This window comes from Notechis scutatus, chromosome 2, assembly GCF_049901735.1.
Source record: "Notechis scutatus isolate UNSWTSFEM ecotype Mainland chromosome 2, rNotScu1.2, whole genome shotgun sequence".
NCBI classification, from domain to species: Eukaryota; Metazoa; Chordata; class Lepidosauria; order Squamata; family Elapidae; genus Notechis; species Notechis scutatus.
Window position 1 is genome coordinate 138,619,504 of NC_142010.1, and position 271,649 is coordinate 138,891,152.

The following is a 271,649-nucleotide window of genomic DNA, read 5'->3' on the forward strand; positions in this document are numbered from 1 at the left end:
TTAATTGCAGTGTTCGCTTTATGACAACCACATTCACCTAGTGACTGCTGATACTGATGGGAAAAAAAAGATGTCCAAAATTGGGCCGGTAATATGATGATCAGTTTAACAACTGGCATGACTTGCAACTATAATTCTGGAATCAATTTCAGTTGTAAGTCAAGAATTACCAGTATGAAATTCTACCCAGCAGGGATGGCAACATTCAAGATACCTTGTGACGTATTCCCGACTGTACTTACAAGAACCTCTAGTACAGGGGTGTCAAATTCAAGGCCCACAGGCCAGAGGTGGTATTCAGCAGGTTCTGAACAGTTCTGGAGAACTGGTAGCGGAAATTTTGAGGAGTTCAGAGAACCGGCAAATCCCACCTCTGACTGGAGGTTTTACAGTATTCTTCCCCTGCCACGCCCACCAAGCCATGCCCACAGAACCGGTTGTAAAATAATTTTAGTAAAATAATTTTTTAAATCCCACCACTGCCTCAAGCCAGATCTGGCCCGTGGGGCTGTCCTGGAAACAGTGAAGGACCGGCCCGCGGTGCCTCTGCCAGCGAAAACAGAACATGGGAAGGCCACTTGTAGCCCCCCCCCCCGAGCTCCATTTTCGGCTGCAACAGCCTCCTGCAACCTTCTGCCAGCAAAAATGGAGCTCGGGAGAGCCACATGTGGTCCTCCTGAGCTCTGTTTTCACTGGTAGATTGCTCGGGCCACCACAAGTGCCCCCGACACGAGTGATGTCAAGCTGGCCACGCCCACCCTGGCCACATCACCACCACCCCCGAAGTCAAACACAACCCTGATGAGGCCCTCAATGAAATCAAGTTTTTGACAGCCCTGCCCTAGATAGAACCTGTGAATGACCCTCCCTCCCTACTTTTTTTTTAATATTCTCAAACTACAGATTGCTATTCATATTAATTTGTTTTGGGCCCCATATTAGAAATCCCAAGACCTCCCTAATCCTCCTCCTCCTGCATCTCTGGGGCAATTATACGACTTCGTTTGCAGTCACTATTGACCACTAGGACAATATAATGAAAGTATAGTGCCTCCTAGCTTTCAGTAATTAATTAACCATTTTAATACATATAATACTAGATATTAGACCAACAATTTAGGCATTGTCAAGTTGGAAGGTTTGGGAATAGCCAGAGAAATTTGGCAAGCGATAGGAGAAGAACCAGTAAACGTTTTAATCAAACTATGCCAGCAAATCTGCAAAACAACAGAATGGCCAACAGATTGGAAGAGGTCAGTCTGTATCACACTACAGGTAATCCTCAACTTATGACAACAATTGAGTCCAAAATTTCTATTGCTAAGCAAGACAGTTGTTAAGTGAGTTTTGCCCCATTTTACAATCTTTCTTGACACAGTGATTAAGTGAATCACTACAGTTGTTAAGTTAGCAACATGGTTGCTGAGTGAATCTGGCTTCCCTGTTGACTTTGCTTGTCTGAAGGTTGCGAAAGGTGATCACATGATCCCAGAACTCTGCAGCCATCACAAATATGAGCCAATTGCCAAGCATCCATATTTGATCATGTGACCATGGGCGATTGGCGTAAGTGTGAAAAACAGTCATAAGTCACTTTTTTCAGTGCTGTTGTAACTTTGATCAGTCACTAAATGAATGGTTCTAAGATGAGGACTATCCAGAATGAAGATGGTGCAAACTATTACACAATATCCTTCGTTCCCGTGCTAGCAAAATAATGTTTAGAATAATCTAATGCAGATTAGAGTCCTACATGAAAAGAGAGATGCACATGTTCAAAGTGGCTTTAGAAAAAGCTGAGGGATTATTGCTGATTATTGCTAGATAATTGAGAAAGCCAAATAATTCCCCAAAGAAGTCAAACATGCTTTGTGAATTCTTCAACCACGTCAAGCTGTGGTGTGTGCTTAGGGAAATAGGAATCCCAGAACATCTCATTGTCTTATATAAAGCCTAGGCACACTGTCAGGAAACCACAGTCCAGATAAAGGTAAAGGTTCCCCTCGCACATACGTGCTACTCATTTCTGGCTCTAGAGGGCAGTGCTCATCTCCGTTACAAAGGCGAAGAGCCAGTGTTGTCCAAAGACATCTCCATGGTCATGTGGCCACCATGACAAAATGCCGAAGGTGCACAGAATGCTGTTACCTTCCCACCAAAGGGGTCTTGAATTGCTAGGTTGGCAGAAGCTGGGACAAGTAACAGGAGCTCATTCCATGAGCGGCGCTAGGGATTTGAACCGCCAAACTACTGACCTTTCTGATCAACAAGCTCAATGTCTTAGCCACTGAGCCACCGCATCCCTACAGTCCAGATAGAACATGTCAAAACAGATTAATTCCAAGTTGGTGCAAGAGTGAGACAAGCTGTGTACACTCCCTTATTTAATTCAACCTATATAATGAATACATATACATGAGGGAAGCTGGATTTGAAGAAGATGAATGTGGTTTTAAAACTGGAGGAAGAAACACCAATAAACTGTGTTATGCTGATAATATTACTCTGATAAGTGAAAATGCAAATGATCGGGAATGTGTAGTAATGAAAATCAAGAAGCACAGTGAAAAAATAGGACTAAGATTAATAAGATTAAGATTAAACTAATCACAATAAGTGTGAATAAACAGCCTTGAATTAACTGGGAACAGACTGTTGATTAATGTTGATTAATTAAGTGTTAATTATCAACAATAAAAGAACCAATAGTCAAGAAATATGTCACAACCCAGCACTTGGTTAGAATAGCAATGAAGACCTTGGAAAAGATATTAAAATGCCATGACGTTTTTACACCTACAAAGATCAGAACTGTGTGGGCAACTGTAACATTCTACGGAAGTGAAGGCTGGACTTGGAAGAGGCAGGACAGAAAGAGTATTGACATTTGAACTTTGGTGTTGGAGAAGACTGAAGTATACCATGGGCAACCAAGAGAACAAACCAATGGATCATCGAACAAATCGACCCAGAATTTTCACCCAAGACACAAATGGCCAGCTCAAATTATCATATTTTGGACACATTATGCAAAGAATAGTTCCCTTGGGAAATCTATTGCACAGGGAAAGGTGGAAAGGATGAGATGACCAACCTCAAGAAAGATGGATTGACTTATAAATAGGTGCATCAAAGAAAGACATGAAGGACCACGTTGGGGACAGAATATCCTGAAGGAAAAATTATGTAATGGTTAAGATTTGACAGAGTTGATGGCACATAATTAATTATCACATATGGACACATATGACCTGTGGACTTCAACTCCCATGGCTGGCCTCAGGAATTTTGGGAGCTGAAGTCCACAGGTTGTAAAGGGGCCATAGTTGCCCACCCAGTGCCATAGAATAGATGATTAGCATAGGAAGTGGCCTTTGATTATTCCCAATTTTAGCCATTTTACATAAAAGCAGCAGAATAGAGACGGAAAGTAGGACACCAAGTGATCACTCCTCTCTTCTTCAATAGGAAGGAAATAATTTGGTGGGTGGGGATGATGTATATCCACAGTGTTGAGGCAAAATAATTGCAACAAAATGTTGGGGAAATGGAAACTCATCTGATTAGGATTGTCTGTTTTACTCCTCTTTGCTGAATGGGATGCAAGAGAACCAGGTTCCCAGTTTACCCACAGGCGTGAAACTCACTTGCTGTCTTTGGGTCTCGGTTTCGGTCTCTCTCTCTCTCTCCCTCCCTCCCTCCCTCTCCCCCTCTTTTTCTCCCACCTCATAGCTTTGTTGTTTTAGACAAAAGTTTTGTGCATGCCACTTGGAAGTTTTTGAACAAAAAGTGGAATAAAAATCAGACACCTTTGTCCTTATTCTTTTTTAAAATTGGGAATTAACCACATTTCTAACAGATAATGGAGAGAAATGCATTGATTTGTCTTACTAGATCTTGTGTTATTGAAATGATTTTTGTAACCTCCTTTGGGCTTGGGGAAACTTTAAATAGATAAATACTGGAAATGCAGGAAAATATTTTCTTAATGGACACTATAGTAATTACAGGCTTTGACGCTGTGCTTCAGGAAATGTCAATTGATGTTGTAGCTCTTCCAGGCCTCCAGGGGGCAGGAAGGGGTAAGAAAATGAATGATTCGAGCAGGTGGAAGCTGAACTTCCATCATTCACATCAAAGCGGCTTTTCTAGAACACAAGGGAGATATATACATATATGTGTGTGCGGGTTTGTGTGCATGTTACAGTAAATCAGTCAGGGTGTATTGGTTGGATCGAGGTCTTGGCCTTTCAGCCCTCAGGACTATAAGAGCAGCAACCTTGTGTCTAAACTGCTGCAGAGCAGCGTACTGATCTGTCCCTTGCTAACCATCCATCAATAAAGCTTGCATTTCTTCACACTGCCAGTGGAACTAGTGGCTAGTGGAAGGCTAAATTTAAAATGGAGACACCAAGTTTCATGAAATGACAACTGTAAACAGTTTTCTTGTAGTGCAACAACACCCAGGGCTTGTTGGCCCAAAGCAAAACAGAAAGGAGGAGATAGATTTAAGAAGCACGATCTATTTAATTGTCATTATCATTCCTGTGCTTTTTAAAACAAATCCCTTTTTGACTTGAGGAAGATATCTACCTTCCTTTAGAGCCATGGTGGCTCATTGGATAGAACGCAGTATTGCAGGCAAACTCTGCCCACAGCCAGGAGTTAGTTCCTGACGGGGCTCAAAGTTGACTCAGCCTTCCATCCTTCCAAGGTTGGTAAAATGAGCACCCAGATTGTTGGGGGCTATATGCTGACTCTGTAAACCGCTTAGAAGGGACTTTACAGCACTGTGAAGTGGTCTATAAGTCTAAATGCTGTTGCTATTTAGTTTAGAGTGGTCATCTACTGATTCTCTGTGAAAGGAGGTGTTGCTAAGCATAATATTTGCTGCAGATGGATAACTTCACAACGCATAAACGACCTTTCCTCAAGCTGGCTGGCACTGCTCTGCCTTACTGTCTATATATTCAGAATGGAATGATATTAGTGAGCTGTGTAAGATGGTTGCTGTATTTGGAAACTTGCGATTGAGAAAAAGCAACAAGGTACCAGAAGACAGTTTTTGGTGTACATGCAGCTTCTCATTGTTGAAATAAGATTTCATGGTCAGAAGCAGAGGTGGTATTCAGCCAGTTCTGACAGGTTCTGGAGAACCGGTAGTGGAAATTTTGAGTAGTTTGGGGAACCGGCAAATACCACATATAACTGGCCCCGCCCCCATCTATTCTCTGCCTCCCGAGTCCTTGCTAATCGGCTGGGTCTTCTTTGGTTGCCCTGCACAGGAGAACGGAGCTGGAAAGCAGGTTAGTGGGATGGGGAGGGAATGGGGATTTTGCAGTATATCCTTCCACTGGAGTGAGTGGAAATGGGGATTTTACAGTATCCTTCCCCTGCCATGCCCACCAAACCATGTCCACCAAGCCACACCACACCCACCAAGCCACACCACGCCACCAACCCACCAACCACACCCACAGAACCATAGTAAAAAAAAAATTGAACACCACCATTGGTCAGAAGTATCAGCTTTTATAGACTTGCAGGATGGGGAAGGGGCATCACAACGATAAGCATGGCCTGGATTAGCCCTGCTTCTACCTATCTTTGCTGGAAACCAGTTCCAAATAATCTGCTAGACTTTGGGAGAGGGGGTTGGGTGAAAAATAATAATAATGAACACGCAACAAGCACATAGCTGTGTGTGTCCTTCGGATTTAACTGAGGGAGTTTTGCAAAATGGTTCCTGTAGATTCTGTTTATAAGATAAGTCACTGCCCAGAAGGGGTTAAGCAAGTGTCATTGGGCTTGAGGAAGAGGCCACTTTGAATGTCTGTGGAGATTCTCAGTCATTCAGGTCATGATTGAAAGAGTGCTAACGATTAAATGACTGCAAGACATATAAATCCTTCCATTCCCCACTGTTCTGTCAGAACCAAAGAAGCTTCTTGGATGAGAAGTGAAACATCTTCAAGGAAGAACAACAAAGTCTACTTGCCTTTTGAAAAAGCCCCTTTGGGATGCCACTTTCAAAACAATTCAGATGATGATCTTTGGGCCTCATACAAGCCTAGTTCTATGCCATACATCAAAGCAGCCTGCCCCTTTTTTCTGCCTTCTGTGGAAGACTAGGAAAAGAAAGCCAGTTTGGTCTAGTAGTTAAGACACCAGACTAGAAAGCTGGAGAGCGTGAGTTCAAGGCCTACCTTACTCCTGAAAGCTGGCTGGGTGACTTTCGACCAGTCACTTTCAGCCCAACCCATCTCACAGGGTTGTTGTTGTGGGGAAAATAGGAGGAGGAACGTGTGTTGGATATATTTGACGCCCTGAGATATTTGTAAAAATAATAAAGATGGGATACAAATAAATAAGGTGTTGTTGGTTTTTTAGGCTTCCAAGAAAAAAAGAGGGAGGGCCTGCTTAAAGGACAGCAGAGCAATGTTGTGCTTGCATTAAGCCTGAAACACTTCTGAATCATTTTCAAATCATGCATATATTGGAACACTGCTATCATGTCTCCTCTGGTCCTTCTCTTCACTAGACTAGCCAACGACTCTCAGAAAGAGTGCTAAAGACCAGATGACTATAAGAAATATAAATCCTTACCTCCTCCACTGTTCTGTACAGTCAATTTACATACTCGTAGCCAGCGTCGCGATTGGCTAAGCGCGCAGCGACGGATTGGTCGAGCGAGCCGCACTGATTGGCCGTTCACGAATCCCCCGCGATTGGTGGAAACTAATCGCGGGAGATTCAGCGGTGCCATTAACCGCAACGCCGCGGCTTGGGAATAAAAAGCCGCAGTTTTTCCCTCCAAGCTTAAGCTGTACCCGGAGCCCAATAAAGAGCTGAAACCAGTCACTGACTCCGAGCTTCCTTCCTCAGCGGCGGACACGACACTGGCGACGAAGGTGGGATCCAGGGAATAACCACCGAGCACGTGTCCCGAGGAAGACAAAGACTGACTAGATGGCCAGCATGACCCGCCCGCGCCCGTTCAACCCGGCTACCGAGGACTGGGAATCGACACGGACCGATTCCTAATGTTCCTCGAGTAGCAACTTGAAGGATGCGAACGGGCAGAAGAAAAGAGCCGTCTTCCTGACGCACCGCGGGCCTGCAGTGTTCAAGCTGGCCAAAGCCCTCGCAAAGCCCGCGGATGTGAAGGCGATAGACTGGGGCGATCTCGAGCCATTACCGAAACCACTATGCCCCCGCCATGCCCATTCTCATCCGGCGGGACGAATTCTACCGGCGGAACCAGCGGCAGGGACGAGCGCCAGCGATTTCATAGCTGACCTGTGGGACCTAGGGGGATGTGTGAGTTCCGGGATTTGGACGATGCACTCCGAGACCGCGTGGTCCTAGGCCTCAGGGACCAGGCACTGAAGAGCCGACTGATGGCAAAGGGCGACATCGACTCGCCGACGCCCTGGCAGAAGCCTCCGCGGCCGGCCACCCGGAAGTCAGCAGCCCGGCCGGAAGGCAGAAAACGGGGACCGCACCGAAACCCCTGAAGCGAACCAACGAGAGACCACCACACACCACGGGGACCTGGACTCCGCCTCAGACACCACGGAAGAGGAGGAAGACGTCCATCGGCTCCAGGCAGGACGGGACCGACGAGATCAACGAGGTCGTAAGTCGGGGCCCCAGTGCGCCGGGTGCGGGGCAGCCACCCTCGATCAGAATGCCGTTTCATCGACGCGATCTGCCGGCATTGCAACAAGAGGGGCCACATCGCCCGAGTCTGCCGACTCAGAAAACACACAGCCCCCGCCACCGAGACCAGAGCAACCGGGCGAGACGACACCCCCCAGACCCAGAGACCGCCAAGCTGAAAATCGCTGAGCCGAGACACCGGGGGCGACGAAACGGGAAGGCCGCCAGAGGAGGAAACCCACCAGACGGTCACCATTGGTCACGCCGAAACCACCGATGCCCGAAAAGTGTACGTAGAAGTGGACATCGAGGGCGAGCCATGCCGGATGGAGGTGGACTCGGGTCCTACCTCTCCATGGTTGCCTGGAAAGAAATCAAGCGGCTGGTGCCAACCATCCAGAAAGGAGGACTGGAGAACCAGAAGCTGGTGATCAAGGACTACCAGGGGAACCGCATCACCGTCATCGGGACCGGACAGTTCAAGTGACTTTCAAGAACCGCACCGCAAAGCTTCCCTGACGATCATGGACCGAAACCGACCCAGCCTCTTAGGACTCCAATGGTTCGCACCACTCGGCATCGAGATTACGGGCATAAACCACATCACAGAAGCCGACTGGGAACAGCAACTGGCAAAGGACTTCCAAGAAGTATTCGACGGCACCCTAGGCAAGTACCGAGGCCCCTATCTCTTTCAGCCTAGACCCCAACATCGCCCATATGCCTAAACCGAGACGGGTGCACTCCGAAAAATCGACGAGCAGATTGACAAGCTCGTCAAACAGGGGGTCTTGCAACCAATCGACCACGCCCGATGGGAGACCCCAATAGTCACCCCAGTTAAGCCAGATGGGTCAGTAAGGATCTGCGGGGACTATAAGGCCACCCTCAATTGCGCCCTGCAACAAAGCGCCTACCCCGTCCCAGTAGTGCAACACCTACTACACTCGCTGGGGGGCAAGGTCTTTGCTAAGCTCGACCTGGCGCAAGCCTATCAGCAGCTGCCGGTCAATGAAGAAACCGCCAAGGCGCAAACAATAGTCACCCACCGGGAGCGTTTCATTGTAACCGACTCCAGTTTGGAGTCAGCGTGGCCCGGAATTTTCCAGAGCCTCATGGAAAGACTGCTGCGAGGAATAAAAGGGGTGGTCCCCTATTTTGACGACGTACTAGTGTCGGCAGCCAACCGGGAAGAACTAGAGGGTCGCCTAAAGGGAGGTACTAGAAAAATTCAAGGGGGCCGGGCTAAAAGTGAAGAGAGAGAAATGCCAGCTGTGCACAGAGCAAGTCGAGTTCCTAGGGTACCTCCTAGACCGACATGGCATCCACCCAACCGGAGACAAAATCAAAGCCATCAAGGAAGCCCCCACACCCAAGAACAAAACAGAGCTGCAGGCATTTCTGGGACTGCTAAATTTTTACAATGTGTTCTTGCCCCAAAAGGTGACTGGGCGGAGCCATTGCATAGGCTCCTGGATAAGACGGCCAAATGGACCTGGGGAAACGTGAGGACACCGCATTCAGGAACACCAAGGACCTGCTCACCTCGGATGCCGTCCTCATACAATATAATGAGACCCTACCCTCGCCGTCACATGCGACGCCTCACCCTTTGGCGTCGGTGCCGTCCTCAGCCATACACTTCCGGACGGAAAAGAAGCACCCATCGCTTTCTTTTCAAGAACACTCAGCAAACCAGAAAGGAACTACAGCCAGTTAGACAAGGAGGCCCTGGCCATCGTTGCAGCAGTAAAGAAGTTCCACGAGTACCTCTACGGCCGCTGATTCACCATTATCACAGACCACAAGCCGTTGCTGGGAATCCTGGCTGGGAACAAGGCCACCCGAACATCCTATCCCCCAGAATGACAAGGTGGTCCGAGTTCCTCGCCACCTACGACAACCGGCTCACACACCGACCCAGTAAGACGATCGCCCACGCAGACACGCTGAGCCGCTCGCCACTACCCGACCTAGACGCTGACCCAGCCCCCGACGGCGACCACCCTCAGCATAGAGGCATTGCCCGACCTACCCATAACCGCGTCAGACATTGCCCAAGAGACTAATAAAGACAAACGTCTGGCGCGGGTATTACATTGGGTAGAAAAGGGTGGCGGAAAAAGAGAACGATGAATCATTCAGGACATTCGAAACCGCAAACAGAACTGTCATTACAGAAAGGTTGCTTGTTATGGGGGGACAGGGTGGTCATACCAGAAAAATTGCAAGGAAAGTATTAAAATTGTTGCACGAAGGGCACCCGGCATCGTGCGGGACAAAAGCCTTGGCCAGAAGCTACGCTTGGTGGCCAGGCATGGACAAGGAGATCGAGGCTTGGGTGGCCAAGTGCGCACGCTGCCAAGAAACCAGACCAAATCCTCCCGCCGCACCAATCCTGGAATGGGAAACCCCCAGGGGCCATGGTCCAGGATCCATATAGATTTTGCCGGACCCACAAAAGGAAACACATTCCTCATCACGGTGGATGCTTACTCCAATTGGCTGGAGGTAAGCAACATGAAAACCACCACAACAGAAGCTGTCACCAAGGTACTCAGCAAGCTCTTCGCAACCCATGGCCTCCCAGATGTCATCGTGTCAGACAACGGGCCCCAATTCACCTCGCTAGAATTCGAAAAATTCCTAGCGGGCAGGGCATACGACACGCACTGACAGCGACGGCACATCCGGCGGCCAATGGTAGGGCGGAACGGATGGTTCAATTTACAAAGAAAACCCTCCAAAAAATCGAACACAGGGACATACAAGAAAAAATAAATAAAATGCTCCTAATACAACATATAACCCCAAACACAACGACAAACAAAAGCCCGGCAGAATTACTGATGGGGAGGAAACTAAGATCCCCACTCGACAGACTACACCCCACATACAACCCGGAAAAACCCCCGGACTCATCAAGCAAGCACCGGGTTTTTGCACCAGGCGACGAGTCTATGCAAAGAACCTTACCGGAGACCCACTATGGGTACCGGCAACTATAACCCAACTGACAGGACCCCACTCCTACCGGCTGCAGACGACCGACGGACAAGCATGGAAACGCCACATCGATCAATTAAGATCAAGGACAAGAAACACAACCGACACACAATCAAACACGGACGACCCCATTAACACAAACCAAGAGGGGAGGGAATATACAGGGGATCAAGAAAGAATAGAAAATAACCAGCAATACTCACCAGTCAACAGCCAGCTCGAAGCCTCACCAGGAAGAAACAGCCAGGCCAGCTCAACCAGCCCGGAAAGACTAGGCGGGAGCGGCGAGAGTCGCAGCTTGACCAACCCGGGTAGACCGGGAGGGAGCTGCAACAAGAGGCCCGGCGACACCTTCCAGGCGGTTCCATCGACGAGGCCAAGAGAAACAGAGGTCCCGACCGAACCGGCCAGGAGCCAAACAACAACTAATCTGCACAAGTCCAGTAGGCAAGTACGAAGCCCCGTCTACCTACGGAACTATGTTACGTAGGACCGAACCAAGAGGGGAGGGGTGTTCTGTACAGTCAGTATGGACAGCCATTTGTCTGGAATGGTATAGGGCAGTGGTGGCTATCCTTTCTGGGCTCCTGTGCCAAAAATTGCATGCATGCTTGCATGTGCGCACTCATATGCCAGCACCCAGAAGCTGCTGGTCCCTATGCATGCGTACACGATCTCCGCCATCGCCCCCTTACCTGCACTGCAGCTGATTTTCGACCCGTTTGAGGCCTTTTTCAGCCTCCCAGAGGCTCGAGGGAAGCCTCTGCAGCCTTTGGAGGCCAAAAAAGGGGCCCGTTTCATCACTTCCGGTATTTCCAGAAATACAGGAAGTGACGAACAGGCCTGTTTTTCAGCCTCCAAAGGCTGCAGAGGCTTCTCTCAAGCCTCTGAGAGGCCAAAAAAGGCCTCAAAAGGATCAAAAATTGGCTGGGAGACATGCACGTGTGCAGTGAGGTAAGTTTGGCTGGGGCTCGCATGCCCACACAAATGGCTCTGCGTGCCATCTGTGGCACAGGTGCCACAGGTTCGCCATCACAGGTACAGGGTCTCCTGCTTGAGCAGTACATTGGACTAGAAGACCCCCAAAGTTCCTTCAAACTCTATTATTTTGTTATTATTGTTGTTCTTTCAGCAGAAAATGGGGCAACTAACCCCAACATTAGTGGCCTCATCATAGTAGGTTTTGAGGGCAGAAGCTTGGGAGGCTCAGAAATACGAGCAGTAAGGCTGGCTTAGTACATTTGAATTGCAAAGTAATTTGTAATCTAAATTTGTAATGTAACCTTGTCAAAGCTAGAGTATAAAATGATACTCAGAACAAGGTGTGTGTGTGTGTGTGTGTGTGTGTGTGTGTGTGTGTGTGTGGTTCATTGGCAAGACTGGCTTAACAGGCATTCATTCTTAGTCTTATCAGTCTAGACCAGGGATAGTCAACCTTTTTAAACCTACCGCCCACTTTTGTATCTCTGTTAGTAGTAAAGTTTTCTCTAATCGCCCACCGGTTCCACAGTAATGGTGATTTATAAAGTAGGGGACAAACCCCTACCGTCCATCATGAAAGCTGGAACGCCCACTAGTGGGCGGTAGGGACCAGGTTGACTACCATGGGTCTAGACTCTAGACAGAACTATTCTCTAGTAGCACTATTTCATATCAATAAGTGCCATGGTCAATTCAAAGGTCTTCTGGCTTGGAATGTGTTTATGAATAGCAGGTAGCACACCTGGATATATGTTTTGCGCCATTAAATTTCCCCGTGCGATTGAAGAAGAACAATCCATGACATCTCCTTTCTTACCTGCTGTAACAGTAGCCGGTCGATCCATGCCGTTCTCATCTTTTCCTTCTGCCCAGAAAATTAATGGCATATTTGTGCCTTGTCCCCTGCTGCAATGATAGATTTAAAGGGATAACAAACGTCTCCAAACTGCAATCAGGGAAACCCACTGGAAGAGTCACTTGACCCAATACAAAAAAAAAAAAAAAAATGTTCTCTTCACATACAATTTACAAGGACAATTCTTAGGCTTTGTGGGTCTTCTGCCATCTGCTTAAGAGGCCTAATTTTCTCATCAATGCCACTGATCTCCCAGGCATTGGAAGAGCAGCAGAGAACGTGGAATAGAATTGGCGTTTTCTAAAGCTAAGCTCTGGGCTTTTCACACCTTCCTGGGCAGCTGTCCAGCCATACCAGCTGTTTGTTGCTGGCTCACACTCCAGCTCTAGGGATAAAATCTGAACTGAAAGCTGGCTTCAGGAAAAGGTGTCCCTTGACATTTACACTGAAGCAAACTGTCAAAATGATACCTCCCCTAAGTTAGCTAATTTTAATGACAAAGAGCAAGGAAGACTGAAAGCAAGAGAATATTTACACCTAGGTTCCCTGTCCTTATTTGATGACAGTTCATTATCATGCTTCCCCAAGGCCTGGTTCTGTAAAATTATATGAATATATAAGCTGTTCCATACTAGCAGGCTTGAAGACCTGCATTCCTATTGGTCCGGAAGAGCCGGGCCCTGATTGGACGCTGTCAGCACTCGTGATTGGTTCGTACAGGGTTTGCTGCGATTGGGTAAAACCAAGCGCGGCAAACTCAAAAGACTGTCATTGGCTGCCTAGCCGCGGCCAAGCTCTATAAAAGGAGCTGCCGTGGCTAGGGCTTTTTGTCTCAGAATCTGCTTCCTAAATAAAGAGCTGTTGTTCACTACTTGAGCCTCGTCTCTTAATGGGACCCACCGACCATACTTAGCACAAGCCACCCAGGCTTACTTTGGACAGTGAAATGGCCAGCATATAAACTTAAGAATAAATACATGTTTATGACAAATAAAATTTACCTGATACACAGATAGATCAGGCAGGGATGGTACAATGCAACAAGCTATGGCTGTTAATATTTTCAAGGACCTTAAAGCAGTAAAAGGCCACCAGAGCTTATGCCTAATTTCTAACTTGTCCTCCAAAAGACAAGCTCACACATCTGGCAAAACTGCTCTGTGGCTCAGTGCTTGATGAATTTAACAAATAAATACATTTTCCTGTAGCCATCCTTGCCATATAAGCACAGTCATTCCTACAACAAGTACAGTCATTGTGGATACAGAGTTGACTTGTATGTCCTGTATGCAACTAGTGGAAGAGCAGAGGGAATACAGCCAGTGCCCTATTCTTGCTTCTACCTCCATTACTCCAAGAATATTAAAAATACAAAACAATCCTCATCTCTTTTGATTTGAACTCCACTTGTGGTTCAGAGGTGGTATTCGTCAGGTTTTGACCAGTTCTGGAGAACCGGTAGCGAAAATTTTGAGTAGTTCAGAGAACCGACAAATACCACCCCTGACTGGAGATTTTACAGTATTCTTCCCCTATCACGCTCACCAAGCCGTGCCCACAGAACCGGTAGTAAAAAAAATTTGAATCCCACCACTGTTGTGGTTGGCTTGTAACCTTTTGAGCATGAAATTTTCCATCAAAAATGGTTCTGTCTACACTTGACAATTCACCTTTTATCTTTGGATTGATCAGATGAGCTTTCCTTAGAGTACCGTACTTACTTTATTTGTGTCAGAAGCACCATCAGATTATAGATATACAACATTCAACACTGAGCAAGTAAAATAGGTATCAAATAGGCCATATAAATATACCACACCATAAGAGGATAAGTTATGCATTGTAAAGATCACTTGAAGGCGGGAGATACTTCCAGTGTAATTTATACTTCCCCTGCATGGATCGCCCCTGTGACTCTGTAGGAAAGACACAGAGGAAGCTAACTACCAGATTGCAAGAACACAAGCGAACAGTCAGACAAGAAGACCCGAACTCATTGGTGGCCTCACATTGCAGTAATCAAGGACATACATTCAATTTTGGAGCTAACAAGATTGTTGGATGACCAGGCAAAAAACAGCCAGGGAAGTGATTGAAGCCTGGGAAATGGGCCCCTCATTGGCTAACAGGAGTGCTGATTTACTTCCATCTTATCAAGTACTTAGGAGGCAAGGACTTGGTATTACAAGGAAACCAACCACTTAATAGCCAGCCACCAACACCCCAATCAACCCCTGAAAAGCCACACACAACAGGCACCATATAAATACCACACACAGAATAACCCAAAGTACACACTCTGCTAGAAAGAAGTTCTCTGCGAATGGGCTCCAGTATGCGTCCGAAAGCTTGGAAGACTAAACCTCTAGTCCTAGTGACCGACCCAGATTGGATCCATAGAAATATAGCATGTGAAAAAGGTATGTAAAAAAATAGGATTAACATTAAATGACATTCACCTAGTATCGGGCCACAGTGCTAGCATTTTCTCTCACCAGCATGAGGTCTTCTTCTATACTTGTTGAAGGACATTGTATGCACTACAGCATATGAGACGTTCTTCTCCATAGTCACACGGGGTGTCTTCTATAGGAAAACCCCATTTTCTTAGATTGCCCTCTGATCTTCTAACAGTATCCCAAAACCATGCTGGATTGGGCCAAAGTCCCACTGAAGCCAGCAATCTGTGTGACACTGTGGCCAAATAGATATATTTGGGAAATGTACCCATTCATTGGAGGCTGATAACTTTCCTTCCATCATCACCTCCTGGGAACCAGTATTTAAGGTAGGTTTCAGAAAGTAGGAAATTATAGCAAATAGGGACTATTAATAGCCTGATACTCCATAAACCTGTCTAGTACTGGCCTCTTTTTAAAACCATCCAAACTGGCTGCCGTTATCACAATTGCTGATTGCAAATTTCACCGTTTAATTGTATTTAAAAAACAATTTCCTCCTTTTGATCTTAAACCTCCCTGCATTCACTTTGAGCAGTCGAGTTAAGGTTCTGACCTTGTCAGTGAGGCAGGGAAAACTTTTCCCCAGCGGTGTTACCTGCTCTATACAAATTTTTTATAGCTTGGTCATGCTTACTCTTATTCTCTTTTAAGTCTTCTTATTTGGCCCTGGTTTCTCCTTACTGCTTCCCATGGGACAGGCTACACTTCATGGGCAAGATAGATCTATGGGTGTGCCTACCTCATTGGGTGGTGAGGGTAGATGTGTGTGCCTCCATATGGTTCTCTGTTTACCTAGGTGTAGCTGCCAAAAATACTTTGCATAATTATAGCTTTTGGGAACCAGAATTCCAGCACCTGTGAATCCTGTCCTGCCTGCTTTGGAGTATGTAGCCTGGGATCCTAGAGGATGATTAGCAGCCTTGGCTGAGAAGACACTGGCTGTGCTATGCTTTTTCTTTCTTTCTTCTTTTCAACATAGATACGCCCTTGCCTAGTGTCAAAATCAGATAGAGATAGGGTGATTCAAATGCAGTGGCTTTGAAATGTGACGTTCTTCTCAGGAAGTGCAACCGACAGAGTGTGTGTGTGCGTGGTGGGGGGAACTGATCAGGTTCATGAGAGTGAAGTGGGCACTTTAAGGTTGCCTGAGGCCTGCTTAACTTTCCTGGTGAAGAAAAGACAGGAGGTTGCACCATGGGCTGAGATCCTGAGTCACTTCTGCCAACAACAGATACACCATGAATTCGCAAAGGCAGTTGATCTCTGCAGCTATCCGGGCTGAGGCCCGAAGGTATGAGGGGATCAAAGTGCAGCTCAACAAACTTTTCCAGCTGGTGGAGCTGGTTGATGACCCTAGGCTGAAGAACAACTTCAAGGTGTCACTGAGCATTGTACGAGGTAAGTGACTTGGGCTTGCCATAGGATGGAGGGTGGCGGGGTGTCATCTGGCTGGCTAAAAACCTTTAATGGTGTTTAGGACTTTCTCTGAAGCTACCAAGAGGGGAGATTTGAACTGATAGAGCCCCAGAAAAGACCTCCTGCAGATCTAGGGGAAAAGAAACCTGCAATATAAAAAATCACACGAGGTTTTAAAAAGTGGAAATGAAACTCTGACACCTGTAGGTAATAGTTATGAAACATTTTAAGAGTAAAACCCCCTGCTTTTATAACCCAAAAAGAAAAGGCATTTCTTCAGGAGGCATTGGGGCTTTATCATATCAACTTGTCATGTTAAAGAAATGATGAGAAGCAATTTTGCCATTATTGGAATTTTCCTGTTTAATGGGGAAGAACTGGGGGAAGACACCAAAGCCCCCTAGAGGAAGTAGATCTCAAGGGCGGAAGGCAGGAATGAGGTAGGGAATTCCAGTCAATGGGAATCTGCCTGGCCCTGCCATTCCAGACAGACCATGTTGAGAAACTAACTTCTGGAATTGTTGAAGATCTATGGCATTGTGGGGATATATGAATCTGTATGTATGGTCCCTTCGTCTTTATTTACAGCAGAAGATAAATAGCAAATGACAGTGCTAAACTGTGGGCTATAAAAAAGCTTTACTTGCTAATGACTGGTTAACTAGGTTGTGTTAGAGGCACAGCTTTTCCCTGCATTTGTAGTGGCAACATGTTCAACTGTAAAGTCTCATAGTTATCTCGCTTCTGGTCAGCTTCACATTAATTGGGCTAGGCAATGAACTTTAACAATGAAAGTTTTAAGTGACCAATTGTACTGCTTTTCCTAGAGCTTGGTTTGTTTCCGTCTTCTTGTTGTTGTTTTTTTTTTTAAATCCCAAGTGTAAGTTTGATGAGTTCCCAAAGGAATCAGTGGATGGGTGTTAATCATGTGTGAGATGTTTCTCTATTCAGTCAGTAGAACTCAGGCATGCTAAGGTTCACAGGGATTGTGTTCCAAATCTGGGCTGCAGGAACATAGAATGTATTTAATTCAGTTGAAGTAAATCTATATCTGGATTTCTCTGAACAGCATGGTCACGTTTAATTACTTAATCCATTTTAAAATGTTCATGTTAAGAATTAGGCTGGTTATATTAAATGCAGTCTGATCTCACCTTCTTAACACCTCTGGCTGTCAGTGTGCATGGTGTCAACAATTATGATACTACAGATTCATGGAAAATGGGAAAGCTGTACAGGAAACAAGGGTCATATCCAGATCAAGGCTGTATGCTGGAAACAGCAGGCTTGACTTAAGATGGTTTGCTATCTAGGATATAGGACAAAATAGTATGTGCATCCTTCATTTTATAATAGCGGGGGAGAGTAATTAAATTTTACTTTCACACTGATGTCTTGTACCTTTCCTGAGAGTAGAGATTTACTGCTAAGTGCAGGGCAAGCTACATAGTACATAAACTGGGATCCTTGAATATCACCCTGATCTTTCTCCTCCAGCAACTTCCTCCCCAACCCCAACCCCCACCCCCTAGGAAAAACCTGCCTCACCTGTATACTTCCGTTGCTTTCCCCACTTCCTGTCTATGTTCTAATATTCAGAGCATCTGGAAGGGGAGAAACAACAGCTCCAGTCATTTTCACTTTCACATGTCCATTTCCAGATTGGCTGTATGTAGGTGCAGTTAGAAACGGGGTGTATACAACCCATGCTCCTTTCTGATAGGCCAGCCCTGCCAAATGATCCCTCTGAAATGTGGCAGGTTTCTGTCCCCTAAATTGTTCCCCAACACCTTTTGGGTAATATTGGGTAATATTCTGGGTAATTTTGGGTAATATTCTGCTCATATTTTGTTGATGGAGCGTACTAAAGTTAGAAGATGCTGCTTGGAAAGAAAGAAAGAAAGAAAGAAAGAAAGAAAGAAAGAAAGAAAGAAAGAAAGAAAGAAAGAAAGAAAGAAAGAAAGAAAGAAAGAAAGAAAGAAAGAAAGAAAGAAAGAAAGAAAGAAAGAAAACCAAAAGATATTTAGATAGAATCTGCATATGCAAATATACATTTATAAGGACTTCTGGGGAAGAAATGGCAAATTAAAGATAGCTCTGCTAAAAGCGGAGCCAACTACCATCACAGAATAGAGAGCCAGCAAGTATTTGTCTGAAAGGGTAGGGTTTCCCGCCTGAGCAGGAAGTTACACTAAAAGATCTCCAAGCTTTCTTCCAACTCTGTTATTCTATTAAGTAGATTGGCTCTTCGTAATTCTTCTCTGGAAAAGAAGTGGAATTGAGATTGCCCACAAGTGCTCCATACATTTGCCCCTTGTGATGAGACAGCATGACAGCAGTCTCTGGTGATTTTACAGCTCTGGGACATGAGAGAATACCATCTTTTTGCTGAAATCACAGTTGGCATCTTCAAAAAGGACACTGGGTTTGCATCAGGGCTGGGAATGCTACCAGTTCTCTATCGGTAGCTCTGAAGAGCAGCAGACACAGAACCGGTTCTTTGTCTGCTGCTGTTTTGGCCCACCTGCCCACCCGGGCTCTTACCTGTCCTTTATTTCCTGCTTTTTCAACCTCAGCTGCCTTGCGCGGCACAGCTGAGGTTGAAAAAGCAGGGGGGAAAGTGGTTTTTCAAATGCTGCGCACCCGCATGCAGCACTTATCAGATGTCCGGACAGCACAGCTTATGGTGTAGTACACACACACGTAAAACATAATTACAGAACTGGTAGTACTGCTGGTTGAATCCCACTCCTGGTTTGCATACATTACTTTTTTAGTCACTTTTGGATATTACTTTTACTAACTGCTTTTCAACTGTTAGGAACCTTAGGATTAACACATGTTATACCACTGGGTGAGTTTCCTTCAAGGAGTTAAGCACCAGACTAGAAAGTAAGACACCATCAGTTCTAGTCTTGCCTTAGGGATGAAAACTGTCTGGATGACTCTCTCTCACTCTCTCTCTCAGCCCAAACTACCTCATAAAGTGGTTGTTGTGGGGAAAAGAGGAAGGAAATGAATATTAGGTATCTTTACTAGCTTGTGTTATTTATATAAAAAAATAAGTGGAATATAAAAATACACACAAATTTAAAAGCTTAAAATTATTTTGGAATAAACAGCAAAGGGATGATTAAAAGTTTGATTCTGGAATGTTACAGATGGATTAAACATCCAAATGGATTTGAAATAAGATGTTGGAATTATTTGTAAGTATCCTTCCCACCGCCAAAAAAATGATAGGATGAGACTTTGAAGATTAGACACAAGGGGGAACCAGAAGGAACTAAAGGTTTCAATTAAAAGAGAAGAGCACTTAAATTTGACTTATAGCTGGAAGAAAATAGATGGAAGAAAATGCTAAACATTGTGTATGTTGAAAGATATTTTTAAACAATGGACCCAGAAGTTAATTTTAAGAGGATTAGGGTCTATAGATCAACTGAAAGATGTTATGGAACAGGAACAAGTTTACCAGACAAGACTGAGATTGATCTGAACATGGATCTAAAAACGACAAGCTACAAGAATAATACATATAGAAAAAGAGGCTACAATGGATGTACAAAACAAACTGGCTGATGTTCTAATAATTTAAAGGGATATATAAATAACAAACCAAAAGAGTGATTTGGATAATTTTCCTATATTGGATTTACAAAAGTGGCTTGTTAAAGCTTTGAAGAATTTTTTGAGAAGGGACGAAGAAAAAATGAAATGAAATGAAACTCTAGGTCTAGGACATTATTCAAATGAACTAAAGATCAAGATTGTTAAAAGTAAAAGAAAGCAATACAAACTTGGTTTATTTGATCAAGGTTAAAATAGATAGTTTTGTTTTCTCTGCTAAGACTCATTCAACTGATTATGACTGATTATGACTATTGCTGATTATGACTGAATGACAAGGCTTTACTGATTTTTTCTATAGTTAACAGATGGGACATGGAAAAAATAGATCATTTGCTGTATTTTAAGAGAAAGTGATAAGTTATTAACATTTTTATAGTTGTGATGAAGGGGGAAGTCATTTCTTTATACAGTATATTTCTGTTCTTTTTCTTTAGTATACTCTTTTTTTTCATTTTCCCCTGCACTTTCATTTTTTTTTCTTTTGAGTTTAGTTTTTATCTTTTTAATTGTAATGTTTAATAAAATTACTGTAAAATATAAAGAGCCATTTAGAAATAAAAACATTTTTTTTAAAAAAATAGGTATATTTTCGTCTTGTGGAGAAAATTGTGATCTGTGTATCGGTCTGTTTTGCTGTGCAAATGTTCCCAGCAAATGGGCAAAATTGCAACCTGTCCCTGGTTGCCTTCTTTAAATCAGAGGATCTTTCAAAATAGATTTTTTTTCCTATTAAGTAATTCTGGAATAGTCTTTTTTTTAATCCATTTTTTTCTGCAGCATCAGAGTAGCTTACATGTATGCAAATTGATTGACTAAATAACTTTATGGTTATGCTGCCACACTCAGGGGTGGGATTCTACCAGTTCACACCTATTCCCTAGAACCGGTTGTTAACATTCTAAGCAGTTTGGAGAACCGGTTGTTAGAAGAAATTACTGGCCTAATCCTGTAAGGAAGGCAGGAAGGAAACATTCTGGTGTTGCTTACAGAAACTGCCTCTCCGTTAACCCTTACTACATTCTTGGCAGGACTAGACTTCCTGTCTCAGAAACTTCTCTGGAGTTTTTTCCCCCTCCTTTCCTGGTACTTTGCTTGTGTGGAGTGATCATTCAAAGTTACAATGGCACTGAAAAAAGTGACTTATGACCGTTTTTCATACTTATGACTGTTGCAGCATTCCCACAGCGATGAGAGGCCAGGCGAGGAGATGCGTGCCTCAATGTGAGTGGTATTGAGTTGGCCACGCCCAGCCAATAACATGACCACCAAGCCACATCGACCCAGTCAAATGACCACCAAGCCATGTGCACCAACTAAGCCACGCCCACAGAACGGGTTGTTAAAAAATTTGAATCCCACCCCTGGCCGCATTCCCTAAAAATCCTGTAGTTTATAACAAAATGAAACTATAAAACCACCCAATAAAGCAATATATCATAAATATTTATAACTAGGTATCCCAACTGACAGTGATTTTAACCACTCTTCCCTAAATATTGGAAGAGATTGTATCATACACATCTCTGGGGACAGGGCTCCCCTCAAAGTGTTCAGGCCATAACTGAAAACCACTAGATTTTGCACCCCATCTCTATAATCTTCCATGCCAAGGAAGCCTCAACATCCTCATCAAGATATGGAGGCTCAATGGATAGATTCTCTTTTACATAAACAATGTGAACAGTGTGTGTGTGTGTGTGTGTGTACACACTATGCAGGGGTTTGTTATATTTTGTATCAATAGAGTTCTATTTCCTGAAGCTTTTACCCCACTCAGTTCTCAAAAGTACTGAATATGACTACCACTTAATCTCAAGCATAAAAACTGATTGCAGAAGAGAAAACTAAACTTATAAAATCACAGTGACATAGATAGTATTGTTTCACTCTGTTCTGCTCAGTATTAATTTGTTACTGTATTCTATTCACTATTCTAAAAGGGGAGCAGGTTCTTTCTCCGTGTCCCCAAATGCTTTCCCCAAGAGCCAATGTATTTACAGCTCTTTTTGAAAGCCCAATAATGTATTGTAGGAGATGTCCAGAAGCTTAGAGACAAACTTTTCCATGGAAAGGGAGAGCACCTGCACCTAGCAAGACCTCTGTTCCAAATGTCACTGAAAAGGCACATTCAGTCCAGTCAAGGTGAGCTGTAAAAGAGCTTTAAAACTGACAATCAGCACCTTGGAATGTATAAAGAAATAAGCTGGCCTTCAACACAGCTCCCACAGTAGCAGTCCCATTGGAACATTGAGGTGCATCCATAACTAATTAGACTGCTGTACACTGAACTAATTTCCTAAGGGACCAGACCTCAAGGACAGCTCCATGTAGAATGATTGCAGTAGCCCAGCTTCTCCCCATCTGGATCCTTATAACCTCCAATAACTGGGCCAAATCATATTCTTAAGCAACTCTAATCCTTATGGGAAATCAATGGGCAATCAGAAAGGTAGCATGAATGATTTTATTTATTTATATTATATATATATATATATATATATATATATATATATATATATATATATATATATATATATATATATATATATATATATATATATTATAGTATGTGCTTTTAAAGTTGTAGCAACGTTTTGGCAGAATCTCATCTGCCATCATCAGGCTTCTGTATAGTGTTCATGATGGCAGATGAGATTCTGCCGAAACGTTGCTACAACTTTAAAAGCACAACTATAATGACGTGGGAAAATACCGAACAAAGCTGAATACCATATATATATATTCTAGTTTAATATATATACCACTAGAAGGTCTAAAAAGATCAGGAGGGGATGTTGTCCTGATGCGCAGATTACCTACCAGTACAAACACAATCTGTGCAAAATTTATGTCCCATGGCTAGCTCTAAAATGTAATTGAAAAGGGTCTAGATAATCTTTTTCCTCTAACCCTGCATTGCAGTTCTATCATGCTCTTCTAGAAAGGGTATTTTGGGGCTTGGGCAATAATTATCCAATGTGATTGGTTCCAGGGAAGGCTGGTTGAAGACAGGAGAAACCACTACTTCATTTATGGTGGCTGGCATCACTTCCTCTCTCCTAATAAGATGTTGCTACTAATCTCTCTGAGCCAGCTAATCCTCAGTAACTTCCTGGTAGAATCAAGGAGGGCATGAGGCTAGCCTCATATTGCTGACCAAAACCACAGCCACTTCTTTAGAATCAACAAGATTAAGTGAAGCCATGTAGATGTCTATCAAGTCCCTTGCAATGCACAGTCTGTAATTCATTCTACAACTAAACTATACTTGCAATTCCTGGTAAATTATTTTGTTTATAATATACTATTATAACATAATATAGAAAGCTTTTTAAGTGTATTAGAAAGCTTTTTAAGTGTATTATCCACATTAAAAGCTTTTGCACAAATGAAAAACAACTGTTAACAGAATAAATGAATACAACATTTGAAGTCAAGCTACAGTATATCTTGTTATTTCTGTTTCTCTAATAGCCGAGGACAAGACTCACAAAATAATTTATGACATGAGAAATTCAGCCATGTATATTTACCAATGTTTGAAGTAATCACTGTATTATCAAAAGAAGAAGTAGTATAGGCCAGATTTAGACTCCATACATATCTTACTTATTTTCCTCTATCAATTCTCAGCACTCCTTCCGGAACACTTCTGAAGTAACTAAACAGTGATCTCACTCATCTTCACTTCCTCTTGTTCAAAACTAGGTATTTGTGACTTTGTTCCAGTTTATAGTTTTCTTAGAAGCAACAAGAAAGATATTCTAGTTTCAATTTCAGAGCATCTCCTTGGGGGTTTTAGCTTTGCTTATGGTGATACTTTACATTGCAAATCTTGCATGTGTTGCAATCAACACAGCCAAAAGAAAGCTACAGACAGTTGCAGCATTGTGCTCAAAAGGAAAAATAGTACTGGAGATTCTCATTGTGGTAGCACTTCTACACAAGTATTTTGTGTCTCTGAAACCATTTCTGGACCTCCGTGTCTTCATGACATTGGCTGGCTTTCTGATTCCAAAATGGGTATTTTCTTTGCGAGACACTGGCTCTGCAGATCGTCCCAAAGGTGCTTTTTCAAGAGGCAACTGGACTTTCTGTTTTTTCTTTGAAGATGTTTCACTTCTTAGATGAGAAGCAAAACATCTTCAAAGAAAAACCAGAAAGTCCAGTTGCCTCTTGAAAAAGCACCTTTGGGACAACCATGCCCTCGATGACTGAGACTCTCCATAGACATCTGACTCTGCAGACTTGTAAGCAGACTCCCACTCAAGGGGGATTGGATTCAAGACAATCTCCTGCTTCTTACATTTAGTGTATTATTCATTTAGAATATATTTTCCCTTGGAGTGGAACCAAAGGCTATTGGGAGCAGTATCTGGTTGAAAAAAATTCCATGGTGCTTTTCTTTCACTGTTATTGGTGAATCCACGGCATTTTCCATGCCGTTAAATGCATGGAAAGGTGGCTTGGTGATTTTAAAGCTTCCCCATTTGCCACTGTTCAGATTGAAATAAATATGCAAGGAATGGATTAAAATGTGGATTTGGAGGTAGAAAGTGCTACCCATTTATTATCTCTCCATTTTAAGTGGAGTGTGAGAGTAAAAGCAGTGTTATTTCGGTTACTTCTGGATTGTGGTAAATTGGAACATGGACTGAATGATATTCTTTGCACACACACATTGGTCAGCTGGAGAGAGCATGGATAGGTGTATTCTTGACGTTTTGAGATCAGCTGAAAATAACTACAAGTGACTTCCTGATTGGTCTGAAGCAGTATTTCTCAACCTCAACAATTTTATGATGGCTGGATTTCAACTCCCAGAATTTTCCAGCCAACTTTGCTAGCTGGGAGTGGAAGTCAACTCATCTTAAAGTTGCCAACATTGAGATAGAGAGGTTGGTGAGTGAATGAGATAGCAATGTGAAAATGTCCTTAATTTGTTTTGTCATCCAGGCAGCCCCAGTACTTTTAACCCAAGATTTTAATGGCCTTAATATAGTAGTGCATAATCTCCAGGCTGCCTCATATAGATCCCTAGTGTAACTGCATTATATACACTTCAGCAAAGTGTATCTTAAGCAATTTTATACAACATGGATTATAGTAACAACAATCCTATTAAAAATGTAAGTTTTTAATGAACGGAATACAAGTAGTTCTCAACTTATGACCACAACTGAACCCCACATTTCCTTTGCTTAGCAAGACAGTTGTTAAATGCCTCCATTTTACCACCTTTCTTGCTACAGTTGTTAAATGAATTGTTAGAATGGTTAAGTTAGTAATATGGTTGCTAAGTGAATCTGGCTTACCCTTTGACTTTGTCAGAAGGTTGCAAAAGGGAATCACATGACCTCAGAATCCCACAAACATCATGAATATGACCCAAGTGGCCGGATTTTAATCATGTGATAGGGATGCTGCAATGGTTGTAATTGTGAAAAAAAGTCATCAATTACTTTTTTTCATGCCGTTGTAACTTTGAATGGTCAATAAACAAATAGTTGAAAGTCGAGGATTATCTGTAGACCCTCTGACATGTATAAAGGTAAAGGTTCCCCTCACACATACGTGCTAGTCGTTTCTGGCTCTAGGGGACAGTGCTCATCTCCATTTCAAACCCGAAGAGCCAGCACTGTCCGAAGACGTCTCCGTGGCCGGCATGACTAAATGCCAAAGGTGCACGGAACGCTGTTACCTTCCCACCAAAGTGGTCCCTATTTTTCTACTCGCATTTTTACATGCTTTCGAACTGCTAGGTTGGCAGAAGCTGGGACAAGTAACGGGAGCTCACGTGGTGCTAGGGATTCGAACCGCTGAACTGTCAACAAGCTCAGCGTCTTAGCCACTGAGCCACCGCGTCCCTTCTGGCATGTATACTAAGTGCACAATTGGCTTATCGCATCAGGGCAACCACTAGAGAGCAGCAAAGCAGCAGAAAGTTTTCTCTTCCTTTCCCCTGCCACCTAGCAGTCACCCGCATATTTGCAGACTGTTATCTGGTAGCTACAAAGTTGTCCACTTCAAAAGTAAGAATGATGCCAATCCTCTATTTATGATTTACATTGCAATCAGAAATACAGGTCACTAGACGCTGAAAAATAGTGGGATTTAATTTACATTTTCATGTAAATTAAATCAATATTCATTTATTAGATTTATATCTATTCTTTCTTCCAAACATACGTTGCATTACTGAACTTCCATTGAGGATTTCCCCCCCCCCTCCAAGCAATCTTAAGGCTGGACTGAGCAATTGTGTCTTCCCTCAAATCGTCTGCTGAGCTTCCACAACCTTGAGGGTGGACCCAAGTGTCCCCTTCCCCTGGTGATTGATCTCACTGTGTTGCCAGGATGAAGAATTTGCACTTGGTGATATGCTGAGCTCTACCTTATAGGCATGGGAGCCCTGTTCTGTTTTGCATGTGGTTATTATTCTCCTGTTGTACACAAAAGAATGTAGGAAGCTGTCTTCCGCAGCCACATGAGGTTAGTCTGCCTTTGCAACAAAACTTCTCTCTTCAGCAATGCTACAGAGAGAGCATCCTATTCCCCTGGCTTCAGGAGTAAGCTCAAAGAAGTGTCAGAGATGGGGAAATAAGGATTCGTCCTCTTTCTTTTCCCCCTCGCCCTACAAAGTCTGTGAAGCTCGAGAACAAAGTGCAGGCTTCATCTATGCACAACAGCCCTTGCTAAGTGCCATTTTCACTTCCCATGTGGGAGACTTCGAGAAATCAGCTGATCTCCGGATGTTTAAAATGTGATTTGTAAGAGGCATCCCATCCTAAAGACGGTATTGGAGAGCTTGCTTCCGTAAGGGTTCACCGTGGCGATAAATGGTCCAGAAAGTAGATCGTGACCTCCTAATGTCAGTGGCAAGACACTTATTTGCATCCCAGGCAAACAGGCCATACACACCAAATTTATTCCAGTTCTGGAATGTGAAGTCACAGACGGGAGAATGTAATAGATCAAGGGTGTCAAGGGTGTTGTCGTATGGTAGCGTCACATGATGTATCCGGACTTTTTTCCCCTTCGTTAAACCAGGCAGGGGTGGGGCCAGCACGTGAGGCATCTGGCCCATGGGCTGTGAGTTTGACAACTCTGTATAGATAAGAGGAAAAATTTCCCTATTCAAGGTATGGTTAAACAAAAAGATTCCTTTTGGAAAGTGTAATTACAGCCAACCCAAGGTACAGTTTTACAACATGAATAGAGGAATCCAGAATAGGATAAGGGAAATGTCTATTTGTAATTACTGGCAATATTTTACCTGCAACATCAGAGTCAACAAATTTCTCAATACATTTAAAATCATTGCTGTCTAAGCAAGGCTATGCTGATCCCACAAATATTTATTGGGGAAAGCTGATGAAATCTGAATCAGATAAATGGCCTATCTGATTCAGTATTTTTAATAGTACGGTAATTGCTGGAAGCTGCCCAGAATCTCAAAAAGGGTTTTTTTTAATCTGTTTTATCTGGACTTGCTGAGAATAAGATGTAATAGACAAAAAAAAACCTACCTATTGTCCTCTTTCCCTATGGGGTAAGCAGTATCATGTTTCAACACAGAAATAGAGTAAGGAATAGTAAGCCAAGTGAATGAGTAACTAAAATGAACTTATTTAATCTTATTCACCACACCTCTGCATATCTTTGTTTTACCCATTTAATAATTTAATCTATTCAATTTATTGTAACACTTCTTTTAATATAGCATAAATTTTCTTTTCCTGTTCATTAATTACTGAAAAGCAAAAATCTGGTCTGAATGTTAATGTTTTTGCACTCATTCTTGCCTCCTTCCCCTTCATCTAGGGCAGCAGTGGGGAACTGTGGCCCCTTTATGACTTGTGGACTTCAACTGTGGCAGGCTCAGGAATTCTGGGAGTTGAAGTCCACAGTCATAAAAGTGCCATAGTTCCCCACCACTGATTTAGGGGAACAATAATGGCATTACTCTCAACCTTAGGCACAGATGCAGTCTTCAAACAAATTACACAACCACTTTAGAAACAGCAATATCCATGTTTAACAGTTCTGCAGTTACACTGTCTACACCTGCAGCCTTACTATTTTTCAAAACCTTTAGAGCTTTTCATCAGATTTCTTCTCGGGCACATTTATAGCATTTATCAATAAAGGAGAATATTTGTAGATCAGGGTTGAAATGAAGGGTCCTTGGTACTTTCTGAGCTTGCTTGTTTTAGTAACATCATCAATGCTAGTAAGCAAGCTTAGCAGAGAGCACCAAGGACCCCTTTATAGCATTCATTTCTGTTCTAAACTCTGCAATATGTTTGACATATGACATGTCTTATACAGGTCTTTAATATATTCCTTCCAGCATTTCCTCACTTTAGTTTCATTTCAAATTGTTTCATTTTTTTTATTCCATTCCTGATGGAGACTCCTTGTTTAGCCTTTATAAAGCTTCATTCCCCAAGATCTTCTTGACACTACCAAAGCCTGGTTTGTCCCACATTCAGATTCTCTCATTACTATTCACTACTTCATAGGCTTTCATCCTAAAGAATAAAGCAGTCATCCTTTTAGGTTAATATTCATTCCTTTGACGTGGGTATGTATGAATAGTCTTATAGAATTTAACTCATTAATAGTCTTATAGTTAAATCCTGTTTTTAGAACACACAGAATTTTTCGAAGTGAATAGTCACCATTTTTATTCATGCTGGCCTCTGAATGGCCAATAATTTTTTCTGCACCTTCGCTCTTCATTCTCACCCATCCATTGATATATTTTTTCCCCATTGAATTATATATTTTAAGAATGTTGCACTGTTTTTCCAAAACTTATCTGATTATTACATTAGCACCATTTACTAGAGTTTAATTTGCAACTAGCACCAATCCAGGATTCCTACTTTCATATGCACCCATAACAACTTATATGATTCCAATTCATACTTTCTGACATAGATTTCTGCATTTTTAACCACAATTAAGTCAATCTTCATTTCCCTGCATATTTATCAATTCCACCCTACAAGATCAGTCTACTCTCATGCAAAACTATTACATCGTGCTCCTTTCTCTCTGTTTCACAAACATATCTATTTTTCCTTAATTTCATCTATTAACGTGCCATTTGCCATTGGCTGCTCTAGTCTTCTTCCATATGCTATGGTTGTCATCTGTTGGACCCTGGAAGTTGGCACCTACTCATCATCATGACTTTGGTCAGTGGAAATGTTTCCATAACACATTTGAAGATGTAGATAGAGGCAGTGTAGTTAGTCATACCTATATCACATATAGTGTCAAGGAATTGTGATAGAGATGGGAACGCCTGGAAAAATTGGGGGGAAAACAGTTTACTGTGTTGTTGTTTTTTTCATTTCCCCCCCCATTTTTTCCCCAAAGGTGTTTGGAGAAAAAGCAGAACAAAACCTGTTGTCCGCCCAATTTTTCTGTTGTTTTTTTTCAAAGCCTTCTTATCTCTAATTGCACAGCAGCTGTCCAGATGAAATCAGAGACTCTGACACAAACTTGTCATCTGTCTATCTATCTATCTATCTATCTATCTATCTATCTATCTATCTATCATGTTCAAATTTACAGCCGTCTTTGTCATCATCCAGAAAAGAAAGAACGTAAGATAGTCAAGAACACAGGAATATCCTGAGGTAAATCTAAACAGTATATAGAACACACAGAAGAAAAAGGAGGGAAAAGGAAACTCCCCCTTTATACATACTTATGGCAACACATCATAGCGTAGATCAGGGGTCCCAATCGCGGTCCGCGGACCGGCACCGGGCCTGCGGAACAAGCCTTACCGGTCGCTGGTTGCTGGGCGCACGCCATCTTTTTTGGTAAAAAAGCAATTTTTTCGTCAAAAAAGATGGCGGCGCCATGCTAGTGAGCTTTTCCGGTAGAAAGCCATTTCTACCCGAAAAAGCTCACCAGAAGCGCGCTAGCGCCGCTTTTTGAAAATCACTTCCGTGACGTCACCGGAAGTGATTTTTCGCCAAAAAGATGGCGGCGCCCAGCTGACGCCGAACCGGCCATGGCGCGCCAGCTGACGCGGAACCGGGCGCCGGCGCCGAAAAAGGTTGGGGATCCCTGGCGAGATTGCATCATGCATGAGTCAGCATTCTCTAACTAATCACCTAAAACTGTGTTCTGGCCTACTGCACACTTTTCTGTTCCAGCTACTAAATTCAGTGTCCTAACACAAGGGTCTCCCACAGTGGTGGAATTCAATTTTTTTTACTTCCGGTTCTGTTGGCGTGGCTTGGTGGGCATGGCAGAGGAAGAATACTGCAAAATCCCATTCCCTTCCCACCCCACTAACCTGCTTTCCAGCTCCGTTCTCCTGTGCAGGGCAACCAAAGAAGACCCAGCCAATCAGCTGGGACTCGGGAGGCAGAGAATAGATGGGGGCGGGGCCAGTCAGAGGTAGTATTTGCCGGTTCTCCAAACTACTCAAAATTTCCACTATGGGTTCTCCAGAACTGGTCAGAACCTGCTGAATACCACCTCTGGTCCCCCAACTCCCGGTCCATGGACTGGCACTGGGCCACGACATGCCAGAAACTGGGCTGCACGAACAAGTGCCATTCACGGGATGCAGGCAGCATGTGAAACCACGCCCTTTCTGATCCATGGAAAAATCTCTCTTCACAGAACTGGTCCCTGATACCCCAAAAGTTGGGGACCACTCAGAGGTGGGCTGCACTTTCATTGACCAGGGATTCGCTGGGGCTGAAACGCAGCTTCAAACAGGCAGCTGATCGACTCAGGCAGGTCCGATGAGTACAGCAGGGCAGTGCCAAACTCACCTGGGCAGCTTGGGTGGGGGAAAAGTTAGTTATTTAGGGAAAGCAGAGCACAAGGGTGGGTGGACGGGCCCAGCTAGAGATCACAGCTAGGGGTTCACCCAAACCTCACTGACCATCCAGCAGCCCACCAATGGGACCGCTATCCTAATATATAGCCCGTCCTAGTAAAGGTAATAAGCATGCTCAGGCTACTTTATGCAAGCTAGGATCTCCACTCTAGAGACTAGCTTGTATGCCAACATGTTCATACCAAACCAAGCAGTTGGTAGACAGATGCAGTTTGCTCACCCACACTCTAAAAGGAAGGCAAATAATTTTGCAGAAGCGTGCTGTACTATTGACCTGTTACTGCAAATTCTACACATCGAACTACAGAATATGGAAACAAAGTCTTAAGAAAAAAAGGAAATGAGAATATGTCATCATTTCACTCAGGCCCTTTTCATGCGTAAGACACTTTGATGGACTCCCCCCCCCCCCGCCCCCCAGATGCCAGGATGCAGCAAAAACAGTACAAAGAATAAAGTATGATCGGTTAATAGATGAATGTGTGGCACAAAAGGTAACCACAGGGAAGTAACTCAGGAAGACAGCTCACATATTTTTTCACCCTTCACAGTGCTGCAATTGCAAATTTCAATGGTTAACCTTGTTTGTCTTTGATTCTTCAATTTGAGCAGCTTTTAAAAACAGCAAAAATCGTAGACACCAGTTTGGCCCACTAAGTCTTCCACAACCCCAGCTTTTTGCTGGCCCTGATTATGTAGTGTTTCTTTGCTTTCTTTGCATTTTATCTCTCTATTCCTTCTTAGCAACATCTTCACCAAATGCCCAGTGACTGCTTTCCTGAAAGCAGGCAGTCTCTGACTCTATCTTTCAAGGAGATGGATGCCATTCCTGCTAATATTATCTACAGAAATAGGTAGTCCTCAAGTTACAATTGTTTATTTTGTTACAATAGTGCTTAAAAAGTGATTTATCACTATTTTTCACATGGCCATTGCAGCATCCTCCTAGTCATGTGATCAAAATTTGGACACTTAGTGACTGGCTCATATTTATGACAGTTGCAGTGTCCTGGGGTCATGTGATGACCTTCCACAACTTTCTGACAAGCAAAGTCAATGGCTAAGCCAGATTCATTTAACAACTCTGTCACTAATTTAACAACTGCAGTGATCCACTTAACAATCTGTGTCAAGAAAGGTCGTAAAATGGGCCAAAACTCACTTAAGAAATGTCTCACTTAGCAACAGAAATTTTGGATTCAGTTGTGGTCGTAAGTCAAAGACCTGTATATATAGAAGATAAAATAATGACAGCTTGAGGAATGTTTAATGTGAGAGTGAAGTAATTATCTGGATCGTGAAAGAAAATATTGGAATAGCTCTGCCCAGCCTTCTGGAAGAAATTTCTGAGCTTGAAACAGATCGTATTGGCCAGTGTGGAAGTATTTCAAGCCTTGAACTTCTCTATTTAGGGTATAAAATGGGGCCTGTTGGGGCTATTCAAAATGTTCCAAGTAATCCATTTTACATGAAAACCATTTAACACAAGAAAGGCCTTGCACACCCCCAGGATCTAGAAACTAGAGTAAATTAAATTTAGATTGCATCCAGTCTCAAAGTATTGCTCTAATGCTGGAATGAAAACCTGCAAACTTTCAGATATAGCTATATAGTTACATATAGTTAGAGAAGCAAGAGCTTTTGGTCTTTATTTATTTATTTATTTGCAACTACCTATAGCGTTGCATTTCCAACATTTAGGTGAAACTCTGAGGTAGCATGTAATGCCAGCCCAGAAATGATTTGCTCAGAGCATAGTAATGTACCTGGAAATCAGCAGGAATTTCTTGGCAGGTGAAAGCATGCTGTGAGCATGTAAACTTCCTTGGTTATTTTGCCAGTAGTGATTATCAGTTGAGCAGAGTGAAAATTCAAATGGCCATTTGTACATCAAAGGGCTCTAAATATATGAAATTAGCAGCTGATAAGATTCGGCCTAAGAAATTAGACATCTTTTCTTTTTCTGTTCATATTGTGCAAGTTGACCATTATTAGCAATGTGGTTTTGATCAGATTCTTAACGGTGTCTTTTAAAACCATATGATGTGCAAGCAACTTTTTAAAATTTATTCTAGTATGTTTTAAAGCTGTGGCTGAATGCCATAACCTTGATGTTTAGCAGGGGACAATTGAAATTCATTTAATATGAAATTGAGCAGTTCTGTAATATATGATTGTGGGAGATGATCACAATGTGCAAAGCCTGTTGTTTGACTGGTTGAACTATTTTGTAATGTAGATATATTTTGTTTCAGCAAATTATATTTCTCTTAAAACAACTAAATGAATAATAATGGCATCTGATATTTTACTTTGCTGAAATATAGCTTTTTTAAAGTTATAATTGGTGCCTTAACAAGTAAAGTAAAAATATAAGAATGTTGATTTAAATATATTTATTTGATTCAAGATTGGGTTTGGCCTGTAGATTAATAGTGATAGTTTTTTTTTTTTTTTACATATCTGGAAGGTGCAGTCTCCTATGGTTATTCAATGAATGAGTCTTTAACACTTGCAGAAAATCTTATTCCTAAATAGAAACATATGTCATTCCCCTTGATGATATCCAAGGAATATCACAGCCCCAACATACGTTTAATGATTACAGTTTAACTACAGAATTTCCTGGACAGAAGTTTGAGATCCAGAATAGTGTCTTTTATAGGAAGATAGTAACCATAATACACAAACAGGGGTAGTTTTAACTAGTTGGTTTCTAGAATTTCTAGCTGATTTCTACTATATGCTGCTAAGTCCTAGGGTCTCTAAGCAAAGAGTATCTGTTGTGAGCTGCTACATGCTTTGATGAAGTGGAGAGAAATATACCATATTACCAAGAAAGATAAGGATCTAGAATCAAAGTAAATACTGCTCAGCTATCTTTATTCCTTGTCTTATTCCTTTAAAGAAGTGGAAAGTGGAAAACTGGAAAATGTGGACTGGAGAACAAATCCTGATCCTGCCTCAGTTTATTGATACAAATGGAGAAATAGTCTTCACAGGAGCTCAGTACACATTAAAGAGAGCTTTAGATCCAGTTCCTGAAGTGATTGTGTTATATTATGATATTGCCAGCTGCTAGTGGACTCAATGCATATTGCCAACTAAATAAAGCGGGGGGGAAAAACAGGCTGGCTTTTCTCTTGAGCTTTTAAAAGCAATCTGAAATCAGTATCTCCCATGATGAAGCATTATCATTTGATAGGAAATTAAGAAGATGCTGTAAAAATAAAGCAATATCCAAGGTCCAAATATTCATGCCTCCAAATTACAGGTAGTCTCAACTTACCACCATTCGTTTAGTGACCGTTCACACTTACAACCACTGAAAAAAGTCACCTCTGACTATTTTTCACACTTAAATCTCTGCAGTATTTCCATGGTCATATGATCAAAATTTGGATGCTTGGCACCTGGCTCATTTTGTTGATGGTTGTAGTGTCCCAAGGTCACACGATCATCTTTTGTAACCTTTTTACAAGCAAAGTCAATGGGGAAACCAGATTCACTTAACAACTGTGTTACTAACTTAAAAGCAACAGTGATTCACTTAACAACTGTGGCAAAGAAAGAAAATGGGGTAAAACTTAACAAATGTCTTGCTTAGCAATAGAATTCAATTTTGGTTGTAAGTCGAGGACTACCTGTATTAACATCTAAAGCCTGAAGTTTGTCAACATCTTACATGCCAACTCTAGAGTTCCTCCACTCTTAACATCCCTCCAAGGAACACAGATTAAACAGGAAATGTTTCACGGGTATCAAAACTGACAAGACTTTCCTTCTTATTGTGAGCAGATTTCTTCTAAAGGTACGGAAATGATGCCAGAGGAAAAATTGGCAAATGTCCATGGTAGCGGCTTGCTTATTTAACTTTCAGAACCATTCCAGGAATTCTTCCTTCCTGTTTAACATAAAGCAAGAAAACCTGTTTTTCTCTGACTGATTATTAAGCACATGATTTCATTCTATGTGAATAAAAAAAAATAGCAGGAAGTGGCTTGCTGACTATTGTGCACTTAGGGGTATGGCAAATAGAGTACCACAAGGCCTACATTTTTGAGTTGCTGAGCACTGTGGTTTTCCTGCCAGACACAGCCATTTGCATCTTGTACTACTGATTTGACAAGTTTTCTTCTCTCTCTTAAATTGAGCAGTTTATTTGCTATCGTCCTCCTTTACCTTTCATAATAGGAAAATCTGCTCTTTTCCAGAACAACTGGGAAAAGGGGAAATAATGGGTTTAGGCTACCTTTTGTTTGTTTTCAATTGCAGTCATGCTTTATGATTGCTGGTGTTCTCTGTGCATTTTTATCCTTATATAATGAGCATCAACTATTTGGGATCCACTAGTGAAGAAGAGGATACGTGGCAAGTTACTGAATATCCAGATAAGCACCTGATTGTTGTGAACAACTGGATTATTTGTATTTGTAATCCAGCTTTACTTTACTGTTAATGTCTTTCAGTTGTTGTTTTTTTAATGTCAATTTCCTTGTTGGTAATCTCTACCAAAAACAGAACTGGGTGATCTGTATAAAGTAGGAAAATTGAGAAATGTAGATTATCTATTGGTGTTTTTGCTTGGAAAATACTGGGCGTAGGACTTAGAGAGAAACAGTTTGGTGTCATAACTATAATACCACGCTAGAAACCAGGAGATTGTGAGTTCTAGTCCCGCTTTAGGCAGAAAACCAGCTATGTAAACTTGGACCAGTCTCTTTCTCTCTAAGCCCTAGGAAAAGACAAGGCACACACTCCAAAAATCTTGCCAAGAAAATTGCACTGACTAAGCAGTCACTAGAAGTCAGCATCCATTTCCAACACCAAAACAAGGGCTTAAAGTTATGTATCATATTAGAACTCCTAATCCTCCTCTTCAGCCCCCCATCCACCTATCTTTTTTCTCTGTCCAGATTCTCAGGGATGTTTTAGAATGCTTACTTTCTAAAGACAATAATATCCACCTCCTTGTTTCTACTGTTTTCAAATGGGAGAAACCAACAACATGTATATTGAATCTTCCAAGAAGGTACATGTTTAACACCGGGATAAAAAAAATACCATCAATAATTCCTGTATTTACCTTTTTGGAACTTCAGTTGTTATTCTACTTTTCTGGAATGATATCAGGTCCCAGAATTTGAATTACTTGTATACTTACTGGCAGCCACTATTCTGGGTATTAATTGCCATACATATTTTTCATTGCCACCCATACTAATTCATATACTTTCTATGTCTAGGATTGCTTGAAGGGTGAGTGCAAAAATTCTATATGAGAGTCACATCCTAGCTCTAGGAAATAACCCATGCTGCATATCTTTAAATAGAAAATAGGGGGTGGGGACAATTCCATTAACACTTAGCTATGATGACTGGACAGCTTATGGGAGCCCTGGTGGCACAGTGGTTAGAATGCTTTATTCAATCCTGACAGACTCAAGGTTGACTTAACCTTGCATCCTCCCTAAGCCAGTAAAATGAGGACCCAGATTGTTGGGGGCAATATGCTGACATTGTAAACCACCCAGAGAGCACTGTAAAGCACTTTAGGGTGGTATATAAGTCTAAGTGCTATTGCTATAGCTATTATATGAACTGGAGTTCAACTGTCTCCAATATGGCTTAGGTTCCTGAAATTTGTCCTCAAGTTAATTCAAAAGGGAAAGACTGTCAGAGCTGGCTTAACTATAATAGAAGAAAACAGAGGACTAAGCAAGAACCCTTTCCTTGATTTTCATTAAACTTATTTCAGTTTATTGTTCTAGAGAAACAGAAGAAATCTGCAGCTTTTGCAGCCACTGAACTGTATTGATTTTGCTTTGGTTTTCTTATTGAATGGGGACATCCTGAACTTGAATATTTGCTGGAATGAATTTTAGGGAGCAAGAGTGTTCTGAAATCAAGCACATCCATATGTTCAATGGAAACACCACATTCCAAAATTAAGAACATTCACAATAAATTCAGAGACATCTGACAAGCCTGACACAGGGCCAGACAAATGAAACAAGAAGCACCCACAAGATGCTATATTATAAAGTCATCCCTACTCATGAAAGCTGTAGTTAATTATGAGTGCATTTGCTTCACATTGTATATGTTTTCAGTCTTGGGCTTCCGTTTCTTCTGCTAAAAGCATCCTCCTCAGCTTCATTTTGGATAGATAGATCTCCCTCAGCTTCATTTTGGATTATCATTGTGAACTGCAGTTCATGGAGCTGGGTTGGATAAACCAATGATCTGAATCAATCTATGATACCTTATTTCTGTAACCAGTTTCCCAAATGTAGTCCAGCTGAATACAGCAGAAAACCAAAAATGGAGGGAACGGCTTGGGTTGTAGCTCCGTCAAGATTACTTCACCCTTTGTTTTAATAGGATTCTCTCCTTGTGCATGGCAATCCTGAATGCTAAAAAAAACCCCACCCTTTTCGCATCTGGCATTGGGATTAGCTATATGTTACAGAAAATTAATCTACATTGATTAGTCTTCAACAAACATCCATTCTTATCTAGTGGGTTTCCCGGATGTAGTGTCAGCATTTATCTTCCCAAAGATTTGATATTAATTATTTAAATGTGATATTTAAAGTACAAGATGTTTTGGGGTGCTTTCACACAGGGAAAGTTGTACCATGGTGATTTGCCCATGAATGTACTCTACTGAAGCCCTGGGTTTTTTGAAATTTTAAGCCATGTAAGAAATCTGTTTTCTGGGCCTTATTGTTTCAAATAAGCAATTGGTTGTGATCAAGGTTGCCTTTAGTTTGGGCCTTAGCTTCATTTTGCTGGCAACCCCTTTCAATAAGAAAGATGTATCGGGTGGCTGTCACTATCTTCCAGTTCTTAAAGTTGAAATCCCAGTGCATTTGGAAGATGTCAGATTGTAAAGGGTTTTTTTTCCACTGGCCTATAGTATTTCTATAGTATTGAGTATATTATATACTGTATATAGTATATTATATATACATATAGCCTATAGTATTGAGCCTCTGTGGCGCGGTGGTTAGAGTTTAGTACTGCCAGCTGCCTACAATTTGGCAGTTCAAATCCCACCAGGCTTAAGGTTGACTCAGCCTTCCATCCTTCCGAGGTGGGTAAAATGAGGACCCAAACTGTTGGGGGCAATACGCTGACTCTGTAAACCGCTTAGACAGGACTGTAAAGCACTGTAAAGCAATATATAAGACTAAGTGCTATTGCTATTTCAGAGAAGGAGACATTAAGCACAATGCACAAAGCAGGTGCCCTGCGCTGACCTGTAGCTTTGCAGTAGAGGCGATACAAATGTATGCATTTCTTGGTTTTGGCTCAGCAAAAGCTGCTCTAAAGACATGGTCAGGAGGAGAGACTGAAAGGGGGCAGCCTATAATTTTTAGCTATGCTGAAAGGAACTTGGGGAGACAGGTAGCAGGAAAAGACAAATAGCAGACAGCTTTGTAAAGCAGAGGAAGAAAGGTGTAGAAAAAGTGACAAAGAGACCATACTATCAAGGTCAAGAACATAAAGAAAAGTACCATCAACTTTAAATTAATCTGCGCTATATAACATCATTACAGACAGCTACTGTTTCAATTTCCATGATCTGAAGAAGCTGATAACACAGAAGCACTGATTCACATGGTGAATCTGAATTCTTTCCTGTGGGCTGGCTCCTTATTAATCAGCTTAGTCACACTTTATCAGGTTTTGGTGTGCAGCTATGTTCTCTAACCAGCTCTCTCAAGATTTTCTGGAACCCCCCAAATTCACATATTTTCTAGCCAGTAGAGGAGTATTCATGGAAACCATAGTACATCGTATCTGGAGGACTCTAGGTTGGAGATCACTGCTGTGTAATAAGCTTTTGAAATTTATTTGAATGAGAGTTCTAAATCTCTCATTCAGTTCTAAATCTCCTGCACCTCATTGGTCAGCTGTCTTTTTAACATACTGGTAGTCCTCAACTTACGAGCATTTGTTTGGTGACTGTTCAAACTTATGACAGTACTGAACAAAGGGTCTAACTCTTACAACCATGCTTGCACTTATAATCATCTCAGTGTCCCACAGCTACATGATGACCATTCAGGCACTTGGCAACCAGCTTTTATTTATGACAGTTGCAGAGTCCTAAGGCCATGTCATAGCCATTTGTGACCTTTCAGCTGGCTTCCTACAAGCAAAATCAATGGGTAATTGTGTGATTCATTTAATGACAACATGATTTGCTGAACAACTGCACCAAAAAAAAAAAAGTTGCCAAATTGGGTGTGATCACATGTTGCCTTGCTTAACAATTGCACCACTTACCAGTGAATTTTCCGGTCCTTATTGTGTAATTGAGGACTACCTGTACTATAGTTATATCTGACATTAATTTGTTTTTAATTCTTCAGCATCTCAAATTCCTTCTCCCCTTGCTCATTTCCCAACCCCATGACTCACTGTGTGAGTCAAGACTACTGTCTCCCATATGCAGCTGTCATTTCTCTCCACCCCTCAGCCTCCAGCTGTTCTTCCAACTCCTGGCTGGCACACTCGTTTTGCCCGTTTTGTGTTACACCATTTCTCTCATCTCCCATGGAAAGCAAGGCTACTGAGAGATCTGGCTTGCTATGCTAGCCTTACACTTTTCTTATGCCAGCTTCTTATGTCCAGCAGATCACCCTCTTGGCCTTGGCTTCACCACAAAGAATACATATCTGCCACCCTCCCTCTTTTTTCCTCCCTTTCTACCACCCCAGTCATGCTGCATCTGCTGCTCTAGACAATTGCTGCCATCTCCCACATAGCAACCTAATGTTCTGCTGCCATGACAACCGGACAGCGTGGGAAGGATGGAGGGTTGCTAAGAATGATATGTGGCACCTTTCTCAGAGGTGATTCAGCCATAGCCTGAGTACAGTAGTAACCTCAACATGACAGTGCAAGGAATCTTGCTTAGGGAGAGATTTATATAAAATGTTAAATACCTTTATTACAAGTCTACTTCCCCCCCCCCAAAAAAGCACAAGTTTTGACTTTGAAAAAACTCCAGAACTGTTTACAGTACAATCTTACCTTTTAAAACAGGATATTATGACACCGTAAGCTCTAATCTTTGGAAACAGATTCAGGTTGCTCTTCAGTGTGATTGGCAGAGCATCATATGAGGTATATATTGTGCTTTGTTTTTCCCCCATTTTGCCATTTTGGTGCTCTAAAACTGATTTATATACAGATGATTCTAACTGTAGTTTTTGCATCCTTTTTCAGAAAATTCTGTCTGCTGAAATAGGAAGTAGTTCTATCCAGGTGGAACCTTTGAAAACTACTGTTGGTTAAAATCATGCCAGATCAGATGAATAGCCATGTATAAAGCAGTTTCTGATGTTCTAGGAAGGTATGCAGAACAGGGTCACATAATGTCCCCTTAAAACTTGGATGTGTCCCCAAAAACTCCTCCAAAATGCTATCCATTTTCCTTTTCCATGTGGTAAAAGGAAACATGGTTAAATACATGGGAAATCACACTGTTCACTATATAATTTTAATTACAAAGGCCTCCTACTTTCCTTCACAATCAAGAATACTGAATAAACCAGTATTGCTAGGTTAATACAGCAAGCCAAGCCATAACATTTTGTTTACATTAATTTTAAATTAAAGCAATATTTTTGTCTTGGCCTTGCCTTTCTTTTTGTGTTAATCTCACCATAGTTTTCAGCCTGACCCAGTCTGCCATTCAGGTGTATATTGAATAATTGTGGATTTAGTAAGTGGATTTCATGAGGAAGCTACGTCTGGGCTCATCCAACCTGCTAATCCATAGTGTAATTTGTGGCTTGTGGCCACTGTGGTTTATGAACCATGTTTTAAAATTTGGCATGTTATATGAATCCAGCAAGTACTGGTTTAATCAGTAAGTAATGATTAAGCAAACCAAGAGTAGTGTGATGCGTAAACTCAGTCTGTTGGTCTTCCGTCAGCTGGCATAATGTTGACCTGGAAGATAAATAGACATGCCTCTCTCATGTACACACATAGTCATTTGGATATTATTACATTTTCCACAGGCACATTTTAAAACAGCAGTTGAATCTTCCAGGTGTGGAGTAGGTGGAAAATCCCTGTTTTCATATGTATACAATATAAACAATCCAACATAAAAAAATACAGACTAATTATTAAATTTGCATGGTTTATTCTCAGTGCAGTTTCCATCACCCTCTCTTGTTCTGTACAATAGGAATATGTATTTGAGCTTATTCATAATTCTCCTGAGGTCAACCTGGTCTTGCCCATTATAGATAGCATTGCAAAATTGTCCTAAATCTCTTGGATCTGGTAGGCTCAGCGATGGTTATTGTGCTGTACCTGCCGAGATCAAGGGTGTAAATCTGGATAACTCAGCCCATTTATCACTGAGATTTTGGGGGATATAGAGGAGCAGGATATCTGGGTACATTCTCTCCTCCTGTCTCCTGCTTAGAGGTGACATGGGAAGAAAACTTAAGAAAATCCGTTCTTCCATTCCCAAATTTGAAATCTGATGTGCTTTCATTTTTGAAAATTCATTTGCAGTCCTAGTTTGCCAGATGGAGCTGCAAATCTGGCTTTCTTGGTTGAATCCTGGGGCCTGCTGTGTGGGCTTTGTGCCCTCCTGTGATTCATCTCTTCTGCTACCCAAATGTGCCAGTGAGATGGGATGTGGGGAGGTGTAGAGAAATGCCAGTCTGCTGAAAAAGAAAGAAAGAAAAAAGATCTGGAGACAGAATAATATAGTTTAGATTAATATCTGTAAAAAACAACAGCCAAAATCAATGAGGCCAAACAGAGAGAATGTCAAATCTTCTAAATCACATATTTCACCTAAATTCTGCCTTTGTGATTACACATCTGGGGAAATCCTTAACCTGCAGCATTTGGCTCTGGCTAGCCATACCTGAAGATGTATAATTATTTCCAGATTCAAAAATTAATACCAAGAGCCTGAAGCTGGAGTTTGAAGCACACCAAGCAGAATGCACTGCTCTCTGCTAACAACGGAAAGGCAAAAAAAGAGCAACTTCCTGGTGTTTGTACTAGAACAATCATAATGACCCCAGACTAGACTGCAGTATAATTGGGTGTGTGTGTGTGTGTGCTTAGCATGTCATGTGAATCTATTCACTGTGCCTTATTTATTAATTTGCAGTTAAACAAGCACTGATTTAATGCAGTATTTGAACCCAGTCATTGCCTGGGTTTTATTCTATTCTACTTTGTGTCTGAAGAGGGCTCTGAATTCAACAACAAGGGCTCCTTCTCAAAGTCAAACATCCTGTGCCTCTTTTTTTGTGTCCCCCGCTTTTTCTGATTAGAATTGCTGAAAAGCTTATCTTTTTTTTTTTAAGGACAATTTCCCCCAAAACCTGGAAAATGAAAATTTAAAAATCCCTAGCTTGCTTATTTGCACCATCAGCCTAGCCACTGAAGCTCTCACTTTTCCCTGAAGAATCGGGATTCCAGCCACCAAAATCTTGCATGTTCCTGGTATAATCTCTCTTGAGAAACTTCAGTGCTGTGTTTTGTTTTGTTTTCAGTACAGGTCCTTTAGTTATTTTGAAATACTTTGCCAGAAATTCAGGAACTTTGCAAATAATTTTCTCCCTTAAATATAAGCAGATAATTTAGGTTTTATAATTAAGGCCATCACTCAGGAAGAGAACCAGCCAATTCTTATTTCATCTTTCTATAAACTATTAGCTATAATGATGGAATATACCAAATATACCATTGGGAATATACCCCCAAACATGCTATCTCAAATCCTGATAGCACTTTCAGAAGAGGGTACTTTAGACTGGGAAAACCATCGGAAGAAGAAATATGTTTCAAGCAAGCAAACATCGTTTCATCTATATTGTGAACCTGACTGGAATTAGACAGGGTTCCACTAGTATTATCTGAAGAAAGATGGTTGTCTCAAACTCTTAAAAATTATTCTACCACCACAAATGACAACAAAGGATAAAAAAAATTCTGAGTGGACTGGTTACAAAAATGATTAAAGCTAGAGTAGCCTCCCCCGCCCCGCCCTGGTTTTCATATTTGGAATAAGTTGATGGCTTTCTCATAAAATGGCTGACACAGGAAACTTTGCCTATTAACAAAATGGCTGCTGATCAGCATAGCAGTCATAAAATAGAGATTTGCCAGAAGGAAAAGAGCTGACTATCTCCTATAACTTTTCCCATTCCCCCAGGATTTTTTAAAGTAATATATCTCTCTCCCCCCGTGTTTTTTCTTAGCAGAAGGCACATTTTCAAAGTATTCTGATCAAAAGCCACCTACTGTATGTATGTCCGTAATTTTTCTTCTCAGTACCCCTTAGTATAATGTGATGTCCAAACGTATTCTTGTAAATATATATATCATGCTAGAGTTTGGAATTTTGTTTGCAGTGCACCTACTTTCTAGTTATTTTCTGCTTAATTCAAATAAACTCAAGAAAAGAAAAATGGGCAGGGAGTCTCAAAGGAGTTATCCAGAGTCATCACACTGCATATTCCTAGTTAAGATGTCAAATTATTTTCCTTGTGACTTTTGGACAACGAATATGAATTGACACAACACCCTGTTTGCAGAAAAAGTTGCAGAAAGTGCCGGGTTTTTAAAAAAGAACCCACCACCCAAAAAAACAACATTTTTGAAAGGGTCATACCACACAGCAGAAATATAGCTGACATATTTTATGGGATCTAGCAGCTGGCATTACACTTGCCAACTTGGGAGAGACAGGTTGGTGTCGCTGTCCCAGTTTTCTATGTATAACATGAAAACCTTCAAGAGGTTTATAAAGCACATTATGTTTTTAAATCCCGCCTTGCTTTCTATCATTAGGTAGTCATGCGAAATGCCTTTCTTCTTGGCCATCACAATGGTTGGTGATGTCATAAACAAGTCTTTGTGACTTCATGGGAGACAGGAGGAGAACTTAGTGTCAAGTGCTCATTTGCTGTTTGGTGCTTGGGGCATCTTTTTGCGGGAATGCATCAGGAACACCACCTTTCCCCACAACATTGCAGCCCCTTTAAGGACGTCTCGTGTGTGCGGGGGCGAGGGCTGTGCTTTGTTGCAATGCATGGCGGGGAGGGGAGGGAGGCGTGTGGCAGAGCGTGACTGAGAGTCCCATCCTACACAACTTGCTTCCTTACCTGTCAAAAGCTGACAGGAGGATGGGGAAACCAGCCCCCTACAAGAGCTCCAAGGAAAGAGGGGTGGGGATGGAGGAGAACAGGGAAGACAGTGAATTCTCAGCAGCTTTTCAGTGTGAAAGGATGGATCTTTTGCATAGGGGGAGCAGGTTAGTTGCGTCTGTTTTAAATAGGGCAGAAGGCAGGGACAAAGCAAACTGTTGCTGGAGGCTAATCCGGGGTCCCATTAAAGGAAACAGATAATTTGCCCATTAGAAAAAATGTTATTTTGTTAGGGATGATGGTTGAATTTTCCATCTCAGATCTCAGAAAGTCTGAGATCATCTCTGGAGATGTCCTCCAATTTTTTTCAGATGTAGATCCATGGCTGAGAATTCTGGAAGTTCAATTGGGTTGGGATTAACACTGCTGCAGAGGAGTTTCTGTGATATAGGACAATAGGTAGTCTTCAACTTACGACCTCAGTGGAGCCAAAGTTTATATTTAGTTGCTAAGTGAGACAGATGTTAAATGAATTTGGCCCCATTTTATGACCTTCCTTGCCACAGTTGTTAAGTGAATCACTGCAGTTGTTAAGTTGGTAATGCGGTTAAGTGAATCTAGTTTCCCTATTGACTTTGCTTTTCAGAAAGTCACAAAAGGTGATCCCATGACCCTGGGACTGTTATAATATGAGTCAGTTGCTAAGCGTGACCATGGAGATGCCTGCTGCAGTCATAAATGTGAAAAACAGTCATAAGTCTCACTTTTCAGTACTGTTGTAACTTTCACTGTCACTAAATGAGTTGTTGTAAGTCAAGGACTACCTGTATTTTTACTTACATTATCTTATTATTTACATTATCGCAACATTGAAACACTTTTGTTAGATGAGCCAGTTTTACCATTTCCATGTGCAAATGTCCATAAAACTCCCACCCTTGTGGCTTTCGTAAGGTCTTTAAAAGGTAGCTTCATTTCATTGACACACACACACACACTCCTGCAATCCTAACTAGATTTTATTGGTGCCTGTCATAGGGAAAATTGATTCATTATTATTATGTTTTAAAATATACAACTTAGATTTATTCTATTCATTCCATCATTAAGTTACATAAGAGAGCTGAAGGATTTAAGAGAGCAACAGTAACGCAAGCTACATAGTAAACTGACATGCAAGATGAGATTCAGCAAGTACAGTAAAATCCTGATCTTAGCTTGTCATATCCACTTTAAAATACAGTACAGCCATGAATTCACTGGGCAATATTAGACAAATCATTTTCTCAGCCATAATTCTGCTTTTTTTTTTTTACCAGATGAGAAGATGCATAAATCTCTTTAAGCCCTTATGGGAAGTTCATTGCCATGAAGTAACTTCTGAGTTTCATTTTAATATTCATACTCAGCTTTACACATTCTTTTAATGCATTTGTGTTCTCCAAGTGGAAATTCTAATAGGCAATGGTGAAGATGAGACAATGTCTTGATAATTTAATGGTGGGAAAGATCATCACATTTAAATTATCACTTCAGTTTTGAATAGTGGCTCTTCACTATCTCAGTTTTGACTGTGTATCATTGAAAAATGAATGCTGAAGAGATGAGAATCCATATGTGAGTAAGTAAGGAGTAGGACAACTAGAACGATTGCTTCCTGAATTCATTCATTAATGTGGAATAAAAATGCAGGATATTTTGTATATCCTGTGTGAGTTGTATGCTCTCCTTTACCTCCTTGCCTCACTTTCTAGCATGACATTCCCTCCCCCCCGCTGCACTTCCATTCAATCATGTTCAGTTCTCAGAGACTGCTTGGACAAGTCTTTGTGGTTTTCTTGGCAAGGTTTTTCAGAAGTAGTTTGGTATTGCCTCCTTTCTGGAGCTGAGAGAGAGTGATTGGCCGGGATTAGAATTCACAAGTCTCCCAGTTTCTCACCTGGTGCCTTAAGCACTCACCAAGCTGGCTCTCAGCATTGTTCTATTTAATCAGTTTTCCAGCCTTGGTATTGCTTTTACTTTGTTAGTTGGCTTGAACTGAGAACTTGAAATGTGAGATCACAAAGTCAAGCCTGAATAATTTGCTCAAGTTTAGTCAATCAAGAAAATCAAGTGGAACTTCCCTTCAGTTAGCAGTCTCACACCCCCATCATTTCATATGATTTCATTGTAAGAAGGAACTGTACTTGCCACCACACATTTGGGCCTAGCTTGATGGGTTATGAATCCTTAACAACTTTTACAACTGCTCTTTTGAACCTACATGCTGTCCAATGAGGAAAATACATTTTTGTATTGTTTACTACACAACCATTTGTATACCACCTACTTTTAAAGATTCAAGAGCCAGTTTTTATAACAAGCAAAATAATAAACAGGAGGATGATACCATTCTAGGTCTATCATTTACATCAAAAGTTCATCAGGTAAAATGTGTTTTAAAAGTCTTAACGAAAGGGAACAGAAATAGCGGGTAGTCTGCCAGAAGCAGAGTTCCATAATTGGGGGAAGCCTCAGTTGAGTAGGTAGGTATGTCTCCACCATCACTCTTTTCATCTCACATAATGTGGAAAATCTAAGCAGCCCCTCTAGAAATTTTGGGCAGGATAATGGTCCTGTAATTATTTGGCTGCCAAGTCATAGAGAACATATATAGGTAGCCCTTGACTTACAATAGTTTGCTTAGTGATTGTTTGAAGTTACAATAGCAATGAAAAAAGTGGCATATGACAGTTTTTCACACTTACGACCATTGCAGGATCCCCATTGTCACACAATCAAAATTCCGCCGTTTAGCAACTGACTCACAGTTATGACGGTTGAGTGCTCTGGGGTCATGTGATTCCCTTTTGCAACCTTCTGACAAGCAAAGTTAATGGGGAAATCAGATTCATTTAATGGTTACCAATTTAATAATTGCAGTGATTCACTTAACAACTGTGGCAAGAAAGGTTGTAAAATGGGTCAAAACTCACTTATCAAATATCTCACTTAACAACAGAAATTTTGGTCTTAATTGTGGTCAAAAGTAAAGGACTATGTCATGCCCCTGGTGGAGACTGACTCTGAGCAAAAGGAGGAACAGCCAACAGGGAGTGGAAGTGTGGCTCTGGAGGTGATGGAGGAGGCTGGGGAAGGGCAGATGCCGGCTGAGCAGTCAGAGGAGGACCCAGGCCCATCCCCTATCCATCCTAGGGCACGCAGGGAGGAGAGGATCAGGGTAAAATGTGGTCTACTCAGGAGGAGAGGGCCATGATTGTCTTCATGGGTTTCAGGTGTGAGATCTGCATAAAAGGTTGGACCTGCGTGCTAACAGAGGCTGGAGACAAATCAGTATTTTATTCCTAAAGAAGGTTTATCTTGGTTGGCGTTCTTCCAACGGACTGTTTTTATTTATTTATTTATTTATTTATTTGATTTGCCAATTGTTTACAAGATAAGTATAAGTGTATACATAGTTGTGAATACATGAAATGGGTACATATAAGAAAAATAAAAGAAGAATAAGAGAAACAATAGGACAGGGACGGTAGGCACGTTGGTGCGCTTATGCACTGTCCCTGGTATCTTCCTGAAGTTGGCAATTATCTATCCTGGTCTGTCATGGAACTTTATTCAATGCAGATTTGTTTTTGGTTTTTGCTTCATTATCAGCTCTTTGAATTTGAACTGTGTTTCTTTCCTTTGAAATATTATTTTGAAAATAGTTTACTCCTCCACTGTGAACAATTAAACAGTGAAGCCAAGTTGAAGGCATTAAAGGACTTTTAGTTACGTTTTGGGTTTTGTTATATTTCTGATATACTGTGGGTCATCACAGACTACCTTCAGGCTGTTAGCTATATATATGGCCATGGTTTCTTTGATTAAAAAAATTCTAGGTTTTTCTTTTAATTATGCACCAGACTCATCACTCTTCCCCACCTTCCATCAGCACTAATAATGTAAGTTCTGCTTTCTAGTCTCTTTTTAACCTCCTGGATACGTGTAAATTGTGCTGGGCAATGGCTTGCTGTTTTAATCCTGATTTGTGAGTAAACTTTAGTGGCAGTTTTCATATCTTGAACTTTTATAAACCACAATGGATGTGTTTGCCCAATACTCTTAAGTCAAAACAAAATGAACCACAGGGTGTCATAGCATAATGTGTGCATGCAGTAGTTGGCCCAGAACTTAAATAAGTGGACAAAAAGAAATTCTCAAATCTCATTTATCCTTTTTTTACACACACACACACACACACCCATCCCAAATATATTCCTAGGCATCCTGAAAAGCCATTCTTTAGAGCCAGGAAAAGGTTCTCTGAAGGATTCAGAATGGATTATTCTGCAATATGGTAGAAGCAAATTATATTTCTCAGTGTGAGACTAACATTAGGTAATTTCCACTGATTCAAAAGTTCTCAGACTGTCCAAAGAATTGTCTTAAAGTGGTTGTCATGGAGGGCAACAGTGTCAATGAACTTCAAATTATGACTTATATAACAAAAAATAATATACAGAACATATTGGACTCCATTACCTTTATATAAGAAAAGGACTGTCAAAAACAGCATTTTGTTGGAGACGTAATAAGGATAATGCTCCTTTAAAAGATATGTTTTGACAATATTCTATACTTACTGAGTCTTGAGAGAAAGTAGTGGATAAAACATATATAATTATATGCCAAACTTAAAAGTTTTAACTTAAAAGTTTTGTTTTTGAAAAAAGCTGAATGTTTGGTGCTCTGTAGTTGCCAAAAAAAAAAGACAACATCCTTGAATGCTTCCCAGGTGATCTTTAAACCACTTGCCACTGATGATGTATCTGATTAATGGACAACAAAAATGCCTTTCTTAATCTTGGCATCAGCTATTCTTGGAAACATCTGTCTCAAATAGCACAAACATTCACCTTCCATGTTCATCGCTTTCACAATTTTTTTCATCAATTTGAGTTTTATTTGAAGCAGAGCAAAATATCAGTCATCTAGGACATGATTATTCCAAAAGTACTTTTTCAAAAAGCAACTGGACTTTGTTTTAGTTGAAGATGTCTTACTTTTCATCCAAGAAGCTTCTTCAGTTGAAGAAGCTTCTTGGATGAGAAACAAAACATCTTCAAGGAAAACAAAGTCCAGTTGCCTTCTGAAAAAGCACCTTTGGGACAAGCAGAGCAAAAACAACTTTGTTGAGTCAACAAGTGGTTTATTTGCCATATTTTCTGTCCTGGAACCAAATTCTTTTGGGATAGCTATTTCTTTTTGATGTGATGTGACTCTCTTGCATGGCTGTCCCATTTGCATATGTAACAACAGTACTTGGTGTATCTGAGCTGCATTCCAAACAGCAGAGCCTCTACTTTTAGATCTCTGCAGGTATTTTCAGGTGTACCTGGTACACTGGATATATTTCATCAATTCCATGTTTTTGTATGTTTCTTTCATCAGCGTAGCCAACAGTTACTGAAGGATGTACATTGCCATTGTGTAAAAACAGAAGATTTCTATAAAAAGGTACATGGTAGTTTAAATTACAGGTAATTTTCCTGATTAGGAACCACAAATCTATATGATGCACCCAAAAGTGTTCAGAAAGCAAAATTATTGTTGTTCAGTGTTTTCAAAAGATACTATTCTCTTGAATTATATACCTAGTACATGGAATTTGACAACCAGATAATGTAAATGGATCCTCCATGCCCTTACTACTGTATAGCCAAAAGACTAATGTTGCAGCATCAAAAAGATAAATGTATGGCCTCTTTTACTCAATGGATAGAAACCTTGATTGCATTTGCCACCTAAGAATGGATTGCCTACAGATGAAGACTTTGTATGGACAAGTGTAATGAAATATGGGACTCATTTATACAAAATACAATAGGTTAAAACATTATTCAGGTATGTATATGTATCTAATGCATATATAATTATCATAAGTGCATTAGAAATATATACATACTTGAATAATGTTTGCATTAGATAAATATAGAATTGTAGCTGTTTAGTGTTATAATGATTTATCATACTATGGTTTTTTTTCCCCCTCCTTGTCATATTTCTTTTGTGTTTTGTTATTAATTGAAGAGCAATAATATTAATTTTAAAAATAGTGGTTGTCAGGGAGAACAAAAAGAGGAAATCTTTTTAGAAATTTAACTCCATTTGGATCTCAGGATCCAAGGCATAGTAAAACTCGGTTGTAATTCTTCGCACATATACATATTATGGTAATAAGTTACATGTGTTATTTTATGCATAAGTATATCCATATCTGTCCAATATATTCAGACCAAATCTTCAACTTTGACCATAGACCAGTATAAAAAATAACCAGGAAGAATTACCTCCATTTCAATAATAACACTGAAGAGATAAAATATAACTAAAAGCTAGGATTGCTAACACAATACTATAAAATCAAAATGCTAAGATATCTCTATTAAAATTTCAATACTAAAACTAGGGATTAAAGGAGGACCTCTAAAGCCATAGAAAAAATAAATAAAAAATAAATAAGAGGAATTCTCATTATCTGCACTCGGCACTCTTAATTATTTATCTACAAACCGTAATTGCTGTCAGGCAAAACTAGGGGATGTTGTATGAAATGAACAGCTCCTTGCCTTGGAGGAGAACATCAAGGAGAAAACTTTTATTGGGACTGTAACTTGTGTCCGTAAAAAAAGAATGAAAGTTTCTCAGGTAATAGTAGAAGCAGTGTCAAAACACATGTTTATGATCTCAATAGCATTTGTGCAACACGGATGGGTTCTCGTACACACGGGGACTCTCAGAATTGTGGAAGATAAACATCGAGCCTAGCTCCGGGAAAGGCTCTTTGTTGTGCAGGAGAAGCTGAGGAAATTAATTTGCCCTGTTCCAAGCTGTGTGAGATCTAACCGGCTGGAATGTGGCTGCCAGCCCTTTGAGGTAGTCCAGACAGGAAACCAAGACCAGGAGTACTGATATCACCTTTACTCTAAGGTTACAGTGACAGAAGCTTGCCTTTATTTTCCAGAAAGTGACTGAAATGCTTTCTCCACCCCTCATTTTGCCTCTGGATTGAGATATCTCTATAGTCTGCTTGTTGCTTTGGCTGCGGCTCTTCCTTCTGTTTCCCAAGGTTATTCTCACAGCCCATTACATCACCTCCCCTGTGAGCCTTATCCCCTCCAGAGTTCCCAGAGGAATCTGAGTATGGCCATGAGAACAAAGTGCAGCTGGTTAATCCCCTCTCCTGCTGGTAACTCCCCAAGATCACTCAAGCCGCACAGCGATAATACCTGGAAAATACCTGACATTGTTTTGTTTTATTTATTAACCCGCCCTTATTACTTGTATAAATAGCTCAAAGCAGCTAATCCTCAACATACGGCCACAATGCAGCCCATAATTTCTGTTGTTAAGTGACACGCTTGTTAAGTTGCCCCATTTTTACGACCATTCTTGCCACAGTTGTTAAGTAAATCGCTGCAGTTGGTAAGTTAGTATCCCGGCGGTTAACTGAATTGTGGTTCCCCACTGACTTTGCTTGTTGAGTAGGTCGTAAAAAGTGATCACGTGACCTGGGGGCCCAGTCATAAATATGAACCAGTTGCCAAGCATCCGAATTTTGATCACATGATTATGGGGATGCTGCAATGGTTGTAACTGTGAAAAACGGTCATGAATCACATTTTTCAGTGCCCTTGTAACTCTGAACAGTCACTAAATGAACTGTTGTAAGTCAAGGACTACCTGTACTCCTTCTTCCTCTGATTTTCCTCACAACAACAACCCTGTGAGGTGTGTTGGGTTGAGAGAGAATGACTAACCCAAGGTCACCCAGTTAGCTCTCATGGGTAAGGCAGGATTAGAACTCATACTTCTCCTGGTTCTAGCCTCATGCCTTAACCTTCAGAGAAGAGGGTAAAAGACTATTTTAAAACTGGAACAGCTAAAGATAATCTTAAACTGCCTCAACTGTGGGCTGGTGAAGAGTCAAAGGAAGACATTGGTTGAGGGGACATGTGGATGAGTACAGAAAAAAAACTAAGGACAGGATACAAAGAAAGCTGTAGAATTTACAGGATTTATTTTGCTCACATAAATATCCAGTAAGAACAAAGCTGCAGTTCTGTCTACCGTATATGCACATGCCTTTGTGTTTCATCAAGCACAATGCTGAAATAAACAGATTTTTTTCTTCACATATCTTCCAAACACCTTCTGGCCCTCAAACCTGTTGCTATCGTTGATGCCTAATTTTGCCTAGGATATTTCTTTAAAGGGAGACCCTTCTTCAGGACTCTAGTGGGAGTGGAAATAGATGATAAAGCCAGCAGGAACCAGGGACAATGTGGGCGGGTCGCTATGGAAACTCCAGCAGCACTATCATTGAAGTAAAGGTTGCCATTCTTTAACCTTCCTCCTCCTCCTGATATGGCACAATACTGGTTACTGCAGGAGATCCATGCCCTGGAAAAAAAATAAGGAAAAAAACCTCCTTAAGTACTCTCCCTTTTTTGGAATGGGAGATAGAAATGGGAGAAGGAACACTTTTAAGTCAGCTTCCCTTCGTTTTCTACCTTTCGCAAGATTCGGATTTTCACAATCTGTAGAAAACTGTGGTGGCAGAAGTGAAATAAACTTTTGTAATTAGGTAAATACTTGCCAGCTTGTTAAAACCGATATTATACAGGTAGTCCTCAACTTACAAACGTTCATTTAATGACCATTCGAAGTTATAACACTGGAAAAAGTAACTTATGACCGTTTTTCACTCTTATGGCCGGTGCTGCATTCCCATAGTCACATGATCAAAATTCAGACGTTTGGCAACTGACTCATATTTATGACGGTTACAGGCTCCTGGGTCATGTGATCACTTTTTGTGGCCTTCCGACAAGCAAAGTCAGTGAGAAGCCAGATTCACATTACAATTATGTTACTAACTGTAGTGATTCACTTAACAACTGTGGCAAGAAAAGTTATAAAATGGGGCAAAACTCAATAATTATCTCACTTAGCAACAAAAATTCTGGGCTCAATTTTGGTTGCAAATCGATTATCTGTATCTACTTTTCAGCACTCAGGTTTTCTTGGATCTGGATTCCATACAGCCAGCCAAACATAGATGCAAATGTCTGGAAGAAGCAAAATTACTCTTAGTTTCTCAGTTTCCTGAGAATTAAATTAAAAGTAGTTTTGCTTATTGCAAATAAATCCATGCGCGTCTGGCTATTTCTTCTTCTGCTCCATCATTTGGGATTTGAGCCTATAATCAGCAAAGCAAGGCAGATTTAGTATTAGGCCTAGCTGACATATAATGTTAAACCAGGGGAATGATTTGTTTTTGATTTAATATATCAACTACCCATTATGATGTGAATCAAGCTTATTCCATGGCTAACATCTGGGTTGTTTTGTGTGTAATCCTGGCTTGCTTGTAATGGGCATAAAAGAATAAATCTTTGTTATGTTCTCAAAGCATGTATAATTAACCTGATAAATCCAAGTTGCTTTGCATGACAACATCCCATCATCTCTAAACTGTGACTATCCTGACTGGGATTTATGGAAATCTAATCCAAAATTTCTTGCGGGTGCCACTTACCTGCATCTGACTCAATGGTGGGATTCAAAATTATTTACTACTGGTTCTGTGGCCGTGGCTTGGTGGGCATGGCTTGGTGGGCGTGGCAGGGGAAGGATACTGTAAAATCTCCATTCCCTCCCCACTCCAGGGGGAAGATTACTGCAAAATCCCCATTCCCTCCCCACCCCACTAACCTGCTTTCCAGCTCTGTCCTCCTGTGCAGGGCAACAAAAGAAGACCCAGCCGATCAGCTGGGACTCGGGAGGCAGAGAATAGATGGGGGCGGAGCCAGTCAGAGGTGGTATTTGCCAGTTCTCTGAACTACTCAAAATTTCCGCTACCGGTTCTCCAGAACTGGTCAGAAGCTGCTGAATACCACCTCTGGTCTGCCTTAGAGAAACAGAACATTAATACTACAATATATATCCCTGTGTGCTAGCTGGGCTTACTCATCATATAACACTATAACATGGATTGCTTAATTTTTGCTTACAGTAGTATAATTATGAACCTAGCCACTGTGGTTGTAAATCACGGGGTTTTGCCTTAGCTTGTTGTATAATTTCAGCCAATTATGGCTTATTAAACATGTTTAAGGCAATCCTATGGCTTGCCATAATGTGTAAATTCTTCCTAAGACTATACGTGATCCTATAAAAAGGCATTTATATATGGAATTTTAGAGTGGGCTAGTAATCCCATTTACCAGTTGCACAATCCCACAATCAGTAGTGTGAAAAGATGTTACTATCTAAAATAGTGCCTCTTTCACGTACAAAAAGGAAATTTAACTCTTGGGATGAGAAGTGTTGGATAACAAATGCTAAAAAGAGACTTCGTTTTAAATCTATTTCTGCATTAAAACTGGATCCAAATCAGGACGGTCTCTTTCAGTGTTTGTGAGAGAAGATTTGGCTGAGATCATCAGGTAAAGCTTTGTTTGCTGCATGAGGAGAATGACGTGCTAGTTCTGGAATATGCAGCAACCTCTATCCTACAGACAGGGTGAAATCATTGTGCTGTCAACATAGAAGTGAATTGTCTAGCAAAAGAATGTTTTAACTCTTATTGATGTGGGTATCAAAAAGGTAATGCAAGACGTCCACCACAGGTAGAATAGAATGTCTGTGTTTTGCATAGTTTGTTACCCAGTTTAGGGCTCCTCTGATTTCTTCTCTTCTCTTTTAAATGCGCATGAACAGATTTCCCAGCATCACCTATCCTATTATCATTACAATATTGTCATGGTATTCCATCCCTGCCCCCCCAAACAGACTGTTATTTTACTCTGCATGAATATCTGAGTTGTTTGTGTGATTTGCTGGTAATGTAAACTTTGGAATTCCCATTTGCAAAATGTTTATTATTTTTTTAGAGCAAAATGCCCTTCCCCACCCAAACTGAGAAATCAGTTTGGGGAATAAGCAAACATGCCATATTATTAATGTCATATTGATTGGCATATGGCCTAGGCCTTTGGGGAAACAGGAGTGATGTTTCTATTTTGTACTAAGTTAAGCCTTGCCTGCTAATTCCATTGTACCAGCTCCCTCTGAGTGTCAATGTTCAAAAGATGAGGGAGGGAGGGATGTGCCTATAAATAGGACATCCAGAGAAAAGTAAAAAGGAGGTGGGTGCTTGGTTTGGTGGGAAAGAAGGTGAAGGAATAAAGGAATAATTTGCATCGATTCCCCCAGTAGGAAAAGGGCTCTGTCAGATTAAAGAAAAAGGAACTCTCCGTTTTGGAAGAAAATTCATGAAATGTGCAGGCAAAAGGCCTGCAAAAATTAGCAGAAAACCCCATGAGCTTTATTTCTATCTTTACTGGCATTCACCTGGAGATCCCATGCCTCCTGTTACTGCCTTAATTTCAGCCATCTGTCAGGAACATGTCTCCTTTCCAACGCAGCTGGGACAATGGAGGCAAAGCTGGTGTTTTTTGTGTGGGTCTACTCCCTAACTAAGTTGCTTTACAAGGATTTTTCACAGTTAAGCATGGATATTCTTCCTTCTATTAAACAGATGACTTGCCAGTAGTAGAACTTGGCTCCTTTTCCTTCTGGCTTTAATAGGTTCTGTACTTTATCACTTTCCCTGACATTGCGTGTACACAAATGGAATACCTCCCCATAAATAAGGGAATATTTGCTTGCATATTGTTATTTGACTTGAAGTGAGATAGAAATCACTAACCCACGGAGCATGGGCTGTGTATTTTTGCAGTCCTTAGAGCACCCCAACATTCTGATTTCAATAGCCTAGTCAAGGGGTATCAAACTCAAGGCCCTTGGGGTGCTCAGATCTGGCCCACGGGGCCATCCTGGAAACAGCAAAGGACCAGCCTGCAGTGCCTCTGCCAGTGAAAATGGAACTCGGGAGGGAACAAACAGCCCTCCCAGGCTCCATTTTCAGCCGCAATGGCCTCCTGCCGCCCTCTGCCAGCAAAAACAGAGCTTGGCAGCTATACCTTTTCCATTTTCGCTGGCACATGGCTGCAAGAGACCATCAAGGTTGAAAACGGAGCTCAGGAGCCCATTTTTGCTGGCAAAGCACTCAGGCCACCAGAGAAACCCTCAACATGAGTAATGTCAAGCTGGCCACACCCACTCTGGCCCCTGAGGTCAAACACAACCCTGATAAGGCCCTCAAATGAAATCGAGTTTGACACCCCTGGTCTAGTCTAACCACTGATTTCAGCGGTATGATTATTTGCATTTTGACTCAATGTGACATTCTTTCTATCCTTAAAGTCCTGCCAATTCTCCCTGTACACTCTCTTGCCCCAGTAATGTCAGTCCCACCCATCATGGTTGACATAGCTGTGTGACTGGATATGCTCTTGTTTATTACAAAACCTGCATGCAACCTGAAAGTCTAAAAAAATTGTTGAGCCCTGAAATAAAGCATCAGCAAGTCTTATGGGAGCCAGCTTGCTATTCAAATTGTACTGTGATAATGGTGTAAGCCAGGCCTAAGAGATAAGAGATAAGAATATCCCTCAGAATTGGTATGTCCAGTGGTGCGATTCAAATATTGTTGCCACTGGTTCGGTGGGAGTGGTTTGGTGGGCGCGGTTTGGTGGGCGCACTTTGCGTCAGGGATGGAATTCTACCAGTTCACACCTATTTGCTAGAACCGGTTGTTACCATTCTAAGCAGTTTGGAGAACCGGTTGTTAGAAGAAATTACTGGCCTAATCCTGTAAGGAAGGCAGGAAGGAAACATTCTGGTGTTGCTTACAGAAACTGCCTCTCCGTTAACCCTTTTTACATTCTTGGCAGGACTAGACTTCCTGTCTCAGAAACTTCTCTGGAGTTTTTTTCCCCTCCTTTGCGGGTACTTTGCTTGTATGGAGTGACCATTCAAAGTTACAATGGCACTGAAAAAAGTGACTTATCATCATTATTCACACTTACGACTGTTGCAGCATCCCCACAGTCATGAGAGGCCAGACAAGGAGATGCGTGCCTCAATGTGAGTGATGTTGAGTTGGCCATGCCCACCAACTAAGCCACGCCCACAGAACCAGTTGTTAAAAAAAATGAATCCCATCCCTGCTTTGCGTGCACATGCATGCCAAATGCGCACTTTGCGCAGGCGCAGAGGCATTCTACCTCACCTTCTGCAAGTCTGCATGTTCTCCCAGTTGCTTCAGCAGCTGCCATGCGGCACTCTTCTGTGTCGCGCAAAGCAGCTGTGCTTCAAATTCAGTGGATAAAGGTGAGTATGGGAGCCCGGGCAGGCGGGTGGGCCCAACAGCAGAGCCATTAGAGAAGTGAAAGAACCGGTTTGGTCTCCGCTGCTCATCGCTCCTACCGACTCTCCAGAGCCGTGCAGAACCAATCGAATACCACCACTGGGTACGTCCATCAGTACTAGGAATAAGTGAAAATAGATCACCTGTATCTGTGTGTTAGATTAGAAGAAATAGAGACTGGAATTAAAATTGCTGGCAGAACCTTAAATTATTATGATGATCCAGTTTGGTAGCTGGAAGGGAAGAAGATTCTAGGAAACACTTGTTAAAAGTGTGGGAAGAGGGTGCATAAGCTGGCCTATAACTCACTATGCCCCCCTAAAAAAACTAACAAGCTATGCCATGCAGAGGTGGTATTCAACCGGTTCACACCTACTCGGGCGAACCGGTTGCAGTTATTTGGCATGGGTCGCTGAACTGGTGGTGATCCCTGGCTGGCCATGCCCCCAACCCGGTCGCCCGGTTGCTCACTTGCGATCGCTCTCCTAGCTTTCCGTTCCCCACGTCCTCTTTCTCCCTGGGGGAAAGGAAGAAAGGCATGGACGCTGCAAGTATCACTTTTCCCATGTGAGTTAAAGTGTCTGGAGTGAGAAGGAGTGTGGTCTGACAGAGGGGGTAGGGGAATCCACTTCAGCCTTGGAGAAATTTAAAGGAGCTGCTTCCCAAATGCTTGTCTGTTAAGTGCTGTGTGTGTGTGTGTGTGTATGTATGAGAGAGAGAGAGAGAGAGAGAGAACTCTGTGCTATTATTTTTAATTGTTCCATTATTTATCATGTGTTAATATTTTACACTGTCCCTACACCTAGAGTGATTTTTCTGCCTTTCTTTTGCCCAGGGCTACCACATATTTTTCAGGGTTGAAAAGGGGACCTTGGAGGTCTTCTAGTCCAACCCCCAGCTCAGGCAAGAAAACTGAGGATGCCAAACTCTGAGCAGAAATCCTGGGAAAGGTGTCAGAATAATACTTAGAAGGGACCTTGGGGTGAACCCTATACCATTTCAGAGAAATGGCTGTCCAGTCTTTTCTCAAAAACTTCCAGTGAAATGAAGAAATATCTGTTATTTAGGAAAGGGTCTAAAACTAACAAAATGTTAAAGTGCAGAGACACATCATACTGTCCAAAAAGAGGATGTATTCTCAGAGATAAAAGTTTTTTTTTATGTTGTAACAGATGGCTATGAAAGTTCCTATCATCAGGAAGGCTGAATAAAGAAGTCATTTATGCCTTTGAATTGTGCTTGAAAATATTATTGAGGATTCCTTTGTAGCATGAATTACTGCAATGAAATTACTATATGCACAGAGTTGGAAAGATTCAGCCTTACTCACTATAGATGGATTCTTCTTTGATTAACTACATTTATTGGTGACTGGAAGAAGTTATCTTAAGGACTTCTTGCATAAACATGGAAAAAGACATTTGTGATCTGTGGCTTTGATGATTAGACTGGATAGGTTATAGAAAGAAGAGCAATATGAGGTAACTTAGAGAGAGGGGATAAAATATATTTGTACTTATAACTGCTGTGGAGAAAATTGGAAGCCACTTCTTTATATCTTTTTTTCTTTTCTTTCCTTGAACTTTTTGTATTTTCATTTAGAATTCTTGCTTTTTCTTTTTTTTCTTCCTTACTTTCTATTAGTTTGTGTTAGTTTTATTTTAAATGTCTTACAATGCATATATGTATACATATTCCTATGTAGCAGTAAGAGGCGAGGTACATGGGATGAAGGATGGAAATCTCTGCTTCTTCTGTCAAAAGGCTTCTGGACCTGCTTCTTCCTTGATCATTTCTTTCATAATGCAGCTGATATATTGCTCCTGCTGCCACCTATCAACTGGGGTTGGTAGTAGTTGCCTTTATAGGCACCCTTTCTCTTATCCCAATTTATGAGAAAATAGGAATCCCACTGGTAAATAACAGGGAGATAATAGTAATAATAATTCTACTTCTCCAAAGGAATTCAACAAATACCTGAAAGCAATTAAAGTCTTTTTGACTAAGATCCAGTCCCAGGTCCTTTCTGGAGTTCCGGTCAGGTTTTTTGTTTTTTTTTCCTCTTGAAAGAGTTCCGTTCTTGAGATCAATTTTCCAAGTATCTTGCTGCATTCTAAACTTGGTGCTTTGCCATGAAGCTGGCTTACTTAAAATAGAAACTTCTGCCTGGATTTTTATTTTCTACCGTTGACTTAAGAGCTCTCCTTTACTTTAGTTGGCTTGGACCCTCTAATTATGACCAATAGCTTTCAAGCTTCCTTCTACTGAGCAACATGTGCCAAATTGCAACTTTATGGCTTTTCCTGGCCAGCCATCACTCTGATGGACTATGAATGCACACTAGCTGATGTCAGAGTCAGAAAATGGGCCATTGGTTTAGAATTGCAAGTACCCTGTTTCTCCAACAATACGGCCTCCCCCAATAGGAAGTCCCAGCATGTTTTATAGGCATGAAATGAAATTAAGCCCCTCCCCCCAAATTAAGGCCTATATTAAAACATGCGAAATGGTGGGGAATGGTGGGGGGCTTGCTGTTAGGAAGTACTTTTGTTGCACACCCTGATATGGTGCTGCCTGCGTTGACCCGATACTAAGTGCCTCACCAACGCCGAGGTCAACATCACCGCCCGCCCGCCCGAAGATGCAAGGGGAATTAAGTCACCCCGAAAAGATGGCCTAGCCATTTTTGGGGGCTCAAAAAAAATAAGACCCAGCCTTATTATATGAGAAACACGGTAGTATATCAGTTCTTCCTGGAAACATCTTCCTAAACTTCTCTGCACATCTTCTCTAACCAACCAGATATCTTTGTTACATACCAGGACTTTATACTTGGTCAGATTCAATGCCCTCCCAACTTCTATAACTAAAGAGAAATCCTGAAAGATCTCCTTTGAACAGTGACTGTTGTCCATGTGATGGGAGAATAATTAAAACAATGGAACACATTATTTTATATTGTCTCCTCTACATAGATGCTTTCCAGGAATTATTATTTCCATTCCTAATTAAACACCCTGGTCAAGCCAACTTGTTTTATCTTATGATCAGATCAGTTTGAATTTATTTCTTTGACCACAGTTAAGCACTGTTTTGTAGTTTGCACAGTATGCTGTACTACTACTTTTAATCTTTTTTTATATTTTAGAAGAACATTTTTTCTTTATTATCCTAAATAATTAAGATTTTCTTGTTTCTTTGCTGGTCAAAGACCAAATAAAAATTGACTGATTAATATGTCTATGGAGATTCTCAGGTCATGGTTGTCCCAAAGGAACTTTTTCAAATTGGACTTCCTTTGTTTTTCCCTGAAAATATTTCAATTCTCATCCAAGAAGATGCTCACCCCCAAAAAATTCAAATGCCTTTTGAAAAACCACCTTTGGGATAGATTGATTGATAATGGTAATAATAATGGTGAAAAAGGGCAGTGTGTTCTGTTGTGCCAATTCCTGGCTGTCAGCCTTATGAGATGGTCCAGAAAGGAAACATGCCTGGACGAACAAATTATATCTTATTGTAAGGTTATAGTAAGATAATCTTGCAAGTCTGAAAGTACGTTTCTCCCCTGTTCTCTTTTGCAGCCCAGTAAACTAAGGGGAGTCCCTTCTGAGGTGTTTCCCACACCCATATTTCTTCTGTAGGTTAAGCTGCCTCTATCAGACCATTCCCTTGGCTATGGCTCTCCCCTTCCCCCATCTCCTGTCTGCCAAGGTCATTCCCATGTCCCTTTATTCTGAATCTGTAGCTTTTAGAGAAGCAGGAATATCTTCCCTTTTTAGAATCATATATACAAAGGTGTTGGAATAAAAATGCAGTCCTGTTCCAAGCCGGGAGAGAGACTCTAGAAATACAATGGAGACATGGAAAGAAGGTCTCTGTTTATTTGGATGCCAGAAACTTTAGTGACAGCAGCATATTTCTGGCATGGCTGACAAAATGGAGTTGGATAGGTGGGCTTTTGTGCATTCTTTGGGGCTTGGTGATTGAGATGCCTGTTACTGGGTAAGAATGTGTCCTTTAATCTTTTAGATGGTATAGGTTATCCTGCTTGAGCAGGGGACTGGACTAGAAGTCCTCCAAGGTCCCTTCCAGCTCTATTCTATTCCAAATTCTACATTTTAATGGCTGTTGCCAGATTCCTATGGGGTCATGTAGAGGTCAAAGCTGGCTCTTCAGGCAAAAGGGGAAATGCAAATCCTATGTGTTTGTCTGAGCTAATCTTGTCAGCTTGCCTAATTGTATTGCTTATTTGGAATCTCTATTTGCTCTTTGCTTATGAATAGATTGGCCCGGTCTCTCTGAGTGGATACAAAATCTCGATTCCAAAAGACCAGCCTCTTCAAGCTTCTACTTGAGGCTGTTTTCCTATGGCAGGGAGACTGGGGCTGCTTTCTGCCTTTAAGAACATGTTTCTCCATTTCTCCTTTGGGGAAATATAATATTCTGCCTCTTTTAATTTCCCCCAAAATATTTCATTCTCGGGAATGGTGGTGGTGGTGGGCTTCCCACAAGGGGAAGCTTAAACCTAAGCTTTCCTTTTTCTAAAAAAGGGAAAGAGAATATAAAACTTCTCTGGGAATTCTATGGAGTCGCATGGAAAATGCTCAGTGGTAAATAATATAGATATATAGAGTTGCTAAAATATAGCAAGTGACTCCAGAGAATCTCCCCCTCACAAAAAATTAATAAGAGAAACCTAAAATTAGAAGAATCTCAGCAAAACGTAAGATAGCATTAATTTGTTAATAATCACAGAGAGTTAGAGATTCAAAGGGATGTAAACAAATGTAAACACAGTTTTGCATAGATTTCAAAAAACAACAACAACCCCTTCTGATCACGATCATCAAATCCAAAGGAACAGATTTTAGTATACCCAGCCAAATAAAGTCTCCACACCTGGTAGATTTCTTGCTAAAACACCTCTTAATGCTTGAAGGCAGGAGTTCCTGAAGGATCCACCTTGCTTCCCTGAACCTTACGAGGGTTTGGTAGATTGCAATCCTTTTGCAGGGTGTCCATTTCCTTGCCTCAGTTTTCCAAAGCATCTACTATTTTTAATGGAACAACAATTTTTCTTTTGAGAAAGAGGAAGGGCTTAAAGGCTCTCCATCGATGTCTATCTACAGGTAAGTCTGAACTCTCCTACCTGATATAAATTATGATTTCCTGACAGGCAGCTGATAATCTCTGATGAGAGGACAGGAGTCTGAGGGAATGCGAGATGACTGAGCTGGTTTCACAAGAACATGAACATGTGAACAACCAAACATTCCATGTCAGATGAAGCACCAAGAGGGAAGCTAAAGCTTAGATTTTCTGAACACAGAATGAAAAAAGCAAGAGTCACCGTGAAGACCCCGATGCTTAGAAAAATGAAAAAAATATCAAAAGGAGACTGTACTATATTAGCATACTCCAAAACCCTCACAACTGATTGGTCCGGATGGACAGCGACCTGATTGGTTGAAACACTGGCCGCGCCGATCGCGGGAGATTCAAAGCGCTGCCATTGGCCGCTGAGCCGCGAGCCAGCCTATATGAAGGGCTGCCGCGGCTTGGATTCTTCAGACTGTTCTGATTCTAAATAAAGAGCTGAACTCACTAGAATGGTCTCGCGTCTCATTCGAACCGATCTACCTCAGATCTAACACTGGCGACGAAGGTGGAATCGTGAGGCAAGGAGACCATCCAACACGTGGCGAGACGGCGCGCAGCAACAGACAGCATGGCCGGCATCAACTCACCACCTGCACCCTTCAACCCTGCTACCGAGGACTGGGAATCCTATACCGATAGGTTCCAGATGTTCCTCGAGAGTAGCAACCTCAAGGATGCCAACGGCCACAAGAAACGAGCCGTGTTCCTCACACACTGCGGGCCCGCAGTGTTTAAGATGGCCAAGGCATTGGCCAAACCAGAGGACGTCAAAACCATGGAATGGGGCAATCTCGAGCCTTTGCTGTGAAACCACTATGCCCCCGTCGTGCCCATCCTCATCCGGCGGCACGATTTCTACCGGCGGGATCAACGCGAGGGCGAAGGACTTGGCGACTTCATGGCGGCACTACGAGACTTGGGTGGCCTGTGCGAGTTCACCGACCTGGACAAAGCCCTGCGAGACCGCGTCATCCTGGGACTCCGAGACCCCATTCTCCAGAGCCGCATCATGGCGAAGGGCGACATCTCCCTCGCCGATGCCCTCACCGAGGCAACCGCGGCTGAAGCAGCCAAGAAATCGGCGGCTCGGATGCGGCAATCGGGCATCACGCCATGACCAGCGACCGGTGAGACGGCCCCGAAACCGGAGAGGCGAGCCGAGGCCAACCAGCGAGACACAACCACACACCATGGCGACGGCGACTCGTTCTCGGAAAAAGAGGACGAGGAGGAAGAGATCCACCACCTGCAAGCAGCATGAGGGCAACGGGAACCCCAAGGTCGTAAGTCGAGGTTCCAATGCACCGGCTGCGGAGGCGATCACCCCCGTTCGGACTGCCGTTTCCTTGATGCCATCTGCCGGCAGTGCGAGAAACGGGGGCACATCGCCAAGGTGTGCAGAAATAAAAGACACTACAGCCCCTGGCGGCGAGCGAACACCCCCACCAGGCACCGAGATCGCCAGACGGAGAGCCGCTGAAGCCAAGAGGGTCGGAACAGGCGGCTCAACGAGGCAAGACAAAGGGAGGAAACACACCAGACCGTGGTCATCGGCCATTCCTCCACAAGCGACGCTAGAAAGGTATACGTAACGGTGGGAATAGAAGACCAGCCATGCGACATGGAAGTGGACTCCGGGTCCTTCCTCTCCAGGGTCTCATGGCGCACCATCAAGCGCCTGGCACCATCCATCTGCCGCCATGAATTAGAAGACCAAACACTGACTCTCAAAGACTACCAGGGAAACCGCATCCCTGTAGTCGGCAGAGGCCATTTTAAAATCACCTTCAAGGGTCACACTGAAGTACTACCCCTAACGATCATCGACCTGGATCGGCCGAGCCTATTGGGACTGCAGTGGTTCGCACCCCTAGGCATCGAAGTAACCGGCATCCACCACATCGAAGAGGCGGACTGGGAAGCGGCGCTCGTGAAGGACTTCTGGGAAGTCTTCGATGACAGCCTAGGCAAGTACCGGGGGTCCCCTATCTACTTCAATATAGACCCGAGCATCGCACCAATCTGCCTTAAGCCCAGGCGAGTGCCATTTGCACTCAAGCCCAAGATCGATGAGCAGCTAGATAAGCTCATCGCGCAAGGGGTGCTGGAGCCAATCGATCACGCCCGGTGGGAAACCCCCATAGTCACCCCCATCAAGCCAGATGGGTCCGTGAGAATCTGTGGGGACTATAAGGCCACCCTAAACCACGCGCTCCAACAAAGCGCATACCCCGTCCCAGTAGTACAGCACCTTCTGCACTCACTGGGGGGAGGCCGGATTTTCGCGAAGCTCGACCTGGCGCAAGCCTACCAGCAACTGCCGGTCGACGCCACAACCGCTGAAGCCCAAACCATCGTGAGACACAGGGGGGCTTTCCGTTGCAACCGGCTCCAATTTGGAGTCAGCGTGGCACCCGGGGTCTTCCAAAGCCCCATGGAAAGACTCCTCCAGGGCATAGAGGGGGTGGTGCCCTATTTTGACGACGTCTTGGTGGCCGCCAAAAACGAAAAACAACTAGAAACCAGATTGAGGGAGGTGCTGAAGAAATTCAGAGACTCGGGACTCAAAGTCAAGAAAGGGAAATGCCAACTACGAGCAGAGAGGGTCGAATTTCTAGGGTACCTCCTAGATAAACAAGGGATCCACCCCACAGAAAAGAAACTGAGAGCCATAAGGGAAGCACCACGACCCCGAAACAAAACGGAGCTACAGGCTTTCTTGGGACTGTTAAACTTTTACAATGTCTTCCTACCTCAAAAGGAAACCGTGGCGGAACCGTTGCATAGGCTGTTGGGCAAAACAGCCACCTGGACCTGGGGAGCACGGGAAGAGAGCGCCTTCAACAACACAAAGAACCTGCTGACATCCGATGCGGTACTAATCCAGTACAGCGAGACCCTGCCATTAATGGTAACATGCGACACATCGCCTTTCGGGATCGGCGCCATCCTCAGCCACCAGCTTCCGGACGGGAAGGAGGCACCCATCGCGTTCTCATCAAGGACACTCTCAAAGCCAGAAAGAAACTACAGTCAGCTCGACAAAGAGGCCCTAGCAGTCATCGCAGGCGTCAAGAAATTTCACGAATACCTCTACGGTAGGACTTTTACAATCATCACGGATCACAAGCCACTGCTAGGGATCCTGGCAGGAAATAAGGCCACACCGAACATTCTATCACCAAGAATGACAAGGTGGTCTGAATTCCTAGCAGCATACAATTACCAGCTGGTTCACCGACCCGGAAAGGACATCGCCCATGCAGACGCCCTGAGTCGCTCACCCCTGCCTGACCTGGAAGACGATCCGGCACCCACGACAAAGGTACTTCAAATAGAGACAATATCCAACCCACTAGTGACCGCGCCAGACATTGCCAGAGAAACAAATAAAGACAAGCAGCTGGCGCGAGTCCTCAGCTGGGTTGGAAAAGGATGGCCGGAAGGGGACAGGGACAAACTATTCAGACCCTTCAGAAACAGACAAACTGAACTTTTTACCGAGAAGGGCTGTATACTTTGGGGGGACAGAGTGGTAATCCCGGAAACATTACAAGAAAGGGTATTGGGGATGCTGCATGAGGGACACCCAGGGATGGTTAAGATGAAAAGCCTGGCCAGAAGCTACGCATGGTGGCCAGGCATGGATAAACAGATCGAAACCTGGGTAGCCAAATGCAAACAATGCCAAGAATCCAGACCCAATCCTCCCGCCGCCTCAACCCATGAGTGGGAAACACCAAGAGGACCGTGGTCTCGGATTCACATAGACTTCGCGGGACCAACCAAGGGACACATGTACCTTATCACAGTAGATGCTTACTCCAACTGGCTGGAAGTAAGCACCATGAAGTCAACCACAACAGAGGCGGTAATAAAGAAACTGGGCAAACTCTTTGCCACACATGGCCTGCCAGATGTAATAGTGTCGGACAACGGGTCCCAGTTCACCGCACTAGCATTTGAACAATTTCTGGCAGGCCAGGGCATACGCCACGCATTAACCACGCCAGCAAACCCGGCGGCGAACGGGCGGGCGGAACGCATGGTCCAATACACAAAAAAGGCCATCCAGAAAATAGAAGCAACCAACATACAAGACAAAATCAATAAAATGCTCCTCATTCAGCATATCACACCTAGCGCAACCACAAATAGAAGCCCGGCGGAACTAATGATGGGCAGAAAATTACGGTCAACGCTAGATAGAATGCATCCCACATACACCCCTGACAAACCCCCGGGCTCTTCCAGCAAACACAGAAAATTCAACATAGGGGACGCAGTATACGCAAAAAAACTTTCAGGGGAACCACTCTGGGTACCAGCAACAATCACGCAAATAACCAGCCCCTTATCATACCGACTGGAAACAAGCGACGGAAAAAACTGGAAGCGGCACATCAACCAACTAAGATCAAGAATAGCCGCCACAAACCACACACCTAAGCAAGAAACTAGAAGGGGGGTGGAAACAGAAAATAAAATCGAAGGAAACCCCCTAACGCAAGCAGAACACCCCCCACCCAAAACAAATAAACCACAAATAAACCAACACTACTCACCAGTAAGCACGAGACCAATAGAGCACGAGACACCAGAACCGTCACCTGGATGGAGCAGCCAAGCCAGTTCAACCAGCCCGGAAAGATCCGGCGGGAACATCAGGAACGGCAGCTCAACCAGCCCGGGTAGACCGGGAGGGAGCTACCAGGAAAGGCCCGGCTCACCATTCCAGGCGGTTCCATCCCCAGGAACCGGAGCGACAGAGAAACCCTCCGAACCGGTCGAAAACCACAATAGAACTGAACCGCGCAGGTCAACTAGGCAGGTACGAAGCCCCGCCTACCTACGCCACTACGTCACGACACACCGACAGACGAAACCAAGAGGGGAGGGGTGTACTATATTAGCATACTCCCAAACCCTCACAACTGATTGGTCCGGACGGACAGCGATCTGATTGGTTGAAGCACCGGCCATGATTGGAGCGCTAAGAATCTACCGCGATTGGCCGCGCCGATCGCGGGACATTCAAAGCGCTGCCATTGGCCGCTGAACCGCGAGCCAGCCTATATGAAGGGCTGCCGCGGCTTGGATTCTTCAGACTGTTCTGATTCTAAATAAAGAGCTGAACTCACTAGAATGGTCTCGCGTCTCATTCGAACCGATCTACCTCAGATCTATATTAGCATACTCTAACAGAGACCAACAGAAGAAAATATGCAAGAGATTACCACCAATGATATAAGCATAGTTAAAGAAGCAGTTACTGTCCAATAACTGACAAAATGATGTCTATCAGGTCATAAAGAATCAAAAGTATCTAAACCACAACTATCTGTAATATGAGTGCTTTATTTTTAGAAAATCCCTTGTGGATTTCTGTTTTAGTTACTTCCTTAGCTTAACTGTCATTATGTTGAAAAATATTTAAAGCATACCATCAGACCAGTCTTTTGGAGTCTTAAATCATTTTCTAATATTTTCCATCTTTTTATAGAACACACAGGACATTGTGTTTAATAGAACATTTTATTACAGGTTAAAATAAACAAATCTGATATCAAAAGATTAGAGGGAGTTTTGTATGGCATGGCATTCACAGAAACAAACTGACTAATGTAATCCTATATCAAGATTTAGAAAACATTTATTTAACAAGGCCATATTAACCATAGAAAGAAAGAAAGAAAGAAAGAAAGAAAGAAAGAAAGAAAGAAAGAAAGAAAGAAAGAAAGAAAGAAAGAAAGAAAGAAAGAAAGAAAGAAAGAAAGAAATGGGCAAATCTAATAGTTGCTTAAACTGTTTGTCTCTCAAGTTTGAAAAGTGTTCACAGACATCTTTTCTCCCAAATCTAAAAATGTTGTTTACAAACTTTTTATTACTCTATTTGTATTTTTTTTTCCTGAGATTGAGTTAAACAGATAAAACCATACTGCCAGTTTCTAGAATTCTGCCTGTACCCCTTTAATCATGTTTCTTTCACTTCCCAAAAATATGTCAGAATAATAGAATAACAGAGTTGAAAGGGATCTTGGGGGGTCCAACCCAGTGGTGGGATTCAATTTTTTTTACTACCGGTTCTGTGGGCGTGGCTTGGTGGGTGTGGGGTGGCTTGGTGGGTGTGTCAGGGGAAAGATTCTGTAAAATCTCCATTGCCACCCCACTCCAGGGGAAGGTTACTGCAAAATCGCCATTCCCTTCCCACCCCACTAACCTGCTTTCCAGCTCCGTTCTCCTGTGCAAGGCAACCAAAGAAGACCCAGCCGATCAGCTGGGACTCAGGAGGCGGAGAATAGATGGGGCAGGGCCAGTCAGAGGTGGTATTTGCCGGTTCTCCAAACTACTCAAAATTTCCACTACCAGTTCTCCAGAACTAGTCAGAGCCTGCTGAATACCACCTCTGGTCCAACCCCTCCTCAGGCAGGAAGCCCTCTACAATTTCAGACCAGTTATTCCACTGATTAACTGTTTTCACTGTTAGGAAATTTCTCCTTAGTCCTAGGTTGCTTCTCTCCTTGATTAGTTTCCATCCATTGCTTCTTGTCCTGCCTTCAGGTGCTTTGGAGAATAGGTTGAACCCCCTTCCTCGTGGCAGCCCCTTAGATATCGAAACACTGCTATTATGTCATCTATACTCCTTCTCTTCATTAGACTAGACATACCCAATACCTGCAACCACTCATATGTTCTAGTCTCCAGTCCCCCAACCATCCCTGTTGTTCCTCTCTGCATTCTTTCTAGAGTCTCAACATCTTTTCTATATAGTGGGAACCAAAACTGATGCAATATTCAGTAACTGTCTAAGACTAATACAAGGAATTTATGCCTCTAACACTCTTCCAAGCTTCAACGTCCACTGATATGATATCACTAGATACCAGAGTCAAAATGGTAAGGTTTGTAGCTTGCTTTTTTGTTAAATTAGTTCAGTTACTTCCTCCCAGAATTCATGTCATTAGACTGAAATCAATTTTTTTTCTTGGAATTTTTCTATGTTTGATTCATTGATATTTTCATTCAATTAAATTGCACAAGTAGTGCTTCCTCTATCATAGAATAAATATCAGCTTGTCGTGTATCCTGTTTGATTCTGAAACCTGCAGAACAATTCCAAAATAGATCACGGCATAACATCTTCAGAGTCGAGCTTTGTTTTCAGAGGTTTTCCAAAACTTACGGTACTGTGGGATACATGGGAGGCTTATTTCCTGGATCCTTATCAGAATGGGAGCGATCAGCTCCAATGAGAATAGAGCAAGCCAAGCCAACAAGCCACATTCACAGAACTGAACGTCTGCTTCATGTTCTCCAAAATAGGATGAGACGTTCTGCAGCAGACCATCATGATTGAGGAAGCTGGTTTGTGGCAGAGCAGCTGAAAAGCAGCAGGGAACCTTCAGTTTATAAGAAAGTAGCAGGAGGGAAGGCTTAATTCTCTGTGCAATGCTTCTCCCCTGCTTGTTTTTTCCTTTTAAATAAACAAGATGGCCTAGAGTAGGCTGCTAAACCTCCTGTTTTACATTACGGAATCAGAGCTGCTAACATGTATGATCATCACATAACACTAAAATATAAAGCAAAGGGGGCTTTATATTTTATTTTATATCCTTGGAGAATGATAGCTGTCTTGTACAGTGTTCCCTTTTATTCCAGATCTTGAACCCCGTAAAATGCTTTTGGAATTCAATTTATTGAGGTTGTTCCCTGGAATCTGAGCTAGACTGGGTCTTTTATCTTTGACAAATGCTTTAAGGTGAACCGTGAGACCACATTGTGTTAAGCCAAGTCATCATGATTTAAAAGCACAATTTATGTTTCATGCTAAATAGTAGTTAGCAATTGCACTTAGACTTATATACCGCTTCATAGTGCTTTACAGCCTTCTCTAAGCGGTTTACAGAGTCAGCATATTGCCCTCAACAATCTGGGTCCTCATGTGACCCACTTCAGAAGGATGGAAGGCTGAGTTGACCTGCAGCCAGTGAGAATCGAACTGCTGGCAGTGGGCAGAATCAGCCTGCAACACTGCATTCCAGCCATGGTGCCACCATGACTCCATTGGCTGTCAGTAGAGAGATGGTGGTGGACAACCTAAGAACCAGGGCAAGTACTACTGTAGCAGCCTAAAAAATAAAACTAAAAAATAATGTAAATATTACTAAGTGGCTGAGATCACATTACCTAACATTATTCAAGATATAACATTAGAATATTGAAATTTGAGTTGATTTTGTCAGACCTCAGATAAAACAGCTACCAACATTCAGTAAGCTTCAATGGTGGCAAGGACCTGGGAAAGTCCATTCTCATTGCGATGGAAGTTCTTGGGTTTCCAGGTTTGAAACCACAATGGGAGTTAGAACAAGTTTGTGTAGGGGGTTGGACTAGAAGACCTCCAAGGTCCCTTCCAATTCTGATGATGTTTTATGTCCTAGGTCAGTGGCCCTGGGAAAATGACTTGTGTTTTGTGGTTGCTGTGTGACCAAGCATTTGGAGCAGTGGCCACTTGGGGCTTTTCCCATCTTCTTCCTTGCTTTATTTCATGAACCTGAGATTGAAGTGGATAGGAATCTGCCATGCCTGTTACATTAGTGTTTTTGCAGAGACTCTAGGTTTATATAATCTGTGTTTCCAAGGTCTTGTGGGAGAATTGTGGCTGATTGGGCTGGAGACTTGGATGTTAGATGATTTGGGAAAAAAATGTGTTGGAAAGAAGCCAGAACCATTCCCCCCTTTTTAAATGAAAGATGGGGTGGGAGGATGTGTCTGGATGGTTTGGAGGGGTGTGGGAGGGAATTTGATCCACTGAGTAAGAGCAGAAGAGTTGTGGGATGGGAGGGTGAATGTATGAAAGAAAATGTGGATAGTCAGACTGGCCATATGTAGAGGTGCTGGGGGTAGATGGTAGATGCAATGGGGCCTTTGGCATCCATGGATCATTACCTAGTGATCCTGTTTTAGGTGGCTCAGTCTCTCCTGGGTAAGCTGAGTTGGGGATCCCCTGTAGTCAAATTGTATGTATGTATGTATGTATGTATGTATGTATGTATGCATGTATGTATGTATGTCAATTGCTTACAAGATAATAGGTATAAGTAAAAACATAGTTATGAATACATGGATACATATAAGAATTGTAAAGTGAGTACCCTACCAAATTGTTCAGCTTCCCTCAGAATTAGATTCCAGCTATGCTGGTCCCGTGAAGAAATGTTACTAACCTCTAGCTTCTCTATTTGTTTAAGTATGGTCAAAGGATAGCATTCACAGCACATGGTCTAATTCACACACAAGTACTAACCTAGTATTCCCTGCCACTAGTTACACATAGCTCCTGAAATATCTAACTGATTCCCTAACACCCAGGATGTTTTTGAACATGATTCACTAAATAGGGCATAGTGACTTTGTTCACATATAAGAGTGGGATTTCTGCAAAAGAAATTACTAATACAAGAAATCAGAACAGGCAATTCATAATTTGGGGTGACCTCATCTCTCTCTCTCCCCCCTCTCTCCCCCCTCTCTCTCCTGCTCCCCCCCAAATTATCCTTTTAGCATAGGTCTGGGCACAAAGGAAGTCATCCTAAAGTATGATGTGCAGGGCAGAATTGAATTTATTGTACCTTCCCCTTACCTGTTTTTCCACCATCCAGTGAGAGCATAACCTGGAAACCCCAACAAGTGAACAATGCCCGAGGAAAAGATGAGAGAGCACAGTAGAGAGGATATATGTATTGTTTTATCAATGCTTCTTCTCCCTCCAAAATTTTCCTCCTGCACTGTAGAGTTGTAATTGCAGGAATGTTCCAATCTCGGATGGCAAACCTCAGATAAAGAATGTTTCCAAGCAAATACAACTCAGGCAAACAAAGTCACTAATCTATGGATAAAGGAGGATTAGAGAGGGGAAGTAGACATATGTTAGACTTTAACTAGAGATAATTAATTGTATGGATCACTGTACTAAACAGTAACGAAAGTTAAGCAGTAACCAAAGTTAACCAATGATGGAGGATAACTAAAAATGTATATAAATGCAAGACTATACTCCAATAAAGATCATCATAATTCAGTTGTTCATGATCAAACAACTCGACTGCCTCGACATTACAACAAGTGGCGCCTGAACAGGGACCTTCTTACTTTGTCAGGCAAGGATTTGGTGCACCTTCAACCTTTTGTGGTTTCTTCAACCTTTTGGTTTCTGTAAGTATGGGGTCTTCGCTTTCTGAGGAACAAAGGAAGCATGTAGATGAATTAGGCTATTTGTTGAAGAAAAATAATACTGAGGTACCCCAGAGAAATCTCTTAAGGCTGGTCCAGGAGTTGGCAGCTCAGTGCCTATGGTACCCAGAAAAGGGGTCTTTAAAATTAACTGATTGGGAATGTATTGGGAAAACATTGCATACTGAACCTCGAGCAAAAATAGAAGTTTTGCATGTGTGGCATTTATGTAGGCATGCAATTGAAACATTTGGTCACAATGAACTTTCTCTTTTAACACCTCCACCTTCACATTATACTAATGCTGTCATTTGTCCCCCTTCTTCACCTGAATATATGTCTTCAATTCCCTCAGCTCCTGCAGATACAGGGCAAAAGCCTCCTGACTCTATTGTTCAGTCTTCTTTTCAGAAAATGGTAGAGACTTGTAAAAGGGATGCCTCTGTCTCAGGAACAGAACTTGCAGAATTACTGTCTGTTTGTCCAGTACAATATCGTCCTGGTCAGGGGCCACAGCTTGGACTGCAAGGAGCAGAATGGGAGGGTCTGCCTTATCAGATCTTAAGAGAGTTTTAAAAAGGCAGTTACAGACTATGGGATTAGTGGTAATTTTACAAGAGGACTTGTAGAAGGAATAAAAAAATGGTTATACAATGATCCCTGAAGATTGGAACATTCCTGCAATTACAACTCTACACTGCACCACTCAGTAAAGGTGTGCTGCTGAAAACCTAGAGTTATGCAGATTTATGATTAGAATTTTTAACTGCTGTACATGTACAGATACACTCAGAAGAGAGCAGTGGTGGGATTCAAATAACTTAACAACCGGTTCTCTGCCCTAATGATTTCTTCAAATAACCAGTTCACTCGAAGTGGTGCGAACTGGCTGAATCCCACCACTGGAAGAAAGCCATAATTAACTGAAGTTCCCTGTTAAATATATTACATTACAAATTGCAATAGTAAACATTCAAAAGAATTTCAAATATTGAGGTTCTGGGAGAGGAAAAAGACATTTTTGTTTTGTCCTTTAACAAAGATGGTTGTCATCGCTTCTGTTAAAAATTGGGATTTTTTTAGATTGTAGATAAAGGAATTATTAATTTTGAAATGAGAGACAATACATATAGCCAAATGCTACAGTTATCCCAGCCAGCAATGATTGTTATAAAGATCCAGAGAAAGGTTATCTTCATACATCATGCTTACCCACACTTAACTGAGCTATGATTTGAATTAATAAATTTAGATTCACTCAACACACTGAGCCATATACTAGGCAACCAGGTTCTAGGCTAGCACATCAGATGAATCCATCCAATGAGTGATTCAAATATGGTGCTCATGTCCTGAATAAAACCACAGTTAATTGGGTTCTCCATGGTAAGCCAAAATCAAACCACATTATGGCTTAGCATAATGCTTAAGTCCAATTGATTTCTACAAGCCAATGGTACATTTAGGCAGCATCAAACTCCCCTATATTCATTAATTATCAGCTATTATTATCCACTATCGATGTCAGACTTCTCCTTGCTCACCAGTAAGTTGAGCAAAAAATGCATATTTAAATCAATGATCACAATAAAAGAGATGTGATTAAAGAGTATAAAAGAATGCATATTTATTGATTGGATTTAATTAGTTGCCCATCTCAACCTTGTAACTCTAGGCACCTCACAATGCACAAGCATAAAAAGGCAGAACATCATGAAAACAACATTACAAATTATAGTGCAATCGAAATCCTATGGATGTCATGCCTGGCTTTAAAGCTGAGGGAAAAGCCATGTCTGCAAAGGTTTCTGGAAGGCTACCCAGACCTTGTGGAGTGAGGGATGGTAACAGGTCTTCTGACAGAGAAGTACAAGCTCCCTGGCTCCCACCAGATGATACGCTTCATGGGATGGACACAGAGCACGTTCATCTGGTGGAATGGACAGTTCCAAACGAGGACAGATGATCCTGCAGATAAACTGGCCTTGGACATGTAAGGCTTTATAGGTGACCACCAAAACCTTAAACTAAATCTCAAAGTCTACCAGGACTAAAGAAGCTCATAACGCTTCTTGTTAGTGAAGTTTGAGGACCGAATTAAAATGTAACATTTATTCATTTATCTATAATTACTAATGGGGTTCTCACACTGTACAACATCAGGGTCTGTTTCACTAGGGTTTATTAGATCAATCCCAATCAATTTAGCATAACATGCTAAGCCAAAACCAAACAAAACCATGATATTGCTTAGTCTGTCGTGTGGCTCTGAATACAGTAGCGGTTTCTTTTTTTAAGAGCTATAAAATATAGTCTTTTTAATCCCTCGCTTCTAATTTCAGCTGGAGCACATGAATATTAATTAGTCGGGAAACAGCACTTACCACAAAGTTAGAGGCACTCTTCCTTCCTCTTTCTGATTTTGAATCTAATGTCTGGCATTGAAAGCAGGTCACTGAAGTACGTTTAGCTCATTGTAAAATCCAGACATCACTTCATAGAAGATATACATGTGTTTAGTAGGTAAATCCACATGCCGGTTTTGCTGAAAGGTGAATTATTAACTTGCTGATTTGAAGGGTACTAAGTAGTTTAAAATCATACACTTGGATTGGTGGACACTAAGCAGCCACATCTTTCCACTCTTCTTGCCTGCCCCCCTCCCTCTGCCCTCCGCAGCCTACTCATCCAGTGATAGGATTCAATTTTTTAAAAAATACCAGTTCTGTGGGCCTGGCATGGTGGGCGTGGCATACATCCCCATTCCCTCCCTACCCCACTATCCTGCTTTCCAGCTCCGTTCTCCTGTGCAGGGCAACTAAAGAAGACCCAGCCAATCAGCTGGGACTCGGGAGGCAGAGAATAGATGGGGTGGGCGGAGCCAGTCAGAGCTGGTATTTGCTGGTTCTCCGAACTACTCAAAATGTCCGCTCCAGAACTGGTCAGAACCTGCTGTATATACCACATCTGTGCTCATCCCGATGCCTCCCCTGGAACAAAGACCAGTTTTCAAAAGCCTAGAAGCCCTTAGAGTTGTATGCTGGTGCCAGTCCATCCTCTTTCAGGCAACCCCTCCCAGCTGGCCTTGGCATCAAAGAAAGCAAAGAGGAGCAGCTGGATCTGTGCCCTAGCTGCTGAGATTTTGTTTGCAAGGCTTTGTGGGGCGGCATCAGGCCATTCCGTGTGTCGAACACACCTGACCAGCCAAAGGTATTCCCTGATGTGGGCTCTGCAATAGCCCTTGACACTTATCATTTCTGGCTTTCAGAAAAGGCTGCTGGGCTGCAGTTGCAAATTAACAAATCTTTGGACTAAATGTGGCTGGGTTCCTCCAGCATGCTGGTTGAAATTTGGCTGGCTAGTTGGTGGTTTTATATATTTGCCTGAACACTGCCTTGGATTCCTTAATTATCATTTTAATAATTGAATACCTGCCTATTCTTTTAGATTGGCTGGGACTTTCACAATGGGGAGGGAGGTGCTGTCATCCTGGAAGAAACTCCTGCTCCAAGAATTCCCAAACTTTGGCAAGTTATCATCAAGTATAGAATAAAAGGTCTAGTATTGACCTCACCCCTTTCCTAAGAGGTCTGTAGGGGGCGTGCATAAGCGCACCAACGTGCCTACCGTCCCTGTCCTATTGTTTCTTTTATTTTTCTTATATGTACCCATTTCCTGTATTCATAACTATGTATATACTTATACTTATTATCTTGTAAACAATTGACAAATCAAATCAAATAAATAAATAAATAAAAGCAGAGACTTGAAAAGACTAAAACCCACCCAAAGGCAGGTGAATTTTTGGTGTGCTCTGCAAAAGGGAATGCAGAATGACTTTGTTATTTTTTACTTTCATGTACAGCTAGTCCTTGACTTATGACCACAATTGAGCCCAACATTTCCATTGCTAAGTGAGACGTTTGTTCAGTGAATTTTGCCCCTGTTTTATTACCTTTCTTACCACAAGTTGTTAAATGAGTCACTGCAGTTGTTAAGTGAGCCTGGCTTCCTCACTGATTACATGACCCTGGGACATGGCAACTGTCATAAACATGAACCAGTTGCCAAGTATCCAAAGTTTGAGCATGGGACCATGAGGATGTTCCATGGTAGCCAGTGTGAAAAATGTTCATAAGTTACTTTGTGTAACTTTGAATGGTCACTAAATGAATTGTTGTACATTGAGGACTACCTGTACTGCAGAGGTTGCTGTTTTGTGTGAACGACAATTTCGGTAAACTGGTAGGCACAGTGATGGTATTCAAATTTTTTTACTACCGGTTCTGTGGGCATGGCTTTGAGGGCGTGGTGTGACTTGGTGGGCATGGTTTGGTGGGCGCGGCAGGGGAAAGATATACTGCAAAATCCCCATTCCCTCCCCACCCCACTAACCTGCTTTCCAGCTCTGTTCTCCTATACAGGGCAACAAAAGAAGACCCAGCCAATCAGCTGGGACTTTGGAGGCATAGAATAGATGGGAGGCGGGGCCAGTCAGAGGTAATATTTGCTGGTTCTCCAAACTACTCAAAATTTCTGCTACCGGTTCTCCAGAACTGGTCAGAACTGGCTGAATACCACTTCTGGGCAGGCAGAATGTTGCTAGAGAGACAAATAGCTAGAATGTCATGCAAAAAAAAAAAAAAGCCAGTCATTGTATACATGGTGTTAGAAAACACAATAAAATAATCCCAAAGCAATGATCAGAGGGTTGTGCTGAATTAATTTAAAAAAAAGACAAATAAGCCTTTATTAAAGTACAGATGGCAGTTCTAACAAGGATGACAAGCTCTCCCAGTACTTGTCACCACTGAAGATTTTCAAGGTTCAGTTAAGGTCTCACATTCTGGATATGCCTACAGCAAACCATGGAAATATTGAAAGCACTCCAAAAGGCATGAACATGGTTTATTTGTTAATGTGGCTTTTGTCTCAGTATCTCAGACAGAAGCACCACATTGTTCTGAAGCTTCAACGAAAGAAATTGACGGGCAATTTTGAAATCTTACTCTTACAATGCATTTAGTTGGGTCGGTCAGGGTTTAAGCTAACCTATATTAAAATGAAATCCGTTGAACCCAATCAGCTAACCCCCCGAGATATTAAATTTAACCCAAAACAGAATGAATTAACAGTATCCCAGCTCAGTTGCGTTGTGAGGGCATCTCAGCTCTGTCAACTGATTGTTTTGGACTTCCAGAATTCTTTCCAATCCTTTAATGACAGTCCTACCCAGAAGTTCATGCGATTGGGAAGGGCTTAAGAATGGAGCGTTGGTGATCCAACGACCTCTAAATAGAACACTGAAGTGTCCTCACAACAGATCCTCCATCTCGATGCCAACCAGTTGAAGCTGGATCAAAGACTGATGGTTTCCATTGAAAAACACAAAACAACTTGTCATGCAACTATTCTGACAGGGTAGGTGCCTAAGACAGGTTGGTGACTTACAAGGCTCCAACTTGTTTGCTGCAGGATTTCCCTCTCCCATCCAGTTCTGGGCCCAGTGCCGCTGTGACCATTTCTATTTGGGTTGCCAGGGAGAACAGAACCTGCCTAACAACAAGACTCCTTAGTTTTCTTTGGGAGAAATAGGGATTTCATGAGGTTTCTATTCCTAAGTACAGATAGTCCCTGACTTACAACAGTTCATTTAGTGACCATTCAAAGTTACAACAGCACTGAAAAAAAGTAACTCATCACCATTTTTCACACTTACGACCATGGTAATGCGATAAAAATTCAGACACTGGGCAACTGACTCATATTTGTGACACTTGCAATGTCCCGGGGTTGTATGATCACTTTTTGTAATCTTCTGACAAGCAAAGTCCATGGAGAAGCCAGATTCACTTAACAACCATGTTACTAACTTAACAACTGCGGTGATTCACATAACAACTGTGGCAAGAAAGGTCGTAAAACGAAAGGTCATAAAATGGGCCAAAACTCACTTAACCAATGTCTCACTTAGCAACATAAATTTTGGGCTCAATTGTGGTTGTAAGTTGAGGACTACCCGTAGTAACTTCCACTGCCGTTTCCTACCAAGTGGTTCCTGTCTCCATAGATTGTTCTCCTACTCAGCACGCAGAGAGATTTTTTTACAGAAGATAAAAAAGGTGGCTAGGTTTTTCTCTTCTCCAGTATAGATACTTCACACACACACACACACACACACACACACACACACACACACAGAGCTCTCCACTATATCTCTCCTTGTCTCCATTGCACCCTCTGGCAGAGGTAATAACCATTCTCAGTCTCACCCTTGCGTGAGGGCAGCGGTTTTGAAAGAGGTGTGCTCTCACTGGTGATGTGGATAAAAGCCTTCAGATACGGATGTTGTGGAAACAGGGTCATGCATACCACTGAAGGCATTAATAGTTTTGTTTTTTTTAAAGAATCCTATCTCTTTCAACAGTATTTCCTGATGGATTTCTGTCTGGGAAAAGTACCTATAGAAAAAAAAAATCGTAGCGAAAACGTTTTCTTCCTGTAGTGAATCAATTTAAGTCTTCAAAGATGCTGCAGCTCAATGATTAAGTACGAATTGCACACTTGAAAAGCTTCTTTCGGAAAGCCCTTAAAATGTTACTTCATAGCTCACCATGATGATGACAATGAACTGTTTCACTCAGGCTTACAAAATAAGAGGAGCATGTAATCTATATGGAAGTTAGAAAATTAGGCTAGCAAATGCAGGTATGTTTTTAATATGTCGCTTCAATGGGAAGAACCTCCAACCTACAGAACAGGATGCCTGAATTCAATGACCTGTTGGCTCCTCCAGCATGTATCTTCATTCGAGGATAAAGCTTCTGGTCTGATCCTATGCATCTCACTTTCCCTTGTTTTTTTCCAATCTTCCAGTTCTTTCCAAAAGGCTTTCCAGCTCTTTCCGGGTTTTTTTTTGCCAGGGCAAAACCAAGGACAGAAGAAAATTTAGGGACAGCAATAGCTTTAAAAAAAGTTTGCAGAGGAAGTAGAACATTTAAAAAGGGATTTGGGGTGATGTCCAAAACAATTTTGAGTGGCAGACTTCTGTCCCCTGCCATGATGCATGATGCATCTTCCAAGTTATCCTGCTACACATAATAGCAATAGCACTTAGACTTATATACCACTTCACAGTGCTTTACAGACCTCTTTAAGCAGTTCTACAGAGTCAACATATAGCCCCCAGAAATCTGGGTCCTCCTTTTACCCACCTTGGAAGGATGGAAGGATGGGTCAACCTTCAGCCTGCTGAGATTTGAACTGCCAAATTGCAGGTAGCCAGCAGTCAACAGAAATAGCCTGCAGCACTGCACTCTAACCACTGGGCCACCACGGCTCTTAAGGAAGTGGTTTCCTGTTGGCTGCTGACACTGGCCGTGAGGGGAAGCAAAGCCAGTGGACTCTCCTGGTCACGGTCCTTAAAATCTCCCACGATAAAACCATAAGTATAGACTCCCTCACCTTGTTACTGAGCATTGTAATTGAGGCTGATATTACAGCATGGCTGCTGGGACAGCATAAATTTTATTGGCATGTTTTCCTGTTGAGTCATACCGTGGAGGAATGCACGGTAATGGGGCCGTGAGGAAGATTCCTGAGTTTTTAAACAGGCGTTTTAAAGACTTCTGCAGCTAGGGACACCATTGTTAAGGTTTTGGTTATTTGCAGTTTATCACATTTATAAAGTCTGGTAAATAACAATTTGCTTTTAGGTATCTTTGGCTTTTTTTTCTGGTGTTCTTACCTGACCTGTCCCGCCTTTACAGGATGTGAGCCTTTTGCAGCAACAACTTTTCTTAATTCTGTATGAAGTACTTTGTATTGATGTTAAGTGTAGTAGAGGAGTAAGGTTCCCTCAAAGGGAAAAACTAGAGTAAGACACTACTGGAAACAATGGTCCAAGTCATGGCTTTTGTTCTTTGGCTATCTGGATAAGAGAAACTCAAGACTTCTTAATTTTAGCGTTCTCCCCACCACTGCCAAATTATTCCCACTGCCCAATAGTGAGCAGGCAATGGTGTTACTTAGCAACTGCATCTACTCTACATACCTGTGATTCTTCTAAGAACACGGTTGACTAGATGAGAGTAATGAATTCCCTTGTATGGTGGAAAATAGGAGTCAATAGATATCAACAGTGGCCTCCCTGGTGCTCCTCTACCTCCAAAGAAGTAGGGGAAATGCTTATTTTGTTACCTGACCGTGAAAAGTGTTAGGAGGTAAGGCAATCGAAATTGGGTTTATTCCATTGCTGTATAGTGGGATGTGCTGTGACCTCTCTCTGACTCAGCCTTCTTCTCTTCAGCCTACCCTTTACCTCTCCCCAGCCTGGACATCTGTCGGCCAAGTTCTTTGAAGGCCTATTGCAAAGGCAACAGGGACGAGGAAGAGGGAAGCACTTTTTACCCTAGCACAGAGGTCTCCAAACGTGGCGACTTTAAGACTTGGGGACTTCAACTTCTGGGAATTGGTCAACAAGTCTTAATGTTGCCAAGTTTGGGGACCCCTGCCTTAGCAAAACAGCACTCTCCTGTAGACAGCCAAATCTTTGGATAGCGGGATCACAGGGGAGTGGGTTAGCATTATAGCACTACAGTAGTATCATTGCTACTGTACTAAAATGCACTCTCACATTCTCATCTGGGAAACAGAGGAATATTGACAGCATGATAGTTACGTGTTCATGTATGCCCGTATTTACATGCATGTCTGATTCCTACACTGCATGTTGTTTACAAAATTTAAAAGGTTGCCCATGCCAGTTAGCATGGTTAGCATCGTTAGAATGGATCCCCGATGAGTATCCATAAATCATCATAGTTTTAACTAGTCGGTGGAGTTCAGCTGCATGCCGCTGTACATAGACTCATTTATTCTTTTCTCCCTTTCGGAATTAATGAAGTCCCCAACTCTAATGGCAGCAGCTAACTTTGCATTAAATGGTCATCAAAATCAAATTGCATTTTGGCATAGTGCAATACATGAACCCAGACATCTTGGTTTTAAGGTTTGTTTATTCTTGGTGTCTTGTGTGAATCCAACCAACTATGATTTATTCAATTCAATAAACTACTCCTCAGCAGGATGAGTGAATTAGGTCATAGATTGGATTTATTATGCTAGCTATAATGTATTTAGGGGTGAGAATTGGCTTGCATGCTGTGTGAGCTCAGGCATTGTGGCTTATTTGGTACATCATAGTAAACTATGATTTAGCAGGCTAAGTCAACCCAGCATAGTTTCACTGTCACCAGTTCTCTGGGTAAGATGTGTTTGCTTCTTCAGACTTCCTAAGCTCTGTATTTCTATTGCTATATTTCTTTTGTCATGTAAAGGCAAAGGATTCTCTGCTTTTGTAGCTGGTTTGATAGCTGCGCTACAATCTATTTAATTATTTAAATAGATCTATTTGATAGGCCTATTTTTGTCTTTTGTTTGGGGACATTCACTGTCTTTCCAGGCTTCCCACATATCACCTCCCCATATATTAAGTCTCTGTCTTTGATGATGTGAGTACCTTTTACTGTTCCCATTAATGTTGATTTCACTGCTTGGTTTAATTATTCCTGCTGTTTCCCTACATTCTCACAGCTTTGGTTGCTATAACAACAAAATCTAGGATTTTTATTAAAAATCTAATGCATATATTTGTTAGCTTCTCCAATTTAGAAAGATGGCTGGATTTAACAAGGATATAAGTGATAGAAATGTCGGGGACAATGCATGATTGGCAGGACGTTCTTTGCAGTGTGGTTATTTATCTATTTATTCATTTCTAGGGATAAATAGGAAACAGGTTTCTGCTCTTGGGTTTAATAGTTCCATCTGTAATCACTGCTGCATGGGATTTTGAAAGGTTCCAGTTAGCAGCACAAAAAGTGCTTATAAAAATCTGACCTGTAGCAAAACAGTAAGAGCAGCTTAAAGCTGATTCTAGTATGGTTCGTATGGAGCAATTGGTTGCTTGAGAAAGAGCATGGCTCAGCGCATTGACTTGTTTAATTGAGAGTCAGACCAAGACTTGGAAGCCCTAAAGGAAAAACCAAGGCCAAGAGGCAATGAGTAGCAGAACACTGACTTTGCATCAATTGATTTGAACAAATTTACAAATCTGTGGCAGAGCAAAAAAACGTAGAACAACTCCAGGAGCACTTAAGTGTTGTGGTGGCGGCGCAGTGGTTAGAATGCAGTATTGCAGGCAAACTCTGCCCACAGCCAGGAGTTTGATCCTGACTGGCTCAAGGTAGACGCAGCCTTCCATCCTTCTGAGGTCACTAAAATGAACACTCAGATTGTTGAGGGCAATATACTGACATTTGTAAATTGCCCATAGAGTGCTGCAAAGCACTGTGAAGCGGTATATAAGTCTTAAGTACTAATGCTAGTGCTATTTATGACAGATTGACAAGATGGGATCTGAAGTTTCACTTTAACTTTTCCCTCCATTCATTCTGTTCTGCAAAGGGGAGTGGAGGGAAGTGATATCTAAGATGTGACATAGAGGATGTGGTTTATGGGTGACTTTCTTAAGCTGTCTAATGATGGATGAAAATCATACATGAGATTCTGCTCGTTTTGAAAACTACCCTGTTTCTCCAACAATATGGCCTCCCCCAATAGGAAGTCCCAGCATGTTTTATAGGCATGAAATGAAATTAAGCCCCTCCCCCCAAATTAAGGCCTATATTAAAACATGTGAAATGGAGGGGAATGGTGGGGGGGCTTGCCGTTAGGAAGTACTTTTGTTGCACACCCAGATATGGTGCTGCCTGCGTTGACCCCGATACGAAGTGCCCCACCAACGCCGAGGTCAACATCCAAGCCGTCGCCGCCCACCCTAAGATGCTGGGGGGGGGGGAAATTAAGTCACCCCCGAAAAGACGGCCTAGCCATTTTTTCAGGGCTCAAAAAAAAATAAGACCCGGCCTTATTATATGAGAAACACGGTATCATATAATCTAGGAGATTGAATAGCTTGGGGGAAAATTATCTAGTATTGGGTGTTTCTACCATAGCCAATAGTGTTGTACTACTTGGGATGGCATGAGGGGTGAAGAAGCAGCAACATGTTTGACCATGAGATCTGAGTAAATTATTCGGTGAGAGCAAAGTGCCCTTCTACAGCTTTCATTGAAAGTCTGAAGCAGCCGAAGCCCAGAAGATATTAAGAAGGCATTGAACAATTTTACTTCTTTGCCCCTTTACAAGCATTCATCTTCATAGGCCTATCTGCTCTTTCATATAGTTGGATAAGTGCAAAGAATAACAGAAAAACAGCATTGGAAGGGACTTTGGAGGTCTTCTAGTCCAACTCCCTGCTCAGGCAGGAAACCCTATATACCATTTCAGACAAATGGTTGTCCAATATCTTCTTAAAAACTTCCAGTGTTGAAGCCACCACAACCTCTGGAGACAAGTTGTTCCACTGTTTAATTGTTTTCACTGTCAAGAAATTTCTCCTTCATTCATTCTCTCCTGGATTAGTTTTCATCTATTGAGATGTGGATCTGGCTGGAGATTCTGACAGTGGGTCTTAAGCATTTTGTGCATTGTGTAACTATGGTAATCATCTTAACAAAGTGCTAGCTTACTTCTTGCTACTACATCAGGACAGACAGTAATATTCTTGGATCAGCTCAGTGGAATTCATGGGGTAGGCCGATTTGTATGTAAAACTACCATTCTTGTGATTTGAGCTAGACTCTGAGCAGTTTTCAAAATTGTTGGCATCTTGATAATCCATCAGTTAAATATTATTGTACTTATCTGCCTGCATACTCCATAAAGCCTTTCTCCCTTTGCATCTAGCCATGGCAGAAACATGCTCTGACCACACCATTTTTCTGCCGTGGCTCCGTGACATTGCCTTCAGCTTAACCATAACCCGTGGGTAAAATATGCTCAAATCACCCTTAGCTGTAAGAATGTTTTACGTTTTCTCCCTAATTCCAATATTGTCGAAGACTAGTCTCAAGGTATGTTTGTCACTCACTTTCTTGAAGAGGTGAGGGGACTGGGAACAGAGTGAACACAGGTGGGAGAAGGGTTAGTCATGGGAATTTCAAGGCAGCATAGTTTTTCCCAGCACAAGAATAGATGGACAAGAACTTCAGCTCCGCAGTAGGAAAAGGCTCAAAACAGTCTTCAGATTACAGCCCTGAGTTCAAATTACATTTGAATCTTGCTATGTGTGCAGGATTTCAAAGTGGTGTTGCACATGCTCTCATTTTGTAAGATTTCTTTCTCGGCTTGTTGGGCAAACAGGACCCATTTGTACAGGTCATCCTTGACTTATAACAGTTCATTTGGTGACCGTTCGAGGTTACAACCACACTGAAAAAAGTGACTTATGACCATTTTCACACTTATGACGCATACCAGTGATTTACATTCAGATGCTTGACAACTGACTCATATTTATAACAGTTGCAATATCCCCATGTCATGTGATCACCTTTCGAGACCTTCTGACAAGCAAACTCAATGGGGAAACCAGATTCAAATGACAACCGTGTTACTAATTTAATGACTGCGGTGATTTGCTTAACAAATGTAGCAAGAAAAGTCGTAAAATGGGGTGAAACTCACTTAACAAATGTCTCACTCAACCACATAAATGTTGGGCTCAATTGTGGTCGTAAGTTGAGGACTACCTGTATTTTCATCACACTACAGGTAGACTTTATTTAATCACCACAATGAGGACAGGCCACTCAGTCATTAAGCAAAGCAGTTCCTAAGTGAAACTGTGCTTATGATCTTTTTGCTTTACTTTACTGTCCTGTGAAGGTCATATATATATATATAAAAAGTAACTTGGTTTTCATCTCCATTGTAAGTGTGGACAGCCACAAAAGGAAGACTACCTATGAAGACTATCTAGGAAATGCAGTGCAGAAAAGGAGTGGGAAATGGTGGGCAACATAAATTTTGGCAGGAGATAAGAAAAATAAAGAAAATAATTATTGTCACAAATACCATTCACAATAACTTTCTATAACTTACTCTCCTTGCAAACTAGCCTTATTTCCATCACACTTATGCAATGCTTGCTTTGTATATGTCTTTGGTTCTTCCTCCCTCCTTCCCCCCCCCCCCGCCCTCTTCATTTCAACCACAATTTCCTCAGGCTTCCACTTTCTCTCAACTCATTCACTCACTCTTCATAAATTTGTTTTACAATTTGATTCTCATTCATTCTCTCTGTACATCAAACCCCGTAAGCATAATTCTTTCATTCTGGCCACTCACTTTTCTATTCAGTTTCCATTCACTCATCACCTATTTATTCTAAAGACTTTTTTTAACCATATCCTGACTCTCACCTCCTTATAATAAAATGGACAGAAGAACGTGCCGCTATAAAGTCATTTTTGCTTTTTCAGCAAATATTTATTCCTCACAATAAATCATACATTTATCTTTCTTGCAGCATTAGAATATCTTAAAATTTCTTCATTCCCCCCACAACATAACTAAATATAGATACACAAATGCATCTACTAGCTCCAGTATTTTTACCATATATGTAGAATTTACTGTTGTTTGCTCCATTTTCCCTGACACAATTATCTTGGTGTTCTTATATTTCTTGTTGCATCAGACAATCTATCTAATATTCCCTGAAAATCATCCAAGTCACACATTTATCCATAAATCTGTTTAAGAATCTAATTATTTCTCATGGGGGGGGGTTCTGTATTTATTCTACTTTTGCTTTAGCTTTCACTTCTTTTTGTTTTTTCCCTTTTTTTCCTGAAGACCTATTTTCCATACTAATAAAAAATGTCTGTCTTCAGAACTGTTCAACATCCTTGTAACATTTAGTTCTTCTCAGTCTATCACATAATCAAATCAATCATGTTTTTAGGTTTATACAGTATTTATTCTTTTGCCGTGTGTCTGCCTGAAAAGACTAGTGCTTACACTATATATTTGAAATTAACATAGTTTCTTCTAAGCAAATATTCATCAATCACTATTCTTATTCATTCTGGAGCTTTTGAATATCCCAATCATTCTTTCTATACACTCTAGCCTTGTTCCACCCTCCATTCATATCACACAGCAGAGGGTTTTTTTCTCTTGGACTACATACAGTCAGAATGTTCTGTAATTTCCAATCTCTGGTCCTTATATCAATATCTATAGGTTCATCAGATGTTGACCGTAGCATATGGCTTGGAATTTAAGAAAAGTCAATCCTAAAGAGCATTAATTTAATTATTGAAATTAAAGATATATTGTGTATGATCCAAAGAGAATTGGGAAAGGTGTATTAGATCCGAATGAATCTGATCTGATGTTATGGAGCAGAGTTAATGAATATACAGGAAAGAGAAGATGTAAATTACAATTAAAAAAACAAAAATGTATATGAGAAAGCATAAACTGATATAATTTAAATTGCTATGAGTTCAGATGAGCTATTAATTGCAACTATCACAACCTCTGGATCCTTAGATTCATCGGAACTCATAACAACCTAAATTATATCAGTTTATGCTTTCTCATATACCATACATTTTTGCTTCTTAATTTGTAATTTAAACCTTCTGTTTCCTGTATATTTATTGTTCCATAAGATCAGACAGCTTCATTTAGATCTAACACATCTTTCCCAATTCTCTTTGGTTCATACCCAATATATCTTTAATTTCAATAATCAATTAATACTCTTTAGCATTTACTCTTCTTAAATTCCAAGCCATATGTTATGGTCAGCATCTTTAATTTCAATAATCAATTAATACTCTTTAGCATTTACTCTTCTTAAATTCCAAGCCATATGTTATGGTCAGCATCAGATGGGCCCGTAGAAACTGACGTCTGCCCTTCCATTATGTCTTTGGATAATCAGAGTTTTCACATCATACCTGCTAGTTAGAAAAGGAAAGACTGAATTAATAACCCTTAGCCTTATGCCATATGTAATATTCCCTGTTAAATGGAAGAATAGTTAATTTTGGCCTATATGGGCCAGGATACAAAGTATAATCAAAGCCCAGTTTTACCCCAATGTAAGCTAGGATTTCTAATTTATCTTGCAAACCACATATAGTGGCCCATATTCTGTCCAAGCCTAAGATACATGCAGTGACTTAACACAAGTCTTTATAGGGTTTTGTTTTGTTTTTTGTATAACAGACTTTTCCCATTAGCACTTCAAAAAGATGGTGGACAATGTAAAACTCATTTTAGTCAATAAAGAACTGCAAAGCATGATATACGTTGGTGTTCACTCTGACCAATTCTATTTGTTTAGGTTACTTCACTGTCATTGCACCTCGTACAACAAAATTAAATACCATCTTCAGTGTACATTATGACTATGAAAATAAACACGAACACACATCCTTCACATATTATACATTGAATTGTCATGTCCTCAATAGATATTTAGAAAGAGTGATACTAGACTGATCAAATTTCTTTCCAGAGCCCATCTTTATTCAAGAATAGGTAGATCTAGATATATAAGTCATTTCCTCAATAGCCATTTATAGCATCTTAAGACCTTTTCCAGACATTGTTGTGCCAGATCACAACTGTGACTTATTACCATTATATCAGCACAATGATAGTTACTTTAAGACACAAAATTAACTGGTGGAAAAATCGCTATATTTGGGAAGTGATTCAATTCTATTCAAATGATCGCTTTTCTCTTCTGTTTTAAACCAGCTATAGAATGTCTCATTACTTTAGCAAGGATATGTGAGTGGCAAATTTTGAACAGTCAAGGAGCAAAATAAAATAATCTTTGATGAAAAGAAATCTTTTTATCAAAATACAACATCAAGCATATAAAAAAATAGCAACTCCTAATGTGGCATTCCATTTAACAATTATTCTAATCTAAATAGGAAGGATTTTTTTTCAATTAACATTTTTGTCTTCATATTTGACAATATACAAGATGGAAGCATGCTGTTTTTCAGAATGGCAAAGAGATGCATCCAGTGAAAGGAATCTTGACAAGAAAAGGACAGTGGCATGTTTTGTCAAGATATCATTAAGTGAACTGTGGTTTAAAATGCTATGTGAATCTAATATTTTGATGCCAAGTCAAAACATCATTGGTTTGCTTTTGGGTGAGCATATACAATCTCAACTACTATGGTTTGTAGATTGTGGTTTACAAATCCCAAAGGATGCATCAACCTAGCCTTTGAATCACTATTAAAGAATTCTTACTTCCTCAGTCACTCACCCATCTCTTGTGCAAAAAAATAAAAATAAAAATCCAGAAACTAGCATCAAGATTTCACATGGAATGCACAGTAGCTACTTAGAGATTTGAATACAAATGCTTTTGAATACAGTAATAACTTCTGGTTCTGAATCCATTCCACATTGGTGCACACCTGCTCCTAAAACTGCAGTGGATTTCAATCCATGTAGAGATAGCTCCTAGCAGATTTCAGCTGTGTGTGTGCATGTAGATAACCAGTTTTTCAAATGGAGCACCATGTTGGTTTAAACTAGAGTCAGTGTGCCCATATCACTAGGTGTAAAACTGCTCCTGGAAGCAACCTTCTGGAAGAAAGTGTTTTCTGCAGTGGCAGCAAATATGTGAATATGAACATATCCATGTGAAAGCTTCCTCTCAGCACAGAGAAATAACTTGCAACCCATGTAGAGAATTGTAGTGATTATGATGTAAGTACAATTGGCTAGAATTGCTCCCTCAGCACTTTGGAAAGGAAACAGCCAGTGCAGAGTAGAGCATGCTTGCTTTTTCAGTATGAAAAATTTTCAATAGTGCTGTCGATTGGGATATTTAGAGGCAATTAGCATTAATTGGCCCCTTTTTCTGGCAACACCATATTATTGGTTGGACAAACACATACAGAAACTCTGGAGGTGGGCATATATCAGCAGGACTTGAGAGATAAGGATGTGCTTGTGTACTTGCTTAGTACTTATTTTGAAAAACATGGCCCTTTTACCTAAGGCTTTGGCATTGCTCCTGACATGGTGCCACACCCCTTTGTTCTCAAGCTGACTTTCCTCCAGTTCAATTGGCCAAAATCTATGGCTGAAAAACTTCTACTTTTCTTATTATCCTGGCCACCTTGCAATTTTGAACTACCTGTTCAAAGGAGGCAAGATATGTAACATACTTATATACTTATGGACATGATGAAATAATGAAGGAAGATAAGTTTTGTTGATATTTAAAAAGGCATTAATGATTGGCTGAGTTCCCATACAACATTAAGCCATGTTAGGGTTTTTTTACAGACAGTAGCAGATTATGCTGATTCGGTCACTGATACTTATTAAAAGTGCTTTTAAATTACAGCTAATTGAACATTAGCCTATTATGACTTATTATAAGCCATGATTATTGTAAACATTTAATGAACTAGGTCAATACTGGATTAGATTAGGAATAGGCAAAATGCTGCCCTTCACATATTTTTGGACTAACATCCATCAAACTAGCTGTCCAATCACTAGATTGTAGTGACTGTAGTACATACTGTACATTGGGAGGTACCTGGCTGTATGGCTTTGAAATAAGTTCCCCATAGTACAAGACTACATTTCTGTGTGGCCGGGTTCACAAAACACAAACATGCTAGGCTAAAATAATGTTAACTTTTTTGTGATGTTACTTTTTTGTATGAAACCAGCCAATCTGCTATGAAAATTCAACCACAAGGACTTCTTGCTACTCTTTTGTATGTACGTAGAAATAGTCACAGGTTTTGCTTAGGTTGGGGTTAGTTGTGATTGGTCTGAATTTCACTTGACACGTTATCTACCTGGCCTTTGTAATGGTATTGCTGTAACATGTATCTAATAAATCCAATAAAGTTTATTTTTATTTATTTATAAAATTTATATGGCTGCCCATATAGCTCTGGGTCAGTGGTGAGATTCAAATGTTTTTTTTTACTACCAGTTATGTGGGCGTGGCTTGGTGGGCGTGGCAGGGGGAGGATACTGTAAAATCTCCAGTCAGAGGTGGTATTTGCCGGTTCTTCGAACTACTCAAAATTTCCGCTACCGGTTCTTCAGAACTGGTCAGAACCTGATGAATACCACCTCTGCTCTGGGTTATAACTCTGCATACTATGAGTGCTTAATAAACTTTTTTGTAAAAAAAAGCTGTTTTTAATAATAATGAAGCAAAGAATGATTTATAAAATTTAGGTTTTGTTTGCATACCATTTTAAACCATAGTTAACTGAATTAATCCAATTCCTTGGTTCATATTGTTGGAAGAAATATCCATCTGGTTTGGTTCCAAGCCGGGATGAAGACACTGGAAACATGGAGGCTGATTGGAAAGATGGTTTAATGATGAAGCAGAACCACCAAGTACATGATTTCTGGGCAGCTGACCACATGGAGTTGAGAGTGGGGAGTATTTATACCTTCTCTTGGGCTTTGTGCTTGAGCTTCCTGTTCCTGTGCAAGAACATGTATTTTATTGGCTGTTGTCAGACTCCCATGGGGTCATATACAAATCCCAGGAGTGTCTGAGATGAGTTTGGTTGAAGTTTGAACTGCTGGGGGTGGTGCAACTGAGACAATGCAGTGAAGGGGCCTTGGGCAATTCCTATTGTGGTTAAGGGCTAATCCTACCTTTGTTGGATCTTGGGTGAAGGTATTTGCTTATGAATAGAGCTAGCTATATCTTTATCTTAAGTGCTGACATCTGCTGAGGGCTATTAAGAAAGGTGGGGGTTGCTTTCCAAGAGCATGTTTCTATTTCTCATCCAAGGAAATATAATATTCTGCCTTTTTAATATTTCTCAAAATATTTCATTCTTCTAAGGAGAGAAGTGGATGCTCATTTTCTACAATACCATTGAGACATCAACTAATTACTGGCTGGTTTGGAACAACCCTTTTCACTGTGTTTTGTTCATTTGTGACAGTATTGCATGAACTGCTAGTGTAGTTGATAAAACATGATATATGGATCAGTGTACTGGGAAAACCCACCCAACATACATTACATTGTAGTTAAGGAAAAATTGTGCAGCAGCCTATTGAATCACACCCCAACTTCCCCTTATATCCTGAATGTGGTAATGTGGCAACACATTAGGACATGGCGAATCGAATGTCTGGAGCATTAAAAAAGCAACAACTGCCAGCTATTTTTCAATGGTTAGACTTAGGACAATGTATGAGAAAAAGAGGCCGAGTCTGGGGAAGGAGTCAAGAGAGGAATCAGCCTGGAGTGGTTACAATCCCACAAGTGAGCCAAGTCCATCCCTTCTTGAATTCCATGATCTAGCACCAATTTAGTGCTGATTCTTATGCATAGACAAGAGCAATAGATCAGCTTAATTGGAACTTAACATGGGAGCCCGATGCTCTGCAGCTGACAAACTACTAGATCTGGCCAATGGCCAATGATCAGGGAAGGGGCCACTGAGATTTTTTGCAGCCCAGATTTGGTGCTGCTGCTACACCCCTGTATGATCCCAATGAATGAGAACACACCGTTTCCCCAGGGCACAATATTCACAATATTCTCCGCCGCACTGAATACTTATTGTGGCTAAATCAATACTGCATTAAAAAGGCATTCAATTCAGATGACCAACTCCAGACACTTTAACCTGTCTCTCCTGCCTGATGGAGCCCTCCCGCTTGTCCCTTCTGTGCGAAAGGAAAATAAGGAAAGCTAAATATGAGCCAGCAGTGTGCAGCAGCAGCAGCCAAAAAAGCTAATGCAATCCTAAGTTGTATTAACAGAGGGATACAATCAAGATCAAGGGAGGTACCAATACCACTCTATAAAGCCTTAGTAAGACCACACCTAGAGTACTGCATCCAGTTTTGTTCGCCACATCATAAAAAAGATGTTGAGACTCTAGAAAAAGTGCAGAGAAGAGCAACCAGGATGATTAGGGGACTGGAGGCTAAGGCATATGAAGAACGGTTGCAGGAACTGGGCTTGGCTAGTCTAGTGAAGAGAAGGACCAGGGCAGACATGATAGCGGTCTTCCAATATCTGAGAGGCTGCCACAGGGAGGAAGGGGTCAAGCTATTTTCTAAAGCGCCTGTAGGCCAGACAAGGAATAATGGATGGAAACTGAACAAGGAGAGATTTAACCTGGAAATAAGGAGAAACTTTCCGACAGTGAGAACAATCAACCAGTGGAACAGCTTGCCCTTGGAAGTTGTGGGAGCGCCATCACTGGAGACTTTCAAGAAGAGATTGGACTGCCATTTGTCAGAAATGGTGTAGGGTCTCCTGCTTGGGGGGGGGGGGTTGGACTAGATGACCTACAGGGTCCCTTCCAACTCTGATTATCTGTTATCTGAAAGGGCAGGTGGTGGTGGGTGGCTAAGCAGGGCGGGCTCCCTAAGCCACCTGTAACTACACAGGCACAACCTCCTTCCTTCTCTAATGACCCCACCGACCCCCTGGCAGGCAGGCAGGCAAGCAAGCCAAAGTTTGCGAGTGCATCAGGCAGCGGAGGCTAACCTCCAGATATGGGCCTTTCCCAGCACTTTGCAGTAGATTGACTGATGACCTTGGCAACGGGGCGAACTGAAGAAGTCAATGAACGTGGCTAATTTAGCTCTGCCTCGAAAGATGTCACATCTGCGCTCACCGCCCGCCAGCCCCCCCCCCCCTTTCCTTTTGGCCAGCACCGGAAGGGCGTGTTAGGTTCAGACATACCCTATCTTGAATAGGACCCCGCCCCGCGTCATGTCTGAAGAGTGAGAGAAGGGAAGGAGAGATCTTGTGTGCGGGAGATCCAGTCCGGGATTTCCTTGTGTCTCGGCAAAAAGAAAGGAAAAAAAAAAAAAAAGAAAAGAAAAGAAAAAGCCTTTACTTCTTGGCGTGTGCATGTTCAATGTGATAACTCTCCCGATCTCGTCTCTCCCGCCTCCCTCCCCCCTTTTCTTTCCTTTCCGTTTTTAAAAATTTTAAATCCCCCCCCCTTTTTTATTTTATTTTATTTTTCTCCTCCTCCTCCTCCTCCTCCCATTCTTTCCCTCTTAACTCAGGACCGCCGGGTACAGCAAGCGATCGTGACACAGGGAAGAGCTTCGGTTTTATTTTATTTTATTTTTTTGTCCTCGGGAATCAGCCTCAGCGAAGGGGGTTGGCTGCTAGTGCTGACATAGCTCTGCTTTTTTGGGGGGGAGTTGTTTGTTTTTGTTTTTTTTGGATTTTTTTTTAAAAATGTTTTCCACGCGTTTTTTGCCCCCACCCACCGCCGCGATCTCCGCATTTCTGCCTTGCCGCTAAGCCCGCTGCTTTCGCCCCGGTTGCTGTCGAAGCAGCTTGCACGGAGCGCGTGCAAAAAGCAAAGATGCGCTGAGAAGGAGGAGAGGAAAAAAAAAAAAAAGTAGAAACCACCAGAGGGGAGGGGACAGAGACACACCCCACCCCCACTCCCGCCTTCCTTCCAAAACCAACGGGAGGAGGGAATTGCTGCAGCAGAGGCGGGTGATTTCGGGGTGGGGGTGGGGTGGGGGAAGAGCTGAAAGAAGGTGTCCGACTGGCCTCTCGCTCAGCTTGGGCGGATTACAGCAAAGCGAGGAGGCCGACGAAGAGGGGCTGGGGCGTCGGGCGAAAGGATGCACCGGAGGAGCGCTGCAAATGACCAGACCGGAGGGGAAAGTGTGAAAGATCCTGGCAACTCGCCAGCACTAGGAGGTTTGCACTGAGGGGCTATCGAGGTTGCCAGAGCACCACAAAAGGGGACTTGCTTGCAACGAAGCTGTGATTTTATTTTTATTTTATTTTTCTATTATTATTATTATTATTGCCTCTTTTTTGCCTCCTCCCTTGCCCCCCTTCTTCTTCTTTCCTGCGCCGGCTTCTCTGCAAGGGAACAGCCATCCTTTTTTGCCTTCTGCCTTTTTGCCTCTTTGGACCCACGCTGGGGCTCTGAGATTTCTTTCCTGGAAAGAGGCTAAGCACCCCACCTCCTTTGCCCAGCTTCTGGCGTTTTGGACTCTTCCGCTGGCTGGCAAGAGGGCTGGCTGCTTGGAAAGATGCTCCCCTTCAAGCCTTCAGCAGCTGAGCTGCGGAGAAGTGGGTAAGGTCTGCAAGAGATGCCCGGGCTCCTGCTGCAGCATTCCTCTGGAGCTGCCCTTTGTGCATGGACAGAGCAGGGGAGGCGTTAGCGTTCCAGCTGGCGGCTGGCATCCGCTGCCATCCGGAGGGGGTGGCAACCACCCAACCGGCGGCAGCGGCAGCAGCAGCAGCAGCAGCAGCAAGAGGAGAAACGTCTGGGGCAGATGCTGGCTAACGGTGTGGGCACTGCCGCCGTCCGCTCCCCCAGGCACTCATGAGCAGAGGAGCGACCCTGCAGCGAAGGACGACCTACCTGATCTCCCTGACCCTTGTGAAGCTCGAATCCGTTCAGCAGCTCCAGCAAGGGGAACAACAGCAGCAGCAGCAGCAGCAGCAACCACCATCTCCGGAAGATGAGAAGGCGAGGGCTGAGGATGGGGCTTCTCAGCCGGAGGGCAGAGGAGGCAGCCTCCCCTCCAGCCCTATGGCTTTTCCATCAATTGCCGAATCCTCCGGGTTAAGGAGCCACAAGGAAGCTGAGGAGGCGGCCAAGATCAAGAGACAAGAGCGCATCTTCCACCGGCAGGATGCGCTCTGGATTAGCACCAGCAGCGCCAGCACTCCCGACTACCTACTGCAGTTGTCTCCAGGCTGCCCTGAGACGCCTGGACCATCCCCTTCCCCTGATGGCACCGGCCGAGCTGGATCGCTCTGGACCCCACCCAGCAGCCAAGGCAGCAGCAGCCAAGGCAGTCCTTGGGATCCAAATCTTGGATTAACAGCAGCTGCCCCCAAGGCCAAAGCCACCATCAGCTTGGATGCTACAGCCATGATGCCGAGGTCTGAGGTGCTGGGAACTTCAGTGGCGGCTCCAGTTGTGCCCCCCAAGCCTGACCCGCTGGTGCTCCCTGTTGCACCAGCTGTGCCCCCCAAACCCGAGATGGCGTTGACCTCCAAATCTCAGCCAGCTGCCCCCTTTATCGCTCCGCCTCTGGCTCCTAAACCTGAGCCTTTGGTGCCCTTCCAGCGTGAGGCAACTATGCCATGCATAGCCCCAGTTCTGCCACCCAAACCCGAACCAGCAATTCCCTCTATAGCCCCCATCATCCCCCCCAAACCAGAACCACCTGTGGGCATTATCTTTTCATCTGCTCCTCCCAAACCTGTGATGGTTGGCCCTTCGGTCTCCTCCACCCTCCTTTCTAAGCCTGAAGGTACTTTTGTCCCATCAGCTCCTGCTGTAGCTCCAAAGCCCAAAGCCATTTTGGTTCCAGTCATGCCCAGTGTGCCGCCAAAACCAGAAGTGGCTCTGATCCCCTCCAAGGCTGGGTTGAAGGAAACCTTGGAGATCCCTGGAGATGAGTTGCCAATCCCCCCTCCAACCACTGCCAGCTGCTCCTCCAGTGCTGCTGCACCTGGACGCCGGATGTTGGTCAGTCACGCTAGCTGGGGTGGCCCTGAACCTGGGACCATGGAAATGACGGTGAGCCGTGTGGGTGTTTCTTCCTTCTCTCACTCGGGAGCCTCCTCTCCTCACCCGGCTGCTGGAAATCGCCGCCTCCGCTTGGCCACAAATAAGCCTTTCAAAACGGTGACCACCACGGGGGCTAAGGTGGGTACAGAGCCAAAGTCCAGCAAGGGGAGCCACAAAGGGGGTACCCCAAATCGCCTGTCATGGCCGGAGAGTGAAGTCAAGGGCCGCATGAAGGTGGCAGTCAAAGGGAGCGGGGAGACTGTCCCCCGAGGAGGGTCCAGGGCAAAACTGTCCCCTCACAAAAACAAAAGCAAGACTCTGGACAACAGTGACCTCAACCATGGCCCAGTCAGCTTAGCCTCATCTGGTTCTTGCTCCTCAGAGGCCGCAGTAGGGCTGAAGAGAGGCCGGGAGGGTGGAAGGGCCTCCACTCGTGACCGGAAAATGCTCAAGTTCATCAGTGGCATCTTCACCAAGAGTCCGGCTTCCACTCCCACTCACCCTGGGCCTGGCTGGACCCTGAGCCATAAAGAGCTGCTTAGTGCTGAGCTGGCCAAGGGAGAATTACCCAGTAAGTATTTGGACCCTGCTTTCTGGATGAGAGCGTGGCGATAGGTGGGACCTCAGATCTATTGAATTTGAGTGTGGATGCTGTAAATAATGAAGAGGGCTTGAGAACCTGAATGTTTAAGGTTGTGATTGGGAGATGTTAACCCCCCCCCCCCCAAAATCTTGATTTGGAATATAGGAGGAGAAAGAGTAGAGAGATTTCCTCAGCCTGTGATACCTTCTAAGATGTTAGGACTACCATTCCCAGAATTCCAGCTACTGGGGGATTCTGTGTGTCATAATTCAATTCAGGCAACAGGTTGGTGTACTATTTTCACAAAGAGTTGCGGTAGTAGAAACATAGGGTTCCTTCCCATTGTTCATCATGATTCCTTTGTAGAGCCTCTGGAGAACCTCTTACCTGATCCTCTATTAGATTTCCCATAGAAGATCCCACTGTTTCTCTGAGAAAGAAATTCTGGGTAGCCCAGCCTTGTTGCCAAGGTGATAGTAGATCATGGCCACCAATAAATGTGTCTACTCACTTTGGGAAAACGTTGAGGTTAGAAGGGATCTTTTGCTCCCGGCTGAATGCTACTGCGACTGAATCAGCCTGAGGCTTTCAAATGACCACCGTCTCATCTCCCCCCGCAAGAAACGGGAGAAAATATTACTAGCACCTTTTATGTGAATATGTAGATGATGTGAAGGATTCTTTCCCAAGATTGTATGGAGACAATCTGTATTGGACAAGCACATGTAGCAGGGGGTCATCTCAGGCTCCTCCTCACCCCCAGTTTGGAATGGGTGTGTGGGGTACAAAGGATGGAGTGAAGTCCTGGATAATTTCAGGAGCAAATCCCAGGGCTCCGGTTTAAGCAAACCAGCTTCTATTTCTTTCAAACCAGAGTTGATCCTTTTCTAAAGGATACGATCTTCTCTTTTTCAAAATCTTCCCCTTGTCAGATAATCTGGAGCCATCTAGGATCCGGTTCTGCTCCTTAGAGTTCTATCAAGGATGAATTTCACTAACAAGCTGTTTCTTGAATTCTTTACCATTGCCAAACAGATTCAAATTTTGCCAAGGCAGAAGTGGCAAGCACAATATGGAGTCTATTTCTGCAGCAAATTGTTCTCTTGCTTGTTGAGTTGAACCAAATGATGATGATGATGATTACTACAAGTTGCTTCAGGAGAATTGTGTGAGAAAATGAGATGGGGTGTGAGGTGTATATAACATAAATCTATAGAGATGATAATGACATTGTGATGCCAAAAAGTGTTTGACTGTCAATAAAAACCAAGTACCAGGTTTACTGTTTTAACCGGGGAGAAATTATTGGCATTCCACTTAATTAACAAGCAAATAAAAGAATTTAAATATATAAATATCAATGATGATGCACTGTTGTTCGGCAATAGATGTTTCCAGTGGAAACATATGAGTCTTCTGTATGATTATATGGGCATTAAAATCTGTATGGAACTTGATTTAAAATTTGACAGCCTCTCAGAGGTGTGCTCTGCTTTCTTTTTAGTCAGGAAACATACAGTTTTTCATAGTTGTGAAGCTCAGTGTACATTGTGCCATTCCTTTTCCTGCTGCTCTTTCATTCATTTGGCTAAGCAAGAGACAGCACGCTTTCTAGACTGAAAGTCCCAGATTCTGTGTCCAGCATTTCCGAGTAGAGAAATTGAATACCTGAAGATATGAAGACGACCTCTTAAGTTCCCCGAGAGTTTCTCCTTGTCAGAGTAGATTATACTAGATAGAGACATTCCTGGTGGATAGCAGCTTCCTGCATGCGTGTTTTTTGATCGGTTTAAAACTGAAACACAGAACAAAATCTGCTATGAAAAAAATGAAGGTGGGTAGTCCTTGGGTTACGAGCACAATGGAGCCCAAAATTTACTCTGCTAAGCGAAGCATTGGTTAAGTGAGTTTTGCCCCATTTTAGGACTCTTCTTGCCACAGTTGTTAAGTGAATCGTTGCATTTGTTAAGTGAGCAACACAGTTGTTAAGAGAATCTGACGTTGCTTATCAGAAGGTCCCAAAAGCTGATCCTGTGACCCCTGGACATCATAAATATGAACCAGTTGTCACGCTTCTGAGTTTTGATTATGTGACCATGGGGATGCTGCAAAGATTGTAAGCGTGAAAATTGGTCATCACTCAGTCACGTTTTTCAGTGCCGTTGTAACTTCAAACAGTTACTAAATGAACTGTTGTAAGTCGAGGACTACTGTATTTGCAGGTAATATAAGGAAGATATTTGCATCCATTAATGTGTCATTTTCCCTTATTAAAGAGCAAGAGTAGGATTTCAATTCCCTTGGACTGCATTTTGGACTTCAGTTTGTATTAGCTCTGGCAAGCATGGGCGGTGACAGTGGAATTTAGAAATGGTAATGCAAAACATCTGGAGGGAACAGGTTAGCTTTCGAAGTATAATTCTGAAAATCACCACATTAACATCTAACATTTCTAGCAACTGATGACTAGAAGGACTGTGCTAAGTGATCCAAGTTTTTATATGTGGCATATTCTGTTAGACTACTACCTAGTTCCCCGAGGTGTGTTTCCCCATAATTCCCAACCAGAATGGCCAATTAGCTTGGAATTGTGGGCACTGAAGTTTAGTTATCTGGTGGATAGCCATTTGAGTCCTTGGTGTTGTTTTAGAATCCTTCCTTAAACTGGTAACTCGGTTTTTAATAACTTGCAGAAAGCCAATAGAGTGCAGGTAGGCCAAATTTCTTGGGCAGGGAGGGGCATGGAGAAAAGAGCTGCCTACAAACCTCCACCTCATTTTCCTTCATGAAAGTTGGAGGGTCCGAAGTAATTTCTCCCAAGATGTCTGGTTGTGGTGGGCTGAAATTGGGTGGAGATGATGTCCCTGCAGGTGCTCCGAGGCTACCTTCGAAGGACTCTAAAGGTCAAGTTTGGCACATTGAATTGCACTTAGAAACTAATACTGAGACAGCTCAGGGCTTGCAGGAAGGGGTATACTATGCTCATGGTGGTATCTATCCACCAACAAATGGGCTTCTGCATTCTTTATTTATTTTTTATTTGGTTTGTCAATTGCTTACAAGATAAACATAGTTATGAATACATGGATACATATAAGAAAAATAAAAGAAACAATAGGACAGGGACGGTAGGCACGTTGGTGCGTTTATGCACGCCCCCTACAGACCTCTTAGGAAAGGGGTGAGGTCAATAGTAGACAGTCTAAGGTTAAAGTTTTTGGGGTTTGGGGAAGAAACCACAGAGTCAGGTAGAGTATTCCAGACATTGACCACTCTGTTGCTGAAGTCGTATTTCCTGCAATCAAGTTTGGTGCGATTAACCTTGAGTTTGTATCTATTGATTACTCTTGTATTGTTATGGTTGAAGCTGAAGTATTCATTGACAGGTAGGACATTGCAATGTATGATTTTATATACTATACTTAGATCGGACCGCAGGCGGCGTAGTTCTAGGTTTTCTAGGTCTAGAATTTCAAATCTGGTGGCATAAGGTATTCTGCAACGAGTAGAGGAGTGGAGAACTCTTCTTGTGAAATATTTCTGGACTTTCTCAACTGTGTTAATATCAGATATGTAATGTGGGTTCCAGACTGATGAGCTGTATTCGAGTATTGGTCTAGCAAATGTTTTGTATGCTCTTGTTAGTAGTGTAATATTACCAGAGAAAAAGCTATGTAAGATTAGGTTAACAATTCTTAATGCCTTTTGGGCTATGTAGTTACAGTGGGCTCTAGCACTTAGATCATTAGAGATGAGTACTCTAAGATCCTTGACAGAGCTTGGATCATCAACAAGATCTTGACTATTCAGCTTGTATTTTATTTTCTGATTTTTTTTGCCAATATGTAAGATAGAGCATTTATTTGTTGAGATTTGAAGTTGCCATTTGTTTGACCACTCTGATACATAGTCGAGGTCTTTTTGAAGGTAGCAGTATTGTCAGTGGTGTTGAATAGCTTTACATCATCAGCGAAGAGAACGCAGTTGCTCTTAATATGATCACAGAGGTCATTTATGTAGAGCATGAAGAGAGTTGGTCCTAGAACACTGCCTTGGGGGACATCACTGTTGACAGGTACAGAATTTGATAGGACGCTCCCAATTTTGACCATTTGTTGTCTGTTTGACAAGGAATGCTTCTATCCAGTTATGCAGGTGTCCAGAGATACCATAAGATTTTAGTTTTAGGAGTAGTTTGTCGTGTACCACTGAATCAAAGGCTTTACAGAAGTCTATGTAGATTGCGTCTATTGCTTTGCCCTGATCGAGTTGTGTAGTCCATATGTTTTTGCAGTGTAAGAGTTGCAGATTGCAGGATAGTTTTTTCTGAAACCAAATTGTTTATTAGAGAGCAGGTTGTTTGTCTCTAAGTGGAGGGTAATAGATTGGTTAATAATTGATTCCATGACTTTACAGGTGATGCAGCATGAAGAGATTGGTCTGTAATTTTCAGCTAGGCTGGGGTCTTCGTTTTTGAAGATGGGGATGACCGTGGCTTGTGACCATAGGTATGGCAAGGAGCTGGTCTGAAAGATTTTTCAAAGATTATGCTTAGAGGTTTGGCTATGGCAGTGGGTAGCTTTTGAAGTAGGCACATATTCCATCCAGTCCAATAGATAGAGATGATTTTAGATTGCGTAGTGCTTTTCAACATTGTCTTCTGTAAAATCGATATGTATTAGATCATTGTAGTTGTCTGTGGTTCGACTAGGAAATACTGGGCATGATCCATTGCTGTTTACAAATACTGAGCCAAAGAATGTGTTAAAGAGGTTGGCTTTAATGGTGTCATCATTGCAGTCTTTACCATTAGGTCCTTTCAGGGGTGGGATGGACCTTGAGTCTTTTAGTTTGTTCTTTACAAAATTGTAGAAAGCGCGGGTGGAATTGGTGCGTAGAAGGTTTTCCTCTTGTTTAATGTGAAAATTGGTGCATTCAGTCTTTATCTGGTGGCATAAATTTTTATATCGGCTTTTGAAGTTGGCAACGTGACCAGATTTGTTTTTCCGCCAAAATGATTTCTTTTTGGATTGAAGCTTCCTTATAGTTATGGGTAATCTTTTTTTTCTGGTTTTTGGTGTTGTTATTGGTACATATAGTTTGATGACTCTTTTGACTTCAAGTAAAAATATGTTGTAATGGTTTTCAACAGTATTGCATCCAGTGAATAGAAATTTCCAATCAAGGGGTGAGAGATCGTTGTCTATAAGATCATAGTTGCCTTTTTTGAAGTTATAATTGGGAATCACATCATTGTGTTGATTTTTGTGTGGACGCATGTTGAGACAAAAGTCAATCATGCTGTGCTCACTGTTGGAAAAGAGTTCTTTAATTAGTATTCATTTCGTAAATTGAATTCAAACTATTGCAGAAGATGAGATCGAGGCAGTTGTTAAGTCTAGTATTGTTGGTTACTAGTTGTTCCAGTCCCAGGTTTGTTACAGCATTGTAGAAGGTTGCATGTATGGGTTCAGTTTTACATTCATTTAGGGTCCAGTTAATGTGAGGTAGACTGAAATCACCAAGAAAGATAAAAATGTGTGGGCAGGATGTTGCCCATGTTAGTAGTGAATTTAGCTTGTTTACATGTTCGATGTCATAATCAGGGGCTCTGTAACATAGTAAGAATCGAAATGTGATATTTAAGGACAGTTCACAGACAATGGTCTCAGGAAGAGCAAGCTCTTGGATAACTTGGATGTTTTTTAGATGTAAGGGCTTTTTATAGAAGATAGCAACACCACCTCCTCTACGGATTTCATGATCTGATCGGTAAACATGATAGTCTCTTACTGTGGTAATGGAGTTAGGGAGAGATGCATTGAGCCATGTTTCACAGACAAATATGATGTTGAATTTAGTCATATTTCGTAAGAGGAGAAATTCAGGTATTTTATTTACAAGGCTTCTTGCATTGAGTAGCTTGCATTTAAGGCCAGTTGTAGTTTCCAGCAAGAAGCATTTAATATTATTTGGCAATTAACATACACAAGGCTAGTTCAGTATCCATTGAAAGAAAATATGGTTTTGTAAAAATTAATAACAATATAACAGGTCAAAGTGGGAATTTGGTTTTTAAAATGTGTTTCATTCTAATGTAAATCGTTTTCCAAAACTCAGCTTTACAACTGTCAGCCTCCCAAGTAGACCAGACAGGAAACATGACAAGATAAGCTAATTCTACTTTAATATAAGGCTACAATTAGCAGAATCTTTCAAGCTGAAAGTACAGATCCCCCACTGTCTCTTTTTACTACTTGATTAGTTGGCGCAGAGCCTTTCTATGTTCTTTTCTCCGCCTGGTTACTCACTTGTGGGCACCTCTTCCTTTTATCTAATCACCCTCTGGCCAGCATCTCTCCCCTCCAAACCATGATCATTCTCACATTCCATTACAACATTGCTACCACATCTTTGGAGGGAGGAATCCAACCTGCTCATTTCACTATTTAGTTCCTCCCTGCTTCTAGACACCTCTAGCCTGGCCTAATAAAGTTGGGTGTCATCAGCATATTGATTTTCCTCAGTGATGTCATATACTGTGAATGTTAAACAGCAAGGGAGAAAAGAGCAAACCTTACGTTAGTCCATAAGTGAGTTAACCACTTGACCTACGCCACCCCCACACTCCTAATTCTTCACCATTGACTAGAACTGCCCATTGAAGAGAGAGTAGAACCAAGTTATACAGTGGAGGTAGTCCATGACCTAAGACCACAATTTAGCCCCAAATTTCTGTTGTTAAGTGAGACCTTGGCTCAGTGAGTTTTGCCCCATTTTACGACCTTTCTTGCCACAGCTGTTAAGTGAATCACTGCAGCTGATCAATTAGTAACCCAGTTGTGAAATGAGTCTTGCTTTCCCATTGACTTTGCCGGTGAGAAGATTGCAAAAGATTTTGGGGCACAGCAACAGTCATCAATATGAACCAGTTGCCAATCTGAATTTAGATCACGGGGATGCTTCAAAGGTTGTAACTGCGAAAAATGGTCACAAGTCACTTTTTTTTTCAATGCTGTTGTAATTTTGAATGGTCACTAAATGAACTTTTGTGAGTCGAGGACTGCCTGTAACAGCAAAAACAGCGAAACAAAACTGCGGGCATGAACAAATAATAAACATAGACCCCAGTCTCCAAGTCCTAAAAGTGGCCAGAATATTAACATGGTTGATGGTGTCGAAGGTTGCTGAGAGATCTAAAATGGCTGTTTTCATTCATACCACGACAAACAACCATCCACTGACTCCACCAATGCTGCCTCCGTTCCATGCCCAGTTCTGAAAAGAATCCAGATAACCTGCTTCCTCTTGGGCGCCTTACTGGCTAGTTGTCTACCCCCTGTGGTCTCAGTAACCTTCCTTAAGAGAGGTTAGAGATTTTGCCATCTATTTCAAATGAATAGAAATCCAGAGAGAGCCTCTTAAGAAGAAATTTCTTAAGAAGAGAGTGAATTACAGCCTCTTTCAAGTATTCCAGCACTTCCTCCTCTCTTTACTCAGGACCATTTTTTTGGCCCAACTTCTCACACACCAAAGATGGGTATTCAGCAGGTTCTGACCAGTTCTGAAGAACCGATAGTGGAAATTTTGAGTAGTTCGGAGAACCGGCAAATACCACCTCTGACTGGCCCCGCCCCCATCTATTCTCTGCCTCCTGAGTCCCAGCTGATCGGCTGGGTCTTCTTTGGTTGCCCTGCACTGGAGGACGGAGCTGGAAAGCAGGTTAGTGGGGTGGGGAGGGAATGGGGATTTTGCAGTAACCTTCCCCTTCCATGCCCACCATGCCACGCCCACAGAACCGGTAGTAAAAAAAATTGAATCCCACCACTGTCACACACCCTCTGGACCACTAGAAGTGCTAGAATAGGCAAGGATCACAAGTGACTAGGGACAAATGACAGAGCAAATTCATCATTTGCCATCATCAGCCATGGCAAGACATTGCCCCACTCTCTTTCTCTCTCATACCTTCTGCCTTCAAAAAAAAACCACCAAAAACCTAGATTATGGGATGGGCAGTTCCTGGCTCTGTATATATTTAGATTTGCTTCTGGGTTTGTTCTTGTTGTAGGAGGGATGGAGGGGTAGAGACAGAGGAGCTGCTACTCCAATTGCTCTCTGAAGGGAGATGTTAATTGAATTGGAAAGTTGGATTAAAGGGTATATTGTAAGAAAGAGAATTACTTCTCTCCTCTGATGAACTAAGGCAACTGCACTGGCAGCATGAAACCTCACTGCACTTATAGTCCTGCCAAGGAAGAAAGTAAAGTGATCATGTTTGTCCAAAAAAAATGCAAAATCTATCACAAATTATAAGTTGCCCTTTATTAACAACTCAAAAGTCACACACACACACAAAAAAAGCTTTCGGGGTCTTCATCTCTCCTAATCAGGTAAGAAGAGATTGATGAAATTTGCATGATCAAAATACTATTCTACCCAGACATCTTTCCAAAAAAGAAGTAGAGATTTTGTGAATGTTCATAATATACAGCAATTCTGTCCCAGGATGGGGATGTTGATGGAAAATGATGATCCTGCTCTTAAATCAGGCCTGGGCAACCTTTGTTGTCCAGTTTGGTTCTATAATTTCCAAAGGTTCTTGACATTAGCCAAGCCTTACAAGAGTTGATATCTAAAAAAACATTGAAAGGACATATGGTTGCCTCTCCCTCTTGGACGGGATCATTTATCTCTGATTTGGCGCTTTTTTTTTTTTGACAACACAGAACTTCTATCAACTCGGAGATAATGGAGAAATGGCAGGGTGATGTCAGAATGCAGGTAATCCTCGACTTACAACAGTTCCTTTAGTGACCGTTCAAAGTCTCAATGGCACTGAAAAAAAGTGACTCAAAGACCATTGTTCACACTTATGACTGTTGCATCACCCCCATGGTCATGTGATTTACAATTGGATGCTTGACAACTGACTCCTGTTTATGACGGTTGCGGTGTCCTGGCGTCATCTGATCACTTTTTATGACCTTCTGACAAGCAAAGTCAATGGGGAAACCAGATTCACTTAACCATGTTACTAACTTAACAGCTGCAGCGATTCACCTAACAAATGTGGCCAGAAATGTCGTAAAATGGGGCAAAATTCATTAAACAAATTTCTCATTTAGCAACATAACTTTTGGGCTCAATTGTGGTTGTAATTCATGGACTACCTGTACTGAGCAATTTCTTGATGGAGGAAAGAATTTGGGATGCTCTTCTATAATGATATTTGTGATGTTTAAGTAATATTTAAACATGGTCAAAAAGTTGTTCCTGTCATTGAAACCCTAGACTGTAACTTGTAGGTCTATGATGGCAGGTGAGTTTGCCTACTACGTACTTACAAATTTTCAGCAGCCTCAGTGAATTATACTTCCTGAGGTTCTTTAGAGAAAACAAAATTGGCAGAAGAGATAAGCTGTGATTAAAAATTGCTTGTGAAAGTAAGGGAGTAGAATTCCATTGGAAATTCTCATTATTCTATTGTAATGAAACCAAGTCGTGACCCCTACCTTTCTGACCTTGAAACATATTGAAAACTTGGCACATCTCCTGGGGCCTGGCTTAGTATGGTCATGTGGTCTGACCATACTTTCAGTCTGTTTTTTGTTTTTTGTTTGTCTCTAGTAACGTTAGAGAGAAGTTGGTGGTTGTTCCTTCCAAGTGATGCTAACTGTTGGGATTTATTACTGTTTTTATAGGTTTTATGTATGTCAAACTGATCAGAGTCTTGTGGAGCTTGGGAAGCCTAGATATCTAATAAATAACAATAGATGGAAAACTGATAGTCTTACTACTTCCCATATGTTTCTTGTAGGTTTTGAAACTCTCCAGAAATTTATTTTATATATCTTATTAAAAAAAAAAAACAAGTTCTGATATTTTGGGTACGGTCTCTGTATTTGACAGCCCATTCTAGCAAAATGTATAAACCCAATTTTAGCAAGAGCAACTCCTCCTGTGCAAATCTTGGAGAAAATTACCTTGTCTTTTAATCTTTCCATTAGACAGCTTTTAGAATAATTGATAGTCGGTTGAGGGAGAAAAAAAGGCTAACCACAACCCAAGTTATTGGCATGTAACTCACCCAACACAATGCAGTTTCCCACCCAAGCATTCAGGTCTATCAAGTGTCTGTTAAGGTGCCTCCTTCCCATTTTTTTTTTTTTTTTTGCATCCTGCAAGAGGTAGAAGCAAGAGGTCCACAGCTTCCAGGGAATTACCTTCAGCTTGGTGAACTGATTGTATGGGTCTTTGAGGTGTTTTCCTTGATGAAGACTACAATTTACCAGGAGTCCTGGTGGATCAGAGATTAAAGTGCAGTATTGCACCAAACTCTGCCTGCAGCTGGGAGTTTGATCCTGATGGGCTCAAGATTGACTCAGCCTTCCATCCCTCCAAGGTTGGTAAAATGAGGACCCAGGTTGTTAGGGGAAACATGCTGACATTGGGAACGGCCCAGAGCATGCTATAAAGCACTATGGAGAGAGATCTGTAAAGCACTATGGAGAGGTCTTAAGCGCTATTGCTATTTAAGTTGTTCAATATGGTCCCCTTCCCATGCTTTTTCTACATATGAATATTGTAAATGCAAATAAAAGAAATTACATTTCTGAGAATTGTATATTTTTGCATTCCTCGTTTTGTATACACATCACAAGGATTTAAGAGGAATAGTCAACTGAAGTGCAAAAGAGCCTATAGGGCCATTACTAGCCAAGCTGGGATTAATCATGGTGCTAGAATATTGCAGCCAGATTCATCCCAGAGCTGTGCAGCTGCTGGGAATTTCATGGAAATTGTGAGCTGAAGTATCGAGCCTGCCTTTGTGATGAAAAGTCACTGTCCAAATACTTGCTGTTTTAGGAAAGGAGCCACAATTTTTCAGCTGCTGTTTCTTGTTTTTGCTTTAAATATGTCAGCCTAGGGACAGTTTCTCTTGTCAGGGCAGCCAATTCTTTCTGAAGCTTTCATCCCAGAGAAGCTTTTTAGGATTAATGGATGCTGTTAAAGCCACAGACAATGATCTGGGTGCATCATTTCTTGTATAAGAATCACTGAGCCATTTACCAAGATTGACCATGATCATTAAAAATTTGTCTCATATGTTTCCTGCCTCATTTCATTTAGAGAAAAACTGAGGCACGGACTCAAGACAGTCTTTGCCATTTTTTCCTGAAGGTCATCTGGAGGTCATCTAGAAAGTAAAGAGTACAACCAAGCAACCTTGCTTCTACCCATTTCTTTCTTGGAGAGCTGAGGTGACCCGTATCTGTTTCTTCTTAACCCTATGCTAGCTGGAGAATTCTGGGAGTTGAAGCCCACAAGTCTTAAAGTTTCCAAGTTTGGAAACCTCTGCCTAGTAGTTCTTTTGTAAAAATAACAGGTTCTGAAATAAAGACCCTGAAGATTCTGGTGTTGGGAAAGATTGAAGGCAAAAGGAGAAGGGAATGGTTAGATAATGTCATTGACGATATATTGAATATAAATTTGGGCAAACTCCAGGAGTTGGTAGAGGACAGAAGGGCCTGGCATGCTACGTGGTCCATGCGGTTGTAAAGAATTGGACACAACTTAGTGACTGAACAAGAACAACAACAATAATATAACCTAGTGATTTTTAGATGTATTGGGATGCAGCTTCTAGAATTCATGGGCATCAGGCTGAGGATTCTGAAAATTGTAAACCATGAGGTATGAGCTGAAGTAGAATGTAATTCATCAGGCTCATATGTGAAATGGGTTAGTCTTTACTAGGTTGACTATCAGGCTTCCTTTCTGTGATTGTTGTGCTTGTGACTCTAAAGAAAAGAAATTGCAATCAGATTAACTGTTTTGTGCCAGGTTTAGGAAATGGTAGCTTTCATAACAGTTCATTAGATCCCTTCTTGCAACAGTCTACAGTGGTTGTTGGGAGAGTGTGAGGTCATTAAAGTACTTCTGATGGCCCAGACCTCAACTTATTCTTTGGTGGTGATGTCATTGAATGGACCTATATATGGAGAAGGTTGAGTGTGGGTTTCATCAAATGAGTAGACTTTTCTGAATGAACATGGAAGACTTTTTAAGTATTTCCCACTTCAAACTACTGTTTTCTAGCCACGCAGTCAGAGAAGGCTTCAAGAAAAAAAAAAAGCTCACATGGTGAAGTAATATGCTACTTTTATTGATCCTTCTTCTCTTGTGTGGAAGAAGGTGGCCAGTATTTGATGGCCAAGAGATAGCCACTTTTCATTAAAAGGCTGTTCTCCACTTATGTTTCTTAATAATTCCAGTTTTTAAATCATTTTCATCTACTATAAATGCCTATATCTATGTTGCAAAATCATAGCAAGTTTGAAGGTTAATTATTATGGGCTTTCTCAAGAAATCCAAGCGTCGGTTATTTTCAGGAATTTGGTTCAAAGGCTAAAACACTTTGCAGTTGAAATCCCTAATCCTCCTGCTTTCCAATAACTGGCAGATTTTACATTCCCAGGATTAAATATGTATGGCAAGAGAATAGCTGTTAAGCAGTCAACTCTTGTGCAGGTTTACTTGGATGTACAGAAAGCCTTATTTTTTTTCCCAGTTATATGATCTTCTCGAAATCTGTACATAATTTAAATAGTTTCCCAGTAATAAAGCAGTTTTGCTGTTTGATTAGTTGTACTGTGGGACTCATCAAAACAAAATCTGCTTTATCCATGAAAACAATGGGGAAGTTGTTTCAACACAATGCATGTTCTACCAATTGTGCAGTTTACTAGCTGCAACTCCTGTACCAAAACACATTATTTCCGTAATCTATCTTGGAATCTGCCTCCTTAAATGGTAAAGTAATATGTGAGTTTTTGTCCTTTCCAAAATGAGAATTATAAAAACTACGTTTATCTTATTTTCTATAAAAGGATAAAAACTTGGAGTAACTGACTGACCCATAACAATGGTTTATCATGTTATAATATAGCCGGATACTTAGCTGTAACATACAATGATTTCATTTAGGTGGGTGATGCAGAAGATGGTAGGTAGCCACAGGTGAGTCAACAGATGATAATAGCAAAGCTCAGCAACTAGAAAATCTTGGAGCAAAACTGACCCTGTACAGTATTCTGTCCTGCTTTCTCTCTTCTTGCATTTGCAAAATAGGAGATAACAGAGAAAATGCTTTCTAGAGCCATTAAAAATGCTGGAAACAGTTCCTGGCAAGTCTAATGGGTGAAGCTTTTGTTGTTGCTGGAGTTGTTGTTCACTTTCTAAATTAGCCTTCTCTGGAATATAATTGTTGACCAGGGAGCTGGACTTTGGATCAGTTGTGTGCCTGAAAAGCACGTTTCAGACTGATTTTTATTTAATTGTACAGCTAAATGCAACCCTTTATTAATTTTTTCAATTGTTATACAGAAGTCTATAATCCTGTTTCTGTTGAGTTGATAATTGGCTATTAGTTTATTTTTTGCATCGATGCACCATGTCAGTTTTTTTTCCCTCCAGGAACAGTGCAATACAAATTAATAATTATAATATGAAAACGTGCATCAAAATCTACTTTCATTTATTTTTCATTTAGAATGCTTTTAATCCCACTTTTTCTTTTTTTCTTTTTTACAAAAATCGAAGTAGCCAACAACAATCAGTGCAAGACAAAGTCATATTTAGTGTGGAGAGGAGGCCTTTCTCACTCAGAAATCCTGGAGGTATTAAATTTGGGAAATGTGAAAGGAGGGAGAATAGTTACATGCAGATAATAGTTGCACGTGTGTTGCTTTGAACCTGGAAACTCTGAGTGAACTCTTTTTCCTTTATGAAAAGTTTCCAGTAGGCTGTAGTACTATTTTATAACAATAATAACAATAATAATAGCAATAACAACCATAAACTGAGAATACAGTATATCTCAAGTAGTGAAGTAACTCTTTTGAGACCTGCCTCAGGAGGTATGAGTCCTTCAGGATAGACCAAGTAGGAATAGACTCTGACATCTGATTAGAACAATACTTTACAGGTAATCCTTGGTTAAAGATGGCAAATGGGACTGGGATTTTTGTCACCAAGCAACACAATCATAAAGCATGACATATAACTGCATTGCTTAGCTACAGCAGTTGCAGCACTTTCATTTGGTATTGTGATAGCAAGTACTGCAACATGGTTAAGCATGACATGACATGATCACCATTTGGGACTTCCCGCTGGTTTCCCCATTGACTGTGCATGACCAGCAGTGAAGGCCACAAATGATGATCATGTGACTGGGAAATGCTGTGGCATTGTAATGGTGACTTGGTTGCCAAACCTCAAGAACATCTCCCATGACTACGGGGACATTGTGATGGCTGGAATTTTGGTCAGAAATATTAGTCATTCAGCACTTCACCTGAATGGGTGGTTGGTAAGTAAGGACCACTTGTACTGCTATAGGTTGTAGTAACAGAATCTTGAAAGAGTGATGTGAGCTTTTCTTCTTAGGGAGGAGTTTTGTCTTATATTTCTCACGCTTTTCTGTTCCCTGGGCTTAAAGGTTCTTTAGGCAACTGTTGTCTCTGCCTCTTTCCTCCAAAATTATCACCTTGACTTGGTTTGGAAGAAGATATTGACTCTTGACTTCTGTTAAGGAATAAGCTATATCCTTTGATGTCCAAGGAATCTCATGAAAATATATTTGTCTTGTAGATCAGACTATGTTTTTAAACTGATGGTGATTTGTATAGGGTTTAGTTTCTTCAGAGCTGAAATTTGCAAGTAACTCTAGAATGGTTTCTCCTTTATAAAAAAGAAAAACCACCAGGGCTTGAAAGTATGATCTTCTTGCTTGTAAGTAGTTCATATGCCCCCTCTATGTCCCATTTCAACAATTAAATCTCCGGCAAATTATTGCTATTGTTTCCAGTGGAGTTTGTTAATGGCCCAATTCGGCTACATTTATCTGACAGTTTTATTGGCAAATTACATCATGTAGCATTGATTCCGTTTCTGAGAGATGAAAGCAGTAAATCATAACTAGAACTTAAAACAAGCTCAAGATGTGGATGTGACTTTGGTTACCGAAGTTAGACTCTGGTCTTCATGATGGCAAAAGAAAAAAAAGTAGGCTAGGGAAGTCATGAAAGTAGCATGTAGTTCAGCCGCATTCCTGGCTTTAGACAGTAGCAGATTCAATTTCACCAATTGTAGATAGTGAAACAACCGCTTAAACCATAAGACAAGAGGGATCTTATTTGTATGGTCCTTTGTATTCTCTGAGCCTGGTGGTTTTCTTGCAGATGTTTCATTACCCAAACTAGGTAACATCACGGTGATGTTACCTAGTTTGGGTAGTGAAACGTCTGCAAGAAAACCACCAAGCTAAGAGAGCATTTCAACCCTGAGCTACAAATATTCTCCTTTATTGAGCTTATTTGTGAATTCCAAAGCTTTGCATTCACCACAGTTCCAGTGGCTTCTTCCTACTAATCTCTGCTTCTTCCTACTAAGTAGCAGCAGCGAAATAAAATACGTGGAGATGTGAGTATGCCCCTTGCAGAAACCAGGGTTCCTTTTAGGCTTAGGTGGGTAGATCTGTTAATTGCATATACAAGCACATCGACTGTGTACCTATAAGTGGAAAGAGCTAATCAAAGGCCTATGCGCTCGCAAATGCTTTGTCAGGAGAAGGTTGAATTCTCCAAGACGTAATGTTCACATCCTGTAATTGCAATGTGAATATCAAATCATTTCCACATCCCCATTAAAGTCCTGGGGCGTTTCTGAACAGAATCCATTCGGTATTCAGAGCATCACAGAACGGAGGGAAATGTCTGTGAGGGCCTCTGTGGTTAGCCCCACATGCAGGGAGAATGGCTCCATTTATCAGCAGTGTGCCAGCTGTACTTTCAAAGGAGATGCATTCTGTATTCTGCTAGGAGATGATTTTATAGCTGTTGTGGGATGGCCAATGTGGCAGTCTGGTAGAGCAAAACAGATACGGAAAGGATGCCCTATCTATGAAGTTGGGTGGTAATCTCTGTGGTCAGTCAGGGAGATTGCACCCTGGAAAACGGTGTTCCATCAAAACCGGTTTGTGCTGTCCAGCCAGTGTATGGGAATTGGATAGTTAGTTAGCAATTGTGAGCTGTCCCCTTAAGGGAATGCATCATGGTAAATGTAGTTAAGGTATCATGGGAAATGTAGTCCATGTCACGTGACCACATCTGTAATCCTGATTGGTCACTAAATTGACCCTCAGTGGGTTGGGGGAGGTTTCTTCACTCTTGCCTGAACTCATGGACTCGTGGTAGCTGCTCTACCTCTACCGCTACGAGATGGGAGGAAAGGGATAAGGAGATAACCATCTTTTTACCTACAAGACAGATATGCAAAGGATTGGACATTAAGAAGAACTTCATCACAAATGTGAGTTATGAGGATACCTGATGAACCAATAATAAAGACTTTGTATGAATGTTTTGTTGAGTTTATCTGTCTGCATCTGTACAGAAGACAAAATCAGTACAGAATATAGAACACTTCCTAAAAAAAAACATAAATAAATGCTGGGCGGGGAGGGGGAGCAAACAGATGTTAAGAATCTCAAAGAACAGTGGGAAGAGCAGAAATGATAAAGGACTTGCGGTATGCCTAGAAATACCTTTATTTTTTTGTCATGGTCTAGGCCTGTGATGGCGAACCTATGGCATGTGTGCCACAGGTGGCACATAGAGCCATTTGTGCGAGCACGCAAGCCCCAGCCAAATGTACCTCCACTGCACATGTGCGTGCCTCCCAGCTGCTCTTCAGCCTGTTTGAGGCCTTTTCTGGCCTCCCAGAGGCTCGAGGGAAGCCTCTGCAGCCTTTGGAAGCTGAAAAACAGGCCCGTTTTGTCACTTCCAGTATTTGGAGGCCGAAAAACGGGCCCGTTTTTTTGGCCTCCAAAGGCTGCAGAGGCTTCCCTCGAGCCAAGGCCTCAAACGAGCTGAAAAGCAGCTGGGAGGCGCACACAGTGCAGGTAAGGGGGAGGTGGGGAAGAAGGGTGTTGCGCGCGCATGTGCCGGGGGGGGCGGGATGCATTGCATTATGGGTGCCGGCACATGCACGCTCACACTATCATGCGCACATACGTTTTTGGCACACCGCAACAAAAAGGTTCGCCATCACTAGTCTGTGCATTTAAAGCAGCCCAAATTTCAACTGAGATGAAGGAGTGTCAATATGCTCAGCAAGCAGGATGTATAAGAAAACCATACATATGGACCAATTGTAGTTTCAGAGTTTAAAAACTCTGCCCCATCTGTCATGTAGTTCAGGGGTCCCCAACCGCCGGTCCCGCGGACGTGCCGGCGCATGCGGAAAAAGCCTTACCGGGCCGCTGGTTGCTGGCCGCCGCCATCTTTTTGGTAAAAAGTGCTTCCGGTAAGCTTTTCCTCAAAAAAAGATGGCGGCGCCAGCGCTTCGGTGAGCTTTTCCGGGTAGAAAGCCATTTCTACCCGAAAAAGCTCACCGAGCGCTGGCGCCGCCATCTTTTGACAAAAGTGCTTCCGTGACGCCACCGGGAGCACTTTTTCGTCAAAAAAAGATGGTGGCGCCCAGTTGATGCTGGTACCGGGCCGCGGCGCCCAGCTGATGCCGGAACCGGGCCGCGGCGTCGAAAAGGTTGGGGATCCCTGATGTAGCTGACTGTGTGCTGACCATGCTTTGCAGGGAAAGGCTGTTCTGGGTATTTTGGAAGATGACGGTGGAGAGTTTGAAACTGTCTGCTTTTCAAATAACTTTTCCACGATCATTGTGTGCACCTGCTAAACATTGAGTTTTGTGCTTCCAAACTGGAATTACCTTTTCTGTGAAGGAGCCAGTTGGCTCCCAGTGTCCTTATATATAGAAATGTGGGAAGGTTCCTTGGACATCTTTAAATCTCTGGGTTATGTAAGATGTAGAGTTGTAATTGCAGGAATATTCCAATCTCGGATGGCAAACCTCAGATAAAGAATGTTTACAAGCAAATACAACTCAGGCAAACAAAGTCACTAATCTAAAGGAGGATTAGAGAGAGGAAGTAAACATATGTTAGACTTTAACTAGAGATAATTAATTGTGTTAATTACTATTATGCTAAACAGTAACGAAAGTTAAGCAGTAACCAAAGTTAACCAATGTTGGAGGATAATTAAAAATGTGTATAAATGCAAGACTAGACTCCAATAAAGTTCATCATGATTCAGTTGATCATGATCAAACAACTCGACTGCCTCATCATTACAACAGTAAGAGATGGCTCCTGATTGAAAGTTATCTTCTTACCTCTTTCCACTCTTATTTCATCAGGCCCCACCCCAAGCCTGATTCCTTTGCCTGCTTGCAATTAGCCTGAGTGACAGGCAGGCACAGTGCCAGGCAAGCCATCTTGCAAATTTGCCATCTTAGGCCCCACCCGACCTCTTGGTTTACAAGATAGGAAAGAAATACAGCAGCCTCCTGGCAGAGTTCAAATTGAAGTAGGCTTGGCTGGCAATGTGTGCTGGACACGGTGTAGAAGTTTATGCTTCCTGGAGGACATCAATCACACATTTGGCAATGGGAAATCAATGGAAAGTAAAATTTCCTGCCAAAGCGTTTCAGGTACCGGAGAAATTTAAGATGGGGAAAACACTTCGTGAATGGGAGAAAAAGTATGAATTAGTGGGTGGGTTGGTAGACCACACTGAGATGGCTTGAATGTCAGGCATTTTATAATGAAGTCCTTAAGTCCACCACAAGCTACAATGCAAGAGAAGACCCTTCAGTCTCCTGAGCTTAGGAACTGGACAGTTGAGTTTAGCTGAGAATCAGCAGAGAGGCTATTTCTTGATGGAAGCTTTCTAGGTTATTTAAATAAAGCCATCTGCTAAAAGATAGAGGGGAGGTTCTTTGGAGCTTCGTTCCCCCACCAATACAGTGTTCCCATTCACTGTAACCTGTAACCCCTCAAAAGAACAGCCTCTGGCTACTGAATGATAGAGCATCTCTGTCTAAAGAAAAGAATTTAACAGGTAAACAAAAAAAGGAACTCACGTAGAAGATGGTTTTGTGTAACCTCTGCGTTTCTGTCAGCTTTTCACCATCACCACTAGGCTCTAGTGCAGGGGTGTCCAACCTTGGCAACTTGGCTGGCTGAGGAATTCTGGGAGTTGAAGTCCACAAGTCTTAAAGTTGCCAACGTTGGACACCCCTGCTCTAGTGCTTTCCATTCATCCTTGAGCTGGTAGAAGATTATGGAATTGTAAAAAGTTCTCACCACACAGCTGGTACCCATCCTACCTCAGCTTCTAGGCAGTCCAATCCTTTGACTTCCCCCAAGGTAATTTATATATCTTCACTCTCCCATTGGGTGGGGTGGAGCAAAGGGGGGAAAAAAACCTAATCAGTGAAATACAGCAGAAAAACAGAATTACTAGAGCATGCTAAGTGGGGGAGCCCAGGGAGGATTGTTGAGGTGCCTGTTTTTTAGTTTTCATTATATATGACTTTTATAGTTTCGTTGTTGTGAGCTCCCTAGAACTACAGGTAGTCCTTGTCTCATGACTACAATAGATCCCAAAATTTCTGTTTAAGACATTTGTTAAGTGAATTTCGCCCCATTTTTTTTACGATCTTTCTTGTCACAGTTGTTAAGTGAATCGCTGCAAGTGACACTGCAAGTAACCTGGTTGTTAAGTGAATCTGGCTTCCCCATTGACTTTGCTGGTCAGAAGCAGAGGTGGTATTCAGCAGGTTCTGACCAGTTCTAGAGAACCTGTAGTGGAAATTTTGAGTAGTTCGGAGAACTGACAAATCCCAACTCTGACTGGCCATACCCCCATTTATTCTCTGCCTCCCGAGTCCCAGCTGATCAGCTGGGTCTTCTTTTGTTGTCCTGCACAGGAGAACGGAGCTGGAAAGCAGGTTAGTGGGGTGGGGAGGGAATTGGATTTTGCAGTAACCTTCCCCCCAGGAGTGGGGAGGGAATGGGGATTTTGCAGTATCCTTCCCCTGCCACGCCCACCAAGTCACATCACACCCACCAAGCCTGCCAAAGAACCACAGAACCGGTAGTAAAAAAAAATTGAATCCCATCACTGGTCAGAAGGTCACAAAAGGGGATCACGTGATCTTGGGACACAGCAAGAGTTATAATTATGAACCAATGGCCAAGCATTGGAATTTTGACCACATGATCATGCGGATGCTGCAAAGTTTGTAACTCTGAAAAACAATCATAAGTCACTTTTTTCATTACTGTTGTAACTTTGTACGGTCACAAAATAAACTGTTGTAAGCCGAGGACTATCTGTATTTTAAGATGGACAACTGTACTAAATAAATAAATAAATAAATAAATACATACATACATACATACATACATACATACCTGTATTGTGTTTAGAGATACAGCACAATGTCTGCCCACTTGCTTTTTCTGCTCAAATAAATGTTTAGCAATGTAAGGCATTTCTTCTTTTTAGCAATGTAAGGCATTTCTAAAATAGTCATAGTCTGGCCCTAAATGTATATTCTACAGAGAAAATCGGGCCCAGCTAGAAGCTGAAGATTCCTATTAGATTAATCTACTTTTGTAAAAATATGATTTGTCAATTGATAGGAGTTCCAACTTGATTCAACTGAATATTTTGAGAAGATTTCTGACAATGTGGAAAGAATGTGTCAAGGCTGGCCTGGGGCACATAATCTAATTGTGTATAAATTGAGTGTGTGGAGGGCGGGGTGCAGAGTGTCAGCTCTAGATATTCCAAGGATATGGCACAATTTAATAACTTTACATTGGTTTACATTAATGTAACAAGTGATTTACAATAATAACTATATCATGCCAAATAAATAATACTAGTCTATCTGAGGTGTAAGAATTTTCCTGTGCCTCATCTTTGGATAGATATACCATCTAAATTTTTTTTTTATAATTTCAAGCGGTTCCTGATAGCATCTCATGGTGCAAATTTCCCTCTCTACTGTATATACCCATTTCCTATTTGAAAAACAGATGCAAATATACAGGAGAAGGAAGTTTTGCATATACAGAAGGTGCAAATCATTTAGGGCTTTATAGATCAAAATAAAACCTTAGATTGTTCTACATGAAGATACTGATGAACTACATGGATCTAAGCACTGGCCTAATGTATCTTGCACAACTAAACTAATTAAATGACCCTGACCATTTTAAGATTACCTGAAGTGTTCCTAGAACCACCTGAAGGCCAGTCTATGTTGAGTTCAGTATGTTAATTAATAACAACTTGAATTGATTTCTACTCAATTCAGGTGACTGGAGAAAACTATGAATTAGTCCAACTGATAGTATAATGTATTCGGCAGGGTTACTACCAATTCTCATAAATAATCTCCATTCCACTGCTAAAAATGTCTATTGTGTATTATTAACATAATATGGAAATTCTTTTTCCTATGGATTTTATGGAAACCTTTCTTCATTCTCATAATTCAGATTCAGAAAAGACAAAATGTAGTGGTTTGAAAAAAAATTACCCCTTCTAGGTATAATAATGGCCATTAGATTAGATGCCCTTTAAAAATAAATTTAGATGAATTGATAGAGAAGTCTCGGTACACTGGGAGGATGATTAAATGGAGGGGTCCAGAAAAAGGAACATTTTTTGTTCATGGCAAACAGGATATAATCATTTCCTCTGTATATTACTTTGATTGATTTTTTAAAATTTTCAATTAGAACATGCCTGGGACCAGGAAGCTTAGCTAGATGTCTGTTTAACTGCTGCTCATACATTAAAACTGAAGCTGTCCATTAAGGGACCGAATTCCTGACAAAATCAGCTAATAACATGCCATGAATAATTATGAAGATTAGAAAGTTGATTTTTCTATGTAGCTAGCACTATAAGAAGCTCATGTAGATGCATCTTGTATTGTATATATAGACATAGGCATGTAGTTATCTTCTCTTCAAATTTCCTGCTGTTCATTTGAATAGCATTTTCAGTACTCTTTAGGCTAAAAGTTTGAAAGCAACCCTGATAAAATCTCTCGACTTCATAATTTCAGGAAATCATAATATGGAACTGAGTAAATGAAAATATGAACAACGCCTGGGAAGAAGATAGTAAGAAGCTGAACCTCAGCCATTAGCCTGGTTAAATGGGAAAAGTGGATTCAGAATTCACTTCAGTGCTTAATTTTCCAGTTGCATGGCCCTTGTTCTCCCATCTTTCCTGCTCGCTGCCCTTGTTCAACTGAGAAAAGCCAGATACCATTTCCTGAACTCCTTCTGAGTGGTTTGACTTCCTGGGGCAATTTCCACTTCTTGAATCTGATTTGATGAGACACACTTTCGTTTTGCCAGCAAATATAATCACTTCTTAAGTGTTCTGTTCCCTGATGCTTGCTTGAAGGGAACTTCTGCCCTGTTCCAAAGCTTGGCCAAAGCAGTCTAGAATTGTAGAGAGCTTATTACAAAGAAGGTTTCCACAAAACCCATAAAATGTCAAGTTTTCTGCAATGCCTGGGATCCAGAAATGGTTTGCAAATACAAAGAAAGTTAATTGCATTTTGTTAACCTGGCCATCTCTGCTAACTCCACCAACTTTTGCAACCATTCATCCATTATAGGAATTGAACCGTCCTTCCATTTTTGTGTGTAAAGTAATCTTGCTACTGTCAACATATAGAACATCAAAGTTCCCATTTTTCCCCATCTTTTTCCATTAAACCCAAAAGAAAAATTTCTGGTTTTATCTTTATATTTACTCTGAGAATTTTCTGTATTAAGATGTGAATCCTACTCCAATATTTCTTTGCTTTATCACATGTCCACCATAAGTGATAAAAGATATATTCTTTACATTTGCATCTCCAACATTCATTTGAAATACATTTATACATTCTTGATAACTTATCTGGTGTTAAACACCAAAGATACATCATAATTTAGTGTAAACTTTAGACCTTTCATCCACATATTCTCCCATTGTTCAAGGACTACATCATATCCAAAGTTTCTTGCCCATTGTGTCATGCAATACTTTACATATTGATTTTCCAATTCCAATTCAATAAAAATTTATAGACCTTAGCAATAATGTGTTCATCACTACCATGCAGCAGGATTTCCAGTTCATTTTTCACAAAGTCAAACCCATAACTCTTTTTGTCTGACTTAAATCTTTATTTCAATTGTAAATATGTAAACCAATGGCAGACACATTCTTCTAATCCTAACTCCTCTTTAGATTTGAGGATAGAATCACTAAATTAAAATATATTATTAGACCATAAGTCCACCAGTCTGACTTCGCCACCATTTCCTTTCTTTAAAAACTTCCCGGGGGACCCCAAAGAGATATTTTCATATAAAACCTTGTTTTATGTTTATTCCAAACTCTTAGGATGGCACCTCTAACAAAATGGTTATTATAATCAACATTTATTTTAACCTTATCATACCATAAATAGCCGTGCCATCCAAATCTTAATTCATGGCCCTCTAAACCAAATAACTTCTTATTCTGAATATTAAATAACCCACTCTTTTAGCCAGACCAAACAGCAAGCATTGAAATACAATTTCAAATTCGGTAAACCCAAACATTCTCTTTTCTTAGCACTGATTATGTTTATAAGTCTTGAGTGGAAAATTGTACCAGTTTTACACTATAACATCATGACAATATAGGTTACATTAAGAGTTAGGGCAACCTTCTTTCCTTGGAAGCTTTGAAAAAATTCTGAGTTTGCAGGGTTTTTTTTTTTAATGGTTAGCCCATAAATATATTCCAACCTATTTTTAAATGTTTGTTATTTTGTGGTGTTCTCTTTTGCTATGTGTTAGTAAATTTAAGTTTGGCTTTTGCTTCTATGCAGTCCTCAAGCAATTTCCCAATCAAACATTCCCTAGACATGGAGATTGTAAGCTTCAGCAAGGTGACTGCATCGTATGCCCTCAGGCCATGCCCTGAGTCTTGTCAAACAACTAAAATCTGAAGAGAATGATGTGTTTCTTTGCTTATATTGGCCAAATTTAGGGAAACGCTTACGAAGTGTAATTTTTTTCTCATTCTCTTGTAAAGTGGGCATAACCATCTTAAAGACTGCAGTGATTTCTCCCCAAGGAACTTTCTAAGAATGATTATCTTTGTGCCTCTTGTGCTTCTTGCACAAAATGTGAAGGATAGCAAATGTTGCCATAAATAATGGTTGCAAAAAAGTCCAAGATTGACTGTGAAAACAAGATGTGATTAACAAATCCACAGCAACTTCTATCAAACTGTGTTCAACTAGAGATTCTAATCAAAATTAGTTTATGAACATAGTTAAGTCGAAAGTGTTTCTTGAATTCCTGTTTGTTTACATGTTATAGCGTTATCAACTGCTTCAGAACCATTTTGCACCTCAATATTTCCTTAGTCTGAGATTCTCTTTTCTGGGGAAAAAATATTATATTTTATCTAATTTGGCTATACATGACATTACTGAAAGCAAAGAAAGCCAGTTTTACACAAGACTGGTACTTCCCTCACCCTAAATATTCCCATTTCCCTTCAACCACGTTTCCTACATTACGTAAAAAAGCAGCTTTTCTAGAAAGCAAAGAAGTTTATTAAAATAATCTATTTTGACTTGAGCCCCATAAGAATTTCCTGTTTCAACTCTAAATGTGTACTGACTCTGTGTGTGTGTGTGTGTGTGTGAATATATTTTCACCACTCTTTGTTTAGCATGGCAAGTAGTAAAACAAGGTGTTGATGAGAGATTTAAAGGAACATAAAAGTTAACCAATATACATGCTTTTATGTTTTTCATCTAAAAGTACAGGTAAAAAAATGAACGCAGGTGACTGAGCATTTTTCTTCTTCTGTTCAATCATGAGACTGCCTCAGGACAAGTCCCTGCAATTTTCTTGGCAAAGTTTTTCAGAAATTGTTTGCCACTGTCTCCTTCCTAGGGGTGCGAAAGAATGACAGACGCAAGATCACCCATCTGGCTTAGTGCCTAAGGCAGGACTAGAACTCACAGTCTACTGGAAGAACAGTGGAGAAAGAATCCAACATGCCACCCCTTATTTACAGGAACTGGGCTTGGCTAGTCTAATGAAGAGAAGGACCAGGTCAGACATGATAGCAGTCTTCCAATATTTGAGGGGCTGCCACAGAAAGGGAGGGGTCAAGCTATTTTCTAAAGCGCCTGTAAGCCAGACAAGGAATAATGGATGGAAACTGAACAAGGAGAGATTTAATCTGGAAATAAGGAGAAACTTTCTGACAGTGAGAACAATCAACCAATGGAACAGAACTTGCCCTCGGAAGTTGTGGGAGCGCCATCACTTGAGACTTTCAAGAAGAGATTGGACTGCCATTTGTCTCCCGTTTGGGTGGGGGTCCCTTCCAATTCTGATTATCTGTTATCTGTTATCTGATTTGTTTATTAAAAGAGAAGCAGAGGTTGATAATGAAGCAACTCAGGTTGATAATGAAGAAACTCTTACTCCAAGAGTTAGAAAAAGAACACTTTGGGTTAGCTTCATTTTCCTTTTGGCCATGTTTACTTTCTAAACCTGACTTCCTTTTAATTGGGCACTTCACACATTAAAGATGTGTAAAGCATTTAGGGTAGCACTACTCTTGTTGTGCATAGTCAACTTTCTATTTTGTAGTGCAGTAAAACTGCAGTTTGATATGGAAAATCCAACTAAAGGGAGGAAAAAGCATTTTTTTTCCACATCCCTCTGGGCGAACCTTGTATTTTCTGGAATACATTTTTAGAGTGCAAACCAGTTACACACAATAATTAACCAGGGAATGTAATCACATTAACTAGATATAATTTTAATTTAATTAGAATGCAAATGAAATCAAGTTTACTTTTTGTCTTGACTCCCACCTACTTTTTTGAGCGCTATCACAGGCATGCTATTCAAAGAACCTTTGCGGTTCTTGGCCCAGAAAAGTTATATGTCCCTGCTTTTAGCAAAGTGTGGCCTGTTGATGAAGATCCATGTGTCTAAATCCTTAAAAAGGTTATGTGGAACATTTTGTTCAAGCATGTGACTCTTGAATTTGTCAGTAACTATGAAGTTTCCCACAATTGTGCAGTGGCTTATATAATACTATTTATTATTGGCTCGGAATGGGTTTTCTTTCTCTTTTTCAGAATCATAGAAATCAGATGGGCCATGATCTATAAATAAATAGATGTATTTTACTTTTATATTTGCTTAATTTTAAATTTGCTTAAATTGCTAAGAATGATAAAGAGTGTATGTTGTAGAGCACAACATGGAGAAAAATAAGCTGGCAGCTGGCAACTTTCTCCTTGTAGACAATTTGAAAAGCTTCATTAAAAAGGCCAAAATTTGAACGCTGACCAGAACCATTTTAATCAGTCCTCTCCAATATACATTTCAGCATTTGGAAGAATTAAATAGTTTTACTCCAAGGCAGTGCAACTAATTAGTTAAAATATATAATCTCAATTGAGCTTTTACAGTATTTTAGGAACCAACGCTGTGTAGTAGGGCATTGACCTCAGAGAATTAAAAAGAAAAATGGGGATGAAACTTGCCTTGGGATGTGGTAAGAAGAAAGAGAATGGGGAGATTTGAACAAATAGTACATTCCTGAGCATCTCAGTGTCTTTAAATGGGAGGTTATTCTAGGTTACACTTGTGCACGTGTATGTGTATGAGAGACTGAAAAAGAGGGAGGGGGAGTTAGTAGAACGGATTTTAACAGCACTTGTATATTCTATGCTGGTTCAAGGCCAGCTCTGGACATCTGTGATTCTATAAGATCTGTTCCATTTGAGATTTATTACTGACTCAGCTGTAGTATACAGGTAGTCCTTGAATTACGATCACAATTGAGCCTAATATTACTGTTGTTAAGTGAGACATTTGTTAAATGGCTTTTGCCCCATGTTATGACCCTTCTTGCCATGGTTGTTAAGTAAATCACTGCTTCCCCATTGACTTTGCTTGTTAGACAGTCGCAAACAGGGAACACATGACCCCAGGACACTACAACTGTCATAAAACATGAGTTTGTTGACAAGCATCTGAATTTTGTAACCATGGGGATGCTGAATGGACGTAAGGGTGAAAAACGATTGTAAGTCACTTTTTCTCAGTGCCATTGTAACTTTGAACGGTCACTAAATGAACTGTTGTAAGCCGAGGGCTACCTGTAAAAGTAAAATTGGTGGGTTGGTTTTTAATGGTCAGGTTCTATAGAGATGAAGTGATGGACCATTTCCCCTTTGGTAGGACTTCCTACCTAGCCCTGTTTCCACTCCCAGCTTTCTTCTGTTCTGGATCTGTTCTGTAGGAAGTCCAATGCATTTTTTAAATGTACAATATGCACATGTACATAAAGGTAAAGGTTCCCCTTGCACATTTCGAACTGCTACCGTGTTTCTCACAAAATAAGGCCGGGCCTTATTTTTTTTTGACCCCTGAAAAAACGGCTAGGCCGTCTTTTCAGGGGTGACTTAATTCCCCCCCCCCCCCGTTGCATCCTCGGGTGGGCGGGCGGCAACAGCTTGGATGTTGACCTCGGCGTTGGTGGGGCATTTTGTATCAGGAGACCTTCCGCCACCGTTGCTTTTCCTTCTCCCTTGCTGCCGCGGCATTTAGAGCAACACTGCGGCATTTGGCGGAGCCATGCGCAGCCAGCCAGGGCTCCTCCCTGCAACCAGAGCCCATCGGAGACACTCAGCTTCAGGCGCTCCTGTCGCCGCCTTCCCTTTGCCTTCGTAGGTAAAGCCAATTATTTTAAAAATGACGCCCTACTACAACAAAGCCTCCCCTGCCTGAGAGGGCAGCCCAACCCCACGTGGGGAGGTGGATCTCCCGGGGCCACAGTGCAGGATCGGCCCACCTCAGGAGAAGCGCCCAGCCGCCAATCCCTGCCTGGTGCCGGCCAGAGCGCGAAGAGCTTCGCCTGGGGCACCCAGCACAGCTGACAGGCAGGCCCTCTTTTCCGGCAGCAGAGCTCTCACCAAGGCAGCGAGCGCCTCCCCGCTGGACCCTCCGCTCATCCCGCCAGGGCCGCGCCAGAGCTGTGCAGGCTGGGCAGAGCCAGGAAAGCGAGCCGCGGGTGCACACCCGCCTGCCAAGCAAAAGAGCCGGGCCGACCTGAGCTTGGCTTCCTTCCCAAGTCCCTCCAGCGCGAACCCGAAGGGGCCACCGGGAGAGGCTGCCCGAGGAAGTGATAGCGCCCACCTGTCCGCAGACAGGGAGGCGAGGTGATGGCAGCGCTGCTTCCCTGGCCGGTGGAGAGCGCCCGAAGCTGCCCATCCTTTCCACCCCTCGCACAGCCCATCCCCGTCCCCACGCATCTCCAAATGCGCCGGCAGCTCCAAACGCTGCAGCGGAATGGGCATCAGGCAGAGGCGCTGACTCAGCGGGGCTCAGCTCGGAGGAGGACACGGCGCAGGCAGGTTTGGGATGCAGCATTTTATTTTTTTCTTTTGTGTGAGGGGAATTTTTCCCCCCCTTGCAGGCTCCATGGCAACTCAGAACAGGACACTATTTTCTGACCACTTCAACACTTTTGAAATGACCCCAGATTAATTTTCAAGTGCTTTTTGAGAAACTGATGAATGGAAGTGCCCCAAAACTATTTCTGGCAACTTCCCTGCCAGGAAGAGGCATGAGCTCCTTGTTCTACAGTCAGTCTGCAACAGAATCAACCTGAGTAACTTCTTTGGCTGATTCCATAATTGCTCCCATCTTCCCCGGGTGCTGTTTTGGGCTGCTTGACATTTCTCTGCTTAAACTCCCACTCAGGGGCGTTCCCCCCCTGTTCTCTTAGCAGCCTTAAAAAAAAAAAAAAAGCTAGTGACGGACAGGGGATGAACAATGCTGTTGGATCACCCCCATTGCAGTTCCACCCTCCACCCGTTCCTCCCAGTGCCCTCGCTTCCACGGAGTTTGGCAGGGCCTGACACTGTAATGAGCTGCTTGGAGGGTGACTCAGAGCTTTGGAGCTGACAGTTACTTTTTAGCTCTGAACCCAACGTCATCACTCACAATTGTGCCTTTGAAGATCTCTTCCCTCCGCTCTTTTTAGAGGAGGTAAACAGCTGTTCTTCTGTGTACACAAAGTCCTTGATCATGCCTCATGATCTAGGACGGGTGTCAGCAACATGTGGCTCTGGAGCCGCATGCGGCTCTCTGGGCCCTCTGCTGTGGCTCCCTGTTGGGTGATCCCACCACTGGCTGGCCACGCCCAGTCACTCCTCACCTGGCCCAGTCACTCCTCACCTGGCCTGAGAAGGTAAAACACAAAAAAACAGAAATGAGAGGGAGAGAAGGAGAGAGAGAGAGAGAGAGAGATTCCCCACAGAAAACACGGGGAGCCACAAAACCTGGGTAGGCATGGAGGGGAGGTGTCATGTGACCTGGTGGATGTTGAGTTGGCCACGACCACCCAGGTTTTGAGGCTCCCAGTGTTTACTTTTCTGTGGGAAATGGGTGCAAATGTCTCTTTGACTGTGTAAGGTTGCAGACCCTTGATCTAGGCTGCCTTGTGAGGAGATGTTCGCCAGCATCATTAGGCCACAGTCGACGACCCTATTTGTCTTCTCTCAGCTCTACCTGCCGCTTCCCAGGTGGACCTTCTCGGAAGGTTGGAATGTTTGAGCAACCTTAACACCAAAGTAAGATCTAGCACACGAATTAAAAAAAAATGGTTCGACTCTTACTTTTCTGCATTTTCCCTTCCCTATTTTTCCTGTCATTTGCTTTTGTATTTTCTTTGAGTGCTACCTTATAAACTTTATGTGTGTGTGTGTGTGTGTGTGTGTGTGTGTGTGTGTGTGTGTTTTCTTAAGTTTTCGCGGGTACTTACATGTATGTATATATATATAGTTTTATTAGTTTATAAGGTAGCACCCAAAGAAAATATATAAAATTAAAACAGACACTGGCAGGCAATTCAGACTGCAACTCCTGTCACTTCCAGATACTCGGGCAACCACAAGAAATTGTGGGAATGACAGGTAGTCCTTGACTTAAAACAGTTCATGTAGTGACCATACCAAGTTTAACGGCACTGAAAAATGTGACTTATGACCGTTTTTCGCAGTATGGCCTTTGCAGCGTCCTCATGATCATGTGACCAAAATTCATTTGCTTGGCAACTGGTTCATACTTAGGACCGTTGCTGTGTCCCAAGGTCATGCGATCCCCTTTTGCGACCTTCTGACCAGCAAAGACAATGGGGAAGCCAGGCTCACTTAACAACCGGGTGACTAACTTACCAGCTCCAGTGATTCACTTAACCGGTGGCAAAAAAGGTTGTAAAATGAGGCAAAATTCACTTAATGGATGTCTCACTTAACAACAGAAATGTTGGGCTCAATTGTGATCGTAAGTCAAGGACTACTTGTATTCAAATCGAGATGACATCAGACTGCTTTCTTTGTGTGCTACTTAGAGCAGAGGTCTCCAACCTTGGCCACTTTAAGACTTGTGGACTTCAGCTGAATTCTGGGAGTTGAAGTCCACAAGTTTTAAAGGGGCCAAGGTTGGAGACCCCTGATTTAGAGGATATTTGTTGAGGGCATTTGGGTTTCCTGTGATCCTCAGCTTTATTTTGGTGGCCTCTTCCCCCTGCACTGTCAAAATCTCACAATAAAACAATGATTTTGGCAGCAAAATTGTGGGGTCTTTCCCCCCCCCCAAATTGAGCCCTAAAATAAACTCACTTGACCTTTGAAAGGGGTTAATAAACGTTTTTTTCATTTTAACAATTGGGTTGTGCCAATTCCAGGGATGTTGAAAAATTGTCACGGCTCTCAAAGTCTTAACAATATGTCTTTTATACAAAGTGAAGAGCCTAGCCATTGATCAGAAACAACTGCCAACCTTTTATATTGGGATATAAAGGCAGGGAAGATTCTAACATCAGACATTACTGTGTGGAATTTTCTGTAGATTTTTTTAGTGCAGTTAGCACCCCAACAGGATATCCTGCAAGAAGCTATTCCTAAGGTCATTGTAAACCCTGCTGGAAATTTCTCTCAATTACCAATTTTCACAGTTGTTTGCAAACAGCTAATATAATTACTCCTGATGAATAAGGATCATTTTACAGGCAGGGAAACATTTATGAAATGAATGAAAGTTAGTTTTTCTAAGTCACCTCTATGCCACCAATGTTTGCTAAAAGCCGTATGGAAGCTGATAGATTTATGGCTTCTCTAAATCGGTTTGGAAACTGGCCTGAAGCACTGGAGGCAGCCAGGAGTTGGGAGAAGATCTCAGTGAAATACATAGGTGAAGATCATATTTTAGATGGAACCTGCAGTGAAATGATGAGTGCAATAGGGAAGTAGGCAGATGGGAATGCTGGAGAAAGTGTAGATTTCAGTTTGCACGTGTACATGCATCAAAAGGTTTGAGAGAAAAGGATCCTTTCCAAAGTGTGAAACAGGTAACAATAGATCATTTAGTGACCGTTCAAAGTTGCAACACCAATGAAAAAAGTGACTGATGACCAATTTTCACGCTTATAACCATTGCAGCATCTCCGTGGTCACATGATCAAAATTCAGATGCTTGGCAACTGGTTCAGATTTATGACGGTTGCAGTGTCCCACGGTCATGTGAGCTTCTTTTGCGACCTTTTGACAAGCAAAGTCAACGGGGAAACCAAATTCACTTAAAAACCATGTTACTAACTTAACAAATGCAATGCTGCACTCAACCACTGTGGTGAGAAAAGTCATAAAATGAGGCAAATACAATTAGTTTCACTTAGCAATGTACATTTTGGGCTCAGTTGTGATCATAATTCGAGGACTACCTAATATATATTTTTCAGAGTTTAATAAACACATGTTTTTATTAAAGTGGAAAAAGCTTCTTTTTAAGTTGGAGACAATGGTCCTACTATGAGCCAAAGAGTTCCTTTTATGTGAAGGACTTTTCAAATTCAGGGACCATTTTGCTGTCAGAATCATTAAATACCAACTAATTTCCTCTTCTTCTTCCTGTCCCCATTCTCCTTCCCAGGGGTGAAATTCAACCGGCTTAGGAGAGGTGGTAGGGATGATTTGAATCCGTAAAAAATCACCCCTGGTTGCTATTACTATTATACCAAACCACGCCCACAGCCATGCCCACAGAGCCAGTAGGGAAAAATTTTGAATTTCACCCCTGCTCCGTCTCCCCCAGACGTGGCCAAAAGTTAGGGTTGGGAAGGTTGCACACCCTGCTGAGAAGATTGCCATAGTGGTTTGCTTATTTGTGGCTTAGTCAGCATGATGTGAGAACCCAAAACTTGGAAAGCACAGTTGATAGCAGAGAAATGAGCAATTTGAGGTGCCAGCACTGCATGCAGACCCCAGGGATGCCTCCAAATAGACTTGGTGAAAAACTTACCATTTTAAATTAGGAGACATATGGAAATTATACTATAAACCCCAAATTACAATTCATTTAAAAAAAATATAAAAACATGGGAGTGGGGCAATGAAAATCCCAGAAAAGAACATAAAATGCCAAATTTACCTATGTATCAATTCCAACCTCATTTATTTTGCATCACTAGCCCAACCGTAGTGCAACTTAGATCCACCACCAGAAGTGTAGCTTCTAAACACTTATTATTAGCAATTGTCCAACTGGTTTAGAATAATGTGAATTCAGCCAGTTGCATTCAGCAAACCAAAATGTTAAACATGCCATGGCTTAATATATGATCTTGTCACAATGGTACATCTCACTGCATTACATATAAAATTTCAAATGTATTTGTGCTTCATATAAAACCATATTTTACCTCAGAAATGTTCACATTTTTTTCTCGATTGAAAACAAGCCCTCAGCATTCTGAAATGAAGTTAATTGGTTCATTTTTAAAATAAGCATAAGTATTCATTTTAAATATATTTAATTTAAAAGTAAATACTGTTACTCTCACAACTTTTCTCTTTCATCACTTTAAAATTACAATTTGATAACAATTTTCATAATCCCGAAGAACTCAAGAAGCACATACCACATTCTTTCTTCCAATATTTCACTAAAATATATTTGTGTAAACCAGGATGGGCAGAGGTATGGCAAGTGGTCTCAGTAACTTTCCAGGGCTGAGAGTGGACTCAAACCTGGATCTTCCTAGTCCCAGTTCATCTCAGGGCCACACAGATCTAAGGCAACAACATTATTCAGAGAGAACAAATGTGTATTTTTGCCCTGGAAATGTAATATGAGCAAAATGAAGTCCAAGTGAATCTTACCTCAGGAATTCCATGCAAAAAGAGCAGCAGGGGAAACCCTGATGCCCAAACTCAACAATATTTCTACTCTGCTGTTTTTTGATGGAAGTTACGGTTTTGTTAATCATACTTACATTCTCTATTGTTAAGAAGTCCATTATGAAAACACAGCCTAATTCTAAATATATTTGTTCAGAAATAAGTTACCTAGTAAGTGTGTATAGTGGACCATTTAAAGCAGAGAATAACATCTGACTTTAAGGATCCATATGTTGCAGACAACCAGATAGGAAGCTGCTTACAAGACCTTACCTAATGAGGTGTTCAGCTGCATAAGATTGGATGCTTTTCTTTATGTCCCTATAAATGTCCCCCCCAAAAAATGTTTTTGGTTGGATGCTCGATCCATAAACCAAGCTCCCATACATGAACAAAGTTCCATGGACTGTATTGTGATATCTTCCATACTGTGTTTTTAACAGATGCCTTGTCTCGTGTCATTTGAGAATACTATATAAAGATAGTCTGGGGGTAGCAGAGTTATCCAAGCATCATTCAGTCTGTCCAAATGTAAAAGTATAATAGTGATTGTGAAACAAATACCAAAAATTTAACAGAAGAAGGAAATAATGTACAAACAGGAGACTCCAATGTATACAATATCTGCAAAAACAAAAAAGAGTTGATTTGTATGATTATGTGCTGTCCAGTCATTTTAGCAAGAATAAGAAAAGACAAAGCCTTAAGTATGGAGTGTGCCTCACAACTTGTTCGGACTGGACTATGTAGTACTGAAAAACTGACAAGTCTTTTCAGTACCTTGGACAGCGTAGCATAGTCGAAATTGTTCGTGTTCCCTCTGGATGTATTGCCAAACTAGTAAGAAGCAGTTTGTATTAAACAAAGATACATATCCTGTTAACGGTTCACTTCCTGCTTAAAGTTCAGAAAGAATAAAAGAGAGTCTGAAGAAGCCAAAAAATAATGGCAGTTTTACTAAAGAATCTAGAAACGTATTCTTATGTGTATGGATTAAGATGTTGATGAGGAAAATCCTACTTTAACTGCAATGAAAATTAATAAAGATCAGTTTAGAGTGATGTGTGAGCCCATCTATGGCTCTAGTTAAATATTTAAATTTCATTTTCATCAGGCTGACAATGGTCTTGCCGTTTGGGGTGCCTTATTTCCATTTTGCAGATGGAGAACTATGTCAACAAGCAGGCTAAGGCTAATTTATATTATTGGTATTTCAAATATTTGTATAGCCTTGTCTGACTCCCTCTCCTGTGGAAAGTGGACTTTGAATACCAAAATATGGCCTCAATTGGGAATTTGGGGGGGAAAAAACTTTTTGGAAGAAGGAAGTGCCAAGCTACCTATGTAGTACAGTACTGCGGGCTACTTCTGCTGACTGCCAATAGTTTGATTCTCACTGGCTCAAGGTTGACTCAGCCTTCCATCTTTCTGAGGTCAGTAAAATGAGGAGCCAGATTGTTGTGGGCAAGATGCTGACTTTGTAAACTGCTTAGGACCATAAAGCACTGTGAAGCAGTATATAAGTCTATGTGGTACTACTATCTGAGTCAAAAACCATACCAGAGAGACCTACAGAAGGAATACTTATTAGACTGTGCTGTTTTCAGTATATAAAATTACAGCCATTGATAGTCAATCCCTATGTCTATTCACACAGAAATAGGACTTACTAGACAACCCATGATCCACTAGGCCATCATTTCAAAGATATTTCCATACCTAACCAGAGAAATTGAATCCTCATGGATGGGAGCAACTTCTAACCTCTTGCCAGCTTCCCCATTTGACATTGCTTGTGGGAAACTGGCAGGGAGCATCAGAAATCACTTCTCCTCCTCAACTGATCTGTGGAACTTCCTGCCAATTTGCTGAGGGGAAAGGGAACAAGGGAGCTATCAACCACAAGGAAAACTACAGTCCCAATCCCCATCCTGGTATGTCCTTAAGGACCATTTCCCTCCAAGGAGGAGGACTCACCCTTTGAACACTGGTGTTTCCCAGGCACCCTACCTCACACGCAGGCCTCTGCTTTCCTCATCCTTCCCTCACCCCTCTCTCCACCATTATGAGATTTCAAATATTAGCCTCTGTTCCAAAGCAGCCAATCACTATTCACCTTTTGGACCTTGTTGCCAGCTGATTGGGCACAGCAGAGGGAGTAGAAGTGATTTCTGACTTCCTGCCAGCTTCCCCATTGATTTTGCTTGTGGCAAGTAGGCACGGAACATCAGAAACCACTCCTCTTCCTCACCTGACTCGTGGAACTGTCTGCTGGGGGTAGAGGGAATAAAAGAAGTAAGGAAAACAGCATACCCACTCCCCATCCCTGTATGTCCCCTCTCTCCAAGCGGGAAGAGGGTTCATCCATTGACTACAGACATCTCCAGTAAGTCCTACCTCATCAGCAGGCATCCAAGTGACTCCCTTGCTCTTTTTTTTGCTGCCCACTACTGTTAAAAGATTTCAAATTTCAGCCTCAGTTCCAAAGCAGCCAATTGCTATTCATCTATCAGGTCTTGCTGCCGACCAATTGGTTACAGGAACTAGAGGGGGGAAAGGACAGAGATATGGCCCTCCCATCTTCCTTGTGCCACATAATCAATGGGTTTCTGGGAAGTGGAAGGTGTGATCGCACTGAAGCAGCCACAACTTCCCCAAATTTAATTCCCACGGGAGTCATGGTTTCTAGCATTCTGTAAGGTAGCCCATTTGACTTACCTTAGTTCAATAATGTCACACAATTGAAAATCATAAACAAAAGGGCACGAGAGTTTTTAGTAATAGACGGTGGGGTCATTCTTTCAAATATATTTCCTTACCAGATTACTCAATGCCATGAGGGCAAAGCTTCTAAGGTATTGGGAAAATTCTTAAACATTTAAGGAGATATTAAGAGATGTCTCTGCCTTGAAAGTAGCCTATGTTAAACTGTATGCTACGGTCAAATATCAGGAGTTGACCACGGGAAATATTTTATGACATTCTGTATTATAAAATACTTTATGATGATTTTTATGCCATTAACTTTCTATAAAATTTGCCCAATTTCAATTCCACAGGAGTAATGGATTCTGGATGCTTTCTGTAAGTTTCCCCATTTGAGCTACATTGGTTGAAAACGTTTTGCTCTATAATGCACCATTTTGCCCAGTTAAAGGTTACAAACAAAGGTTTTGGTAGTACATAGACAGAGTTTGGTGGGAGCCTAGTTCCAAATAAGACTCCATAAAATTGTAGCTAATTTGATCCAAATAAAAAGTGGAGTGAAGCAAGGAAATTGTACCAGCTTTGAGAATCTTCTGCCTGATTCATTTATTTTTTTATTTTGATTTGTCAATAGCTTACAAGATAATAGCTATAAGTATATACACAGTTATGAATACATGAAATGGATACATATAAGAAAAATAAAAAGAAACCATAGGACAGGGACGATAGGCACGTTGGTGCGCTTATGCACGCCCCCTACAGATCTCTTAGGAAAGGGGTGAGGTCAATAGTAGACAGTCTAAGGTTAAAGTTTTTGGGGTTTGGGGAAAAACCCACAGAATCAGGTAGAGTATTCCAGACATTGAGAACTCTGTTGCTGAAGTCATATTTCCTGCAATCAAGTTTGGTGTGGTTAACCTTGAGTTTGTATCTATTGTGTGCTCTTGTAGTGTTATGGTTGAAGCTGAAGTATTCATTGACAGGTAAGTCATTGCAATGTATGATTTTATATACCATACTTAGATCAGACCAAAGACGGCATAATTCAAGGTTTTCTAGGTCTAGAATTTAAAGTCTGGTGGCATAAGGTATTCTACAACGAGTAGAGGAGTGGAGAACTCTTCTCGTGAAATTTATTTATTTATTTGTTTGTTTGTTTATTTATTTATTTATTTATTTATTTTGTCAAACAATTATTAGATAACAGGGTTAAGTATAAACATGGTTATAAATACATGAAATGGATACGAATAAGAAAAAAAAAGTAACAATAGGACAGGGACAGAGGCACGTTTTGGTGCGCTTATGCACGCCTCCTACAGACCTCTTAGGAAAGGGGTGAGGTCAATAGTAGACAGTCTAATGTTGAAGATTTTGGGGTTTGGGGAAGAAACCACAAAGTCAGGTAGAGTATTCCAGACATTGACTACTCTGTTGCTGAAGTTGTATTTTCTGCAATCAAGTTTGGTGCAGTTTATCTTTAGTTTGTATCTATTTTGTGCTCTTGTATTGTTTTGGTTGAAGCTGAAATATTTATTGATAGGTAGGACATTGCAATATATAATTTTTTATACTATACTTAGATCAAACCAAAGGCGGTGTAGTTCTAGGTTGTCTAGGTCTAAAATTTCAAGTCTGGTGGCATAAGGTATTCTGCTACGAGTAGAGGAGTGGAGGATTCGTCTCGTAAAATATTTCTGGACTTTCTCAACTGTGCTACTTTATCTTTATTTATTTGTATTTATTCGGCTACTTTATCTGATGTAAGCAGATTCATTTGTTACATCATAAACCTATATCACTGTGATGTCATGAACAATCTGAAATTTGTCCAAAATCCAGAGGATACTCATTAGAATTTATCACAGAAGGTTTAAGATTGAACACTTGGGTTACTTGATCTTAGGAAACTCTTAGCTCTCTGCTTTTATTTTGGGTTGGAAAGCAACCCATCAATTTTTTGGAGTAGCATAGCAGATTATTAAAAAGTATAATTTTGTAAATTAAATGGAACACCCCCAGTTAATACTATTGTAGTTCAATAATACAAAATCCACTTCATTTTACACTACAATGAAATAAACTTATGATATTTTATTGGGGGTGAATTAAATTGCCAAGTGCAGCCAGTCATTGCCCCCAATTAAAAGTGCATCAATTATATGTGTATGCTTGTGGCATGTGTAGTTGTTTTCTTTTTTTAAAAAAAGATGCATGCTTAAAATGATTGGTGGAATTTTTTTTTTCTTTTCCTTTTGTACTATTGAAATTCTTCTTGAGGACATTTTTCCACTTAGCAATCTCTCTGACTCTTCACAATCAATCTCTTCAGCTTAGGTTAAATTCCAGGCTGTACATGTAGAATTACAGCTATTTATTTTTCATATTGGCTTGCATTACCTGGCAATCACCCACCCCCACAGAATGTCTCCTCTGTTTCTGTTTCATCTCCTTATTCTCCACTGCTGCTATCTCTAAGGAACCACATAAGGACAATAGGCTTCCATCCTTCAAACAGAAGCCCGGGTACAATATCTGAATTCTGATGGCAGATATTGACCTCACCCCTTTCTAAGAGGTCTGTAGGGGGCGTGCATAAGTGCACCAACGTGCCTACCGTCCCTGTCCTATTGTTTCTCTTATTCTTTTATTTTTCTTATATGTACCCATTTCATGTATTCACAACTATGTATACATTTATACTTATTATCTTGTAAACAATTGGCAAATCAAATAAATAAAATAAATAAATAAATATTAAACATGACATGGTTCTATCATCCACTGCTCCAGTTTCCCAGCTAATGCTTAGCTGTACGTCATGGCAACCATATGGCTTTTTGCAAGACAAAGGGACATACAGCCCAAGTAAAGAAACAAGAGACTGAGATCGGTGGTAGAAATAATATTCCCTGGACACATGTGCCAGACTGCTTTTGATGGCTCTCTTCCCTCCCCCATCCACCCCCATTTTCTCCCTAGCAGTAAGCCTCTGTCTGAGCAGATGTGTTCATCAGGACGAATTATAAGGGTGTAAAATGACTTCTTCAGTCTTCTTTTTGATCCTCGCTGATTGACAGCTTTTTTTAAAAAAAAGGAATCAGCCCCAGAGAATCAGTATGCAGCAAGCTTAGGAAGAAAAAGCGGGGGGGAGGGGAAGAATCTATTAGAAATATGCTTTGTTTTGAGTTCTCTGGCACCCAGTCATACTTCTAAGCCTTTACAAACTGGCAACTAGCAGCTGTCAGCTCTAATCATCCTGCATAATTGACTGAAACTTGCACATCAAGCCGATGAGGAAGGGCTGTGGAATGTGCTTGGCTCCCCAGAGTGTTTTGTGAGCCAAAGGCCACACATAACAAGTGTTTGGGTCCTCAGCAGATCTTACTGAGAGGATCTCTTGGGATTTCATTGGAGGCCTGGCCTGGCCTGAGTTCAGCAACTCTTTATACTGAACCCCCAAACCATGGAAGTAACTGACGTAAATACGGGTAGTCCTCGATTTTACAATACTAACTTCGCTTAGTGACAGCTCGAATTTACAACGGCACTGAAAAAAGTGACTTGTGGCCGTTTTTCACACTTGCAACCATGGTCCCATCCCCATGGTCACGTGATTTACATTTGGATGCTTGACAACTGGCTCATATTTATGACAGTTGCAGTGTCCCGGAGTCACGGCGATGACCTTCTGACAAGCAAAGTCAATGGCGAAACCAGATTCACTTAACAGCTGTGTTACTAATTTAACAGTTGCAATGATTCACTTAACAACGGTGGCAAGAAAAGTTGTAAAATGGGGCAAATCACTTAACAAATTTCTCACTTAGCAACATAAATTCTGGGCTCAATTATGGTTGTACGTTCAAGGATTACCTGTACCAAGGTCTGGTTTTACAGGTAGTCCTCAACTTAGGACCACAGATGGGACCAGGATTTCTATTGCTAAACAAAGTGGATACTGTTTACTGACAGTATTTACACCAAGACAAATTCCTTGTGTGTCCAACCACACTTGGCCAATAAAGAATTCTATTCTATTCTATTCTATTCTATTCTATTCTATTCTATTCTATTCTATTCTATTCTATTCTATTCTATTCTATTCTATTCTACTCTACTCTACTCTACTCTACTCTACTCTACTCTATTCTATTCAGTGAGTCAGGCAGATTGTATGACTTTATTTTGGCAGGGTTGTTAAGCAAATACTGCAGTGGTTAAGTAAAGAATGAGGTCATGAAACAAAATTGGGTTTTTTTCCCTTTGATTTTGCTTCTCAGATTTGATGGGAAGATTGCATGACCCTGGGATAGCACAACTGTTGAAAATACACAATGGTTGCCAAGTGCCTGAATTTTCATTGTGTGACTGTGGGGATGCGGCTGTAACAGTTATAAGTGGCATTGTAGCGTCAGATAGTCACTAAACAAATGGTTGTAAGTCAAGTAGACTACCTCTTCCCAACCTTTCCAGTGTCGCCCCGACAGGAGAGGGCAGCAATAGTTCCATGCACGCAACCTAGATCCTGCACAGGCACAAATGAAACTTTGTGCACTCATTCGCCACTTTACACATCCCAGTTCCCAACAGGCCATGGACTGGTACCGTCTGTGGACCGGGGGTTGGACATCCCTGCTCTGCTGAATATACTTCTGCCCTGGTTATGTTGCTATTGCCCTATATGCTCCCCAAAATTCCTAGATATATGTGTACTGGCCTTTGGTTTTCAGTCATAATTTATCCACTGAGACTTAGGCAGAAGGACTTAGAAACTGGTTCTGCACTACTAAATTCTAACTCAGTAGCCAAAAACATTTGTGTCCACAGTAGAATCATAAAATAGTATTCCTATAATCTTTGGGGTAGCTATTTCCTGACTTGCCTTAAAACGTGGGTGTCAAACTCGATCGTGTCACGTGACATATCGGGACATATCGCAATGCTTTTTGCCTTTGCGGAGCTGGGGTGGGCGTGGCCTGTGCGTGACACAGCTGGACCATGGGCCGCCAGTTGCCTGCAGGGTTGACAAGTTACAACCCTAAATGGATCAGGATGCCTATGGTGATGGTAACTCATGTTTTGACCACTCTCAGTTTGATTACACAGTCTTCCAATATGAAACAGTATGCCAATTCAGAGCACCAGGCATTACTTATACAACATAAGACTGATTTACCTGCACCATCTGGCTGAGGTTGAATCTACCTGTCCTGTAAAAACATTGCAAGGAGGCCTGCTAGGCCCCCATGCTGTCTGAGGGTAAGGGGCAGAGGTGGTATTCAGCAGATTCTGACCAGTTCTGGAGAACCGGTAGTGGGAATTTGGTGTAGTTCAGAGAACTGGCAAATATCACCTCTGACTGGAGATTTTACAGCATCCTTCCCCTGCCACGCCCACCAAGCCACACCCACAGAACCAGTATTAAAAAAAATTGAATCCCACCACTGGTCAGGGGGCATGAATTGTATACTCCTACACTGGTCTATGCAGCTTCTTCTCTTTTGGCATTTCTCAAAGCCATTGAAACAATCCACCTTGCTGTTAACCAGAATCGATGGCCATCTTGCGTTTACAAATAGAATTGGGTGTTTTTTAAAAAAAAAAAAAACGTGTTTGCTCTTTATTTCTTTACTTTCTTGTCTGCCCCCCCCCCCCCGAATCTGTAGGTTTTGGCAGGTTGCCCACATTCTTAAACAAATAAACAAATGGAGTTGATATTTTCAGCATGGGTTCTGGAGTTTTTGGGCCGTTAAAATGGGGGCGAGATTCAAACTTCACATTAAGCCAAAATAGATGAAACACACAGGGTTAAATAAGTTATAGCACTCCAGATGTTTCTGAACTATAACTCTCAGCATCCTTCATCCTTGACAAAGCTTCCTGAGGATGCTGCAAGTTGCAATCCAAGACTAAGCAGGTGCATCATGAGTTGAATACTACAGATTTAATTAAAAGCAAGAGGATATGTGGACCTTTTAGTAAGTAAAGAACTCAGAAGAAAAGAGTCTTAAAAACATTGATCTCCTTGGGGTCTAATCTTCTTTTTTAAATGGTAATTAACTTTTTTTTTGGAAGCAAAATAAATAAATAAAAACAAAGCATTGTATATAAACTGAGCGATGAATAAATTATAAATAATACATTACTTTGTGACATTGTTTCAAGGCAAATTCTGGCAAGGAATTATTAAAGGACGTTTTGGAAATGGAACTGCGGATATCATATACCCCTGTCCTATCATGCTACAATTTGAGGGTCGACTGATCTTGGGACTTGATTTTCACAACAGATAAAATATTTCTTGATGTTTTAGATGATGAACTTGTTGACTCTGCTGACAAAAAATGTAGCAATGACAACCTATTGCTTTCTTGATAAGATGGGGCTGACTTCACTGAAAGGTTGTGACTTGCTATGCGCTGCAGGCAAAGCTATCAAGTGGTTGAATAGGCAGCCATCTTCTTCAATTCATACACACATTGCCAAGACTTTGATGATTCAGTATGTTTTGTAGCTCTGTTTAAGCTGTTTAGTGTACAGGAGCTGCCACTAATCCGGGAAAGATGGACTAGAAACCAGCTACTTCATTCCTATTGGCTAGTAGGAATTCAAGAGTAAATAAGAGGATAATTAGTCCCCTAATGGCAATAGATTGAAGAGCTGCATATAGGGGTGTTCACCTGCTGCTGTTTTATTAGTGAGATTCATATGACTACTGATTTGAAATTGTTTCAGGCTTGTTCTCTAGAATAGATTTCCTCCATCACAAAGGGGTCTTCTTTCATTCCTTTGTTTAGATGCCTGCCTGATGGTTTAAAGTGTGTGATTAACAAATGGGGGAGGGGAGCACTCAATGGCAGCTTCAACTGAGGCCATCATGTATCAAATGGCTCAGTGGTAGTTGGTTTGTTTTTCCTCGATTAAATAAAAGCCCTAGCGTAAGATTTCCCCAAAGTGTAAGCAGAGAGAGAGAAGTGCTGCATCCCCATCAAACTGGTACCAACCCAGCCCTGAAGTCGAGCTGCCAGAACTGAGTTGCAAAACTATGGATGACTGCCAGATGCCTAGAATTTGAATTTTATAGCAGTGCTTTGCTACCATTGAGTGAGTGTCTATATTTCTGCAGCACGGATCTAATATAGCCCTGCTATAAGGCAAAATTATGCTTCCTGCCTCGGCTGGCAGGATTTTGAGGCAGCAGGCCCAGCTTTTGCGTTTCTGCTTTGCAAAAGGAAAGTTTCCTGGATATGATGACACCTTTCACCTTCCCTCAGTCATACCAATAGTGTTGGATCTGAATTGCTCACTTGCTTTTCCTGTTCCTCTGGGCCTAATCTATAGTTTGAAGGGAGACAGCTGGTGCTGCCCCTTGCTCTTCACTTGCTTGGAGGATGGGTGATTAGAGAACGGGAGCAAGGAGAAAGAATGCTCTCTAACTATGGGTCTGAACATCAGTCTGACAGTATTAATCCCCATTTCCAGTCCTGTGGGGATGCATTAATGAGTTGCAATTGCCAATTATCTCCGAACAGTTGGCACTTTCCCCATGTCTGGGAGTGTCACTTGGAGATTACACCTCAGAGAGCGTAAAGTCTTGGGGTATTTCTACAGCTTTCGCAACAGAGGATATTTGTCAATGAAAATCAGGCCCAAGAGGAATTCTGAGGCCAAAGGATCTATATGCAGAGAGAGGGGATATCAGTAAATGAAAACAGTTTTGAGTACAGTCAGGGTAGATATAAAGCTGGTTGAAAGAGGCAACACCACTTGTTTTCTACCCCTTTAAAAAAATCCCTGAAAAGGCAGTCCAATAAGAAGCTATTTCAGACAAGCCTTGTCAGAGCAGTTAAGCAGCTTCACTTTTGTGGCTTTACTGATGATTTTGCATTCATTTGGGGGTAGTTCCCTGCCTCAGCTGATATCCTGATGCCAAAATACAAAATAAGCATTTTTGTTCACTAAAGTCTAACTTCAGAACAATATGAAGTAGCATATATTTGGAAGTTATGATATATGAACCTAACACACACACACACACACAAATATTCTTCTTGGTTGCTAAATATTAGGCTTTCTCCTATCAATTTTCCACCTCTCTCACTCAGAGGAATAAGCAGGTGGCCTGGATCTACCTGATGACCCTTTCTTTCTTCCACCTACCTCCTGCACAGCTTTCTGATACCTGTGTTGGTGGGTCTCCTGGTACTATTCACTGGGTTTGCCTCCAGGTCTAACCCTCAAATCCTTGATGGACTTTGCCCACATAGAAACAACAAGGCACTATTAGTGGCAGGGAATAAGCTCATTACAGACTTGGGTTGTTGTTTTTTGTGTGAACATAACTTGAGTGAGATGGTGTAGAGTCTGTAGACAAATACCTTTGAATGTAGGGAGAATGTATTGAGCATAATCCCCAAGTACCTGTTATGAGAAGATTCTCTCTTCTCAACATGATTACCATGCTTACATCAATACAGGTAGTCCCTGACCTACGACCACAATTGAGCCCAAAATTTCTGTTGCTAAGCAAGACAGTTGTTAAGTTAGTTTTGCCCAGGGTTGGGATTCTACCAGTTCAGCCAAACCGCTAGCTCCAATGATCAGCTGGCAGCAAACCAGTTTGCTGCGATGATCATGTGGGCTCGCCCCTGCGCTGTACTTACCTATATTCTCTCAGCTGATTCGCCCAGCAGTGCGGATTGCTGCTCCTCAGCTGAGTTACTCCTCAGCAGTAAAATAGCAGGTAATTTTTTTCTGGAAGATATTCACACATGTGCTGCACGTGTTTGGCGCGCATGTGCGCACAAAGCTCATGATCCCCAAACCAGTTGTTACACTGGCAGCATCCCACCACTGGTTTTGCCCCATTTTATCACCTTTCTTGCCATAGTTGGTAAGTGAATCACTGCAGCTATTAAGTTAGTAACACGGCTGTTAAGTGAATCTGGCTTCCTCATTGACTTCGTTTGTCAGAAGGTCCCAAAATGTGATTATATGACCCCAGGACACTACATCTGACATCAATATGAGCCAGTTGCCAAGGATCAGAATGTTGATCGTATGACCATGGGAATGATGCAACAGTCATAAATGTGAAAAACAGTCATATGTCACTTTTTTCAGCGGTCACTAAATGAATGGTTGTAAGTCAAGGATTACCTGTAAATTTACCAGAAGATGAATGACCACCCTCCTCCCCCAATACTCTTTCCCAACCCAATGGGGCCTTTGTGGGAGCGCAAATCATTACTGCAGTGAAATAAGAGGCAAGAAAAGTGTTTTGCTTTGCTGTGTCAATATAACATTTGTTCCTTTGAAAAGAAACTTCTAAAGAAATTGTGTGGGACATCTACTCGGCACTAAGGGAGGTAAAGAAGCATGGCTGGCTGTGGAATTCTGGGAGTTGAAGTCTACAAGTCTTAAAGTTGCCAAGGTTGGACACCCTTGCTGTAAAAGTGTCAGGTTTCCAAGTAATGAAATCCCTTTTAAAAGAAAAATAACTAAGTCCATCTTCAAAAAGATTTCTTTTATTTAGGAACGCATCAAATTGGCAAAGTCCATGGTAATTCCGGATATGACCCAACCCGGAATTACCTCACAATATTAGAAGTTAGAAACAACCCCCAAAAGTCACATTCTCCAATAGAAGTAATTCAACATTGCTTGATGTCATAATTCTCCACCTCCAAAGGCCCAAAGCCCGGACAGCTCTTTTCCCATGGGAAAGAAGATCACCTAGCCATAACACTCTCTTTATCTCCACTCCTCCCACCTTAGGAATGCATCAAGCCCGAAACCCTTCCCCCCATTACTGCCACAGAGAGAATAAGAAAAAGAATATATACTAAGACAAACTAAAATTTGGAAACCCCTTGTGTGGGGCCTCAGAACTTGGAAAGAAAATGGAAACAAGGCTCTCTAAAAAAATTAAATAAAAATGAATTCTGGGCCTGTCCAGATATGAGTCATAGCCCTTGATTCTCCATATAAGTGAAAGAGTAGAGCTGTATTCTTGCACGGAGAAGGAACTCTACAAAGTTTAAAGGTAAAAGTTTCCCTGTCCAAGTTGTGTCTGACTCTGAGGTACAGTTGCTCAACTACGTGGTCATGTGGCCAGCATGGCTATATGCCAAAGGTGCATGGAACGCTGTTACCTTCCCACTGAGCAATCTGGCTCACATTTGCATGCTTTAGAACTGCTAAATAGGCAAGAGCTTGGGCAGGAATGGGAGCTTACCCTGTTGCGCGACTAGGGCACAGCTCTCTAGAACATCCACTCACTTCTCTTCCATTTAATTATTCCTGTTCATACTAGTGGAAATGCCATTTGAGGTGTCCTGGTTTGGAAAATGCAGGGAGTTAAGCATGGGTTTGCATAGAGATTTATTGTCATGGTGATCTAAAATTATAAACAGCGTTCCAGCTTTGCACAAGCTACTGAGCAATATCCCTTTCATAGCCAAAAAAGGAAGAAACAAAGGGTGAGAGAGAGGGAGGGATTTGCTGGCCATGTGAGTTGTCCCCATCACAGCCTACCTTTTTGCACCTTTGAGGTTTTGACATGGCATTCCCAGAAGAGAGAATATTGCGACTTTGACAGGTGGTGGTGGGGGGAGTTGCTGGATGGAGAAAGCTGCCAGCTCCCTGTCCACCATGCTACTCTTCACTTACATCATAATCTGAGAGAACAATGTCAGCCCCTGGCAATCACTCCAAAGAGAGACCCATGCTTGAGTAGGAACTATCCTTTGTAAGAGAATTATGTGTGGACTTTAGGGCAGCTGTGACAGTGCATGCTTTCTTTATAGACACACTTAACGTTGCTATGTTGCTATCAGGAGCTTCAATCACAATTTCTCATCTATCTCTCTCATCCATCAATGGAATATTCAGCCTGAGTGGCAGTTTTTTTTTAAATAGTAAGATAAAATGTATTTAACGCAGGAGCAGGGTACTTTAAAGTGTTTAAAGCAAATAAGAATCATGCAAATGAAATTTACTGGTTTGAACCAATGTTAAAAAGATGATGGAACATGTGGAGATGCCTAAATTAACCTCTGTAATTAGAGGGGAAAAAATATCTACATTTATGGCTGACTGGAAAGTCCTTATAAAATTCTAGCACAAAACAGGGGAAAATGCACTTATGATTTTTGGGTTAGATGGTTAGAAAAAATCTGGATAATAGAATAAGTTTCTTTTGTAATCATAGAGTAAGAGATAATTTTATAATTGCCCTTATATTTGCTGCAAAGGAAATCAGAAGCTTTTTTCTGTTTCTTTTTATTCTTTCTATCTGCGGTTGTTCCTTTTTTCTTCTCCCTTTGCTGCTTTTACTCTTTATTAGGCTGTGTTAGTTCCATATAAAATGTTCAATAAAAAGTATTTTAATAAAATGAAGCAACATTAAAAATGGAAGGCTTCCTAAAATTGGTGTTACCAAGTTCCAGCATTTGATTTCAAAAGAAAAGCAACATGGTTGGTAGGGCTGAAATCTTTACTAGTCAAAAGATGGGCGTGTATGGCTGCCAGCGGATAAATAATTATGATCAAGAATAATCTTAATCATCAGTCTGTGCCTGTATACATTCAATTTTCTCCCAATTTGTGGGCTCCCAGAGGCATTAGGCTCTCATAAACTGTAGCAAATAAGATCAATCATATTGATGGCTAGCAACAATGGAAGTACAAATCTATAGGTCATCAAGTGTAGGAAAGTTGCATAAAGGAAAGGTGTGAATGTGTGTTATCATATTTGGAGGAAGCGAGAAGCTTCAACTTGAGTGCAGAATTACATTCCGCCATATCTTTTTTCAAAGTCAAGTCACCTTGAAGTCAAGCTTAACCCTTGTGGTGAACTACAGTACATACATGCAGTTTCTTTGGTAAACATGGAAGCAGTTTGCCATTGCCTTATTTCAGGGTGTGTTGTTTTGACTTTTAACTCTAGATCACAGCCCTGGATGTCCCATCCAGGTACTAACCAGAGTCAACCCTGCTTAGCTTTCTAGATCAGCCAAGATCAACAAGGTATACAACCTAATTGGACTCTCCTTTTACTGAACCTGCCAAATAATTTGATGAGTCAATAAACAAAAGAGAAAGGCTTTCTGTTGTTAGTACTGATGTTAAAAAGGGACATATGACCTGCCAGTGGGTGTCAAGTAGACAGGTCAAATTTGAGGGGGTTACGTTGCTTCTGAATAAGTAGTAAGTGATGCCCTTTGGGGTTCTGTAGCAAAAGACCAGCAGGGTCTGCACTCCTTGTCCCCTTTTCTCTTTGGTTACCTTGGTGATATGCAGGGAGCTGTTGCTAAGCAACAGTTTCAAGTTAACACAGAGATAGAGCAAGAAAAGGCTTTAGCTGTGTTTTTGTGTATGGCCGTCTGCATTTACCTTGATGCTCAGATGCACAAGGTAAGGGCAGTTCAGTCAGAAAACCTTAAAAACCAGGATTCAAATATAGAGAAACTGAAGGAGAAGAAAGCTTTCACTACTTCTTCCACCCCACTACTGGATTGGAAAGGGAGGAATCGGTTTATATGTTACAAATTGTGCTAATATTCCCTACAAGCGGTCATGTTTTGAATGTGTGCTGGCTTGTAGTCATTTCTATTACCATAGCAACTTCCCACGCCCCCCCCCCCCAGAAAGTATCCCTCAGAATCCTGGTTTTAAGGTTGTTGGTTTGTCAGTGTAGGTCCCTCATGAACATCCACATGTCCAATATAACAGTAACCAAACCCATCTTCACAGGAGACCACAGACAATAGCCAACCATTTTAATGCCAGAAATAACTCGTTAGAAACAATATTTTATACAAGGAGGGCAGGGCTGGAATAAGGTTTTAGATTTGATTCAAGCCATTCAGAAAACTCATACTTGTCTTAGCTTTAATCCAAATCCACAAGGTTACCTCAGGAATTTGGAAAGTATTGGATATATGTTCCATATTTGTATTTAGATTTATGATGCTATATTCAAGGAAGAGATTTCTTTTGCTTGTCAGCTCAACTTCCTTCTGGTCAGGCTTACTTTGAATTTCTTCTGCCTCAGATCTCATATTGAAGTTAATTCTTGTGAGCTAGGCCGGATGTGATTGCAAGTCTACTTAGTGCCAATCTCACTTTTTCCTTTTGTAATTTAAGCATTCAGTACATTCTCATGAGAATTCACATAGCACGCATGGAAAAACATGGATCGCAGTCTGGTTCTGCTGTTCCCATTTCTCCCAACGCAATAGCAATAGCATTTAAACTTATACACTGCTTCACAGTGTTTTACAGCCATCTCTAAGCGGTTTACAGAGTCAGCCTATTGCCTTCAACAACAATCTGGGTCCTCATTTTGGAAGGAGGGAACCTTGAGTCGGTCAGGATCGAACTGCTGAACTACTGGCAGCTGGCAGTCAGCAGAAGCAACCTGCAGTACTGCATTCTAACCACGGAGCCACCATGGTTGATCACCCATATACTGTCCAGCGTGCTTATTTTTCAGGCTAGTGGTCTTCCCAATTCTGAGCACGCTTAAAACCTTGGTACATTAATGTTTAGAAATAAGGACAGTGTGGTTTGAAAATAAATACAAATGACCACATAGCCCAGAGTGCGCGTAACTACAACTGACAGAATGATGGCAAGAGTGATAGTTGGTTCTAAAAATGGCTGCGGAGTGAACTTCAATGACTTCAGTGGCTGCAGTAGACTCTTCAAAGTGTATTTTGCATACAGAGAATTCTGCAGATGGCAGAGTAAGGTTGGTCTACTTCCATTGCCGGGCATCTTCCATGAATATGCAAATAGCGGAGCCATGTTGCAGAGATGTTTCAATGAGTTCTGGAAAAAGAACATGGATACACACATGCCTTCCTGGTTACAGGATGGGATTGTGCTCAATGGTTCGTGTATTTTACATCTATAAAGTCTGTTGCCCTCCAGATGTTCTAAATGCTATCATTTCTACATCTTTTATAATTAGCCACATTGGCTATGGCTAATAGGATTTGACGTCTGAATTATCTGAATCAAATTGCTTACCTTGACAGATGAGAAAACATAAATCTACATGTTCGGTGCTGATAGGCAGACCGTTGTCTGCATGCTTTTTTTCTTCATTCTGTTACTAATTTCTAAAAACAGTAATACTGGATGAAGAAAATTCTGTTTGGAAGCCTATGTTGTCTGACTTCTAATCCTTCTGCAGATTTGTTTTAGTGAAGAAAAATAGTTTTATATATACCCAGAGACTTCCTCTTAAAACTTAAACAATTTAAGGGACACAAATGTAGTACTACATGAGCCACAATGGCGCAGTGGTTAGAGTGCAGTACTGCAAACTACCAGGCTCAAGGTTGACTCAGCCTTCCATCCTTCCGAGGTCAATAAAATGAGGACCCAGATTGTTGGGGAAATATGCTGACTCTGTAAACTGCTTAGAGAGGGCTGTAAAAGCACTGTGAAGTGGTATATAAGTCTAAGTGCTGCTGCTATTGCTACTAAGATCCAGTTAATTTTAGACATTTATCTGGTTTGTTTCTCCTTCTATGTATGGCAACTTTTCTCTTTGATTTGCTTATCTATCTATTGCCTCTTTATCTCTCCTCATACCATTTCTGCATAAATGTCAGAATTTGCAAATACCTTTCCTTCCACCCCAAGTAACTGAATGCTTTGGAAATTTGGTAAAGCTAAACCTTGGCCACCAACAATGAAGTAATAGCCAAAACTTGTCTCTCAGCAGCTTTTCCAAGGTATCAACAGAAACACCTGCCTCTAGTTTCATTTTGTGCATTCCCTGCCACTCAAACCTCTTCTTGAGAGGACACATTATGCCCCGTTGAGTGCATCCATTTTCTCTGACACTTGTCCCGAAAACTCTGGAAGGAGTTTGCACACCCAGTTGCAGCTGCCTTTCCTGTTCTTTCTGGCCTGCTGAAAGTAGCACAAAGAACCGACTGTTGTGCGTGGGAGAGCTGAAGGGTTGAGTTGAGTTGTCCCTCCAGAGCAGCTGATGAGACATGAGGAGAAGGACCCCATTGCTGTGTTTCTCTTTAGCATTCCTGCCATCACACTGAGCCCACAATCAAGTATTTGGTCCTGAATTTCCTGTCTGCTTAAAACGAGGATCTCTCGTAAAGATGTTATTTGACTCTGTGTGGAGATCAAGAGGGAATGGCCTGTCTTGTTGGGTGGGTGTTGATGGGAACGTAATATCCAAAATCTGAACTGCGAGCCAACATAGTTCACATTAAAATTGTGTTTTACGGTGATTGAGATCTTGCTGCGTGAGTGCTGACAAATACTATTTGCTGAAGCGTCTACCTGCAGTGTGGGAACAGCCACAGCTGCCTCTCACAGCTGTTGTATGAACTGTAGAATTATACTTAACTATTTATTATTAATCTATGTGTATCTCTTTTTTTCCCCTTCCTTTTTCTTTTTAGAGGCTGTGGCAAATAGCCAAGAATGGACTCTTAGCCGCTCTATCCCTGAGCTACGCTTAGTAAGTTTGTTCTCCTTTGTTCCTAGTTTGTATCTGACTCATGTCACCACATGCAGCACTTCAGGACAAGAATCTGTCCTCTGAGGTTTTTGTAAATGACCAGTCAACTTGACGGAGTTACTTCAGAGATAGGACTCTGTGACCCTTTTGGAAGTTGACCTACAACTCCCAGAAGACCTAGCCAACAAGGGCAACAGTGAGGACTGCTGGGAGTTGTATTTCAACAGGAATCTAGTGAGCTTCAGATTCTCCAATCTTGTCTAAGGAAGTGACACAAAACAATTATTTAGTATTTATTTGATTTGTCAATCACTTACAAGATACAGGTATAAGAATAAATATAGTTTTGAATACATGAGATAGATACTTATAAGAAAAATAAAAAACAATAGGACAGGGACGGTAGGCACGATTGATGTGCTTATGCACGCCCCCTACAAGCCTCTTAGGAAGGGGGTGAGGTCAATAGTAGACAGTCTAAGGTTAAAGTTTTTGGGGTTTGGGGAAGAAACTACAGAGTCAGGTAGAGTATTCCAGACATTGACCACTCTGTTGCTGAAGTTGTATTTTCTGCAGTCAAGTTTGGTGCGGTTAACCTTGAGTTTGTATCTATTGTGTGCTCTTGTATTGTTATGATTAAAGCTGAAGTAATCATTGACAGGTAGTACATTGCAATGCATGATTTTATATACTATATTTAGATCGGACTGGAGGTGGCGTAGTTCTAGGTTTTCTAGGTCTAGAATTTCGAGTCTGGTGGCATAAGGTATTCTGCAATGAGTAGAGGAGTGTAGAACTCTTCTTGTGAAATATTTCTGGACTTTCTCAACTGTGTTAATATCAGATACGCAATGTGGGTTCCAGACTGATGAGCTGTATTCGAGTATTGGTCTAGCAAATGTTTTGTATGCTCTAGTTAGTAGTGTGAAATTACCAGAGAAGAAGCTATGTAGGATTAGATTAACAACTCTTAATGCCTTTTTGGCTATGTAGTTACAGTGGGCTCTAGCACTTAGATCATTAGAGATGAGTATTCCAAGGTCCTTGACAAAGTTCATCTATCCAGCTCTGTTTCTAACTATTATCTATCTTTATCTATTATCTGTCTGTCTATCATGCTAACATTTACATAAATGCTGTCCTGATACAATTCCTAATACCGATTGTCCTCAACTTACACAATTCATTTAGTGACTTTTCAAAGTTAGAACAGCACTGAAAAAAATGACCTTCAACTACTTTTCACATGACTGTTGCAGCATCCCCATGGTCACATGATCAAAAGTTGGCCGCTTGGCAACTGGCATGTATTTATGACGGTTGCAGGGTCATGTGATCCCCTTTTGTGAACTTCTGACAAGCAAAGTTAATGGGGAAAACACATTCACTTAACAAATGTGTTACTAACTTGACAATTGCAGTGATTCACTTAACTGTGACAAAGCAAGTTGTAAAATAACTCACTTAATAACTACCTCGTTTAGCAATGGAAATTTTGAGCTCCATTGTGGTTGTAATCTGAGGATATGAAGTCTGAAGTAACTGATACCTAATCGTACTTTTGGAGCTGGTCTGACCTCAGAAAAGAGGGATGGAATGGGTGGGCAGATGAGTGAATAGCAAGCATTGCTTCCTCTTTAGAGCTTTCTGTTCCCTGGGCTGATGCTTATCACTCCTCAAAAGCAAAGGATTGGAGAATAGGATCTCTCCAGATTGGATTACAAATTGATTCAATCCTGGATTCATGTTAGGATTGAAACTTAGGCTTCCCGCAGTTTCCCACAAATATCCTTGGATCCCACAGCTTACTAAATATGTTTAACAATGCACATGGGAATGGAAGTATTGTGAATATCAGTCAGTTTGATCTGGTGGTTTAGGTACCAGGATAGAAACCAGAAAACTTTTGAGTTTTAATCCTGCCTTAACATGAATGTTGGCTGGGTGAGTTTGTGCCAATTGTTCTCTCTGCACTTATCTCACCTCAAAAAGTGGTTGTTGTGGGGGGAAAAGGAAGAGGAAGAAGCATAAGGTATGTTCACCACCTTGAGTTATTTATAAAAATAATAAAGGTAGAATTAAAAACATCTAATCTAACAACAACACTGATCAGAATTTTTAAAAAATTGCCTCTCCTCTTCAGGGGATCCTATCATAAGGGGAATTATCACTCTTGAGAACTGCAGACTTGGTGATGAACCATTATCTGGGGGTGAAGAGTAAAGTACCTGAGTGGTGAGGACAACCGATGCTAAAGCACCCTGATTTCACCTCACACCACCCATTGGAATTGAACCGCGGCTCCTGTCGCTCCCAGCCAGCATATAGCTAGAGGCCCTACCCATGCTGGCTGGCAGTTGGATGGAAGTTATCCTCCAATGACTCAATGGAGAGCATCAAAGTTGAGGGGGAAAAATGCCGCCTTAACAGCTCCAGAAAGCCAAAGAGGGTGAGGTTCATCCTAAATTTACTTGTGCTTTTCAACAGGGTGTCCTTGGGACCATCAAGAGTGGCAAATCAGCCCTGGTTCACCGCTACTTGACTGGTTCCTACTTGGGCCTCGAACCTGCAGAAGGTGAGCTCCCTCCCTCCTTCTCCCCAAACTGAAGCGTCTTCTCTGTGGCCGAGCCTTCTTTCGGTCCCTTGGGATTTTTCTTTTCCTCAAAAAGCTGAAACACTGGAAAGCCCAAAGGGACAGAAGGGGTGCGTGAATGGAGAAAAATAATTTATTGTATTTAGATACGTAATGTACAAAGTTAGAGAAAGCCTGCAGGACTTCTGGAATCTTTCAAATAAATAAAATAATTCATAGCAGCAGAACTCTGGGTCACATAACTAGGAGGGAGGAGGGTTTGGAATAGTTCCATAGAGATAGATGGTCCCAGGGTTTTTTGTTTTCCCTCCACATCTTTTGCCTGATCCTGGCCCCATTTTTAACTTAATCTTTCTTTTGCTGACTTTCCCCCTTTGTTCAGGTTTGGTTCCATTCTGTTCTTTGGGAGAAAGTATTTCTGCTGGCAGGCAGGCAGGCAGGCAGGCATATAGAGTTCTGAACCTCTTTACATGGTTACCTCCAAATATTTCATTAGATTGGAAAGAATAAAAAGGGTGATAGCCAACTTCCTTTCCACCCTCAGCCATAATCGCTCAGAGGGGGACTTGGGGTAATTTATATCAGCCCATCCTTTCCTGTTTGGGGAGCTGGGAGGGAGGGGAGAGCGGGATTGAGGAGGCAGCTATACGCACCTTGCCTTGAGCTCTCAAAGGAAAAAGGTGATATAAATCTAATAAATGGATCCACACATAAATATTTTGCCTTCTATTTTTTTCAGGGGGCCAGTTCAAGAAAGAGGTGGTGGTGGATGGGCAGAGTCATCTGTTGCTGATTCGAGAGGAAGCTGGGCCACCAGATGCTAAGGTACGACTCTCTCACCGGCCCAAAACTTGCAGTAGGCTGAGACCTAGAGCACATTAGCAATTTCTGAACAGTTGCACTGTAGTTGACCCTGCTTTAAATGGCAGGATTTGGTTTATGGAAGAAGCTTATTTGCCTATAGCAATAGCACTTAGATCAGGGTTGTCAAACTCAATTTTATTGCGGGCCTCATCAGGGCTGTGGTTGACTTCGGGGGGTGGGGTGGGGTGGCTGGCTGACTGGATGGGTGTGGCCAACTGGGTGGGTGTGGCCGTCTTGACACCACTCCCCAAACTGCTGGCATGTTTCCTCTTTGCATTGGGTAAACCAGACTGAAGCCATGCTGGCCCAATGTTTACTCTTTGCATTGGGTAGACCGGGCCAAAGCGATGTGGGCCGACCTCTTACATTTTCCAGGACAGCCCCACAGGCCTGATCCAGCCCATGGGCCTTGTGTTGGACACCCCTGACTTAGACTTATATATTGCTTCATAGTGTTTTTACAGCCCCCTCTAAGCGGTTTATAGAGTCAGCCTATTGCCCTCAACAATGTGGGTTCTCATTTGATCGATCTCGGAAGGATGGAAGGCTGAGTCAACCTTGAGCCTGGTGAGATTCGAACTGCCAAATTGCAGGCAGCCGGCAGTCAGCAGAAGTAGCCTGCAGTACTCTCAGTGGCAGATTAAGGCTCACTGGTGCTGACAAATGTTGGGGCACCCCTCCTTTGTACATCCTGTACAAATGAAGCCATATTCTCAATTTTGTGGCGCCCCCTTTGAGCCTGGTGTCCTGAGCACGTGCTTAGTCTGCTTAATAGTTAATACACCACTGTGAACTCTAACCACTGCACCACCACAGCTCTAGCAATGTTTCCCCTCATCCAGGGACCAAGGAATTGTAATCCTGAAGAGGGAAAACATTTAGTTTGAAGTTTACAGCTATGCTGACCGGGTTAGAATTGGCATACTTAGCCCTGGGTTTGTCCCATGAGCTATTTCTTGAATCAAATGTGCTCCTTTAGCTGGCTGGTTAACACAATCTTCCCCGTGTACTGCAACTTGCAGTGCCTAAGCTATCATCCCCTGTGGAAGGGGAAGGCTCTTTTCAATCCAAATAGTCATGGAGGAACACAACTGTTGCATGCAGGAGGGTCACAGCTACAGAAATAGATGGATAATCTGTCTTATGTGGGCTGCTTCACCTTATCTTTAAAAAGTTCTCCCCCATTCCAGCACTTATATTTTTTTAAAAAAAACACACTGAGAAGTTTTTATATTTTTTTTATAAAAGGAATTTTCAGTACTACTTATGATACACATTTCACTTGCAAATTTGAACGAAATACAAGTAGTTCTCGACTTACGACAGTTCACTGAGTGGCCGTTCAAAGTTAGGAAACAGCAGGAAAAAAAATGACTGACAGGTTTTCACACTTAGGACCGTTGCAGCATCCCCGTGGTCACGTGATCAAAATTTGAGCATTTGGCATCTATTTATGAAAGTTGTACTGTCCCGGGGTGATGTGATCACCGTTTGTGACCTTCCCAGCCAGTTTCTGAGAAGCAAAGGCCATGAGGGAAGCCAGTTTTCCTTCATGACTGCATGATTCACTTAACAACTGCAATGTTTTGCTTAATGACTTGTGGCCAAAAAAAGGTTGTAAAATGGGTCTTGCTGAGCCAGATAAAATTTTGGACTTAATTTTGTTCGTAAGTCAAGGACTACCTGTACTTACTAATCCGGGAGTCACAGTGTAGTACTGTGGACACCATAGAATCTGTTAAGTCTTACGATGAACCCACAGCCTCCCTGAATTCTTATTATTATTTATAATCAATTCCAAACAATTACAATGGCCAAAAATCTCACAAAATCTTTACGTCTTCTGGGATAGGTGATGGAACCTGAATCTGAAAAGATTGTTGTCTCCTGTCAGTGATGTGACTACTCACACTTCCTATTCGAGGCCAGCGCTATTCTCAGAGAACGAAGAAGCCACCTTAGGAAATCACTGCTGGGATATAGCAAGGTCTTAAAAGGATAGCATTGCCTTAACCAGAAGCAAATGTCTTGGTACCCTCCAGATGTTTTAGACTACAAGTCTCACAATACTTTGCCATGACTCATACTGGCTGAGATTGATAGACACTGGAATCTGTCACATCTGGAGTTTGCTTACTGCTGCCCTCAATTAATTTCTCTTGAGATATCTCCACTCTGCATGCATGGAGACCTCTAGACGTACCGCTATTTGAATTTTTCCTCCCTTCAAAAAAAGGAAAAATGTGGAATGATTTACAGATCTCCACACATGACCTTTCTGTGTTTTTTCCAACATCTTCAGGTCACAGAAATTATTCCCTTCCCTCCACCTCCAAATAAAACCTAGAGTTATTCATCATGAGGCACAGTGACTGAAAATTGGCTGTGTTCAAGTAAACCCCCTTTTTGCCCCTAGTCTCTCATGGAAGCCCATCAATTGCTTGCAGAATTCTGGGTTTTCAAAACATACACTTTGGAAAACTCTGGTCTACAACATAGTTTTATCTTCTCTTTACCAAAGCATTTCGGTGGGATAATCTGGAGGTGTTGGGGGCCATTGGCTGAAGTGTCTGGTACAGGAGGACAGGCACATTCACTCCTCCACCTTTACAGCTCAGACTTTCAGCCCAGTAACTGTCTGCCTGTGTGTTTCAGGCAGCTGTTCTTTTTCTCAGCTTGCTTACGATGGTCTGGGAAAGACTCGAATTATTCATAGATGGAAGAATCTGGAAATTACAGCCCACTTGAAATCCTGGCAGTTCTAATGAAAAGGCTAGCCCATGTTTAGCTTGCATTGAAAACAAGCTCTTCCCATTGCGAGAGAAATTCTGCGAATCCAACCAGACTTGATGGGAGCAGCCATGTCTGTCATTCAGTTGTCTGGCTCATTCATGTAAAAAGAAAAGATGATAGAAGTGTGTCTGGTTTTCTTTCCAAAGGAGAGTGTGGGTGAGGGGAGCTCATTTATCACCCCAAACTTTATTAATCAGCCAGGCTAGGAGCAAAGTATCTTGAGCATGTAAGGAGGGAAGGAAAAGAAAAGTTTCAAACCTCTTAACACACACACACACTCCCTTATAATTTAAAATTGGATATCTCCCTTCCAGCTCATGGATAAACAAGCATGTCAGTATATACAATCAGTGCCATCTAACTCCCTGTGGCACTAATTGTGGGAATCAAGAAATAAAAGTTTCAGAAACAAAAGAAATAGCCAGTTTGCTCCTAGCGGTTAAGGCACTAGGCTAGAAAACAGGAGACGGTGAGTTCTAGTCCTGCCTTAGCGGGGACTAAGGTGGCTGGTAGAGTAAGGAAGCTGGGAGACTTTGAGCCAGTCATTCTCTCTCAGTCCAATTCACCTCACAGGGTTGTGATTATGAGGAAAATAGGAAGAGCAAGAGGTAGTAGGTATGTTCACTGCCTTGAGTTGTTCATAAAAATAATAAAGGCAGAATTAAAATAAATAAATGCTTGGCTTGGTGTAAAGTTCTTAAATCTTTAATAACCTGTCTGTTTGGGGAGAGTTTGGACCCAGTATCAGTCCCGCATTCCCAGACCTATTCTGAGTGTGGAATAAAGGCAGTCTAAACGGAACTGCCTGGTACTGATCTTTCCCACTTGTTTTTCTTCTCCCTTACAGTTTGCCAATTGGGCAGATGCCGTCATCTTTGTTTTCAGTCTGGAGAACGAGGCCAGTTTCCAAGAGCTGACTCAGTTCTACGGGCTCCTCACCAACTACCGTGCAGTTTCCGACATGGCTCTTGCCCTTGTGGGCACTCAGGGTGAGTGGGGGGGGGGCTCTCTTCAGGGAGTGCACTCTTAAGGGCTACCGAAGATGTTGACATGAGGGGAGCATAGCAGGGCCCTAAGACCTACTGAGGGTTGTTTAAATAAGTCAGAGTCAAATCTCCAGGTAGAGAGATTCTGTGGCCTTGGTCTTCCCCTTTATTCATTACTAAGTCAATTGTTTGCCCTTTGGCTCTTCACTTGATTGTTTGGGTTCCAAAAAAGAGTGGATGATTTTTCCATCCATTCAACACTTACATTTATGGAAGAGCTATGGAATTCTGATCTGCATGAAGAGCAGTGAAAATGGATACAAATGCTACCTGGAATCAATGCAAACTATTTATATTAGTAAATATAAATAATAATATATATACATACATGTATCTGTATACACACACACACACACACACACACACACACATATATATATATATATATATATATATATATATATATATATATATATTTTATAAAATGTAATAAATTGTATCAATATAAAATTATACATATACATATATATGTGTGTATATCTATACATACATACATACATACATACATACATACATACATACATACATATTTGCAGGTCTTGGCGTGTTTGGATCTTTTCCCATGTAAGATGAAGAGTATCTTGGCGATGTTTCGACAAGGTCCCACTGGCCATCTTCAGGCTGGTGCTTTCAGCTTCGTTCTTGTGCGAGCAACAAGCATGAAGCCAAAAGCACCAGCCTGAAGATGGCGAGTGAGACCTCGTCGAAACATCACCAAGATACTCTCAACCTTACACGGGAAAAGACTCGAACACGCCAAGACCTGCATACCTGTACCCATGAAAATCTACAAAAACAAATGTATATTTATATTTATATACGTTATATTTTATAATATATTGATTATAATTAAAATATAAAAAACAAAGTCAAAAGATAGGGCAAGAGATTGAGTAATATTAGCATGGAAAATGAAAGCATCCTTCATTCACATAGTGAACTTGATGTGTAGCTGAGCTTCACTGAATGAGTCATTAAACACTCTGCAGTGCTCTGTTTGCATTGCTGGTTCACAATTGGCATCGTTCACCCTTTCCTGGAGAGGCACAGAAAGTCTTCTGATAGGGTCCCCCAGAATGATGAAGCTGCTCTCCAGCGTTATTTGAATATCCTTTTCTTAATTAATCGATTTACAGTTCTATTTAAAAAGACTCTGAAATATGTGCTGTACAATTGAAATTCTGTGCTCTCAGATATTTTCATATATATTCTTAAATTATACGATAGTTTCCACTTGTGCTAATTATGGATAGCTCTGTACTGCAAAGCGTCTTCACTTGTACGTGATCCCTGGAAATCCGTGTGCAGTTTATGAGGTTCTATTAAGTGGTTGATCTACAATCCACTCATAAAAAGAAGCGATCTACTTCCATTTCCTGAATACGAGTATAATAATAACATACTGTATGTAGATTCCTGACTGTTCTGTAGTGGGATTAGAGACCTCACTTTGATCTATTTAGCATTCAGGACATCTGCACCTACTTAACAATGACCCAGTGCCCTAGTATTTTCCAGACACTGAAGTGGGTTTGGTAATGATGCCTTGACTTGGATGCCTTCCAAAGAAGCCAGTATGGTCCTTCAAGGCAGATTGCATAGAAACAAAATTAAGTCCAAGCAGGTTTATTATTTCTAGGTCACACATCCACCTGTGCCAAAGTGCTGCTGACAAGTTCGAAAACTCAGAGCAGGGATGGGCCAGCAGATATGTGTCTCACTCATGCAAAGCAAAAGTATGCGGTCCTTTTTACTGGTTCTAGGGTAGCCTTAGGTATACATATTTTAAATGCTTACAGCATGAGAAATAATGCAAGAATGGAATGTGTCTTCGTTTGAACGAAGTCAATGCGGCTTGGGGGTTACTAAAGCAGAGAAATAATTTTTATCGCACATTCTGCAAGACCGTTTGAAGAAACCTCTGTTGATTACGCTGCATTTCTTTCCACCTGAAACACGGAGGGGGCATTATTTTTTATTTATTTATTTATTTTCCATTCAGACAAAATCAGTGCCAGCAATCCACGTGTGATTGAAGATTCCCGAGCCCGGACTTTATGTACAGAAATGCGCCGTTGCCTCTACTATGAAACCTGTGCCACTTATGGGCTGAATGTTGATCGGGTCTTCAGTGAAGGTGAATATCTACCTAGAATGTATTCTGAGTCGGTAGAAGAGAGGGAGGCCAGGCTGTATGTCATGGCAATAAAAACAGGGGATGTGTGAAAAGAAACATTCTTCCCAGCATATAAACTTTGCAAGTAGTATGGCAAGTAGAATGTATCTTTAATATTTTACTCTAGATATGATAGGTTCCTATTGTCTGCTGCAGAAATGAGAAATCATATTAGCAAGGCACACACGCTCAATAGTACTGGCACACTTTCTGCCTCTTTAGATTTTTCTACCGGTGTTTAAATTTGCGTCATCCGTTAGCTTAAGTTTGCATGATGGGTTTCTGATGTCCCTTCCCTCCCCCCCAAAAAGGTATGCTTAATTTGTTGTTTCTCACCATTCTGAGCATGGGAAAAGTTCAACACACATGATACAACTAGACTGTGAGAGTGTGAACCTGACCTGGAGCTGCTCCTTCTCTTCTTGTGCTGAGTTCTCACTCTTATCAGCCCCCTGAGAATTATCACTTTCAACAACCAAAGGCAAAGAAAGGGAGGGCTTGTGGAGGAGTTCAACATTTTCAGAGGAAATGCTTTGTGTCGTGAAATATTGAGGCAAGATGCTAACGCTGGACATGCAGGGCCTTCAGACTGACAGTTGTAGAGATAAGAGACTGGGGATAAGTTACCGGGGGTTTCATTCCTTCTAATGGTTGTTCTGCTGTTTTCTGAGTGCTTTTGGTTTCAAAATGTCTATAAAGCGCTAGAACAATCAGCTTGGTATTGTAAAGCAGTGGCCCCCAACCTTTTGGGCACCAGGGACCGGTTCTGTAGAGAGAGATTTTCCTGCGGCCTGGAGTGGGGCGGGCGTGGTTTAGTGTGCTGCCTGAATCCCGCAGATGGGGCTTCTCTTGATTGCACGACCCAATTTCTGGCATGCCGCATTCCGGTACCAGTCCATAGATTGGGGGTTGAGAACCCCTGTTGTAAAGGATGTGAGAGTTGCATATTTATGGTTCAACCCAGGATTGCAGGGAAGAGCATCTTCAGAATGTGTCTTATGTGAGTGAGGCTAAACACGCTGTGTCTTATTTTAACCTGATCATTATCTTCCCATCAGGGACTTTTCACAGAAAGACACATATGATCCGTCCCGTGCATATGACTATGTTCTCACATATGTCCCTCTAGTACAAGATCACAACACATTGAAGTGATAATTGCTGGATGGGTTCACAGTGAGTGGGTGGAGTATCAAAAACGTGTTCAGTTTGTGACCTGGTCCTTAAGGAGAGGGGTGGGGAACAATAATGGATTGGACGGAATCTCAATTCTCTTATGACAGATCTCTCCATTGCTCTTGGATGGGGCACTTGGAAAGCCTCCAACCACCATTTGACTTTCCTACCCCCTCTCTCCCTCCCCATTCCAGTTGCCCAGAAGATTGTGAACTTGAAGAAACAACAGCAGCTGCTTGCCTCCTGCAAATCTTTGCCCAGCACACCCAGCCATTCGGCCGTTTCTACACCGGTGGGTGGCATCTACTTTGTACAAACATAGGCCATATTTTTTTTTTCTTCTTTTCAGGAATCATGTTTCTTTGGAAAGGGTGTAAATGTCCCAGGTTCTTAGCATCTTAGAAGGAAGAAGCTGGCTTGTTGTAAAGACAGTGGGTTCTCTTCTCAGAGGTTTAAATCACTTCCATGTGGGGCCTGTGCAAAAGGTGAAAAGGGGTCCAAAGGTTAGAGAAATGTCTGCCTATAGTGCAATTGCCACACCAGCCCAGTTGCTCGGGCAAAATAATGAAATAATTTGGAGTGGAGCATTGTGGCTTTGCAACAGACAGATTGCATGTGGACTACAAAGAATTTGGATCAGGTGATATAGCTACTCACATGTGGGAAATATCCTTAAAAGTTAGCTGCCATAATACCAATTAGGTAAAATTTGAACCAGAGATGCTGAATGAATTTTTAAAAAATTAAAGATTAAAAAAAATGTAAATCAATTTTGGGATGAATGTAAAAATATTTAAAACAAACAAAATCAAAAATCAAAACTGATATCTTGCAGTTCATGGATCATCCCATGGAAATCCTTCTTTAAATTGTCTGTCTGGCAGATGGGAAGAATAACAGAGTTAACAAAGGTTGTAGTGTTGATCAAGGGTTGTTCTAGGGTAAATCTGTGCAATATGTAGAGATGTGAAGGCTTGAAGGAAAATAGAAGTAGGAGAAAAAATGCTGGGTTTTTTTTTTTCCTTCAAGAGGAGTGAATGAAAGGAAGATGAAAAAGTGCGGGAGTATTTTCCCTTTAACCTTCCAGTTTTGCTTTTGGCTTGTTGGAGGTGTATTGCATCTCTAGCTTTATATCACCATTTGAAGAACCCAACTAAAAGAGAGAGAAACTCCCATGGAGATTTGTACAGCCAAAGATACCCAGAGATGGAAGACCAAAGAAGAAAAATAATGCCTTAAATAGCTTCCCTTTCCCCAAACAAGCTGGAATGGGCCTAACTTGCCCTGATCCTGTGCAAGGTCAAAGACAGTCATATTTATTATGAATACACTATTAAAGTAGACATCATTTTCCATTCATATATTGTTGTTAATATTATTATAAGGCTGCCTGTCAAACACTTAAGGCTATTAAACTATTAAACTATTAAAACCACAATATAAGAGTAAAGAAGAGCCCAACCAGCAGTTTCTAGGCAAAGTTAATGTGACAGTCCCTGGCTTTTAGATATTTGCCTTTGGTTCAGTGGCCATTCTATAAGAGCAGATGCCTTGGTCTGCCTTTTCTCCCATGGGGCAAGGATAGCCTATTTCTGGGCTCCATGGGCTCCAGAGCAACAGGCAGGAACCACCTCCAAAACATTAGTCTGAGGACATGAAGGAATAACAAAAATGATAATGATGGCAGGAAATGCTTGATTACATGCATTTAATGCATATATTCTTGGGTTCAGGCAGCAGACAGAACGGCTGAAAATATTTTGGGAAGCAGCTCTACCTTTTTGAGACATGATCATACCAACAGAGTTTTGGCAAATGACAGATGAAATGTGAAAATACTATACAGGCAGTCCTCGACTTGCAACAGATCATTTTGTGGAGCATTCAAAGTTACAACGGCACTGAAAAAAGGGACTTACAACCATTTTTCACAGTTACAACCTTTGTAGCATTCCCCCATGGTCATGTGATCAAAATTCAGATGCTTGGCAGCTGGTTCTTATTTATGACCGTTGCTATGTCCCAAGGTCATTTAACCCCCTTTTGCGACCTTCTGACAAGCAAAATCAAGGGGAAGCCCGATTCACTTAACGACCGGGTTACTAACTTATCAATGGCAGGGATTCCCTTAAGAACTGTGGCAAGAAAAGTCATAAAATGGGGCAAAACTCACTTAACAGATATCTCACTTAACAACAGACATTTGGGACTCCATTGGGGTCGTAAGTCAAGGACTACCTGCATTGCACTAGGACTATTGTACCTTATGACTATTATTAAGTGTGGTACCTGATGACTCTTGACGAATGTGTATCTTTCTTTTATGTACACTGAGAGCATTTGCACCAAGACAAATTCCTTGTGTGTCCAATCACACTTGGCCAATAAAGAATTCTACTAGGTTACATTTGATGATTACCTGAGAGTGAATGCTCATGGATATTCAAAACAAAGTCGAACTACGTGTGAACACCTATCAATCAGGATGGTCACTTTCATACGGGTGCTCTCCTCCTTCCCTTAGGCAGTTAGTCTTTCTGGATTCTTTTCTAGGCGAGTAATGGTGGCCATACAAGCGACTACTCTTCATCCCTTCCTTCCACACCCAACATCAGTCATCGGGAGCTGCGCAGTGAGGCTTCAGCTATAATTGGCACCCCCAGCTCCTTGCAACGTGGGACCAAACGCCGGACCAGCCTGTTCACTGTGAGTTTCTCCCAGAAGCCCATCAGAACAGAAGAATAAGGAGAGAAAGCCAAGGGCTGGATGGATGATCTTAGTCAGGTCAAACAAGACACGGCCATGATAAGATTCCAACTGTTCATTGATTTATCCAGGGTGAAGAAAAGCTGCTTTCCTCTCCTAGTCATTTAGATCTCTGCCTGCGTTCTTGTAGATGGCAGTTTCCAATCCTGATAGCTCTTTTTCTTGATTCTCTGTTCTCCCAACCCTCTTTTCAAAGATGATCTAATGATAGACAAGCTCGGCAGCTGAGTTCTCACAACAAAGTCAGTTACAAACATGCTAAGCTTGACCTGTCTTAATTTTGGTAAGATTTGTAGATTATTGTACAAGCCCAGCCTGTTTGGCTACTTTATTGTTCAGTGTGTAGCACACACCAAAAAAAAAAAGTTTAATTGAGTAATCAAGTATGATGCGAAGTTGTTGCCATCATTCCTGGGACCCAAAATGTTTGAAGCCTCTTTCTTTAACACCTCTTAGCCTGTTCCTAGCTTGGTGCCTTTTAGCGGTCAGATTCCTGTATCTGGGATGCTTATTATTCAGTCAAAGCAGTACCTGTTTTTAAAAATTGTTCCTGGGACACGGGCCGGTTCTCAGATTCTTCTCAGGAGGTCGCGAGAAAGAGATAAATAATGCTGAAGATTAAAAAAAAAATACTTTTACTGATATAGCAACTTGCTCATTACTATCAATCTCTTTCTCTGCAATGCATGTCTATTGAAGAGTGTTGGGTATATTTTGGGCAATTCACATAAGCTAGTGGTAGACAAGTAAATACTATGCCCAAAGCATGGAGGAAGGGGAAATGTTTATCAAAGAAAGTTTCCGTAAAAACAATTTGTAACTTTGCGCTCTAAAAAGTCTCCTAAGGCTACAGCCATTACATACTATACACACCTAAGATTAAGTCTTGCTGAATCCCAGTGAAAAGAAAAACAAACAGACTTCAATAGGAACCGACACATTGAGATCTCAGAAGTAGGCAATATATGCACCATTTTCAATTCCCGTCGTTCTCTTCACTTTCAAGTGCAGCTGATGGTGTGAGGTAGGGAGTCTTGTTCCAGATCCAACATCTAGAGAATCACACATTGCTGGTTTATAAAATGTTTGAGTTAAGACAATGCTGTTTTTAAGCTAGGGAAAATCAACCTGGTGCCCCCTCTTAGCTAAGGGCTAATGTAAGCCAAAGTTCAAACATCTATATTATTGTATTACAATGCGGACCCCATTTTTATAGTGCTTCAGTTGGAATTATTTTTTATAGAAATGTCTCCTGTTAAAGGGTACCAACACAGCCTTTTGGGCACTATATAGATTTGTGCAGTGATGGCTTGTTCAATAAATCATGGTTAAATAAAGCATAGTTCAGGGCATTTCATAAATAGCAATAGCACTTAGACTTATATATCACTTTATAGTGCTTTACAGCCCTCTCTAAGCAGTTTACAGAGTCAGTCTATTGCCCCCAGCAATCTGGGTCCTCATTTGACCCACCTCGGAAGGAGGGAAGGCTGAGTCAACCTTGAGCCTGGTGAGATTCAAATTGCCAAAGTGCAGCCAGCCAGCAGTCAGCAGAAGTAGCCTGCAGTACTGCATTCTAACCACTGCACCATCACGGCACCACCCCTCGGACTAAAGAAGGGCTCGTTAGTGCTCTCTGAGCTTGCTTGTTTCCTTGCAGACATTTCATTACCCTAACTAGGGGACATCATCAGTGCTAGTAAGGAATGCGGTTTGCTGTCAGTTTATATTCTGATATCTTGCCTATCTGTGTGGGTGGGGGCGGTCTTAGGCAGTGGTGATATTCAATTTTTTTTTACTATTGGTTCTGTGGGTGTGGCTTGATGGGTGTGGTGTTGCTTGGTGGGCGTGGCTTGGTGGGCGTGGTAGGGGAAGGATACTGCAAAATCCCATTCCCTCCCAACCCCACTGACCTACTTTCCAGCTCCGTTCTCTTGTGCAGGGCAACCAAAGAAGACCCAGCCAAACAGCTGGGACTCGGGAGGCAGAGAATAGATGGGGGCGGGGCCAGTCAGAGGTGATATTTGCCGGTTCTCTGAACTACTCAAAATTTCCACTACCGGTTCTCCAGAACTGGTCAGAACCTGCTGAATACCACCTCTGGTCTTAGGGATCCTTTGGTTGGACTGTTTAGTGATGGCTCTTTAGAGGTTTCTTGATTGGGGTATTGTTTACTTAATTGTTAGTCTGAACTTATTCTATGCTGATCTGGGTGCTGGTTACTGGTGGAGAGGTGCTGGAGTCTTTTTGTTCTCTTTTGGGCAGTTCATAGAGTCAGCCAAGGTATTTGAATTGTCTCCTTGTAGAATCGCAGAGGGAGTGATACAGAGAAGCGGAGCCTGGATAGCCGAGGTGACAACACGGGCAGTGGGAGAGCTATACCCATCAAACAGGTAAACCTTCCAGTTTGGCTTGAGCATGGTTTGTCAGTCCTCTTAATGCTTTGCCATAGCAAGGGAAGGCCCAGAGCAATCTTCATTAAGTCTGAAACGCTACCCAAAGATTGCTTCATTTTTTTTCAGGCTTTGGGGGATTTTATTTTATTTTTGTTGCATTCCATTGTGTCTTCCTTCCTGCCCCTCCAATTCAAAGCTGTTTTCTAAAATATCTCTGTTTCTAACTTTGCTTCAGCTTTGTTGCGGCTTTCATTCCTTTGTTAGTTGTTTTTAATTTACGTTGTCTTGGCTTGGTTTTAATCTTACTGTTTTCTTGTACTGTGTGTATGCTGTCCCAGCCGCTTTGATATTTTAAGGTGAACAAAACAAAGGGAAGTGTAGCTTGGCTAATGACCATTATGTCTCCTGGTAGAGCTTCTTGCTGAAACGAAGTGGGAATTCCCTGAATAAGGAGTGGAAGAAAAAGTATGTCACTCTGTCCAGTAATGGTCTTCTCTTCTATCATCCCAGCATTAATGTAAGTTCCTTGTCAGTAGAACAGAGTATGACATGTGTCCAGGGGTGGGATTCAATTTTTTTAACAACCGATTCTGTGGGCATGGCTTAGGTGGTGGTCATGGCTTGGTGGTCATGTGACTGGGTGGACGTGGCTTGGTGGTCATGTGATTGGCTGGGCGTGGCCAACTCAGTATCACTCACCTCGAGGCACGCATCTCCTCACCTGGCCTCTCGTGACTGTAGGGATTCTGCAACAGTCGTAAGTGTGAAAAATGATCATAAGTCACTTTTTCCAGTGCCATTGTAACTTTGAATGGTCACTCCACATGAGCAAAGTACCAGCAAAGGAGGGGAAAAAAACTCCAGAGACATTCCTGAGACAGGAAGTCTAGTCCTACCAAGAATGTAATAAGGGATAATGGAGAGGCAGTTTCTGTAAGCAACACCAGAATGTTTCCTTCCTGCCTTCCTTACAGGATTAGGCCAGTAATTTCTTCTAACAACCGGTTCTCCAAACTGCTTAGAATGTTAACAACCGGTTCTAGCGAATAGGTGCGAACCTGTAGAATCCCACCCCTGCATGTGTCCCTAGATGATCTGATCTGATTCACAGAATAAACAAATTGGTAGGATTTTGATAGGAACCCTTGGGAGAAAAACATGGCCTTTGATGTAAACTGGCTGGTTTCAGCTACAGGATGTATCCATGCCCATTATTTTCCTGCCAGGAAGAAAGCTACTACAACCTTGTAAACAGCCTTTCCTTAGCATAGCGCCATTTAGTATTGGACTTCAGTTACCATAAAGTCTGGCCAGCCTATTTAAGCTATATTCATCATGAAGGATTGGTGTTGTATTCCCCAGTATTGATTCTCATTGTATTCCATGGGAATTTGGGGACAGGTTTATCCAAAGCAAGCGCTCTTTTAGAGGAAAGTAACCACAAATATATGACCATATGCTCCATTTCATGGATCCCTTAAGCCAAAACTGACTGAGGAATACAGTGAAAAATCTTTGATTTGTGAAATGTGCAAGATGTCGTTTGGATTTTACTCCTCTCCCCGGATCTACTTCCTTCCACCTATTTCATTTGATGCCAAACCTCATGATAGCTGGGAATTGTGGAAGTTGTAATCAAATACATCCAAATGGACAGAGAAAAGAAACGATTGTTCTAGAGCTTATTTGGGGCGGGGGGGGGGGTTGTGCATGGTAATTGCCCTAAATGAGTGTGAATAGCATCTGACATGACCTGGACAGAAATACAGGTTTGAGACACCTTCTCAGGTGAACCATAAAATCAGGCTGGTTAAGAACTCCAGAATAAGACCATTTCAAAGCCCATGTTTGGCTTCCTAAGTTTTCCCACCTCTTCTTCCTACCTCCCCAGGATTATATCCATGGAACCCATGGGAAAGAAATGGACCTCCTTCGGACCACTGTAAAAGTACCTGGCAAACGCCCACCCAGAGCCATCTCTGCCTGCGGTGCCTCCTCAAGTATCAACGGCCTGGTGAAAGACATGAGCAGCGTTGGAGTTGGGGACAGCAGTAGTAAGTGATCTGTGCTATCTCAGGCAAAGTAGACATAGGGAGAGAGAGAGAGGAGGACCCAGGTGCTGGCTGGCATCACTACTGTGGGAAGGGCTGCCAAGCTGAGTGGCAGAGCCCTCTTATTGTGACGGTAGGAACTAAGACCCTGGTAAAACAGCCCAGGGAGGAATACTACGAGCTGTTTGCCAGCCTAGGTGTCTATATAATTACTGTTTGCGAATTCACACTGTGATTCATTGCGATGCCTTCGTTTACAGTTTTTTTTGTGTAAGAGTAAGGAGGGAGAGTCCCCGCACCCTTTCTCCTCCTCTCCTCCTTTTGCACTACAATGTGCCAATAGTCACACTTTTCTTTAACCTTACGTGGCGACAGCCCAGAAGAATATGATAGAAAGAATGTATGAAGAACAACAGGTGGTGCTTTTAAATAAAGCTTGACAGAATTCTGCCTGGGAGGAAGCGGGAAAAGAGAGAGGAAGCAGATATGATTCAGCATGAATCTTTTTTTCCCTAGTATGCCCAGGGTAAGACGTCGTAGCCAACCAGTTTGTATATATGACATCTACACTTTTTTTTTTTTTTTTGTATAACTGCATGTTTATGTGCATATCTGCGACACTACATCCTAGGGAAGATTGTCAATTGTTAGCATCGCACTTTTCTTGAAATGCTTTCTGCTGAAAATGTGATACGGAATGGCACCTCTAAGGACAGCTCCTTTGACTGTTTCCCCTTTCACGCAAATGTGGCAAATGAATGATCCAAAGCCATTGCTCTTCCTGGCTTTTGGCCATTATTGCAGATTTCTCCCACTATATGGAAAAAAATATAATCAAATAAGCAGTTATTCTGATTAATGTTCAATCTGGACAATTAGCTAAACATCAAACCAAATCAAATTTGACATAAACTTCCTAATGTTTCCTGTTTGAGCTACAACATTGATTGAAGCAAGTGATTGTTCAAAGGGGGGGGGGGGGGGGAGGGGTGGAGTGGGGGGGGAAAGGAGAAAGAAAAGAAAAAAAAAGAAGGGGAGAAATAAGGGAGAAGGATTATTATGATTGGGGTGGGGTGTAAAATTAAGGAGGAGAAGAGTTTTTATAATAAGGGGGTTTTGGTGTTTTTTTTTTTGGGGGTTAAACTGGGGACTGTTTGGCCTCCAGGCTGCTTTGTAGGTAGCTGTCTGCAGGGATCTTACCCTCCCTAGGAAGCTCATGCCCAGCATTAGAAACTTCTCGGCTTTTAGAAAGTCCATTACTGTGCTGCCTCCACTCACCCACACGTCAGGGTTGATGTAGAGAGCTTTATTCAGTTTGTTCCCCAAACAGTTCTATTTCAGGTTTTCAGCTAACCCCCAGCTGCAAGCTTAGCACAGTAATTGGCTGGCGATCAGGTAGATAACCAAAAGCAAAACAAACTTACAGCAAAACCAAAACAGTCTTACAAATAAAGGTTTTGCCTGGGTAGGTTCCAAAATAAACACCCCAAATCCCCTCCGAGGTCCGGGGCCTCTGCTGAGGTTTGTCAAGAAGTCCAGTGGCGTGGGTTCAGGGCTTGTAAGGAGAAGTTATGGGAATTGTCCAAGCCAGGAATATAAGGGTCGTTTTCAGCAAAGCCAGCCATGAACAAGCTCCAGACTAACCTTCCAAGCAATGGCCAATTAGTCCATTCAACAGATAACCGGCTGCTCCAAACACAAACATAAACACTCTCTGCAACTGAATCAAATCCATGAACTGCAGAGTCCCAGAAACACAACCATCTGGCCATGATCAACACACGTTGCTTCCAGCAATGCCTCCCTCTGCCTGCTAGGCTAAATAGCCCCTCCCGGTGCAGCCCATTATGAGGGGCGGGCCTTTTCCCCATCAATCTGGCATCAATCTCCGCTTCTCTGCCCTGTGCACTCTAGCATCCACTAAGGCCGGCAGCTCCTCCTCCTCTTCCTCAATGGCCAGCAAGCTCTCCTCAGCCGAGATATGTTCTGCTGGCAGCTCAGAGTCAGCAATTCTGGACAGGCTAGGAATGTTCTCATACTCCCTCAAGGCCTCTGAGGAAGACATGGTTGATCGCCAGGAGATATCACACTTAAAACCTGGCTGTTCCATGAGACTGGAATGATATTCCTGTTCCCTCTGGCGAGGAAGAATATTGGTTTACTGATTGTGATCTTCCTGGGGATTTAAATATATATTTTTTAAATTTTCCTATTATTTGCTCTATTATTATTTTAAATCTAACTATGATTCATTATTTGTTTGCCATCTGAATTTCCAACATGCTGCTTAGAATCAACAAGAGGGGCTTATAAGCCTGAAAAAATAAAATTTAAAGGATGGATGGAGGGGGCTGTGGCAAGAGATAATGCTGGTTTATCTCAACATTATCAGGATGGCAGCTACAAACGTTTCTTCAGACTACCCTTAAAAGAACTAATGAATCCTTTAGTTGCATCCCATGGAATGCTTCCACCAACTGGTAGCCAATGGGAGATGTGTTACTATGGTCACTGGGGAATTGGAAGATGGCTTCAGGCTCAGTCCTAGGTAGGATGAGATTCCTCTGAAGTTCAGCATAAAAGCACTCTTTGATTAACCGCCTCCAGGTTGCTAGTGTCCTCTTCGTCCTTCAGCTCTGGACAAAGAAATTAGAATCCCATTACAAACCTTATCTTACTTCTGTGTGTACGACTTGCATGCAAGAGACCCCTGGTCGCATTCTCCACTTCTCCATCTTAAAAGACCTCCAGTAAATGGGCCATTTAAGATCAAACGTATCTGAGATGTAAAATATGGTAACAAGACCAAAGCAGCTACGTTCTGATTCTAACAGGTCCGCCTGCTTGTTCCTTCTTCTCCATAGCTAGCCCTAGTCCAGGCCTGCTGAATCCTCCAGTTGACCCGGCAGTCAAGCTCTTAGGAAAACCGGAGCGTTTGCAGCGCTCGGTATCTTCTTCCAAAGCTGGTAAGTTCAGAACACAACCAGAAGCCCCACCCCCAACCCTCCCGGAGCGGAGAGGGTACCAGGAAAGGCTAGCCTCTCTCTGATCCGGTGAGAAAGATTAGCCAGAAGACACAACCCATTGTTTCTCCTACCTGTTCCTGCAGAAGTATCCATGGCTGCAGAAGGACTATCCAGTCCTGGCAGCAGTGGCAAAGACCCGCCTCCATCTCCTATGATTGACAGAAAGAAACACAGGCGGAAGAAGCTCACCACACCATCTAAAACTGAGGGATCCGCAGGGCAGGCGGAGGGTAAGAGGCCTCTGCTGCTCATTCATGGTTCGGAAAAGTTGAAAAGAGTCCTTTTTTAAAAAAAAAACACCACAGTTTGGGCTTTTCCACCGGGCACATTAGAACATCGTGGTTTCTAAAAAGGCAGGAAAACTAGAGGGGCATCTCCAGAGGGATTTTCCTCCGCTTTGTGCTCTCTCTCCTTCTTGGGAGTCTGCGCCTGTCAGAACGTTCAGCCGAGACGACCAATGGCCCCGCCAGCTGCGGGGGGGGAGGAGGGGAGGGCGGGATCCCGAGAGATCCTTTTGCTTCTTCTTCTTTTTTTTTAATGCCTATGCATTATAGTGAAATTGTTTTTAATGCAGAAAAGGCTTTTCCCTCCGATGGCAATTAAGGCTGGTCTGCCCTTCATAATGGGTATCTTTAAGATGTCTCTATACAAAGCCAAACAACTAAGACATTGCCCTCAGTGGTGGGATTCACATTTTTTTACTACCGGTTCTGTGGACGTGGCTTGGTGGGCGTGGCGGGGGAAGGAGACTGTAAAATCTCTAGTCAGAGGTGGTGTTTGACGGTTCTCCAAACTACTCAAAATTTCCGCTACCGGTTCTCCAGAACTGGTCAGAACCTGCTGAATAACCACCTCTGATTGCCCTGCTACCATTGACAGTAAACAAAGCCATTTTGGGGGGGGCGGTCCTTGATTCCAGATCCTATATCTGCTGGGGTGTCAGGAGAGCGAAGACTCTCTTCTACTGGGCAGATAAGAGAGTCTTGAATTAGGCAACGTATTAGCCAGGTAGTCCTCAGCTTACGAGCGTTCATTCACAGTGACAGTGGCGCTGAAAGACGTGACTTACAACCAGCCCTTCAACTTACGACGGTTGCAGCGTTTTTAACAATCACACGATCCCCATTTCAGCAGTCAGCAAGTGTTCACAACGGTCGCCGTGTCCCCCTGGTCATGCGATCGCCATTTGCAACTTTCCCAGCCAGCTTCTGACAAAGCAAAGTCAATGGAGAAGCTGGATTCACTTTTAACAACCATAGCACAAAAAAATAATAATTGTAAAATCAGGTGCGACTGCATTGCTTAGCAACTGAAGCTCCGGTCCCAATAGTGGTTGTAAGTCAAGGACTATCGATATGTAGTTAGCACTTTAAAAAAAAGAAGAAGAAGAAGTGGGAGGGTCATGTTTGCTTCAGGATCCAGCATTTCCACAGTTCTGGGGTTTGCACTGGATCCTGTCTCTCGGTTGCAGGAAGGGAGGAACGCTTGAACGGTGATCGTTATTGCCTGAATTGAAACATAACCAAGATGGTTGGGGTGCCAGAGGCGCAGAAGTCAAAGAATGCCTCCCAATGTTTATTCAAAGATTGTTTTCATCAAGCCTGACTGGGTGAGGGGAAAAGTAGCATGGGAGTCAGTGAGGGGAATTCAGTGAGGAGCATCTTAGCCGAGGCTGTGGGAAGGCCATGCTGCCTCTTGCAACCCCTGGAAAGGAAAGGAACGGTCCTCTCCTTTCGAGGAGGGGTTGGGCCATGGTCAGAGGAGTGGCCCATTCCCAGCCTTTTCTCTTAGCTCTGTCTGCACTAAGCAGCTGTTGCAAACCTTTCACTTCCGCTCTGAGTCTGCACCACACAAGGCCGTGCCCTTCACAGCTTTCTCCCTCACTGTCCCTCGCAGTGCTTCACGCATCCACCACCACCACTCCACTGGCACCCGAATCCAGGGGTCTGGGAGTTCTGATAGCCTCTGCTTTTTTTTTTTTTTTTTTAAATTATTTTCCTTTTCCTCCTCTGAACTCTCTCCCCTTTCTTCTTTTCCTCCCTTCTCTTTCTCTGCCTCTCGCTTCCTGCTTCCCCTCCGGACCCACTGCAGCCAAGCGTAAAATGTGGAAATTAAAAACCTTTGGTAGTTTAAGAAATATTTATAAAACAGGTAATGAGCGGCGGTGGCAGGTGTGGGCTCTTTTTTTTTCTGTGTGTGCCATGGCACCCATTGCATGCAGTTGTGCTTACTTTGTGACGTGCGCCCTGCTTTGATGTCTGACCCTGATGCTCAAGGGATATCCCTTCTTGCTTCTTGGTTAACCATCCCCAGGCCAACAAGTGTGTGTACAATTGATCCCCTCCCCCCCCATACCTCCATTTCCCCCAAAAGGGTTAAGTTCCCAGAATTCCTTCAGAATGGGAGTTTTTGAACTGATTCTGAAACTCAGTCAGAACCCCTTTGGGAGGAATATCAGTCAGATCATCAGATGAACCCCAAAAGTGCAAATAAACAGGGCCATAAAAATCAGTAGATTCCCTGGAAGGCAACTTTTCCAGTACTATTAGGGTCTCCTACTGAGTGCAGCCAGAAGGTTGTGTTCTAGCTCAGAGTACTTTCCCAACATGTGCATATGACGATAACAATAGCAATAGACTTATGTACCGCTTCACAGTGCTTTTACAGCCCTTTCTAAGCGGTTTACAGAGTCAGCCTATTGCTCCCACAATCTGAGTCCTCGTTTTACCCACTTCGGAAGGTTGGAAAGCTGAGTCGATCTTGAGCCAATGAGGTTCGAACTGCCGAACTGCAGTCAGCAAAAGTAGTCTGCAGAACTGCATTCTAACCACTGTGCCATCCCAGCTCAACAGACCCATTTGTATTTCACACTGTTTGCTGGAGAATATAGGGCTCCACATTTTTTTGCGGTGCACAAGCAGGCTCCTTGAAAGACAAATGGGTATAGAAAGAAGAGTCCAGAATCCTAGAGAGTCTTTCCCTGTTTGTATTTATTAACGATAGGGTCATGAATTCTTTAGACTGCCACAATTCAGTAGGTTGGTTAACTTGGTTTGGTAGTCAGATGTGTTTGGTAGTCAGATGTGTTGGTAGTCAGACTACCAAACCAAGTTAACCAACCTACTCCTAGACCCCACATACAAACCCCTAAAGACAGACCCCACCACCTACCTAGAAAAAACCACCAGATCCAAAATAAAAGCCTCCCCATCAGTGAAGAAATCCAGCAAAGAATCATACCCAGAGAGAAATCATCCAGATGCCCTAAGCTTTATGGTCTCCCCAAGATACACAAAGAAGGAACTCCACTTAGACCAATAGTCAGCTCCATAGGCTCACCTCTACAAAACCTAGCCAAATTTCTCACCAAACAACTACAGCCCTATGCAGAATCCATCAACTCACATGTAAGAAACTCATTCCAGTTCATCGAGATCATAAAGAAACAAAACTTACAACCCAGCGACCTACTAGTTAGCTTCATGTCATATCCCTCTTCACCCAAGTGCCAATAAAAGAAGCCTTGACAGCCATCCAAAACAAATACAACCCCCAAGCACATCCTAGATCTGACCAACCACTGTCTATCCAATACATACTTCACTTACAATGGACAAAAATACAAACAAATAGAAGGAGCACCCATGCGATCACCCTCTCACCTGTCATCGCAAACCTCTACATGGAACACTTTGAAACACAAGCTCTAGAAAAATATGATCACAAACCCAAACTCTGGCTCAGATACGTAGATGACACCTTCATAATCTGGCCACACGGGAAAGAAAAACTGAACAACTTCCTCACACACCTCAACAGCCTACACCCCAAAATACAATTCACCATGGAAACAGAAGCTAACAATCAACTTCCTTCCTAGATGTCTTGGTATACAAAAACCCAATGGCTCCCTAGGACACACCATCTACCAAAAGAAAACACATACAAACCGCTATCTACACGCACTCCCACACCACCACCCAGCACAGATCAATTCCGTAGCTGAGACACTCATCTCCAGAACAAAATGCTTAGCTGATGAACAACACCTAAAAACCGAACTAAACACTCTCACCAACGTACTAACAGCCAATGGATTTCAAAGAAAGAAGATCACCCACCTAATCCAAAAAGAAACCCCAACCAAAATCCAAGACAGAGAACAAGAGAACGGCAAAGCCCTCCTCCCATATATAAAAGGCACTACAGACAAAATCAGCAAGATCCTCCAAAAACACAACATTAAAACAGCATTCTGCACAAACAGAAAAATATCCACCATCCTAAGAAACCCTAAAGACAAAATCGAGTTAGAAAACCAAGGAGTATATGAAATCCCTGCACTGCCTGCCTCACCACATACATTGGACAAACTAACAGAAGAATAAGTGCACGCGTTGAAGAACATAAGAACTCAATCAAAAAGAAGAACCAACCTCTTCCCTGGTCCAACACCTCAAAGCCACAGGACATGAGATTGACTTTAAAAATACCAGAACTATCGCCAAAACTGAACACCACAGCAGCAGAATAATCAGAGAAGCCATAGAGATAGAAAAACGCCCACACAGCATGAATAAAAGAGATGACACCTCCCGCTTACCAGCCATTTGGAAACCCGCCCTCATGAACAGACGAGTACCCAACATGATAAATGACACCAGACCCACACCCATGAGGGCCACACAAGATGCCACCACCACACTTCCACGTAAAAATCAGACTCACACCCACACAGAAGATGAGACACGACCACAGACCAGAAGCCGCACTGCAGCTGCATCACTACCCACTTCAAACTCCTCTGAACCATACATGAAGCGAACTGACCCCCACCATGAAGATGTGGCACGACCACGAACTCGAAGCCAAACGAACACAGACCCAGACCCCAAACTCAAAGCCATATTAAAAACCCAAATGCTACATCACAGCCACCCGCTCAGGACATCACATCAGAAAACTCAAGAAATTACACCTCAAGAACTCAAGAAGTCACAACACAGCAAATGACCCAGGATATCACAGCACAAGACCAAGGATACCACAGCAATAAATCTCACAAGGTCATCACACAACCCATTACCCAAGCTGTTACTACACAGGAGGCTAATCGAAAAGAGATCAAAACACAAGCGACCCAGGAGATTACAACGCAAGACCCAGGATACCACAACAAAAGAACTCACAAGCCCATCACACAACCCATTACCCAAGCCGTTAAAACACAAGAGGCTAACGACCCAGGAGATGACAGCACAAGATCCAGGATATCTCTACAACAAAAGGCCATTACACAGCCCATTATACCAACATCAACTCCATCAACCAATCAAGAGGCTGCAGCACAGCCAACCAGCCCAGCACACCATCCCCACCACTTGTATATATAGAGAGATGGCAGCTCCGGTCACACACTGCTTGCACTGGCACTAAGCCGAAAGCACCAGCCTGAAGATGGCGAGTGGGACCTCGCCGAAACGTTGCCTAGATACTTTGAATCTTACGCGGAGAAAACCCGAATAACCAAAGATCCACATACAAATACCTGAGAACCTCAGAAAACAAATATATATATATATATATATATATATATATATATATATATATATATATATATATATATATATATATATATATATATATATATATATATATATATATATATATATATATATATATATATATATATATATATATATATATATATATATATATATATATATATATATATATATATATATATATATATATATATATGATCTTTGGTTATTTGGGTTTTCTCCGTAAGATTGGAAGTATCTAGGCAACGTTTCGATGAAGTCTCATTCATCATCTTCAGGCTTGTGTCTTCCCCACCCAATCAGAACACAGCCAAGCCCCCACCCAATCAAGTCACCCCCACTAGCAGTTAAAAGGAAGAAGCAGCTACAAGCTCACATCACTCTGAGAAGCACAGAGCGGAAGACACAAGCCTGAAGATGATGAATGAGACTTCATCGAAACATTGCCTAGATACTTCCAATCTTACGCGGGAGAAAACCCGAATAACCAAAGATCCACATATACACACACACACACACACGATAGTAAATTTGTAGCAGTTCCAAGGTACATAAAAACTGATACATTTTGCAGGTTAATGTGACAGTGGTAGAGTCATTTGACCTGTTGAGGAGTGGGAACAGGCAGAAACCCCTTGGTCCTTTAGGCTGATGCAGGTACGGCCCTTTCCCCAGACTCTCACAGGCCCTCCATTTCCATTTCCTTAATTATTCTTCCCAGAAGAAATGGTCATGGACCACTGAGTGAAGATTTGAACCCTGGATCTCCTGTTCCAAGTCCAGTGATAATCAGTACTTCAGTATTCCACCACTGGCATTAGAAATAACTTTGAATTTTTGCCCCCACTGTGGTCTTTGATTTTGAAGCTTTACATGGCAAAGACAATCTTCCTCTTTTAACAACCCCATAATCCCTTGCGGGGTGAAGTCTGGGCAACTGAATGGAGCTGAGTGTTTACTGGCCGGATGCCCTTCCTATTGACAATGTGGAGGTATATTCAGCAGATATATTCTCAACGTGCCCAGAGAGAGAAATATCTGACTCTGCCTAGGATCGAACTCACAGCCTCCTGATTGTGAGGTGAGAGCTCCACCTCTAACCTTCACCACTCACACAGCAAAGACAGTGGTGGGGGCAAACTAGAATCTGATCCATGTGACATAAAAGTGATCCATCCGAGATAAAAGTGCTAAGTCTTTCCCAATCTCAAGGGATGCCTAAGCACTTTTATCTCAGATGGATTGTGATCCTTTACCATTCCAACCAATTAATTCCCACTTCCCTGCCCTGATTCTCCCGCAAAGGGAAGAGAAAGGAAGCCAACATTGAAAGAATTTATTTTTATGCAATCAGCACACTCCCCTGCCCTACCTCACCCATGACTTGGGCTTGATTATAGAAAATTCTGCCCCTCACCACAGCCCTGGTTCCTGTCAGAGCCCTCAACTAATGAGGAATTGCAAGCCTGGCCATCATTGATTGCCATGCGCTGGCCATTTCCTGCCTCCTGAGCTTGCCGTTCTGGCTAGCTCTCGAGTGGCCCCCTATTCCATCCATGTTCAAAACAAAGTGTGAGACAGGGAAAAGAGGAGTCAAAACCTCCCTTATCCTATCGAACCACGGGGTAGAGTGTTGTGTTTCCACACACTAACTCTGCTCTCTAATTCAGGGATTGAGCCACTTAAGCCTATAGTACTGGAGCAAGCGAACACATAGGAGTGCTCTGCAGATTAAAAGTGCTCCCTAAATCACTTTAAAATAGTAAATAACCTGTGGGTTGATGAGGAGAGCATCCATGTAGAATTCTTTCAGGTACTTGCTGTTTGTGAATTTAAAATGTCGGCCTCCGTCAATGATAGATAATTGTGTCTCTAATACTAATAGATCATCTCCTTACAACTTTTCTCAAGCGTCTGTGCTATAAAAAAAAAAAAAAAGCCACGCCATCCTCTTTTGTGTTTGTTTAACTTCCGAATGTCCTTCCCCAACCCCCAGAGTTTGCCCCAACACCCGTTTGTGACTGTAAGACGGTTCGAACTTCAGGGAAAGGTATCATTTCGTTATGCCTGAGCGCCACTCTTTTACATCCGCAGAGGAGGAGAACTTTGAATTCATCATCGTCTCCAGCACAGGACAGACGTGGCACTTCGAGGCCAACAGCTTCGAGGAAAGAGATTCCTGGGTCCAAGCGATCGAGAGCCAGATCTTGGCCAGCTTGCAGTGTTGTGAAAGTAGCAAGAACAAGGTATTGATTGACCACCCAGCATCCTGCTGTCCCTTTCCCTATTGAAGCCTGCCTTTAAGTATTGATTGCCTATAAGGCTGTTGTGATTTGGCCATTACAAAAAAAGAGACTTTGGGGGAAAAAGGGCAAAGAAGAGCAACTAAGACGATTAAAGGCCTGGAAGCTAAAACATATGAAAACAGTTAAAGGATTTGGGTATGGCCAGTCTAGAGAAAAGAAGGAACAAGGGGAGACATGATAGCGTTCTAATATTTGAGGGGCTGCCACAAAGAGGAGAGGGGTCAACTTATTTTCCAAAGTACCAGAAGGCAAGACAAGAAACAATGGATGGAAACTAATCAAGGAGAGAAGCAACCTAAAACTAAGGAGAAACTTCCTAAGAGTGAGGACAATTAACAAGTGGGATAGCTTGCTTTCAGAAGTTGTGGGTGCTTCATCCCTGGAGGTTTTTAAGGAGAGACTGGATAGGCACGTGTCTGACATGGTATAGGGCAGTGGTGGCTAACCTTTTTGGTTAGCCACCACTGCGCCAAAAATTGAGTGCGCCCAGAAGGCCATGCACGTGTTCCCCCCACGCCCCCTGCACATGCGCACACAATCCTCCCCCTCCCCGCCGCCCTTACCTGCACTGTGCCTCACAGTGATTTTTAGCTAGTTTGAGGCCTTTTCGCCTGCCAGAGGGTTGAAAAAAGCCTCTGCAGGTTTTGCGGGCCAAATAATAAGCCCGTTTCATCACTTCCAGTATTACAGGAAGTGATGAAACAGGCCTATTATTTGATCCGCAAAGCCTGCAGAGGCTTTTTCCAAGCCTTTGGGAAGCTGAAAAAGGCCTCAAACCAGCCAAAAAAATCAGCTGTGAGGTGCGCACATGTGCAGTGAGGTAAGTTTGCCTGCGGCTCGTGTACCGACACAAATGGCTGTGCTTGCCACCTGTGGCATACATGCCATAGGTTCTCCATCATGGGTATAGGGTCCTGCTTGAGCAGGGGGTTGGGCTATAAGACCTCCAAGGTCCCTTCCAACTCTGTGCTGACTGATTGATCAATCGATTGATTGATTTGTAAGTGCACTATCCATATTAGGATTACCAGATATCTGAGGAGGCAAAGGAGAGCATGGATAATTGGAAAGGAGGACATCTGGGGGGAAAAGAGGATGCATTAAAAAAGGGTTTGACTTTCTTGGCATCTGCAACAAAAATGACAGCAAATTACAACTGCAAAAAAGTGTTCTTGGGCCTATAGGAAATTCTCTTCTTCAGCACCAGAAAGGCTGGTTTTTCAGTTGCAGTACAGATAGTCCTTGATTTACGGCTACAGTTGAGCCCCAAATTTCCATTGTTAAGCAAGGCAGTTGTTGAGTTTGGGTCCATTTTGCGACCTTTTTTTGCCACAGTGAATCACTGTAGTTTTTAAATGAATCATTTAGTCATTAAACGAATATGGCTTCCCTCATTGACTTTGCTTGTCAGAAACTGGCTGGAAAGGTTACAGGTGGTGATCACCTGACCCTGAGACAGTGAACTGTCATAAATACATGCCAGTTGCCCAGCGTCCAAATTTTAATCATGTGACGATGGGGATTATGTAACTGCTGTAAGGGTGAAAAAGTGACTTTCGCACAAAAATGTGTGAAAGTCCATTTTTTCATTGCTGTTGTAACTTTGTATGGTCGTTTACAAATGGCTGTAAGTTGTTTATCTTCCAATGCTATCATTCCAGTAATCATCACATACAATGGATGTCAAGGAACAAGGCAGAATGAAGAGACATTTGAACATATAAGAAAATCTTAGTCAGATGGTTGAACTCTGAAGGCCCAGAAAGTCCAGAAGGAAAGAATAAACAGACAAAGAAGTTGTTTTAAACAGAGATCATGTCTCTAATGTGGGGATTCACCACACAAAGAGAACAACTTATTAGAATGAGAGTTGGGAAACAGGCTGGGAAGATAAATCTCCCCAGGCCTAACTTGAATTAGCATACAACATTTTAAAGGAATAACGAATAAACGTAATTAATCAATAATTATAAAAGGACGTTTGCAAAATATTACACAATAACATTTGCAAAGTATTACATATTAGTATTAAATATTATTACATTTTTTATTTTATTGACTAAATCTATTTTTTTTCAACTGTGGGATTCAGACAAACGCATTATTTTCCATTAAAACATTTATGCATATAATTTCAATGTCTTAGGCAGAAGCATTTGAGCTACCTGGCATATCCACCTTTTTCCTTCCTTCCTTCCTTCCTTCCTTCCTTCATTCATTCATTCATTCATTCATTCATTCTATCACTCAAAGTGATTTAGCCCAGTCATAATGCTGTGGTCTTGGTAAGAAGAGTTTGAGCATTATTTGCAAATGACTAATGGTTAATTAATGGTTGTGTTGCAATTCAACCACATTTGAAACAATCGCTATAATTCACACAAACTTTTTAAAAGCAAGACAAATAGAAGCCAATCACACACACAAAATTGGAAGAAAATCGACTGATCTATTGGAGAAGGAAAATGGGGTTTCTTTTTGTGAATATTCCCATAGACTATGACCTGCTGAAAAGGATGCTCTCTCTTGTGATTCATTTTAATTAATTAATTTGTTTGTTTCCTTTATATTTGCTGCCCAGTGCCCATCTCATTTCAAAATAACTCTGGGCAGCTTATATCATTAATTCTTTTCATATCAAACATAAAAAATTGTAGGGAAGGGAGCATATCCTCAGGGATCCTTTTGTATCTGAGAATGGAAATGAAGCATAATCCAAAAATTTCATACAGGTTTGGAAGATGGGTTTCAAGAAATAGCAGACAATAGCTTACCCAGTCTTGCAAGGCCTCAGTCAGAATTAGGGTGATCTGTGAAGTAACCCCTGAAACAATGGACATTTTAGCATCTATCTGTATTCTGTCTCGCCAACAGGCCCGGATGGACAGCCAGAGTGAAGCTGTGGCAATCCAGGCTATCCGAAATGCCAAAGGAAATTCTTTGTGTGTGGATTGTGGGGCATTAAGTAAGTATGTGGCCATTCAGACTTTTTTCTTTTCTTTTTTTTGTAAATTTTATTTGAGTTTTCACAAAGAGAAAAAAAATACAAATAAAACATCTTTTTTGAAAGCAGCATAATCCCAGGTTACATTTCTTCGTACAGAGACAAATTCAGGTTCATGCTCATTTTTATATTCTATTCCATATCTTATTACTATTTTACATTTTCTGCATAGCTTCTCCCCTCTTTTAATTTTCTCAATTTTATTTTAATTATCTCATCTCAATTCAAATCATTATATTTATATTTTTTGTCTGTCCTGTTTCAATTATCTATTATCTTTTCTCATTAAACAAAATTTCTCCTGTAGTTACTGATTGGAGTATGACGCCTTTATATCTTTTCCCTAAAGTTGTAACATTCAATATAATACATAACTTCCATTCGGGTTCTGCTTGGTACATTCTTAAAATACACACTGTATTCTTAAAAAAAGAAAAAATATATATAAATGTATATAATTAAAACAACATTCCATTCCAATTCAATTCTATCATTAATATTAATATTCATTAAAGTCTTAACATCTTTAACATTACTTTTCAATTAAATATCATACTTCTATGGGAACAATTATAAGCTTTCCATAGTTAATTCCCCCCCCTTCACTTATATTTTATAAAACATTAACTAATTAAAATGTTTCCGTTCCTTCCTAATTCAATTTTCTCATTTATTTTATTTCACTTATTTTATTCACAAACATTTCACTAAATTACACTAACTATTTTATCCCTCATTTTAATCATACGTTGTTTCCAATTTTCTAAAATTATTTCTATTACTAATATAACAATCTTATGTACCTTTACAGAATCCCTTTTTCAGTTAGATTTCCACCCATTATCTCTAAATAGATCCTGTTTCTCTATATCTTGCTCCGGTCCTTTGTAGCTTCTTTTCCTTTCCTTCCTCCCTCTCTTCTTCTCTCTCCCCTTTTTACCCCCTTGTTTCTCTACCTCTATTTCTCTCTTCTGTATTCCCCTTTTCTGTTGCTTTCCAGTATTATACTTATTTTTTGAAGTATTTTTCTTTTCTTTGGTTGTTTTTTTAAGTCTTAAGTTCTCCATTCTCTTTCCCCCCTTTCCTTTTTCTTCCCCACATAGGATTACTTGTTCATTAAAGATGGCTTCTTCTTTGTCCCAGTCTTCTTGTTTTGCAGTCTTTTCTTGTTGTTTCTCAGTTCCAAATCTCCATTTCTAAGAATTGAAAAACAAAGCCAAAAGAACCCTTCCCTTCTTGTGCATCTTCTTTGTACTTTTTAAGTTCCATTTTCAATTCATCCAGAAGTGGTGCCATTGTATAAATTTTTAAACAACCACCCGATTGATTTTAATCATTCAAATATAATAACCAAAAATCCAAAGATCACCAAATAATCCAAATACATGTAAGCTGTTTCTTTTTTGCTCTTTTTTTTCACTTTCTCTTCCTGGGGTTACTATTTAGTTGCAAAGTTTTTAATGTCCAGAAATCTTTATTATCCCTTTGACATTTTTGTTTTATTTTCAGCTTAATTGTCTATTGATGTCAAAGTGGATTTTTCCGATTCCTTATTTAAGTCTCTTAGTATAGGGAAGGAGAGAGAAGAGAAAAAAAAAAAAGCCAAACCTTTCCCTTTTCACTTTCCTTCGCTGCTTCCAACTCTTCTTTGGGAGCGATGTTATTTTTTGTAAGTTTAAATTCCAGGGTACCTTGGTTGTTGCTTTTACAATTTAACCCGGTCAGCCAAAACTTTCACTTCTTATCTTCCTGCACATTCTTTTCCGGTCGAGTTCTTCTTTGTGGTGGCCATTTCTGACCACCGCTCCTACCGCCTTCGGGAAAGGGAGTAATGGCCAGCTGAGGAGGAGACATGCGGCTCTCCTCGACCCTGCTGGCGGTCTCCCCCCTCTTCACCACCTCTACGGGGTGGCTTAGCCCCGAAACCAGCCAGCTCGGGGCGCTCCAGTGGCGAGCGCAGGCAGAAACCGCGCACTGCAACCATTATAAATATGAACCAGTTGTCAAGTATCCAAATGTAAATCAGGTGGCTATGGGGATACTGCAGTGGTCATAAGTGTGAAAAATGATCCTTTTTTCAGTGACGATGTAACTTTGGTCACTAAATGAACTGTGGTAAGTTGAGAGCTAACTGTACTTTATATATTCTTTTTTTTTTATTAGCAATGTTATATTTTTGGTGGCACTTCATCATATCTTCTAGCTGTTATATTTTACCAATACAATATTTAAATCTTAAGAAAAGAAAAAGAAGGCAGAGGCAGGATACGCCAAAGAAATATGAATATAGTTGGATTTATTTCCACCACCTCCTTTAAGTTTTCAGGGATGGGGCTTTTTTTTTTTAAAGTCTGCTTTGAAGCTTCAGTCTGACAATTACTATATCGATAATATCTAGCTAAAGAAACAAGCCATCTCCAGCACAGATGTTTCTGTCCTTTGGCCTGACGTTTCCCAGCTGACAGATTTGGCATACCAGCCTCAGCAGAGGAGATTACAGTGACCCTTCTCCTACACAACATCTGGCTCCTTTGCTTCCCAACTGGCACTCCTTTTTAAGGGAATTATTCTGTCCTCTATAATTACTGACTGAATGTATAAAGGCAGATAGATAACTTCACAAAGCATCCATACAAAGTCTTTTTATTGGTTCATCAGGCATCCTCAATATAACTTACAGTTACGTCGAGATTCATCTCAATGTCCAATTCTTTGCATAGCTGATTTTCTGATGTAAAAGGATTGTGATCTTTTTTTTTTTTAAACAAATTTCATTCAATTTTTCACATAAAAACAAAAAGCTCTTTTTAGTGGACAACATATTTCCGGGTCATCACTTTTACATACAAATATGACAATAGTTATACATTCATATATGCATACTTAATTCTATTATTACCTTTTCCATTCCAAACTTTCAGAAAGGAGAGAAACAAGCAAATTAATCCTAGTCTCTTACATTAACCTCAATCAAAACATCTTTTCATTTCTTTTCAATTATTTCAAATATAATCCTTTAATATTTATTTTAAAAATAGAAATAACAATATATATTTGCCTAATAATAATAATAAAAAAGTTACCGATGTCTCTCCTTCCTTTTAATAGTCTGTATTAATTTAATAGTCTGTATTTAAGTAGTTCTTTAATCTGTTATATTTTCTTTCCATCACACATTCTTTCTATAGATTCTAGATTAATACCAATTTTAACACAAAAGAAAAAGAAACAAATATAGGTTTTCCCCCCTTTACTGCTTTGAGTGTGACACCTCAGTGGTTAAAATATACCTTTATTCCCTCATCTTAATTCCCAATAAACCATTATTTTTAAGTAGTTACAATAATAATCATTACATCTTTTCATTTGGATTCCGCAACATATTTTCCCCCCTTAATTTTATTTCTAATTTCAAAAAAGTAAAAGGGAAAAAATTGACTATTCAATTTCTAATCACTGATATTGACCTCATTTTTAAACATCTCCACATTCATTTCAATTATTAGAATTTCTTCAATAAACCTTAACTTTTCTTTTAAGAATAAAAATAAAAATATATATTCATCTAATAATAGTTATCAGTATCTATCCCTCCTTTAATAATCTATATTACCCTATTTTCTAAGTACTTTTTAAATTGCAAATATATTCTTGTTACCCCTTGTCACCCTGCAGAATCCCCTTTTTAATTCATCAACCTTTATCTCTTAAAAAATGATTTCTTTTCATCATTTTACTATTTCCGTATTTCTTTATTTTATGCACCTGTTTCTTACTACCTCTCCTCCCCCTCTTTTTCCCATATCTTTTCTCATTCCGATTTATATCCCTCTCTTTCTTGATATCTTCCTTTCCCCTTTTCTGCTGGATCTTTCTACCTCTCCTGATTTCACAGGTATTCCCCTTTTTGATTACCTTCTTAAATCTCAACTTTTTAGCCTTCCTTCTTTCCCCTCGTCTTTGTAGTGTTCTTTGTGTTAATTGTCTATTTAAGAGGGCTTCTCCTTGAATCGACTCCTCCTCCTCTGAAGCTCTTTCTTCTTGTTCTTCAATCGCCATTTCCATTTCTTCTAACACAGAGCAAAGTGATTCTCCTCTTTCCTGTACTAATTCTCTCATATTTTTAAGTTCCATTTTTAATTCCCGAAGAGATATCATCATTACACACTCTTATATTTCATAATCATTGAAGTTCACAAAAAACACTTTTGCTTTCCTTCTTTCTTCTTCTAGTTTTCTAAAGTTCTCAATTGTTCCAGCCCAGGGTCTATACCAAAAACATCAATCAATCCCACAATCAGTCTTTCCTTGCTTCTTTCTTTATTCTAGTTCAGATTTCACTTTCTAAGGTTCTTACTTTGTTTCAATATTTCTTTAACATTATATCAACACAAGTTCATACAGAAACAGGATGCTTTCCCTTTTGTTTGGGTTCAAGTTTTTGTCAAAAGATGGCACTCTCCATTATACAAAGTCTTCACCTTTTCCCCCTATTTTTTTATTTAGATTTTTTCGAACCTCAATATTCCAGCACAATCCAATCTCCAAATTGTAAATTTTATTATTATTATTTTTTGACAATCTTAAGTCCAGCTTTATTTTATGCCTGTTTATTGCCAAAATATTTTAGTCCAATTTAATTAAATATTTAGTTCTGGCTTCTTCCTTTCCTGGTTCAAAGTCCCGCTTAGCTGTCAAAATTATTTTCTTATTTTTTTTCCTGTCCCTTTGTAATTTTGCCGCTCACTTTTCTTTTCTTAAAAGTTCAATGTTACCTTAACCCCGGGTACTTTTTGTTTAGTTGTTTCACCCAATTGTCCCAGCTCAGATGTTATCCACCTCTTTCTTCACTCCTGCACAAATCTTAGTCCAGCTGAGTCCTTCTCTTCAGGGTGGCCATTTTGGACCACCGCTTCAGTCGTCTTTGGGGGGGAAAGGACCAAGCCCAGGAGGGGAGATGCGGCTCCCCTCAACCTGGCTTATGGCTTCCCCTTACTCCACCACCCCTCCAAGGCAGCTTCAGCCCCTAATCGCAATGATCGGGGCTTTCCAATGAAAGAGCACGGACCATAGCCACGGACAGTTGCGATCTACGGTCCATCGGTGAGGAGGGCTCAACACGGAACCAGGATTGTGATCTTTCATCCTATAGTAGTGGAGCAAAGGGGAGAGATGCCAGCATGCTGCTGGGGTCCGAGCAAGAGTGAAGAAACCTCCCCCAACCCACCAAGGGTCAATTCAGTGACCAATCAGGATTACAGATGTGGCCACATGACACGGACTACATTTCCCAGGATACCTTCACCACATTTACCATGATGCATTCCCTTAAGGGGACAGCTCTCAATTCCTAACTAACTATCTCAATTCCCATTACCTGTAAACTGTCTGGACAGCACAGGAACAGATTGATTCTTCATAGGAAAAGCTGTTTCAAGACTGGGTCTCTTTAAAATATTGGGGAGGGGGACTTAAAGACGCTCAAAAGAGAAGTCCCATTGCAGTGATCTTTCCACCCTTCCCTTTGGTTGGTCAGCTTGTGATGTCTCTCTCACTTTCTCTCCTTTGTCTTTCCTTTTTCTTCCTCTATAAAAGGAAAGCCTCCAAGGCTAAGCCCCAATCTGAAAATGCTCCCTGATAATAAGGCTTGCTCCCAAGAAGACTGGGCTTTCCCCTTTACTACATTGGAATATCCCTCACTTGGCCAGTTATGATCTCTCATCCTAACTTGGGTTGCGTGTGACTTAGCACATCAGAACAATTCCCTTTAGTTTGGAATTACAGGTCTTTGCTTTGAAGAGGAAGGCCAGTTCCCTCCCCCTCATCCTACTTTCTAATTCCTCCATTTTCTTCGCTCCAGATCCAACATGGGCCAGTCTGAACTTGGGGGCGCTGATCTGCATTGAATGTTCTGGCATCCACCGGAATCTGGGCACTCACCTGTCTCGTGTGCGCTCTCTTGACTTGGATGACTGGCCCCTGGAGCTCACCTTGGTGCTCACCTCTATCGGGAATGAAACAGCCAACAGCGTCTGGGAGAAATGCACACAGGGGCGCCGGAAACCCACCTGTGAGTCATCACGGTAAGTGCACATAATCACATAATGTAGTGGAAGAATAGCCTCGGAGACATAGGCAGGCATAGTGTATCTATTTACCTGGGAGCTTAGCATTGTGGTGCACATACTTGGATCAACACAGAGAGAAGATAAATTATCACTGCATGATGTAGCTAACATTGGCCAAATTACAGTGTTGCTGACTTGGTGTGTGGGAGCGGGGAATGATGGGGATAACCAGTGTCAAAGGGGTTAATTCTAAATATATCTTTAATTTTATAAACTCTCCATGTGGAAAGTAATCACTCTGTCCTTCTCTCTGCCTAAAGCAGTAGTTCTCAACCTGGCTGAGAGAATTCTGGGAGTTGAAGTCCACACATCTTAAAGTTGCCAAGGTTAAGAAACATTGGCCTAGAGGAAGAAACTATCCGGAGGTGGGGGAAACAGTTGTCATCCATACCCCTTCCAAGAAGGGAATAGGACAACTTGCCACAGCCAAATTGCTGCGGCCAACTCACCATGGCCAACTCACCATGGTCAACTTGCCATGACCAACTCATCACAGCCAATTCATCATGGCCAACTCACTGTGGGACAACTTGCCGCAGCCAACTTGCCATGGGAAAACTCACTGCGGGACAATGGAACAATTCTATCTAATTATTTAAAATCAATAAAAACTATTTTAATTGTCGCCGTTCACATTTTATTCTATTCCTCCTTTTGCAACCTTTCTTTAACGATTCTATTCCACCGTTTCTTTGATATTAGTGTAACTTTTTTTAATAAATTGTATTAATTTTCTATTAATTACATTTCTTAGTGCTTAATAAACATTGTGTTGTCTGAGTATTTAATTTGCTTAACAATACAAATGCCATTCTTATTCTCCACCCCTTTTTTCCAGCCACTGGTAGAATAAATTTCAAGTCTGATAATATTCTGTCCTCTTTCCGTTTGATTTTCAGCGTCAGTCTGTCCATTTCTGCACAGTCTAATATCCTTTTAATTAACTCTTCATCTTGAGGTGTTTCTTTATCTTTCCAATATTGTGCAAAGATAATCCTCACTGCTGTTAAAACATATAATACTAAAGGTATACTGTACTTCTCTTATCAAATTTTTCTGATATCATCCCTAATAAAAACAGTTCAGGCTTAAAATCTACATGTTTCCCTATTATCTTTTCTAGGAACCTATGTATTTTTCCCCTTTTTTTTTTTTTTTTTTTTGGCTTTAGCACAAGTCCACCACATATGATAGTATAACTTTTGTCTTGCAGCAAGTCATCCCATGGTGAGTTGTCCTGCCGCAAGTTGGCTGTGGTGAGTTGGCCACAGCAAGTTGGCCGTGGCAAATTGTCATAGACCCAGTTGAGACATGAGACTCATTCTAGCTCTTAGATCAAAAGATGTCCGTATAACTGCCTTGAATTTTTCACCGTAGAGATGAAATCAGTACATGAATGTCTGAATTTTACTCCTTTTCTTCATGCTTATCTTGCTCTTCCATCCCTTTGACCATCTCTCTGCAGAAGAACCTACCATATTTTGTTTTGTTTTTCTTTTCGACTTTGTGTGCTTTTCATAACAGGTTTTTCTCTGAGCACAGACTCTTATGGCAAACTTTCTTGATTTCCTTTTTTCAGGGAAGAGCGAGAATCCTGGATCCGAGCCAAATATGAGCAGCGACTATTCCTGGCACCACTACCAAACTCTGAACTCTCCCTTGGGTGCCAACTGTTCCAGGCTGCCTTGGACCAAGACCTGGGAGCTGTGCTGCTCTTGCTAGCCCACAGTTCCAAGGAACAGATCAATGCTCCTACTGGGGACAAGGACCGGCGCACAGCTCTGCATGTGGCATGTGACCTTTCACATGTGGTTATCACCCAGCTTTTGGTCTGGGTAAGTTCTTGGCAGTAGAGGCACTTTTAAGTCCAAGGAGAGAGAAAAAAAAATATCTTAATGAAGGAAAGTGTGCTGTCCAAGAGAAAAGTTGACATACATAGTAGATAGACCACCGACTGTTAGAACATTGATTTCTGAGAATGTAATGCATTCTCAGAATATATACATATATACATTTCCATATGTATGCCTCCAATGGCATATTTCAAATTTCCTTCCATGATTTCAAATGTTCTTGCTCCTTACAGATATGGGAGGTTGGTAGTAGCTTGAAAATAGTTCTTTAGACTGAATTGGATCCATGTATAGCATGCATGGTGTCCCCTGGGCAGAAGCAAACAAACCCCTTATATTATGTCCATAGACTGTGTGAGCTTCATCCATAAGCCATGCAACTGGTTTGAAGCAGAACTTCATGGTGAAGCCCATGCTTTGCATGCAGAAGTCCTCATCTCTCATTAAAAAACACCATATAGGAAAATACTAGTGCCCAGGAAACCGAACAGAATCTCTAGTCAAAGTACTAGCAGTCTCCTATTCTTTTTTTTTTTTTTTTGTAATCAAGTTCTTTCTTTTTTTTTGTAATTTTTTTTATTTCAATCTACACATACACAACATTACATTAAAAGTGTGGCATCAGTATATCATACATTTTAGTATAGGCAAAATGAATAATACCAATCATATCTCTTAATACGCATATTCACATTAAGTCATAATCCTTCATTGCTTTTTTTTCAACATTTCAGTACTCTCTCCTAATGCCAACCATCATATCGGTTAAACATACCTAGTAATTTCATTATTCAATTTCCTCCCCAATTTTGTTTTTTAAAAATAAAATAAAAATCTCATTTGGCAAGCAGTATGGTTCCAGGTTTCACATCTCAATACAAACATGACCATAGTTACCTATTCATTTTATTTATTCAATTTCATATCACATTATCTTTATAAATATTAAATATTAAACTTATCCAATTCCAATTTATATTATAACTCGTTTCATTTTTTTCTTAGGATATTCTCATATCTTATTTTACAGTGTTATCTAAAATTCTCATCTCATTTCAATGTTCATTTCCGATAGTACCTTTTTCTGTCACATTTGCAATTTTATCAATTGCAGTCTCCTATTCTCAGTGCCGTGAGATTATAATGATAACTATTTCAGGTCAAAATTACTTCTACTGAATAGAAGAATTGTTTTAGGTTGCTTGGACTATTTAAAAGTGAACAATGATGTGGTCCCCCACCCACCCCCCCAAAAAAAACACCTGCAGAAGTCTTTTCTAGCCTACAGCCTAGTTCAGGGGTGTCCAACCTTGGCAACTTTAAGACTTGTGGACTTCAACTCCCAGAATTCCTCAGCCACAAGTCTTAAAGTCCACAAGTCTTAAAGTTGCCAAGGTTGGACACCCCTGGCCTAGTTGCTGAGGAAGAGAGTAGCTGCCTTGGAGAGAGGCAAGTGGCTACAGCATATTCCCCTCCTTACTGAAGCTCTAGATTTCCAGCTTCCAGATGAAATCCAGTCATGCCTACCCAATAGTAGAACACATAGATTTGCGTTTTGGAGTTCCTAACACTAATCCCTTTTTTTTTTCTTTTTCCCCTCCCACAGTACGGTGCTGACGTTAAGGCGCATGATGCTGTCGGGCACACGGCACTCTTCTACGCTCGCCGAGCAGGAAGCCAAGAATGCATTGACATCTTAATGCAGCATGGTTGCCCAAACGAAGGCTACAGCACTATTGCCACCCCAGGCCTGCGCCGGAAAAGCAGCAGTGCCAGCATGGGAAGGCCCGAGGCCCGAACTGCCCTGGTGTAGCATGCCAGGGGGAGCCTCTTCCCCATCCCAACAGTGCCAACAAGGGTGCAGTGACTGAGGCCTCCTTTTCCTTAAGGAGATCCCACTCCCCTCTGGTACCTGGACTGTAATGCCAAGGAGCATAGACCATGACTCCTGTCATGCAGAGGAGGTGGCGGCTCCCACCCAGAGCCCAGCTTCAGTGGTTCTGCTTGGCGTAGGCTGCCATCCCCAAGACTCACAGCTCTCTCTACTGCCAGGCCTTGAGCTGCTCTGCTGATCTCCTCGGCAAACAGCCGTCTCTCCAGACAGGTCATCAGAGAAAGCCTACAGAGAACCGAGAGCAATGCATCCCAGTATTTGAAGTGACTATAAGGATTAGGACCTGGGCTGACATTGTCGCCTTCCCAATTGAGACTTTGGGAAATGATAGGGACCAGTGTTTACGTGGGATCCGTTCCCCTTTCCTTTCCGGGTTTGTAAGATGTGTTGAAGGCGGAATGTAAATCAGCGTTACTGGAGCAGTTGGTGACTGAACTGCACTGACCACTTCTATGGAGCCCCCCCCAAATGACAACACACGGGTGGGTGGTGGGTGGAGTGTTAAAGGGTCCAAGAGCGTTTGTCACAACAATAGCACTGAGGGAAGAAGGTTCAAGAGGGAACCTTTGTGTGTCACTCACTTGGCTAACGTGAACCCCTCCCCTCCTCGTGTCAGGGTACAGGGCTTAGTGAATGCACTTGAGCTGTGGCACACTAAAGGGGCTGTAGGCCAGCCTCCCCTCATTTCTAGGCAGGAGCATGTACAAAAACAGGAGTGAAGGTGCTTGCTCAAATCCAGTGTGGATAGACATGTGGAAAACATGTATTTCATGGAGAAACCTGTTTCCATTATTCAGTTTCCCTGGCCCTTTCAATGAATTGGGTTTTCTCTTCTAGAACACCGACCCTTCCCATCTCTCAAAGAACCGACCAAGAGAGGGAGAGAAAAGTTAGGAACATATACACATACACACACACACATACACACAGTGTGTATCTCTGTGTGTGTGTGTATAAAACTGGCATCCTAACTTACCAGTAGCTGTAAAAACCACCTACTGACTTTTGGGGGCATTTTTCTTTATCCAAGAGAGAGAACGCATTTTTTATTTAGCAGACACAGCTCCTAATGCCTGTTTTGTAAAGCGTTTTAATTTGAAATGTCGTGAGGCAGTTATGAGGCCCACCCACACCCGACCTGCCCAGGTCGAAGTGGGTGAGGCTGAACGAACTAGGCCAAGACACCAATTAGCAGCAAGTCTCCACCTATTGCCTTGCCAGACCCCTTTAGTCTTAGACTCAGGATCACCCTGCCATCACTCGGAAACACCAAGCACACTCCTTCTTCTTCTTCTTCAAGCCGCACTGAAACACATTCCTTCTGCTAACTTTCCTCAGGTCTGGTGCCTGATCGTTGCACTGAAATAGCTTTTATGTCTTACACTCTTTTGAAGGCCCTCAGGCTGCCTCCTCCTCCTCCTCCTAGAAATCTTTTCACTCTTTCAGATTGTTCAGAGGAGGGAGCAAAGGGTTGAGGCAGCTGGTTACGGGCCAAGGAAGGGGGCTCAACCACGGTCAGGCATACGCTGGGCATCTCTGAGGAATTCAACAAGGCCATCTTTTTATAGATGCTGAACCTCCTCCTGAAGCTATAGACATACTGAGCAGCCAGAGGGGGAGTTCTTCCAAAGCAACGCAGAGCCTGGCTGTTAAAAGAAGAGTCTTGGTTTTTTTAAAAAAAAAGAAAAGAAAACGAAGGAACATTTGTAAAAAGCTCCTTTCTTCACTCCTCCCAGTATTATCTCCCCTTTCTGACTTTTGTCCTAGTTTATTGCTTCATTTCGAGAAGGATAAAATCCTTCCCACTTTCTTCTCTTTCTAGTTTGGCAGCTCTCCTGGTGCAAGTGTTTACAGGCCTCGCCTCCACTGTTGTGGTGGCAGGGGCATCTGTGTGGTTGTGATGAGTGATGTGGTCTCAGGCTTTATTTCAAATCTGTGATCAGGGTAATGCAATTAATCCTCCCTCCCCAGTGTGGACAGAACTGGGCTGGAGCAGCTGTTACAATTGCTGGCTCCATCCCACTGACCTGTGGTCAAATCCAGCCTGATTTCATTCCTCTGGCCGCTGGTTTGTACCAGGAGAACTGGACGTGCAGGCAAAGGGCACAAGCCCAGCCAGGCCACATCACCTCTTAAAAGGCACCTCGGGCTTTCTTGCTCTTCTGAATCTCAACAAATTCTTGAATGTACTGGCGATTGTGTTGCACGAGATCCATGCCCCTTAGCTGTGAGATGGAACCCAACAGGCCTGGCCCCAAGAGGATAGTTACACCCCCCACATTGTTGCCACCTTCCCCATGGCACGATGGATGAATATGGCAGGCTTTTGGGGAGGGAACCGGCTGTGCATCCTGGCTTCCGAGCACTTTTGAATCCAGCCTTGAGGGTCAGAAGAAGGGAGGGGGCACTGATCCGTCAACACTGAATGTAATTTATGCTTTGGGGGAGGGCGCTGGCAGTTCAGCACAAGTTCCTGGGAGAGACTCTTGTGCAAGCCCCAGATTTGGGGTTCAAAAAAGTAAGGTGGGCGGAAGTGGGGGGGGAGGGGATGTGGAAGTGCCAGAGCTGATATTGGCCCTGTGCAGCTGTTGTAATCTCTTGGATTGTACCTTGTAAGTATGTGACAATGTAAGAAGATGTAATAACAGTGACTGATTATTCCTTCTTGTGATAGCTCTCCAGAGTTGGATTGCAAGTGGGTGGGAATATTTCCTTTGTGGGGTTTCTTTTTCTTTTTCTTTTTACAGCAGCAGCAAATAAGGAAGAGCATTTAGGAGAAAGTAAACGTTGGCCCCCTAATGCTGGGAAGAGGAGAAGGAAAGTGATAGCAATGGAGTTTGTAACAATTGGTCAAATGCAAGCTAGGGAACATGATATTCAGGCTATCTCAAAAGCCTTGCCATGTTCCCAGGAAGACCACGAGAAAGTGACAGTACTCTTTTAATTCTTGCCATTTGATCATCTCCTTGCCTATCTTTTATCTCACTGCATCAAAATCTAGTGTTTAAAATGACAAGTAGAAAAACACTCAGCAAACAGATGGACAGGAAGATTCCTAAGAGCATTTGCTTAACTTGTATTGCTTTACCCTTTATTACTTAGCTCCCATTGGTGTCTTGCTGTAGTATTATACAGAGACAACTAAGCACATCTACGTCCATTGAGAACTTTGTCCACCACATACTCAAATGCGTGCGCTGCATGATAAAATACCTCTCCTTCTAACCATTCTCACCTGTTCTTGCTATCGCAATGCCTTCATTTGTGAACTGCTGCATGAATGGTCCATTGTAGGAAAACCTCAATTTAATAGACAAGAGGGGAAGGGTGGTCCGTTAACTCCAAAATGATGTCAATTTCCATCAATTTACACCGTTTGTGTGACACTCGTGTGACAGTTGTCCAGATTGCTTCAGAAATGGGCTTTTGTCTTGTTATTTGTGGGGGAAGCAAAAAGAAAATCGTTACCCATTGCCTCACAAGTTTGCTGAATTGAGGTTTTACTGTATCTTCATTTAAAGTATGATAATTGGTGATCTGTAAATTGAGTTGGTAGATAGGAAATGTGGTTAAAACAAGTAGATTAAGACTTATTTGGGGGGGAAACGCCACCGAGCAATAATCCATTACAGTTACAAGTAGTTGTTGGCTTCCTCACCCTAACAAGCTTCACACATTCAGTGGGTTTTATTTGCAGTTGCTGCTTAGTGTCAGTCCTGAAATGGCTCCTTCTGTGTCTCCATTAGCCCCTTAAAATAAAATTTAAAAATCCATTTTGATAAAGAAAAAACAGAAGACTCCTCAAAGGGGGAGATTTAAGGGTTTATTCTTCATTTTAAGAATCCAGTCTGCCAAACTGAAAAAGTACAGATTCTAAATGAACATAAATTCCCCCATCATTGAAAGAGTAACAAATAAAATTTAAAGTTTACTTCAAATTTAAATAGGTTTCTTTTTCTTCTTCAAGAGACTGTAGCAGGTGAGTTAGAATGCCGAAACTTTTTAAGTGCTATAATTGGTATTTGAAAAAGTTAAGACTATTTCCTATATACATAATCTTTGCCCAATTCCAATGTTACTTTTTAAATGTATATCCCACACTAATCTTTTTTAAGAAGCAGTACTACACAGCAACACTAACATCCATCTCTTTTTGTGGAAAACAAGTATTCCCACCCCTACCAAAATCTACACAATGAAACTCCTCTGTGCTAATAATAAGGGCCATCTAAGCCACTGTCATCCCAATTCAGAAACTTTGGAGATCCACAGTTTAAGAAGTGCTCACCGCTTCTGTAAAAATGTGAAGAACCCTTCCATGATGCTCATTCTTGTAGACAAAAAACCAAAATGCTGTAGATTCAGCAAATATGAGAATTCTTAATTCAGTCTTGTGCTCTTTAGAATGGCGTGCTATTCTAACTGTGAAAGTAGTTTTAAAAGTAACTATGAAAGTAATTTTAAAAGTTATATCAATGAAGATACATATTTATGAGAGTGCAACTTGCTACATTCAGATGTTTCAGTGGGGCTTATTCGATACATAGTCTTGGTTTCTCTGACAATAAGCAAGACAGTTTTAAAGAGTACGCAGAAAACTTATTCAAGATTATTTCCCTTTGCACAATTGGACAATAGCTCCTTTATTGGCAGTAATGACAGAAGGTCATTGAAATATGTTTCGTGGTTAGTAGGCCAGCTGCACATTTTTAGAAACTTATCCCTTCTTAAATTTTTATGGAAAAACCTGTAAACATTACAAATCTTATTCAGAAGCAAAGTCAGTCAATGAGGAATAACAAGAAAAGCACAAACTAGCATTTGAAGAGAAGATGGGGACTGGGATTAAACAAATCCTCTTCAAATCAGCACCAAGGCGCAGCCCAACTGTCCGTGCAAAATTGTGGAAGGAAGACTACATACCCAGCCCATACCCCAAGGGCTAAAACAGCCTCTTCTTTCTCTTTATAACAAAGACACAAAATTCCATCATAAGTTACAGAGTAATGGAAGCCAGTTGGTTAGGATCACCAGTATATGTAGCTGATTTAAATTGCCCTTCTCTTGAGTTTCATCTCTTAGAGTTGGGAATTAAGGGCCAGTATGGGCAGCTGTGAAGTTGGCGCCACAGTCAACGTAATTGTAGGTCTCCAAAGAACTTTGAGATATGTGGCCAATGTAGGAAATTTTCACTGAAGTTCTGAAAGGCAGAAACAAAAGAGAAAAAGATGAAATATTTCTTTTTTTTTAATAAGTCAAAAAATAAGTGGAGTCCTCCCAATGTATAACTATGCCGAAATATAAAATTATGGGCCAGAAAGTTTATATTATTCAACATATAATAAATACAGCAGCTCCACACTGGACAATGCTCGAGTTAAGCTGCATTCAAAAACCACCTGCAAAGTTCCAGGGCAACATTGTACATATCATTAAAATGATCTCCATTTAATGTAAAGGAGAGGGATCTACCACTGCCAGCATCTTTTTTTACCATTTGCCATGGAGACCAAAGAGGGTAGGAATTAGAAACCAACAAGATCTAGAGGGGCACAGACTTGTCACCCCGTTTAAATTTCCTGCAACTTCACTCTTCTTCAGAAGCCCAGAAAATAGTTCATCAAAAAGCAAGTTTGCTAGATAAGGCAAGGGTCAAGTTCAGAGAGTAATCTGGAACCTACTGGCATATAAAAGAACCAACAAACCAAACCCCCTGTTCCTACCAAACCTGGGTGGTTCTCTGGGTGTTTTCTATGAAAACAATCAGATAAAGGCATTACATGTGGGAGGATAAGATTGTTAAATTTTTGGAGAAACTTTCATTGTAAATGTGTTAAGAATAATCCAGGGTATATGTAAGAATTTGATTGCTTTTTCCAGGTTTTTTGTTTGTTTGTTTGTTTGTTTTAAAGAGCAAGCCATAATGCCAGCTTTTGGCAACTGTGCTATCAAAAATCAGCAGAATTATTAAAAGGAGTTGTGAGGATTAAGAAAAAATGATTTGGTGATAGTTCCCCAATACTAGAAAACTATTTAGGAGTTTAAATTTTGAAATATAAAACAGGAAGGAGAAATGTTTTGAAATGTGTTTCTAACCCAAGAGATACCCAGATTAAAAAAAATCCATAAAAGTTACACACCTCATGAAAATCACAATATTGTGCACTCGGATCTTTGGTAGTGTGCAGAAGAAACTAAAAGACAGAAAATCACAAAATCTTAAAATAATGTGGAAACTAAATGATGCAATCTAAATGATGCAAGTAATCTTGAAACTATTATTCTATATCCAGAACATGGTCTAGCCAAATTTAACCTTGAGTTAATTTTATTGCCGAATCTGTTTTTAGCTTTTTAGATGTAAAAAAATATATGATGATATTGATATATGATATGACTGTACAACATTCAGTAGTGATACCATTTAACAGTAGCATATTGACACAGCAACATCTTTTTAGGAATACATTTTCTTTTGGAACAGCTAGGAAAATACTCTACATATACATTTCAGACTGTTCATACAATTAAAATATTTTTTAAAGGTTGGGTTTTTCCAGTGGTTTGAAGCAATGAGAAAGATTATGACTTCTGAAGTATCTGCAAAGTACTCCCATTTTTTTTTAAACATGGAAGCACGCAAGGAAAAAGCTTTTAAATTTAGCCAAATGGGAGTAAGAAGGGATGATACTTGGAAACCTAGAACATAAGTGAAGGCTTACACATAAATTATACCCACCCACTGGCCCTGTAGCATAGAAGGAGCTGCCATACTTCTACTGCATATACAAGATAAGGTAGCTGAAACTTTATTAGGGAACCTAGCAGCTGGCTGGTTTGGTTGTGTCCTGGGAGGAGGGGGGGGAGGGCACAAAAGCGCCGCTGCCGGCGTTTTGAGCTGGGCCGCGGGGGGGGGGGGTGGAACAGCGCACAGCGGAACAATCTGTTAGGGTTTCTTCATTACACGTCAAATGCCAAAAACAAATTACTCACTATACATAAGGTCCACCCATTTCAGCTTTCATGGTGAAATTCACCTGAAAAACAAATGTTGTGAATTAACTATAAGTCAGCAACAGTAAAGGACTTTGAAACAAGTGTTTGCTTTTTCACAAAGGGGTTGTCAGAGTGGATGGTGCCAGTCACAAAAAACTCCAAACAAACAAGACACTCATATCCCCACATACTATCAACATTCAGATTATCTTTCTCCTTTTTAATGGGGTGGGGTGGAGTGGAATAAATAAAGTCAGGCATTGCATTTTTTCAGAATAAATATGAGGTCTATTTTACATCAAGAGACATTTTTATTCATATATTTATTTTAAAAAATTGTAGAGCTAGCCATCTGAGCACAATTTTGAGTGGCAATAGATCATGAGCACTTTGGACTTTCCAAGTTTCTCATTGATTGACTTTTCAGTAACATAATTTAAAAATACAACTCATATTGCAAGGAGCTAACAGAGGAGTCCATGGGGGCACTGATTCTTTTAGGAGCCAAATTGTCTTTCACTCTTGAGTTAGCTAAAACAAGCATTCCCAATCTTGGCAACCCTAAGACGCGTGAACTCCCAGAATTCTCCAGCCATCATGATTGGCTGGGAAATGCTGGGAGTTGAAGTCCACGTGTCTTAAAAGTTGCCAAGTTTGAGAACTCTCGAGCTACGAGATTATTCTGTTCATACCACACTTAGTCCCTTCTCTACATACATCTTAGTTTCGGGTAAAATAATTGCCATACCAGCTGATCACTCAGTGGCTGGATACGAGTAACATTGCTGATTTGTTGGGTCCCAACCACAGTGTTCATGTATTGCACCTGGCTGGACAAGTTGGTCACTGCTACAGAATAGAAATTGGAATTCCGGATCCGAAGAGTGGCCTACGGACAGGAGAGAGGAAGGAAAACTGCTGAAAACAGACTCCCAGTTTTACCCTAGCCAACTAACTTTATTAAGGTTAATGTACTGGACCTTACCGTGATGGAAAGAATGACAAGGGAGTTTTTTTCATCAAACCAGACTGTAACCACTTTGATGCCATTGTCATCCACAAGCACTGAATGTGGAAAGAGAAAGAAGACCACCAACCCTGATGCCAGAAGGCAGAGCAGCACCGACACAGAGACGTAGAGCTTCCTGCAGAAGACAAGGCCAATAGTTCGGGCAATTTGCTGTGCTCCGGTCCTGCAAGCAGATCTTGCTATATATTGCAAAAGAATCCGTGTTCTACTTAGTGATAGAACAGGAAGACTTTCTACTTTAATATTTAATTCATGAATGCATCTCAGTGTTGTATTGTTGTTTACCACTTGCCAAATTCTGAGTCTGCATATTAGACATTAGACATCATAACATCTGGAGAATGAGTTGATTGTACAGGGGATTCTACTCAATCATTCTAAAGTGCAGCTTAGTTTTTCTTGAGACGCAAATCAAGTTCCGACAAAATATTTCATCCTAGCCTGAAAATAGGCAATTATGTCAAATACTTTTTGTTCCCCAAGACAGTTTGGGACAGGGCCCTATGCAATCTTAAGCAAGACTTAGATTTCCCATGCCATGACTAAGTCTTCAATCGATTAGCTGACTTTCATAGCTAATCTCATTGAGTACACAGGAGATAAAGCTAAGAAGGAATTTTTAAAATTAAAGGTAAGCCTTCTCTGTTTTGATCTTTCTATTATAAATTACTACTCTTAAAACTGCTTTAGCTATTCATACTGATCATTTTCAAATAAGATATCAGAGAGGAAAATGAAAATTCTAACCCAAATTCTCAATTAAAGCAGTGTCTCTCAACCTTAGCAAGTAGTCTGAACTTCAACTTCCAGATTTCCCATTCCAAGCCAGCATGTTGGCTGGGGAACTCTGGGAGTTGAAGTCCAGACATCTTAAAAGTTGCCACAGTTGAGAAACTAATCTAAAATATTCCCTTCATGAAATTTCATTCTCAAAAGTAATACTTTTCACTTCAGTCCATGAAAATGTCTCTCCCCACAGATGTGTCAATCAATATTCTTTGTTGTTCAAGGGCATTTCCACATCTAAGATTTAAGTTATTTGAAATAATACCTACTGAAAATAATCATGAACAGACAGGGAGGGAGGGAGAGAGAGAGAGAGAGAGAGATCTAAGCTGCACTGAAAAACATGAAACATTGCCTCCCATTAAGATACTGGAATTCACTTGGTAATTATAGGGACAGACTGAAGATAGCAAATTATACAGGTAGTCTGATCACATTAAGTTATAATGCAAAAGCACCCTGATATTTTGGATATTAAAATGATTTCCAAGCATTCTCAAGTGACATGGGTATGGTTGGAAATATAAGTCACTTTTCAGCTGAATATTCATTTGTTTCATGCCTTCTCAAATTCTATATGTTGCACAAGAAATGGAATTAATTATTTCTCTATACTTACGTTCTTTGAGGTTTTAATCTTTGATCATGATACGGAATCAAAGCAACCAGTTCGTTAACTTGTTCTGGAGACAAAAGCAATAATAACCATGAGTACCAGCCTCTCTGTGTCATAGTGAGAAAGGACCATTTTTAGAATCTTAACTTTAAATGCAGCATGAGTGAAGAACACATTATTTTAAAAGTCACATTTTTGTCTTCATACCAAGGAAAGACAACATGTAACAAGCTTAGTAAAACACAGGAATCTCTCTGTAGCATGAGACTACATATGGTCTTTAAAGGATTTTTAATCTAAATAAACAGATGGTAATAGCTTAAGCAACATTTCCCTTCATGTGGCAAAAATGAAACAGGTCTTGAAGCCACTGTTTTTGATTATATGCAATATACTAGTGAAATTTTAAGTCTCAGGCACCAGACAAGACATTTGCATCTAATGTCAGCAACAGTGAAAGGTTAACAGGAGTAGATCCAGGCTGGTTTCACTCGTTGTGCTAAGCTGTAAACCACAATTTACAAATCCAAAACAGCAACATTTCATACCACAAGGAAGCCACATGCTTTAGTGTAATGCGTAAACCAGATCTGTCAAAGCTCTTACTTGAGGAGGGGTTTGATTTCAGGCAGATCAACCCTAAGGGCATTGGTAATTGTAGGTGTGATTGTGTCAACAAATTGTAGGTGTGATTGTGTCAACAAATGAGGGCAGAGATGGGAGGAAGGGAATCAAGATTTTATTTATTTATTCATATTTAGATAGCCACTCATCTCACAATCACTTGACTCTGGGTGGCATACAACAAACTTCTAAATCAGGCTTGTCCAACCCGCGGCCCACGGGCCGCATGCGGCCCAGGTCGCCTCGTAATGCAGCCCAACGCCCACCCCAACCTTCATGAAAGATCCAGCTAGGAGGAGGAGGAGAGGCGGGGCGAGGCGAGCAACAGAAAAGGCGGGCAGCCGCAGCCCAAAATTCCCGCCCTGACACCTCCTGCTGTTGCCGCCACCGCTGCTGCTTCTGCCCCCGCCGCCCCCGCCGCCACTGCTGCTTCTGCCCCCCCGCTGCTTCTGCCCCCCCCGCCGCCGCTGCTGCTTCTGCCCCCGCCGCCGCCACCGCTGCTGCATTTGCAGGAGGAGAGGTAGGCGTGAGGCGGGCGAGCTTTCTTCCCCCCCCACCCCGCAAAATTTGGCCGGAAAATTATAAAATAAAAAATAAATAATTTTTAATAAATAATTAATAATAAATAATAATAATTTTATTTTATTTTATTTTATTATTTTATTAATTTAATTAATTAATTAATTAATTCATTAATTAATTTAATTATTTTATTTATTTTAATTAATTATTTAATTTAATTATGTGCGGCCCAAACCAAATTTTCATCTTCTAATGTGGCCCAGGGAAGGTGAAAGGTTGGACACCCCTGTTCTAAATAATATTAATATTGCTAATATTAGAAATTTTAAAATTGTAAAAGATATGACAAAATTTTAAAGAGGTTAGGTGAAGGTGAAGGAGATGTGTTAATTAACCAAGAGTCATTTCAATATTTTGCCAGTCCCCTTGGATGCCAAGGCCTCAACGAGGTCTTGAGGATATCCAGAAAGTTAAAAGGGATGAGGCCAGCCTTATTTTGTGGGAAAGGGGATTCCATTAAGTGGAGGGGAGACACAGTAGAAAAGCCCTTGTGACCCATCAATTAAACTCCCTAATCAACATGATCTGCAGGATGAGCAGATGTAATTAGGGAGAGGAAATCCCTCATATAACGCAACCCCATGTCATGTAGGTAAGACAACATGAGATGGAACAAATTCTCAAAACCAGGCCCTGAGGAACTATACTAGCAATAAGATTATAGAACCCCATAGCAAAAAAGATGGCTGGCGTTCTGCCCTGAAACTAAATTCTCCAAACAACCCTAAACCCATTACGTCATCATTCCTTGTGTCAATCAAGGAAACAAATGATAAACAGCACACAAAGGATTCTTTGCAGAGCAAGCAAGTGGTTCAATACGTGCAAACCAAACTGGATCAAAGAGATAAGCCAACCACAGAACGGAAAGGAAGGTTTAAATAACACCCATTCATTTGACAAGGAAGTTGTTCTTCAAATGTTATCATTACACCTCTAGGTAAAACTTTGAAACAGCAGCACAAAATGCTGAAGGTAGGAAGTGAGGAAAGAATGGTATGCTAGGACCATGAAATGTTCAAGTCCAAAAGGACTCACCATTCAACAGAAGCAGGACACATACAATTACCTGTGGGGATGCAGCCAGTGCCTTGGCAGGAGGGACAGGTGATGCTGTCTCGTCCAGTGAATTCCACATACGGAAACTTGGCAATATCTTCTTCTCGGTCTTTATTGGTCAACAAATCCTCATCATTCCCTTTCTGCTTCCTGGAGCAATAGTTACTGGTGTCCACCGAGTGGAACGACCCCATTGCAACTAGTATCCAGGGTAATTCCACATGAAACTATAAGTAAAACAGAAGGGGGGAAATTTATACAGGAGTAAGAGTCTTTCACCATTAGCACAAATTTCACATGGACAACATGGTCTTAAACAAAATGATCCAAATTCTGAAGGAAAACATCCAAAAAGATCTGCAACCTATACACAGGATGTGCCTTATTATTATTTTTTTGGAGGAGGGGGATTCTCTTAGCTAAACAAGAGAAGTGATTATCACTGTATAATTATATTAGAAGAGAGGGAGGGAGGTATTCCATTTATCCAAGATTAGCCTATTCTATAATCCTATTGAGGAACAAGATAAGCATTAGGGTTGGGAAAGACTCCCAACGCTTTCCAAATATTTTGGATTATGGTACCCATATGCTCAAGAGAGCATTACCAGAATTAAAGTATCTGGAGAGGCCTATATCTGACTAAAGAGATGTACTTCTGGAGCCAGAAAAAGAAGATATAGGAACTGTCAGCCAGTATCAAGGAATAAAGATTTTATCACATTAGGGAAGTTCCCATTTTTTCATATGTACACCATTGAATATTTTTACAAGTTATAAGATCAGTGGACTTTGATGTACATGAAATGACACCGCAACTGAAGTGAGCCCCATACTGAACTCCTTTGAAGGAAAGTCTAATGTTCAACTCTCCTTTGAAGGAATTGGAAGTGTTTTTATTTTCTTGAGAAACCTATCCCCAAATTGGTGCACTCCATGTATTTAGAGACTGCCAAATTAGGAAATGCTATTTTCAGGCAGGCTGTATAGGACATGCAGCAGGGAGAGGGGGAGAATGGTACACTTCTGAGTTCTCTTCAATGAATTAGATAATTAAGATAATTAAGCAATCCTTGGAGGATGGTAGGCACAGCTGAAATTTCAGAAATGTTGTTAGGGATAACATTGTTTTACCCTAACTGTTTTGGGTAAAGATAATAAAATGATGAATCATGGTTTGTCACATAAAGTGTATGTGACTTTAAGCTAAAGGAATGTAATTAAGGGTGCAGCTGTAAAAGTACTATATAAGCAGCAAGGCACTCTCTGGCTCTTACTGGCTGGCTTATTGAAGACTGCGTTCTTGCTGGATCGGGGAGGAGAAGAAGTGCTGGATTACTTTGAAGATATTTCTCAACGGAGAGAAGATAAGTTTTGGACAGATTTATTATATGTGTACTGACACTGGCTATTCGACACGGACTTTGCAATTAGAGTATCCTCGACAAGACTTGACTGAATTTGGTATATGACTAATGGACTGTTTATAATGACTATGCTATAATTCTTAAATGGAATAAATTATAATTTTGATAGCACAAGCGTATCTGTATTTTTACTGCGTGTTAACTAGAAAACTTATCTCACACATTTACCTGTCTTCCTATCTGACTTCGCTGCACATTCTGTTTAGTTTGTTTTCCTTAACACCCGTTGGGGAATCCAGGCTTAACACTGGTTATGGGCCCAGAGAGACTGCAAAGTCAGTTTAACTAGGATAAAAACAGGTTTATGTAAAAAGTGAGATTTTGTGTTGTTACACGTTACAGTAAACAGACAGCTGTGTTTTATCAATTATAGTTTTATATCCATATAGTGAAACATGGCACAAGTCAGTCTACAAAGTTTGTCCCTTATATCCAAGCTGGATGGAACAAACTATGTTTCATGGTCTATGAAATGTAGTCTACTTCTACGAAGAGAAGGTCTGTGGAACATAATTGAAAATCCACCAAACATAGAAGAATGGGATCCTGAAGATGAGGAAGATAGTAAAAAGATAGAAGAATTTAAAGAGAAAAATGAACAAGCACTTTGCATCATAGGACTAACATTATCTGATCAGCAGCTTGTTCATATACGCTGAGAGCAAACAGCAGTTGGGTGTTGGCAAAAACTGAGGAGGATTTATGTCCGAGATAACGTTGGTGCTCACATAAATCTAACACGGAAGCTTTTCCGCACGTATCTCCAAAAGAATGGTGATATGCTGAGCCATTTGAATACTATGAAAAGCATTTTCCAAGAACTTCATGAGAAGGAGTTAATTTTCTCTGAGCTACACCAGGTCTACATAATTCTATCTTCATTAGACGAAAGTTTTGATGACTACGTAACTTCTCTTGAAATATTGCCTAAAGAAAGTCTAACTTTAACTGATATCACTGGCAGATTGATTGAAGAGGCCAGAAGAAGGCTTGAAAGAGATCAGTTAAGGAGGGACAACCTCAAAAGGAAGATAATGAATCTCCTACTGCATACGCAATTAAAAGGTGTTTTAATTGTGGAGGGAGAGGACATTTTGCAAGATTTTGTAAGAAACCAAAGTGCCAGAATGCAAGCCAGAATGCTGTAAGCCATCAAAGAAGAAATAAGAATTATGAGTTAGCAATGTATAGTAATGGAGTTGTAAAGAATAATTTATGGGTGGTTGACAGTGGTGCGTCCCACTGTATTACAAATGATAACAAAAAATTTGTAAAAATGTCCATGAGTTCACAACATATCTCATTAGCAAACGGATGGAAAATGAAGGCAAAAGGTCAAGGTATAGCTCATTGTTCTTATATAAATGAGAACATAAAAATGTTATATGTACCTCAACTTAAATTTAATTTGCTTTCAGTTAGAATGTTGGTTAGATTAGGATACATAGTTACCTTTAGGGGAGATACTTGTTTAATTGAAAAAGAAGGTAAGAAAATTACTGCAACGTTAAGAGGTGACTTATATGTGTTAAATGATAATGGTTTAGAGGTGGCTAACACAGTCTATGATAATAAGAAACCTCATGATGAATGTATTCACTTGTTACACCGACGTGTCATTTAAATTTTAAAATGATTAAGAGAACTGTTCAGCTATCTAAAGGAATAAGTTTGAAACCTTGTAATAAGTATTTGCAATGTTCTGCTTGTAATCAAAACAAAAGCAAAGTTATACCGGCAAATAGAGTTGATGGATTTACTACCAAAGAGCCTTTAGAGGTAGTATTTGCCGATATAATAGGTCCTAAAAAGCCAAGTGTAGGTGGTGCTAGATACATATTAAGCATAATGGATCACTATTCTAGGTATGGTTTCTGTTTTCTAATGAAGAGAAAAACTGAAACGTATACAAATTTCTTTAATTGGTTAAAATTTGCAGAGAGAAAAACTAAAAGGAAACTAGTAACTCTTATAACAGATAATGGTATGGAATTTACAAATAATAAATTCCAGAATAGACTTAGAATGGCAGGTATTCAACATAAAAAGTCTGCACCATATAGGCCTCAACGTAATGCATTTATAGAGAGATGAGGTCAAACACTGCAATCAATGGGAAGGACAATGTTATCTGATTCTGGATTACCTGACAATTTGTGGGGAGAAGCTATAATGTGTGGGAATCACATATTAAACAATGTTGTTAATTCAACAACAGGTGAATTACCATTCACTCTGTGGCATGGTAGGAAACCTGATTTGAGTTATATTCACACATTTGGTGCACCAGCATGGGTGCATATCCCTACACAACTCAGGCACAAAGGACAACATAGAGCAAAAAGATTAATTTTTGTTGGATATCAAGCAAACCATAGATCTTATAGATTCTGGGAACCAGGTACATCTAGAGTATACTGCAGTGCTAGTGCACAATTCCTAGAACATATAGGATGGAATAGATTAGAGCAGGATTCAGATAATGATGTTATTATAGAACCCTATAAGAGGCAGAAGGAAAAGACTAGTTATAAGAAAAGTCCAATTAAAGAAGAAATCCATGAAGAGCAAATAGAATCAGATCAAGAGGAAATAATTGATCAAGAAGAGATAGATAGTCAAGAACAGGAAATAAAGGAAAGTCCACCTGTAAGTCCTGTAATACCTAGACGCACTACACGTGTAACCAGACCACCTGAAAGGTATCAGGCAAGTATTGTTTGCCAAGTGAATGAAGTTCCTACTAGCATAGATGAACTTAAGATGTATCCTGCTAAGGATCAGGAGAATTGGCAAAAGGCAATGGAAAAAGAGTTAAATTCATTAAAGGAAATGAAGGTTTATGAAGAAACCAAATTACCTCCAGGAGAAAAATCCATTGGGTGCAAATGGATATTTAAAGTAAAGACTGGAAATAATGGGAAAGTAACTTATAAAGCTAGGTTAGTAGCACAAGGATTTAACCAAAATGTATTTGATTATGATGAGGTATTTGCACCAAATCTTAAGGCTACAACTTTAAGAGCAGCTTTAGTATGGGCAGCTAAGAATAATTATATAGTTAACCATTTAGATGTAGAAACTGCATATCTACATGCACCATTGCAGCATACAATATATTTGAAAAAACCAGTTGGTATAAAAGATAATAAAGTAAATAGCAATGATTGTTGGAAACTCAAGAAGAGTTTATATGGATTGAAACAATCTGGCTATGAATGGAACCAATATATTGTGAAAGAATTAAACAATATAGGGTTTAAATCTGGTTTAGCAGATCCATGTATGTTTAAAAGAGAAAATAATGGAACGGTGTCATTATTGTTATTATTTACAGATGATATTGCTTTGATTACTAAGACCAATAATGAAGCTACTGAGATTTCATTATTAGCCAAAAGGATAAAATTAAAGCATTTAGGTGAAATTAAAAAGTATCTAGGATTGACAATTAATAAAACCACAAAAGGATTTAAGATATCTCAAGAGGATAAAATTTGCCAATTAATTAAGTTGTATAAAATGGAACTTTATAAGCCTGCAAAGACTCCAATGAGTCAGGAAATTTGCAAAATGGATGCTCAAAGTCCCAAATTTGATAATACCAGATATCAATCTTTGATTGGTAGCTTATCATATATAAGCAATTGGTCTAGGCCAGATATAGCTTATAGTGTTAATCAGCTGGCACGATATAATAATGATCCACATCAATGTCATTGGCAAGCACTAAAGAGAATTTTAAGATATCTTAAAGGAACAATGCACCATGCATTGTATCTAGAGCCAAAAGGTGATTTGAATCTTAGTGCCTATGCAGATGCAAGTTTTGCAACTGACATAAACACTAGAAAATCAACATCTGGGATGGCTATATTACTTGGTAAGACACTAATAGGGTGGAGGTCAATCAGGCAACAGCATATTAGCTTGTCCACGATGGAAGCAGAATTTTCATGTCTGTCATTACTATGCACTGACTTAATTCTGTACAAACAGTTATTATTAGACATGGGTTAATCTGTTAAATATTCTATTATTGTGTACGAGGACAACCAGGCAGCTATACAATTAGCTACTAATATTGCTGTAAAGACTAGATCAAAGCATACTGATTTAAGATACTTAAATGTTAGAGAATCTATGAAAAATGGTCTAATTAAACTTGAGTACTGCATGACGGAAGAAAATATTGCAGACCAGTTTACAAAAGCTCAAGGTGTTGTAAAATTTAAAGAGAGTTGTAACAATTATGATTTAAAGGTGTAAATGGTTATATTATTGTAATATTATTATTATTATTACCCAAAAGGGGAGAATGTTAGGGATAACATTGTTTTACCCTAACTGTTTTGGGTAAAGATAATAAAATGATGAATCATGGTTTGTCACATAAAGTGTATGTGACTTTAAGCTAAAGGAATGTAATTAAGGGTGCAGCTGTAAAAGTACTATATAAGCAGCAAGGCACTCTCTGGCTCTTACTGGCTGGCTTAATGAAGACTGCGTTCTTGCTGGATCGGGGAGGAGGAGAAGTGTTGGATTACTTTGAAGATATTTCTCAACGGAGAGAAGATAAGTTTTGGACAGATTTATTATATGTGTACTGACACTGGCTATTCGACACGGACTTTGCAATTAGAGTATCCTCGACAAGACTTGACTGAATTTGGTATATGACTAATGGACTGTTTATAATGACTATGCTATAATTCTTAAATGGAATAAATTATAATTTTGATAGCACAAGCGTATCTGTATTTTTACTGCGTGTTAACTAGAAAACTTATCTCACACATTTACCTGTCTTCCTATCTGACTTCGCTGCACATTCTGTTTAGTTTGTTTTCCTTAACACCCGTTGGGGAATCCAGGCTTAACACTTGTGTCATTAGTGCACCCCAAATATTGTTCATGATCAGGCACTTACTTTCCAGAAAGCGGTCCTCTGCTATTACCTTTGCCCTTAGCTTGGTTTATATCATCCAGTTTAATTTCCTATCCAGTTTTCTGGGAAAGTAGACCTACTCTCAAGCACTATGCTTAACTGCAATCACCATCATTTTCTCTCAAAGGACTGCAAAACATTCTGGTACTCGAAGATGAACCTGATACTTCACTGCATGCCAGATTCTGATTTATTATATTTTATTTAAGAATTGTTTTGAGACAGGGGAAAAAAGAAACTTTAGCTTTTGCTGATTAGATAGGTTTGTTATTACGGAAATGGCTAGTATATATGATTATATAAAAGTAAAAAGTTGAGGGATTTATGTTACTACCTTATTCTACTGTAGGGCTGTCAAACTCACAGCCCGCGGGCCAGATGCATCATGTGCTGGCCATGCCCACACCTGGTTTAGTGAAGGGGAAAAAGTCGTGATACGTCACATGGCACTGCGAGTTTGACATCTCTATTGCATCAAAAGGCGTTAGAAATTAATGGTTTTCTTTTTCTTTTCTCCTTTACTTTTTTCTCTTCTACTTTTCCTCTGTATTTTCCCATTATTTTCATTTTTGTTGGTATTTTTATCTTTTAATAAACTGATATTTAAATTGGGAAAAGAATTGTTTTGAAAATTAATCTCTTTTTTTAAAATTGGATGAAGCAAGACATTTGATAAATATTAAGGAAGGTGGCTGCAAGGTAATCATTGACACCACAATGCTTTGGATTAAGCTCAGCTTTTAACACTTTTAATAGAAAAATAATACTACCAACATTTTTAGACAATGTTCTCTATTGTAACTCTCGTTTAATCACACCTCTATAACACTGCTAAAACAGTGCTAATTAGTCAATTTTTATTTAAAGAAAATTGTAGCACTGAGCCTAAAATATAAATTACATTACTGTGCTGCTTCCTAACAACGGAACAAGCAATATGAGGGAAAGTTCGTTTATACTAAAGGTGTGACCAAAATAATGCCATCACAATGCAAAAGAAAAGAGTTGGGTAAGCAAACAATCTGCCTGTGGAAATTATGCAACTTGGGAGTTGCAACTGAAGAAACACAGCAGCTGTGGGTACAACGCAGTTTCTATTACAAAATGAATGAAGAAGAAAAACCTTCAACCCAACACCCTCCTGCTTTGCCTCCAAACTAAGACAAAGAGCAGACCCAGTCCATTCTTCTGCCTGAAAAACAATACTTCGATTATAAACTTTCCTCCCCCCCCCCACAGTTAAGCCCACCCACTGCATCACTGCAGGAAAATTTAGGACCACAACTGGCATGGACTACAGCTATCAATTCTTCACAAACAATTAAATGTTCCGCTGACTGAAGCAAGAGACAGGGCAGAATTCCAATAAGAATTTCTTCCTGAATGCTAGGTGTGTTCCGTAAAACGTGCTTGGGAATTCAATTACCTCGTCTCTAGTCTCCTCCAGATACGTTAGGCTACAAACCTTCATCCTCAGAGTGGAACAACTGCTACAATTGCTAATACAGGTAAGTCCTCGACTTACGATTGAGCCCAACACTTCGGTTGCTAAGCGAGACAATTGTTAAGTAAGCTTTGCCCCATTTAAGGACCTTTCTTGCCAGAGTTGTTAAGTGAATCACTGCAGCAGTGAAAATAGCAACACCGTTAAAGCAAGTCTGTCTTTCCCATTGCCTTTGCTTGTCAAAAGGTTGCAAAAGCATGACCCAAGGACACTGCAACCGTCATAAATATGAGTCAGTTGCCAACCATCTGAATGTCGATCACATGTTCACAGAGAGATGCTGCAATGGTCAGAAGTGTGAAAAATGGTCCCAAGTCACTTTTTTTCAGTGCCATTGTTAACATCGGTCACTACATGAACCGTTGCCAAGTCGAGGACTACCTGTAATAGCAATAGCAATAGCACTTAGACTTATATACCACTTCACAGTGTTTTACAGCTCCTCTCTAAGCGGTTTATAGAGTCAGCCTATTGCCCCCAATAATCTGGGTCCTCATTTTACCCACCTCGGAGAGGATGGAAGGCTGTATTTTGAGCCTCAACATTTCAGCCGGAGAATTCCCGGCTCGTTCCTGCAACCACAAGAAGCCACCGTCCTACCTTACAAGGTTGTTGTGAAAAACTACCAGAAAATCTTGACCTCCTTGGAAGAAAGGCAGGCTCAGAGGCATATAAATAAAAACAAACCCAAGCGTTGCTTTGCGGTCTGTGCAACCGGGATATAAACTACTTTTTAAGGGTGTTAAGTTGCTGCTGCTGCTGCTGCTGCTGCTGCTACACCCACCGTCCCTATTTGCCTCTCCTTGCGGGGAAGAAAAGACACCGACAACCCTCCTCCCCAGCCTTTCCATTACCACCATTGAATCTTAAGCCTCCCGCCCCGCAAACCAACCTGCAGCCGCCGCACCAAACTCTCCCTGCGGAAGCCGCTCTTGTTTCTTTACTTAGAACGTTGTCGCTATGGCACCTTATTACGTCACCGTGCGGAACTCCCCCCCTCCCTCTCCGCACCTTTCTCAAAGCAGCAAGACCGACGCGAAGGAGGACAAGAGAAGACCCTCAGCCGCGGCGCCTGCTACCGACTGCGCATGCGAGGCGCGGAAGTGTGTGGTGATGTGGGGGAGGGGGCAAAACTGTGGTCTTACTTAGGCGTCGGAGCTTTCCGTCACGTGAACGCCGCTTCCCTGCGGAGGTGACCCTCGGATTTTCTTGCCCTTTTGTCTGCGTAGCTTTTGTATGCCGCTAACTTAACCCTACGGATCGATGGCGATGGCGGCTGTGGCCACGCAGCAGGTTAAAACCGCGGTTTACCAGCCACGACGGCAAAGCGAAGGTCTTTTTAAGCGCCTCGTGTAAACCAGCTCATCATTCTCAAGCCGCGGGAGATCGGCTCGTTCGCGGTCTTATCTACCGTTTTGCATGAAGCTCGGCATCGTTGATGTTACTAGAGTTTAGTTGCTGCAATGCCTAGAATGTCTATGGAGATTCTCAGTCATCCAGATCAGGGCTCTCCAACCTTGGCCACTTTAAGACTTGTGGACTTCAACTCCCAGAATTCCTCAGCCAGCAAAGCAAAGCAAAGCAAAGCTGGCTGAGGAATTCTGGGAATTGAAGTCCACAAGTCTTGAAGTGGCCAAGGTTGGAGACAGTTGATCCAGATCATGGTTGTCCCCAAGGTGCTTTTTTCAAGAGGCAACTGGACTTTTTCTTTGAAGACGTTTCACTTCTCATCCAAGAAGCTTATACAGATTAACAGAATTGGAAGGGGCCTTGTTGGGTCATTTAGTCCAACCCCCGGCCCAAGCAGGAGACCCTACAGATGGCATTCTTCAGCTCTGACTGAATGGTGGGGAATGGAAGGATTTATTCTCCTTGCAGTTGACAATCTGTCTGCAAGGAGTATAAATCCTTCCATTTCCCTCCATCCAAGTCAGAGCTGAAGAAGCTTCTTGGGTGAGAAGCAAAATGTCTTCACAGAAAAACAAGGAAGTTGCCTCTTGAAAAAAGCAACTTTGGGACAACGCCCAGAATGGATCTTGGGGCATTGTTTGCTTTGTATAACCAGGCAATCCCACGTATTAAATAGAAAATAGAAATGGTTTTATTTTTAAAAGTGGGAAGTTGCCAGTTTGGTCAAGTGGTTAAGGTGCCTGATTTAGAAACCACACTTGGTTTCCTTGGGCCTGAAAACCGGCTGGCTGGGTAACTTTAGGCCAGTCACTCTCTCTCAACCCAGGCCACCTCACTGAGTTGCTGTGTTGGTGAAAACAAAGAGGAAGGAATATTAGTTTGCCATTTTGAGTTATTTATAAAAAATAATAAAGATGGACTATAAATAAATACCATGCTGAAGGACTCCATTCTGAATCTATGACTTTTTAGGAGAAAGGAAATTAACTCTGGTGATGTTCCCTTGCCATAGAAATTATATAGGAGAAAATTGACGGCTGTCATGTAGCATTCTGATAAACTAGAATCTGAATGTGGGGTGACAGAAATATGATTGGCATTTTGACTGCCTTTGTTTTGCAACACATGGTCTTATTGTTCTGCTCGTCTCATAGAACTTGAATGTGGCCCTGGAGAAAATCATTTTGAGAATAGGCAAGCCACATAGTAACTATTTAACAAATTTAACCATAATATCTCAGAATTTGAAATATGCCTAGCGTCTAAAAAGAACATGGACCACTGTTTTAGCATGTTTGATCACAGCTTTTAACAAGTATGTAGTGGCACTAATATGCTGCACCTGTTCCATGCCCTCCCCCAGCTGTTCCAAGCATGCTATTTGCTGCTTGTATAAGATCCAGCATTAACTTAACCTTTGTTTGCAGGCGACAATATTTTGAGTTTGCATGAAGGATGAATCATACATTTAATTGCATCGACTAGATTTGTATGGGGGGAAGTACTTAAACTGATACTCACTTAACGACTGTTGCAGCTTTTCCACAGTCAAGTGATCAGAATTGGAGTGTTTGGCAACCGGCATTTACAACTGTTGCAGCCTAGATCACAGAGTCATGTAATCCTTATTTGTGAACTTCCCAACCTGTTTTCCGCAGTCAATGAGGGAACCTGGATTTGCTTAATGACATTATTCATTTAGCAACTGCAGTGGTTTGCTTAACCACTGCTGCAAAAAAGACTGTAAATTCAGATGTGTCTCACTAAAGAATCACAACTGAAATTCTGATCCCAGTTGTGGTTGTAAGTAAAAACTACCTCTATTAAAATTATGTTGATTGGTTTATGACTCAATCATGTGTATGTAAAACAGTCACCTTGCTTTCTCTGATTCTACGTAGCTAAAATCTAAAATCTGTGTTTTCTCTAGTGTTTATTTTCTAAACAAAGGGAGGTTTGCTAACAAATCACTTATGCAGGGAAAATGCTATAAATGCTATAAATCTATTCCAATCCTGCTAGACTTTTCTCTAGCACTGATTCAAAAGGCAAAAATATGAGGAGAGACAGACACTATAATATATAACACAATATATTACAAACATTTGTTTCTCTTCTGTAAGATTTGGCAAATTTAGCATATTCTGAAAGGATTAGTTTTATATGCTAATTTCAAATTTAGCAAGTGTTCACTTGATAAATTCTAATCCAATGAGATGAGTTCCCCTCATCTGAATCGTGTGCTACACCCACTTGCAGCCACTGCTTCCCACTATGATAGTTGGTCTGTGTTACGTGTGGGGAAATCTGTACATTTGAGATTTTCCTTTAAGCCAACATTTTAGATACGTTCCTTTACATTATGTAAAAAGAAAAAGCAGACATGTCAACTAAATCTTTTTTTATGTTGGCCCTTTCAGATGTCTTAGACTGCAGCTTCCATCATATCCAACCACTATTTTCACATACTCACTTTGAGTGATAGGAATTATTGTCCAACATCCAACATTAATTTGGATGGTTTTATACAAAGATAGTTCTGTTAAGAGTTATTGCCTACAATCCCTAAAACCTGATGAAGAGAGTCCAATTAAACAAATGAGTCAAAATATTATACTCATTCAATTATTCATTGAGATAAATGATCCAGAGTTAAATACAATCTGCTGAAACTTCCCCAAAAGAGATAAAATTATATTCTAAATCTCTAGAGCTAAACACAGCAATTTTTGGGGGACTAAGAATCACATTTAAATAAGCATTTCTTTGAGGAACGCAATCAATGAAAGTATTGCAGCACAGGCTACCTTATATCACTTAGTGAAACTGAGAGTCTCTTTTTTCTGCACTTGGAATTGGGGGTTTTCATTATTGTTAGCTGTGTTGTAGGGCTTATAATACAGGTTTTGTGTGGTTCACACCTCAAAACTACATCAGCCAAATTCAGCAGCATGGTTGAGGCAGGAAAATGATACAGCATCCATCCTGCTATGGGAAATTAAATCTCACAGCCATCACTTTATATTCCCCTACGTAGATTTCCTGTATAAGTCCAATTTTCCCATCCATCCATTCACCATCCAACTGCTGGATCTCTCTCTTTTTCTCTCACATCCGCTATCCGGGATTGGATAAATTGCCTGGTTATAACAAGTCATTCATTAAATGAGAGTTTTAACGCAAGGCATCTCCAGTTGAATTATTGATTGATTCCTTTTTATATCTTGAAGGTAATCCAGATAGGAATCCAATGTTAGGAGTCCCAGTACTACCATTATTGCAGAGTTACAATAACAGAATCTTGCAAATTCAAAATTCCTTCCCTTCCCGTTACTTTCTGGAAAACTAGCAAGACTTCTCCACTTCCATTCCTGCTATGGGTTGAGATATCTCTTATCCAGTTGTTGTCCCGGCTGTAGTACTGTATTTATTTACCAAGATCTCTCAACTATTGTTCAATACTTTAGGCAAATTCTTAAAGTTATTCAGTGATCCCAATGAACTAATTACATTTATCTATTTTGTCAATGCAGAAATGTTATGAATATATATTTGTGCCACTGATTTCTTCTAAGTAAACGATATATGTAATAGCAGTCTCAAATTTGGTGCCCTTCAGATGTATGGGACCTACTTTTATAATAATCGCATTGTCGTGTTGAGTGGAAATTTAGAGCATCATAATTCCAACTTCTAGACATCATCAATTGCCTAAGAAAGAGTGAAAAATAATAACCAGCTTGCCAGCCCATCTCTAAGAATTAGTAGGAAGGAAATGAATACTTATGTCAGTTGCAGGTTCCTTCCATTTCACTAGATGGCTCCAGATGCCAGAGGAAAGCCAGTAAAATCAAGCCTTCCTTTCACATGTTTTTATTTCCATCAGATGTTGCTGAATTTCTCCAAATTCTCCGTTTTCAGACACAAATAGCGAGTTTTCATTCAAACCCTAATTCCATCCAATTCCAATTATCTTCCAACGTTAAAGAGAAAAGTTGAGCAGCCTCTGGAATGAGTTATTCAAATGAAACATGAATTAGCATTTGCTTTTGTCACTCTTGTATTGTGTACAACACTGTTATGCACAGAGTGAAGGGACTATTCCGTGAAACTGAATTTATGTATCTTTTTTATGTACGCTGAGAGCATATGCACCAATCACACTTGGCCAATAAAGAATTCTATTCTAAAACCGACCATACTCCCATCAAAGGCCAGAATGATGACTCCTATATTGCAGGATTGCAATAAGCACAACAGCTTCTTGCAATCGCTTTAGTGCAATTCACATTTATGCAAAGTAATATTAACAAGGCATCCTATTGATACAATCATTAATAGAACAGAGGAGGTAGTCCTCTAGGATATGATGGATTTCTTTCCAGTGAAAACTTCAGTTACACAACTATGTCCCTCAAAAAGCTTTCCTAGTATTGGTCTTATAGTTTTTGAACTTCAGCAGGCCTTAGGTCAGAGTAGTTTTGTGACCCTGTCTATTGAGCTACACTTTATGGTGCATAGCTTGCTTTGTTTTCTTGTTGTGTTTTAGCAATCTCTTGCCTTATTGTTTCATTCATAATTATATACCTAGAATAGCAGCTGAGATTGATCAGTTAAATAAACAAGCAACCCCTTTACAGTTTAAAAATGGTAGCAAGGAATAGAAAGATCATTTGATATATGTTAGTGTTTATTCTGATACTCACTATTTTTTACATAGGAAGACTGAAAGAAATAGAACTTCCTTTTAATATTGAGATAGCTGATGCAATTGTATTTTATATACATTCCTTTCAATCTCTGGGTGCAACATGGGAACCCTCCAAATGTTACATTCCTCAACACTGGCCATTCTGGCAATTTTAGAACTTGGAATTCTCTTCAAGTATTTGTTGGCCGTGTTGTTTTTATGATCCATGGCAGGGTCCATGGCTTGGCCACCTCACTTATGTTTCCTATTTTCAGCCTTCTGAATACGTTGTTGGGTAAACAGCCCAACCACTGCTTGCAATCTAAAACTAAAGATAGAAAATTACAGAGACAGCTGCCAGAGGAAAACATTGGATCTAGAGCTTAGAAAGCAAGTTGCCAAATTTCAAGTTGTGGTTTAGAAGGAAACTGATGGTGGTGGTTTATTTATTTATTTAGCATATGGCATACAATGTCAGGGAAAACTACATATGATAGACACAATGCTGTCTGACAGCCTAGATTGCTAGTTTATTTTGTTTGGGGTTTGTAAGCCTATCCTTGGTGCACTGCTGGGGGGCAAAGTAGTTTTACACCAATTAGGTAGTGGCACTCGGGTTGCTGGCTCTTCCAGGCTCTTTCGACGGTCTCACCTCACTTTGTGTTACGATGCTTCATATTTGACCAGGTCCAGAAACGGTTTCTGCTCTCTGCACACCCGAGTGCAGCTAGGTTTTTCCCACTGAAGTGGTATCCAGTCGCAATATTATTTATTTATCCAGTCGCAATATTACATGCTTTCAAACTGCTATGTGCACAGGAGCTAAAGATCGAGCGATGGGAACTCACTCTGTCTCACAGACCCGAGCTCGAACCATTGGAGTTGCAGACCATTTCTGGCCACCAGTTCCAGCATCATTAAACCACTCCGCCATCGCATCCCTTGGTGAAAATGAGTGTGGTAAAAAGATAGATATTCAGGTGACAGCTCTCTTCCACTCAGTAGATACAATTACTTAGACCAGCCTTCCTTAAATTTGGGGGTTCAAGCTTCAGAATTCTAAAGTGGCAGGGAGATTTCTATGAATTCTAGGAGTTAACCTTCACTTTTCTAAATGGAAAAGTTGGCTTGAGCGGCACAAGGTGCTGCTGGTGGAGAATGGCCAAAATACCTTCCATTTCTTCCCTCCACCCTACCCCAAAGATGGTAGAAGGGCAGGGCAGCAGCAGGTCTGGCTGAACAAGTGTCAACAGCAACAACAATTGCCCAGGTTGGCAGGGAAAACAGGGAAATACATGTTTCAGTCCTCAAACACTGCATCAAATTTGAGATCTCCACCATCAATCCCTATCCTACCATAGGAAGGCTCTCCAAATGTTTCTCTCTTATTTAGGGTGCGCAGGACATGTTAAGGAATTGGTATTGCACCTAGTTCTAGTTTTCCCCCTTCCACTAAACATCAGTAGCTGGCAGGAGAACATCTGCCAATCACTTTCCTTAACTTGGATAGGGCTAAGATGGGACTTGAGGGATATTTTGATAGATAACTAGACTATGAGACATTCTCTGATTTACTTTTTTGTGTGCAAGTGTTTTGCATGGCTGCATTTCAGCAGAGCCTGACTATCAGCTGACACCAGTAGAGAAATGGATCAGATTGGACTGTTCCAGAAGAGTACGAAACGTACATTCAAAAATAGCATGAATGACAGCTGGTAGGCTTGTTGCCATGAAGTAACAAAGAGAAACAAAAGGACAACTCTCCTACTTCACACTATAAAACCCCACTTCTGCCACCCCTAGTTGGATTTTGGTTGGGCTGATTCAGGTTTCTGACCTGCAGGTTGACTTGAAGTCTAGCAGGTACAGAGGGATTCTGGTTAGAAAGATGTGGATTCTGCCACTAAGAGGGTAAGTGGTGTCCTGTGTCAATTTGACATGGTCAAGAAATACTGGGCTGATCCATTGCCAGAGGTTACCTGACTACAATCCTGACAGAATGGCCTGCAAAGCACATCAGAATGTATGTATAGCAAAACCTATATTGGAACAGTTCTACTTTAACACCATTACAGGATGAGGATGACATAAAATTGTCCCTAGTAAGAATTGGGGATCAGATGAGGGTAACGTCTTCAGAACACAGCAGAAAAAGAGTTTGCCAGAGCTTGTTGCAGTTAAATGTAGGTGAAGAAAAGGCTTTTATATGTGTTGGGGGGGGGGACCCATAGTTCTCTGGATCAGGGGTCTCCAACCTTGGCCACTTTAAGACTTGTGGACTTCAACTCCCAGAATTTCTCAGCCAGCAAAGCTTGAATTCTGGGAATTGAAGTCCACAAGTCTTAAGGTTGGAGTCCACAAGGTTGGAGACCCCTGCTCTGGATGATAGTTCTGGCAAAACCATCAGACTCCTAAGTGGAATCACTTTGTTTATTAAAACTACTAGGACGACAGGCCTATCATCCAGCTTTATTTACATTGCTTATAGCCCACTCCAGCCCTGAAACATTTGTTCCTTAAATACTTGGTGGAAAGACCAAAACTGAGGATATTTTATTCTCCAGTACTTTCTTATGGGATTCTATACATAATATTGGATTGCTATAATTTGAGAAGCAGAATGCTAGAATGAATCGGTTATTCTAATATACCGGGGACTCTTTTTATGGTTTAGACCACTTCCTTACGTACTGTAGTTCCCCTTTATTCCCAGGAGAAATTGGCATGTGGTAAAAATATTCTGTAATCTGGGCGTATAACATATGTATGTGTCAGGATAGAGACTTTTTTTAAAGAGTCTGTTCTTCTGTTTAATATTAGTCCTGTGATGTGAAAGTGGGGAGAAACAATAATGTTTGCTCTATCACCAACAATCAACGTCGTCATTCATTTCAGTAGCTCTGTTTTTTCCTCTACTCCCTTTATTGTTTGAACCTCCTTTTTTTCCTTTTACAATTGGAAAGATCTTTTATGGCAGAAGGCCTTAGATTAGCATCTGGTGTTGGCACCAAGTATGCCGGAATGTCTGTTTATAATAGCTAGGTTGAAAATAGTATAGACCAACCTTTCCCAACCTGGTTCTCTCAAGATGATATGACCCTGCAGTTCCTGGAATTCCCAGTTCTAAACTCAGGAAAGAATCAAATTGAGGTTATTGAGTGGCTTCCAGATGTTCCAGCAGCACATTTGGTTGCCTTAGACTAAGGATTTATATATATATATATTTTTGAACACCAGAAAAGCAACAGGAATCTCTGGCTCCAGCTAGATATTTAATCCAATGCCACCCGTTGCATGATAATAACATACAGGTAGTCCTTGACTTACCACAGTTCATTTAATGACCATTCGAAGCTACAACAGCACTGAAAAAAGTGACTTGTGACCATTTTTCACCTGCCCACGGTCACACGATCAAAATTCAAGTGCTTAGCAACTGACTCATGTTTATGACAGTTTCAGTGTTCCAGGGTCATGTGATCATCTTTTGCAACCTTCAGACAGTCAAAGCCAATCAGGAAGTCAGATTTACTTAACAACCATCTTGCTACACACCTGCAGTGATTCACGTAAGCACTGTGGCAAGAAAGGTCATAAAACGGGGTGAAACACACTTGACAAATGTTTCACATAGCAACGGAGAATTTTGGGCTCATTTATGTTTGTAAGTTGAGGACTACCTGTATTCATACATCAGTTGTTTTTATTAGGCAGAAGCTGCCCTGGGATAATCTACCATATGGTTATAGTTATCAGCATGACTATGAAGAATGAACCAAATGAGAACAGTTAACATAAAGCAGGGGTGTCCAACTCGCGGCCTGAGCCAACACTTGATGTAATGAAGGGGAAAGAATCACGATACACCACATAATGACAACATGATGCTGCGAGTTTGACAGCCCTGATCGAGACTGTGCCATCCCTTCAAGGTAGTGCAGACCGAGAGGCCAAAATTATGCACGCTAATACTACTTTTATTATAAAGTTACAATAACAGAATCTCAGCAAGTTTGAATGTACCTATCCCCCTCCCCGCCTTTGTGTTCTAGCGGGAGGATCAGCTCTGAAATGCTTCCTCCACCTGGGCTTTGGACTCTGGTTTCTCATATCAGACTGTTGGTCTCCTGTCTCTATTTACACAGCCCATTACAGATTGAGTTACTCACACAGTATTAGTAGATAAGTGAAAATCAATTAAAGCAACATGAACCTAAAAAGAGTCTCTCACACTTGCACCTTGAGGGATCTGTAGAAGACTAGAAAGCAAAGGGTAATCAGGTGGAATCCAGTGCAGAAAGGAATAACGGCAGGGACAGTCTTGCTGTACAGTGAAGCAGGTTGTCAGTCTCATTAGACAAACCAGATCAGGAAGTTACTTCCTCCGGAAAGCTAAAGTTACTTTTATTGAGATTAGTTCTTAACAACATAATCTCACAAATCTGATTGTGATGTGTCTCCTCCTCCTTCTACTACCACTAATCAGGAAGGCCTGAACCACTTCCAAACTTTATCTGGTTGTTCTGGTATCTTTTTTTAAAAAAAAAATACCTAGTTTCTGCCTAGTTTCCAGGTCCTGCATATCTCCATCAATGTCATCTTTCTTACTCTTTATAACTTTTAAGATGGGTGGACCTCAACTCCCAGAATTCCCTAGTCAACAAGCTCTATACCTGGGATGTCAAACTAGTGGGCCACAGGCCAGATGGGTCACATGCAGGCGATGCCCACCCCAGCTCCGGAAGGGAAAAATATTACAATATGTCACACCACGACAGCAACATAATGCTGTGAGTTTGACACCCGTGCTCTATACTGAAGCAGCCATCTTGGGCTGGATGGGGCAAGGTCATGTGACTCATGGTCTTTCTGCCTTTTGTAACAGCTTGGTCTCTTCAGGAGCATGAAGAACCTTATCCTGTTGCTATAAGCTGCATTCATCTGCTGAGTCAGTCAGTCAGTCACTATGTACAAAATTAAGGAATCCTCATTTGTCCTTAACAGGTAGCACATTGTCTTCAGAATGGTGTGCAAGGCTTCTCTTTGCTCTGCCCTCTAAATAAACTCCACAGGCGTGATACTTTAATCCTGACCCAATTCTCAGCCCAACTGAGCAAGCCCTAAGCCACCACTTTAATGATTGCCTATAAAGCAATCGTATTCTTGTGGTGGCTTTAACAATCTTCATGTGAATTTAATCTAGAAATCCTGAAGCGTCAGATCAGAGAACATAGGGGCAGGTGTGGTGTGGATATAAGACTGCTATTTAAGCAGTTTTGTTCCCTGAAGAGCCCACATAACAATTAGGATAAAACAGTAACCAAGATAAGGGTGAGTACTAATGATACTTTGTTTAGGTGTGACTGCTTATAAACTACAAGCTTATAAACTTATAAACTGCTTATAAACTACAAGCCTCTTATGATGTTCTTACCCTGCTACATTTAAAAAAAAATTCTATAAAACCTTTACCAGTTAGAACTGGGATGTGGTTGGATAAAAACCCACCATGCCTTTATATAAACTTTGCGCTGGCTGGCCGCAATTGCATAAATGTGCTAAGAGTTTAAAAGGCAGCTCAGGTTTTCTTCTATCCTTGATCTTCCTTGTGACCTTCCCAGCAGACTTCCAATGGGGGTGTGTGTGTGGGTGCTGGATTTGCTTAATAACAGGTTCATTTAATCACCATGGTGATTCACTCAACAACTGCAGCAAAAGTAATAAATTCAAATGTGACTCACTTAATGACTGCCTCAGTGATGAAAGGTCTGGTCCCAATTGTGGTCATAAATTGAGGACTGCCTGTACATAATTTGGACATCCGAGTTAGGTTTTTTTTTTTTCTCCCTTCCTCTTTCTTATCTCCATCCCTCAAAACTCCAAATTCTCTAAATTCTTCTATAGCAGACACTTTAATATATAACAGTTATCTCCAAATCCACCTACATAAATTTGCATATGCAAATCTGTTTTTTTTTAATAAAGTCAAGGGCCATCCAAGCATCTACTGTGAGTAATATAGAGATAAGTCAGGAAAAGAAGCTTCTGTTTCCACTTGCCTTTCTCCATTTTGGGCAGAGCAGAAATCAGTTTACCCTAAATTTAAATGTTGCCAGGGCCAGCTCAGCCCATAGATGCAGGCAAAGGCAGGTATTAATTTAAAAAAATGAATTATTGACACAAACATAGATAACACATTGGTATATTTTGCAATTTAAATGCATGTCTGGAAGCCTTTTTTAAAAAAATCTAAAATTATTTCAATCTTACTCATGCTGAAAAGCCTAATAAAGCCCGTATTATGATAAAAGCTTTTCTGCAAACATAGAGAAGTTTATTTCAACCACGCTTTGTTCAGAATCTGAAAACTTGCAAAACCTTGAGAGAGTATCTTGAGTGAAGGGAACATTCGCCCTGAATGCTATAATCATTATTGGAAGGTTACCATAGAATACCTTGAAATATAGAGGTGCTGTGCCATTTCCAATACCAATAGTAGGGAAGAAATACTCTCTTTTGTATCTCTTTTGAGGGTTTTCTGTTGTTCTTACTGATCAAGATGCCAGACCCAAAAAACATTTGGTGGGATATAACAATTCTCTTCTTACAATCTCCTTGCTGTCTGTTTTTAGGCTAATAAAAGCATATTTCAAGTTCTCCTTGACAATCCTTGGTTCCATTCCTGAATATGAAACAAAAAGACCACCAAGGAGAGCCCAGCTCTTACCTGGTCCTAATCCGATTCTCTATAAAATTTGGAATCTCTTACAAAGCCAGGTTGTTTTGGGTTCATTGGCTACCCCCTGCTTCCCTGCAGAATTAACTACCAAGGTATTCTGGAGAAAGGGGTTGACCACTATTGACGCCTGCTGTATCCAGCACTGACGCAAGCTAGATTAATTTGGGGTATATTTGTTGACTTTTGTCAGCCACAGTGGAAAGATTGCAAAGACTAGCTTCTTCATCATTCACACTGTCCTTTAAAAGGAAGGGGAAACCCTTTATAATATACCATGCCCCAAAGCATTACATTTTTTTCCTGGAATCCTTTGAGAGATATTTCAGAATTTCACCCAATCTGAAGGAAAAGCCTAAATTAAAAACAGCAGCGGTGGGGCTCTTTTGGCAACTACAGTTCTGACATCCTGGCAGAAACGACAGCAACACCAACTCCGCCTCTTCCACCAACTTTGCCAGAACTGTAAAACATAAGAGTTTATTGCAAGAGAATGCTTGCAATAATCTTCTCACATGTACAGAGCACAAGGAAAGTTTCCTCTGTCGTTCCCAGCACGATGGCAAATCATTGATGGAAAGTTTCAGCCTCATTAGCGATTGCTTTCTCAACATGTCAAATAAGATGTTTCTCTTATCTTCCTCTAACAGCCTGTTCCTTCTCCAGTTATACTTAATGACTCTGGGATTTATTTAGAATCTACATCTGCGTCAAGAAAGGTGGCGTCTGCAGGGTTTATTTGAGGTGGAAACTGGAAAAACAGAACATGAAAGCTTGAGGTGATGATGGTATAGAAATATTGAGAGACTGATGGTATCAAATGTAAACGTTAGCCTTTGCAGGCGCCTCCATCCAAATATCCTGGAAATTGTAGTTTTGGTCTCCAGCCCATAATCCCCACATTCTCTGTGAAGGACAATTTTTCCTAAAGTTTATTATGTAGTTAGGGAAGGGTCAGGAGAGCAAGATTTCAGTAATTCTACAAGAAAGTTGATAGGAGAAGAAATGGTGAACAGGCACAGCCAGTTAAAAGCAGTGCCAGAGCTGAGAGGTACCAAATGGCCTCTTGAGAATCTACAGGTCAGTGTGGTTTAGTGGTGAAGAGGTTGGACCAGGACCCTGATTTAAGTCTACCCTCAGCCACAAAAAGTGGCTTTGAATCAATCGCTCACTTGAACCCCAACTTCCCTCACAAGTGAAGGACAGGAGGAGGGAGTGGTATGCAGGTGGCTTTGATATCCTGAAGGGAACAGAAATATAACTTCAGGTCGTCCTCAACTTATGACTAGAATTGAGACCAACATTTATCTTGCTAAGCGAGACAGTTTACGACCTTTCTTGCCACAAATGTGGTTGTCAGAGTACATTCATGAACTGGAATAGAGCTGGGTAACAATGAATAGGCATAGCAACTGAATCAGCCAATGAGGACTGTTTGGAAACTGAAACTAAAAGTAGCCTAGGCATGGCTATATGTTAAGCTCTGCAACTCTGAAGCTATGTTGAGCTCTGAGTCTGTTGAAGATGAAACTAGCTTGCTTGCTTGCTGAAGACTGGAGCTCTGCTCTGAACTTGCAACATGTTTCTGTTTGAGTTTGCTCCGTGTTGGAGAAATCTACAACTGGTTTGTAAAATCTACTTATGTTTATAAAGATGTTAAATGAAGCATCAGCCATCTGTGTTTATTTTTCTGGCGCTGGATTATTGCTGCAAAACTCTCAATAGTTGTTAAGTTAGTAATATGGTTGTAAAACGAATCTGGCTTCCCCATTGACTTTGATTGCCTGAAGGTTGCAAATGGTGATCACATGACACCAGGACACTGCAACTGTCATAAGTATGAGCCTGTCGCTAAGCATCCCAAGTTTGATCACACAATCATGTGGATGGTACAATAGTCATTAAGTGTGAAAAACTGTCATAAGTCTTTTTTTTTTCAGCACTTGTAGCATTGAACGGTCACTAAATGAAAGTTTGTAAATTGAGGACTACCTATCAACATTTCCATCATTTATTATTGGTGTGGTGTGATTAGAAATCGGGAGGTTGTGAGTTCTAGTCCTGCCCTGGGTGCAAAACTAGCTGGGTGAATCAAAGGGTTGTGTGGATAAGTAATACATGGCAATAAAATAATATAATTGAAAGGAAATAGAATAAAAGTCCAGAAAACAGAAGCCAAATAAAACAAGCACTGAATGGAGCTGACTTAGTGTGGGCTGCTTCAATAACACCATAATATTCTTCTGATGCCATGACTTCCCATGCTTTGGGGTTTTTTTTACTCTTTTTATGATGTTGATTCTTTAATTCACTGGTCAGTCACCATAATAAATGTTATCTATCTATTATTTTGAACTGTATACCAAATGGTTTGAAAAGTAACAGGAAGACAATGAAAATAGATTTTGTGCACTTTTATGGTTAGGAAAAAAGTGTTCCACAGTTAGAATGACACTCCTAATCAAACACTTATATGTTCACATCGTTGTCCACATTTGAATAGTATTTTAGGCCATTTAAACAGCATGTGTTATTTTAGATGCTGAACTTTCCATTGTTTTCCATTAACTGATTTTAACCTATGCATGATGGGCGAGGGTGTATAAGGTTAAATCTACATTCTTTTTGTGAGCCTCTAACTCTCCTTTTTTAATATAACATATTTTAATATAATTATATAGTATATAATTTAATACAGTAGGTTTTTTTTTTAAAGCAGGGGGACATTTACCACCACCACTCCAATCAATCCTGAGCAATAGTCTCAGAATGCACCATTTGATTTCCTCCTGGATGGATCTGTTGCTAACGGGCTGGGCAGGATGGCATCAGAATTGGCTCAGTCCCATTGAAGTAACACACTGGAACTGGTGTGGTTCTTGTAGCCTACTAAACTCTCTTTTGCCCACTGCCATCTTTCCCTGGGAATAATACACAAGTAGTCCTAGACTTATGACCAGTCACTTGGTAACTGCTTGAAGTTACAACAGACCTCCCCAAAGATACTTACAACCCAGTTCTGAAGTTCTAATGGCCATCACTACCACCCTATGATCACATTTACAGCCATTTGCATAATTCTAGGCCTACCTTAGGCATGAAAATCCGCCCAAAGTCACCCAGCTGAGTTTCATCTTTAAGGCAGTAGCTCATAGTCTCCTAGTTGCTAGGTCAGCACCTTAACTAAATACCAAACTGGCTTTTTGAAAGCAAATTTGCTTTTTGTAAGTAAACTTGCAGTGACTGACACATATTTGGCAGCTGTGTGGTGGTTTCAGCAGGCATCTGGTCCAATGAGCAATGTTGATAGGGGCATGAATGCATCATTAATTTTGACTTTTTCCCCTACTTCCCAGGATGAGGCACTAAAACTTCATCCAGGCAGGGTTCCTCAAGATCTCTCCACTTCATTGCTGATAATTGTTCCATCCATCCATTTATCCATCTATCCATCCTTTTATATATATTCCTTCTGCCAATTGCCGCTCATGTTCTCTTCCAAATACAGGTACTCCTCACTTACTACGGTACTTGTTGAGCTGTCATTCAAATTTATAATGACGCTGAGAAAAATGAGTCTACTGGTCTTTGAAGTTGTGACCATCATAGTGACCTCACGGTCACATGATTGCAAATTGAGCATTTGGCAACTAGTTCACATTCATGATGTTCACAGTATTTTATGGGCACCTTTTCGACCTTTACAGCTGTCTTCTGACAAAGTCAATGGGGAAGCCAGCAAGAACTTGCAAGTTTGGGTCACATGATGTCACATGTAACAACTCACAGTGACTCACTTAACTGCAGCCAGAACTAACATTTCAAATTGGTGTGGTCACATGACATCGTGCTTAACGACCATGCCTAGTAATGGATTTGTCAGTCCCAAATGCAGTCAGTAATGGAGGACTACCTTTCCCTGTTGTCTATTGGAAAGTGGAGTCTCGCAAAGATAGATGAATCACTTCTGCAGTATTATAGGATAACAGATAATCAGAGTTGGAAGGGACCTTATAGGTCATCTAGTCCAACCCCCCGCCCAAGCGGGAGACCCTACACCATTTCTGACAAATGGCAGTCCAATCTCTTCTTGAAAGTCTCAAGTGATGGTGCTCCCACAACTTCCGAGGGCAAGCTGTTCCACTGGTTGATTGTTCTCACTGTCAGAAAGTTTCTCCTTATTTCCAGGTTAAATCTCTCCTTGTTCAGTTTCCATCCATTATTCCTTGTCTGGCCTACAGGCGCTTTAGAAAATAGCTTGACCCCTCCCTTTCTGTGGCAGCCCCTCAAATATTGGAAGACTGCTGTCATGTCTCCCCTGGTCCTGGAGGCAAGCATTTGATCTAATAAATTATTGACTTACATATTTTTAATTTAATCCAAGCATGTTTATTCAGAAGGAAGTCCCCTTCTGATCGATGGGATTAAGACTATGAAGTTGTGAAGGAAGGCCCTGTTTTCATGATTGCATTTTGAAACAGGTTCTCTTTCCATGTTTCAAATTTGACCTTCAGGTCACTGAGTACGAATTTTAATTTTAAACTATGTCCCTGTACAAGAAACAGTTAAAAGGTAGTTGACACTGGCAGTTGCAGGACAGATGGGAACAGAGAAAATTATATCCAACAGAGCGTGGTTTAGATTTTCCCTTCCAAGAACGATAGGAGCAGTTACTCTAGAATAGGGCTTATGACTAGATAGTCACCATCACATTAAATTTTATTTTTAGTTATGCATATACAGTTTGTTCTCTATGTTCATTTTTGTGTGCGTCAACACTCCCTAATGGCCCCTGTGGGTGAATGTCAATATTTTATGGAGAATTAAAATAATATTTCTGCACTCGGACTGAATTTGGACATCGAGGGGCTAGTCCCTTCAGCACCGTGTCACCTGCTAGCCCTAGCTGTTGAGATTTCCTACAACAATAATATCACCTCCTTCAACTAAAACAAATAATAGCAGCCCTCCAACAGAGCGAGTAACTGTTCCACTACAGCAGGTGGACCCTTTGTTCAGGAAATCAGCAGCAGCAACCCTCAGGACAGTTTTTCTCACCCTTGGTAACTTGAAGGTGGCTGGACTTCAACTCCCAGAATTCCCCAGTCAGCCATGTTGAAGGCCACCCATCTTGAAGTTGCCATGGTGAAGAAACACTGTTTTAGGAGAACCAAATAAATAAATAAAATCAATGGGTTCTTCCTGTTAACCATGAGATGTGACCGCATTTGGCAGAATACTCATTATTATCTCCCCACAGCCCCCCACAAAAGAACCAATTTTAAAGGTATTCTGTCCTCCTATATAATGTACACAGGCTGCTGCTTCGTTCATCTTTAAATATATGTTAGTCTACACAAGAGTTTCCAGTTGCCGGTTACTCCAAACTATTTTGAACCCTGCCATGGACTCTTCTTCACAGCTTTTAGGCATCTAAAGAAAAGAAGCAAGGGATATCCTGTGCCAATCATTAGTCTCTCAGCTGACCAACAGGAGAGTACAAAAGCATGTAAATGCCATATTACAAAGACCTGGAAGAATAAAAATCTCACAACTCCAGCCAAGAGGAAAGAAAATCCACTATGAGCACTCCAGCTCCATCCATATACAGATAGTCATCGACATATGACCACAATTGGGACCAGCATTTCCGTTGTTAAGCAAACTGGTTGTTAAGTGACTCATGCCTAATTTTACAACCCTTTTGCCACAGTTGTTAAATCGTTCAGAAGTGAATCACATGATCCTTAAGCAAATCTGGTGTCCCCTATTGACTTTGATTGCCGGAGGTTAACTGGCAAGGCTGTGAATGATGATCACATGATCCCAGGATGCTGCAACAACCGCAAATGCATGCCAGTTGCCAAGCATCTGAATCATGGGAGCACACACTTCATGATTTGAGATATAGTTTTCATAGACACCCCCCCCCCAAAGGGATTCAGAATGAACAAGAACTAAATAGAACGGAAGAAATAACCACAACAACGCTAATAAAAAGGAGAGCCAAAATCTTGCTCAAAGAATGGTACAGTAGGAATGACAAAAAGGACAAAAATTCAAGGAAGCAGGACTTGCCCATTGAAGCAAGCAGAAGAACTCATAATGGTGCTAAGAACAGGGACAGTGGCATCCCCATGAATAGGAAACATTTTAATAGGATACTTTGGGAATTTTGAGAGCAGGTTGCCAGGGAGAGGGAGGCTATCTATTCACAATACAGGACGTCTTCGACTTATAATAGTTCATTTAGTGACCGAAGTTACAATGGCACAGAAAAAAGTGACTTTATTACTATTTTTTCACATTTACAACCGTCGTAGCATCCCCCATGGGCACAGGATCAAAATTCAGATCCTTGGCAACTGATTCACATTTATGACATCTGCAGTGTCCCGGGGTCACGTGATCCCCTTTTGCAACCTTCTGACAAGCAAAGTCAATGGGGAAGCCAGATTCCCTTAACAACCCTGCTGCTAATTGAACACCCACCATGTTTCGCTTGTTGCAAGAGAGGTCGTGAAATGGTGCAAAACTCACTCAACACATGTCTCACGTAGCAACATAAATTGGGGACTCAATTGTAGTAGTAAGTCGAGAACTAACTGTATGGTAGAGGGGGAGGAACTGCGGGAGACACAGCCTGTCCTTCCCTTTCTGGGGGGAAAAAAAATGTGGTGAAGTTGGAAGTTGGTGAGCTGCCCAGGCTGCTGGGGGTTCGCAGGGGTTCGGGAGAGCCCCTAACTAAGATTCTGTGCAATTCGGAGAACCCCCAAATCCCACTCCTGGCTGGCCCCTCCCACCCCACCCCTCCCAGGAATCCCCACATGGCCTGTTTTGGATGCAGGTAAGTACAGGGCGTACGGAGAGGCTGAAAAATGGGCCTCCCGGAAGTTTGGGAAGGCCGGAAATAGGCCCGTTTTCGGCTTCCAGAGACCCTCTGGAGCCAAGGAAGCCCGTTTTTGCCCTTCTGGAGGCTCGAGGGAAGCCTCCGGAGCCCAGGGAGGGCAAAAACGTCCCCCTGCCGTGATGCAGGAGGCCGATTAGGCCACGCCCACCGTGGACATGCCCACTCAGAAACTAGGCAGAGAACCCTTTGCTAAAATTTTTGAAGTCCATCCCTGGAGCTGCCCCCCTTTTCCTGTACCTCTGGGAAATCGGCACCTGAGGGCAACCCCCTTCCTCATCCTCAGTATCCCCGATGCCTTTCACAGTTTGCACATAAAACGTTCTGCAAACAGCTTCCCAGCCTTCAGAGGAAAACAAGAATGCAGAACCGGACAGTCGAATGTAACTGATGCCCATTGCATCAATTGCATCCCTTCCTGAAGAGGTAAATTCAGAGGAATCAGTTTCCCTCCATTATTTGCCTCCCCAAACAGAACACAACTCTTGACAGTGCCCTTTTTTTTAATTTGTGATAGAGAAGAAAACATAGATAATCAGGTTTCCACAGGGAGAAAAGACAATTCCCAACACTGGACGATGATACGGTCAGGGAAGGGTTGGGTCTGTGCTAGCTTGCTCTTTACCATTCCCTCTCCCTGCATGTGTGTGTCTGTGTGTGTGTGTGTGTTTAAATGTCTCAGTCACTGTGAGGTCATGGAATTTTCCAGCAATGCCATTTCCTAGAAAACCAAACCTGTTCTATTTCTGAGGAAAGCAAAGCGTAACTTAGAGGTCTGTCGAATAAGACACCATCCTTGCAAAACGCAGGCTTGTTCTGGTATTCTCATCTGTCCCTGTCCAACAAAAGCTGTGGTGTCTTTTTTTTTTTTTTGGCAGACGGTGTGCTTTCCTGTCATTTGGCCCACTCCCAAACCGAATTTCATATTTACTGAGCCGGGATCTTATACCTAGAAAAACCACGGCAAGAATTCCATTCTGAATTTGGTCAGTGTCCCTTTCGGTTGGCTTTGGGTTCCTCTCTGCCCATGCCGCGTATGTTAGAAATAGGCTTTCTACAACTTCTGAAAATCCTATCTTCAATATAGTCTCTCTTTCCCTACCGCACGCTTGTTGTGTGGTGAAACCTGATTACAATATGCAGACATCTGGACTGAGGGTAACTGAATGTATTTTATTAACAAGGTTTTATTTAGTTCCTTACCGTGGCTCAGTACAAGCCTACAGCTGCTAATTGTGTACCATGTGTTGAAGGCAGGATTGTTCTTTCAATAAATTCAACACACTTCATTACAAGTCCTCATTTGACACACAGAAGGGTGCTATAATTTCCCCTTTTCACAAGTCCTACCCTGTTTTCCCAGAAATACGACCTACCCTGAAAGTAAGTCCTAGCTTGATTTTTACACGTGTGCCCAATATAAGCCCTACCCCCAAAATAAGCCCTAATTAAGATCCCACCCACCCCGATGGCGGGGTGGAGCTGCCCTACTACTTACCTTTGGACAGTTGTAGTCAGGGCTCGCACACCCCGACACCTGCCTTGCTGGCCCATTCTGCAGCCGCCAAGGCTGGCAAGGCTTTCCTGAAGGCCTCTGTAGCTGAACACAAAGCTCCAGATCGATCCAGAGCTCTGTTATCAGCTGCGGAGGCCTTCAGGAAAGCCTTGCCGGCCATAGAAAAGGAAGTTCCTGAAGGCCTATGACAGTGAACAGGAGTCTGGGGGCGATGCGCACAAGTGAGGTTAGTCAGTGGATGACATTCCCTGAAAATAAGACCTGGTGCCTTTTCTGGTGGCAAAAAAATGTAAGACAGGGTCTTATTTCAGGGAAACACGGTATACAGCTATGTATATTTATGGCCATTCATTTAATGACTATTTGACTTACAATGACTCTGAAAGCAGTTACTTCCATCCAGTCCTCAAACTTATGACTGTTGCAGGATTGCTGCGGTCACATGATCAAAATTCAGGCACTTAGCAGCCAGCATATATTTATAACAGTTGTGGCATTCTGAGGTCACTCAATCACTGTTTATGACTTCAGGGGGCTTCTGACAAGGAAAGTCAATGGGAAAAGCTGGGTTTGCTTAACAACCACATGATTCCCTTAACAACCGTGGCAAAAAAGTTCATACAATTAGACGCAACTCAATAATCACATAGCTTAGCAATGGAAGTTCAAGTCACAACTGTGGTTACAAGTCAAAAACCACCTATATAAAGGTTGTGAGACCTGCACAAATGAAAGATACCTTCTCTGACCAATAAAAGTTATACAATCAAAGTTTTGCTTAAAATATTCTGCAGGTTTATAATCGAGAATACTTCTACTTGTTTCTAATTGACAAGAAAAACAGTAGGAATTAAAAAGTTCAACTGACAGGGCTAGAGTTTTCCATCTCTGCTCTACAGCTCCTCCTAGTTAACCCCAACTATAGGTAGCCCTCAAGTTATGATTACAATGGAGCCCAAAATTTATGTTGCTAAGTAAGACATTTGTTAAGTGACTTTTACCCCATTTTATGACCTTTCTTGCCACCGTTGTTAAATGAATCATTGAAGTTGTTAAGTTAGTAATATGGTTGTTAAGTGAATCTGGCTTCCCATTGATTTTGCTTGTCAGAAGGTTGCAAAATGTGATCACATGACCCTGAGACACTGCAACTTTCATAAATCTGGACCAGTTGCCAGGCCTGGGGGGATGTTGCAGTGGTCATAAGTGTGAAAAGTAAGACACTTTTTCAGTGTTGTAACTTTGAATGGTCACTAAATCAATGGTGGGGTTCAATTTTTTTTACGACCGGTTCTGTGGGCGTGGCAGGGGAAGGATACTGCAAAATGTCCAGTCAGAAGTGGTCTTTGCCAGTTCTCCAAACTACTCAAAATTTCTGCTACCGGTTCTCCAGAACTGGTCAGAACCTGCTGAATGCCACCTCTGCACTAAATGAACTACCTGTATTGTTTCAATATTCTGCATGTCTCACATAAGAGACTTTTGCCCCTGATCCAAGTCAATGCATTACTTTTGGGATGACAATGGGCAGACATATTGGCCTGTCTAATATAGCACAGTACTTCAACCAGGTTTTTGATATCCTAAATTAACCCACTATAACCTCTAATCATTTTTATTTGCATAATAATATCAGGTGGATCTTTGTCACCATGTGAATTTGCCAGCCCCTATCTTTGTGAGAGCCTGAGGATAAGGTGAATTGTTTGCTAGAAACTGTAATGGTTTGTAGAAATGACCTTGTCATAATACAAGAGGAAGAGCCTCAGACTGGACAACTGTCATGCAAATAATATCTCAGCCCACAGAAGAAAGAAGAGTGTGGCAAGCATCTCAGAAGGGACCCTCCCTAGTTTTTTGGAAAATAAAACTAAAGGAGGGGGAAATACTATCAGACTTGCAAAATTCTGTTAATGTAACTTTATGAAGATCATATTAGTACTTGTGCTTGTTGTCTGGACTTCCTCAAAATGCTGCCAGTAAGTTCCTGATTTTAATTGTCTGGCCGCACCCACCAATTTGACACTGTTCGCTCTTCCTCCTGCAGTTGCCATCCAATCTTTATAATATTTCTGATTTCAGGAGAATCCCTATCTTCTCTGAGTTTGGAGGCTAACAGAATTAGGTGTTTGGGCACCACCTACATTCAAAAAAATAAATATTGGGATGAGGGACCACCAAGGAATTATTGATTGGAGACTAGATTTGAATGTCAAAAAATCATCCAGAAAGAAGCAAGGGGCAACTAATTTCTATACTGCTGGGAAACACGTTGTATGGCTGTGGCCACGAGATTACCAGAAGTCACATTTGATTCCCCCAAAGACCTTCCTTCTACTTGATTCTTATGGCAAGAGGGGAGGCGGTGACCTACATGCCTAGTCAAGGTGCTATTCAGGTTTTAACCACTATTGATCATTTTCAATGGTGGTTCTCCCTCTTCTTTCTTGCATCTCTTTATCTTCACATTTGACCTGGAATCAACAGTCTTTTCACAGTGAATATTTTCAAGCAGTCTTCAACTAGACCATCAACTGCAGGAATATAGCCTGGTTATTATATGTCTGATACAGTTAACATGTGACAATGTATATGTAGAGTTTGAAGCCTAAGATGTGTCATGGAAAAGTTGCACTGTATATTGATACCAGTAAGATATCAATATAATTAATTGTTCTCCCCACATTAAACTCCTTAGATTTGATTCTTTTCTTTTCAGCTTGGATTTTGTAAGCGGCCTCAGCGTAATACAGGGCCTTACAAACAATTGGCCAAGTGTTTTGCAACTGTGAGAACCATTCCTTATCACACCAGACTTGAAATTCTAGACCTAGAAAACCTAGAACTACGCCGCCTTCAGTCCGATCTAAGTATAGGATATAAAATCATACATTGCAATGTCCTACCTATCAATGAATACTTCAGTTTCAACCATAACAACACAAGAGCAAACAATAGATACAAACTCAAGGTTAACCGCACCAAACTTGATTACAGGAAATACGACTTCAGCAACAGAGTGGTCAATGTCTGGAATACTCTACCTGACTCTGGTTTCTTCCCCAAACCCCAAAAACTAACCTTAGACTGTCTACTATTGACCTCACCCCTTTCCTAAGAGGTCTGTAGGGGGCGTGCATAAGTGCACCAACATGTCTACTGTCCCTGTCCTATTGTTTCTTTTTATTTTTCTTATATGTATCCATTTCATGTATTCATAACTATGTTTATACTTATACCTGTTATCTTATAATTGCTTGACAAACATAAATAAATAAATAAATAAATAAATAAAATTCCTTCAATGAAGGGACTACTGGATCCTTTACTGGCAGTTCAGGCATAGGCTTAAATTGTTGTCCAGTAGCGACTTGGAACGGAGTGAAAATGATGAATCCTTTTAAAATAAGAGTGCAGTGAAGTCTTGGTTCATCCTCTTTTCTGTGGCCCTGCAGAGCCTCCTGGCCATCCCAGGACTGAGGCCTACACACACCCCTGCTAATCACTGATGTGTTCATCAAGAAAAGTGCAGGCTGAATGCTGACTGAAAAACAATGTACGTTACTTAGGTTTTAATTGCTTACAATGACTTACAAACAATGAAATTCCTGGAAGAATGGAGTGTTCCTTGCTGTAATTAGGATTATAATATGTCATTTGGAAACACAGGTTAATTTTTTTCCCTCATTCAGATAGCACTCCTGTAACAACTGTCTTTCTGTTTTTGTTGCCCACGAAAACAGAAGTCCGGTCCTGATGTCAGATGCCATGCTGTTCCTCCTCGATCATTAGACATCATCGAAGTTTTAAAAGCACCCCATTGTGTCCCTTCCAGGAGTGGAATGTGAAGAACTGGAATTAAAATAATAAGAAAAGACTGCCATATAAAGCCACAACCTTTCCTTTGTGCATCCATGCTGAATCCTGACCTTTGCTTCCTTAATATCAACTTGCCATACCTGTAATTCAAATTTATCTACCAAATTTATCAACTGAAGAATTTATCTTCAGTTCAAGACTGAAGATTTAAGTTGATAATACAGTTGTTGCTGGTATCTTTAAGTGTCTTGTTTGTTATGAGTCATGCTACTTGCAACATTTTCATGTGAAAAGAAAAAAAAAATCCTCTTCTTTTAAGCTTCAATACAGCCTGAAATTAGTGGAAAGGGTCCAGAATCAACACACACGTGGCTGCAGTTGCAATGCCCAAATTGAATACATGAAAAGCTGATGTGGGACAAAAGCCTGGGAGGGAAATGTTCTAAGAGCCACACTTTAGATCCAGATCTTATGCAGCATATTTCATATGTCAGGAAGATTTATTGGCATGCAAAAAACATTTTGCTTTGGGTATGATAAGCCTAGAAGGTTTTTGTACATACTTATTTGTTTTTCCACTGAAAAACAGCAGGCATTGTGCTGCTGTTTCCCAATGCTAACTGACAAAATTCAGAGGTGCAATTTCAGGAAGGTCTGTCACAGAAAAGGCATTCAGAGACCACAGGCAAAAGATATCTTATTTCTGCTCTGCTACAAAAAAAAATGTATTCGAAGGCATTTTGGAAGTAGATATGTCCAGATAGAGGTCTCATAAAGTCTGTTGAAAGTTCACCATGTAAAGTTTCTGCCTCTTCAACATCTTTGTTAAGAAGGCATAGTTAGAAGAAATGGGAAGAGGTAGTTGGAAAAATTATGGCCTTTGAACCCTGAATAAAACTGAGCAATTGTATTATAGAGGCCTCAACTTCTGAGCATCTACTAAGAGCTCCTCAATAATATTGAGTCAGATTTTAGATTGAAGATACCCTTCAGTATGAAATGGCCCAGATCACATTCCTCAGGAGCTATTTTAAATTACTTTCAGGGAAAGGGCAATTGCTGAAGATGCCTTGGAGTCTAAACCCAGAAAGTTGTTTAACACAATTATACAAAGCTGATTTTTAGAACAGTTGGAAATGTTGTCATTTGCAAGAAGAGCAAATTATGGCCTCTTGTACTCTTATCATTGCTTTCTCTTTTTTTCTGAACCCCATCTGTGCTTAGTAATGCTTGATCAACATTTATCCATAAACTGCTTCATTGATGTTATACGTTTTCATTCACTTACCACTCTCTCTCTCAAATATATTGTGTTAAAGAGAGTCCATAATCGCTTAACACAAAGAAAAATGAATGAAAATCAGAAGCCTCCCGAACCTGCTTTACTAATATACTTCTGAGGCTTATTTTGATACAAAAACGTTTTTCCTCATTTGGAAAACAGTCTATTTCATTTAATATGCCCAGAGTGGGATACACATTTTGTCTTGCTGGATTTATATTGTTACCACGGACATATTTTACCACAGGGATTCAATTCTGTCTGTCAGGTATGCTGCAAGTGGGATGTTTCCTTTTTCCATTAGCTCTGGAACAACAAAATGATCTGCCACAACCTAAGACAGGATATTGGGTGTTATTATAAGATGGGACTCCTTTCAATTCCATTAAATTAGCCAGAGTTCTTAATGTAGTGCTGATATGGAAAGACGAAAAGCAAAATGTCAGATTACTAGTGCCCTTGTGGGAGGATGTGAAACTGTTTAATCCTTTCTTACACCTGGAGTGAGCAGCTGAGAAAATAGGTCCCCAAAGAAATATTTCTAATCCTTCACAACCTCAACCAGAGTGCAGATAAGATGCAGTTAATGAAACTGCCAGAAAGGGAAAAATAAAAGCAGCAAATCTCCAAATTTCTGTACTATGTACTGTATATACGTTACATCTTATATATATGTATATGTATATATATATTTTACATGTATATGATATAGCCATTCTTGAAAGCTCAAGGGGTGCTGCCAATGTACCATGTGAGAGGATTATTTAGGAATATATACATGATCCTCAAGCTTCCTATATGACCCTCTAGTATCTTCTGAACACACATCATGGGGTGACCAAGAACAATCCATAGTAATCCCATCCCCCTCCTTATACTGGTCCTTGACCATGATAAAGATTTGATTTGATTAGAATAAATTGTGGTGCCCTGCTATTAGAGTAGAATTTTGAAGAAGAAAACAGAGGACACAAAATAGAATGAGCACAAAAGGCTCTGAAGACAGAACTGCCCTACCACATACCGAAGCAAAGTGATGTGAAGTACCATTTAAGACAGTGCGTTTATACAATTCAATTACTACGCTGTAGAGTCCTCACTTCCAGTAAGATGGTGTCTCTGTACTTTTTGCAAATGGCAGCATCAGAGCTGATTTGAATGACTTTTTCTGGACTCTCTCGATTATATTAATGTCCAATATGCAATACAATTTCTTACAAGTCCTCCTCCTATGTCCTCATATCTGCTCCAAAGGGTTGGGAGAATGGTGGGACTGACAACATGAGGAGTTGCAGGGAACAGAGGAAATCATGTACTATCCTCAGTAGAAACACCTATTGGATCAAAAAGCCAGCCCTGAGAACAGATACCATTGTCCCGTCTTCCTTCTTAAGCTTGCCCTAAGTAGATCTGAAGAGTTAGTGTTAATGTTAATATGACCTTCCCATACAACGCAGGTGGATGTGTGATATTTGTATAGGATTTGTGTATGTACTGAATAATACTGAGGTATTATTTCATGTGGAAAATCATCAGTCTTCTATGCCATCATAACCCCAGATGTTAGGCTTTAGTCTCTTCCTGAAATCACTTTATTCATAATGAAAATCTTGAAAAGATCCAGAAAATGTCAAGCTCCTTAAGCAATTCTCCTGTGAGTAAGAGTTGCAAAGTTTGGCCTTTTCTACTCTGGGTAGGAAAAAATGTAAAAGAGAACATGATAGAGAGATATAAAATTTCATATGGTATAAAAAAGTTAGATAGGAAAAAACTTTTCTTACCAGATTATCATGCTAAAATTTGGGGCCAGCTAACAATACTGAGTAGAAGACACTTCAGACAAATAAAAGGAATGGTTCCACAGGGCCTGGAATTCTAGTCAGAAGATATATAGATGACCTTTCAGAGGATATAGAATAAAATGCAGATGTCTTATTTGTGTATTATGTAAACATGTTTCTTGTGAGACTAATCTTACAAATAGTCAAAAATATCAGCAGATAAAGAACATTGATTGGTTCATTGATTATGTGTCATCAAGTCATTTTTTTTTACTCCTAGTGACCACACAGATAGATTTTCTCCTTGACAATCTATCTCTAGCCTGGTTCTTCAGGTCTTCCAAAGGTGCACTCATCGCCACTGTATCTGTGTCTACTCATCATGCTGCTAGTCTCTTCCTCGCTATCCTTCCAACTTTCCCAGAATTAGAGCTTTCTCCAAAGAGCTCAGTCTTTGCATAATGTAACTGAAATAGAATAATTTGAGCCTGGTCATTTGTGCCTTGAGTGAGAACTCTGACTGTCCATAATATTCTCATGTGCCTTCTCCCATAGCAAAGTTTATATGATTCAAAAACATTCACACCCTACCCTAACCCTACCCCCTACCTAACCTAACCTAATCTACCATACCATACCATACCATACCATACCATTTCATACCAAAGATTTCTTGGAAATCCATGAATACATTTCAAAGACGTCAGAATTAGAGGCTTTTGGGGTGTATATAGGAGCCCTGATGGTGCAGTCGTTAGAGTGCAGTATTGCAGGCTAGCTCTGCCCATAGCCTGGAGTTCAATCCTGACTGGCTCAAGGTTGACTCAGCCTTCCATCCTTCCAAGATCGGCAAAATGAGGACCCAGATTGTTGGGAGGTAATATGCTGACTCTGTAAAACCACTTAGAGAGGACTGTAAAGCACAATGAAGCTGTATATATGTCTAAGTACTAGTGCTATATCCTGGTGTGTTAATGTATTTGTCAGACATTCACCACAGAGGTGGCCTCATTATTTTCTATTGGATTTGCTTTGGTTGCTTTGACACAAGAGTCATATCGCAGGCTTCCCTAGATGCGTTATGCACAGGCACCTGTGTACCAGTCCTTAAATACAGCAGTTTTTCATTGCCAGCCATTTCCACTGCAGTACTTTTATTCACCTCTTCCCACACACTGTTCTAATTAAGATGTTTATTGAGCAGAGATACCGTAATTTCCTTTTGTTGTAGTTTCAAAATGTGTCTGCAGTAAATTATTCTCTTTTGTGGGCTTGCTTGCGTATGGGTTCCTTCCTGCTTCCTGCTTCCTCTTCATCTTTTTTCTTCCCCTTCTTCTCCTTTTCCTTCTTCTCTTTAAATGTTCTTCAGACTACAGTGCATGGCGAGGACAAGGCTCAGTCCACAGACAGAAATAGCAATTAGGCAAAGGTTTCCAAATACCCTTGGGATGCCCTTTGATTCCCAGGTAGCATTTTGGAAACTAGTCTGTATCCATCCGGAGAGCATCGGATTCAACAAAGTGGAGTTAAGTCTTTCTTGATTCAGACAGGAGATAGCTGTCTTTCTTCCTCCTCAACATTCCTTATTATTATCAAAATTATGATGAATAACAATGTATGTAGTCCATCTTCTTGACTGTTAAAAGAATCCCAATGTTATATGCCTGGAAGCTGAACTAACTGTATTATGCAGCTAGCACCAGAGAAACAGATTTGTTTGACGAAAATAGAGAGATGACATATGAAACTTCTGAAGAGACAATATTGAAAATGCCTCTTCTACAGCCTCAAATATTTCCTTTTATTTTTAGACAGCTGGTGCAATATAGTGGTATCTTAAATGATGGTCTTTTGAGATTTCACGGAAAACATAACTAAGGATATCCCCAAAAGTTACACAGCAGCTAGAATCAGAGAACAATTATATGAGTCCCTGGGAAGATAGAGCATCTCCTCATAAAGTAGTTTTTCAACTCCCTTTATTGGGGAAGGAAATTGGGGTACATTAAGTCAAAAGATCTTCTCTCCCATCTGAGGGTTTTCCCCACACTGCTGAGTTTTCTCCACCCATTTTGATTCAACCAAAAATAAAATAAAATAAAATCCAGAATGTAAGTGACTGTAACTTCATTGCTATTCCCTTGTTTTTGTTCCAAATCACCATAGTCCCCTGACTTCCCTCAAAGATTTCACACATCTTCTAGTTGCCCTTGGACAGTATTGGAATAAGTAGAAATAGGCATACTATTTTAATAGCAGGACAAGTTAAGCCTGTCTCAAGGGAGATGGGGATGAGATGAAAGCAAAGTTATTGAAATATTGCCAAAGAAAAGATAATAATAAGAGCATGTTTGTGCCATGCTTAGGTGTGAATGGAGAGAAAGAGTTTTAGATGTAATAGTGTTGGGAGGTTGCTGATAATTCAACAAACAAGTTTCAATTTTCAATTAGCTGTTCTTTGCATATGGAGACAGAACCATAACCAGAATGGAAGGAGGCTAAACTGTGAAGAAAGTGAGAGAGGAAAAAATGTATCCTTTCTTTCAAACCGCTTCCAAATATTTTTGAGAAATATTTGAATAGGACATAAAGGGAATATAATAAAAATACTTTCTTTAAATCCCAACTTATTGTAAAAAAACAGTGATTAGCCTAGATGCTATCTTGGCAAGTTTACCCCATATTCATCGCCATCTCGGGGAATTTCTTCTTTTTCAGTTATTTTGTATGAAAGAGTCATTCCCAAATAGTCATTCCCAAATACATAGTGCATTCCAAATGAAAAGCCCTCTAGGAGCACTGTTGCTATTACAGATGGTAAGTCTGAACTTGCCTATCCGAAACCCTTGGGCATCAGGCATTTGCGTAGCATGATTTACAGACAGAAGCAAATGCTAATGAGGAACACGAACAGAAATGAACTAATTGTACTCAGATTTTATAACCAACTGAAATTATATGCAGTTCTGGAGTGACCAGCACAATTGATGTTGAAAAATGGTAGATCACATAACCTACTTATCTAGATTTCAACTTTCAAAAGTCCTTCAATGCTGCCAAGGCTTTAGGTTTCCTAGAACAAGATGGATGAGGTCTCAGCAAAAATAGGATAGGAGTCTGGTGGCTTACAAGGCTAGGATGCAGGACTGATGAGCGGCAAGCTCGTGTTCGAAATCTGGTTACTGCATTATGATGTGAGCTCCCCTCACACACTCGGGCTCATGCCAATCCAGCAGTTTGAAAGCAGGCGACCACAAGTAGATAGATAGGTACCACTTCGGTGGGACACTTAACAAGGACATGAAAGGAGTCCCCAACTGGGCATCCTCCAGGCAAGATGATGTCACCGTTCAATTCTTTCAACCCAGAAGCACTTTGGTGATCCCGACACAAATGTAGAATTAGTAGCAAAAATATGGCTACCTGCCATTCCCCATTGGGAATTCACTAAAATTCAATTCACTAATTAAAAACTTTAGCACCTGCGTATAAAACTATATTATGCGGAAATGTTTTTCTCTGTCAATAGAAATCTCCTGTAAGGCCTTTCAATGTTAATTAAGACCTTCCTGTTGACTCTTCTGAATCCATTATTTCTTTTCAGCTCAATAACGATAGGATTACTATTTTACTGTTCCTTAAATCAGCTGTCTTCTCTGTGGGATACTAAACCCTGGAGTATTTTTAATTATTAATTTTGCTTTACTTTCCAGTATTAAAAAAAATCCAGTATTGACAGTATAATCTGTAATTTTACGATCTCCATTTCCCTAGCCAATCAAAGGTTGAACAAATAAGAAGCAATTCCCCTTGACTGCACTAAGCAGGAAAGCAATAACAGGCTGAACATGTAAACAGGAAAGTTTCATCTGAAAGAACACTGTGCTGAAGCCCCTTTTTGTTTTGGATATGAAGTCTGAAAAATGTAAGGAAATAAGGTGGAAAATACTAGTATGCAACAAATTAATGTCAACAGTGTGTGTGTGTGTTAGATTTACATCCTGCCATCATTTTGTGCAACTCAAGGCAGTGTACATGATGCTCTTGTAAATGGTATGCAGTAATGACCTTGGGATACTGGACTAGTTAGAGGTGCTTTGGACAAATAGTTCACTCCATGCAAAAATGCTGTGATGGAATGGTTGAAATATGGAGATAAAACACAAGCATCTAATGTATCTGCAATACACTTATGGAATTAGCTAAATGATTCAAGTATTGAGACTTAGAAGCACAAGTTATTGATAACCAAGTCGTGAGGAGCTGCAGGCACAAATCAATGTTATGATAAATATCTGCAGCAGGAAGTTCTTGTGTTGGATAAAATGGTTCCCATGGCCAGATTTCATAAAAATGCTCAAGAAGAAAGTTGTGTAATGGCAAAAATAAGTAACATCTCTATATGAATCATGTTCAGTAAAAGGTGCTCAAAAAGCCAACAAAATGCACTCAAACCGCTTCTGGGGAAAATGTGTTTAGGTCAGTCACAGGCAGAAAATTCTTGTAATTTTGTGGATTATTCCACAATTCCAGAGAACTATACAGAATGCAGAACACTATCTGTTCAAATTGCAAAAATATTATTACCTTTAAAAAAAAAGAGAGAGAGATACATCTTGTAACCAGGACATAAAATAATTGCATGTAAGGAGCCAGTTTGTAAGAGCTGCTGCTGGGGCTACAAAAAGTGAATTCTGAAGAAAAGGAAACTATGAGGGTTGATGGGAAGCAGCTAGAGATGGTGACTGATACGGGGGATTAGAATAGAATAGAATAGAATAGAATACTTTATTTGCCAAGTGTGATTGGACACACAAGGAATTTGTCTTGGTGTAAATACTCTCAGTATACATAAAGAAAAGGTACATTAATTAAAAATCAAGAATCATAACGTACAACACTTAATGATAATCATAGGGTACAATCAACAATCAAATCATACTAGGAAACAGTCAATATAAATCGTAAGGATACAAGCAACAAAGTTACAGTCCTACAATCAGAAGTGGGAGGGGATGGGTGATAAGGAGTGATAAGAAGATTAACAGTAATAGTAGTGTACACTTTGTAAATAGTTGAACAGTGTTGAGGGAATTATTTGTTTAGCAGAGTGATGGCTATTGGGGAAAAACTGTTCTTGTATCTAGTTATTCTGGTGTGCAGTGCTCTATAGTGTCGTTTTGAGGGAAGGAATTGAAACAGTTTATTTTCACAGCCCTCTTTTTGACTCGTGCAATGTACAGGTCCTCAATTGAAGGCAGGTAATTGTTTTTTCTGCAGTCCTAATTACCCTCTGAAGTCTGTGTCTGTCCTGTTGGGTTGCAGAACCAAACCAGACAGTTATAGAGGTGCAGATGATAGACTCAATAATTCCTCTGTAGAACTGTATCAGCAGCTCCTTGGGCAGTTTGAGCTTTCTGAGTTGGCGCAGAAAGAACATTCTTTGTTGTGCTTTTTTGATGATATTTTTGATGTTAGGTGTCCATTTTAAGTCATGTGATATAGTAGAACCTAGAAATTTGAAGGTCTCTACTGTTGATACTGTGTTGTCTAGTATTGTAAGAGGTGGTAGTATGGGAGGGATTCTTCTAAAGTCTACCACTATTTCTACGGTTTTGAGTGTGTTCAGTTCCAGATTGTTCCGGTTACACCATGAGGCAAATTGTATAACCTCCTGTCAGTATGCAGATTCATCGTTGTCTCAAATGAGACCAATCACAGGACTTTATTTGCTACAAACTTTATTATGCAAGAAAGAATTTAAATTAGTTGCCATCATTAAAATATATAAGTTCTTTCTCCGTGATTAGCTTTACCAACTCATGTGCTTGGATTAGTTTGTGTATCTTATCAAAGGAAACTAGGAACCACTACTTGCTGAAAAACTTTCTTTAACCTTCATATTCTCCAGAAAGAGGATTCTTGGCATTTCTATGTTTAAGTCAAAAGATGTGCAAAGAACAGGCAACTCCTCCTTAATCTACTCCAAGGTTTGTGTTCAGAATCTTCCAAGAAAGAATGTAACTAAGTATGTGAAGATTATCATCCTTATCTTAGGATCAGTTTGGTCTAGAAAACAAGAGACTCTGTGAGTTCAAGTTCCACCTTAGCCATGAAAGCCAATAGGTGACTTTGGGCCAGTCACTTTCTCTTAGCCCAACCCGCCTCACAGGGTTGTTGTTGTGGGAAAAATTAGAGGACAGTGTGCTTTACAGCCTTGAGTTATTTGTGAAAGTAATAAAGGCAGAATATAAATAAATAAGTTTCTACTATTTTTAGCAGAATAATATACTACTTTTAGCTTTTGCTCTGTATTCCATAGGCCTAAAATTAACTTTAAGGATCTTGATGTCTATTCTAGTGTGCCTGGATCAGGGGTGTCAAACAAAAGGCCTGCGGACCAGTGGTAGTATTCATTTTTTTTTTTACTACTGGTTCTGTGGGCGTGGCTTGGTGGGTGTAATGTGGCTTGGTGGGCGTGGCAGGGGAAGGATAGTGTAAAATCTCCATTCTCACTCCACTCCTGGGGGAAGGTTACTGCAAAATCCCCATTCCCTCCTCACCCCACTAACCTGCTTTCCAGCTCCATTCTCCTGCACAAGGCAACCAAAGAAGACCCAGTCGATCAGCTGGGACTTGTGAGGCAGAGAATAGAAGGGGGTGGGGCCGGTCAGAGGTGGTATTCCGAACTACTCAAAATTTCCGCTACCGGTTCTCCAGAACTGGTCAGAACCTGCTAAATACCACCTCTGCTGCAGACTAGATCTGGCCCACGATGTGGTCGGATCTGGCCTGTGGGGCCATCCTGGAAAATGTAAGGCACCGGCCTGCGTTGCTTCAGCCTGATCTATCCAACGAGAAGAGGAAATATCAAGGCAGTGTGGCTTCGGCCCAGTCTACCCAATGCAAAGAGGAAGCATGCCAGCAGTTTGGGGAGTGGTATCAAGCTGGCTACGCCCACCCAGTCAGCCATGCCCAGTGAATGGCATCAACCTGGCCTTGCCCATCTAGTTGGCCACACCCATCCAGTTGGCAATGCTGCCACCCCTTCCCCCACCCCGATGTGGCCCTCAATGAAATTGAGTTTGACAACCCTGGCCTAAATCCTTCTTAAAAATGGAAACAGGTAGTCCTTGGCTTACCACCATGATTGGGGCCAGAATTTCCATTGCTAAGCAAGGCCATTGTTAAGGTCACAAATGGTGATCACATGATCTGGAAGGTTGCAGCCAGGAAAAATCATGCCAGCTGTCAGGCGCCTTAATTTTGATCATGTGACTGTTGTGGTCTGCCGGCAGCCAGCAGAGCTGGCAGCAGAGTTGGACAGCGAGGAGGCTGGGGAGGAACCTGGGCCAGTCCTGGAGGCTGAGGAAGGCTCAGACAAGGGCTCTGTGTCAGAGGCAGAGACGGGGCCAGGGCAGTCTGGTAGCTATCGGCTGTCTTTGTAGTCGGACGGCAGTGAGGTGGGGGAGCTTCTGGAACTGGTTCGCAGCCTGCGCATGCACAGAGCTGACAAAAGGAAGGAACAATTAAGACCTCAGGATCGACGTGGAAGTAAGGCCACAGATGGACGATGAATGACCCCTCCCATCAGGATTAAAAGAGCAGCAAAAGGGGAGGGGCTTTTGCAGGAGACAATTCATTCATTCATTCGTTCGTTCATTCCAGCCTCGTGAAGATCTGTCTGTGTAACCTAGAGACTCTGTGCCCAGCCTTCCCTGTCAGCACTGTGTGTGGAAATATTTACTGGGCAGCTTTCCAAGATAGATGAGGTCTGAGCAAGACTGTTTGTCAGGCTGTTGGCTGAATGTGAATGCAATAAGTTCACATTCATTTAATAAAATAGGTTTTGCTGGGACATAGAGTTTGCTTAGTGCTTTTTGGGGAAGCCTAGGACAGAACAGTGACCACAGGAAATGCTGCAATAGTTGTCAATGCAAGGACCAATCATAAACCATTTTTTTCAGTGCTGTTATAAATTCAAACAATTACCAACAGATGGTTGTAAGTCAAGGATTACCTGCACAATGTACTTTAAACCAGAAACAAGAGCCTAGAGAAGGAGTTTTGTGTACCTTTTGCCATTGTTGGAAGAATTATCCTTCTGGGTTCAGTTCCAAGTGGGGGAAAAGACACTAGAAACAAGCTGAATAGTCAAGTTCTTGTTGATGACCCAAGCTCTGTAAAGGACCTGGGAATACTCACCTCTAATGATCTAAGTGCTAGAGCCCACTGCAACTACATAGCCAAAAAGGCATTAAGAGTTGTTAACCTAATCCTACGTTGCTTTTTCTCTGGCAATATCTCACTACTAACCAGAGCATACAAAACATTTGCTAGACCAATACTCGAATACAGTTCATCAGTCTGGAATCCTTATCACGTATGTGATATTAACACAATTGAGAAAGTCCAGAAGTATTTCACAAGAAGAGTTCTCCACTCTTCTACCCGTTGTAGAATACCTTATGCCACCAGACTCGAAATTCTAAAACTAGAAAACCTCGAATTACGCCGTCTTCGGTCTGACTTAAGCATGGTATATAAAATTATACATTGCAATGTCCTACCTGTCAATGAATACTTCAGCTTTAACCATAACAACACAAGAGCACACAACAGATACAAACTCAAAGTAAACCGCACCAAACTTGATTGCAGGAAATACGACTTCAGCAATAGAGTGGTCAATGTCTGGAATACTCTACCCGACTCTGTAGTCTCTTCCCCAAACCCCAAAAACTTTAACCTTAGACTGTCTACTATTGACCTCACCCCTTTCCTAAGAGGTCTGTAGGGGCGTGCATAAGCACACCAACGTGCCTACCGTCCCTGTCCTATTGTTTCTCTTATTCTTTTATTTTTCTTATATGTACCCATTTCATATATTCACAACTATGTATACACTTGTACTTATTATCTTGTAAACAATTGACAAATCAAATAAATAAAATAAATAAAATAAATAAATGGAGGCTGTTTGGAAGGTTTAATGGTGGACAGGACCACATGGCCTGGAGCTCCAGAGTGAAAAGGAAGGATGATCACATGCTTCAAGATGAAGGAAGAGATCAAGAAAAAGGGACTGAGGTGCTGAGAGTGCCTGGGTTTTATAACCTTTGTTGGGATTTGAATTGGAGCTTGTATTTTGATTGGTGGTCAGACTCCCATGGGGCCATGCTGTCCTGATTCCCAGGCTTGGTTGAGCCTTGCTGGATGATGATGCACTGAAAGGGCTTTTGGCAATTGCTATAGCTTTACCTAGAGATCTTTGTTATGTAAAGTATTCTGCCCCAGGTCTTAATGGCCCACCCATGAACAAAGGTGGGGGTGAGCTTCTGCTTCTGAGGTGAGTTTCTGCTTCTGAGTTTCTACTCTTTTTAGAGGAAATACTCTGCCTTTTTAATATTTCCCAGGATATTTCATTTTTCTAGGAAAGGGGTGGGTGCTAACTTCCTACACCATCATACCTCCCTTTAGTATATTCTTAATGTACACAATTCGCCTAAAACTCCAAACAGTAAAATGAACACAAATAAGCAATGAAAACAATACAATGAAATTTAGGGAAAGGTTGATTCAGTGCAGCAAGGTACAACTAAAAGGTTCTCCCCATCTCACCTGGACTCTGTCTGCATTTCCTGGAGAAAGGCACCCCTGACTGTTTGGGAACCCCTAGGCTCTGATTAATGAAAAATAAATGGGTCTGATTCATTCCTGAATTCAAATCTTCCTGTGGTCTAAAAAGCTTCTTGATGTTTTTTTTTTTTTAACCGTTGCATCACAGGGCTGACTCAAGTTTATATTTGTTTTATTGTAAGTTTTCTTTTGACATATGCTAATACCAAACTGCAAAGAGCTCTAGTGAACCGAAAAGTAAAACTATCATTACAATTATTCCCCACTCCCCTGCAACTTTGGATGTCCTCAGACAATACTGTATATGTTCACGTATTTCTATGAAATTCGAAAAGTCACTTCTGAATTAAAACAACAACAACAACATAATGATGTACATGTTAAAGAAAAGGGAGGAATTGTTTGGATTTTGAGGAGTATTTTGAAAGAATGTTCACCTGGTATTCTGGCATATAGTGTTCCTTGCGAAGTCGTATCTCACTTTAGGATCAAGATAAGGAGAGAAATAGCTGCAATGGATTCTTATTTCATTTTAAATTTGCGATCTGCCTAGTAGATGTATGTTTGTTTTTTCTGTTTATATACCACTGCAATTAAATTGGCCCTCAAACAGATGAATGGCAGAACCACTTCAATGAGGCCTAGCAGCTTGGCTTTTTGTCAAATGGGCCAGGAACAGAAATTGTGGTTCCAATTAGACTAGCCATTAAATGACAGAGCCAAAGATCTGAATTAGGAAGATCTTGGTTGAATACAAAGTGGTGACCGGGCACTAGTTTAGGCAGATGAAAATCAAAGGGCCAGAAGCAAGAAGAGATGGTGCTAAAGAAAACTAGCAGGGGGTCAGGCTAAATCTAATAGGCCAATTGTTTATACAGGTATTCCTTGACATACAAACACAGTTGACCCCAACATTTCAGTTGCAAAGTGAGACTGTTGTTAAGAGAAGTTTTGCCCTATTTTACAACCTTTCTTGCCACAGACGTTAAGTGAACTGCTGCAGTTGTTAAGTCAGTAACAAGAGTTGTGAAATGGATCTGGCTTCCCCATTGCTTTACTTATCAGAAGGTTGCGGAAGGCGATTGCATGACCCCAGCATGCTGCAACTATCATAAATATGAACCAGTTGCCAAGCATCCGAATTTTGATCATGTCACCATGGAGACGCTGCACCAGTTGTGTGAAAAAAAAAGTCAAAGGTGACTTTTTTTCAGTGCCATTGAATCAACCTTGAGTCAGTCAGGATCAAACTGGTGTCAGTCAGCAGTCAGCAGAATTAGGTGGCAATACTGCATTCCAACCACTGCCCCACCATGGCTGTTTCAATGTAACCTTGAATGGTCACTAAACAAATGATTGTAAGTTGACGACTACCTTCTATTGAGGAATATTAAACCAGGCTTAACAATGGGGGGGAAAGTTGCCACAGGAAAAATCGAATACTGTAGAAATAAACTGTCATGCCCCTGGTGGAGACTGACTCTGAGAGAGAGGAGGAACAGCCAACAGGGAGTGGAAGTGTGCCTCCAGAGGTTGTGGAGGAGGCTGGGGAAGGCCAGAGGTCGGCTGAGCATCAAAGGAGGACCCAGGCCCATATCCTCTCTATCCTAGGGCACGCAGGGAGGAGAGGATAAGGGAGAGACGTGGTCTACTCTGGAGGAGAGGGCCTTGATCCTCTTCATGGGCTGCAGCTGTGACAACTGAATAAGAGGTTGGACATGCATATGGGTGAACGCTGGAAACAAAGCATGGAAATATCTCTAGTTTATGGTTCCTGTCTGAGTTTGACGTCCTTCCCAGTGTGTGTTATCTGTGGACGTGCCTGGTTTGTGTTGCTTTTCTCCTTTTTCTTGTAACTGTTTGTGTGGGAGTTTTTTGTCTTCTGTCAAGAATATTTGGAGCTTGGAAGCAAAGTGAAGGAATAAAAGGCACTTCACCTATTTTCTGTCCCTGTGTTTATTTTGTATCCCACCCTGGGTCATCACAGAAACCAATTTCAGAAGAGAACCTGAAACTATATACAAATCAAAACTGACATCATTCCAGAATTTTTCAGTACAGTCCATAGTCCTCGAGGCCCAACATAGATCTGTAGGTCTGTAGGAGGCATGCATAAGCGCACCAACGTGCCTACCATCCCTGTCCTATTGTTTCTTTTTATTTTTCTTATATTTCATGTATTCATAACTATGTTTATACTTATACCTGTTATCTTATAATTGCTTGACTAACTAACTAACTAACTAAATAAATAAATAAATAAATAAATAAATAAATAAATAAATAAATAAATAAATATGTTGGGAGCCTCTGTGGTGCAGTGGTTAGAGTGCAGTATTGCAAGCTACTTCTGCACCCAGCTGCCTACAATTTGGCAGTTCAAATCCCATCAGGCTCAAGGTTGACTCAGCTTTCCATCCGTCCAAGGTGGGTAAAATGAGGACCCAAATTGTTGGGGGGCTATATGCTGACTCTGTAAACTGCTTAGAGAGGGCTGTAAAGCTCTGTCAACCAGTATATAAGTCTAAGTGCTATTGCTATATGTACCTCATAGGAAAATACACATGAAAAATTTGAATATAGAAGGTAAATATTAAAAAGTGTTAACGTGTAGAAGTGCTTAGAATTTTGTACACAAATATATGTGCCAGCTATTTCTTTTCCTCTGTTTATATTGTAAACAGTCCTTGAACTAATGTTATTAAAAAAAATTAATGTCACGCTAAATAAAGGTTTTCATAAAAATGAAAAGGAATTTTCCATTCTTTGCTAGATACCTAGTTATTCTTTAAATCACCAGAACTTGATTAAAATGTGCTGATATATTAGTGGTGAGAATCATGTGGCTATTAAAACAAATAGCACTCAAGATACTAATGCTTCAGAGACCTGATGATAGGGACTAAATGCTTGGGCTCTGCAATGTGCACTCCGATTTAAATTCCCCTGGTGAGAAAGCATTTCCTTAAGCTCATGGCAGGCTGTTTTCAAAAGCAAAGTGAGGAATATATGTTTTTTTTTAAAGAATAAAACCACAAAGATTTCAAAAGCACTTGCAAAATTGCCTTAGGCATAGGAGGGAAAGATCTATGGGAATAATTGCAATTTTATTGTAAGAAATTAAGCCCTTTTCCACTATCCCAAAAGCGGCCTATAGCGCCCAAGGCAAGAAACGATGTTGCAATAGATACATTTGAACAAAGATTGCTGAAAGCACACCTCCACTAAGCAATCAACAGTAAAACTAATTACCTGGCAAAAGCAATTAACCAAAGAACTCATTCACCCACACTTCCCCAAATCCACAATAGATTGCCCAGGCAGCATCTATACAACAAAGAAGCAAGCCTACCAACACAAGGACGGACAATTAAGGTTGTCCATAAGTAATTATAGGTTGTCAAAGCTTGCAATGAATGACTTTGTGTGGCCCTCCCCCCATGAATGAAACTGAGGTTAGGCTGGTCAAGAGGTAAACAGAGCATTTACCTTTGTTGGAAGTTGAAATCCACCCCCACTCCTAGAAAAATGAAATATTTTAGGATACACTAAAAAGGCAGAATATTTCCCCTAAAAGAGAAGTAGAAACTCAGAGAGACAGAAATTCACACACACCCCTTTGTTAATGGGCCATTATGGCCTGGGCCAGTCTATTCTACATTACAAAGATCTACCTCCTTCAGGCAGAGTCATTGAATTGCCCTTCATTGCACCACCCACTAAGTTTCAACCAAAGTTAGCACACAGACAACCTAAAAAGCTAGCTATGACCTCTGATAGCAACCAATGAGGATACTCTTCTTGTGCCCAGGAAGTTCAAAGCCAGAGAGGATATAAAACCCAGGGACCCTCAACTTCTCTTCCCTTTTCTTTGCCCAAGAGCTCCAAGGCATGTGAACCTGTCCACCCTTAAACCATCTTTCCAAACAGCCTCCATGTTTCCAGTGTCTTTTTCCCCACTTGGAACTGAACCCAGAAGGATATTTTTTCCAATACCTTTCATAATTAAATTTTAATTTATATAACTTTATGGTGCTGCAAGCATCCTATGGGGCTGGCACAGGCAAAGCAAAGAGGCACACCCATAGAGAGTTTTGGGAGGCCTATGCAAGCCTGATCTGGTTTATAAAAATGGGACTCCTGTTTTGAATTATTCATGTTCCTCCCGAGAATCACAGCCTGCGTTTTGGGAATCCCTGCTAAATCTGAACCCAAGCTAATCACATCATTAACATTTCTATTGCATCAAATAATAATTTCTCCCCTTGTAGCATGAATATATGACCTCTGAGTAGAATATTTCTTATTCGGGTAGTCCCCAACTTGCTAGCATTCATTTAGCAACTGTTCAAAGTTACAATAACACTGGGGGTGGGGTGGGGGGGGAGTGACTTATGACTGGTCTTCACACTTATAACCATTGCCAAGGTTGAGAAACACTAATCTGGATGGTATCTTCTAGCTAGGTGGAATCACAGCAATTTTAAGGCTTTGGAAATGGCAGAGGCTCATTCTCTCCCTTTTACTCTCCATTAAGGATTGCTTTCTTAAAGATGTGTCTAACTGTGTCTCTTTGTTCATGGTAATAGAGACTAAATAAATCATTTTTTTTTCTTTTGTTTCAAAATAAAACAAACTAACAAAAAAAAACCCAGAGCAATGTGCAGATAGGAAAAAAAAATTGTTATTTGAAAATATGATGGATAGACTAAGGCAGGGGTGTCAAACTGGATTTCTACTAGGGCCAGTTCAGCATTGTAGTTTTCCTCCATGGACCAGCCGTAGGGGGGGAAGGAGGGGGAGACGGGATGGACGCCTGCCAGCCAAAACAGGGCATGGGAGGGCCTCGTGTGGCCCCCTTGCACCCCATTTTGTGCCTGTACGGCCTCCTGCAGCACTTTGCTAGCCAAAATGGGGCCCGTGGGTCTTGAGTTTGACTCCCCTGGACTAAGGAAAGAAAGCATCTGTAAGAAGCACCAATAAAAACATCTATTGAATGGCAGATTTAATGACGATGTGTGCAGTTCCATTTATTCATGAGTGAGTAATTCATGGTCATCCACCCATGTTGTCTAACGAAAGAATGGTCACAGTTGCATCACTGGGAGAAGATGAGAAGTGGTCATATGATCAAAATTCAGGCGCTTAGCAATTCGCACGTATTTACAATTGCAGCCTCCCAAGGTCATGTGATCACCATTGCGCCCTTCCCAGCCGGCTTCTGACCGACAAATTCGATGAAAGAAGCTGGATTCTCTTTAACGACTATGTTAACTTCAATGATTCACTTAACAACAAGGAAAAGGTCATAATATTGGGTACGACTCACTTAACAACTGCCTTGCTTAACAATGGAAAGTCTGCTCTCGATAAGTCAAGGATCACCAGAGTATACATTTTTTGTAATGCAAAATTTCCCTTGGTACCACCTGATAGCAGTGGTTGCCCAAGCACAGGGCCATTACCAAACCTCATAGACCAAAAACCCGCTTCCATAATAAGTCATGTATCCCAAACAAGTTGGAGAGGAAGCATTAAGCGCATTGAACTCAGTCTGGCTGGTTCACAATGTCCAGCATCATTCAGAATTTCAGGAAAGATTCATCATGATCATTTGAGCTGAACACACATGAGACTTCTAGAACAGGACTAAATCATATGTTTGCTTTTTCAAGGATCTGTGTGGTTGAAGAAAGCAGCAAGAGAGGGCCACAATCAAAATCTATACCATATATGAAAGTCAATCTTTTTTGGTTTGTTTTTGTATTGCCACCTTGGGCTTTTATTGTGTAATTGTCCTTATCTCAATGACAGAACGCTATGAGAGGTCCAAATGTTAACATATTCCATTACCTGTAGCTTCCCTGAATTTAGAATAGAATAGAGTAACAGAATTGGAAGGGATCTTGGAGGTCTTCTAGTCCAACCCCCTCCTCAGGCAGGAAACCCTACACAACTTCAGACAAATGGCTGTCCAATCTCTTCTTAAAAACTTCCAGCGTTGGTGCATTTACAACTTCTGGAGACAAGTTGCTCCACTAGTTAATTGTTCTGTCAGGAAATGTCTCCTTAGTTCTAGGTTGCTTCTCTCCTTGATTAGTTTCCATCCATTGCTTCTTGTCCTGGTCTCACGTCTTCCACTTCCCCCTTACATCTTCCATTTCTTTTCTTAGCAGAAAAATAATCTCCCCACACCCCTCAGTAGACTAATTTAAGTGTCTTGGGTACGATTTGTTTGGTGCAATTGCTCCTTCTGAAGTTGCTGCTGGTCTCCCATGATATTTACAATCCCCAAGGCATGTCACAACTTTTGAGCCCCCTTTAATGTTTGGAAATTGAAGGTTGAAAAAATTGATATGCCTCTCCCTACGTACCATTTAAATGGCTATAGGTTAAGAAGATAACAGGAGAGCCAAAGCAAGTAAGATTTTTTAAAAAATAAAATAACTAAATGTAAAAGAGATTAGGGCTTGCTTTAAAAGCCCTAACAAAAATAGAGAGAGCAAATATTCCAAAGGCAGGAGCTTTACACTAAACAAAATACTTTTGATATGAGTGTCATCCTTCCATCCTCCTCCCTCATTCCCGGTTTGCTGTATGTAATCAGAAAACAGCTTAAAATTGAAAACACTTTCCCCAGTGTGGTAGTGCTTGCATTGGAGCAATAACAGCCTCTGTATTGTTGGAAGAAATATCCTTCTGGGTTCAGTTTCAAGTGGGGAAGAAAGACACTGGAAACATGGTGGCTGCTTGGAAAGATGTTTTAATGGTTTAATCACATGCCTTGGGAGAAGAAAGAAGGGCAGAGATGCTGAGTCCCTTGGTTTTATACCCTCTGTTACGATTTGAATTGGAGCTTGTATTCTGATTGATTGTCAGACTCCCATGGGGCCATGCAGGGGCAACTCTGTAGGGTGTAGGCTGTCCTGAGTCCCAGGCTTGGTTGAACCTTGCTGGATGATGATGCAATGAAAGGGCTTTGGGCAATTCCTATTATAACTATTATCCTATTATAGCTCTATCTGGAATAGATCTTTGTTATGTAAAATAAACTGGCCTAGGCCAGAGTAATGGTCCATTAGTAAAGGCGGGGGAGGGGGGGGCTGAATTTCTGCCTCTCTGAGTTTCTACTTCTCTTTTTAGGGGAAATATTCTGCCTTTTTAGTATATCCTAAAATATTTCATTTTCCTAGGAGAGGAGTGGGTTTTAACTTCCAACAGTATAATTCAGTGCAAGCCTCCATCATGCTGGATTGGTTGATGATGTACCATTGAGTCAATGTCAGCTTTTAGCAATCTCATAGGCAGCTCCTCTCCAGATTGATACATCAGGCTACATGTAAATTAAAAAAAGTTATAAGCTGAATGAACATTATTCCGCGTAGAGTTTATATATAATAATGGATACATACTAAAATATCCTAGTCCAATGAAAGGAACCTGATGCCTTCTAGTTGTTTTGGACCAAATTTCACAATTATTTGTACACTGTTATAACTCATCTTCACTGGGTCTGATAGGAATTATGTTCAAAACCTCTAGATGGCATGATACAAGACCAGGACATTTTTTTCCTATATCTTTGCCAACAATGGGATGTTGGAGTTTTTGCAGTGGGGATCTGGTGCCCTTACACCAGTTCTCCTCCCCTTGATCTTATCCTCCTCATTTAGCACAAAGATAGCTGGTTAGCCATTTTTATACGACACATCCCTGTGCTATTGCCTTTCTCTCAATCCTTATTCACAGGCAAGGCAGCTTTTGCTGTTCCAGATTTAAAATAGTGTCTTCCCTCTACTGAAACCAGTTGTGGACATGATCTGGGTGGACTTGCCCAGTTCTTCCTGACAGTGCTGCTTCAGGGACATGGGCTTCTCTTCAATTGCATGGCCTTTGGGGATGGAGGAGAGCCCAGATACCTGCCACCTACTGTAGGAAGTTAGCACCCACCCCTCTCCTAGAAAATTGAAATAGCCTAGGAAATATTAAAAAGGCAGAATATTTCCTCCAAAAAGAGTAGAAACTCAGAAGCAGAAACTCACCCCCGCCTTTGTTAATGGGTGGGCCATTAAGGCCTGGGCCAGAATACTTTACATAACAAAGATCTCCAGGTAAAACTATAGCAATTGCTCAAAAGCCCTTTCAGTGCATCATCATCCAGCAAGGCTCAACCAAGCCTGGGAATCAGGACAGCTTACAGAGTTGGCCCTGCATAGCCCCATGGGAGTCTGACAACCAATCAAATACAAGCTCCAATTCAAATCCCAACAAAGGTTATGAAACCCAGGCACTCTCAGCACCTCAGCCTGTTGTGAATCAATAAAAGTGAATAACCTAAATGCAAATTAGGGGTTGAAAACCTGCACACTTGATTGGTCCTTATACAACAACTTGGGATTGGGCCAGAACCAGTCCCTGATTGGCCACTTTTGGGACTGTCCTTATTGGTCAGTAGTTTGAACCTGTTGCACATTTTCATTGGTTAATAAGACAGCAGCTAACCCTATAAAAGGGTTACTGCTGCCCATAGCATTGCTCTGTTATGTTCTATCACTGTATTAAAGAGTTGAAGTCACTGGTCAGATGTCTGGTCTCCGTTATTCTCCATACTTAACACTGGCGACGAAGGTGGGATCCGGAGACCGAAGAGCTGACTAACCTACAGAGCAACTAACAGAGCACGTGGTCGAACACGCACCATCAACGGCAACATGGCCAGCGGTGCCATACCACCCGCTCCATTCAATCCGGAAACCGAAGACTGGGAGGCCTACATGGATCGGTTCCAGATGTTTCTGGAAACCAACAATTTGAAAGATGCGACAACCGGCAAAAAAAGAGCTATCTTTCTAACTCATTGTGGACCAACCGTGTTTAAAATGGCAAAGTCGCTGGCCAAGCCAGCAGAGGTAAAAGAAATGGACTGGGACGTCCTCGAGCCGTTACTACGGGCTCACTACGCGCCCACCGTGCCAACCCTAGTAAGAAGACACGAATATTACCAGAGGGACCAACGGAAGGGCGAAAGCCTTGCTAATTACATCGCAGACCTCAGGAACCTAGGAGGCCTCTGCGGGTTCGCAGACTTAGAAGAAGCCCTCCGGGACCGCCTGGTTCTGGGCCTAGAAGACGACACGATCCAGAGCAAAATTATGGCTAAGGGGGACATCAGCCTCACCGATGCCCTTAAAGAAGCCTCGGCAGCGGAGGCGACAAAGAAGTCGGCTGCCCAAATGCGCCGCACCAACGCACCGCTACGTAAACTCGCCACTGATACCTCGCCTCGCTCAGAGAGACACCCGGTATCAACCCACCACGAAGACCTAGAGTCCCCGTCCGACAGCGATGAGGAAGAGGTCAACCGACTTCGAACGGAGAGAGACCAGTCCACACAACACTCATTTCGACCGTGTGCCGGCTGTGGAGCCAATCACCCACGATCCGGCTGCAAATTCCTCGACGCACTTTGCCGCCATTGCGGGAGACGCGGTCACATTGCAAAGGTTTGCAGAAGCAAACAGAACTCCAAACCCCGACAGGCCGAATTCCAGTCTTCAGGATTCTTCGGCACACACCGAGAAAAATTGAACCACTCCTACAGAAACAAGCCATCCACCAATTCCACCAGGCGTGAAGAAACCCGGCGGGAAGAGACCCACCAAACAATCACCATAGGCCACGCTACATCCCTTGATGCCGGGAAAATCCAAGTAAAGGTTGCCATCGAAAACAAACCTTGCGTGATGGAGGTAGACTCGGGATCTTCCCTCTCGATGGTGTCGTGGAAAACGCTCCAACAGCTTATTCCAACGATTCGCCGCCAAGACCTTAACCCTCAAAGGGTTATAATCAAGGACTATCAGGGCAACCGAATCCCCGTCGTCGGGTCCCGCAGATTCCAGGTCTCATTCAAGGACCGCACCGTCGCACTACCACTGACTGTCGTGGATCGAGATAGGCCTAGTCTTCTAGGCCTTCAATGGTTCAGGCCGCTCGGAATCACTGTAGCCGGAGTCCACAAGACCGAAAGCATCGATTGGGAAGAAGCACTCGTGCAAGAATTCCAAGACGTTTTCGCGAACGGACTAGGCAAGTATAAGGGGACCCCAATCTCGTTTAACTTGAACCCTGAAATAGCACCCATCCGCCTTAAGCCGCGTCGGGTGCCGTTCGCCTTAAAACCTAAAATCGACGAACAACTCGATAAGCTGATAGCGCAGGGCGTACTGGAACCCACCGACCACGCCCGTTGGGAAACCCCAATAGTGACGCCTATCAAGCCTGATGGGTCCCTAAGAATTTGTGGAGACTACCGGGCCACATTAAACCACGCGCTGCAGCAAAGTGCTTATCCAGTACCGGTAGTGCAACATTTACTCCATTCCCTGGGCGGTGGGAAAGTTTTCGCCAAACTAGATCTAGCCCAGGCATATCAACAATTGCCTGTAGACCCAACCACAGCCGAGGCGCAAACAATCGTAACACATAGAGGCGCATTTAAATGCAACCGGCTCCAATTCGGAGTAAGCGTCGCCCCTGGAATCTTCCAGAGTTTAATGGAAAGGTTGTTACAAGGGATAAAAGGCGTTGTCCCATATTTCGACGATGTACTCATCGCCGCACCTAACAAAGACATCCTAGAAACACGACTCAGAGAGGTTTTACGAAGATTCCAAAATGCAGGCCTCAGAGTAAAAAAAGATAAATGCCACTTATGTACCGAAAAAGTAGAATTTTTGGGATACCTCCTGGACAGCCAAGGAATTCATCCCACCGAAGACAAATTACGAGCAATTAAAAAGGCACCCACTCCGAGGAACAAGGCGGACCTACAGGCGTTCCTTGGACTTATCAGTTTCTATAATGTGTTTTTACCCCACAAAGCAACAGTGGCTGAACCATTGCATAGACTATTAGACAAAAAAGCAACGTGGGTTTGGGGACAACGGGAACAACATGCTTTCCAACAAGTAAAGAAATTGCTAACTTCTGATTCAGTACTTATGCAGTACAACGAAACTCTGCCGCTCACTATCACGTGTGATGCATCACCTTTTGGAGTTGGGGCAATTCTGGCCCACGTGTTACCAAACGGAGCGGAGGCCCCCATCGCGTTTTTTTCGCGAACCTTAGCTAAAGCTGAACGAAATTATAGTCAGCTGGATAAAGAAGCTTTAGCTATTGTTGCTGCAGTTAAAAGATTTCACGAATATGTTTATGGCCGTGCGTTTACAATAATCACTGATCATAAACCGCTACTGGGGATCATTGCGGGTAATAAACCAACCCCGTATATATTATCCCCCAGAATGACCCGTTGGTCTGAATTCCTGGCGGCCTACAACTACACCTTGCAACACCGCCCGGGGAAATCGATTCTCCACGCCGATGCATTGAGCAGAACACCGCTCCCAGACGCTGTTGTGGATCCAGCCCCAACCCTCTCAACACTACAGATTGAAGCTCTACAGGCACCACCCTTGACGGCTAGAGACATTGCTTTTGAAACGAAACGTGACCCAGTTCTGCAACACATACTATGCTGGGTTGAACGGGGGTGGCCGACGGACCAAATTGCACCTGAATGGGCGCCCTTCAAAGCCCGCCAAACCGAACTGTTTTCCCAAAAAGGCTGTATCTTGTGGGGCGATCGAGTCATAATCCCTGGCAAATTGCAACAGACTGTGTTGGCGGTATTGCATGAGGGACATCCGGGCATTGTGCGGATGAAATCACTCGCATGTAGCTATGCTTGGTGGCCGGGAATCGACAAAAGAATTGAGGCCTGGGTCGCTACGTGCCAACGATGCCAGGACGTCAGCAACGCCCCACCTAAAGCAAGCCTGACCGAATGGGAAACGCCGAGGGGACCGTGGTCCCGTATTCATATTGACTTTGCGGGGCCTACCAAAGGTCACACCTTCCTGATTACTGTCGACGCCTATTCTAACTGACTCAAGATTCATCGAATGCACACAACTACAACTGACTCAGTTATTAATAAATTAAACAGACTATTTGCCACACACGGGTTTCCGGACGTGTTGGTCTCGGACAACGGCCCACAGTTCACTGCATTGCCCTTTGAACAATATCTTGCTGATCGGGGCATCCGCCATGCGCTAACCTCGCCCGCGCACCCTGCGGCGAATGGACGTGCAGAACGCATGGTACAATTTGTGAAAAAGACTCTGCACAAAATGGAATTTGGCAACATCGACGAGAAAATCAATCGAATCCTCTTATTGCAGCACATCACGCCCCACAGCGTGACCAACAAAACACCCGCTGAACTTCTTATGGGCCGGAAAATACGATCGCACCTTGACGGGCTCCACCCCGCTTTCGCAACAGAAAAACCTTTCGGCTCCAGCAGCAAATGCCGGGAATTTAAGGTAGGCGATTTAATCTTTGCCAAAAACTTTTCCGGCGACCCTTTATGGATACCCGCAACCGTTACCCACCTCACCGGGCCTAGATCTTACCGCCTGCTAACAGACGATGGGAGGGTGTGGAAACGCCACATAGACCAGCTCCGATCGAGATTACCACCCAGCGGCCATGACTCCCCCGTTTCACCAACTCAAGGGGGAGGGAGTGTCGAGGGAATTGACTTTGATGCAACTAATAGCAGGTCAACGGGAGCCCTACAGCCCAGCGAAGCACCGGAACATGAAGCGGGGAGGGAGTTGATGTCTTCAGGGAACTTTAATACGGGGGAAAACGAACTGCAAAACCCCGAAGAAACACGCAGTAGCAGAGACAACCACAGTGATTGCAGCACGGAATCGCCGTGCAGCGAAATAGAATTTAACAAAGGTCATCCAAACGCTCCACTGGAACCGGACATTAGACAAAACCCGGTGGAGCCTCGGAAATCATCCAGGCAGACCAAACGGCCTGCCTATCTTGAGGATTTTATCACAGCTCCCCTCAAACGGAACCCAAGGGGGAGGGGTGTTGTGAATCAATAAAAGTGAATAACCTAAATGCAAATTAGGGGTTGAAAACCTGCACACTTGATTGGTCCTTATACAACAACTTGGGATTGGGCCAGAACCAGTCCCTGATTGGCCACTTTTGGGACTGTCCTTATTGGTCAGTAGTTTGAACCTGTTGCACATTTTCATTGGTTAATAAGACAGCAGCTAACCCTATAAAAAGGTTACTGCTGCCCATAGCATTGCTCTGTTATGTTCTATCACTGTATTAAAGAGTTGAAGTCACTGGTCAGATGTCTGGTCTCTGTTATTCTCCATACTTAACACAGCCCTTTCTTGATCTCTTCCTTCACCTTGAAGCATGTGATCATCCTTCCTTTTCACTCTGGAGCTCCAGTCCATGTGGTCCTGTCCACCATTAAACCTTCCAAACAGCCTCCATGTTTCCAGTGTCTTTTTCCCCACTTGGAACTGAACCCAGAAGGATATTTCTTCCAACACTACCTAGGCAATGCCAGGCTGATGCTTATCAGATTTTCTGTAATTCCTTATATACACCTTTTAGTGCTCTTTTGAAAGAACACTTGATCTGGTATCTGAACATGGGTTTACTGTTTTGTTTTTTTTGAACAACAACACTATGTGCTGCAAAGAAATTCATATTAAAACAGAAAAAAAAATAGGATTGCAAGCTATGATTTATTGGTTCTTTCCACTGCTTTGGTCAATGAAGGATTTTCCTTGACTATTCTCTGTAACCTCTTGCTGGTTATATAACGGAGGGTGAGTAGAGCAGTGGCACTTTCCTTTTTCTGAAGGATCCTTCTAAGCTGATGCAAGCAACAGTCACTCACTGCCAGTGTTCCCAATCTTTTGCAGCCCTTACTTAATATCAATAGTTCCCTCCTGTTTCACAATTCACCCTTTCAGAAGACATAGCTAGACTGACAAGTCAGGCATAGGTCAGCTCTTTGCTTGTGATCTGTTAGGCCAGTGGTCCCCAACCTTTTTTGTACCACGGACCGGTACAAAATGATCCACGGACCGGTACCGGCATCAGCATGCACGACCAAGGCAAGGCGAGCCGAGCGACCGGCCAGCCAGCCGTCCCCCGCTTCTCCCCGCCACCTTCAACTCCTCCTTTGTACCTTCTCGCGGTCAATGGGGTTTTTGGGCTCTTTCTTAATCTCCTCCTGAGTAACGCGAGACTCCACCGCCATCGGGACGGCTCTTCGTTCGAAGTCGCCCCCCCCCTCTTCGACGAAACTAAGGCGCGAGGATTCCTTCAGCACCCAAACGCCACTTTCCAACCGACGACCGACAAGCTCACCCGGAAGCACTTTCTCAAGCACCATCAAAACAAGATGGCGGTGCCCAAGCAAAGTAGGCCCTACTTTCATTCTTTGCAGCCCGGTACAAAATGATCCACGGACCGTTACCGGTCCAGGGCCCAGTGGTTGGGGACCCCTGTGTTAGGCAACTTGACAAATGTCTAAACCAGCCATTGTAAGCAACTGCCTGCCCCATCCCTATTAAGGAGAGGAATTGGTATTTCTCCCTCTAGCAAATATCAATTGGTGGGAAGGGATGGAAAAACCATGAAAATCCATCAATCACTTCCCCTAAATTCCCCTGCATTAATATTGTAAGTAGACCACCACTGATTATTTTACTAAGGCAGAGTACAGATCAGGAATGAAGACAAGTTTTTGTATTGTGCTTGCAGAAAAACCAGTAAAACAAATATCTGAAATATTGTAAATGAAAGCATTAAGCTGTCCTTTCACTAAATTGGGCTTTATATTCCTGATCTGAGGTGGCGGTTGGTTTTAATACTTTTTTGTTTTGTTTTTTGTGACACTCAACATTTTGGCACGTAGTGAAGTATGAATCATGAGGTAACAGAACATGACGGCACTGCATGTCTGGTTGCAAATCTACCATGACCGTTTAGATGGATTTCCTACCAAAACAACTGTATGCATACTGGAGCTTCTGCATCAATGCAAAATGGTGGTCTTTAGGCAAACATCTGGCAAACCTGTCCCGGCATGATAGCTATGGGAAGTATTAGAAGGCAGAACTTCGGGGGAGATCCAAATGTAATGTGCTACTGAGAATTCAGAGTACTGTATGTTGTGTTGTTACCCAGAGGAAAAGGAGAAGAGGTGTGTGGGAGAGAAGCATGCAGTATTCTTTCTCTTTCTTAAATTGTGCAATTAGCTCATTATGGAAAATCCCAAGGTCAATTTGGAGTCTCAAAAATGCAGTAGGCAGAGATGACCTGATACTATTAATGCAGCCAGTGATGCTTTAATTAAGCAATGACATACAATGCTTCCTGATGAGTATTTTACAGTGGTGTTAATGGGTCACAAGTTGTCAGGTTTAAAGGGTGTCCCCATGGCAACCTAAGTATGTTCTTCTCTTCCACAGAAAGGTGTTGAGAAAGCAGGTATGCATTGCCGCTGCTGTTTCAGAGTCCAGTCTTTTCTCTGTTTGATTTATTTATTTATATTTCACATTTCTTAACTGCCCACCTCCCTCAGAGAGGGGCTCCAAACCTTGAGGGTAATGTTTCTTAACCTCAGCAGCTTTAAGATGTGTGGACTGCCACTTCCAGAATTCTCCAGCCAGTACTGCTTGCAAATATACAAACACACACATCCTTTTTTATGAATCTGTAATCCCTTAATTTGGGTAGAGTTGGGGCTACTGGATTGAGCTGAACATTTACTGGCTGAATGCCTGATGCCAAGTAGAGTTTGCAGCAGACATTTTTTCTTTGCCACATTGCTGAATTTCTAATGGCAATTGGGACAGAATTCCCTTTGCTAAACAAGGGGGTTGTTAAGTGAGTTGCACCTGATTTTACACCCATTTTTGCCACAGTTGTTAAGCGAATCATTTCCGTTAAGTGAATTATGTAGTTGTTAAACCAACCTGGCTTCCATCCTCAACTTTGCTTGTGGGAAGCCAGCTGGGAAGATTACAAAGGATGATCGTGTGACACCAGGATCCTGTAATAAATAGAACAGTTGCTAAATGAATGGCTGTAAGTTGAGGACGACCTGTATCATGCTGTGATATTCTTCACGCAAGATGATTTTTTAAAATCATCTTGCTCTTGCCCTAAGGGTGTCAAGGTTGAACCACTTTTGAAACATTAGGTCTTATCATTATTCAACTTGCCAAAGAACTAGGGGGAGGGAAAGGGAAAAAGAATGCAGATGTGCCAGAAACGAACAGTGATAGCCAAGAACCACCAAGGCCAATGATTGCAGGTGTTCGACAGAAAAGTGAACAATTCTCAAAACAAAAGGATGATTCATAATTGGACAATGTGAGTAACCAAGAGTGGGGAGAGGGAAAAAAAGCTATTGTTTAACTGTATATGCATTGTGCAGGAAAAACCAGAGTTGGTTTTGATTCTTCAGCACCGAAATGGTGTCTCCAATAAAGTTTTTGCTTATGGGATTACAAAGTTCCTAAGAATGCCTACTTTTCTTGGGTTCGCTAGTCGGACGGTTGACAACCGTTTTCCCCATCGATTGGAACATGCTTCAAAAGGACGTTGTGGGAATTAATAAAGAAAGAAAAGAGAGGTTTTCTTTCTCTTTCCTTTCTCCTTCTTAGAGCAGGTTCTGCACAACACTGTATGCTCATTCATACCACGGACTTACTTCTTGGAGTCTTGAATAAGAACGATTATTTTTTTGTGAATAAATCCCATTACTTTTCTGCCTAAGGAGAAGCATTGGGTTTTGGGATTGCTTTTGGTTTTCACTGGTAATGTTATAGAAATTTGGTCAAAGGAAAAAAAAGACCAAACTAAAACATTTTTGAAAGGCTCTAGTCTAAACTTTATATGGACTTTTTTTTTTGCTGAAAAGAGAAAGAAATGACAAGATGATCTACAGCTCTGAAGATAAAGAAAATGTGGATTAAATGAGGAACTGAAGAAATTTGTATAAAAATGAAGAGGGATAAAAAGAAGAAGCCAAGGGGGCTGTAAGAGATAAAAAGATTGTAATTTAACTATTGAAAAGACGGTCTTTCTTTTTCATTTCTTGTCCTTTTTTGTTTTTGTTTCTCTTTCTTTTCAATTTGTCTTGTATTTTTCCCCATGGAATGCAAGATAAATGGAAAAGAAAGGAAGTGCTCTCCATGCTACCCTGTTAACCATGGCTTCTTTCAATTGCTTGATATTCCACTTGGATGTTATCAAGCCAGCATGTTCTTTGCTTGCTCCTTCTTGTCCCACTAACCATTCCTAACATCACTGCCTTCTCCAATGAATTTGCACACATGACATGGCCAAAGTACAGGTAGTCCTCGACTTATACAACCACAATAGAGCCCAAAATTTCTGTTATTAGCGGAGATATTTGTTAAGCAAATTTTGTCCCATTTTATGAGCTTTCTTGACACAGTTGTTAAGTGAATCACTGCAGTTGATATGTTAGTAGCCCAGTTAAGTGAATTTGGTTTCCCCATTAACTTTGCTTGTCAGAAGGTTACAGAAGTTGATCACTTGACCTCGAGACACAGCAATGGTCATAAGTATGAACCAATTGCCAAGCCTCTGAATTTTGATCACATGATTATGGGGATGCTGCAAAGGTCTTAAGCAGGGGTGGGATTCTACCAGTTCACACCTATTCACTAGAACCGGTTGTTAACATTCTAAGCAGTTTGGAGAACTGGTTGTTAGAAGAAATTACTGGCCTAATCCTGTAAGGAAGGCAGGAAGGAAACATTCTGGTGTTGCTTACAAAAACTGCCTCTCTGTTAACCCTTATTACATTCTTGGCAGGACTAGACTTCCTGTCTCAGAAACTTCTCTGGAGCTTTTCCCCGCTCCTTTGCTGGTACTTTGCCTGTGTGGAGTGACCATTCAAAGTTACAGTGGCACTGAAAAAAGTGACTTATGACCATTTTCCACACTTACGACTGTTGTAGCATCCCCACAGTCATGAGAGGCCAGGCGAGGAGATGCGTGCCACGATGTGAGTGGTGTTGAGTTGGCCATGCCCATCCAATAACATGACCACCAAGCCATGCCCACAGAACCAGTGGTTAAAAAATTTGAATCCCACCCCTGGTCATAAGCATGAAAAATGATCATTAGTCACTTTTTCCAGCGCTATTCTAATTTTGAACAGTCATTAAATGAATTGTTGTTGCTATTGTAACTTTGAATGGTCATTAAACAAACTGTTGTAAGTCAAGGAATATTTGTATATCAGATGTAATCTTATGATTTTAGCTTCTAAGTGAGGTCCCTGGTTTTATACGATTTAACACCTCTACATTTTGTTATTCTGCCTGTCCATGGTATACAGAATAATTTATGCCAGCATCACAGTTCAAAGGTGTCAATTCTTCTTCGATCACCTGTTGTTTGGGTCCAATTCTTGCACCCATACATCATTACAGGGAAGACTATTGCTTCCCTGAAATTACTTTTACCTTACTTAATATTCTTCTATCTAGAGTTAGCTTAACTGCTGCCATCTTCAGATTCTATAACACAGTGGACCCCAACTTTTTGGGCACCAGGGGCTGGTTCCTTGGGGAGAGGTTGTTCCGAGGACTGGACGGGGCATGGTTTCTCATGTTGCCTGTATCCCACGGATGGGTCTTCCTTTGTTGGTGCTGCTGCCTGATTCCTGGCATGCCACGCCTCGGTGCCTGTCCACAGATTGGGGATTGGGGACCCCTGATGCATGGATATTAGTGTTATATTATCTATGCATCTTCAGAGGTTCTCGGTGCTGTGGCCCCTCCAGCAGCCAAATCAAAGGAAGAGGAGTGGGAGTCAGCTTCAGGGTAACCTGAGAGCTCTGAGGAGGAAGAGAGAATAGAGCTGGCAGAGAGAGAGAGAGAGAGGCAGAGCCTGGGCCTCCGTCAGCCCTCAGGTCTGGAGGTGGTTGATGAAGAAGAGGAGGAAGCTGGGTCCAGTGCCTGATGCGCGGCTGCGCAGTAGGCAGAGAATAGGAGAGTAATGGAAAGCCATGGGCCAGTCCTGGGGAAGGAAGAGCCACCATTGCTTAGCGAGGCCTCACGCTAGCTCTGGGGATAAAAGGCAGGGGGCGGAGATGAATAGATGTGGCAGAGAACTAGTCATCTTCCAGCCAGCCGGACTTGTTAGCCTGCAAGAGAAAACTTTTGCTGGGGCTGCTGGCGTTCCTAATAATGGAATCTTTTGAGTTCACATCAGAGGGTTAGTCATGTTTGGGGAGCTGGGTCAGAACATTCAGGGAGAGAGATGAAGAGAATGCGTGACTGTTTTTGTGACTGTAGGAAGTTAGCACCCACCCCTTTCCTAGAAAAATGAAATATCCTGGGAAATATTAAAAAGGCAGAGTATTTCCTCTAAAAAGAGTAGAAACTCAGAAGCAGAAACTCACCTCAGAAGCAGAAGCTCACCCCCACCTTTGTTAATGGGTGGGCCATTAAGGCCTGGGGCAGAATACTTTACATAACAAAGATCTCCAGGTAAAGCTATAGCAATTGCCAAAAGCCCTTCTCAGCGCATCATCATCCAGCAAGGCTCAACCAAGCCTGGAACTCAGGACAGCCTACAGAGTTGCCCCTGGGAGTCTGACAACCAATCAGAATACAAGCTCCAATTCAAATCCCAACAGAGGGTATAAAACCCAGGCACTCTCAGCACCCCAGTTCTTTTCTTGATCTCTTCCTTCACCTTGAAGCATGTGATCATCCTTCCTTTTCACTCTGGAGCTCCAGGCCATGTGGTCCTGTCCATTAAACCTTCTAAACAGCCTCCATGTTTCCAGCGTCTTTTCCCCCCCTTGGAACTGAACCCAGAAGGATATTTCTTCCAACATAACCAACAAAATCCCAGCATTCCCTGACTACGGTTGATTGGAACTCAGCAGTGTGCATAGGTCCCAAGGCAGAGATGAACACCAGCAATTCTCAATGCTTAAATCAATTACTTGCTGGCCTCTGCAAAGGTCAGAGTGTCCAGGTCAGTGGTGGGATTAAAAAAAATAATACTACCAGTTCTGTCGGCATGGCTTGGTGGGCGTGGCTTGTTGGGCATGTCAGGGGAAGGATACTGGAAAATCTCCATTCCCTCCCCACCCCACTAACCTGCTTTCCAGCTCCGTTCTTCTGTGCAGGGCAACCAAAGAAGACCCAGCTGATCAGCTGGGACTCAGGAGGTAGGGAATAGATGGGGGCAGGGCCAGTCAGAGGTGGTATTTGACAGTTCTCTGAACTACTCAAAATTTCCGCTGCCGGTTCTCCAGAACTGGTCAGAACCTGCTGAATACCACCTCTGGTATTCAGGTCCTTTGTGCCTTTAATACCTATGTGACAAATTACTTCTGCAAGAATCTGTTCTTTTTCAACTGCTCACTCAAACACAGGCTATTATTGCCCAGCTGTCTGAGTAACCCCACCAAGATGAAATCATCGGGGAATTTCCCCCTCTTCCTCCCTGGGGAGATGACTGTCTTGCTCATTGCATTTGAGCTCTTTAAAGTCTGTGCAGTTTGCAGGCTTTTCATTTTCTGCCAGGCAGGGTGTGGTGATTGTAGAGGTTGGATTTGCTGCTAAAGGAAATAGTGTGGAGTTGAGGACTGGAATATTGGAATGCAAATTAGCATAGAGATCCCTAATGGAGTGCCCAGGAAGGCCAATGTGCCTTCAAATATAATGTATTAGTACTTGTTAGGCTTCCTGTCCTAAGTGGCCTTTTAGATCACTTTTAAAATCTCTATTTTTGGTTCTATAACTTAAAATGCTTAAAACAAGAAGATGCATGCATGTTGCACCAATAAGATATAATCCATACCAATCTAGGACCCAGCTTTCTTAATGTGGAAAAATTATAGGCCACTGTAGCTATGAGTGCTGTGTTTGAAAATATGCCCACTTGCCCAGATAAAAAGAAAAAGATCAGAAGGGAGAATAAGGACCATTCAAATAAATGTGGTTTTTTTTAGTTTCTGATTACCTCAGAATGCTTCTATGTATATTCATTTTGTGACACCAAAAATGGTAATCTAAGAACAACATTAAGAATAATTTTAAGTGGATTTAAGGCTACTTGTTAAAAAGATTTTTTTCCCTATTGAAAGCTGGAGTCATTTCTTCCTAACCAAGGCTAGAATCTCAGTTTGATGAAAAACCACTGGGTTAGTCATATGTCATCTCTTACTTCAAATGAAAAGCACTGGAACATTTCATCAAATGTTCATAAATCAGATAGAGTTCATTACTTATTTGCACAATCTAAATATTAGAGATTTTCCAGAATATCATGAACATGGTTTTACTATTTCTAATAGTGATATATGGAATTTCAGTATAAATGATTCCAGAAAGTATAAACAATGAATAATGCCCATGCTGGATGTGGGATGATGGGAACTGCAGCCTAATATAACTGGTGGAAATTCAGTTGGGAAAGCTAACCTATGCCATCAGGAAAGCCAAAAGTGTTCATCATATAATTAATACATAAAATATTTAACTGTTTTGGTCCCAAAATTCATCTTCCTTCATTCCCCCAGCTTATCCATCATGCATAAGCGCACCAACATGCCTACCGTCCCTGTCCTATTGTTTCTTTTTATTTTTCTAATATGTATCCATTTCATGTATTAATAACTAAGTTTATACTTATACCTGTTATCTTATAATCGCTTGATAAATAAATAAATAAATAAATAAACAAACACATAAATAAATAAATAATACAAAACAGCATGTCATGAGGACCAGTCCACAGATACTTTTTCTTACTTGGAAAAGTCAATTGCTTTATTATCATACCATAGGGCTGCAGCTACCAAGTTGAATGCTCTTACCCAACCCATGGCATTCCTTTATATATTGTTTTCTTACATCATTTATATTTTTCCATCATCCACAACATCACCTTCCAACAATTTTTTTTGTTTTTTTGTTTTGTTAGTTGCGAAGTCATGTCCGACCAGGGGTGGGATCTGACCAGTGTAACTACTGGTTTGGGGATTTATGATTTGCGTGCGCATGCACTCTTCGCTCGAGGTCAGTGCCCAGCCCATCGTGGTTATCAGGGACGTTAAGCTCGTTCTTGTATAGCTCTTCTGTGTAATTTTGCCACCTCTCTTAATCTCTTCTGCCTCTGTTAGGTCCAGGGATGGGATTCTACCAGTTCTGGCTGGTTCTATAGAACCCCTTGTTAACTTTCTAAGCAGTTCAGAGAACTAGTAGTTAGAAGAAATCTCCTTTTGTTTTTTTCCACCCTTGTTACATTCTTGGCAGTATACGTAGTCTTATTGTCTCTGAAGGAGGTTTTTTTTTTCTTGATACTTAAAGGGGAAGGGTTGTTTTAAGCTTTTTACACTGCTGTTGGGAGGAAATACTCCCCTGGAAATACTTCTTGGCTAGCTAGAAAGATTGACATTCAATCGTAAGTTTACATACCCTTTCTGAATTTTGGTCTAAAACTGGTTTTTGGTGAAGTTTAATTCTGTGCTTGGTGACATTTAATCCTGTGTTTATTGATGGGATAATTTTCCCTATTCAGCTTTATTTGGAAGGAAAAAGATTAATCTCTGTTCCCGAAAAGAAACTGGTTTGAGAAATCTGACTAGTTCCTGTGTCTGTTTGTTCTGGTAATTGGTTTGACAAGCAACAGCTACTGTTGTGATTTAATTATTTGTATTGTGCTTGAATGTTTTCCTGCCTCGTGGTTTCTTTTTCTATCTGGGGAGGGGGCCTTCCTTCACTTCTTTAGTGGTATCGGGCACTATCCTTTTGGGGTGTACTTCCAAGAGGCAGGATGCAAGCTTGACTCTGATTTTTTTACTGCCTTTCTGGGGGACATGTGACCTTTCCTTAAATCTGGATGATTTCCTTAGGATATCTTGTGAGATGAGTGAGACCAGTGGTATCTTTAAGTGGTGCAAATGGATCTAAGGATTGCTTCTCCTGGGTGTACTCTTTCTGGAGAGCTTAAATTGACCTCTCTGCTAAAGGGTTTCACTTTATGAGCAAGAGTTGGCTGCTGATAGTTATCATTGCATTTTAGCTATTTTAATTCCTCAAAGTGCTCTGGCACCCTGCCTGATTTGTAACTCTGGCTTGCAGGTATTTTTAATCTAATGATTGGTATTTAGGGCAGCTTTTTGTAAGCAAAGAAGCTTTTTGTATTTTTGTACAGGTAATCCTTGACTTACAACAGTTCATTTAGTGATCATTCAAAGTTACAATGGCACTGAAAAAGTGACTTATGGCTGTTTTTCACACTTATGACTGTTGCAGCATCCCCACTGTCATGAGAGGCCAGGCGAGGAGAGGCGCCTCTTAACGTGAGTGATGTCAAGTTGACCATGTCCACCCAATCACATGACTGCCAAACCACACCCACCAACTAAGCCACGCCCACAGAAAAAAAATTGAATCCCACCTCTGGTTAGGTCCCTGCCATTTTGGTCCTTTATCATGCTTATCTTTGCATGAAACATTCTCTGCATATCTCCAATTTTCTTGAAGAGTTCTCTTCATATCTCCAATTTTCTTGAAGAGATCTCTGGTCCTCCCTATTCTGTTTTTTTCTTCTATTTCTTTGCACTGCTCATTTAAGAAGGCATTCTTATCTCAAAATGCCCCCCCCCCCCCAAAAAAAAATGGAAATAAAGGTATAGAGGAAATGCATGATTTAGGGGGAAAAGTAGAAAATTACTTTGGGTGAAGAGATTTTACCAATTCATTCTCCATGCTCTAGGGATCAGGATATGTAAGTGTGCAAAATGGATGTACATACATACAATGGTCAGCATGTATACAGATCAGATGAAAATTGGTAATTTCTTTGTAAGCTCAAGATTTCCACAACCAGATATGCCATGATTACAATGCTACGAACCTGAGAATAGATATGAAAGTGATAGGTAACCCCAAGTATTTTGTCTGCTTTTAAACATGTATTGTAAAAAATTGGAAAACAAATTAACAGATGACTTACAAAAAAAAGTCACTGTCATTAGACTTTCCCCTTACAATGAAAGGTTTTCAGGACATTTTGCAGTATCTATGGTACATTTTGGCAATTTAGTGAAATAGTAAACTTCCTTGTCTTTCAGATTCTTTGGAGTGCCAGCGACAGATTCCAAAAAATATTTGCCATATACTCCTTAGAGTGTGGATGGATTTTGTATTTCTGTTTTTTGGCGTTAATGTGTAAAAGCACCCTGCATTTCTAACCGAGCCAACTTTGGGATTTGAGAAGGAAATGGAATTGACAATTTGTTAGGGTTTGCTTTTTTTGCTAAAAATCCTAAATATCTACCGCTAAAGTAGACTGAAAGGTGTTAAGCGGGGGTGGGATTCTACCAGTTCGCACCTATTCGCTAGAATCGGTTGTTAACATTCTAAGCAGTTTGGAGAACCAGTTGTTAGAAGAAATTACTGGCCTAATCCTGTA

General features: G+C 41.5%; 2 protein-coding genes across 7 annotated transcripts; one reads left to right on the plus strand and one right to left on the minus strand.

Moving 5' to 3' along the window:
* Positions 1 to 16,066: 16,066 nt before the first annotated feature.
* On the plus strand, positions 16,067 to 194,749 carry AGAP2 (ArfGAP with GTPase domain, ankyrin repeat and PH domain 2). Of its 3 annotated transcripts, XM_087956357.1 has the most exons (19): positions 94,240 to 96,817; positions 148,213 to 148,271; positions 150,759 to 150,846; positions 151,604 to 151,689; positions 155,369 to 155,510; positions 157,570 to 157,704; positions 159,114 to 159,211; positions 161,473 to 161,625; positions 163,992 to 164,078; positions 164,494 to 164,598; positions 165,973 to 166,135; positions 168,997 to 169,098; positions 169,242 to 169,388; positions 171,250 to 171,309; positions 176,817 to 176,968; positions 179,903 to 179,993; positions 185,893 to 186,115; positions 187,740 to 187,995; positions 189,620 to 194,749. In XM_087956357.1, the coding sequence occupies exons 1-19, from the start codon at positions 95,047 to 95,049 to the stop codon at positions 189,824 to 189,826; spliced, it is 4,125 nt and encodes a 1,374-aa protein (XP_087812483.1). In that variant the 5' UTR covers positions 94,240 to 95,046; the 3' UTR covers positions 189,827 to 194,749. The 3 variants fall into 3 exon arrangements, with proteins under 3 accessions (XP_087812485.1, XP_087812483.1, XP_087812484.1); XM_087956359.1 differs by lacking the exons at positions 94,240 to 96,817; positions 171,250 to 171,309 and adding an exon at positions 16,067 to 16,365; XM_087956358.1 differs by lacking the exon at positions 171,250 to 171,309.
* On the minus strand, positions 193,711 to 211,018 carry TMEM106C (transmembrane protein 106C). Of its 4 annotated transcripts, none has more exons than XM_026677322.2 (8): positions 210,491 to 211,018; positions 201,611 to 201,827; positions 199,339 to 199,402; positions 197,889 to 198,048; positions 197,652 to 197,792; positions 196,901 to 196,944; positions 196,048 to 196,101; positions 193,711 to 195,107 (listed from the first exon to the last, which is right to left on the minus strand). In XM_026677322.2, exons 2-8 carry the CDS (start codon positions 201,792 to 201,794, stop codon positions 194,999 to 195,001), a joined length of 756 nt encoding a protein of 251 aa, XP_026533107.1. In that variant the 5' UTR covers positions 201,795 to 201,827; positions 210,491 to 211,018; the 3' UTR covers positions 193,711 to 194,998. The 4 variants fall into 4 exon arrangements, with proteins under 4 accessions (XP_026533107.1, XP_026533108.1, XP_026533106.1 ...); XM_026677323.2 differs by having other exon boundaries at positions 210,625 to 210,964; XM_026677321.2 differs by having other exon boundaries at positions 210,372 to 210,564.
* Positions 211,019 to 271,649: the final 60,631 nt, after the last annotated feature.

What these genes read in the sequence shown, in the direction of transcription:
- TMEM106C (XM_026677322.2), bottom strand. Translation starts at nt 201,794, where the DNA reads ATGGGGTCGTTCCACTCGGTGGACACCAGTAACTATTGCTCCAGGAAG. An exon ending in AGCCACTGAGTGATCAGCTG is followed by an intron (nt 196,945 to 197,651) that starts GTATGGCAATTA and finishes TTTGTTTTTCAG; the next exon opens with GTGAATTTCACCATGAAAGC. An exon ending in AATATTGTGATTTTCATGAG is followed by an intron (nt 195,108 to 196,047) that starts GTGTGTAACTTT and finishes TCTGCCTTTCAG; the next exon opens with AACTTCAGTGAAAATTTCCT.
- AGAP2 (XM_087956357.1), top strand. Translation starts at nt 95,047, where the DNA reads ATGAGCAGAGGAGCGACCCTGCAGCGAAGGACGACCTACCTGATCTCC. An exon ending in CTATCCCTGAGCTACGCTTA is followed by an intron (nt 148,272 to 150,758) that starts GTAAGTTTGTTC and finishes GCTTTTCAACAG; the next exon opens with GGTGTCCTTGGGACCATCAA. An exon ending in GCCGGACCAGCCTGTTCACT is followed by an intron (nt 161,626 to 163,991) that starts GTGAGTTTCTCC and finishes GTCTCCTTGTAG; the next exon opens with AATCGCAGAGGGAGTGATAC.